The sequence below is a fragment of the Diplotaxodon limnothrissa genome, linkage group LG3 (assembly GCF_057381915.1).
Source record: "Diplotaxodon limnothrissa isolate DT_005_m linkage group LG3, D_limnothrissa_male_GT1.1, whole genome shotgun sequence".
NCBI classification, from domain to species: domain Eukaryota; kingdom Metazoa; phylum Chordata; class Actinopteri; order Cichliformes; family Cichlidae; genus Diplotaxodon; species Diplotaxodon limnothrissa.
Genome location: NC_140598.1, coordinates 55375213 through 55663570, shown reverse-complemented (window position 1 = coordinate 55663570; position 288358 = coordinate 55375213). Strand labels below are relative to the sequence as shown.

The 288358-nt window shown below is 40.9% G+C and overlaps 3 protein-coding genes across 8 annotated transcripts; 1 reads left to right on the top strand and 2 right to left on the bottom strand.

Annotated features, from left to right (window-relative positions):
• Positions 1-40979: 40979 nt before the first annotated feature.
• Positions 40980-56324, top strand: elavl2 (ELAV like RNA binding protein 2). Of its 5 annotated transcripts, none has more exons than XM_085350955.1 (7): positions 40980-41063; positions 42111-42354; positions 47902-48005; positions 50249-50402; positions 52181-52406; positions 52971-53009; positions 55994-56324. In XM_085350955.1, the coding sequence occupies exons 1-7, from the start codon at positions 40992-40994 to the stop codon at positions 56322-56324; spliced, it is 1170 nt and encodes a 389-aa protein (XP_085207081.1). In that variant the 5' UTR covers positions 40980-40991. The 5 variants fall into 5 exon arrangements, with proteins under 5 accessions (XP_085207081.1, XP_085207079.1, XP_085207082.1 ...); XM_085350953.1 differs by having other exon boundaries at positions 40992-41063; positions 55997-56324; XM_085350956.1 differs by lacking the exon at positions 40980-41063 and having other exon boundaries at positions 42120-42354; positions 50249-50406; positions 52164-52406; positions 55997-56324.
• Positions 56325-89373: 33049 nt separating this feature from the next.
• On the bottom strand, positions 89374-265357 carry LOC146636636 (glucosidase 2 subunit beta-like). Its single transcript, XM_085350952.1, has 15 exons — positions 265191-265357; positions 264741-264857; positions 263030-263125; positions 258406-258463; positions 257362-257479; positions 252528-252657; positions 244141-244210; positions 239751-239829; positions 208319-208405; positions 192727-192796; positions 144348-144417; positions 142650-142739; positions 115177-115248; positions 93384-93483; positions 89374-89937 (listed from the first exon to the last, which is right to left on the bottom strand). Exons 1-15 carry the CDS (start codon positions 265270-265272, stop codon positions 89800-89802), a joined length of 1377 nt encoding a protein of 458 aa, XP_085207078.1. The 5' UTR covers positions 265273-265357; the 3' UTR covers positions 89374-89799.
• A 781-nt stretch (positions 265358-266138) lies between these two features.
• Positions 266139-267528, bottom strand: LOC146636635 (doublesex- and mab-3-related transcription factor A1-like). Of its 2 annotated transcripts, none has more exons than XM_085350950.1 (2): positions 267051-267528; positions 266139-266896 (listed from the first exon to the last, which is right to left on the bottom strand). In XM_085350950.1, the coding sequence occupies exons 1-2, from the start codon at positions 267526-267528 to the stop codon at positions 266139-266141; spliced, it is 1236 nt and encodes a 411-aa protein (XP_085207076.1). The 2 variants fall into 2 exon arrangements, with proteins under 2 accessions (XP_085207076.1, XP_085207077.1); XM_085350951.1 differs by having other exon boundaries at positions 266139-266884.
• Positions 267529-288358: the final 20830 nt, after the last annotated feature.

Genomic DNA, 288358 nt, shown 5'->3' with positions numbered 1-288358 from the left:
CTAATGAACTCTCGTGGAAAACCAGGAGGAAATGTGGAAGTCGTTTTTGGGGGTTTGGCTTTGCTTGATTTGCATTTCTGTGAAGCACACCTATGAATGGATTAATATTTGATCAGCGTTATTAAAACATGAATGTAATGTGGAAAAACTATGTGGTCGCTCATCTCAGCTGTGAGTGACCGCGGTCGTCTTAGGATACATTTCAGGATACATAAGTAGAATTTTCATGTATCAGTATTTTAATTGAGTATTTGTTTTTCTGACAACTTTTTGCTTCTACATTTTACTCTATTTTCTACTCCTTACATTTTCAAAACAGACTTAAACCCTTAGGTTAGACACATTTTAGGAAAGTTTCTATTTCCCAGCATCCTGTGCTTCCAAACATCAAACTGATTTGAGCCTAAATGACGGGAACAATGATAGATCAAAGACAATCCTATTGGTGTATCCATCACCAGTGCTTAGACCTCTCTGCATTTATCATGCCTGTTGTTAATCTCTCTTTTATAGCATGTCTTTTATCCTGGCTTCCTTCTCTCACCCCAACCGGTTGCAGCAGATGGCCCCGCCCCTCCCTGAGCCTGGTTCTGCTGCAGGTTTCTTCCTGTTAAAAGGGAGTTTTTCCTTCCCACTGTCGCCAAAGTGCTTGCTCATAGGGGGTCATATGAATGTTGTGTTTTTCTCTGTATGTATTATTGTAGGGTCTACCTTACAATATAAAGCACCTTGAGGCGACTGTTGTTGTGATTTGGCGCTGTATAAATAAAATTGAATTGAATACAAAAAGCAACCACACATGTTTGTAAGCCACTCTGCATTTAATCATTAGTCATTATTAATCTCTGTCTCTCTTCCACAGCGGTCTTCATCTTGTCTCCCTCCCTTTACCGCAAACTGCTTGCTGCAGAAATTATTTCATAATTATGAAATTATGTGAGCTCTGATTCTCTTCAGAAAGTTAGACCTTGCCTAAAACAGTTTGTTAGTCTACCAATGTTTGTATTTTCTAGGGGGGGGGGGGTTATAAGACCAAAGGTAAAACCCGAACATGCCACCAGTTCGATAGTAGTCATACTGTATTTTTTGACTTATGAACTAGTAAAAAAGCTGAATAACTGAGAAAGACATACTAAATATGTCCCTACAAAAACCCTACATAAAATCAGTTGCTTTCTAAGTGTTCACCAAGCTGAGCTAATTATGTAAATACTTGACTGCTGGTGAGCCAACTAGTCAAGCGTCAGTAACACAACAATGTTGTGTCTAGACATGGCATTTTGGTGGTTTTTCTCCCTCTGTTATCTTAGAGGGGGGTTTAGTCGGGCAGACGTTTAATAATTTATAGCTGCTTTCCCATTTCCCCCCGTCTTGCCATTCCTGGCAAAGAATCCGTGCCAAAAGTCCTTTCCGTGTACGTGTTATCTTCAGCTTTTATTGTGCTAGAGAACTGTGTGAAAACACCTTGCTGGTATTAAAAAAAAAAAAAAAAGCATACAGCTATGACTCACTTCCATGTTGTCCACGCCGCTGAAATTAGGTTGTGAATCGATGTGTTCATCTGCCATAATTGCTAATGGTACTAAATGTTCCACGTGTACTCGGATTACTGAGCTCCATCCTGTTTTCAGTTGTTTGAGGCGGGACAGGAAAGCTTGTGGCCAGTCTCTTCCCACTGACCTGCCTTGACAGGAGGCCATTTTGTTTCCTCTCGGTATGTGTCAAATATTTCTTTCTTTTTCTTTTTTTTGCGTCTGTGTGTGCGTGGACACTGTGACATGGTGGTCCTTGCATGTTCACCGGAGCGAAACATTCTGTCGTTAGAGACAGCAGGACTTTGGCACAGTACCTGGTGTTTGACAGCCTCTCACACTGTCTCTGCATTTGATGATAGCACTTTCGTGCCAGCCGCTGGTTTTTGGTCTTTCACCGTGCATACAGATTGTGACTGTGTGCCTCTTAGCAGGGGTTAGTAGGACACCCCCTCCCTTCCTGGGAAAACTGTCAAATGTGGAGTTTTGTGAGGTGCGAGGTGCGATTTGCAAACTCCCACCATCTCCGGGACTGTGTGCATATATATATCTACACACATATATACCCATATATATATATGCGGTGGCTCTATGGCTCTATACATATTGGAGGAGGAGGATTCCCGTGTATTCATTCTCTCCAAACTCACACTGGGTTTTGTTGTTCCGAACTGAGGGGGCGATGCCTACCTGAGCCTGCTCAGCACTTCCAATCCCCTCCAGAAAGAGGCCTGCGAGTGCATCACTTGGGTCAGGGGGGATTCACCCAGCAGCCTGTCATGCCACAGCTTGCAATTACTTGTCTTCACCCAACCAGCCCTGCACTGAAGCTTTGTTTTACCAGGACCTGAAACATAACCGAGCAACACCGAGCCTGTCAGTGGATGGGTTTTCAGGAGCCCACTTTCCTCTTTCTGCTCCTCTCTTGTAACTTTCCTCCCCCTCTGCCTCGTTCCCAGATTCCTCCCCTCTGCCTTCACTGCCTGCGTGTCATCCTTCTGTTCTAATGAGAGGCAGGGATCAGCGACCCCAGAGTTTGACAGAGGTACCTGTTGTGCCCCCATATTTCTTCCTCTATAGCTCCCCCTCTCTGTTTCCTTGTCTCGCTCTCTCCCTCCCTAAACACCAGAGCTGTCGACTCCTGGCAGTTTGATTCTAAACTGTTCCCCCACGTCGGCAGTAGCTGCCATGACAGAGAATAAAACGAGTGAAATGTAGAGTTTGTAGTGAACAACGCGAGCATTGGTTTTCTCTCTACATGGCGTGTAGTATTCTTTTTTTTTCATTCAGTCTAGGAGGGATTCTTTCCATTTTGTTGATTTCAGAAGAAGAAAATGGTGCATTTTTATTTGCTTTCCTTCTAAGTGTAAGCTGAGAAGATTTTTGTCAAACTTAAACTGATCAGGCATAGCATTATGACCACCTAATATTGTGTCTTTCCCCCTTTTGCTACCACATAAGCCCTGACTGATGGAGTTATGGACTCCATAGCCTCCATGGATTGGAGTTGTTGGTCCTCGATTGGATTGACATCTGATGAATTCAGAGGCCAAGTCAACAACTCAAACCGTTCCTGAACCCTGCTTTGTGGCATTATCCTGCTGAAAGAGGCCACACCATCGGGGAGCGCTGTTTCCATGAAAGCGTGTACATGGTCTGCAACTTTAGGTTGGTGTTACATGTCAAAGTAACATCCACATGGATGGCAGAGGTAAATGTTTCCCAGCAGAACATTGCCCAAATCATCACACTGCCTCCACCAGCTTGGCTTCTTCCCATAGCGCATCCTGGAAAATGTGATTCAGCAGGTTATTATTGGTACTTTCAGCAGTAGAGGTGGTGATGGTGGTGGTCACCCTGACCCATGTGTGGTTATGCAGTCTCAGTGGTCATAGTGTTATTTTTGATTGAATATCTGTGTATTATGTACAGCGCTAAAGCTATGCTTAGTAAAAGAAAGAGGGAAATAGCTAAACAACTTTTTATCATTGGGATATTCATTATGATACTTTTAGAATCTAGCTCCTGTTTTTATATAATTATGCATGTTTGAGTTTTGTTTCCTCTGCCCGTTTGTTAGTTTGCTTGTCTTTACAGGAGTCTGCTAGTACTGCCAGGGATTAATATGCAATATTTGTTGTCAATAAGCAGATCAGTCTTCAAAGATTTAAACAATATATAACACCCCCAACTGCGTAATTTTCTTTTTCTTTCCAGCTTTCAAGCTACTTTCATAGTTGAGATTGCTTCCTAGTTTGGTTTGTGGTGTTTTCTTGTTTGTTTGTTTGTTTGTTTTTTTTTGGGGGGGGGGGGGGGGTTGTTGTCTTCCTAGTGTACATGAATCCCTTATGTTCATAGTTATATCTTTATGAATGTCCTTTCTGGCCATTATCGTCTTGTTTTTTGGAACTGTATTTAGATGAAAGTAGCTAAGCAAATAGCTACCACTACTGCTGCCTAGCTAGCTTGGTTAGGATTAGTAATCAAAAGCTGAAAAAGCTAAGCTCACAAGTGAAAGCAGCCCTGTTTTTGGCATTTTAATGATTTTAAACCTTAATGTAATTCAAGCAGGAGAGAATGAATTATTGTCTCTCATTTTATGTATATGAATTGAGAGCGACCTTTTATTTACCACAAGCTAACAGTTTCAGCCTGCAGAATTCATGCTAAGCTAGGCTAAACAAACATTTACCTGAAAGATTTCCGTTTGAACTGCTGCCCTTGAGCAGAAATTTTAGGACATGAACAACAAGAAAATAAAAAATAGCTTTTATCAGGAAGGACGATCAAAGGCATTCTGCACAGCAAATCCAGCATGTCCAAATTAACACTGTCGGATTTGATTTCAACACTATTAAAGTGTCTATATGGGTCCACACCAGAGAGTGTTAATTTAACTCTTTTTGGAGAGTTGGTACGTTAACTCTGATTTAGTGTTAAACACCAAATCTGTCTGGAGTTGATAATTTAACACTTGGTGTTAAGAGTTTATATATTAACTCTCAAAGAGTATTTTAGTTTAACTACGTAAGAGTTATCTTCTAATTCATTCTAAAAAGCGGGAATTTTACTGTTCTGAACTTCTAGAAATTTCTTTTGGAAATAAACATTTACTAAAAAGACGCAATGGTTTTTGAAAAACATTTATTCTGAACTGTGCACCACAATTTCAAAACATTTTCTGAAAGATGTAACAGTATACATGTTCTCACTTTCATTAGAATTTTGTTTATCAAAAGGTCTGACATGGTAAATGCAAATAACAGCATTCTCATCACTTATTTCTTCAATACAATATGCATGTCCTTCATTCATCCCTTTGTGGAACTTCAGCGCACTTCTGCTCTCCCCCATATTCCATCTTCACAAGCATATCCTGTGCAGAGATTGAATAAAAATTAGTTGACACTAATTAATGGCACAAATAATCCAGTAAACAATTGCAGCCCAGTAAAAAAAAGGAATCCTCTTTGAGCCATTACTTGTGTAAAGTATTTTCCCAAAAGACAAGGACACAGACAACAGGTAATACTGAACTAAATGTAAAACCTCAACCTTTTTCATTTTTACCTAAACCGTGTGCACAAAACTCTGGAGGGATCTATGCTAACGTAGAATCCAGTCAGGACGTCTGCTACTGCTGTTTGCTCGCTTTTTTATGGGCGATCGTTTTCAGGCTTCAAGCAGCACCATTATACCAACATTTCACATTCTACACATTGTTTTAGGCGTATTTGACCAAAAGTTTGACTGAAAATTCACATGCAAGCTTTTTTTCAAGGCTGTGGTATTTGCCTGTAAACAATACCTTTCAGCTAGCTAAAACAGAATATTATGCTATCAGCGAGCAACATGGCTAATGCCTTTCACACAGCTTTGTCTCAACTCCAAAGAGCCACAGAAGTAAAAGCTCATAATAATAATTGAAACAATCTTTGAAAGAATGACTTACCAAGCATGGCAAACAACTCAAATATGTAGAGCAAAATGTTCTGAAACGGCTTCACTTCAGCTTCGATTGGAGCCGTGCTGGGGGCGGAGTCTGTGAATTTACTCTGTTGGTGTCATAGCCCCTGTAGGAGTTCAGAGTTAAGAGGTCAAGAGTTAATGTTTCCATTGTAACACCTCCAGATTTGACAGAGAAACACTCATTTTTAACACTCGATTTTAACTACTATCATTTTACACCTCAGAGTTACATTAAAAGAATGTGACTCTGCTTAGAGTAAAATTAACTCTACTTTTGCAAGAAGACTATTAACACCAAAACATTTAACACTTTTGAATTTGCTGTGTGGTTATGTGTTTCTGCTGTCTTGCAGAACAATGGTATATACTGCTATAGCATGGATTGCCATATTCTTGCCTTGGTGTTAAACCTGGCACTTCTTCAGGATGCTTTACTGCATCTATCACCACAAACAAATAAATATAAATACAAGCTGCTTTTAACAAGAGAATGGGTATGGCATGTGAAAATTGTGAGAATGATATTTTTCTTCGTAAAGCCAAAACCAAACAGATACAGTTTTTGAACTTCTCACTGCGTTTATAAAAAACAAAACAAATGATCCCACTGTTCTTTTACCTGCGATACCAAACAGAAATAACAAATTTGTTTTAATTAGAGTGTTGAAAACAGATTAGAGGGAAGAAAAGTTGCAGATTAGCTGCAAAACAAAAGGAAAAGGAAAAAAAAATCGGTGTTATGTAAAATTTATCTGTTGGATCTGGCTCGTGTGAAATTCATAAATGTCACCACTGCAGTGAGAGTTCCCAAAGTAGCATGAAACGCAAACAATCTGTAGGATTTAACACCCACTGCCTCGACACTTTTTCGCTCACACATCCCAGAGATCGAGAAATCGCTCTGCAAACTGTGTCACGCGTGTTCATTTGTTCTTCAAGATATCCAGGTATAGGCCGCCTGAAAAACAAAAAACAAAAAGAGAGGCAAAACTTTAACTTTATTCCTTCACATTTTCAGCTGAACTCGTATTTAATGGGGCTTTTAGCCTTACCAGCAGTTACCATGGCAGCCATATATTGAGTGACAGCAAAGACTGGATGCTTCCCCTATTAATGTTGGTCTATCTCAGGTCAAGTCAGATTATCTTTTTTATTTAAAGTGTGACGCCAAAAACTGTGTTAAACTTTCTAGTCTTTATAATCACATGCATATCATTATCGTTTTAACAGTAAAGAGGTTTTTTTCAGTGGTTAACTTTGCTTTCTTTTCCTCGTAGTCAGTGATATTGTCTAATTTGACTCCTAAATGAACAAAACGAGAGCTGTGATATTTAATTAGGCTCGTGAGATTTGATTTCCAGTTAAATTAAAATGCCACTTTGTCCTTTGTGTTCGCCAGCCTCTTTATTCTGCCTTCTTCCTGTTGCTTCAGTGCACGCTGCGATTCGCGCGATGCAAAAACGGCCAAGGGGAGGAAGCGAGGAAGAGGAGACAGCGGGAGGGGAAAGAGACAGACACTGACTTCTCAAGCTCTCACTGTTCGGCTCACCACTGTCAAGTAGGTCAATGCGACAGGCTTGACTGAGTTCTCCTCTGTAGCGTTGTTGTTCAGGCTGGCGCTGAGTAGGTGCCACGCTGGATTCACCTGTTTAAAAAAGCTCGCACAAATGCAGAGTGAACGGCGTGTCTGATCCTGTGTGGCTGGACCTCTGTGGGCGTCCTGTGGCCAAAGAAATAGATCACTCGTTGACCTAAACAAGCGAAAGAAGCAGCAAATAAGAAAAAACAATCATATTTATACAGATATATAAACTTTTTTTTAAAAAAAGACTGTAATGAAGTTCATCGAAAGTTCGTCAAATGCCACTGGTCATGTGATGCTCTTTAAGCTTGGTTGGGTTTTTTTTTTTTTTAAAGGGAAGATAATCTCCATGGGGACCAGATGAGCTATTCTCATTGAAGTCATCTTCCCTCACAATTGGAAAATGTTGAGCATAATAACTTGCACCCTCCACTTCACAGGCTCCTCTTCCTGCACACTCAGCTGCTTCAAAAAGACCACATCTGACTCATAATAGACCTCATTAGACTTGTATTGAATAAGCTCTGAGCCGGCGTAACTTAGCTTCACTGTTAGTTGCTTTTTCGCCTCAGTGTGTATTCTCCATTAGAGAATTAAAGATTAATTGCCAAATTTTTTCCAGTTTAAAGCATTGATTAATTGCAGTGAGAATCACTGGTGGATCCAGAAGATTAATGTCGTGAGATTGCCCCCCACCACCACCACCACTACCACCACCCACCCCCCCCCCCCCCCCCTCTTCTTTAGATAGCTATTGATTTTGATTTGCTCAAAAATGCCTGTCTTGTCTTCCCAGGAGGGCAGAAGCTGAATGAAGCACAAGCGGTATGCCGGGCTGCTCTAAATTGCATTTTGTGAGACACGGCCTAAAACACGAGCGGCGTGAACTAACATTCACTTAATTGGGCAGCAAGTGATTGCGCTAAAGAGGTTACCGATTGAGAAGGAGAATCAAACGCGGCAATAAATTAAATTGTCACTTCAAGTTAAGAGATTAGCGAGGCGCTGAAAGATAAATGTACCTTTTAGACGTCGAGGAACTCTTCCTGTTTGTTTGCTGTTTCAAAGCAGCCAAACGTGAGTACAGGGACAGGGTGGAGCAACAGTTTGACAACCCTCGGAGTATGTGGCAGGGACTAAACACGATCACAGACTTTAGAGGGAAAACCAGCACACCGCAGACCACGGCCTCCCTGTGTGAGGATCTAAACGTATTCTACGCTAGATTCGACACAGCGAACACCATGAGACCGGACAGTGTGCGCACCGCGGATGACGTCAGTGCGCACACTGTGTCTGAGGAGGATGTGCGGAAGTGCTTCAGGAAGGTGAACGCACGCAAAGCTACTGGTCCGGACGGGATTCCCGGCCGCGTCCTCAGGTCATGCGCGGCTCAGCTGGCTGGAGTGTTCACGCACATCTTCAACCTTTCCCTCTCTCTGTCTGTAGTCCCAGCCTGCTTCAAAATGGCCACCATTGTCCCTGTACCCAAATCCTCCACCATCTCCTCATTGAACGACTGGCGACCTGTAGCCCTGACCCCCATCGTAAGCAAATGCTTCGAGAAGCTGGTCAGGGACTTCATCCGCTCTGCACTACCCGACTCACTGGACCCTCTACAGTTTGCATACCGCCACAACAGGTCCACTGATGATGCCATAGCCCTGACACTACACACTGCCCTGTCACACCTGGAGAAGAGAGACACGTATGTGAGGATGCTGTTTGTAGATTACAGCTCAGCATTCAACACCATCGTTCCCTCGAAGCTGGACAGGAAACTGCAGGATCTAGGACTGAGCAGCTCCCTCTGCAGCTGGATCCTTAGCTTCCTGTCTGACAGACGCCAGGTGGTCAGACTGGGCAGCATCACCTCATCCCCCATCACACTGAACACTGGTGCTCCACAGGGGTGTGTACTGAGCCCTCTCCTGTACTCACTCTACACCTACGACTGCACAGCCACTAACAACTCCAACATCATTGTGAAGTTTGCGGACGACACTACAGTGGTGGGTCTTATCACCAACAGTGATGAGACGGCTTACAGGGAGGAGGTCAGCGCCCTGACCCACTGGTGTCAAGACAACCATCTCACCCTCAACGTCGCAAAGACAAAGGAGTTGATAGTGGACTTCCGGAGGTGCAGAGAAGTACACACCCCCATCACCATCAACGGCGCTGCTGTGGAGAGAGTGAGCAGCTTCCGGTTCCTTGGAGTACATCTGGCTGAGGATCTTACGTGGTCAGTACACACAAACAAAACAGTGAAGAAGGCCCAGCAGCGCCTCTTCTTTCTCAGGAGACTGAAAAGATTCGGCATGAGCCCCCGCATCCTCAGGACCTTCTATCACTGTGCCATTGAGAGCATCCTCACTGGATGCATCACCACCTGGTATGGCAACAGCACCGCCTACAACTGCAAAGCTCTCCAGCGAGTAGTGCGGTGCTCTGAACGGATAATTGGAGGTGAGCTTCCCTCCCTCCAAGACATCTACAGGAAGCGGTGCCTGAGGAAAGCGGGGAGGATCATCAAGGACTCCAGTCACCCCAGCCATAAACTGTTCAGACTACTTCCATCAGGAAGGAGGTTCTGCAGCATCCGGTCCCGTACCAGCAGACTGAGAGACAGCTTCTTCCACCAGGCCATCAGACTGCTGAACACGTCATAGACACCTCAGCTTCACTACTGGAACTTCAACATTATGCACTCCACACTGTATATAAATGCCACTTGTTTTGCACATATTCAACTCTGTATATTTTATATATTTTATTATTATTATTATTATTATTATTATTATTATTATTATTATTATTATTATTATTTATTTATTTTTTTAATTTTTTTTTTAACTATTTAATTTGTAAAAATGTGCATACACACACACACCACACACACACACACACACGTAGGAAAATATTTAGTATACACATCCAGAAATGCATACACTATTATATATTGTACATATATTTATTAGTTTCAGGTTGGCCATTCTTGTATTTTGCTCGTTTGTGTTGTTGTGTTTGCACATCTCTGTTGCTTGTGGGGCTCGCACACAAGAATTTCACTCGCATGTGCTGTGCCAGTGTGCCTGCACATGTGATGTGACAATAAAAGTGATTTGATTTGATTTGTTGTTGTTTTTCTTGTTTTTTTTTAAATCAAGATGCTCTCTAGTCTGTGCAAAATTTCTATTTCAAGACTCCAGTCTGTCCCCTTTCCAACTTCAGCTTATGCTGTCTCCTGTTGCCCACGAGCGATGCACAGTGTACAGTAGCTCAGGCAAAGACGAAAACAATTGTCTTTTTCTGGTTTTCACATTTTTTTTTACAATCTCAGCCTCAGTCACAACAAATCAGAGCGACTCGAGCGTTCGGTTCGTCGCGGACACGGGGCTCTTTATCACTTTGCGCGCCGCTGTGAGGTAGTCTTCTAAACGCAGGATTACGCCCATTGTGATCTGCCTAAGCGCACCATATTAGCGTGGTATTCTCATGAAAACACATGAAAGCCACTTTGAAACGTAGGATGCCTCTGATATGCCCTGCGTCAGGGGGAACGTGCAACCGTATCAGGGAACGCGTGATCTCCGATTCAATTACGGTTCCGTTTTAAATGAGACGCCGACGGTGTAAAACGCCTGATTGTAGCGCTAGGAGAGGGAGTCATTCACGAGACCTCTGTGTATGATCTGCATAGAAAGTGTTGCATCAAATGGATTTTCGATGCCGGTCTCCGCAGAGCATTCATCCTCTTTTCGCTACAAGAGCAGGTGTATTTAACATTGCATGAGAACGGGGGATAGATATGAGAGCATACATGAGACTGTATGAGACCTCAAGTGTAAAATCAGTGGGAAAACCTGTATTTGGAGGCCTCGGATTTGGGTTTTCAGCTGACTGAAGATGGCTACGTGCTTTAAACCTGTAAGAAATATCTCGATTCTCTCAGTTTTATTACTTCAGCGCTTGACTGTAATTCTGCAGTGACAACAAAGCTGTCTTCTCCTTTTCTTCTGCAAGGCCCGCCTTCCCAAACCTGTTGAACTCAATCAGTGGAGCTAAGATGCACCATTGGTTGCAGGTCACGTAAGCTATGTTGGGGAAATGTTTGTCTCTGTGATTGAACTGTCCCCCGCGCCTACGTTAATTGAGCTCCCTGTAATCACACGCAGGCCCATATGATCAGTGTCTGCAGCCCTGCAGAGGGCTGGTTGAGATTATCCACTTGCCTGGCTGTTCCATTTTGAGACTGTAATCGAAATGGATTTTTGTCCTCTTCTTCCACATCCTGCCTCAGCGGACAAGCTTGGATATGACATATTTGCATACACTAGCAGCTAAGCTCCTGGGAAGGCTGCATCCGTCAGGAAGTCTGTCATTTTAGTTTTGACTGAAATATCTTAAGAAATAAATGAAACAAATGGATATATGAAATATTGCGCAGATGCTCAGTGTCCCGCTGGAATTAATCGTAACAGCTCTGGTGATTGCTTGCCTTTTTATTTAGAACCTCCTCCACGCCAAAGCTCTCGATCCCTGTTCCCGACATAGTGAATAAATAGATATGAATGTTTTAGAGGACTCACCTTAGCCCATTCCTCTGATTTTTCCTGTAGCGTCACATTAGTTTTAGTGAAATATTGCAAAGGTTGATGTGTGTCGTGATGCATTCTCAATAATCCAGGTAAGGAAATCCAAGAAAGTTGATTCAGTTCACTTTTTCAGTGTGAGAAATGTTTCATGACTCATCCAAGTGACTTCCTCAGCTGATGCATGCGTTACCATCAGCTCCTGGCTGGATGAAATGATGAGGTAATGAGATGAGGAATACTTTATTTATCCCATGTTTAGGGAGATCTTTTGTTAAAACAGTTAAAATGATGATTAAATACTAATAAAACAAATATCAGGCAGATCTCTCTCCAATCAGATAAATTATTCTATATAGGGTAAAAGCATGTGGTATGGCAGCCTGATAGGGAAGGTGATCTACTGCCTGTTCAGTAACTGGTGCTCAGGGTGGTCAGGTGGTCCACGATGAATAACAGTTTGATGACCATCAGCCAATCACAGATCCAGCCTTCCTGATCACTTTATTCAGTGTGTTGGTGTCATCAGCTCTGATGATGCTCCCCCAGCAGATCACAGCAAAGTCACTGTACTCGCCACAACTGACAAAATATCTCCATCATTCTGCTTTTCTATACAGCCTCAGTGTTTGTCTTCCAGTTCAGCCTGTGGTTGATCTGAGGATAGACACAGGTAATGTAGCATTTAGAAACAGATCATTCCTCCTAGACCACTACACAAAATCATCTACTAGTGCTCTGTATTTATCCTCCTGCCCGTCACCTACACAACCATAAATTCAGCCAGTGCAAAACTGTTTGACTTTTTTCCCCAACCCATTTTAAATCTGTTCCATTTCTGCCAACTTTGTATGAAGTCGAGGCCAAAGGCTGAACTTTCCACAGGACAGCCTTGGTAGTGCCCCAGGGCCCAAAATATAGGAGGGTCCCTGTGGACATGCCTTCAAACACACCTCTCTCTCACTGTACAGATATTTCCCCTATAGCAGCGGTCGCCAACCTTTTTTGCGCCACGGACCGATTTGTGCCCAACAATATTTTCACGGACCGGCCTTAAAGGTGTCGCGGATAAATGCAACAAAATAAAACTAGTACCGGTACCGAAAAAAAGAAGATTTATTCATAACACACCTGAAAAGACTCAGGAAAACCGAGTTAACGATAAAAACGATAACAAAATAACGCTGAAAACCGATAAAAACCCTGAAAACCATACATTTCACACCTGAGCCTCCATTCTCGCGGACCGGTACCAAACGACTCATGGACCAGTACCGGTCCGAGGCCCGGGGGTTGGGGACCGCTGCTCTATAGTATATGTTTAAGTCATGATTGTGAACCAAAGCCTAACTCTCTTTATGCAGTACACATTTTCCTTATAAATCAAATTCTGGCTGCAAGTACTGTATTTCCTATCATTTTGCACATCCATTGATTAAATATCAATAGGCGTGCAAAACATTAACGCAAAATATTAGTTGTACATTCTGACCTTGCTATTAATCATTTCTGATAGATGCTTGCAAACCCGTTGATCCAAACTTAGCACCAATTAGTTCATAATTTATAATATAGCGCAGTGGAATACCACTGTGCTATATTATAAATTATGCTAAGCGAGCCAAAGCACAAAAAAAGGAAATTAAGTAAATGGTGCTCAAAAGAGGACAGAAAGCAGGATGAGTAAACCTCCAGGACTTTGGCAGTGTAAATGACTGTGCTTGTTTCGCACAGTGACCCCATCCAGTCAGTTTGTGAGGGGTAAATGGGCTTCTCTCTTGTTGGTCCACGCTTACAGACATTACAAGATGATGTAGCAAGACTGAACCTGTGCTGGGCTTATGCTAGCCTAGTAGAAGATCATGATGTGAGTTTATAGAACAAGCTTACATAAATGTGCCCGAACCTCAAACTGTAGTTGTTGCCAAAAGTTGGGAGGATGATATGATATTATTGATTAATGTCTATGATTATAGATGTGTGTTTATGTGTGTGTGAGAGAGCGATATCAAGAGAGAGACTATGTCAATGCCATGTTACTGGGATAAAGTTAGTTTTCGTTGTTTTCTATTAAAATAAATACAACTAAACTGGACAAATATGAATTGAGTGAGAAAAGGTTTTTCTTTGAGTTTAATATCTTTCGCAGTCTCCTCTTTCTACCCTACTCTTCTATCGTGATCGTGAATGAATGAATATAAATAAATAGTCCACGCTTCATGAGATCTTTGACCAAAGCAGCACTAGAAAAGAAAGCAAGTCCTCTTTGTCCTCTATGAATGTGTTTCCAATCACATCCCAGTAAATCCCTTTGCAATAATGAATGCAATACACGCTCAATTCATCTTCCCGAAAAAGCCGGGGCTGTCTAATTTGTACAAATATTTCTTTGGGTGGAAGCAATTAACAGCCGTGATGCACTAAGGTGACACTGCTGAGCTGAATCATACCTCAAATGGTGAACCAAAATAAGAACCAACGTGTTTCTCTTTAGTTAAATTCATTAGGGTGGAGAAGCCATTATCTCAGTAAACTGCCCTGGCTGAATAATTAATCATCCCATCACTTGTTTGTTTGGTCTAAATGTATAACATTTATTCCTCGCTCCTTCCAGCCTAATGAAATCCTTACATTGAGATGAGAAAAATGTTGGTTCTTCATGCTCAGCCCAACAAAGTCGTGGTGGAGGCTTGATTTGGTTAATGCATAATAAATTAAAGTTATTATGCACTTTTGATATAGAAGGTCAGAAAAACCTTGAGGCCTTTTGGAAGTAAGAACTAAAAGTAAAATTCTTCATCTAAAACACACATATCAGGAGTAACTGTAAGTTTATTGTTAAGTTGTGCTTTTTAGCGTAGTGTAGTTTTAGTGTAGTGTACTATTGACACGATCCTGCTTCTGTCATGTGACTTATTAGTTAAATAAAAGTAGCAACACTGCAATGTTAATGTTGCATTAAAGGTAATATTAAAAGGAAATTTTACGTGGGTAAAAGGCCAGATATGGAAATTGTTGGCAATGTATTTGAAATGAGTACTCATGCTTAGTGACTGTTACACTATGCAGCATACAATGTAACAAAAAGAATCAGATGAATTCAAAGTGCTTCATTCTGCAGCTGCTCGGTCGGAATGCGTACCGTTAGAAAACACGGATTCGTGAGTTTGGTTCCAGGTACGTAGCATAAGGACAGCAGTGCTTTCAAAAGTGTGGTTATACTGTGGTGTGGACGTGTACAGTGCGTCTGTTGAGGGACACATTGAGCATTAGTGAAAATTGTACGTTTTGTGTGTAAAACATAATATTCAACCATTTTTAAAGTTTCCATATCCGTTACTTTAACAAAAGTATCGCCTCTTGATATTGGATGGTGCTCTTTTCACTATAATTATTCTTACTCATGCAATTTATTGTTGACCTGTTTTGTATTTTTTGATAGAGTGCAAGACATTTATTATTGTCTGATTTTGCTCAGCTAGTAGCAACACAATGGAAAAGTAATTATATACACCAGTTCTTGTAGAGCACCTTTCTACTCAACCTGAGCACTCAAAGCCTTTTATACAGCATGTCTCATTCACCCATTCATAAAAGCACTATTTTTTTCCATGCTTACATGCTCTCTGTCTAGTATTCACCGACAGTCACACTGTGATGGATGCATCAGAGAGCAACTTGGGCTGAGTATGTTGTTCGAGCATATTTGGCGTACGGGCTGGAGCACCCAGGGATCAAACCACCAACCTCCAGATTAGCAGACGAGCTGCTCGCCATCGGCCACCACCAACTAATGTCTCAGTCACAGTAGATTTAAAATACGATGACAACCTCATTGCTATAATCAGTGGTTGCCAAGTGATTACAATGAATCTTTTTCCTCATTCATCAATTGATTCCAAGTAAGGGGAGTGACCAACTAGCTACCTAGAGGTGGAGTATGCAACAACTTATGATCGCAAGGCAATTACAATGGTCACCTGGTGGGAGACAACGTGTCTCCAAACAATCATGGTATCTGGCAACTGCAGTCATTCTCAGTCAGACTGTCCAAGGTTTACAAATAATTGCCACCAAACTTACAACCAGGACAAATTGCCGCCATATTGCAATCAGTCTGAGGCACTCTGCACTGATTGCAATGCAACAGGGGATTTGACTCAACTGGTTACCAAGTAGTGGTATTCCAGAGAAACAAGCAAGGTTGCTCATCACCTGTCATTTTGCAATTAAATTACTGACTATGTCACTATTTGTGGAGGGATTTCTAAATTTCTTTGTGGCGTTTCTGGCTTGACTCTGGATGTAAGTAGTTAATGCGAATGTTTCTTTAATTATATAAATTAACTTGTTTTTATGCAGATGGCAACAGAATTCTGACTTTTGCCAATTTATCACAAACAGCTTGATCCTGTTCAGTAGTAGACCAGCTCCATGTCATTCCCATTTTATTTCCTTCTTGATACACCAAAGTCACTTTGAAGACAGACTGACTGAGTGGCAAGAGATCTGGTCCCTGTCTTTGAAGCAGCTATTTCAAAGGTAACAAGATCGCAAGCTCATTGCTCGAAGATGCAATAATTTTGGTTGTGCCGCAGCCTCCAAACACTGTTTTCCCTCGAGGAACTATAGAAAAGCCTCTGTTACTAGCACAGGATTATCATATTTGTACTTTTAGGCTATTCAGTTTACTGCAATACAATACCAGGACTAGTAGGCTGCCTGCATTTGAAAAACTGGAGCCACGTAACAGCCCACAGTTTTTGCTTGCAAATCAATGAATTGATTACTCACTGACTAATCACTGAATCTCAAATGTCAATTACTATATGATATAAACGCATGATATCTTTTGCATGTATATATTTGAAGCAGCTGTATTTAGCGACGCACGCCATCTGAAACAAAGTGAAAAAGTACACATTTGGTGAACACACTGAAACGTGTAAGGAAACTAGAAACATCCCGTAATTCTGTCTAAGTGCATTATTCGAGAAACTGTATTTATTCTCCACCTCTGGGTTCTTTCAGAAATACTTGGACTCATTTATTGCATTTGCAGTATTAAAAACAGACCTTTTTTGTATTTGTTTGTTTGTGAAAAGCTGACATTTTGAAGCTGCAGTCCAAGGCTTTCACATGGCAACGGCCAAAACACCACGACAATAGCACGCGAAGGTTAAAATAGATTTTGGCAAACAACACCCACGACTAATCATGCGTGTGCCTGCACTACAATGGGGGTTTTCATGCTTCTAAGCCCTAATAAAGTCAAAGTGAAACACCCTCTGTGCTCCGATGTGTCCCTCATTTTCCTAGATTGATTTTTCTTCTTATTGTAATTGATTGGTGGGTAAAATGATACAAGCGCTGGCTGTGCAGTATGTGACAAACAAACACGAGTTTTAAAAACGCAGATTGTAAATTGACCTGGGTTTTTGTTAGCCAGGTTGGCAGCTGCGAGCAAATAGCCTTTTAAGGGACTGTGCTATTCATTAGAGTGTTGACCAAGAATTGTTTAAAGAGCTTAAAGAAATGCACTGATCTGAAATATATTTGCTCATAATTAGCTTTCCACCGACCCCTGTGTCTTCAGTGTGAGTGCGCTATGATGCTCTCGATGAAGCAACACAAGCCAGTGTCATCAATTAAGGCAACAATGTGCTAAAGCTTTACTGTTCCACCGGTATTATAATGAGCACGCACTATAGAAAGCTAAATAATTCCTGGGGACACAGAGAGCTCCTCAAAGGGCTTATTTTCACCGAAGTCAGTGTCTGCCTCGTGCAAAGGCCGAGGCTGAAGGCACACACAATTGACATTCAATCAGACAAGAGCTCAGAAACTCCTTTTTCTTCTCCGACATGTGGATTTAAAGCTCAAATTGCACTTAACGGGAAAAGTGTGAGCAGTCCAGAGTCACTGTTTAATGATGCCCTGTGTTTGTTTTCTGGGAAATTCACTTTTTAATCTCCTGGACTCTGTGAAGGCTTGCCAGGGTAGCGGTGCCACATAAAACCCCCTTGATTTCTTATTTTATCTGTGGACAACCAAATCGATCATTGTCTCCCCTGCACCTGCTCACCTCCCTCCTCCACAGCCCCCCAAAAGAGATAGGCCCACGCTGCCCGTCCCACTCTCCAATCAGGCTGTTTAGACCAGGCTATTTCAGGCAGAGAATGAGGCACCGGGTGGTCAAGCACTCCTCAGTGTCTCAGAGAGACGAGTGCATGTAAAAAAAAAAAAAGAAGAAGAAGAAGAAAAGCATTGAAATTTCCCAGGATCTTGACATGTCTAATTGAGATTTCATGCCCTATTTTCTCAAAGATCCGAATCCTCGCTCTGTTCTACTGCAAGCAGTATTTCCCTGAGGATTGAGATGAAAGAAATTGTTTTCAGGTTTTATTTGGTTTTTGTTCCTTTAAGGGTTTTTTTTTTTTCATCGTGCTAGAGCAGCTTTTCAATAAAAGTCCGCCCCCCTTCTTTCTTTTTCTTTCTTTCTCTCTTTCTTTTTTAGATAAAGTGACTGCGGTTGATTTGGTTTGTCTGACAGGTAGCGAAAAAATGAAATCCAATAAAGTTTCGGTTTCTTCCATCAGAATAATTCATTTGACTACATGCATAGATTTGTCATGATTTTTGCAAAAGAAGAAAAAGAAAGAATGACAAAAAGAAGTAGTCTTATATTTTGCTTCGACAATGAAAAACAGCTGCAGAGATTTATTATTGACACATGTGCAAACATAGAAACACAAAACATAAGACAAAAATGGAGTTTGTACACACAGCCTGAAATCTCGTAGGCAGGATTGCTGTGATTGCTTTAAGTAGTTCACCACTGGCTGAAATGCAGCCCCAAATCACGACAGAGCCTCCACCGTGTTATACAGGGGTGGCTGTAGCTCAGGTGGCAGAGCAGGTCAGCCACTAATCAGAAGGTCGGTGGTTCGATCCCAGGCTGCATCCTGGCTGCATGCCAAATATCCTTGGGCAAGATACTAACCCCGTGTTTGCCTACTGGTGGTGGTCAGAGGGCCCGGTGGCGCCAGTGTCCGGCAGCCTCGCCTCTGTCAGTGCGCCCCAGGGCAGCTGTGACTACAATGTAGCTTGCCATCGCCAGTGTGTGAATGTGTGTGTGAATGGGTGGATGACTGAATGTAGTGTAAAGCGCTTTGGGGTCCTATGGACTAGAAAAGCGCTATACAAATGCAGGCCATTTACCATTTACCATACAGATGGCTGTAGATGCTCACTGTGACCTCTCTCTCGATGGTCCTTAACTCATCAGCAGGACCGGTATCTGCTCCTTCGTGTAAGGACGAGCAGGATGAACACTGTGAGGTCACTGTGTGAATGTCCCTGACTAAACAATCAGAAACAGATTTCATGAGGGTGGCCTGAGGGCCCGATGTCCTCTAGTGGGCCCTGCAATCACTGCCCGGCAGCTGGGAGCCCAAATGGCATTTACCTTAGAATACCAGAACTGATAGGTCCACCGCTGATGCCCTGTGCTTTTCACAGATGAGAGCACCCTGAGCATATCTGACAGATGTGAAGGGGTCTGGAGGGGTGAAGGGATGCACAGACTACTACCAGCTAGGCATTGGCACCCTGACTGCCATCAGGCATTAGAGTGAAATCCTTGGAGCCATGTCAGACGTTAAGCTGATGCAGTGGGTCCTGGGTTCCTCCTGGTGCACAACAATGCTCAGAGTCATGTGGTCAGAGTATGCAGGCAGTTCCTGGAGAATGAAGGAATTGATATCATTGATTGACCCCCATGCTGGCCTGACCTAAATCCAAGAGAACAGCTCTGGGACATTATGTTTTCAACGCTGCCAGGTTGTACCTCAGACTATCCTGGAGCTCAGTGATGCCCTGCTCCAGATCCCCCAGAACACCTTCTGTCATCTCATTAGGAGCATGCAAGCACATCTTCATTTAATATTTTGGCATAAAACCACAGTAACACAATAAGATGCATCAAATAATGCATATTCAATACATCTGTTTTTCCCCCATATCCCATGTCTGTTTATCTTGCTGCTTCATGCACCACTATGTCACTCTACCACTCTGCTCCCTGTGCTCTCACAATGACATCACCCATTCTTACATTACACATCCCTAACAGTCACAGTGGGAGCACCAGCTTCCCAGCAGGCCCCACATTAGATGGTCTACAATCAGTGACATCATGCACAAGCATCAAGCTCAATACCACGGGGAAATACACAAGAAGTGGGAGTGATCTCAGAGCCCCCAGGGCTTTTATTTATTTGTATCTTTTTTCATCTGGTATAAAGCAGGTTACATGACAGAAAGATATTAGCATCACATAAGGGAGTGACATTAAGTGATCTTGAGGATGTAAAAATGCTGTATTTCGTTTTTTTCCATCTGCTGTCACTTCTAACATAAAAATATCAGGTTACATTAAATGAGACATTTCTGTAGCCACGGATGATCAAGGCTATATCAAAGAAGACAATGCCTAAATGTGTCTACTGAAGCTTTTCCATTACATACACCATTCTCAGTGTTGCTTTTGTTAAATATATTTATATTTTGTTTATCAAGATATGCTGTATGTACCTTGATGATCCAAGGCAGCTTGTTGAAGCTTGACCTCTCTTGACACAGATAGTTTTTTTTCTTTTTTGGAAAGGTTGCTCCCACTTGAAGGTATTTAAATAGATTCAAAAGCTTGTTTGAAGATCTTCAAAGCAATGCACCAAACCATCGTAAACAAGCGGCTTACACCAAAGCATAAATCTTGGGTTTTTCTGCTCAGAAAAAAAGTGCACTTTACCCAAGCTGGCTAAACAATGTAACCCCCTTTCATGGTCACCAAAAGTTGTTAACGGTTTCTATCAGTTTTGTTTTATCCACGTGATGGAGGTAACACAGTTGCTGCCAGTTTTAAAGGTTATTAAAAAGCTTGCAGCTGCAGTTGGTTTGACGTCTGGAAAGTCCAAACCATGTTTCAGCTTGAGGTTTCCACCTATTTTGTGATCTTTTCCCATCTAAACTGTATTAAACCTATAGGTGGCACAATGCTCCACAGAGTTATTAGAGTCCTCAGCGCTCGTAGTCCTTTGCATGACAGTCTCTTCCCTCTTGGGGTGGCTGTAGCTCAGGTTATAGATCAACTAATAGCCTTTCGCTAATCAGAAGGTTGGTCATTCGACCCTTAGCTGCTCCAGTATCCAGGATGCAAGTCTAAGTATCCTTGGGCAAAATACTAAACCCCAAGTTGCTCTCCAGTGACTTCATCACAGAGCAACTTGGGGTTGTAAATGTTTGAAGCAGTGTTGTAGAAAAAAGTGCTTGTGTGAATGTGGCATGAGTGAGTGCTGAGGTAGAGTAGAAAAGTGCTAGTATTCCTGATATGATATCAGAGCTCTTGTCTGTTACCTGTGTATATGTTTCATTCTTCTTTTATCTGCAGGTTTGGTTTCACACCACATTTCTTCATTCACAAATTGTATTGCTGTATTATTCTGTGGTTGTGCGTGCATCTGAGCTCTGAAGTCCTCTTGTTAGTGATACTATTTTTGGAGATGCATTACTCCATTTATCTAGAATCTACTTTAAAGCTTTTCATAAAAAAAAACTTGTATTATGTATCTGAAAACCTGTCTTTTTAACTTGACCTTTGTGAATTCTCTCTAAAAGCTGGAAATCACATATAGGGAATCTTTGTTGTTTGTAATACCGAGCATGGTGCAGAATTTAAAGCTTCTTTATGCACTAAAGAACTCCTCTAACATATTCAAAGAAATAATTAAGCTGTGGTTTCGCTCCCAAAGGAATCCTCTGCAATAATATTCCTGACATTCCAGTTCATTTAGCGCTTGGCATCTGCACTTCTTTCTGATCATAGCAATCTCTGAGCTCAAGGAAGAAAAGTCGCATTCAAAGAAATCTTTTATGGCAGTTTTGCTTATTACCCTCCTTTACAGCCTTTCAGGAAGCTCGTCTCGACACCTTTTTGTCCACTCCCAGCAGGGAGCATTAATAATCACCTCCATGCAACACTGGGACCATTGTCACAGAAGCAGCTCCAGCAAAGGGACCGTTAATGTCTCAAAGGAACCACTATTGACATCTTAGTGCTTTTGGAAGGATCTATTGGAGAGACAAAAATGCCTGTCTGTGAAAAAAATGCTCATCCTTGCAGGTTGCCAGTAAGTGTGCTGGGATGTCAAGATCCCTCACCTTTGGAGGTGGACCAGTGGATTAGTCAGTGGATTCAAATGGGAAGGAGGCTGAAGTGGGAATATTTGAGCTGAGTAAGTTTCAAATATAAATAACAATCGTGCACTTTTTATCCCCTTAACCATTGAATGGGGGTTTGGTATTATTAAGTATCTGACAGAGGGTGGTAAATTACATGAGGCTGGGGGAAAATACTACATTTCACAAGCGCTGTACTACAGTTTAATAAGGAGAGATTCTTTGGAAGAATTAAACATGATTCATTGATAGAATTCAAAATTCAGTTATTTGGCAATTAGACTCAGATGACCCATCATAGCAGAGCAGAATCCAGCACTAGGCATTAGGACAGGACACCCAGAAGTCTAGATGCTGGTGGTTGGTGGTGAAGATGAAGATGGAGGCTCGGCTGGAGCTTAAGAAATCACAGTCTGGAAAGGAGAATGACGTAAGAGCACTGAAATTTAACATACGCAGAGTGGAGGCTGATTGGCTCAAAGAAGGTGGGCAAGAGGGTGATTGGACTAGAGGAATGATGTCAGCACTGAGTTTGACAGCGTGGCAAACAGGAAGTGATATAAAGCATAAGGTTCATGTAAAAAAAATCACAAAAGTCCAGAACCGGTAAAATTTTAGCCAATGACAACATTTATAGCCCACATTCATTTATTATACCTATCACAGTATAGGCCCTTGAAATACACATGCACCACAGGTCACACTGTGAGACGTACAATACAGACAATCAATAAGAACTGAAAATTCAAACTGATCTCTCTTCACAAACTCATCTGAAGTTTAAAACAACCCCTGTTTGGGTGCTGCAGGTGTAGCAGATGCAGCACACTGGGCTGAATGCACTCCTTAATGAATGAATTTCAATGACTAGCTACAGCCCACAGTGACGCTTTGCAACAGAAAGGGGCGCCCCCTGCTGTAAGGAGTCAGCGCCTCAATTAGCGACCCAGAGGTTTCCTTCTTTACTGTCCAGTTGATGTGGGACCTTATTGCTCCACATTTCAGAGATGGATTAGGTTAATGGACCCCGCATTGACCCGCCTTCCCTCTGAGGGGTGCAGATATTACACAGCTGCTCCTTTTTTGGGGCCCTTAAATATAGATGGCTCCGTTTGCACTTTCTCTCAATTAAAGCTATATTGTTTTACAATAAAGAGTCCCCCGAGAAACCAAATTTGCTAGTTTTCAGCCAAAGGTCATTAAATACTATAATACCTGGCGTAATCATGGCTGCATGAATATTGGGTTCATAATCTCTTGATATTGATTATCCTTCACTGTAACACTTGTGTCAGGCAGGGGACTTTGCATGCAGTTTATTTTTGCTTGGATATTTTTATATCTTTATATTACTTTAAGTTGTTGAGGTTAAGAATTAACATGATGATAAATGGAGCATTTGGAGGTTTTGATTTTTTTTTTTCCATCAGTGTCCCTTTAAGGCCACGCCCTCTGCACAGTCAGCAAATTGTTTGCCACAGCCACAGGTTTCTCTGTAATATCAGAACAGGAAGTCCAATTTAGACAAGCAATGGTAGACAGCACGAAACTCTTAAAACAGTCTGTAAAAAATATAATGCAAACCAGGGGTAAGAGGTGTGGATGAGTAGTAGTAATCTGAATGTGCCACAGGAAAAGAAGAAGAAGTTGTTAGCCTGTCAAAATACTTTGCTTTCTTGTGTGCTAAGTTCAAATGATTCATTGGTGCTTTTACCCTAAAGCTACAGGTGCAGGTTTTTAGCATCTTTCATGCAGTCCTTAAAAAAGCCAAATGTGTGAAAGAATACATTGTGCTGGGTTTGTCTTCCTGCTCTCTGGGTAAGGTGTAGCTGACCGGAAGCAGGAGGACAGTGCTGGACCAAAGCTACAGGAGTCTGTTAAGATTTGCTAATAATTGTTGCCTCGACTGCCACATGGGAAGCAGGTAATGTTTAAGTTCAGCAAGTATTTATTTGTTCAGCCCCTCAGCCAAAACCAGCAACCGGTGGACTGCAGTAATGGGATATTTAACTTGATGGATTTGAGAGTAAGCTTGGCTGTACCTGAAGTGAAAGAGCTGATTTATTTAGTTTGTTCAAACGACAGGAGAGAGTGTGTGTGTGTGCTTGTGTGTGGGGGTGGGGTCCTAAGCACCCCCTCTTATTAGGTGGTTATTTGCTGCCTTCATGTTCTTACTGTCCAATTCTGTTACTAGCACTAAGATGCTGACAGCCTTATGCCTCCAGCCTGATTTATCCTGATATATTGACCCTTTCTTGTGTCTGATCTTTAAAATATAATCTACCTAGTGGAGAAAGTCTTCCTGACATTCTTTTGGGACACACCTTTACAAATCACCATTAAAAACAGGGCCAACGGGTCCATGTTCTCTTTCATTTTACGAATTCGTATGTGCTATCTAAATGCTAATGAGCTAATTGATATTTGAAGGCATGAATAACGTCCCCCTCCCCAAAAAAGCCAGAAACTACAGTCTGCTGTCATCAAGATGTAAAGCCTGGAAACATTGTTGAGAGGATCGATTTGGAAGGGGTCTTTTTAAAAAAAAAAAAAAAAAAAGAAGCTTAAAATGTTGGAGGGGGGGCATCAAAACAAGTCTTTCAAATGTTGTTTCCAGGATTTACACACTGATGACATTGAAGTTATGCTAATTATAAGTAGCCTCAGCCAGAAAACTGGAGCTACATCAAACTAAGCGATTTCCGGTGCTGCACGCCAACGTTACAGCCCAGGAAATGTTGTTTTCCAAAACAAAAAAAATGTATGTTCAGTAGCCCAGTGCTTGTTTAAGCATCATTAAAGGTGCTTTGTTGTTGTAGGTCCACATAAAGGAAAACTGACATTGTTCTGTGCTTGCAGGAAATGAAGCCTGGCGCGCACCGGCGGACGTCATTCACATCCTGACTGCTTACAGCTGTTTCTAATATGGAGTAATCTGCTCTCTAAAATATTTATTTGTTTCCTTTCTTTCAGTTCAGAGCCGTCACTGAAGCTGTCAGACCACCGGCGGATATCTCCCAATCTATTTTCCAGCTGTGAGGATTTCTTCCTGGAGCTGTACGCCAAAAGGCAAATTCATTTGCTCTTCCCACTGACACTCTGAGATTTTCTATCATCGGCATCACTCGGGTCACTCATCCATTTTTTTTTTTCTTTACAGTCCAGCCATGTTTTGTTTTTTTTGGGCTACACATGTTTCCCAATTTGTGAATTCACCCTGAGAACAGATCATACATTCGACACATAGAAGCAGCAACATGCTGAAATTTGAGCGACCCGACTTCAATTTTTAATTCGTGAAATCCTTTTTATGTGGTTGATTCCCTAGTATGATGCCAAAAATGAAGATGCTGGAAAATGTTCACTAAGCCTCATGACTTTTTTTTTTTTTTTAAAGAAAATGTAAAAGCACTTGTGTGGTTGAAGGCTTGCTTGTTTATTTTTTTTATTTTTATAGATTTGAAGACATTAGAAGTGAATCCAGTTTGTTACAGTGGGTCCTCAGTCACAACTGGGGCTGGAGTGGTTGATGCAAAGTTCTCATGTTATTTCCTGTGTCTAACAACAAATAATACAAATTTGGAGAGATGCTATATTCTGAAGGCTGCCTTTTTTTTTCATAGGAGTTTGTGTATCCCTCTTTATTTGTTTTTGAGGTGAGGACAGTGATGTAGGTACCATCAATTATGATAAAATGTCTGTTGTCACAGCTGATGACACACACATGACTAACACTAACATGTGTTTGAGTTTTTTACATCCTATTAAGAGACTACACTAAGCTCCATTTATTATCTGGCATCTACTGGACATACACATAAAGCAAAATGCCCTGGTATGCATGTACATCTGTGTGTCAGGTCCTCTTGTGTTTTGCTAGGAGTTACATTATATACTGTGCCTGTTTGAAACGGTCTGACCGCCTAAAAGAACCGATCTCCCCTCTGATTGCATTTACGTTAGCCTAACTGTTGCTCCACCCTCTGAAAGTCGACAAAGAAGGTATGAGATAACTCCTGCTGTAGAGTGTGCTTCACTAGTGCACATCCAGTAAGGTAAAAATTACGGTAATATCAGTATGTCTTTAAAATAAAATATGAAAAAGTGCCGGGGGAGCCCCAATTAACGCCCACATCTGTTTCTAACCTGTAGGTCGAGGGTTGAGGGCTGACCGTTGACTGGAGGGCTCCGAGTCAGACGGCATATAGGCTGCCTTTACAGTCACTGTGTTAGAGCAGTGCGCTGTCCGCGGTGCTGAAACCTGCTGATGAACGCGGGGATTCGCTTTCAGCACCAGTGCAAACGGGGAAATGGCGCAGATAGTAGCAGGGTGAGAACGAGTGCGGCTGGCCTGCTAGAGAGTGGAGGGGAAAAGCGTTTCGGAGTAATCTTATTGTGTCTGCGAGGGCTGGAGTGGAATAAAGAAAAGAGAGGAAAAAAAACGAGCCGTTTGCAACACGTGAAAGCAGCACACGTCTCTTACATGACTTCAGTAAGGTCGCTGATTCTTAGATGATGGTGACAGTGTGGTGATCTGCTGTTAAACAAATTTCTCAGGTTTCTTTCTTTGCTTTTTGTTCTTCCTTTTCTTTTTTTTTTTGTTAAGGGGGGGCAAAAGAGCGGACTATGCTACTCTCGAGTCATGGTGTTATTCCCGCCCGCTCCACAGACCCATACCACGGCAAAAAGGCGATGTTTGACTTCAAATGCCATATTTAGGAAAAATGCTCGGTCGCTTTGAGTGACTGGGGCGAGGACGAATGGCGTCTTGTGATCTGGGAAGAGACGCTCGAGCTCAGTGAGGAACGCCTCGGAGCCAATAGCATTGGAGGGCTTGTGCACGCATAAGCGGTGGATGGAGCTTCTCCGGGTATACTTCCGCGTCCAATGCATGTTCATGTGTAGGTTGAATGGATGAAACGGGGAGTGCGGAGAGGTATAGGCATGCTGTGATACGGTCCTATATATTTGCCGGCAGGACTATCTTCCTTTTAAAGAGAACCTCCTCCGTGCATTGGCTTCCACTCAGTGATGTCGCGTATTTGTGTGGCGCACCTGTAAAGAGCGAGACAGGCAGAAGCCGGCTTTTTTAATTATTTGATTCCTTTTCTTTCTTCTGTTATCTTTTTTTCCCTTTTGTTTCATGCATTTGCTGAAAGGAACTCATTTCTGTGTTTTGATTTAATAAATATTTCATTTCCCTCATTTTATCTTGTTTGTGTTGGCTTTTTATGTTCCCAAGTTTGAACTAAAGAGAGCGGAATTCGTCATTTTACACGCTATTGGCCAGGTGTTTTCATTCAGATTGTTTGCCTAAGGACGTCCCTAACTTTCATTTGTAGAAACGGTAAGATATTTTTTACACATTTGCTCATTCACCTGAAACATGTGAAATCGATTTCTTCTTCTTTTTATTATTATTACTAAGCCTGTTTCTGTTCGCTGAGGACAGTGTGTAGAGCAGATCATGCATTCACTGTAGTCTCAGGCTGTCTTATTGCATGCAGACGCGATGGGGAAAGTCGCCGTGATGCATTCATGTTTCCCCACTCAGGGCTGATTTTCAACTCTTGAATCGCGGTGGCTTGGCATATAGGAGAGACTTACAACAGGCTTTCTCCGCACATGTGCTCAATTTTTTTTCTCTCCTCCCCCCCCCACCCCTCGACATGCATGGACGCACTATTGCTCTAGTGTGCAGAAATACAGGCCTTGTAGAGAGCTGAAACGTGGGATCCGCATAGTAGTCGTTACACTGTATCCAAAGGTAGAAATGTGGGGTGTATTAGACTGATGTTACATATAGAAATTAATATTACTGGATACATGATGGAGCCAGTAAACAAACTAACAAAATTTAAGCTGTTTGATCTTAGACTTGAGCTCTTTCATTAATATAAAAACTTGCGATTTTATTTAAGCTCTAAATTATAAAAGAGAAAAAAGCGGGTCCAAATACAAATGAGATTTAAAATTAATGAGTGGTGGCTTTATTTTTTTTCTGTCTTTCTAATTTAATCGTAAGATGGTCTGTGAGGTTTAAGATGCAGCGTAACTGCAAAAAGACCAATGCTATATAGGTTAAGTGCAGCCGGGTGTTGTGCTACTTAGAGTTGCCGGATGAAGTTCTGCTATCACATGCATATTCCTATGCTATTTTTGAATTTCCATGCAGCGCTTATTTGTGAAGAATACAGGAGCTTAGCTACTCGTCCCAATTTTTTAGAAAAAACAAACACAAAAACCCAAAGCGATCCTAACCTTTGTCAGCATTCCTGTCTTTTGCCCTTTTTTGTCTTTAAATATAGGCCACCTATATATAAATTCCATGCCCATATGTTTGCTCTGCATGGATAACAATGGAGATGCTGAAAACTTAAAATATATATAAAATGTTTATGTTCACGTCATCGCTGGAAAAGGCTATCTGTTAAAATTAGCTGATTACCCTACAAAGAACCCTAGTGGCACAATGTTGTTTTTGTTTATTTGGTTTTATTTTATTTTGGAGCTGTCGCTATTTCTTAGTTGTAATTCTCCTCTGTGCTGAGCGCTGTTTAAAGCAGCAGCCTACACCTGCAGCAAATCAATTAATCGTCTATTTCCGGTATAGAGAGGGTGGGTCTGCGCTGATTGGCCAAAAGTCTGATTAGTTTATTTAGGGTGGCTGGGTTCCCGCCGCTCCTTATTCTGCTGCGCAAAGACTGTGACCAAGTTTGATGTCTGCAGGTTGTACCGCAATAAATTCCCGCGACGCCGATTCAACACATCAAGGTAAGACAAGTCAAAGTGTTAGCGTGCTTAAAAACAAAGAAATACTAACTGTAAAAAGGGGTCAGAGCTGTTAGCTAGGCCAGACATGCTAGCTGAGCGCCATTAGAAGTAGTTTTGACTTGAGTAAACTTTGCCTCTTGTAACCTAACCTTAAAGCTTCTTAAGTTAGTGGGGTAACCTAATTAGTTTGGTCTACAAAATAAAATTGTGTGACCAAAAAAAAAAAGACGCTCTAAAGCCCCTCCATCACTGGCAGAGGTTGTGTTAGCTAAACCCGCTCGGCTAAACCACAATTAGCAGAAAATGGAAGTTTCACCCGGATTAAACGCTCCACCTCTAACCGCTTTCTTTCGTAGCGTAATCTGTAAGTAGTCACGGTCTTTAATTGGATGAGCTGGGTTTCAGCACCGCCACAGGTGTCACAAATTAACCTAACATCACTGGGTTGCGTTCACTTGTTCCCGGTGAGATGGCTTCACTTCACTGTAGAAATGCTTTACTAACAGGAATTTAAGTTCAGTTGGTTTTAACAGTGGCCTTTGCCTATAAACACACAAAGCCTAAAAACGTAACCCCCGTCACCCATTGTTTTTGGGATTTTTTTCCGTATCTAAGTGACTTATAATAATATAAGTATATTTTTTTTACACAGGCAAATTGCTAGCTGTAAGGAGTCCTATGTATTTTCAGAGTGATTAAATTATTGCCTGATCTCATTGCTAGTAAACCTTGGATTATTTTTGGGTGATACGCCGGTCAAAGTAAAGAGCCTGGTAATTTTGTCTTTGTAAGCTTGACCTGTTAAGACTTGAAATTGCGGCAAATGCGTTTTCACTCTACTTTGTACTTTGTGTGGCCTTGAATATTGATTGAGTGAATCTGTCGAAGCCACAGGCATCGTGGTGAGTAACCTTCAGCTGTGAGGTCACGAAAAGATTACATATCATGGAGTCAGCAGCTAAGAGCCTGACCGGGTAACTTACCAGAAATGCAGGACATCTGTGGCTAGGGGAATAGTCAAAAGGAAAGTGACATCTTGAAGCTTTCAGTTTTTTTTTTGTTTTTTTTGTTTTCCTTTTTAAAATTTTTTATTTTATTTTTTTTTATAAAAAGGAGGTCCTTAGTGATTATTAAACCTTATATGCGATTAACAGATGAAAAATCAGTTGTCTATGCTGCTTTTTGTCTGGGCATCCGAATAAATGCAGTACTACAAAATAATGAAACGCTGTGGGGGGGAATTCATAATTTCTCTAACAGAAATGCTTCTCCCCAATCATGCTGCGTTTTATTTTGTTCTTAGTTGTACTGGCTGTAAGAACACTGTTCGCTGCACAGTGATTGCACTTAATTTTTCTGATATCAGTGGTGTTGAACACCGCTCAGGGGATATTAATTCAGATGAAGTGTCACGGCAGATCTAATCATAGGTATGTAAAAGATAGCTGCTGCTTTTAGGCATTTTTCCCCTTCCTCTCTGTTCGTGCAACGTCCACAGCTTCAGCAGCCTTCCTGAGGACAAGAGATAAGAGCGGTTGTCTTTATGTATTATTGAGCCCCCACGTCTGCCTTTCTAAATAAAGGCTGCTGACAGAGTGACTAAAATGCAGGACAGTGAGTGAACTTCCAAAGGCCACATATCACTGTGCTCTGCACGGCGATGTGTGCTGCTGTCAGAACTGGGTTAGTATACAGCGTGTAGCTTTGAGGAGAAAAGCAATTTTGCCCTCTTTGTCCTCCTTAAATGTCCGTCCCATCCCCCTTCCATGACTTCGTTGCCTAACGCCCCCCCCATTACAACCCCCCTTGCTGCTGAGACAGGCTAAGGCTCTGTGGCTTTTGCACTTACTGTGTGTTGGCCACAGGGTGGCCCTCCCCAGTATGTGCAGGTCATTACTGGAGATCAGCAATGCATTGTCCTTGAACCCTGTTACTGCTTTGTCAGGCCTGGATACAGTAGGTGGGGTTTTTGTGTGTGTTGAGTGCTTTATGTAATTTAACTGTATTGTCTGCAGGCCTGTTTCTGGTGGTGGAAATATGCCTGGTTTTGTGTTAGACGTGTGATTTGGATATTGGTGAACTGGATTCATGAAGGATTTTTTTGTTTAATTAAAGTGTTTTGTTTTTTTACTCTTAGTGGTTTTAAGTACCGACTTGGATTTCAGCAGTCTCACTAGTATGTGTGTGGTTTTTCTTTAATTTACAAGTATCATGGTGGATTATTCTTGGAGCACAGGAACAGTTTTTCCTTAATAATGACTTGCACACTTTAAAATATAATGGCAGATAGTCCTATTATAGTACTGTATATTTTGTTACAGGAGGTTAGACTAATTCCACTCGTTCAACAATTATAAAATTGTCAAACTAAATTAAAGAGTCAAATGGTAATCTGTACCTTGTATAAATGTTTTATTGTACTGCTTTTATTGTACGGCTGCACGTCAGCTATCTTTTTTTTTTCTAATTTCATACCTAAAGATAGTAATAACAGACTGGCAAATATGAAGAATCATAAGCATCGACATATTGATGTTTGTACTCTAGCTCCCAAGCAGCACAGAGCATGAAATATAAAAATGCCTCTGGTTAGGATTTCTGAATAAGTCAATACTGATGAACATGTGTTGCAGTCTCTTGAGCAATATGAACCCAACTGAATTTTATTTCAGCCAAATTCTGCATTTTTCAAATAACGTTTTCTTCTGAGATTGCAGGATTATTGACTTTTTCCAAAAGTGTTGGTGAGAAATTGTGCGCTTGTAATCTTGGAGGCACACTGCCAATTATAACTCAGTTGCGTCACATTTCAGTATTACTGTGACATGCTCTGGCTGGCATGGGGAAAATGCTGCATAAATGCCCTTTTCTCAACCTTAGGACAATCATTACAGAAGTAATAAAAGTTCACCTATAAAGATGCTTCCCCTCCTTATCCTTAAGTTAAACTGCATTGAAAGCTGGTTTGCCAGTAAGAACACACACAGCAAAGACATAATGCAGCACTGCAGTTTTTTGAGATGTGGACTACGGAGCAGGACAAGAGGCTGGAGTGATCATGTTGGGCTGTGAGGTGACAGTGTTAATTTATCAGCAAAATTGATTGGATTTCAAGGAAATAAGTAGACCAGGGGCAATATGTCCAAGTAGTAAAATGCATGTATGTGCTTAATTTGGTAGGTGATGTTTTTGGCTATATTCTTTTTGTCAAGGACCATACAGCCTCTGAGTAACAAACCACATGAATAATGCTGTGCATGTGCAAACAGCTGCTTCACCTAACCCAAAACACAGAGGTGTGTCTCTGGAGGGAGAGCTGGGACTTAGAAGTCACTGCATGTTTTATTTATTTATTTATTTTTTAAATATAGATGTATGCTGTTGATTATAAGGGAGAAAGTTGCTAGGTTGGCATTGGTGAGGTGAACTGAGACGTGAGGATTACTGCTGCGAGTGAGAGGGATGTCAAACACCCAAGCTGAGATGCAGCGTACAGTATTCCCACATAAGAAAACAAATTACTTGATTTTTATTTTTTTCCAGGTCATCTAATACCTAACCAATAAATAAAAATAGTTGAATAAAACATCTACATTTTCTCATCCAGGTACAAGTAGACTAACCTTTTCCTTTTCTCCAGCATTTTCTTTTATAGCCTTATCCTTTGTACTTCTGGTGTGTGGGTAGACTAGTCTCATCTATGTTTTCAGCTGTGATATTTTGAACCGTTACTTGTGTGCTTTTAGTTTTCAAGGACAGGTTGTGCATGTCAGTGTGTGCACTCTGGAGTTCTTTACTCTGCAGCTTGTCACGCATACTTGGTCAATTTAATCCTCTGTGGAGTTGGTAGCAGAGATTCGTGCCTCCTCATTTTAAGTGTCACATCAGTACATGCCGATCTAAATGTTGGCTTCATGTTCAAGTTGAAGAAATTCTATGGTCAGCCAGATCTGTACTAAACTGCCTCTTGTCAAAATCACGAGGGTTTATTCGGCTTGTTTTTCCCCAATGAATGTTTTCTCATAGCAGTCTTATTGTATTTGATGTAGTATTTAATGACTGAGATTAAAACTTTGCTAATTTTAGGAAGTTTAATTAATTAAGAGGTTTAATTAAAGAAAAAACACTGGTAAATGTTAAGATTCTTGTTTATGCAGTGAACAAAATGTAGTATGTTCAGTAGTGGCCATTTAAAGTGTAGGTCCTCTCAAAAGCCTGGATATCTTCAAGTTTCCGTTATGACTTGTGTGTGTGATTAATTTAAATTTAGAACTGAAAGCTGTGGTGTTCTTCAGTAGTCTGTCAAGAAAAATCCTACCAAAAATATCAAAATGTAGAGCAGGGCGATATGACCAAAAATATTTATCACGATATATATTTGACAATTTGCGATAACGATATAACTGATGATATAATTGACACGAGACAAAACACTGGCGGTGCGGCTTCGTAGCTTAGCAAAGTCGCACTGAAACATTTAACAGATTTTCGAGCGCCGTGTACCACATAAAATTGTTTCGAGGTCAGTAAACACAACCAGAATTCATACATAAGGCACACGGGATTATAAGGGGCACTGTTGATTTTCAGAAAAATCAAAGGATTGATTTTAAGTGTGCCGTATTTTCCAAAAAACACGGTAATAACGACGGCCCGCTAGCATGCGCTACCAAAAATAGTGCTTTGTTGTGTATCTGACGGATGAAAGCTAAACCAGTTCCACACCACTGAAGTTGCAGCATTTTTACAAACCAATTCTGGTTCATCAGTTTCATTCAACGATCCACTTTTGCTCTTCTCATTCTGCGTCGCCGCCATGTGCGTATGTAAACAAAGGCACTGCGCATGCGCGTTTTACCCATATTCTATCGCGATATTTCATTTTCCTATCGTTGCCCAACATTACACCTGTATTATCGTGAACGGTATGATATAGCCCAGCCCTATCAAAATGGTCTTCTTGTAAGGAACAATCTGTTGAATAAAAATTTGGAAAATGGAGGTATAAAAGCTTCACACATATTTCACGAATGTTGCTAACAGCACTTTGCTAATTGTCTGAACTTCACTCCCCAAAAATTTGCTGTGATGTAAAATGGAAACCTGACAGAAAATTGTGATATTGGATCCTAGGAGTGTACAAACGCTTTTCTTTATAAATTTACATCTGTCCATCTTCTTGGGTTTACTCAATTTAAGGTTATGGGAGGGCTGGAGCCCATTCTCAGCTGCTATAGCACAAAAGGCGAGGTACATCCTCGACAGTTTGACGCAGCGCTAGCATGGCGTACCTTGCCTTCTTCCCACAGTCCAAAGACACACAGCTACTTGTGTTAGGTTATTTAACGATTTTAAATTATCAATAGGTGTCAATTGGTTTTAAGATGCAGGTATAACTTCTGTTGTACCCATTGGGGTGAGGTGGGTGGGATGTGAGGATGGGTGTGAGGATGAGCTGCTCCTCCACCCTTTAAAGCTGCAGTAAAGAGGGGAAATGCTGAGATTGATTCAATAGTAGTTGATTTTTCAGCTGTATCTCAGTGGAATTTGATCAGCTGTGAAATCTTGCTGCTGAACACCCACTCAGTCACTTTTCTATGTAATTAATTAGCACAATCAGTGAGCTGCTAAAACAGAGCCAGCACTACCAGCTTCAGAGGTTATAGAATGACAAATGGCTTAGAAACAAAAGTTTACTACCTCAGGTAACTCCCTGCATCTTTGTGACAACATTTTGAAAGCCCCTGTACTTTCTACAAGGGATCGAATGACTGCTAAATTCTGGGTTGATACTGATGCTTACAACAGTTTGGCCCATGGATGACACTGATGTTTGAGTTTATTTTATTCATCATTGTCAGGGAAAATGAAGCAAAATCACTTTTCATGAAATTAACAGCTTTAAACTGTTTTAGCTCTTCTGTTTAGCCACTTTAAACGCGATCAGTCAGTAAATGTGACTTTTGTCCAAAAGTTAATGGTGGTCAACAAAGCAAGTCTTGCCAGTATTATCCTACTTTTTACATTGTGCCATAGTGACGCTAGTAAAAAAGCGCTCACAGTATTTGAATTGGAAATCTGTATTTTTCTCATAGCAGCGCTGTGCGCAGAGCCTTTTTTTCCCCTTGCGAGAAGGCTGTGGGATCTGAAAGTCCCACTAACTAAACACGCTACACTTTAATGAGTCCTAAAAGGCAGCCTGCTCAGTGGGGTAAAATTGTGGAGGTGAATGGGTTTAGCTTAGCAATGATGGGAAAACAAAAAAGAACCTTGTGGTCTTTATCTGGGCCTGGTTTCTGACGAAAATTGTGAGGCAAAGCCTCTAGGGGAACAAGATGCTCTGCTCTAAGAGGAAGCTGCTGGCTGGCTGCACACAGTGAAAGCCTTGACTGAAATTTTTGGGGAGCGGCATCTTGCCAGGCTTCGTGTTCCAAGTGTTTATCTAATGAAATATTTCTGCCTTGTGGCAGTATCTCAAGTGGGACAGTAGCCAGTGTTTGTGCATTGTACTTAGAATAAAAGGTGAAACATAAAATGAGATTGAAGTAAGTCAATTTCTTTAACAACAATATGTTCTCCTGTGGGCCTGTTTTTCTGTTACTGTGCGTGTGGGGAGCCAGTTTGTGGAGCAGCTAACTAAATTACAAATGCAATTTTTGGTAAATTAAATTAAAGGGCACAAGGATGCTTGTGTGCCCTTTGTCACGTTAACAAAACGGCAAAAGTTTTGCAGTTCCCAACTGGTTTCACTTTTGACAATAACAAAAACAGAACCTTTTAGTCATTGGTTTTTAAGCTGCCGTTGTTCTACAGTAGACAAGTGGAAAAATATTATTTTAGGTGAACACTAATGAAGAGCAGGTAAGCAATAGGTAGCGCTGTATACACTGGCCTGCAGTTTGACTACCTGCAGTGTTTGGCCCTGAAACCTGCCAAGTCCCCACAGTACTGCACACAATGCTAATGCTGTCACTATTTTGTGTATCAATGTTTTACATATCTTTAGTAACACAATAACAGGTTAAAAGGGATTTTAATGATGCAAAAATAGTTTAGATCTCCGGCTAATCAGACTTCCTATTTGAGCGAATGTATAATTATTGAAAATCAGGTATGTGAGTAAGAGTAAAACTTGGACAGTAACATCATGATGCAGAATTATTTTTGCTTCATTAAATGAATGATGATTTGAATCCCTCATGTCAATGACCATTGTGTTTTTGTTTTTTTTAATAAATACGCCCATGTTAAAAATGAGCCGCAGTATGAATAGTACTCTAAAATCTCAGTTTAAGTTGATGTTGTGATGCTCCTAACTCCATCGGAGTGCATTATGTCATATCAGCTCATGCTGCAGAATAACGTGCACACCTGGATGTTAACAAGTAGCAGCTGATTTTGTGCAACAGAACAAAATATAATTTGTAGTAAGCTGTTGTTGTTATTATTGTTATTGTGGGCTCCTTCATAACGCTAATGCAAAAACCACTAATAGGCCACTGTAACCATCTGCAGGTTCCTGGGTTTTGCATCTCTGCCACCATTTTTGGGCTCATTTGGTTCAGCAGCTTCTCTTTTAGTAAAATAACTGTTGTACAGCATTCATTAAATTTACCTCCCACATCATCCCCTCTGTTTCAGTCACAATAGTAGTTTCAGTAACTCTGCCAACTAGCATAATTACAGAGTGATGCGCAAAGTGTTAAAATAGGACATGCTGAATTCCATTTATGATTAAGAGTTTATTAGAACAAAACTAGTAGAGCTCATCAGGAAAGTCGGCACAGCAAACGACACAGGCTGAGAATCCTGGCTGAAAAACAGCTAAGCAATGACGCAGTCGATTACTGGTCGTCTTTAACAAAATCTTCAGTGTTTCTCTGTATTATTTAGGGTCCTTAGAACTGTTGTTTAAACTGAATTTAAACTTTGACTGCAAATGTATATCTCAAAGCTTTAAAAAAATAATTTATTGATCAATATTTGATGATTAAACTGTAAATAAACTTTACACTCATCCAGCAAACCCCTCTCCCTTCTGTGAGGGGCGGTGCCTCTGCTCAGTGCAGTCTCACCCTCTGGGAGAGGTTGGATCTGCACAGTCAGCCAGTGAAATTCGCCACCTTAGTCATCCTGGTGACTTCTATATTTGACCCTGTGTGCTCTGTGATCAATTAACAGTTTGTGAACCTCAGAAGTTTAATCATTTACGAATGTGCTGGAAGTGAGTTTATACATTTGCATCATTGCTGAAGCGCAATAATTAAAACATTCAAGGTAAAAAATTAATGGGAAATATTCTGAGATGGATAACTGGAATGTGCTTTTTGCATGTCAGTCTTAGTTTTGAAACTTTGTGGAGATTAAAAAAAAATCATCATGGACTCTAACTTGGTTTTTCACATGCTGTGCCTGAAATATGCAGTGTCCACAAGAGCAAGCGAAGTTAACCTGTGACGTCTCCGGCAGTAGTTATTATTCATGAAATAAAGTGAAGGCTGATGCCTTTAGTCATGGTTTGGGGTTTCCTCCAGTGTATTGTAAGCTTGCCTGAGTAACCTTAAGCATTGGGGAATAATTTCGTTTTAGACTTACTGCACTCCAGTAAGCTAATGATGTTGGGCTTATTGTCACCTTGACTGTTTTTTAACTTATAAAAACACCTTATATGTAGCGATAAAATAAATAAAAATAAATCATTAACCGGTCCCTTTAATTATCAAACTCTAAAACACAAATCTGCAAAGAGATTTGCAATGGGGTGCATCTTTGTTGGAAACCATATGGCCTATTGTGCACTTCAAAATCACACTGTATAAATGAGTCTCCTCGGCCTTCGGTTCATCGTCTGTCACGGTCTGCTGAGGTTTTTCTCCTAAGTGAAATGCATCTGTGGTAATGGGTCATGTTGGTAAAAGCAATTTGCTGTGTTTTCTATTTTTGCTTGGGTTACGCAGCGAGTGGTTTCGACCTTGGTTTTGGGACATGCCAGCAAATCAAATGACTCATTTATTTGCACTTGTGCAATGCAACGTTAAAATCAACATGAATGCACAAATGTCTTGGCCAAGCTAAAAGCGGTGTTGAACTGAGTGTGTAACTTTCAGTTTAAGATATTAAATCTTTATCATCCTCACAAGTCTCTCTAAAAGAGATTTTGCGTTTGTTTAGTGGAGTATAATTGATAATATTTTTTTTTTGATAATAAAAATTGATACCCGTTAAGTTAATCACCCAAAATATTAGACAGTTTTTTTTCTTTTGTCCAGCCTGTGGCATAAAATTGAAATATAAACATTTGATGCAGAAATGACAACATCTAATGACAGAGTTATCACTGGCCTGAAGACAGAAAAAGCCAGTCACTGTGCGTGGTTATGAAACTGCAAGTGAGGCTGCGACTGCATTGTATTCATTTGCTCTGAGTAAACTGTGCATCACACCATTTTACACATGGATTATGATCTGCCAAATATCTGGAAACAATGTGATGAGCATATTGTGCGTGACACAGGATCATTTTAAATTCAGCTGATAATGCCCCGTTCTGAGGAGGTGCTCACAGACTTCACTGCTCGAGCACAGCTGACTGTTGTCTAGATTTTACTGTCTTGTCATTCTGACTTTAGTTAGCTGGTAGCAAAGTAATTGCCCAACAACTGAGGGAAAGCAACTGCCTGAAAGTCAAATTAACATGTAGCCGACATATTCAAAGGTCAGGTTGATTTGTATCCTGAATATTGTCACTATAGAAGATCTCTGCTCTGTACACGAAGAGACACAGCGATATACTTAAAACCCCCATAAATAACACTGTCCATGAACATTGTCATTTTTAGTCAAGCAGTCGCACTAATAACACATTCACAGTACACCTCCAGGTTTTCACACTTGGATAGACTGAGGTCATAATTATTTTCTAATTGAGAGTCCACAGCAGTTCTACAGCTGTTTGATGTGACTGACATTGGGCTGTTGCTGCAATTTGTCCATGTGTATTTGTGTACATAATCAGTGTTGTGTATGTATTTTTTTTGTTCTTCCTTTGTTTTGCCTCTTTAGACCCATGTAAGACCTTCCTCTGGTAATAAATCTAGAGACTTGATGGACACACTAACCTCCTTTAAAGAATCTAATTCTCAAAGATCTCAGTGTAAAGTTACTGCCAGGAGGCTTCATGTACAAGCTGTAAATGCTGAACATCTAATACCTGAGACTGCTTTTAGGGTCCCCTCAAATCAGAACCACTGTTTGAGTTGGATTCAGACGATGGACTGAATAGTCTTTCAATTTAGAAAAAAATAAAATTGAATGTAGGAAAATACTGATCTGTCCACCACTTAAGTTTCATGTAGTTTATTCCATGTTTGTTGCTGAATGGTGCACTAGTTCATGCTTACACCGGTTTAAAAAAATAAAAAGTTTGTTTACTATAATCTAGCTCATTAGCTGGTAGGATAATTAATAATATTCAGACCATTTCTACATCAGAAGATGCTGTAATAACCAGACCTTCAAAGTCATTTAGGGCAGTGAACAATAATACACATCATTTGGACAGGTGTTGCATTGTTGCATGGGTATTCTGTCTCTTGTGCAAATAGAAGTACATTGTGGATGATATAAACCCTTCCTAACTACTACTCTTAAACGAATATTTAATTTCCCCCTCCATCATCTCGGCACCCTGTGCATATACCAAACTCTTGTGACACTGATGGATGGCTATCTACATATCAGAAAACCAGAGCAGAAAGGACTAAAGGAGCTGTAATTATAAGCCATAAGCAGTTTTATAGGGTGAATCATCACCTTATTCTACTTCAACACTGATCATGTGACACAGCTATTCCCTTCAGCTCAGTGTCGTGGCAGTGTTGAGGCAAAAAGAAACATTAAAGATGCCAATAGTTCTTAAAAGCAGCGGTTTACATGAATAATATGCATTTTATTATAAAAGGACACATGAAAAAGTAAGATTTAATATATTAACTTTACTACAAAATTTGGACATTAAATTGTAGACTGAGTTCATGCTTAGAAGTATGGTGAAACACTAATGGCATATTGACGTGTGGCTTCACAAGCTCGCCACTAAGAAATTGGATTAGTTTGTACCTGTCCATGTGACAATCGCAGCACTATTTTCATTGCATGAGTGGAGAAAATCAATTGGCATGAGAATGCTCGCAGGCCGATTTTCATTTGATGCAACAAACAAATTCACGAATGAGGAGCTGTCATCTGTTACGTTTACTTAATGTTTTTCAAAATTAGCCAAAAGAATCTGTTGTCTCCAACTTTAATTTCACAATATTTTACCATATTATACACAACATGGAAAAATGTCCTTATGCAGCTTTGTGGCCTGTAAAGTTATCAGAGGTGGCCCTGCTGTAAATGTGTGATCTTTGATGCTAACAGAGGTATTTTTAATGGTGTGAATTAAACTAAAGTCAGTTTACACTGCTATAAATGTCTTGTTGGATTGTTGTATTATGCACATTATTATTGGAGCTTTTGTTTGTGTCTAAATATTGTGTGTGTGTGTGTGTGTGTGTGTATATATAGGAATGTAGACATGGGTCACATGGCCACATGTGTTGCTGATATTTGGCATACTGCGTCTTGATGGACTTTAAAATGTAACTTCTGTGGCTTGGATTGTTTTTGCCTCATTTGTCTTTAATTTTTAGTTGTAAGTGTCTTTGCCGCACTGTTAGTCAGTCTTTTGAATGCGCTACTACGCATTTGGGCTCTGCATGTCACCTTGATGAACTACTTTTTAAGAACAGGTATGTTAAGACAAAGTAAACATGTAGATTATTTCACCCTGGATGTTTCCACTTTTATTACTTATGTGCGCCTGGAGTTTTTAAAAAAAATGCAGGAATGTGTTGGCTTAGCAGTCTTAGACAAATTAACTTGTGCTTTGCGGTCTTGGTGAGCATCTTTGTATAGCGCACTCATCCATTATACAAATTCCCATTCCTCATGCTTATTGTCCCCGTTGTGGCCAGGTTGCTCTGTAGACTGAACACTCTACACTTCTCGGTTTTGCTTTTCTCTCCTTACTGTAGATGAATTGTGACCAAGTGAAACATTGCCTTTTGCTTCTTCTTGGTTTTCACCAATCTGCATGGACAGCCAGTTCGAAAAAAGGGGAGGGAGAAAAATGGCCTCCTTTTTACCCCCCCAAACGCTGACATGTGATCATCTCTGACTGTTGCTTTTGTTGTTGTTGATCTAACATGAAGTACTTTTTGTGTCCACATTTTCAGACGGCAACTCCAAACTAACATGGCAGTCAGACTGTGCGATGTGGCTTCTCTGCTTAGAAGTGGTTCGTGGGCGCCTGAGCCTTGGACTGGGGTCTGTGGCACTTTTATTTTTATTTTTGGAAATTATTTGTCCAGAAGGGCTCTTTGTCTCAGTGCTCAGGCCATACCAATGATAGTTCTTGTATTATAACATTGAATCTAAATCAATTTACATATTAAATGTAGGCACCTTTTTGCAGTTTGTATGAAAAGCTCCCATGTTTAATGTCTCACTGTATTGGTATGGTCTAAAACTCTCTACTGCCCCTGTCTACTCTGTATTTAACTTATTGCATCACTGCTTTTAAAATTATAGCCTTGTACTCTGTGTGACGATAATTTAAAGTGAGAATAATAGTGGTGTGACTACATCGCTCTGCTTTCTGGTGAATCTGTTAATTAAGGATGACTCTTCATACATTAACGTGCTGCTGGTTGCCTTAACTGATTACGCATCGTTTCGGCCTGTTCCCCGATGCTAGCGTACTGATGGCTGCAGGTTTTGGGCTTCTGTAGGCTTGGCATTTTCTAATTTTGGTGAATGAAATGTTGCTACTGCAGTAGGAAGTTTAAAATCCTGGAAAGATAATTTTTAATATTCTCACCTCAGTTGTTGTGCATATGGCAGATTAATAGATTGCCTTATTGCACAGGGCGTCTCCTGTTTTCTCATAAAAGCAACAATAACAAATATCAGAGTAATTAAACAAATATGGAGGGGTCCAATCTCAACTTCCAGTATTTTTGGTGGTTATATTGCTAAAATCTAACATTTGTCCTCATACCTGAGCTAAAGTTAAATTGACATGATTAAAACCTGTACTCAGTTTCTTCTGTGGTGGCAAACTCTTGACATTGACAGCTTGCAGTGTGGGGTTTCTTTATTTTATTTTTGTTGGGTTAATTACCTGTAATGCTGTGCTGCATTAAATGATTACCACTGTTTTTTTTCTTTAATCTTTAAATTTCACCAGTGGTTGTTATTCCACTGAAACAGTGTTTACTGTGTGAAGAGCGTCCTTTTTTAACTGCTGGTTTTATGATGCTTTTTGTTTCATTTGCATTTAGTTTTGATTTTTTTTTCTTTCTGTCTCTTTAGCAGGTAATTGCTGCCATGGAAACACAGCTATCCAATGGGCCCACTTGCAACAACACAAGCAACGGTCCTTCAACTATCACAAACAACTGCTCTTCACCTGTAGAGTCAGGGAGCGTAGAGGACAGTAAAACTAACTTGATAGTCAACTATCTGCCTCAGAACATGACCCAGGAGGAACTGAAGAGTTTGTTTGGGAGCATCGGAGAAATTGAGTCCTGTAAACTAGTTCGAGACAAAATCACAGGTAACAACTGTTTGCATTGCTTACGCTGGTTAATGATTGCAGAACCACCTATGTGTGCATTATTATTTTGTTGTTTTTTTGCATTGGTGCATTTTTTCTATTTAGACTATTTAGATTTTCTTTTCAGGTTAATATAGATTTTGAACAAATGGTCGGCCTGTTTGTGCCGTAGGCTTTTGTGTTGCATGCACAGTGAGTTTTTCCCCTTCTTTTTAAAATAGACACCAACAAAGAAAGACCTTAATTCTGAAAATCATTGAGCATACATACTGTTTGATTATACAGTCGGCAAAAAGGGAACATTTGAGCAATATTAACATTCATTTTTGAATCCGGTGCTCAAAGGGTTGTTTTTTGCGTTCCACTGACAGTTGTGTCATTTAAAAAAATTGCACAGTGTCATTAAAGATTTTCAACCTCGCTGTCATTCATCGAGGCCTGAAGTACAGTTAAAGTGTTCCTGTAACTGCTTTGATGTGTTGGTTTCTACTAGAGCCAGTAGGGAAATGGCATTTTCAGAAAACTCCCTGTGGGAACATCCTGTTCAGTGTACAGTATTTGGGTAGGTGGGCAATTTGCAAATGATTTCAGGTTTTTAATGGGAGGAATGCAGCTGGCAGAGACACAGTGACACGGTCTATGTGACATGAGCAGCTAGATAATGGTCGAGGCTGCAGGATTCTCACTACTAGCTGTTTGTGGTTAAGGTTATGGAGACCTTTCAGCCTGTCTCTCTGCCTGAGATGAAAATCAATTTGTTTTGTTTGCATTTTCTTCTGAATCAACAGTCAGCGGAGAGAGCAAGCAGAGCTTTTCCTTGAAATGATGCTTGAGGCTGAGAGAGGGGTGGCTGAGGGATGCAGTGACTTTAGATCCTGTGACTCTGACCTACATTAAATTAACATGTCAACTGTACACCCACCCACTTTGAAATATTCATGTTAATATTTCAGTTCCTGTGTATACCTGATCATTATTCACAGGTCTGTCTTTGCAGGGTTGCTACTATTCCCAAAAGTTACTGCTTCATTTTTAAAAATGCTGTTAAATCCTCAGACTATGTCGAGCTAAATTGTCTCTCGCTGCCTCCAACTACACCAGCTGCATTCTCTTATGCTTTCTCTAAAAAGCATTTCTGTTATAGCTGTATTTGTAGAGCTGATTCTTTGGACTGCCACAACAGATGTTTAAATCAGAGAGGTTATATTTCATTGGTGTAAACAAATGATAGCAAAGAGTAGACCACAAACCCAGGATGGTACTTGTGGGCATAGAAGACGGAGGGGGGCGGGGGGTCTTATTATTTATTTATTGAATTTAAACTATTTACATGCAGTGATGATGAAAAATTATTAGTCTTGCCTGGGATAAATGCCCTTGTGTAGCCATGCATAAAATAAATGTATTTAATGTGTGAAATGGGTTGCGTTGACTTGACAAGTGATCCCTGTTTAAAATCAGTGTACAGCACAGCCTACTTGGGTGATTGAACATAAACAACGTTTGATAGGTTGCATATTTAGGCGAGCTAGTGTGAACGCAACACTCAAACTAATTTTCCGAGCGAGGCACTAAATGAAACGTGTTGTTTGAAATCAGCCTGCCCCTGTGTGAAAACGATTTAAGTACTACGAGGTCCTGATTCATGCATGCCGCAGCTGAAATGTAGGCTTTGATTCAGGAAACGATAGAAGCGCTCTGTGGACGAGTTTTGTTTTGGGTGACAAGACATGAACCTGTATGTTGCCTCGTCTTTTCTTTTAGTATGGGTAATTTTCACTTCAAACAAGACGTAAATAGACGTTAGTCTTGATCCAGGTGCTTTGAGCTTGATGATTTGCGCTCTTAAATGTTGGTTTTATATCTTTTCCACTAGATTGTTTTGTGTGTGTGTGTGTGTGTGTGTGTGTGTGTGTGTGTGTGTGTGAGAAATATTTTGTACAAATAGACGTTCTGTGTCCATTAAGTACACTGAATCCTTGCATATAGTTTGAATTTTGACGTTAAAAGATAACAGAACTTGATTTCTCTGAACAGACTAAAGTGCCTCTTCCAAACTTTTGACATGCTTATTAGACTCTGTTCAAAGAAGTCTTGCCATTAGCTAATGCTGTGGTTTTTAAATATGGTCAGTTTACCTTTAAAACACTAATTAGCACAGCCTTTTCAGGTAGCTGTAATTAAACAATTAAAACCCTTGCTTGATCCAGCTAACTATAGACTGATCTCCAGCCTTGCTTCATTTTTAAACACGTAAAACAGCTGAGTGATCATCTGCAGAGCAATGATTTCGAGTCAGAGTGCAAAGCAGCACAGATGGATGATTGTCTGATGGTGTTCTAGTCTTTGTCCTCCTTCGACCTCAGTGTAATATTCAGTACAGTTCACAACATTTACTACAGAGATTTAAAAACATGTTATTAAAGGAAATGTGTTGCACCGGCTTGAGTTGTATTTATGGATTTAGGTTGCTGAGGGAGTTCAACACGGTACTGTGCCGGGACAGGACTTTTTTACATGTTTACCAATATAACCTGAAGTAAACACTACATGCATTTAACCATAGCATGTACAGGTGTATCTTGGAGAGATTTATTTTTCTTCTTCTATGGTGGGACTCGACTGAGATGGAAGCACGGTGACTCACTTGTGGTTCTCAGTTTTCCTCAAGTACATTTGGATTCAGGAGACACGCTCCCTCTCTCTGCTTTTAAGATTGGGCTTCAAACTTTCCTTTTTCATAAAACTTTCGGTTAAGGATGTTTCATTTGACCCTGAACCATTGCATCCATAGTTAAGCTGCTATAGGTTCAGGCTGCTGGGGGATTTCTCACGATGCACTCAGTGTTTCTCCTTCACCCGCCTCTCTTCACTCCCTCTGCGTTTACATGACACTACTTTGTCTTCCTTCTCCAGTGCTTGTTGTGCTCGTCTCTCTGTGCTGTGTGGTTCTCTCCTCTCCTTTCCAATCTCCCTTAAACTGGTTTCTCCAGCTTTTTCACCCTACCATCATCAGGTTTTGGCTCATGGGGAACTTGTTAGGATTCTCACTCTTTAACATTGCAGGGTTTTTACCTTGAAACACAAAGTGTTTTGAGGCGACCGTTGTGATTGTCACTATGAATAAAACTGAGTGACAGTTGCAGCAGGCTCTTTAGTGAATCAGTGCTTAGATGAAGTCTGTTGCTGCAAACTCTAAAAGATCAGTGTGGCTATTTTGTAATTATATTTATTTTTGTTGAAGTAGAAATGCAGCCAGCTGGAGACGGTGAATTCTTGGCTCTCCAGCTGGCAGAAGATGCATGTCAAAGAGCATGCTTAAGGAAGGTAAATTATAGGTAACTGTGTGCATTTGCATAAACAGCCCTGCCTTAAGCAAATTAAAGCTCTGAAAAGGGCATTAATCCCCACTGTTGAGCTCTAGTTTCTATCAATGTACAAGTTAAATTTAATATAGAAGCTGCACTTTTGATTTGAAAATAAGCTTTTAAAGTAGTGCTTTTTACCCCTTTAAGGGAGCTTGAATTGGTGCTTAATAAAATACCCTTAATGTTATTCAGAACCTCGGTTGTTTCTCAGGAATGATTCTCGTTTTCAGCTCTGCATAAAACCGTATCCCCTCCAGACTCTGTTGCTTTTGTCTCTCCCTTGGCCCTTTGGCAATGGATTTAAGCCAGCCTACATCTGTGCGCTGCTGCTACATCAGATGTTGAGTAATCACCAGAGAGAGATGCATGCTTCCTCTTTGCTTTAAATGTTCACGCTTTGGCTGCTGCTGCAGAAAGCAGCTTAGTCTGTGTCATTTTCCTCCCACTATGGATAGCAGTAGGTCTGTACTGGAAGCTGGGTGCAGCTCTCTGAAAGTGCTTCTCAGCATGTCTCTGCTGCTCCTTTAATGACAGCTGAAAGCCAACAAGTTGTTTGTTAAAGGGCCTCTTGTCTTTACAGTGGATGCGATGGATGTTAGACACTCCATAGGAAGGTGTCACAAAAGCTTTGCATGCTCGTATAGAGCGTCTGTAGGGGAACATTGTACAGCAAGCATTTTGCCCTCAGGGCTCAAGTAGATGTTTCATTTCACCAGCTCATTTCAAAGACTTGGCATATTTCTCCTGGCGATAATGTTCCCTGACCTGGAGGTGAAATTAAGTTTATGAACTTGGTGAGTCACTGCTTGTTCTGCTGTGATCAAGCAGTGAGATGGATTAAAAGCGGTATGGGAGTATATAGGGAGTTCAGCTGCGTAGAAAAGCAGTCTCGAGATATTTCATAGTTGGATGTTTAATTATTGTAAACAAAATTTAGTGTGCTCTGAGTTACAGTTCAGCCTGTTTAGGTGCAACACAGAAACCCAAAGATCAGGGACATTTATCAGTTGAAAATGCATTTATTATTAAATTGTTATGCTTGATTATATGACTAAATATCTTAATATCATAACAGTAATAATCCTATAACTAACCAGCAGTGGGATTTCAGTCTTTGAACCGTGCAGAGTAGTAAGGAATGGGTTCATACAGCTATTCACTGTAGCGATGCATCAACAAGGACAACTTACTGGTGCAAGAAAGCATCACCAGATAAATGCTGAGATAAATGTGTCCATTCTCATTACAAAATACTTGCATGAATGGGGACAGTCATTTAATATCTAAAATTTAAATTGACAGATTACTTTAAATTCCGCTTATCACCTGTGCAGTGGTGCACAGATGTGACTGTGTCTGTTACAGTATTGTGTACTAGACATGAATGTCTCAATGAGAGCTTTTTTGGGCGGTAGGAAAAAATGTATATATTTTTGGCAGTTTGAAGCATGGAGTGAGTTAATATATCACTGAAAGAATAGAAAGTCTAGTTTTACGTGCATTTAATTAGGGGCACCCGAGAGATGGAGAAAAGTCTATATTGAAGAGAAAAAATCTGCTACTGCAGGAAGAACTTCTGCCGCAATCATTGCTTTAATATAACTAATCAAAGTGCAGGTTAATGGTGTCATGAGCCTCACTGTCAGAGATTTAAATTATTTTTAATTTCCCAAAACTTTCCGATACTATTCAGCTTGTTTATATATGTGCTGCATTAATATGGTGAAACTGCTCGAGATGGTGAACTTGACCGGCAGTGAAATTGCAGAGAAACCCAGGATGTGGGTGGAGGAAATTGAATTGCCTCTGTGCACATAGTGAGTGGGTGTCAATCTATTGTACATTTTAGAGATAAACTGCAGCGGGAGGGGAAGACATTGAGCCTCGGCTACTTCGCTCTGTCGTAGATGAGTTGGTGTGAAAGCAGAGCAATTGCTTGTCATTTTTAATTTAAAACCTGTTTGTCAAAGAGCGTGTTTAGTTTGTTTACAACCTGTGGTAAATTTCCTGAGATTTGTAGGAAATGGTTTGACCTCTGTGCTGTGCCAGATATGAGATTGTTTGGGGAGGGGGTAAAACCACATTTATGCTAATTCTGCTGATTCTAAAAAGACCTGTTTTTGCACACATTTGTCTTAAATTTCATGTCACATTAATTTTATTTATATTGTGATTGCAGGGCAGAGCCTAGGCTATGGATTTGTGAATTATGTGGACCCAAAGGATGCAGAAAAGGCCATCAATACCTTAAATGGCTTGAGACTTCAGACCAAAACCATCAAGGTAAGACATCATATGTTATCCTTTTTGACAGGTTTGAAAAAATAAATAAAAATGTCTTACCGGTTATGTCTGGCTCTGTAGGTTGGAGTCGAGACATAATGAGGCTGGAGCAGTGTGGGGTGTAAAGGGAGCCTATTGTTAATCTGGGCACAGGCGGCTTTGCTTGGGCCTCTAGTAGAGCAGAACTGTTTCTATGGTTGCATGTGCTGTAGCACTGCTGTATGTCTTTACAGGGAGGTGGCTGCCATTAGCATTCATCAGGCAATGTAGCACTCAATGTGCTGGTGAAGAAACTCATTTGCTTCATATAGTGCTGCAGGATTTGTGGATGGTGGAGTCAGACTATTAGATGTGATACTTTTTTTTTCTTTTTTTGTGCTGGCCTTACGAGGAGCTAGCCTTCTCATATCAGGCAGAAAGCTATTAGAGAATTTCTGTGGGCAAAAACATATTTTGTAATAGAAAATTGATGTTTGAATAGCACCAAATTTGTAAGCTGTACGCTTGATTATTTCTGTTTTTAACACTTCAATATTGTGCAGATGTGGCATGTCATGACAGCGGAAGATGTAGTGTTGTGAGCCATACCGCTTCAATTCCACAAATCGGAGCCCATCTTTCTCATGTCGCTGCCTGTCTCAGTTCATACCCCTGAAAGTAGAACATGGTAACATTGCCTTATGCATCACACATCCGAAACTCTCTAGCTGCCCTGTCAGAAGTGCAAATAAACCCAGTGAAGTGGGGGAATATACTTTGCAAATATTAGCATTAAATAAAGTGTGAAGGTTAGACTATGGAGGAGGCTGGGCAGGGGGCTTTAGCTTTTACTGTTATCACTCTACTCTTCACCGGTGGTACACGGCAGATTTTGAGGTGTGGTCACTTGACCTTTATTTATTCCCATAAAATGATGGCAGAGGAATAAAGATGAGTGTGACGCTAGGGGGAACACACTCACACACTCTGTTCTTTCTTTGTCTGATTCTCTCAATTCTCTTCCACAAAACCATCCTCCAACACTTCTTATCACATCAGCTCTGAAAATTTCGGCTGCTTTGGTTCCTGCAGATTATCAGACAAATCTCGACATAACCGAAAATGAGATGGTGCATGGAGAAAAATGAATTTGACTGCTGAGGGGTGTAATGATGTATTGATCCACATGACCTGGTAGAGGATTGAGTCTACCTCTCTTTGCTATTACTTGTCTGGGTTTCTGGATGGATGTTTGTTTGCGCCCCATATTTATTCTAGCCTGTTGCTGGAGATTTTTCTGATGTAATCTGAATTCAGAGGCAACAAAACCTCTAGAGTAGTTCAGATGAAGGTAAAGAGGCAGCCACGTTGCTGTGTTTAAAATTTTGTTTTATTTTGAAAGATGAGCTTTCTTGATGGGCCTGACGTTTAAATTGTCAGGGAGTTGAGGGACAAAATGTGACAGGTTAAACTCTTTGTGGACAGGCTGGTTTGTCAGTGTCCAATTAATAATAATAAAAATGTTTTAGTGTTTAGGTTTGCACTGAGGAAGACAGCAGCAGAAACCGGCAATGCACCACCCTAATGTTGCTAAAACCCAGCTGCTAACACTTACATCCTTTATATTAACTAATATGTTACAAACACATCGAGTCACTGCAGTTTGTGTACACCACTTCTTTTTTTCCTTTTTTTTTTGCAAAGCCCTGATTTCCTTTCACCTGCATTAATGGGGTCCCTCGGGTTAAGGATGGGAAAAGTTGAGCTCATTTTGGGACATTTTCAAACGTAGCCGACGGTCTGTATTGAATGTCTGGTTTGTGGTCTCACTGTGTTATCACGTGATGGTTAAAGTTGGAATACAGATGGTTTTACAAACACTGGCAGGCTTGATGTCTGCTGGCTATGATGTTAGGAGATGCCCTACACAGTAATGTAGTCTACAGAAGACGGTGTATTTAGTTTATCATGTGATGCAGTTCTGTGTGTGGCCTGCAAGTTCACTCACACGTGAGTTAGTTTATATTCTCTCCGCTATGACTCCGTTACAGCCTCTGTTCGGACACCAGTGTGTGTGTGTGTGTGTGTGACTGGGTGGATGACTGGATATGTAAAGCGCTTTGGGGTCCTTAGGGACTAGTAAAAGCGCTATATAAATACAGGCCATTTACAGGCCATAAGAATCAAAGGTGATGGATGGTCTAACCTGCTTGTGCGTAAACTGGCTGTAATATACTGAGGTCAACAACTGTTTCCACTTGTAGGTTTCCTATGCGCGTCCAAGCTCCGCCTCCATCAGAGATGCAAATTTATACGTCAGTGGCCTGCCAAAAACTATGACTCAGAAGGAACTGGAGCAGCTCTTCTCTCAGTACGGACGCATTATTACCTCACGCATTCTGGTGGACCAGGTGACTGGTGAGTACAGCATGACAGCTTCCCCTCGTCTTTGTTCCATCTTCACTCTGTCACGCCCATCCTCCCATTTCCCTCCTGACTGCCAGCAAAATGACTGAGAAATGCATCAGAGGTGTTGCTACGAGGTTCCCAAAAATGCAATTTTCCACCAGACGTGCTCATAAATATGCATAGATGGAATATAAAATTGAGTATAAAGTAGCAGGACTCGATGCGTCATAATTTCTCCCTCCTGCCTGCACTTACTCCCTTTTCTCTTTCCATCCCCAAGATGTACATGCGATACCTGTTTTATGGCAAGAAATGAAATGCATTTAGAGCAGTTATATTCTCCTTTCCTCAGCTGTCAAGCAGAAGCCTTATGAAACACTGATAAACAGAATCTTTCACTGGGACATTTCCCAGTGGTTCTGTCCCACTGCTGAAGCTTATTCCTTCTGGCGTGTGTTATGGGAATGGCTGTTTTCATAGTTTTCAAACATAAAACCACTTGTTCCTTGAGGATTCAATGGTCTTACCTTAGTATTAATAACCCAGCTCAGTCTTTCTGCAACCTGCAACTTTTTTATGTATAGAAATAACAGAAATGTGTTAATGAGCTAAAAATGTAAAAGTAGCAAAATGTGCAGCAAAAACTTCTTACACAAATGACATGGGAGGCTGGCCTGATTGACCAATACTGGCAAAGACTGCGCTCATTGGCAGGCAGCAGTCACATATGTGACCGAGGGGAATGACATGCACTGGTGTCCCAACAGGGCATTAAGAGGGTAAATAAGTCGAAGCAGCAAGTCAAGAGTGATGCAGCCCACTTAAAAGCCATTAAATCACATGGAGCCCACCTCAACTTAAATCCTCTCAAATCAATGTACAGGAGAAAGTGTTATTAAACCAATTAAATGTGCTGTCGCCTATAAATTGCTAATCAACCATATGTAAGATTAAGGCTGATGTGACTCACCTGCCACTGTGACACAAACTTCAGTATAAGTGCAGTAAGTTTAGGTCAGACTGTCACAAACTAACAGCTTATATTACCAGTTTTTATTCATTTTTATTTAAATTTATTTATGTAAATGCATAACTGTACATGAGTGATTTCAAACTGCATTTTATTACTATGGCCCACCTGCAGCACATTTGCAACCCAACAGGGGGCCCCGACCCACACTTTGGGAATCACTGAGTTAAACGAATAACTAAATATGAATAATTAGCTTGTGTCTCTAGAGTGTGTCAAAGACCAAGTACCTGCGTCATCAGTTTTTCTACATCTGTGCTAACATAATGTAGCTTTTTCCTAATGTTCAGCTGCTAATAACAGGCAGTAAAATGTCACTTTACAGAGAAATTACAGCTGTTAAACTGCTACCAGCCTAGTTATATATAAAGTTTACTTCATAGATGTCCATAAATACATGTCACTGCTGATGTATGTCCTCCTCCTGTGTGTGTATGTTGTGTTATTTAATGAATTTCCAGACGTGGAACGCACTTCACTGTTAATACATACAAATATAAAAAAGCACATGTTTGTGGTCACACATGCTGTAAGGTCATGCTTTTAAAACTGGAGTAAGAAATTACTTTACAGTGTAGTGACAGACCTTGAAAGCAGTTCACTGTACTACTGGGTAAAATGGTAAAGTCATATTGGAGGGGAATAAAAAGGCATATTGGCATTAAACGAGTCTACTTAAAAGGCTGATCATTAGGTCATGTTTTGACAGTCGGGTGAAGCTCAGTATGACTAATCTGGAGTTACTGGGCTCTCTCAGGTGTTTCCAGAGGAGTTGGCTTCATTCGTTTTGACCGGCGAGTTGAGGCTGAGGAGGCCATCAAGGGTCTGAACTGTCAGAAGCCGCCTGGTGCCACCGAACCCATTACAGTCAAGTTTGCAAACAACCCGAGCCAAAAGACCAGCCAGGCGCTGCTGTCCCAGCTCTATCAGTCACCCAATCGAAGGTACCCAGGACCCCTCGCACAGCAGGCACAACGCTTCAGGTAAAAGGGGCACACCAAAAAAGTATAATGCTGCTAGTGAAGCTGATTTTGTTGACCCTCTGAGGTTTTTGGATATTAGCATTTAAATTGTCTCACTGGCAGTATCGTGAAAATATTCTGTGTCGGAGCTCGTCGGTACTCTGGGCAGAATATATCATCCCCATTATTACATTCTTGACTTTGCGGCATGTTGCAGACGTAGGCCTACCACACAATCGGGTTTAAACAGATGTTTGGCAAATGTGGAAATGAGATGAGCAATGAATGAACAAATTGTGCAAGTTAGTCCAAAAAATGTGTTAATTTTCAGTGTGCTGATTGATGTCAGTGGTTGTTAAAGCTGCCACCCTGTCAGCCTAATTGACCCTTTTTCTGTATGAACTGCAAGTCTCCTGTTGGCGGTGTTGTGAAGGATGACTGGGAAAATTTAAGTGGAACAGCAGACTTTAATCGTGGTATCAGACCCATTACTCATCTTTGTCATCCTGTCAAAACTCATCAGCTTCCTGAAAAGTTTCTTTCTTATAAAATTAATTTGTCTGTTGGTGTTTTGCTTTTTTTAAGGTTGGACAATCTGCTGAACATGGCCTACGGAGTCAAAAGGTAAATTGACTTTCTGTTTTAGATTCTGTAGTCTGCCTTAATTGATCCTTGAGGGAAATTCCGAGCTAACGTGAGGGAGCTGATGGGATACATTTTGTTGTTTATTTCCTATGAGCTCTATGGCAGCATTGTGTAGGTAGTTAACACTGCATAAAGTGGCACTGATTCAATATGAGACTGCTGCTCAAAGCAAATGCTTTTCTGTGCATCCACAACAAATATACACACAATTCAGTTGGTGTGGGTGAATCAGGCTGTTTGTCTTCACAGTAAGTCATGATGTAAATATTGAACAGCTGCTGCAGATGCCTAAAGGCAGACCTGTGTATGCTGAGAGCATAGGCTGGAGGGGCAGGGTCTCTCCATTGTGTTAGACCAGCGGAGGATGTCAAAAACTACCTGCTAAATTTATCTGATTTAAGTCGCTCTTACTGCCTGATGTGGCATCGTTTCTGGTTTGGTTTACAATTTCTAAAGCATAAATAACATGACTGCGTTGTCTGTAGGTTGCTAACCGGGTCGATATCCTTTAATCTAATTGAGTATTTAGTGCGTTAATACTAAAGCGCAGCATGTGGTCTGCTCAGCTGCCATGTTGGAGAATCTGAAGTGCAGTTTGTGGCAAAATGTGGTGACTCTTTATGGTTTGAACAAAGCAGAGTCTCTGTATCTTTGGGGACACGGAGGTGACTGCTTTAGTGGCCATGCTCAGTGTTTAACATAAACGGGTTTAGGTATTTGTCCTTTAAACGTGTTCTCTGAAATAAGGAAACTGTATAAAATCAGCTGCTGGTGATGCAGTGGAGCGCTTTAATCTAGAGCTAATGTCACAACATGTGATAGATTAAAGCACTGTCTACGCCGCTTGTCTACATAACAAAGGGCAGACTCTTACAATCTTACTCGCTATTGCACAAAATTGCACGTTTGTATTGAGCTTTGCACTCTTACCTTGATCTATTATGGACAGCCCTGTCCTGTTTTAAACTTTGTTGCGTCAGACGTCTTTCAGGATTCGCCGGGATACCAGTTTGTCTCAGTTCAGTTTTATAAGAATGTCTTCCTCGTGTGTGATTGAAGTCCAGTTCCCTGAAAGCTCAAAGAGCCGTCACCAGCAGCAATAGACGTGCGATTTCTCCTCTGCCGTGCTCGTTGGCTGACGTCTTGGTTGCCAAATTTCTCCGTGGGTCCTTGATGCTGGGAGCACACCTGTCATAGTGGATGTTCCCTGAGAGGCCAAGTGGAGCAGCTAATCTTGTGTGACACCTGCTGCAATAATTCATAGGCTTTTCATGCACTTTGAATTTTGTTTCTTAAGATAAGATAAGATAACCTTTATTAGTCCCACACGTGGGAAATTTGTTTTGTCACAGCAGGAAGTGGACAGTGCAAAAGTTATGAGGCAAAAATTAGAATACAATAAGAATAAATACAGTACACAACTGTACAGAATAGAATAAAATAAAATACTATATACAGTAGAATAAAATAAAATAAATATACAATAAGATAAAAATAGAATACAAATACTATATACAACTGAGTAAAAATACAACGATGACAGAAAGGATTATTGCACTTAGTATTATTGCATATGTATGGATGTGTGTGCTTGATCAGTTAAAGTCTTTATTATGGAGTCTGACAGCAGTGGGGAGGAAAGACCTGCGAAATCTCTCCGTCCCACACCGTGGGTGCCGCAGTCTCCCACTGAAGGAGCTGCTCAGTGCTGTCACAGTCTGCTGCATGGGGTGGGAGATGTTGTCCATCAGGGATGACAGCTTAGCCGCCGTTCTCCTGTCACTCACCACCTCCACTGGGTCCAGAGGGCATCCTAGAACAGAGCTGGCCCTTCGGATCACCCTGTTCAGTCTCTTCCTGTCCCCAGCAGAGATGCTGCCGCCCCAGCAGACCACACCATAAAAGATAGCAGAAGCCACCACAGAGTCATAGAAGGTCTTCAGGAGTGGGCCCTCCACTCCAAACGACCTGAGTCTCCGCAGCAGGTACAGCCTGCTCTGCCCTTTCCTGTAGAGGGCGTCTGAGTTATGAGTCCAGTCCAGTCTATTGTTCAGATGAACACCAAGGTACCTGTAGCTGTCCACAGCCTCAATGTCCATACCTTGGATGTTCAGTGGTTGCAGTGGAGAATGCTTGTGCCTGCGGAAGTCTACCACCAGTTCCTTGGTTTTACTGGCGTTGATCTGGAGGTAGTTCAGCTGGCACCAGTCCACAAATTCTTGGGTCAGACCTCTGTACTCCTTGTCGTCCCCATCAGTGATGAGGCCGACTATTGCAGAGTCATCAGAGAACTTCTGCAGGAAGCACTGGGTGGAATTGTGGGAGAAGTCTGCAGTGTAGATGGTGAAGAGGAACGGAGCCAGAACCGTTCCCTGTGGGGCCCCCGTACTGCAGACGACCCTGTCCGACACACAGCCCTGAGTCCTCACATACTGTGGTCGGTCGGTGAGGTAGTCCAGGATCCAGGTAGTGAGGTGATGGTAAATCTGCAAAAGCACACTTACCGAAGGCCAGAGCCTTTCTGTGCCTCGTTATTATGCTCTTGGCAACTGCCGCATTTATATAGAATTTATTTCCCTTTATGATTTGCCAGTTTTTGATTTGGAGGAAATAATTTCCTTTGCAGTTGTGAAGCTACAAACTAAATGTGTGGGGAGTAGCTCGAGGACTGAATCTGTGCATTTATTCTGAGGGTTGCTGCTCAGGTGACTTGCTGCAGAAGATGAAGGAAGTGTGTTTTGTGAAAAATCTGATTATGTAATTCCTGAAATGAAAGAATGGCACTAGCACCATATGGCCATAGAAGCATCCATGGCTCACGATGTGTGGGTAGAGCTGATCCCTGCAGAGACTTGTCACACTCTGTTAGGCTTGTTGGTACGATCTCCTGTCTTATAAAATGGCCCGTTTTGTGCTCATTTTGGCTCTTGCCTTGAACCATGTTACTTTTTGTGTTTTAACAGCAGGTTCTCCCCGATGGCCATTGACGGGGTGACCAGCTTGGCTGGCATCAACATCCCGGGGCACGCGGGCACTGGCTGGTGCATCTTCGTCTACAACCTGGCTCCGGACGCAGATGAAAGCATCCTTTGGCAGATGTTCGGGCCGTTTGGTGCTGTCACAAACGTCAAGGTTATCCGCGACTTTAACACAAACAAGTGCAAAGGATTTGGTTTTGTCACCATGACTAATTACGACGAGGCAGCTGTGGCCATCGCCAGCTTGAATGGATACCGCCTTGGGGACAGAGTTCTGCAAGTGTCATTCAAAACCAACAAAACACACAAAGCCTGAAACTCAGATTGTTTCTAGAAAACTCACCAGAAAATGGAAACAGAAAATGGAAGCGTATTGACCGTAACTTTCTACATTAGTAACAAGAGCTTTGTAAATCAGTGTTGCGAAGAAAAACGATATTTAGCGTCCAACAATGTGATCTCTTTTTTTTCCTTCTCTTTTTTCCCATTGCTACACTTTGAATCTTCTCTATACTTTAAAACAGAAAAATACCTGCAGGTCTTGATGCCTGTCATGTTGACTTCTCTTGCTGTCTTTACAGATGGACCATCTAAAATGTTACTCTAGGTTTTGTCATTTTGTTGCATATCTGCTTTGAAACAGTAAGTCTTGTAAGGTTATGTGTAGTGATTTTTCTTTGTACTTCTGTGTCCTGATTTGCCACACGTGCGTTTATGCCTTCGGTGGTTAGCAAGTACTTGCGTTGAACTATTTGTGGTTCTGTTAATTTTGTAAGTATTCTGTTTCCTGTAATATCAGTTGGTTATTGGTTGGCTGCATAATGTTGCTTATTGTACAATTAACAGATAAAAAGACAAAAAAAAAAGATTCTTAAAGCAGTACCTTGCCAAAGAGCTAAGAACCTCTTTGATGTGGGTTTAAAAGCATCTATTTTTATAAAAAGAAAAATTTGGAGAAACTTTTTACTGGACCTGGAACAAAATATTTTGACTTGGATACTTTGAGAAATATCTTCATATGACACCTTGTGAGCTTTTGAACTTTACAAGAAAGTTTGCAGTGGTTGAAATTTCTGGAGAGATTTATGATGTAAAAGATACCTTTTGAGATCTTTGTATTACCTTTAGATTATAGAATCAGTGGCAGTGCTGGTTTCATTTGTAAAATCATCTGTGGGTCCCCCCCCCCCCCCTCCCCTCGGTCGTCTGGTCGTTACGGCTAGCGACTCGCTTTCCGGTCTGATTTGGAAACGGACAAAACTTCAAAGGTTGATCTGCAAAAAGTGCATGAAAAATTAAAAACATGGAGATATCATAAAGGTAAATGGGGGATTTAAAAAAAGGGAAAAAAGAAAAATCAGTTCTTCCTCTAAGATTCCCTTCAGATGGAGCTCATGGTGTTTTGTGGTGTATCTACAATATCATTAGACTGATTTTTGTCTTAATATCAACCAATGAGGGTTTTTACATACTTTGTATGAAAGATTGAAGACAAGCCAGTGAAGGCAGCAGCATCAAAAAACAACTAGCGTGACAAATAGAAGGGTTCCTCCTGAGCTTTGAGCTGTGTAAATAAGTCCTTTTTTATGTTGAGTACTTGGCAGACTTTGGTTTTTGTTTGGACTTCATTGAAAAGTGTTATTATATACAACTTTCTTTTCAGGACTGTGTAAGGTCTTTTTTTTGTTTTTGGGGCTTTATTATCAGTTTCTCTTCAGTTGAAATACTTGAGTTGTCGTCCTATGGACTAGCATTAGTGCATCAGATTTGTTGGTTGTTAGGTCTGTAGATAGTCTTGCTTCGTTAAAAAAAAAAAAGGTATTAAGAAACTATAGACATTTGTTTTGGTTTTTTTTTTTTTTATATATAAACATTATAGATATATATTTATGTGGTAAAGAATGGATATAAACCACAGTTTTGAACTATTTGATTACTTTTTTCATACTCATATCTCTATATATAAATATATACGTAATGCATATAACCTGTCTTTAAAATCGTAAAAAGGTGTATATTGCTTTATTCACTTTGGGGAAGGGCGGTGAAGCAGTTCCATTAACAATAGCAAAGTTGGTTGCAGAAGTTTGTCAACATCTAGCTCATCTCAAACACATGAATGGAGGCTGGTTGAGCCTTAGATGCACTGAATACTGCACCTGCATCCTGCTTGGTATTTCAACCGATTATTAGTCATGCTTCCCCTTAAACGAGCAGTGTGCTATGCATTATATAATTATCTTTGCAACTGCTTTTTCTTGTTTATCTATTCCTTCTTTGTGTTACTTGTACAAGTTAAACTTTAAGTCTAGATGAGTTGTGATACTTGCTGCTGTAGGGAAGAGACAACATTTGTCATGCCTGACCTGCCACTGCTGAGAATAAGTTTTGTTTTTCCTTTATGTAACCGCTTGATGTTTTTTTTTTTTTGTTTTTTTCTCTATTTATTTTATTTTTTTCTCTATTTATTTTATTTTTTATTTTTTTTTTGGTTTTGGGAAACTGTGCTGCAGGTCTGGCATGAGGAAATGTTTCCTCCCATCCCTCTTTTCTCAATTCTTAATATGAGAGTGATTATTTATTTGAAGTTGTATAGTCTGACTTGGTTCACAGCATTTTTGGAATAGAATCTTTTTGTTAAGTATTTAAAAGGATGTACATGTTCTTTACTTTGTGTTTGGATACTTTTGGATTTATTTTTTTTTCCATGTTCAGTACATCAATAAATAAGTTGAAGGGCAATGAAGCTTTGTGATTGGATCATTCCTGTTTCCTGTCTGACAGGAAACTGAGTTTTATTAACTACATGCCGAAATGTTTAGTTTTAAACTGTTGTGCTTTAAGCTGGAAACGACCCCCCCATTAACTAGCCAGTCTAATTGCTTTGCTTTTCACTTGACAGTTGCTCAAATGTTTCAGTACTTAGGCTTCCTTAAAAAAAGCAATATGCAGTTTTTAACTTTGTTTAAATGATATGATGCACTTCCCTGCTGATGGGCAGATTTCCGGGCTTTTAATGCTCTCTGCTTCTGTAGTAATTCTCTCCACGTACACGAGAAAGCCAAATAGATTTGCAGAATGTTTAAATGCCCGGTGACTCAAACTTTACTGGCAGTGAAATGGTAGGGTTCATCTTTTCTAAATTAAATTGGACAGGATTTATTTTGGAATGAAGTAGCCTTAAAGTGGACCTGTTATTAACGGCTCAGTCTTCCCTATTTAGTACTCGTCCTTGGTGCAGCGCCTCAGTTCATCCACCGTCTCAAACAAGCTCGACTGGTACAAAGGGCTGTGCCACGAAAATGTCCAGCAGCAGCCTGAACTGCTCATGCAAGCCCGGATGGATCCATGCTTTCATGTTCAAGTCTGACCCCGACTCGCGCATTTACAATCTTCTATCATCCAACTGTATAAGCTTGTGTGAGTTGTAGCCCCAGTTTCCTGTTCTGGGATGACAGTGTCCTGCTACTGTAGTAATCTGCTCCAAGATTCAACATGTTCATTCACAGATGCTCTTCTGCAGAACTTGGTTGTAACGAGCGGTTATTCGATGTAGTTGCCCTCCTATTAGTGCAAAGCAGTCTTGCTGTTTTCTTCTGGTCTCCACTACAATATTTTCCTTTTTGGACATTTCTCTAAACCTTAGATGGCGGTGTTGGGAAACCAGTAGAGCAGTTTCTGAAATATCCAGACCAACCTGTCTGGCATCAAACTTTAGCAGGCTGTGTTAACGTGTGCATTTTAAAGCAATTGAAAGTGAACCTAATAAAGTGGCCACCTTTTACTGAAACCTTACGATCATGAGACGACACTTTTAACCCACCCAACTGCTTCACTTTGGAAATTTTGGGGTGTGAGGAGGGGTTGCCACTGTAGCTGTACCTTCTTAGCTTTTCACTGCACTGTAGTACTGAGGTTGGAGTAGTTTAGATACAATATTTGAAAGTGCTGAACTTCAAATGTGTTTAAAAAAAAAAAAAATGCTAATCTATTTTCAGGTTTCTTCTGCAGGAGGTTGAGGTATAATTGGGGCACAGTTCAGGTGCTGACTTGAATGTTCCAACACAAAGAGCAGCGCAAGGCTTGAAGGAAGAAGCCTGGTCTAGAGTATTGATTTCTTTTTCTTTCTCCCCTTCCTTTTTATTTTTTATCTCATGCTCCACTTGAGGCTGACGGTCGCTGATGAAATGGCCTGCTTTGAAGTGCGCTTCCCTACAGAGCAGCCACCTCACACTGCCCAACTGTCATTTTAGGGGCACTGCAAGGACGTAGATGGGAGCTGCTTTATAAGCCAGTTGCTTTTTTTTTCTTCTCTCTTCCCCCTTTTGTAAAGAAAGCATTTCTGAAGTATCCACTGTTTTTTGGGGGGAGTGGGGTTTCAGCACACTGCTCAGTTTAATGAAAACAATATTTATGGCATGCTCAATCATGTAGTCATTCTAGCTCTGTTTGGCTCCAGCAGATAAGAAGGCTGCTCTTTGAGCTCCTTATAAAGCTTCCCCTCCGATATTTACGGTTCCATTAGCCTGCGTGCGCGAGCAGAAATGTCTTTCCCTGAAAGGAGTCGTGTTTTTTTTTTTTTTTTTTTTTTAAAGCAGTGTCAATATTAAGATTTCATGACACTTCTCTGGTTTGTGGATCTTTGCTGGAAACGGATGATGTGTGAGGGAGCTTTGGCTGAGCGACGGCGTGCTTGGTTTTTATCTGACATGTTAGCGGCTCTTCTCGCAGCTGAAACTGGTCTTATCGTGGCACTACAAATGATTTTGAACTGTGTGCAGTGATTACATGCTGCTAGTGAAAACAGGATTAGGCTTCAGCAGTTAACGGGCGTCACAGACGAGTTGGTGTGAGTTTATAGCACGTTGTGCTTTTAGTTGTTTGACATAAAGAAATGCATTTTCAGTGGGTTTCCTCCAGCTGTGCACTGAATCAGCAGTGTTTTGGCAGGTGCAGAAAATTGCATCGACTTCTCTTTGAATGCTCATTCAAAGATTTCATTCAGATCGCAAGATGAAGCACAAAGGACTAAAAATTAGCTTTTTGACTTTGACGGGGATACCGTGTTATCCTCTGACGGTCCTTGCAATCTTCTAATCATGCTGTGTATAAAACATGAACATGATCAATGTGTTTTTGACTCCTCCTCCTGAAGCCTTCAGGTTAGCAGTTAGCACCTTTAGCTTACACAACTAGATTGCTTGACTGATGCACTGAAGCTTGTGAGTTTCATGGTTTTAATGGACGGTTCACTGCAAAATTAAAAACTACTCAAGACTATAAAGAGATAAACGAACTTGAGCTGCTGATGTTTCCTCTGCTGTTAAACTCTTTCTTGGATAACTTGAGTTTTCCCGAGTTGGAAAGATGATTTTTCACTTTGCGTTCGTGTGTGCAAAAATCAGCTGCTTGTAGCCATGTTTTGTGTACGACATCAACATCGCTGCATCTCTTACCAAAAGTAGTTTAGTCTACTTGAGAAAATTCATGGGAATATTCCAGCGCCACATGAATGCACAATGAAGCTATTATTCATGGACTTTCATTAGATGTACTTCCATAGGCCAGCCTGAATAAAGTGCAGTGAAAGAATTTCACTAAGTCCTACTTTATTACAGAAAAACAAAATGTACAAACTGGACCAGCGTGCAGGGTTTTGTTTACCGAAGCATTTCAAAAAACAAAAGCTGTAGTTTGTTGGAGCACGGCGATGTCTCAGTTGTTTTTATAGATCTGTAGTATTTGAACGCAATTTGGACCTCACGGATATTTTTATGAACCTTGTGATGCGTTCTTCCAATCAGCTTTGGAAGAACATTGCAAATGAAGGTAATGCATTTGAACACAACTGCAAGAATGATTTGATATTTTTAATATCATTTATTAAAAATAATAGTATTGGGTTAAATATTCCATGTAGGAGCCACATTTGAGCTGAAATAACCTTTTGTAGCCGTTTTGTCTCAATTCTTCAATTCTCCATGTAAATTAAATTCAAAAAGATTCCAGAGTTGTGATTTTAAAGTTTTCTGCATCCATATGTAATCAAATCAAATCTGGGCTTTGATTGGCCCACTCCATATAACTATTTCCTCTTTCTGAGCCAATCTTTGGTGCTTGGCATCATTATCCCACTAAAAGCTTCCAATTCAGGTTCAATTGAACTTTGCGGCAGGTGGCTTGATCATCAAGCGTCTGATGACATGCAGATGTTAGTCAGTGGATACTAGTCTCTGTGGCTGTCACACACACTCTTTGTACAGCTTTATCTTTGATTTGTCTGTTCAGGGACAAATATTCCAAGATCCCCGGTCTTTGTACGTTCATAATTTTTGGAATGCAAAGTTGTTCCACTGGTATGAATCCCATTCCAGTTAAATTTCTCTGATTGTAGATGCATGCATCGAGATTACCTGCAGATGCTGTAAGGCTATTTTGTTATTATTTTATTTATTGGGGACAATTTTTATCTTTAAAGTCATTAGCAGTGATTTTCCTTACATTGGAAACATTTATTTCAAATAATTTCAGGTTTTCTCTAAATCGTGGCTCTTTTAGCTCCTGGCAAACTGATACCACACAGTTGAGCTGCAAAGAGAACAGCACAGCCTCCAAGGTTTAAATAACACAATACTCATTTTATAGATTTAAAGGTGTGATAAATGTAGGAGTGTATTTAATTCTCTTATCAGCTTTTCAAAATTTAGGGCTCTGAATATTGCTGCATGATGTCAGTTCTGTCTTCTTCAAGAATATTGTAATAGTATTTCATTAAGGTTCAAATATTTGACACTTGATCAGACAGCTGAGTCTGTAATTATTGGATACAGTTTCTATTTTTCCAAATGAATTAAGCCTTTCCCTCACAAAAAACCCAAACTGCAGCAGTGCCCTGTGGGATGCCCAGGGTTAGCCCATCATCAGGGGTAATTAGCCTAAGGAGAAATGTGCTTGATGCTGTGTGTGCCTGGTCTTTGCTTTCTAGGGTATAAAAAAACCCCTTTATCCTCTTTACCCTTGATGTCCAGCTCTAATGTGGTGCAGCTTTGACCTGCAGTCCCACAAGTCTAGTGCATAAAGAGTAGAGCTCCAGCGATGTGTCCCCTATACTTCAGCCTACATTTCAGACGGTGTTGATGAAGAAAATAGTCACACACATGCTCTCTCTCAGCGTCTCGACACCTGGTTACTGCTCGTACCCTTGCAACTGCTCACCTTGGACTTGTGAAGCCTAGCCTGGTATGTAATGAAACGAGAGAAGTAAAACTCTGCTTTTGGGTTTTGGCCAGAGCTGCTGCTGCTGTCAGCAAGCTGCACATAAACACATTTGCATGTGGTCTGTCTGCCCGTCTGATTTATGGCTCACCAGGTTTTTAGTTGTGCTCATTTATAAGTTGCTTTTTCACACATGCTTTTCTCCCTTGGTTTTATGGTGGGAGTTACTTTTTCATACAGATAAATTTGGAAAATTGGAAGTTAAAACCAGCGTTGGTCAAGTTACTTGAAAAAAGTAATCAGTAACTAATTACTGATTACTTCCCCCAAAAGGTAATCCTGTTACTTTACGGATTACTTATTTTCAAAAGTAATTAATTAATTAGTTACTTTTTAAAAACACGATTTACAACCTGAAGAGGTGATAAAGCGATAGATCTTTCAGCCCAATTCTACTTTTTCTGCATAATCCATCATACAAAATGTAATCAAATGGAAAAGTCTCTTTTTTTAACTTGTTTTATCAGTTTTAATCTTTTAACTTTATGCATCAAGCAAAAATTTAATTATATGCAACATTCTCTGACTGGAATAAATTAGTTTAACATTTAAACCTATTTTCTGCACATTCCAGCACATAAAATATTTTTTTGTGTTTACACTCAGTCTTTCAAATAGATGCAAGTAAAACACAGCAGAAAATAAATAAAGTCAAAGACTAGAGGTCCTGTTGCTCTATTTTCACCTGTAAAGCAGGACTGCGGTAGGCGGAGGTTTATCCTGGTGCAGGTGTGCCGCAGTCAGTTGAAGAATCCGCGAGTTTCTCTGTGAGTTTCCCATTACGTCGTTGCGCACTCGGTGCTTGCTTGGAAGTTTAGGGGGTTTTTTCGCTGTAAAAAGAAGTTTTCTTCCCACGCACAACGGACGCTAATGTTTTTGTCACTTTTTATGGAATCAAACTCAAAGTAAGGTCAGTACTTCCACGCTTTAAACGCTGCACGCTCATACTCTCTCCTGCACTCGATATGTGATCCACTGTTGATCTGCACACAGCTGTTGTCACGAACGTCGCACTCGCTTACCTCACTGTCATGAGACATTCTCGCAAAAAAAAATCACGGTTTTAGTAACGCAGCGTTCCTACGGGAAAGTAACGGTAATCTACCGTTTTTGCGATAGTAATCCCTTACTTTACTCGTTACCTGGAAAAAGTAATCGGTAATCGTTACAAGTAACGCGTTACTGCCCATCTCTGGTTATAAGTGACAAAATATTCTGGATAACTGCAAAATCATTGCAGTAACTAATAAAATTTGAAAGCTTAATAATCTCTGGACATGTAAAACTGAGATGCTGTCCAGTTAAGAGGAGAAGAGAAGCAATCAAAACTATTCTGGTTCTGATTATCGAAAACCAACAGGTTGCCTTCAGTTGCAAATGTTTAGTTCCACTCTCTCTTTGGGGCTCCAATCACGCAGGCCTATGTGATCCCCTGGCAAGCGCAGGTTGCTGGGGGAAAGTGTATTCCCTGACTAGATGGCGAGTGGTTTCTGAAGGTTGCTGGTAGACGCTACTGTAGCTGAAGAGAGGTGCATGATGCTAGCAGATTGCCACAGTCAACTGTAGTTTGCATAGAAGATGCTGACTTGTCCACAAACTCACAGCTACACTGCGCAGAGGTGAAACTGAAAAGTGTCACGCAAACCATAAATGGAGACTCTTTGCTTTCAAAGAATAAGTTATGCCTGTTTAAATATGTTCTCTGCAGCAGTGAGGCAGAATATAAACTTTGAAGACAGTCCCCAGTTCTGGTCTGTGCCACTCTTTGAAATTTTCTCTTGACTGTTGGGTCAGCAAGTGTTTGCAGACAGGTTGGCAATCTTTTAGTGACCACAGCGATCATAAGGTGGTTTTAGTGCACCATCCTCTTTGCAAGCAGCTAGCAGCTGCGGACTTCCTGACGAACTACTCGTCTACCAGTTAGGGACACATTTTTCCCCAGTGGCTGGTGGTTGCCCCGCACCCCCGCCTAAGGATCTCTATGCCTGTGAATGACGCCTTACTTTTAAACCAGTTCGATTTATTGTAGTCTCTCAACATCATGTCACCACAGCAAATCATCTTATACTTTTAACACATGGTCTCTGCTGTATTTAAATGAGGAAAGGGAGCAAAAGGCAATGCATCAATGTATCCTAAATCACCTGTTTTTGTGAGAGGCCACAAATAATTTGCTGCCAATCCTGGTAGTTGGAAGCAAATCATTTGTCGGCATCTGATTCAGGTCCTGGCAACCACTGATCTTGTTGTGCCATCCTTGACATTACACACGCACAAACCTCACTGCTCGACCCTCCCGGCTAAAAATTTTTTATTTTTTATTTATTTTTTTGTCATCGTCTTTCTTCCGTGGATGAAATGCTCTTGAACATGTTAACTGAAAAGGCCTTTAATCTGATTGGGGTGGAGTGGTTGAATAGTGGTGCTTTATGTGGCTTGTATATGATCCTTAATGGCCCCGTGTCACAGATAATTACGAGTACCTTCTCTGCGCGTGAGGTTCCTCCATTAAGCACTTCCTGAAATATTCTTGTTAACAAATGGTTAGGAAGGGTTAGGCATGTTGCAGCTGCCTGTTTAAGAGGATAAGTGGTGATCAGCGGTGCTTGTTTGATTGTGTACAAATTCAAATGAGTCAACTGCAAAGTTGAAAACAGTGAAATGGAGTTGGAGTAGCATTTTTGTCTGGCTTGAAATTAATTAAATGTTGAAGGTCAGAGGAAATAAGACCCTTTTTTCCAGTACACTACACTCAGAAATGCCCCATTCTAGCTGCCACAAACTGTAATGCAGTGTGGTTTTCATTGTATAATATACAGTGTTGGATATTTCTTTTTCATCATATTTCCATTTGTCAGACTTCAAAGGCATTTGACTCAGTATAGGATCTTGTTCTGCTGTCTCCATATTTCTTGCAGTCCACGGTCAAACATGTTCAGTGATTGGATTTAAGTTCTTACATCACAAATGGTTGGAGCTTGGCTTCCCTGCAGCCTCGTCAGATCAGCAGCGACTTCCATCAAGAAGACATCATCTATCTTCCATAACGACTCGTAACAGGGCTCCATGTTATTCTCCCTATGAGTCCTTGGCACCTCTGTTCCATAATGAGGCAGCAAAGAAAGGGGGTGCAGATTAGAATAACAGCCTTAACTAATCCATAAGAGGCCGATGAGGCGCCACGTTTGGGGAAACCGTGTCATTTCTCATTTCGCAGCGCCGTGGTAAAATCTCTTCTCTCTCTCTCTCTCAACCCCCACGCAAAACAAGCCCCAAGAATAGCGGCTGTGGCAAGCCGCCGCCGCAAGAACGGCAATCGACAAGCCATAGCTTCTTCTCCTGTCTGCCTTTTCTTTCTTTCTCAGCTCTCGCCAATAGTCTGAGGAGAACACAGAGGAAATCCATGCCTCTCACTGTTGACTCTGGAAATCAAAGATGAGTTTCAGCTCGAAAGGAACTGTGGACTCCAACCCCTCTGTCAGGGACGGAGGCTGTTCTGTCGCTGCTTGGTATTGACGAGTGGTTTTCTACAGTGATGGAAAAAAGGGGTTTGTTACTCATATGCTACAGTTACGGTGGTGGATATTAAATGTCGCCAAAGCTTCAAATGATGTTGGTGTATGTAAAAGTCACGCCTGTGAGTCAAAAGCTTAATCTGCCATAAATGTTTGGTTTCTAACATTTTATTTTCTACTCGAGTCTCTGTATGAGCCCTGCGACAGACTGGCGACCTGTCCAGGAAGTACCCTGCCTGTCGCCCATACACCTATCTAGGAGACAGAAGCTCCGACTTCCTGTTATTTAAATGTTACATTAGGGCTGGGCGATATGGCCTAAAATCCATATCACGGTATAATTTGAAGCATGTGCGGTAATGATATATATCACAATATATTCTTCTGTGTAAAGTATTTTACACACTATAAGGCACACTTAAAATCCTTTAATTTTCTCAAAAATCGACAGTGCGCCTTATGTATGAATTCTGGTTGTGCTTACTGACCTCAAACCGATTTTATGTAGTACACGGCGCACAGAAATCTGTCAAATAATGATTTTGTATGACTTTGGTAAGCTATGAACGTGCACCGCTGGAGCATTGCAGCTGCTGTACTCAGGAGCCTTGCAGAGTAATATGGGTCCAAAACGCCGTCTGCTTCAGGTCCCAAAGTCAAACAAACACTGCGGCATCACTGAGAGTTGAAAAACTGTCTAAAGACTTTCATCTTTAATAAAATGATCAGAGTTCCTGCTCTACCAGGTGTAACAATTAAGTTTAACATCCAGGCATCCATGAAAACAGAATTTATTAAATTCATCGGAGTTAGAAGTTAGCAGGAAGTTAGCTCGCTAGCTTCCACCTAAACATGATATAGCATGTTCTGACTGAGAGATTTCTGAAAAAATTAAAACGTACAGCTCTGCTATCACTTCCAACATAAATGAAGACAGAAAACTAAACAGCAGTGACGTTTGTAGGGTTACTGAAGTTGGACTAGCGGGTATATAATGATGTACTAGGTGATTGCTAGCAAAACAGCTACATTAGCATAACATCAGCATAGTGAAGCTGAAGGATGAACGCTAACCTTTTTCCACTGGATAAAAGTTAACGTGAGGGTTTCTGGTGGTTAGGGACAAATGCAATTGCATGGAAGGATGCTATAAACGGACCAAACTTCAGTCAGGAGAACAACTGAGATAATCCATCCACAATACGAGGTTAGTCATTCATATACTGCAACAACATGGGAATAGAGCAGCTGTGAGAGAATTCAGCATTAATAAATCAATGGTTCGGAAGTGGGGGAAGCGCCGTTTTTGGCTTTCCCCATATTCCAAAAGTGTTTCGTCTCGTAGCCATTATTGTTGCCCGGCATTATTTGCAGATGATACTGTCGGCAGCCGCTGCAATGCTTTCAACCAAAACAGGCGCCGCTTGATGACAACATCAACATGCGCTATCGCGGTATAGTCAAAAGCTCTACCGTTGGCCAGATTTATATAGTTTCTACCGTATACCGTTTATACCGCCCGCCCCTATGTTACATTAAAGTAAAAATAGCACAACAACCTTGCAACTACGAAAAACAGGCAGTTGGCTGGTGATTGCAATGAATTTTGTTTGCAAGTTAACCTGTCTCCAGTTGCAACCTGACTCCAATTGCTCTCAGACTGATTGGTGAGGGGTTTGCAAATAATTGTGGACTTATTTATAAACACAATTTACCAACGAGTTGCAATCAATAGTATGCCCTGATGAGTGCATCTCGTCTGCAACATGTCTCTTGGTGACTTGATGTGACTTGGTCACTAGTTGATAACTAGTCGGTTCTGGTTATCAAAGAAGAGCTATGTTACTGAGTATCTGTCATTTTGCAGTTAAATCACGGTCCTGGAGCAACTGCGTCACTATTTGTGGAGGAATTTGTTTCAGACTTGTGAGGTTCTGGTTGAATGTAAGCAGTTGGTGTGAATTTTTGACCATAAAGACAAACCCAATCTGTCTATTAGGGAGGATGGAGGGTGCTTATCCAGGATATGCACACTCATTTTGGAATGTGAATCTTGGAAAATTGCTGCTCTAGTCCAAGAACAGAAACCTTTTTAATCATGTTTTGTAACTGCTGCCAACGGAGTTACAACCAGTGATGGCATCATCTCCTTTAATCAGCCACTAAACCCGTCGGTGTGTCGCAGGCTAACGCTCTCCGGCCGCGGCTGGATTCAACATGAGTGTCAGTTTCTCTCATCGCAGCAAAGCAGAGTGAAAAGCTGCTGCAGTTTTTGCTATTTTCTACCACTTGCACAGCAACTGCAGGCAATAAAGCGAATGACAGTTTTGGGCAATGCATAGCCCCTTCTGTTGCATGCGAGTGTCAGGTTTCCTCATTTCATTTTGTCTTTCACTTGTGCAGTGCTCAATTTATTTCCCCATAAACCATGTTAAAAAGGCAATTTTCAAGGTCAAGGATGGGGTTTTGGAAACTCAACAACACTGTGGGTGTGTTGCAATGAGGGCTTGATGAAAGCTCAATGTGTTTGCGTTTATCGCAGAGGTCACTTTGTGCACTGCCCATCTGGATGCTTTTTGCGTGTTTACAATGTGTCCATACATTTATACGATGCCAGGTTTGCATCATTTTGTTTACATGTGGTAGGCAGAGGGCGAATTAGCTGCTGGCTGCTTCACCAGTGTCTGTTCTGCTGTAATAAGGCCTGATTTAGGGTTGACCAGAGCACACCAGGAATAGCGCCTCGTCCCTCATTTCCTCTGCAGCCAGTGGAGATGAGATCTCTTCACAATATTTACCCAGAGAATAATGATGTTTGATTTGACTCGCTTCTGCGTGTGTCTCTCTGAGGGTTATTTTCGCCCACTGCTGCCACTAAGAGAGAAAACAGGCAGAAGCAGCTACGTCCACAGAAAAAGGGAAAACAAAAAAAAGAAGAAAAAAACTCGAATCATTGTTTATGGATGATGCTAGGTTGGTGTATTTCTGTGCTTGGCCTTCACAATGAAGTGCTGCCGTTTCGCTGTGCTGATAGCGTGAGTCACTCTCGGTTTCTTCGCTTATTGCATTTCACTAAGATGCTCCTGACCAACTAATGTCTGCTTCGGCGTGAGGATGCTCGGCACTGAAAAGAAGAGCTAGCCCGGGAAGAGACGTGTAAAAGCCACATCGTATACAACTTTTGTGGTTATTTTGTTTCTTTCTGGCTGTAATATTTTGCATCTCTGTAGTGGTGGTTTTGTATTTGGACTTGTCTTTGTATTCTTTGATATTCCCTTTGCATCACAATCATTTTGTCTTGTGTGTTTCATTTTGTGGTTGTTTTGTGTCTCTTTAAGGTGGTTTTGCATTTCTTTGCAGCTTTCTGTGGCGGCTGTGCAGCTTATGGTTTATACCTGTAGCTCTTTTGCATGCTTGTGTGTTTGGTCACTTTGGTAACATGTTTAATGTGTTACCAATGTGGTGTCATTTCATGTCTCCTCATAGTCCTTTTTATATCTGCCGTGTATTTAGTTACTTTGTGTTTGTTGCATAAGTGCAGCTTAACTTCAGTATATGGAGATAAAGAGACAGCCACAGCAGACACGTCCACTCAGTCTGTATTAAACAGTTACTATTTATAATGTATACTCAGGCAAACATATTTTCTAGGCAAAACATAAGCAAAGAGGTGAATTCTTTATGCTGGTAAGCTGTGCTAGCAACCAGAAAAATAAAACAAATACCTTATTAAACGTAGACTGTATCATGTATTCAAATCTAGAGTAAGGCTGGGAATCTTCTGGGTTTGTAGGTTGTATTTCTCACCTTGAGTTTCCTCAGCAGTTTGGCTCAAACGCTGCTGACATCCCAGCTACAGTAACCCACTGTAGTCGTTACCTCATTACAGCCTGCATCCTCTCTGCGGAGCAGAGTCATTTGCATGGCTGCTTGTCAAAGCATGTTAATATTGACAAAGATTTGCTCCCATTTTAATCATGCCACATAAAAGGTATACAAAGTTGTTTATGACTGCTCTACCGCTGAGCAATAGGCACATCTCCGTACTGCTGTGCACATTAAAAAAGATTGCACTTTGTTCCGAGCAGCGATTGCAAATCACAGACGTCAGAGAGGTGGAGGAAAAATAGATGACTGCGATGGCAGTTTGAGTCTAACGAAAATGCATTTACATATTAAACCACACAGCAGTGCGCGGAGCGGGGCTCTGTTTGAATTGCATGCTTCATGCTGCCCCGCCACCCCCACCCGAACTGTAAGGAGTAACAGGAGCCTCGGCGCTGTGACTGCAGTACCGTAAATTTGAAGTTGTTTACGGATGCTGCCATCTTGGTGCGCTCCGGGAGGGAAACTTGGAGCGGGGCCTATTACCGGCAGCTTGATGAGAGTGCAGTGAGGCGAGTTAATTAATACAACATCTCTGGGCCCACAGGCTAGGCTGCAAAGCTAACCCAGGAGGGAGGAAGCGATGTAGAGTGACAGACAAAAGGACAAATCATGAGAAGGATTTATCGCTTTATAGAGGGAAAATAAAACGGTGAAATGGAGGAAGCTGCAGTACCTGCTGGCAAAACAAAAATCAAGTACAGATACGGCTGATTTAGCTGTCTTGAAGCTGGAGTCTGATTAAATGTAATTGTTTTTAGCTCTGAGGTGCTGCTTTTAGAGAAAAATATCATATTGCTGCAACTTGACCAAAGCGGGGATGCTGGACCGAACTAATCATAACTGAACCAGTTGGGGATCAACCTGACCGCTCCAGCTGACGGCCCAAACACTCAGTGACTCCCAACCTTTCTGAAGCACTCACCATTTAATCATTAGTCATTACTGATCTGCGGCTCGCTTCCACCGTGTCTTTGTCCTGTCTTCATCCCTTCACCCCAACAGATGGGGCCGCCTCTCTCCCTGAGCCTGGTTCTGCTGGAGGTTTCCACCCTGTTAGGAGATTTTCCTTCCCACTGTCGCTGAAGACCTTGTTCATAGGGGGCTGTCTACTTGTTGTGGATGGTGCAAAAGTGCAGGGAAACATTTTTGCTCCTTGCAAGCAAAAATATAAAGAAATGTTTGCTTTCAAGGAGACTTTGTTTTTCAGGCTAGTTTTCCAGGTTTTCTGAAGATTTTTCTTTGAGTGCTTGTTCACTCATTTTCAGGATCCCCACTCCCTCCCTTCCTATTTGTTAAGCCACTGAAGACTGACATATGTATCACTGAAGTATAAAAAGGCACCTCACTCAAGGCATGGGCTGGTATTATATCCATACATAACAGACATTGCCCAAAGAGAGATTAGCCAAAAACCTAGCATGACTTAATTATGGTGTCCCTAAGAAAAATGAGGAGACTGAACAAGAGGAGGAGAAAAGAAGTGGCAGTCCTAAAAAGTATTTGCACAGGACCTGTGAAGATGCATCTGACCCTTCAGTTGATCCATCTACTATTACTGAAGCCTCATCAGAAATGGTCTCAGTGGAAGAGTGGCTGTCAAGAAGCCTTTCTTAAGAAAGGGAAACGGGGAGAAAAGGCAGAGGTACGCCAAATCACACAAGAATTGGACTAAAAATCAATGACTGGGGGTTTTCAGTAAGTACGGAGGCAAGTGATTGTCTGCAGTCATCTGTAAAACACACAGGAGGGTCTGTCCTGGTTCAGGATTGCATTTCAGCCAGTAGGGTTGGAGATCTTATCAAAATAGGTGGAATTATGAACAAAGAAAAGTGCTTTCAGTTTTTTAATCCACAATGAAATACATCTAGAAATCGTCTGACTGGCAGTAGCTTCATTTTTCAGCATGACAATGATCCCAAACACCGCCAAGGCAGTAAAGTCATACCTGGATAGAAAAGCATGTCACGGCCACGTCAGAGCCCGGACCTCGACATTATTGAAGCAGTGTGGGATCATCTCAATAGAAAAAAAGGTAGAAACATCCATAGAAGAGCTTTGAATGTCCTCCAAGAAGCCTGGAGAACTATTCCTGAAGACTATTAAAAGAAATGTCAAGAAAGCTGCCTCAGAGTTCAGGCTGTGTTGAAGATTAATGGCCGTCATACCAAATATTGACTTTCAAGTTTGTCGAAATTGTAAAAACAGTTTTAGTCTTATATGCTGTATTTCTATGTATGTTTGCACTTTCCAATAAAACACTTTCCCCATTTCCCATTTTCCTAACAAAATCTAAAGAAATGAGGGGTGACTCAAAAACATTAAAGTACTTTTTGTCTGGAGGCATATCGCAGATGAAGTCCTGTAAGAGAAATGTGGATGCTAATGGAAAAAAGAAAATGAATTTCTATAATGAAATGATAGCGTCTGAGGTGAATGCCAGAAATGTCTTTCTGAAAATGCTTTCCTTGGAGTGATGATGGTTTAAAATAAAAACAGAAACATTAAAGGATCTTGGGTTTGTCTGCAGGGTTTAAATCCGATTTGTGATTGGAAGCTGTTTTCGAAGAGGCTCATTGTAAGCTCTCCCGGGTGGATTGGATGCTGTCAGGTAGTGAAACGCGTTACATGGCAAAAGCAGCAACATTCATACTCTACGTCTGCAAGTTCAGGCAACTATTGGGCTGATATTATGTAAGTGAGTCGATGTCAGAGTTGGCTCCTATTCTTGGAGAGGCACGCTCACATTTTACATCGATTTGACACATGGCACATACCTCACGGTCTTTTCTCAGTCACACCTCAGAGGTTTCAACACTGACTTGAATTCTGAGGGTGATGCAGGACGACACCGGCGTTTACTCACCAAACCTGCAAGCTAGACTCCGGTACAATGTGTTGTCTTACCATTTGACTTTTTAACCACCCAATACACAACCACCGTCCTCCTCCTCCAGGTTTCTCCTCTTGGAATAACTGGATACAAATGCAGAAGATGGAGTGAGACCGCGGCTGACAGCAAACCCATGTCACTCCATCACGAACCTTAAAAGTACTAGCACACCTCTCAGATGAAGTGGGAAAAAAACTTCAGTTTCCCTCCCCCCTACAATCGAGTTTTGGTAAACTGCGAGCTAAGATGTTGTCACCCAGGGCAACGTAGTTGTTGCTTCCCCTTAACTTTGCCTCCATGAGAACACCCGTGTATGTTGAGCTCCATCAAACCGGAGAAAAACTTGCCTGGGGACAGACGGGTCCGCTGGGAGGTTCTCGCCTCCCCCAACTCTCACTCTTTCTCTCTCCTTCTGTAGCCATTTATTTTAGCTGGCAAAAAAACAACTTTGGGACCAAGGATGTCAAACATTTTTTTTTTTTTTTTTTGTTCCCCAGCAGATGCGGTACATGGGAATAAAAAAAGAAACAGAAAAGCAAATAACAATCTGCAAACTCAGCTTTCCAAGAGTATTCTTTACTGTAACAACATTTAGTCTCCATTGTGTAAGGTGGCCTGTGCTTTTAAGGCTTAAACTATATCATTTTTAAATAATGAATCTCTCTTATTCGTTGAGTAACTTTATAGCATTTGCGAATCAGCCAAGTGACGCCAGCAGAAATACTGTAAATAGCACACAAAAGACATGGGGAGCTAAAAATACCCCGAATAAATCCTCCTAATCAGGAAGTGAGAGAAGCATGTGTTGTGTCGATATAGGAAACTGGTGGCTGAATCCCATTTTAAATGCTTTCGCCAGCTTTTCCTTTTGGTTAGTGTTTAGAACTTCGCCTGATAATTACCATATTAAAATGCATGTAGGAGTCTGTGCAGTTGTGGTGGAAAAAGATAAGCTAGCGAGAGTGGAGAGGAGTGAAAGGGGGGGGAAGTCAACCCGAGGTCTATCAGTCAGCGCTGAATTGCTTTATAATTACAAACATGCACAGACATAATTTCCCTTCTAAAAATAATGCAAAGTTTCATTTCCCTCCGTCTCTTAATACTGTTTGTGAGCGCGTGTTTTGTAAGGTTGGGGTGACTCTTTTTCTCTCCCTCTCTCTCGCGTCTGAATGCATTAACTTAACCTCTTCCTGTATTAGTCAATGTGGTGCCATGCTAAGCACAATGTAGCCTAGTTTCTGCACAGCGTGAATGTTGCCGCCTGCCTGTTTTGGGATTGAAGAGGAATCCTAATTCTGACACATTGGGGTTGTGCTCATGAATACGACACGCCGTCTAGCTGAAGTTGAACTTGTCGGAGTTGTATTTGCATAGATTTCTCATAAGTTTAATTTTTTGTGTGTGTACACAGCGAAGCTACGATGAATAGCGTGCACGGTTTCCCCCCCCCATTTGGAGCTGTTGGCTCAGATGTTTGGCCTTAATGAGTCTGAACCTGGAGACTTTAGTGGGCTTTATAATGGAGGTTTGGTTAATCAACTTTGGGCAAGTTCTTGGATTTTTCAGGTCAAGGGGCTGGGTTTGCCTAGTTTGTAATTACCACTTTGAGCTTACACACAAAGGTCATTTAAAACCTTTTCTCGGCTTAGAAATTATTTTTTTTGCAACATACTGCAGAAACGATGTTTGCAGCCTTTAATAATAGCTCTAAATATAACAACCTTTGGGATGTTTCCAGTGTCACATAATTAAAATGGCAGTTCACCTACTTTGCACAACTATTTCTTCTTAGTAGTGTACATCTGAACATATCTGTAACTGTAAGAGGCTTCTTGGTCATCTGGGAGGATGGAGTAAGGAAGACGTTTAAGCAGGCAGCAAAAATCAAAGACAAGATATTGTAGGATCCACACCAGAGCTTTAGAGTTGGGATATCACAGCCTCTGCTGCTTCAGTACTGTCCACTCTCTCCTTATTATCTATTTTTGCACATCCATGTCCGATGACACTGGTCATCGGACATGGACATCGGACAATCACCTGCGATTGAATCCTATATCACGTTTTCCACTGATAATGTGAAATATCTCAACTTCTATAAAAATACATTCAGTTCCCAGATGATGGATCTTACCATCTTTTTAAAATTGGTCGTCTCGGTATGGTGCGCATTATAAGAGCAACCATGGGTGTAGATTTAAGAGGGAACACGGGGGACACTGTGAACATGCACATTTAACGAAGCTGATATCAAAGAGAACCAGGCACAAAAAAAGACAGAATCATGCCTGTACGTGAGCTCGGAGATAATATTAAATACGAAAGTTGAGAAAATCACATTCCTGACTCTCTAAGAACTTTGTTGCATTTTATTTCTGTACATTTGAGGTTTTCATTTTTCCATTACAAGTCTGGGCAAAAATGGAGGCAACATGAATTCTCCAAAACCTGAGAAATCAAATCCTCAAAATTTCCCGTGTTCAAGCAAAATCTATGCCTGAGATACCAAATGAAATTCACTTATAAAATGTGTCCAGTTTAGGTTAGCTTATTGCTAAAATACTGACTTTTCCCATCAGCTGCATTACACTACATAGCTTTGTTCATTTCTCCATTGATGGCTCGTTAAAGGTACAGTAAGCGCTGCTGTGAGCAGAGGACGGCGAGACTTCCTTTGAAGTGTCCCATTGTTGGACTTTTAGTGGACATTTAGTGAAAACATATAATGTGAGAATGTAATCAAACTGTTTATTGGAGGGAAAGTGTTATTTTTAGGACACCTGAGTCTGAACATTAGCTGGCATAATGTTAGCTTTTAACCAGCTGTTGTTGTTTAGCTGGCTCATTATCAGCTGTCTGGAGACGAGAGGGCCGCACGTCCACTCTGCTGACAAGAAGTGCGAAATTGGAGACAAATAAGCATGTTTATGCATGTTTTCGTGCGTTAGAGCCTTGAGTTCAACTCAGGAGATGAGACGTGATGTGAGGAGGAAGAGGATGAGGTGGTAATGAGGGAGGCATAACAGAGAAATGATGAAGATATTCATGTACAAATAGTCATATAGCTTGAAAGTGATACTGTATTTTCTGCACTATAGGTGCGTTCAAAATCCTTTTTCTCAAAAATCAAGAGTGCGCCTTATAATCTGGTGCGCCTTATGTATGAATTCTGGTTGTGCTTACTGATCTTGAACCGATTTTGTGGTACACGGCGCTCAAAAATCTGTCAAATCTTTTAGTCCGCTTCAGGACCCAAAGTCAAACAAACACTGCAGCACCACTGAGAGTTAAAAACTGTCTAAATTCTTTCATCTTTAATAAAATGAGCAGCCTTGCTGCTTTACCAGGTGTAACAATTAAGTTTAACATCCAGGCATCCATGAAAACAGAATTTATTACATTTATCGGAGTTAGAAGTTAGCTCGCTAGTTCCCACTTAAACATGATATAGCATGTTCTGACTGAGAGATTTCTGAAAAAAATTCAAACATTCAGCTCTGCTATCACTTCCAACATAATTGAAGACAGAAAACTAAACAGCAGTGACGTTTGTAGGGTTACTGAAGTTGGACTAGCTGGTGTATAATGTGCTACGTGATCGCTAGCGACACAGCTATGTTAGCATAATATAAACACAGTGAAGCAGGGACAAATTCAATTGCATGGCAGGGGACTGTAAACGGACCAAACTTCAGTCAGGAGAACAACTGAGATAATCCGTCCCCAATACGAGGTTAGTCATTAATATACTGCAACAACATGGGAATAGAGCAGCTATGAGAGAATTCAACATTAATGAATCAATGGTAGGGAAGTGGAGGAAGCAAGAAGAATGAGTAAAGTTTGACTTATCTGACTGTTTTGTTTTTCTTAATGCGCCTTATGGTCCGCAAAATCCGGTATTTGTGGTCTCTACACATGTGGCCGATCTCTAGCCACATGCATAAAACGCGATTAGGCGATGTCCATCTCGACCAATGTATGGTGGAGCAACATGGCGGCTTCTCATAAATGCGTTTTCATAAACTTAGAATCAATTCATCTTTGTGTATTTATGAATACAATATTCTTTCATTTTCTATGAAATAACCTCAAAATAACTTACTTTACCCTTTTAAAGCACAACATGAAGAATAATTGAAGAACTCGAAATCTCACTGTCAGCACGCGAAACGAAGCATGATGTAGTGTTTATAATGCAGGTAAAGGCAAAATCTGGGAAAATATGACTTCTTAAGGGTCTCCTGTATCCTACAGTAAGAGCAGCAGAGCAGCGATAAGGACAGAGGGGGAAAACACTGGGAAGGTAAGGTTGCACAACGACCGGCGGGTTCTCCTATGATGAAATATTGATGGCGCTGACTTTGATTCTGCAATAGGTACTTTTGATCCAGATCTGTCACGGCAGAGGAGACACCCCCCTTTTCCATTCTTCCTCAGGTGTATCGTTGGTCTTTGCGCTTTCGAAAAATGCCATCCACCCTCCGCTACCTTTGATCAAACGTGTAGACTTTGAAGAAGAACTTATAGAGATCAATGACGTGTGTACACAGGCAGGCGGATACTGTAAGGTCTGTAACTCAATATGTTGCACTGGTTGCTGGATGAGTGCCAACGTAGGGGCTTTGCAGTTAGTCAGTTGTTGACTTTTATTTATCGCGACTGCTGCCGCTGTAATTGATGACTGAATCAACACAGTCTGGAACAGCAGCCGCTGAATTCTTTGCCTTTTCAGCTCAACAGCTATCGTGTCTCCTTTCCCCCTCAGCACTCATTTGAAATTTAAATTCAGCACTTCCAAAGAAAGGAAAGAGTGGGGGGGGAGCTAGCTCTATTATTTAAAGACACCAATTTCATTAACAAAAACTCAGGGTGTTGTTCAGGCTATAAATCCCGAGGCTACACAGTCAGTGTGTTCACGTCTCTTGATTTGTAGACTGCACCCCCAATGCAACGCTGTGCTGCTTTCTGCCTCTTTTATACTCTCTTTAAAAGAGTCAAGTGCCCTTTTCTTCCTACTTCCTACAATCCAGAGCGCGTGAGCAGTGGAAAGCATGGTGTCCGGGGCAGAGCTGCGTCCCTGGGTAATGGAGTGGAGAGCCATCTGTCTTTCTGGCCAGCCATCCGTCCGCTTCCCCAAATCCTATTGGTGTGTCTCACCTGCTAATGAGAAGCTAGCAGGTACTCTGCTGCAGCCCTTAAAATGAATGACTTTCATCCACAGCAAAGACTGCTGTGCACACTCGGCTCCCGACCTGGACTTTTCTTCTATGTCCCCTTTCCTTTGAAGCCCTGCCTGCAGCATGCTAACATCCAGCGCTGACCGTTGCTCCGACGCAAACTCAAAAGCGCCCGCAGAAGTTTCCTTCCTAAAGACTTTGTTTTTAAAACTTAAGCTGGCTCCTCGTGGAGCGCAGAGGAATGCATTTACACTTTCCCCGGTCACCTGTGTTACGCAGCATAAAAAAAATCAATGGTCACACTATATGTATGAAATGCAAAGTAGCGCACGGATGTAGCTTTGTTAATAATTGCCATAATTGTATAAGTATGTGGAAGCTGCAACACAAAATGGAGCAATGACTGTTATCAGGTTGATAACCAATAATTACTTACAAACTCTGTGCTCATTAAGCTGCTCCTGTGGAGAAACTGAGCTCAATATAGCCCTCCAGAATCCCCTCCCCTCGCCCACCAGGATCCCGCTGCTCTCCGTCTCCCTACATCCCAGTTTCTCTCTTCTCGCTCCCTCCATCCCTGATTCTGCTTTTCATTCACGTCGGTCTGCTTCAGCCACTTTCTTACCTCTTCATTTAGGCCTCCTCCCATCTTTGCCTTTTCCCTCTCGTCTCGGCCTTCCGTCCTTTATCTGCTGTAATTTTTCTTCCCTTCACACGTTTTCCTGCTTACATCCTGTTTATTTATGTACAGGGCACACCGGTCTCTACCTCCCTCCTCTCACTGGTGTTTCTCCCCCTGAAAGATTAACCATCCCCTCTGCAGCTCTTCTCATCTGTCATCCTAATGGGGGTACAAGAGGGGAAAAACAACAATTTGCAGAGGGAGAAGCAGCCGCAGAAGGGCAAGGGAAAGTGTCTGGATTGCCACCGTCGATCAAGTTCCAGGCTGTCACCAGTTTAATTTATGCAGCGCTGTTGGCGCAGGACCAGAACTCATTCTAACCGTCATCTGCGACAGGTCCATCTTGCACTGTCTGTGCGCGTGCAGATACCTCACTGACATTTCTTTAATTATTGTACGGTCCAATAAAGAACGGTTGCACTGCAAACAGCACTGATATCACACTGCTGTATATCAGCGTAGTAGCTGAAGTGGAGACACATGATGGCCGTGTGCTGAGAAAGTGATGCAGTATTCACTGGAACACTGGAGACAAAATCAACAAAACCGGACGTGGTAATTTCCAGAAAAGCAACATTAAAATTCCAGGGGGAAAAACCCCCCCTGCTGCTTTTTCAACATAGTCAAAAAGCACATGATCTGTGGTCTACGTTGTGCCAGATTGGGTATAAATAAGTAAAAAGGAACTTTGTAATGTATGGAGTACCTGTGCTTTAAATTGCCTGCATTAGCAAACTTAAATCATAGAGTGCAGCAGTGAGAGTGGCAACCAGAGCGCGATGAGCGGCTGTGTTGTCTGACAAAGTGGAGCAATGACAGGCGAAATAAGTATTAAATAATTCAAAGTGGGCAGGTGCTGCGTGAGACTCGTCTTAAGTTTGAGGCAAATGATTGATGCGATCGAACATGTGGCGTAGTGAGGAATAAATATGAGAGTGTGACTGTCGCACAACCCACAATCTCAACCTGCAACCAGCTACAACATGAAAGAAGGTGGGATAACTGACAACCAGTGTTGGGTAAGTTACTTTAAATTAGTAACTTAGTTACATTACTAGTTCTATCAAAAGTAACTCAGTTACTTCAAATTACTCGTTACTTTCAGAGTAACTAGTTACTAGGGAAAGTAACTTTGGTTTTACTCAGAATTCTCTTGTTAATGTGTTGCTTCCGTAACTGGATACCCAGCAAGATTGCCAGTCTTCTAGCTTGCTTACTTGCCACAGTGCACTGTGCCACCTACCAATAGAAAGGAAAAAATAATGTGCACATTTCCACGAGAGAAATCCCACGCCTGGACCGTCGTTGACCGCCGCATGATTCTAGCCTGCTTTTTACATCCAACACAAAAACTGCAGTCGTGGTGCTTTTGATTGTACTCAGAACTCGGAAATTCTGACTTCCGAATAGGAAGATGTAGGTAACACCAGACTGCAGATGAGCTGCATACAGGGCTGGACTGGGACCAAAAAATCGTCCCGGGCATTTTGACTAGAGACCGGCCCACCATTATAGCAAAAATCATAAAGCCTTTGAATGAAAACAAACACTGTTGTGACAGTGATGTACACTGTTCTGATGGTATATATGCATCAATCTATCAATCGTTTGTTGCAAGACTCAGATAATTATTTTTTTAAAAGTGAGACATTTTAAATGAGAATAAGAAAGAAAAGTATTTCTTTGTGCCCCCCTCTCCCTGTTAATGCACTACCTGGCCCCCTGGCAACACTTTGCTAGACCCGCCCCTGCACAGTTACCAGCTGTCAGCTACCTAAAAAAGGATCCTGGTGTTATTTGTCTCTCAGAAACAGTTCATAACTTCCCTTCAACTCATTCATGTCACCTAAAAGGTAAACCTGTTTCTCCATCACCTGTTCAGCTCTGATGATCCAGTAAGGACGTCTCCTGGTTTCATCTTCATGTTTCCCTCTCACCAGATAACCAAACCATATCATGACCAGCAGCTTTACAGCTGTGGCTCCATCAAACATCAGCTGATACTAGAAATTAATATTAAATAAATTCTAACAACAACTGATCTAACGTGCTGCTGTTGTTTAGCGCGACATCCGCTGGTTTCCTCTTTCTGGTGCAAAGTGGGCGATAAACAAACAAGAGAGAAAAGCTGATCAGCTGATCATTGATCAGTTTCATGATTGAAGTAGAAACAGGAGAGGGAGGGTGAGAGGATGAGAGAAGAAGAGGCAGCTGTGCAGCAAAGACACAGAATAACTCCAGCTTTGTGCCTTTTTCATTGTAGCTGAAGTCCGGGACAAACTGTTCCTTTACAGCTCAATAAGAAACGCGTAATATTTTCTCTGAATACGAGACGATTCCGTTTTTTACGGGACAGTTGGCAACTCTAATAATTAACCTTATGAACAAAATAAAGTTCAACATCATTAACATCATAGCACCACCCAGCTGTATAGAAACTCCGTCATGCTAGCTAGCACGCAGTACGTAAAAAGTCAGAATAACGAAAATAAACTCCACCTAAGCTTGGTTCATATCTGACCCAGAGAGACTGCAGGTCATAACTTCTTACCTGAAGTTCAGTTCACACTTGGACCGGCGGCCGCCTCGGGTCTCTTTTCCTTCTGCGTCCCCTTTCCTTCATCCACCTGCTGCCCTCCACCACTTGCTAATGTTACTGAATCTGTGGAAGCTCCACGATAGCCACCACACGAAGTAACGAGTAACGACCCTATCTAAATCCCAGTAACGACTAACGCGTTCCTGATTTTGGCATAATAACTAGTTACTGTGCTCGTTACCACAATAATAACGTAGTTACTGTAACGCGTTACTTAATAACGCGTTAGTCCCAACACTGCTGACAACACACGACTTTGACAGCAGGTGGGTGTGGCTTCAGTTTCTTCCTGTGAAAAGGGTGTTTTTCCTCCCCACTGTCACCAAGTGCTTGCTCATAGTGCTCCATCTGATTATCTGATTTCCTGTGGCGCACGCTGTATACAGCGATTGCCTCAAACTTAAGATTAGTCAGCACCTGTCCACTTTGAATCATTTAATGCTTATTTCACCCGTCATCGCTCCAGTTTGTCAGATTTCACACCCGTTCGTCGCTCTGTGGTTGACACTCTGTCATTTAGGTTTGCTAATGTAGGCTATAAATACACAGGTACTCCAAAGATTACAAGGTTCCTTTTTGACTTATTTATACCCAATCTGGCACAATGTAAACCACCGATCATGTGCTTTTGTTGTTTTTTTGTTCTGTTACCTCCTGTGATCTCTCCCCACTGCTCGAATAAACTGTGGAAAGAAAAGCAACAACCTGAGAGCGGAGATAAAATGGGTCTGTGATAACAAAACAACAACAAAAAGATTAAAATTCACTCATTCAAAAAAGCCACGTTTAGTTTCTGCTCCCTGATTACTCTTTGAATAAACTAAATCCCTGTTGCAAACACGGCAACAAAGGTGTGACATTATTAAGTTTTATGTAAATTAGGAGTCGCTCCAAACACCGCTAACTCTGCGATATCCCTGTCGGTTAATTTCAATTTGTAATGTGTGTTCATTCCTTTCTGCCTGTCTTTGTTTGATATATGCTGTCACAGCGCTGACGTGTTCCTCTTTGCAAGTTTAGGTTCCTTTCAGTAATGAAGCTGCACTTTGGGAGGACAGGCTCTGTTGAGCTGGGTTGTTGTTCATTGGGTGAAAACACTCACGTTGTGTGGCAGCTTTCGCTAATGCACTTTTATTGAAAATGATGATTCTATGTGAGTTAGGAAAAGGCAACCATGCATTTTTGGCTTCCCAGGCCCTGAACTTCCTCTCCACCAGCCTCCTCTCCTCTAAGTGGGAGCAGCCAACTGCGGGAGGCTCCTGGTAACCACATGCTATCACAGCTCGGCCTTCCAGCCTCCAACCGCGACACGCTTACACTCATCCACTCCACAGGGGAAGTGTTGAGCCTCGCTCGCCGACGTGAGAGCACAAACACAGAAACATTCACCCTCCACCAGCTTCACATCTCTCTCTCTCTCTGCTCCTCCCATTACTATTTGCTACTCGTGTAGTTTGTCTCCTCCTCTGAAAGAGCAGTTTTCCCTGAAGCATCGTCCGGGTCGCTGTCATTTTTATTTTTACTGCTGTTTATTTGACTGCGTATCTTCCTCCTCCCCCTTCTCTGCCCCACCCTCCGTCAATATTAGTCTTTGTTCATCTGCATCTCTAATTCTCTCACTGCATTTCTTACAGTGTCAGTGCAGTTATTGTTTTTCTCAAACACTGTGCAGTAAAAAAAAAAAAAAGTCTGACTAGAAGTCACCCTTAGCTTCTCCCAATTGCCAATTAAGGCACAGAGGAGCAAAAGTAACGTTAGACTGTAACGTTCTGAAAGGGGAAGACATTCTGCGTCTTACAAATGAAAGGTAGATTTCATAAGTAATAAACCTACTGAACCCAGTGAGTTCTGCTGTTCCAGCCTTATTTGATCTGCCGTGACCAGAAGCTTATTTAGAACATTTTAATGAGTCGGCTCATTACCAAAAGGAAAGACTTTTCAATACTTGTGCTCGTGCTAGCATTATCATTACAGGTTCAGGCTGGAGCTGATAGTCAGAAGTTTAACGTTAGCGATGGAATGACTGATGTGAAAGCAGCTAAGACAAACGCAGACAACTTTGCTGAGCTCAGTATCCCTTTTTCAACCTTTTAATGGCCTGCATCTTTATTGTGTCCTCAGCAGAGCACTCTACACAACTGTGCTTATTTTATCTGCCTACCACCCAACAGCAGGGGATATAAACTAGTGACTAGCTTATTAACATAGTCTGGGGACAAATACGCACTGCGAGAATGAGTGCTGTGAAATCAACAGCTGAAGGCTCAGTGACACGTGCCTAGAGACCTGTCAGTGACTCCCTGTTAACTGCCAACTGGTTGGGGAGTGTTTGCTGGAGTTTCCAACCAATTATTCACCAATTATAACCTCTGACTAACCAGTCAAGGAAATACACATTTTTTCAATTAAATTTTATTAATATAGCACCAAATCACAAAAACAGTTGCCCCAAGCTGCTTTATAGTGTAAGCTAAAGGCCCTGACAAACACCCCCCCCCCCCTCAAAGAAAAAAAATAAAAAATTAAAAAATGAGACAACCTCCTATTAGGAGCACATGGCGACAGTGGGAAGGGAAAACTCCCTTTTAACATGAAGAAACATCAGGCAGAACCAGGCTCAGGGAGGAAGACAGGACAAAGTACACACAAGACAACCAGATCCTGACGTATATCTTGATATATCAAGATCTGGATATTTAAATCCAGTTCTTTAACCTCCTCGGACCTGGCGTCCACATATGTGGACGTCACATTTTGGGTTATTTAGACCAAAATACTAAATTTTGCTCTACAAGGGCCTGATATCCACTTACGAGGACATTATACTGCTACTGTTCTATCAAAATTTTAGACGAATACCCTCATTTGGGACTCTTATTTTTCTTGAAAACAAAAATAAGGTAAAAAAAAAATCTGGTAATTCTTTGTTTTTACATTCATCGGGCCCCAATATGTCCAAATATCAAAGAGAAATTAAAAATGCATGCCGTGGAAGAATTCGGGTCTTAGGAGGTTAAACAAGTTTATGCATATAAAGCACACTGTTTAACAGTCCAATGCCAAACTAGTTAGCAACTTAATGTGAAGGCCCTGCACCATCATCCCCTCAGCTGTGATACTATGAAAACAATAGAGGAGCTCTATGGGACAAAGCATCTTTTTAAGAACTGATATTTTTATATTATATAATTTTTTATATTTTCAAAAAATTAGCAGCACATACTGGACAACATACCGATATTCCTGTGACAAATGTGCCAATGAGGATCCAGCTGGTTTGCAACAGAACTTACATATATGCAGTGGGCAGAAAACAAGTATCTGAGGTTTCTTAATGCTTCTCATACCTTTGAACCACAAAAGAAGAGTATTTATTTTCTTGCAGGATTATGTAAAAACTGATTTAAGAAGAATGTACAGTAATGAATGGCAGATTAAATTCATCAAATTAATCGATTAAATGCATCTATTCTAAAGAAGAAATGATCGCACAGACTTGTTTGGAAGTAAAACAGTATCGTGTCAGAGCTTTGAGTTGTATCAGGAAGTGCACACCTGAACACACAAACTGTATTCACTGTACTCTCACAAACACCTTTGTTTGTGCAAAATCTGTAGGCTAGAGGCTGACGGTGAAGCGTCAGTATCGTGACTGAATAGACTGGAGTAAGTGCGGACACGAGGGAGCTGGATGTGACTGTCGCACGCCGACTCAACGCCAAGGCCCTTTTTTTCACTCTCGGCCCCGAGGGTATAACTGGCCTCCCTTCAAAGGAGGAAGCTTAAAAACAATCTCCAAAAGAGTGAAAGCGGTGCTGGGTTGTGGTGGGCGTCAGTCAACCAGTCAGTCAGTCAGGCAAGAGCCCCGCTGTCTCCCACTCCAGAGAACAAGGTACCTTGAACTAGTTTCTACAAAGCTGAGTCGGAGATTTAATGCAATATAAAGCCTCTGGGTCCTTTTAGCAATTTGGAGTCAACACACAAATACGCCCACACTCAACTGGAAAGACTTTCCATCCCTGCCCCTTCATGTGCAAATGTGCTGAATGGAGGTGTGTAAGTATGTGCTAGCAAGTGTCTGTGTGTGCTCAGCTTCCCTACTGAGTCCTTCCCACTACTCCCTCCTTCCCTTTTCTGATCTGCTGCAGCACATCATTGGCTGTTCGGCTATAAAAAAAAAAAAAAAAACAGTACAGAAACACACAGTGCTAGCTTTTTTTCCTTTTTTTAATAACTGTCCATTTAAACCGCAATCTTCCAATGTGTTTCCCACCCACGCTGTGTGGGGTGAAGCACGCAAGTAATTTACCACATGATGATCATTCAGCAAAGTGGGGAGTTGTTAATACCCTGCAGATTGTCAAATCTGTTCCTTTGTGAGAACAGGTTTTATCCGTGGAAAAGTTCTTGATGACACCCAATCACATGATGCCGCAATATAAAGTTTTTCTCCAGATGCCAGAAATGAAATGTTGACTCCTGCAGTAGCAGACAGAGGGCTGCTCTTGACACTGTCTGGGTGATTGGCAGTATTTCCAGCTGCTGCCAGACTTGGGAGCCTGTGAAGGCTGAATGTTGTTATGCTGACATCAGCTTTGGCATCTGTTGCATATTTGAAGTAAGGGAACAGATTAAAATCCTCAAACACTGTGTTGTTTCCTGGAGATTGTAGGGACACACAGTGGATTATCCATCCATCCTATTTTATCCAGTTGAGGGTCACAGTGGGGCTGGAGCCTTTCCAGGTGTGATGGGGCGAGAGGTGGACAAATCATGTTTTTGGTCTTTGGGAAGTACTCAGTGCCCCAGCAGGTGGATTCGAACCCATGATCTTGCTATGAGCTGATGGTGCTAGCTATTGTAACACCATGCCAACCATTAATGTTTTGATATTCTCTTTTTATGGCCAGTTTAGCTGATCATTTAATTTGGCTTTTTGAGGCTAAGGAGAATACAATAATTTTACTGTGAGCTGTCAGATTGAGCTGTATTAACATAATGTGTTTAGTTCCACTCTGAATGCAGAGTGTGCATATGTGTGTTACATATTTTACTGGCTTTGAGAAGTTCTGGCAGAAATGTCCTTTGTCTGACTTGTTTTGCACCTTCAATAAAATTGACAGCTATTCTGAAAACTGAAGCTGAAAGCAAATAGTTTGATTCGCCATCAACCAGTGTGTGCGGATGGGAGCCGACGCCGGATAAATAAAAAGCAACAGTCCCTGGGCTACAGAGCCTGAGGCTATTGCATTGCTAGCAGGCAAACAGCCACCTAGCTGCCCCAGCAGGGTAGGAATATATCAGGCAGCCTTATGGATACCTGACAGCTGATTTAGCTCCCCCTTAATGAGCAGAGGGCTCCGCTGCAGAAACTCCACAATCTGTTACATAACAACATCACAGACAGCACACCCTGTACGATGCAGACCGCTGAGGACGGTGGACTCCTTTGAAAACGAGCCGCGCTACGTTCAGTAAAAAAATAAATCCTACGATAATAAATGAAAATGTAAATATACAGAAAGATGTGTGGCTAATGTAATAAATGCAGTTGGAGAATATACTCCTGTGTGTTTAAGAAATGAGTTTTCAAGTGAGCCAGTTAGGAGGAAAAAAAAACATAGCGATGCCACTATTTTTATTGGCAAGGTTTTTTATTATGTTTTATGATTATGTCAGTCTTCAGTTAAAAAAATACTGGAATGTACACTGCTTGGAGGATATGGCTGACTTCAGTTCATTGTTCATACTGAGTAGAAACTGTAGCCAATAATTATTTAAATCACCTCTTAATACTTTCTTAAATATTGACTTCCACACTCGTTGGAGGCAACGCTAATCTGTAAAAACTGTTTTGTACTCACTGAACTTGGACTGGACCTCTTTTGTTCTCATGTTTTTGTGGTTAGAAACATTCCAGCATTGTAAAAATAGATGGTTGGCAAACGGTTGCTGGAGGTTGCTTGCTGTCGCTAGGCAAAAATGGCAACAAAGAGGTGCACGGTGCTGCAACTAAAACCACCTCACAATTTATTGGGTCGCTGTGGTCGCCAGCAGCATGGAAGATACCGACTTGGTTGCAAACACACAACTATTTGCTAGTTGGTACTGACACTATGAAATGTGCAACACAAAGTGGAAACGGAGACTGTTTGCCTTAATGTCAAAGTTGAAATGTGCTGGTTTCGGCAGAAAGGCACAACTTTTACTTTGAAAGTGAAGAGTTTCCATTTTTAGTTTGTGCATCCAAAGATACGTACACGGGTATTTTTGTAAACTGAGATTTTCTGTTTTTGTTTACATGTAAAAATAAAAAAACGAAGTCAAAAGCTGTCAAGGACATAACAAAGCAACAGGTGGTGGTATAATCCTAACTGTGTAGAAAGGTTGGCCAATCAGAAGTCTAGAAGAGGAAACAAAGATGGAGTCTTTCTAAATGGAGGGGCAGTAACTGTGTGTGTATATGTAAGAGTGTAAAAACTGCAGATAGTAAGATTAACAGCAACAGTGTTTTGTTCATATCCGCCAATGTAGAAATTCATCTCATGTACGCACAGCGTCATCATAAAAGGCGCACACCTTTGACGTAGCGTGACTAAATCTCAGTTTTCCTCGTCCACAAGTAAACGCAAAAAACGAGTTTTCTAAAATCTCAATCCTGGCAGGAATTTATAAAAATCTCGGTCTTCAGTGATCGAAAACGCCGTTTACGTGTGGACGAAAGGCCCAAATGCATAGAAACGGCTGTTTTCAAAAATACTTGCATACATGTGGACGTAGTCCAAGTTTCGCTACCGCTTGGCAAGTAGTTGGTGAGTGTTTGTAAACAAGTTGGTGTCCACCAAAGCAAATGTGGAATACACAATCTTCTATAAGTGATCAGAGGTTGCTCGGAGGTTGCCAACCAGTCTCTAGGCCTGTGTGACTGAAGCCTATAAGAGCTGGGTATTGTTGGTTTCAGGAGTAGTAAGATACATTTATTGGGAACTGTTTTCATCTGTGGAACAACACACATTTGGTACTGAATTGTTACAGTAAAGGGACTATAAATTATAAAGTACATGTTTACTGCAATGAGGAAAAATGTCAACCAGAGCGACAACTCTTTTGTTTTTTTTTGTTTTGTAGTTTTCACAGAATCATTTAGCTTTATGCTAAACTGCACCAGGAAACGGCTGAACATGCAGCTCCTTCTGGGAAGATCATGTGATTTATTTATAAGTTTCATTTGCTCAACATAAGAAACATACAACATATCCTCGATGTTAAGGAAGGCTATTTTTATAAGGCAGTCATTATAATGAAGAGCAAGGACACAGTCCTTTTATTTGTGCATATTACTGAGCAGTTATTTAAAACGGCAATTACATTAGCAGAAATGTGTTTAGACCCTACAATAGATTGGGTTTCACTTTCTCCCATTATTTACACAGTAATATTGCTTATTGCTGAGCATTGAGTGCAAACACTTACAGGGAATACACAGTAATGTTGAACACGTTGCGTTAACTAAATCATTCAGTAAATGCTCTATTTAGATATTAAAGTGTAACAGCAAGAAAGCAGCACTGTAACAATCAATGGAAACTAAAGTGGCTACTGAAAACCAGACTCTGACCTTAGCCAGACTGCCTTGGAAGTATATATGTTCTGACAACACAGATGTCAGAGGGGACCCTCAGGACCCCAGCCTGTCACCGCGGGCCAGCAGAAGAGAGGAAGGGGTCCAAGTTATTCTGGGCTAGGCCAGTAAGGGAATGGGTCACAGTTCACTGTGTATACCCTGCTGCTTTAGCACCGGCTGACAGGCCACAGGAGTCTGAAAGTCCATGATGTACTGGCATTTGCTGGGCTCTTTCACTGATCGCAAGGCTGTCTCCGTTCCGCATGTCAGTGTGACCTAGAAAAGCACAAAGAAAGAGAAGTTGAGGTTGAGAAGAGCCATTGTTAGCCTGAGTCAAGAGCCGTGGCAGTTTGATCACACAAAGGGAGCTGATTAAAGTTGACCTGCCACTTGTTTTACAACTTCTCTTAAAGTTTTGCGAAGAAGTGGGGCTTGCTACAAATGACAAAATTATACAGAAGGAACCGCTGACTTGTTGTGACTTTGCGTGAAGCAAAGTGTTTCTGTGAGTAAGAGCGAGCGTGGATTTATGGGACACCGCCGCTGTCGTCCCCGCGAGCGAACAGGACAGGGGGAGGATGCGATTACTGCTGTCACGACTTTAATAGGTGACTTTGACGCCCCCTGCAAGAGAGCAGAGGGGAAAACAACTTCTTTTACTTGGGAGTGGTTTCCATGGCAACCCCTCTCATCATTCAGCACCCTGAACAGACAATCCCTTTGGCGAACAAAAGCACCTGAAGAGGCAGAGATGGGAACCTGGCAGGTATTGTTGTGCAGAAGTTTCAGGCTAGTAGAAGTGGTGATTTGGCTTTGTCCCGTAGGGAGACTAAAATAGTCTTTTGTTATGTCACTTAGTATCTTGTTGCACTGAGATATTAAGTGGGTGTGCGCTGCTTGATGAGACAAAGTCTTTTCTGTCACGCTTGTCCATGAGTATTAGCGGTCTGGTTTTAATTTGCAGGTGAAGGAGCGATAGCTCAGTCTTGGTGGCGATTTATCCTTTGATACACTACATGTAATAATGTAAGACAGCAGTAGTAGAAAACACATCTTACGAGGAAGTGTGGAAGAATTGGTTGATTAACAGGCAGTTATGCAGCACTGTGGGAAATCCAGATCCATGGATTTTAGACTTTGGCCCATAAAAGGGACCACAGAGCAAGACAGATCGGATTCTGCATTAATTGTCTGGAAGCCCCTAAACCGTACATTTTACAGTGACGCCTCAACACGTGATTAGTCACCGGGGCAGCTATAGCTCAGGACGTAGAGCAGGTTATCGATCAAATGAAGGTTTGGTGGTTCGATCCCTCGCTGCTCCAGTCTGCATACCGATGTATTCTTCATCATATGCTATGACTTGTTTTGGTCAGCTAGTTCTCCTCTGTGGGGATATGACCCTTGAAAGTTTTACAGTTTTCTTCACTGAAAACTTTCCTCGGTGAATGTAAAGCTTACAGCTAGGGCCAGAACAGGTGACCCTATGGTATGCTGCAGGTAGGCTGGTGGGAGCTGCTGATCATGCACTGAGCATTTCTTCTTCACTCCCCATATGTTTTTACATCACTGCTGCTTCTCATTAAATGTTTTCTCTCTACCACAGCTTGTTTTGCCCAGTCTCCCTGTGCTCTGAACCCTCAATTGAATGGGTTGCAGTTTCTAACAGAGATTAAATGTGTTATTCAGCCCTGAAAATGTCAGCGCTGTACTTACGAGTGCTCAAAAATGCTGAGAAAAATAAGTCAAATAAAAGCACTAAAATTTCAAACCATGCTTAAGTACATGCAGGGCCTGTAATCTGCAAAAGCTTCATAGTATGAAAGTTAAATTTTGCAAACTCCCATTAAATATACTAAAAATATTATTCTGGAGGAAAAACACCCTCTGTGCTTTTCCTTTTTGATAAAACTCATAGTTAGAGCTGGATCGGGTGACCCTGAATCCTTACTGTAGTTTTGCTGCAATAAGCCTGGACTGCTAGGAGCTTCCCATGATGCACTGGTTCTTCTTCAGTCACTGTGTTTATACACCACTCTGGATTTAATCATTAGTGTTTATTAATCTCTGGCTTTTTCCTACAGTGTGTCTTTTGTCCTGGCTCCCTCTTCTCCTCCCCAACCAGTTGGGGCAGATAGCCGCCCCTCCCTGACCCTGGTTCTGCCAGAGGTCACGGGGGTCATGTGATTGTCAGGGTTTTTGTCTATATTATTGTAGGGTCTTTGCCTTATAATATAAATAGCCTTGAGGTGACTGCTGTTGTGTTCTTGTTGGCTTAGGTTTTCTCTTCAAACTCTTAAAACAAGTGGTTTGGTCACCTGTTCAGGGGTTTATTACCCACGTATTTAGCAACGCTAACCCACACTCAGAGTTCAGCAGTTCATTCTGTGACTACAATACTGTCAAAATCACAGTCAGTGCCGCAAAAAGCAGATCGCAAATGTAATAATCTGGAATTATCCATGAATGAATCAATGAACGGAGCTGGTTTAGATCCGGCTGTGGTAGCTGTAGCTCATGCTTAATGACCACCGACACAGAATTAATAACTGAAAGAGTTGAGTTCACCTTTCCCCACAGACACACAAGATAAACTGTGCACCGCTTGAATTTGGATTACCCCAATATCCACCAGCAAAACAATACATCACTGGCGCCTCTTCTCCAGCATACATGATGGTACGCTGCAATGAAAGAGTGTGCTACCCAAAGCTGAGGTTCAGCCTTTCAAATATAATGAGCGTCTACTTCTGACAAGACTTTATTTATGCCGTCTGCGCAGAGTTAGGGGGTCGTATCAAAGGACTTCAATTTAGTGTTTTCAAAGGGGGGCCTGGATGGCATGAGTACATGCATTTGCAAATGACATTTATTGGACTGATTTGAAGAGGGGGCCAGGCACAGAAAACCAGATGATTAAATGTCCTTTATTTTTAACTGAGCAAATTTCTCACACACAAATGCAAATGGATGTCATAAAGACTGGCTGAGAGAGGGCATGATGCTGGGAATATGTCGAAGAGGAGAATGCTGCAGAAGAATGCAAACGGAGCAGCAACATTAACCATGAAAACCAGTGCAGACTGACAAAGAGTGTGCGTGTCGGGGGGGTAAGTCACTTTCAATCACTTGGCTCTGGACATAACATATTTTTGCCAGGCTGCTGAGCACGCCATGAGGACTGATTGACTCGATCCTGATTGTTGAAATGCTCATGCCCGGGATGAGGCAGACCGGGACACAGATCTCATTTTATTTCCTGGTTAACAGAAGGAGCTCAGTTTGCCTGTTTCCTTTAGTTTTCTCTTAGTGCAGTGTCCATTTACCCCGCTCTGACTTGGCGTCGAGTGTTCATCTTGTTGCTTTCCCTAGAACTACAATAAGATTTGCAGCCTTGCCTGCATGTGCAGGGTGGTAGCTCTGCTCCTGGTACCCTGCTTATAAAACAAGAGGAAACATTAGTGTAATTACTAAATTATTCTCCAACTGAATTCAAATAAAATAGGCTCTCTATCCCATCTTTTATTTTGGGTGGAGTTATAATGAGTTGTGCACAGCCTTCATCCTTCCATCTGCTTGTCTGACAGTCTGTCAGTGTGTGCGTATACCATTTGTTCATTTGAATATCTGTTATTCATGTCTGCCTCTTGGTGCTCTCATTACTGTAAGAGGGTTTGGGCTGTAAAGGATGATTAAAGATATATACAGTTTGTTGTGCTTACTGTAGTACTGCGTGAACCTCCTTGCCAGCAGGGCTCTCCATTCTCATAGACCATCTGACTGTAGTGGTTCTTTGGCTTTCCTGTCCACATCCCCCACATCCTGAAAAATGTTAAAAATGAAATGACGTAAGACATAATATATGTTATTTTACTTACAGGTACAGTGTGTAAAATTTCACCACTAGATGTCAGTGCATCGCCGATTGCATTCAACAGAGTTCTGTTTGCTTTCTCCTTCAAATTTAAGTGCATTATTGTCGTTACGGTGGCTGCTGCAGGACAAACATGTTTTAGTCAGCCGAGAGAGAGAATTATTTAGATTGTACCCCATGTATCCAACAGGCACAACGTGTAAAAACACATTTTTAGTACAAACTATATTTGAATAATATCAACACTTTACAATAAATCGGGAATTTAAAAAAACATCAATTAAATATTTTGCAGTATTTTATGTTTTCACCCTCCCGAGCAGTGATGGGAATAACGACGTTACTTTTTTCAGTAACGAGTAATCTAACTTATTACTATCGTTACAACGCCGTTACCGTTACTAACTAGAAAATGCGGTGCAGTTGCGTTACTGTTTTTCAACAAACAGACGGCTGAAGCTGTGTTCAGCTTACTGCACCTTATATCAGTTGCACGGAAGTCGCTGTAAGTAATCTGGGCGCTACAGCTTTAAGCAGCTGCGCGCGCTCCCGCGGACGGTAATCACGATCACTGCCCCCTTAGCCTGGAGCTAAGGGGGCAAAACAATCACATGAGTGCTGCTGTTGGACTGAGGAAGAATAAAGTAGTCATGGTAAGCCAATCACATGACCACTTCAAGATGACAAAGCAACAAGGTGATATATACCAGTTTTTAAATTGTGTTGATAGGCCACGTCGGGAGATTTGGCTGTTTAGGAAGAGCGGGAAGTTTTAGGGGTGACGGCAAGAGAGAGAGAGAGCGAGTGGACAGAAATATTCGGAGTGGCACAAATAATTTGTGGCATCTTATTGAATGCAGAACAGCTGATTGTTATCTAAATAGTTTGAAATGGTTATTAAAAAAAGAGGGTAAAAGGTGAATGGCTGCAAATAACTTTGTTTACAAAACTTGTGCATATGATTTTAAAATTGACAATTTCTATTAGTTAGTTATAGTTATAAAATATGATTCAATAAACATATTTGTGGTTGTTACAGTGAAAAATAGAACTTTTTCTACTCAGATTTTAAGTTTTTGTCTGATTTTAGATCAATTGTGTTAATACAGTACATCAAAATGAAAACATAACTGTAAATTCAGACACGTGAGGTTGTGCTGAAAAGAATGATACCAAACAAAGCAAAGTAAATAGTTTTTAAAGGTGAAATGTGGAGGGAAAATCAAAAGTAGTTAAAAATGGCCAATTATACCCTGGACCCCAGAGGGTTAGACTTTTTTTTTTAAGTAACACAATAGTTACTTTTCAAGTAATTAATTACTTTTAGAATCTTGTAACAGTTACTAACTCAGTTACTTTTTTGAAGAAGTAACTAGCAACTATAATTAATTACCTTTTCAAAGTAACTTGCCCAACACTGCTCCCGAGTCTACAGCTTTGGCCACTGCTCATCAGTAGTGACTGTATTCCAATAATAAAGAGTCTGGATCCACCACAGAGTCTACTGCTTCCTAGGTAGGCTGTCAGTCCACTGTTTACCTCAGCTGCCTATGCCGGGTCAAAAACAGCCGTGTCTATAATGATTGATACGACTCAATGAGTCAGTGACGCTTACTTCTGTCTGATGATATTGATACTGAAGATATCGTGGGCTTTTCTGTCAGTAAGCGCTGCTGTTATTGTCGCTGTTAGCTAGCGTTGCTGAAACGGTTTTTGAAATGGATCTAACGCTGGATCTTAGTGAATGATGCTTGGTAAACTTAGCTGGCTGCTGTTTAGTCAGCTTGCTTTTCAGCTGTCCAGAGATGGGAGGGTCACAGGAGTAATCTGATTTATCTAATTTGGTAATAAGCACATTTTTTGTGTTAGAACTCGAACTTCAGTTCAGGAGATGAGGCCTGAGGTGAAGAGGAAGAGGTTGACATTTTGATGCCAGTGACGGTGTCTTTTTCCTTCGTGTTTTTCCTTCTTTGGCGAAGCGGACCTCTTCTCCATAAAAGTAAAACACAAGTAAGATTCCTCATATTTTGAAGGTTCAGTGAATGTTCCTCCACTACAAGTGGACACCTTCGAGTTCCCCTCTGCATTTCGAATATTACATATTTGACCACCTCTAGTCACATAGGTAAAACACAAATGGGTGGAAGGGCAATGTCCACCTCGGCCACTGTGTTCAAGATGACGGGGCAACATGACAGCGTCTTCAAAAGAGCGCCCACTTGTATGTATTTTTAATAGATGTTTTTGAGAACACATCAATTAATTAAACACTAATCAATGTATATTTGAATATAATATTATTTTTTCTATTAAATAACCTAAAAAAACGACTTAATGCACCTTTAAGTTTGTGCATGTGTGTCTTAAAAATGGTCTTTTAAGAGTTAACCAGGACCAACTCCGCCAAAAAAAACACAACTTTTTTCCTTTTTTGTGAACACCACTCAGTTGGCTTATTGAAAATCACTTTCTCTCAGCGAAAATAAAAAGCTGGCAAGATGGGCAGCCTGGCAGTGCCCTTGTTTGGTTCCTGGCACAGGCAATCACATCCCCTCTCCTGTTCAACAATGGAGGGGAAATATTAATTACCGTTTTGTCAGAATTAATACTGTGTGCAGGAGGGAAGGAGAAGAGGAAAACAGAGAAGCCTATCTCGAATGAGGCTGTGCCTGCCCAGTGCTAGCTAATTACATTCTCACCAAACATTTCAAGGGGAGTTATGAAAACCAAAGCAAACCAGGGTGCCAGTGGACTCCATCCAACACAGTAGTGACAGATGCCATTTCATTATGTTTTTACTGGCTAACTTCCTCTGATCTTTTGTTGAGCTCGAGCAGCTTCTTTGAGGTGGTGTCAACTGTAGCGGCGCTGGTGGTAAGCACTGATTTTTTAAAAAAAAAGATTGTAATCCTGTTGAGGGGGTGGAGGGGGAGTCTCGGTGCATGACTGACTGAAGATTTTATTGAAATATGTCTTGCTCTGATCTCTTGCCTTCTTGTTCCAGCTAGGAACTATTTTCCTGTCAAGACAAAGCACGAGTAATAGAATCAATCTTTGCCTCACTTTCCGGAAAACACACAGCAAATGGGGAAAAATAAACCTGCAGCCCCTCCCCCCTCTAATGGCTTGTTGGTCTTCTATTAATCAGCCAAGATAAAGAGCTGCAAAAAGCTATAAATTCAAAGTATTGTTTTAATTTGCACAAGTGCATCTGTCACCAATCCTGTCACAAGGACCCAGCCCTTGATCAATGTGCTTGCACTGACGCAGGGGATTAACATAGCAAGAGCTGCTCTGAGTATTGCGTTTAGTATTATGAAGGCTAATCTGCTTTATTTCATGACCTATTATAATATTTTTATTGGTGGTCCTAATTGATCTCAGTAGGATATTACGCTGACAGCTTGACATTGAGTAAAGTGCATTGCTCTTAAGCTCAACAACAACAAAAATTTGTTAGTTTTTTCGTTTTTGACCCAAGTTACCATAAATCTTAAACGACACACATGAAATAATAATAATTGTTATTATAGTCATAATGAGAGGCTGTAAACAAATAAAAGACTCTCTATTCTGGGTGTTTAAGTTGTTTCCAAGAAACAAACCTTTGACCTTGACAAGAGAAAATATGGAGTGATCTGATTTCAAAAACACTCTCCTGCTCGTACGGACACACGGCCGTCTTCAGGTCCCCGAGTGTGACTTTTCTGCTCTCCTTGATGCGCATGGCTTATTTAAGACGCCCGAACGGGTCAGTCGAAGGTGAATTGCTCACACAAGTGGGAGCCGGCTCGGGACCGAGCGCCTCGCCTGTTTCCTTCGAGCCTGTTTGATTGGGTTTTAGCACTCAGTTAGCATCAGGAGGCCCTCGAATGGATTGCTGTCAGGGCCGGCAGACATGCCAAGTGGAGAAAGCGACAGCGCTCCTGCTCTCGTTGCGAGTTGACCGGCGATCCCTTGCGCATCACTTCTGCGCCGGCTCATCCATCGCGACCTCCTCCAGCCCCCCAACCCCCCTAACACGCACACACAGCTCATTCCCTCGCCTCACCTTCTTTCACTTCCTTCCTTAATCTCCATTCTCACTCTGTCAGCTCTCTCGTGCCCCAGGAGGCGGCATAGGCCCCCGTCAATTAGGCTTGAGTTATTGCTGAGATATAGCCAACACAATCCAGTGTTCCAGTCGGGAGATGGAATCTTATTGACAGATCATTCCCCGTAATAATACCTACTCGCAGTCGGTATTGGCAGGCCGTTTTATAAAGCCATTCCACACTTATCAACAGACTAGTGCACTGCCAGGTGTTCACACCTGTGTAAAGAAGCTTAATTTCAAGACACCAGGGTGCATAAACATTACTATATGTTACTCTGACCCCGTGACAGACAATATAGCTGAACCCAAATGTGCAAATTGACCCCTCTGGCTCAGTGACAACTTCATTTTCTCATCCAATTTGTCACAGTTTGGCTTTAAGCTGCAGCCATGACACAAATCATGCTCGCTCACACTTGTAGCAGCAGGGTCAGTCTCCTTAAATGATCTGCTTTACTATATGTATTTTCTTGTTGGCTGATCTACTGCACCTGTTTGAACAGAGCTACAGAGATTCCAAACATTACTATTCAAACAGCGACGAGAAACAAACAAAAAAACCAGACGTCTTTTTCTGGTTTTAGAAGAATAGCGTGGATGAACATATTTTGAGTATGTAAATAGATTAGCGCTGCCAGCGGAGGGTAGAAATCCATTTCCAACCACAGGAAACGAGGGTCCACAAAGCCAGACTTCCTTTTTAATGATTAATGATGGAAGATATTGAAGCCATGCTCTTTTTCAGGCTTAAAACGTCCACAATCTTATTTCCAGATATCTGCGTTACAATCCTTTCTTTGTCTGGCCTCTCTTAATGCTATAAAAGGCACCTTCCATCAAAGATAAACCTGTAATAGCAGCGTATCCGGCCAGCTAAAACTATTATCCATACATCTAGTTTGCATTGCTGGTGAGATGGTAAGCCTCGGAGAATCCAGACATGCCTCTTACCCGTGCACATTAGGGAGCCAATTTCATTTAATTTGGTCTCCACTAAGGTGTGATATCTATTGATATACTGAAAAGCAGGTGGAGTTGTGATTTCATTTAATCCAGTGCCCACAAACAGGCCTGCTGTGTGTGTTTATATGTATATATTAGAAACGATGGGGGTGGGACTACAATATGTTGTTGATTATCCAAACTGTCACTTCAGGAATTTGAAACAATACTTTATAGCTGTCAGAGCAGTTTTTTTTTTTTTTGTTTTAATATATATAATCTAATCCTCATGAAGAGTAATTAGCATTAAAAGAGCTGATTAGGCCCCTTTTCTTCTTCTGATAATGACTTGAGCTGATATAAGCTCCTCTTATTTCTCAAAAATGATGTGGTCGCCAGCGATTCTGTTTTAAACTTCATCGCAGTGCTAATCCGTATGCCTCGAGTGATAAATCCCGAAGATCCACGGCTAATCTCGCTCAACAATGACAGGAGAGTTACCCCCTCTGATACAGCCACAAATCAGCCTTTCAGAAGCAATTATCATTTTGGACAACTCTACTCTGGTGCTGAAACACCCTGCAGATACCGAGCGGGGGGAGAATCTGGGCCAGAAGTGTATTTTTGCATGCCTTAATGGGCATGTCGGTGTGTGACCAGGCCTTCACTGGAGAAGACCATCAGGAAGAGAAGACCACGGTGGCCTCTTTTAGAATCTTTCCTCAACTATTTTTGCCTACAGAGGTTTCTTTGTATCTATGTAGACATTAGAAAGCTGAAGTCAGTGACACGAAGCATCAACCAGTGCATTAAAACCAAACTACCTGCATAGAGTATATGCATTCATTAAACATGCTTCACATACAGTTAAATGAAAAAGAAAGTAACCCTCCTTCTCTATCGTGACATACGTGAAACTTTAATCATAACATGTTACATCATTATTAAGGCAGTGTAGGATCATCTTGACAGAGAACCGAAAAAAAGGCAGAAACAACAACAAGTTGTGTGAAGGTGCGGTCATACTAAATAGAGACTTTTAGAATTCTGTTTTTGTCTACCCATCCATCCATTCGCTTCCGCTTATCCTTTTCAGCCTATCCCAGCTGTCTTATGGCGAGAATCGGGGTACACTTGGAGAGGTCGCAGGGCTAACATATAGACGGAGACAACCAATCGCACTCACATTCACTCCCCCATTCATACTTATGGGCAATTTAGTGTTTCCAATTAACCTAACCCCACTAAGTGCATGTCTTTGGACTGTGGGAGGAAGTACCCGGGGAGAACCCACACAGTCATACAAAGGACGCATGCTTAAATACCATTGGTTATAACAGTTAAAGGGCACATAGTGCAAGTTTCCAGCAAATGACTAAAACCAAAGTCAACAGTCGGTTAAATCTCTCGTTAGACTCTCCAGTTTAGACTTTACTTTGATAAGTGGAAGTTCAATCACTTTTTTTCTCTTAAGACAAAATAAGTATGAGTTTTCAATAAAAAACTCATACTGGTATTCTTCAAAATGCAATCCTCTCTTCTACAAATGGCTTTCATGTGAGCGCCGTGATTAAACATGATGACTTTCACTACCGACAGAACGAGAAAGTCTTGATTGAATCTGCAGTGTTTCAGAATGAAGAGTATTTAATGACCACGTGCTTGAAGCCACAAATATTCGCGGCTATTTTAGGTTCTCACTGGGCTTAGTCGAGGTTAGTGAAAGATTGTAGTTCATTAAAAACAAAGTGAACACAAAGACACCTAAAAAAGGACGTGTTTACTTTTACATTTACTCAAAGGACAAGCTACAAAAACGCAGCAGAGACATTAAACAATCAGGTAGCAATTACATCTCACTGCAAGCGTGTCTGGCAACAAGAAACAGTCGAATTAAAACACAACCGTCACGCCAATTTACCGACAGATAAACGGCTTCAGAGGCGACTCCCATCAGTTTCTGTTACAGAGAGCATCGACATCAAGCCCGCTCCTTCAGAAGCGCTCTATTCATTTGCAGCCATGAAGCGACAGGAACTGTCACATCAGATATGCCAGCTCAGCGTCAAATTACTCATAAAAACTTCTTCAACAACCGGCTCCTTACACTGAATCCTCACCACCTGCAGTACTAATGAAATACAGTACCTATGTTAAGATGGTGTAATGTCTGCGCTTATTACTGTCACCTTCCCACTGTAGCATCCACTCATTAGCTGCCGCAGCAAATGAATTATGCCTCACAGCTATGCTTTTTGCTGCTTTAACACGGGGTCTGGAGCAGCACGTTAGTCCCCTCACTATGCAGTTAATGCCGTAATCATTTACAGCATGAGAGGGGCCAGGGCACCGGCAGGTAGAGAGAGTAATTTGGACGCTGGTGGTTTAATTTGGATTTTGCGAAACGGCGCCATAAAATGGAAAAGAGGGGAAAAAGAAAAGGTTTCATCTCGTAGCAAAGCAGCAGAAGCAGCAGCAGGCATTGCTATAACCTTTACTTCCTCATGTCAGGTCACCAATCAGAGAGCAGCCTTCTGAGATGAGCCCATGCACTGTCATTACTGTGCCAGTCACTGACACTCCTCTCACCCTCCGACCACCCACGGTGCCCAGCACCTTAATAAATAATTCATAGGCAAAGGAACCTGTGAAGGGCACATGCTCAGTCAGGGCTTTGCTTTCCATTTGTTTCACATGACTGACACACAAAGAAGACACATTGCCTTTTTTCAAGCATATTTGCGATGCAAGTTTTCAGAACCGGACTGAGATGCATCGTTACGCGTAACGGCGTACGAACGAACTCACCTTCAGCACGCGGGCTACGTGAAGACACGCTTCTTTGTTCTGCCGCACACTTCTCCTAAGGTGGAGCGCGCTGACCCACGTCATCGCTGTGGAATTGTAAAACACGACAGGCGCGGCGAGTTGCGTTTTGCATTCGCCGCACAGACTGCACGCCGAGGCCATTTTATGCGCGGTTATGAAGCAGAGTCGGGGTGCATATTTCATCAACACCTGACAGATATGAATCAGGGCTGATGTCAAACCCAAATCAGTATTCTGTTAACAGCTCACTTGTGCCTCATTAACGACTGGGCTAGATGTTGCCATGACTACCCAGCAGAAAGGCCATCGGGGGTTCACAGTGTCAGCTCCCCACTCCCCATCACTTTAACCCTCTCCTCAGACACACAAGAGTCATTACCCCTTGATAGCGCGTGGGCTGTTAAGTGCAGGGACCATATATCATAAAAACATTAGGAACAGATATATATATTTATATATAGGTCTTTCATTTCTTATATCAGTGAGGGTGTTATATAAATGAATTCCTGTATCTGCCTGGCTGTCAGAGTGGGCTGCACTAGTGTACTATTGTATGATCCTGCGGGCTGCCATGTTTCCAGGTAAAGAGGGCCCCTCTCCTCACTAATGGCACTCCAGCGAATGACCTTGACAGCTTGAAAACGAGCACATTAAGTAGAACACTTAAATGTATAATTATGCACTTGTTCCAGTGGAACTGTCGCTGCTCTGTAGGTTAAATCATTATGGCTTAGATAAGATGAAACAAATAAATAATTAAAATAAATACTTTTTTTTTTTTTTTTTACCCGCTCTCTCTCTCTCTCCTCCACAACTGCCTATCAAAACAATTAAGGGATTGGCTTTGATATGAACACATGAAAGGGAGCATCCCTGCACTCATTAAGTGAGCGCATAAAAATATAGAAGAGCGGAGCAACAAACAGTCATTAGTCTTTTTGCCACGCGTGGATATGCAGCGCGCCTACTTTCCACGTGACGGGTCGACTATTATGCATTAACGCTGAACTCGCTTGCAACAAGAAACTTTGCAAATAATTTAAAAAAAAAGGGGAAATATTAGCTCTAGAAAAAGGTGAGAGTTCTTCAAAAGGATCGGCCTGCTGTAAATATAACCCAGGTGCGATGTCGAGCGTACGGAGACATTGTAATGCCGCTAAGTTCTAACAATAAACAAGTTATATTTGCTCGCATATAAGCGAACCACCTGCAGCAGCACGGTGGGTGTTGAAGGACTAAACACTATGCCATAACATTAGTCAGAAAATATCGTTTTATGCATAATGCCAAGTCTATATCGAGCCAAAATTTAAGAGGGAATCCGCGACTTGAACGAAGCAAAGCGGCTGAAAGGCCGTTTTTATAAGAGTTATTTGTGTTTATTAGTCTGTGGCGACAATGTGTGTTTGTGCTGTACGGATATCCTATTGATCTAGCCCACCCACTGCCTCCCAAAATTAAACTGTTGATGTAAGCAACACAATTTGTAACAATGCAAATTATACAAAATTTAATCTTGGGGAAAGCAGCCTTTACAGTTTACACTGGGTTCAGTACTGCCAAAGGGCTGGAGCTGTGAAACTGCTGCATTTATAATAATGTTGATTCATTTTTGTTGTCCTCCATATATACATACAGAGAGAGAGAGTATGTCTAGGTGGAGGCTTAAAAATTCCCATGAGACCTAGCCAGTTAAATGTCACCAGTTCAACAGAACAAGGACATGGGTGAGCTGAGGGGCCGTGGCAGTGGGAAAGAGAGTGAATATTGAGTGCGTTAAACATATAAACAGCATCTTAAACCCATTAACGTCAAGTGTATCATATTTGGTAGATGAGTTTTTGTGAGCGTTGAGACCTCTACATCATCAGTGTGATTTTTTTCCCCACATAAAATGTAAATAAAGAGTACAATAAAGCAGTAAATGTAGTAGAAATGATTATTTTTAAATACACATTTTCAGTTGGTTGAATAAAGACAAGTTTCAAAAAATTAGACTTTTCTGTCTAATATTTCATGGTTCTGGCTTTGCGTGGCCATGAGGATGTGTGTGGTTATTATAGATGTGGAGGATGTAGGTTATGTCTATGTGCATGCTGCTCCTCTGCAGCCTTTTTGTTGGAGGTAACGTTAAAAATTCAACTAGAGTCACTAAAATTCTGAATCCTAACATTTCTCACGAACACGTTACACAGATTTGTGAAATCTTTAAAAAAAAAAAACTTTCCAAAAAATCAGCTAATAGCACCCTGAAAATGACACATTATTAGATCATATTTTCATTCGTAGCCACCAATCCAAGTAAGGTTATTTCGTCGGGAGACGACGATGTGCATCGCTCCTGTCTCGGGTCGATGTTCAGTTGCTTTGTGCTCATTTGTAATCTGCTAGTGCTCAAGTGGTTTTACAGTAATAATCTTAAAACTCCCTCATGATTGCTGTGCAATGAAATGGCCACCTATCGAGATAATTAGCGACGGTGCTTTTCTCCTGTTTATGCGTGTGCAGCGCTGCAGAAAACTACGAGTGAATAGTAATCAATCTAAAAATGAGAACGGAGCGATATGTTTTCCATCAGGACCTCATTCCTTTTTAATGCTTCTAAAAAGACGTGGCGCTTTTCAGCTGTATTCATGAAGAACTGACTCTTATCGATCCACTGAGCATATTTCATATTACCATGGTCGTATGAAAAGAGTGGCCTCTCCTTTCTTAGGTTTGTGCTAATAAATTTGCTCAAACTAGTGCCTGAAGGCATTTGAATAGCTGCATTTTTTTTGTCAGTATCTGGGAAGATTTTCCTCCATAACGTTCTGGTGATCTTTTGTGTGGTCGTGTGGTCAACATGGGGTCACGTAAGTGAGCCTAGCCACAGGTGTGAGAAAACGCTAGCCCGAGAAAACGCCACTCTGGAAGCGGCATACGTACGTCTGCCGCATACCGGCACAAACAGCCACCCTATTTGTATTTTTCACGGTGGCCAGCACATCCCACTCTCTCTGGGGTTGCTCTGCGCTGTCATTTCAACTGCCTGGCTCCTTCGCAGTGGGCATACACAGTCATTCACTGTGGTTTCAATGTTGCTAGGCTACCTCACTTCTCCACTGTTTTCTGTTTGAAAATCTACTGTTCAATAAAGCAGTTCAAGGGAGACCTGTGGGTTTGAATACTGAGCGATATGAACCAGCAGGAGTAACTGACAACACTAATAGCCTTTTTTTTTCTCTTCCCCCCGTTTCACAATACTCTTTCTTTTTCTCCCTTGACTCGATAGCACACTAGCACAATCTGCGCCTACCTCTACAGCCCATGCATCGGCTTCAATCATAATATTCATATAGTGCAACATTTATAACCTTTCCTTATTACATTTCCCTATTTTGAAAGTGTGAGCCTGAGTCATAGGTGTGGTGTAAATCTTCCCTTTGTAGTCTTCCACTGTTCTTTTATGGCTTGTCTGCTTATAGTCGCCCAGCAGCGTGTCTAGGAGTTATTATTATTCTTGTTTTGTCTATCCTGTTTTCAGCTTTGGATGTTGGGCGCATTCCAAGCTTGGACTGTCAAACACAGCGTGTTTCCAAGGGCAAAGGGTGAGCAAGCAAGCTGCTCGCCGGCCCCTGCAATGCTTTTTTGTTCCCTCCCTCCTCGTGTGCTTTCAATGATGATGAGTGTAGAGCGGTCTGACCCCGGCACAATAGAAGGCCCAGCTCCTTGAACTTTGCGGGGCAACATACGCTGGCCCCCATGACCCTGACTGCGTGGCCACCTGATTTCCCCGGAGTCCCAAAACAAAAACTCATTGGATGACCCCTCGACTGATCCCGTCCTCCTTCGCAGATACATTTAAATCATCCCATCCTCCTCTGTCTGCAGGAAAACGCATCTTTATTAATAAGACACCGTCACTCCCTTAATGCATTTTCTTCCTCTTTTGGTTTTGTGTGGCCACACGTTTCAAATCTTTACTAGGATTTGTGGTTTTTTTTACATTGTTTAGAATCTTTTGGCGCAAATTGTTTAATGTTAAGAAATTAGTTTGTGTTTGTTGGTACCACTACAGCTCAATCTGTTTCCGTGTGGTTAGCCTAGTGCGAGTTTAAAGGCACCTTCATAAATATTTCTGATTTATTACAGCCTGACATTGTGATGACGGCATACCTTCCAGAGATGGGTTTTCTGTAACTGTTGTGGATATAAAGAAAAACAGGGGGGTTTAAACATTAGGCTAACTGCTTAAATGTTGAGCAAGCAAGCTGCTCGCCGGCCCCTGCAATGCTTTATTTATAAAGCACTTTTCATACAGAAAAAATGTAGCACAAAGTGCTTTACATAGTTAAAAGCAGCCCACCCCACCCTCCAACTCACTCCCCACACTCTCAATACACATATATCCCCCCACCCCCACCCACACACACATACACACACGCGCACACTTAAAGAGTAAAAATTGGGCTGGGCTCGCATGAGCCAAGTGAGGAAACATTATAACAGGGAGCCGTCTGCACCGGGAGCCGGTCACAGACCGCAGCCTCCGGGCTGGGCACACAGCAGGAGGGAGGCCAAGGAGCCCCCCAGCCAGGCTGAGAGGACCCCAGAGACCCAGCAGCCACGGTCAATAACAGCCCCGGTGCAGAGAGCGCCCTCCGAGGAAACACTGGAGATATGACGCAATACGATATATACAGGGTAAAATGATAAAATAAATAAGAACAGGATACAATATAAATATAACTATAAATAGAGTAAGAAGATTAAAAAATGAATAAGAATAAAATCAAAAAAATATTAGGTAAATCCTAAATTAATAATAGAATAACAGGATAGAATAAATAAGCATAAAAAATAAATAAACGCTAAGTAAAAGCTAAATTAAAAAGGTGGGTCTTGAGCCTGTTCTTAAAAACATGTACGTTCTCTGCGGCCCTGAGCTCCTCCGGCAGGCTGTTCCACAGACGAGGACCATACCACTGAAAAGCTGCCTCTCCGTGAGTATGTGTCCTGACTTTAGGGACAATCAAAAGGCCAGTACCAGAGGACCTCAGGGTCCGCGAGGGTTCGTATGGTAAAAGCAGATCTGAGAGATAAGAAGGCCCAAGACCATTAAGACATTTAAAAACCAATAAAAGAACTTTAAAATCGATCCTGAAACACACGGGGAGCCAGTGCAGCGATTCTAAAACCGGTGTAATGTGGGCCCGCCCTCTGGTCTTCGTCAGCACACGAGCTGCCGAGTTTTGCAAGAGTTGTAAAGTTGAAATATTCTTCTTAGGAAGACCAGAGAGCAGGGCATTACAGTAATCAATGCGACTGGTAATAAAAGCATGCATCAGCATCTCCGTGTTGGCCCGAGAGAGAATAGGGCGGACTCTGGCTATATTTTTTAGATGATAAAATCCAATTTTGGTTACATGTTTAACATGTGGGATAAAACCAAGCTCAGAGTCAAAAATAACACCCAGGTTTTTCACTTGTAGTGAAGGACATAGTGAAAATGCCTGTAATTTAGACAAGAGTTTCTCTCTCTGAGCCTCAGGACCGACAATTAAAACTTCAGTTTTGTCCTGGTTAAGCTGTAAAAAGTTTTCTGCCATCCAAGATCTTATATCCAAGATACAGTTAAAAAGGGCATCCATTGGTCTGGTGTCATCAGGAGACACGGAGATGTACAGCTGCGTGTCATCAGCGTAACTGTGGAAGTTCACTCCATGCCTCCTGATGACACTGCCGAGAGGCAACATATACAAATTAAAAAGTACAGGGCCTAGAACCGACCCTTGAGGCACACCACATGTCATTTTATGGATCTTAGAGGAGCATGTATCCATACTCACCATAAAAGATCTGTCAGAGAGATAGGAAGTGAACCAGTTGTGTACAGCACCAGAGAGGCCCACCATGTGTTTTAGTCTGTTTAAAAGAATAGCGTGGTCTACTGTATCAAAGGCTGCGCTTAGATCCAGTAGCACCAGGACTGAGAGCTTTTGGGAGTCCCAGTTACATCTAAGATAATTTAAAACCTTTAGGAGAGCCGTCTCTGTGCTGTGGTTCACCCTAAATCCAGACTGGAATATCTCCAGGATCTGTCTATCATTGAGAAAATCAGTAATCTGAGTAAAAACAAGTTTTTCTAAGATTTTACTTAAAAATGGTAAGTTGGATACAGGTCTGTAGTTATTAAAATCATTACAATCCAAATTGCTCTTCTTCAGAAGGGGCCTCACCACCGCCGTTTTAAAGGCAGCAGGGAAGACACCCAACTGAAGAGAGCAATTCATCATGTATAAAAGCTCAGCTTCAAAAAATCCATAAAGTGTTTTAAAGAGTGAAGAGGGGATTGGATCTAAAAGACATGTGGTGGGTCTCACTGTGGAGAAAACTTTCTGAAAGTTCTCAGCATTAACCAGGACAAAGCTGTCCAGTGTCTCCTCAGGTACAATCGAGCCCTCAGATGTATTTAAAATCATATCACGATTAGATAAAATATCAGATCTGATGGCGCTGATCTTTCCCCTGAAGTGGTCTGCAAACTGCTCACAGAGTTTGGGAGCTGTTAAAATCAGGGTTAAATAAATGATCTATGGTGGAAAAGAGGACCTTGGGATTATTTTTGTTAATACTGATTATTTTGGCGAAGTATGAATTTCTTGACTTCCTTAATGTATTATTGTACATTTTAAGTTGCTCGGAAAATATTTGATGGTTGATATTATTTTTAGTTTTCCTCCATCTCCTTTCTGCTGCCCTGCAATTTCTTTTGAGTTTTTTGACTTCTTCGTTTCTCCAGGGTGATGCATGTTTTACGTTAATCTTTTTGGTGGTGAGTGGAGCAACGGAGTCAAGGCTTTTCTTCAGTTTGCTGTTGAAATGATTAAAAATAAAATCGCAGGGTGCAGGTAAAATCACAGGGGGGCATTTGACTAAAATGCATGGAATTCGAAAGTGGTAAAATGATCAAATAAAATGTGTTTGGTGGTGAGTGTGTTGTTGGTTAAAGATGCAGTCCCACCACCTCTCTTACCACTTCTAATAGAAAAAGAGAAAGTAAAATTTGGTGGGGAGGCCTCAGTGAGAACAACTGGTGCATCCGAACCCAGCCATGTTTCAGTTAAAAATAAACAGTCACATTTATTATCTAAAATTAAATCATTAATAATAAAAGACTTGTTCGATAGAGAGCGTACATTTAAAAGTGCCATACTGATTGAGACTGGTGGATTATTGACAATAGAGTTGAATGGATGTTGATATTTTTGAAGAGGCCGGAGGTTATTAATGTTTTTGGAGTTACTGGATTTATGATAATTCTGTTGCTCTCTGTTTGTGATTATGACGGGTTTTGTGTTGACTGTGGGAGAGAAAGGTCCTAGTCCAGAGTTTTGTGTATTACTGTTAAAAGTGGAACAAATATAGGAGCTGGGACCAGGGGAACATCAGTCAGTGGCAGACAGTGGCGATGTGCGGGAGTGCTGTACGCCAAATGCCAAATTGGCGGACAGCAAACGGCGTCCCCAGGCGTTGAGGTGGAGCCCGTCTGCCCCAAAAAGATGCCTCCTCTCCCAGAAGGCATCAAAGTTGTTAATAAAACCCACGCCGTGGGAGATACAGGCAGAGGAAAGCCAGGTGTTAAGGCTGAGCAGCCGGCTGAAACGGCCTATCCCTCTGCCACAGGTGGGGGTGGGCCCAGAGATAAAAGCACTCACCTGCAACTGACCAAGGAGGCTGAAGAGTTCGAGGAAGTCCAACTTCAGCAGCTCAGATTGCTGTTTGGGGATGTCATTGGTGCCGATGTGGATGATGAGCCGGTTAACCTGTGGGTGGGATGCCAGAATGTTGGGAATTCTGTCCACTATGTCAACAACAGTGGCTCCCGGGAACGACAGCGTGAGCGCCCCCCTTATCCGCACGTTCCTGACGATGGAATCCCCGAGGACCAGCGTGGAGAGAGGAAGTGCCACCGGGGGCTGTTGGCCATCTGAGACGCCCGCGCCGCGACACCGGGGGTGTTCAGATGGAGATGCGCCAGCCGGACTGCGTGAGTGACTCCCAGGTAGCCGCGCCGTGGGTCCTCTTCTCCGAGGAGCCGGGGTAAAGCACAGCTCTCTGCGGTGAGTTTGCACCACAGCGTCGGGTTGCCCGCCGCGGCTCCGGGGGCGTAGTGGTGGAGATGGCGCAGACCTCAGCGACACAGCGGGATGGCGAGGGCTAGCGGTCAGAGGAGGAAAGTCCACAGGATCCAGGACATTGAATTTATTCTCCAATACTACCGCACCGGAGGGGTGAGGGTGCGAGAGACGGATCCTCCTGCCCCCTCTGCAGCCACCGCGCGTCTCAACCATGGTCCATGGCGCTGGTTGGAGTGGAGTGGAGCTGACCAGAGCCTTGGGTCTGGCCCCTAGCTGAAACCAGGAGTTCTCGTCCTTGGCAGAAGCACCAGCGACGCAAGTTGAGAGCCTGTGTTGACTGTTGGCGGGATCTTGGGACACAGCAGCTGGATGGTGCACTGTGTCGGCTAGCTCAGCGCTAGTAGCGGTGGTTTGAGCTTTGCCAAGGAGGATCGTGTCAAGTTCGCATTCAGCCCCCTGGATTTGGTATAGCGTGGATATCCTTTGTTCCAGCTCGATCACTTTTTGGCTCAGGTTGATGCAGCTTTCACAGCTGGATGTTGAGGTAAGTGGTGCCATTCCGGAATCTCGTACCGGCGACAGCGTCAAAAACAAAAACAGACACTGCCACTTTAGCTTACGTTAGCTAAAAAGTCAGTCACACTGCGCTTTACCGGACATGTATTTATTGTATAACACGTTATATAATTTGTCTACTGGTTGAATAAATAGCTTGCTGGCAAGGTGGCGGTGTTTAATCCTGTATTTTCCCCCGTGACCCGTGCGACTGGGGCCTTGGGTCAGCACTAACTGGATGACACAGCAGGACAATAACCTTAAACATTAAAGCAACTCTAGCACACAATTATTTTCAACAAAGAAAATCTGTGTTTTGGAGCGGTCCAGTCAGAGCCCAGACATCCAGCCATTCACACCAGACACACTAAGAATATGGCTAAACTGAAGCAGTTCTCTAAGGAAGAACGGTCCAAATTTCCTCCCACGTTGTAAGGAGTGATCTCAATACCACATTGGCTTTTTGGAAATTAATATGACATGCTGGTGACAATATGATCAATGTTCTGTTTGTTAACACAGTATTAATTCTCTGCATGTGGTGTTTCTCCATCAAACAAATTGTAACGGCAGTGCTTGCAATACCTCACATAAGCACAGAGGTAGCAAGAGATCTGCCCGCGTGCGTCTCTGTTTGGACTTTTCCAGAAGCATTTAGCAGCTCTGCATTTGCTGTCTTGTCAATGTACCTAGCATGTCTGCCCTTTGAGGAGGAGGGCGGGGGTGGGTACCGCGGGGACATTATGAAGATGGACGACGCTGTCACGTTGGGATAGTGTTTGTAGCAATGCAAGCATTTTCTCCTATTCTATTATCATTATCATGGCTGATGTTAGTGTTACAATAGCCATTTCAGGAAGCGCTTGTGACGCCGAGGCCGAAAGGCAGGAAAGCTAAATGGAAAACAGAGATATTGTAATTCAAGAGGTGAATATGTGTTGTATAATATCTGCGTTTACAGATAATTGGAAGCACAGAGTGACTGCTGTGCCTTATGAAATCTTTGGCAGTGTGTGGCCACAATATAAGAGCGAGCAGCTGCAAAAGAAAGCGTTGCCAGGTTGATTTATTGTTCCTCGCAAACATTTGTGTAGTTAATGGTCTAACGGCAAGCTATGCTGCAAAACCAAGCATGAAGGAAGGTTAAGGCTCAGGGTACAATTTCAACTTTTATGAGCCGTGACACACTTCGCAAACTGTGCAGGCCGTCAGCCGTAATCGAAATTCGGCAGCGGCGCCATCAATTTAATGCCACGGAAACGTAACACGACTAATCCAAATTAGTCAGAAAATCGTACGAGCGAGTATTAGCAATGTCATCGCCAGGGCAGCCACGCTTCCAGTGGGAGGCCGCGCATGGTAATGCTGTTTCTCTGACACCACCGCCACCTCTTCTCTGTCTCACATGGTTGTCCTTTAGGATGCTGGAGCAGGTGTGATAAATGCTGCCGTTTAAATCAAAGCACTCCCCTCTCCCTCCTCACCCCCTCTAGGGAGAAAGAGGAGGCCTCCATGCAGATTGATATCAGGAGGCTCGGCCACATCCTGCAAGGCCTGACTGATGGTCTGTCTGGATAAAAAAATGAACTTTATACCCACCATGCGAGCTATGATTCATGTGCCTCCCCTCCCCCTTGCCTCAGCTGAAAGCAGTCCACCTTCACTACACGCACTCTGGAAACAGTATAGTACATCATATAGAGCCGCACAGCCCGCCTACACCCAGAAAATACCAATGAGGTACATGTGATAACAACTTATATTAAGCTAGCATTATTATTTTTCTCTGACTTCTATGGAAAAATCCAACATTGTGTTTAGTCTTAGTCATCAGTGTGAAAAAACGCTGGAATGTGGGGAAAAAATAAATAAATATACATTTGAAATCTGTCCCTCGAGTCCTGTTTGGCAGAGATTTTGGCGTGTTTGACCATTGATTTCGTTTAGTCCTTCTGCCCTTCCATACCATGATGAGTGACAGGCAGGCAGAAGCGCTGGGGTCACATTACTCACAGTTAGCATTCTGTTCTTCCTCTTTCCTGCGCTAAAAACATGGTGAAGCATTGCACTTTACGCTCCAAAAGTGAGCATAGTGTGGGAGTTGGTGGTGGAAAAAAAGAAAAGAAGAAGAAGAAAACAGCTCTGCTTTAGATTCCAATTAATTTTCCACCTGAAAGGGAAAAAACCCCCACTGTATCTGCACGGAAGAATAATTGCAGTTAAATTATCTCGAGTCTTACTTCAAGTTGGGCCCTAATGGCATCGCATCTCAAAGCAGACAAAATGTTTTGACTCCGTGTCGCAAATTTTCCACGGCCATTTTAGACCTTTTTATTATCCGTCCGCAAAACAAGTTGTTAGTCTGTGTGGTCGCTGAGTGGAAAAAAACACCAGCGCAACTCGGTCTTCCTCTTAGGGAAGGAGCTGACGTGGATCATAAAAGCTTTTTGCATAGGTGTCAGTGTGGATGGAATAGGTTTTCCATAATTGCAGCCTATAAAAGTGTCAGGTGACGGACAGCCAAGGCTAATGAGAGAGTGGAAAAGGACAGTGAGGCGACATCCCATAATAGGGCTGAACGATATATCGCATTTGCGATAATATCGCGACATGATCAAGTGCAATTTTCTAACCGCAAAGGCTGCGATTATACTCTGGACATGTCCAAATTCATGGGCTGCATCCTCCTGAGGCCGCATTTGTAGACCGATTACGTCACAGCGACGTGCCGAAGGCTGTCCAAATTACTACCATATCCCAGAATTCATAGCGCGGCCCAGCCAAACTCCAGTTTCCAGCAATGGCGGCCGCTACTAAGTTTTAAAATTACTCATACTAATCTTTCTGGGTCACAAAATAAACTTTTAACATATTTTCAGGCGAGAAAGTAGTTGTGTAAACATCAAATATCTGCTCGGTTTATCAAGATATCCCATATTTGCAAAAGTGCTTCGACGTTTTCAGAGGCGTCTGCTACCCACCAGCTCGACAGCTAGCCGGGAGCTCGAGGGTTACTGATGCGGCCGAGAACGGCACAACTCCCGGCACATCATTTTCAGATCACCGCGGAGTTTCGCTGCTCGGGTTAAACGTAATATATAAGTCACTTAGACAACCTAAAAATGTTATTGTTGGGCTTTTTTCAGTGTTTTGTTTGTTCGTGAGTAAATCGGTTTGGCTGAGATTAAAGTTATTAGATTAGATAAAATAAAACTTTATTAATCCCCCGGGTGGGTTCCTCCTTGGTTTTCACACAGCTGACTAAACGTCAAACAGAAAACTTATTAAACAGAAGTGTGAGACGGTCGAGAATTTACACCAGTGTCTGGTTATATTTTAGATAGCAAGAAGCAGACGGCCGAGTTTATTAAACTCCACCGAGACAGCGGTGACGCTAATCAGAACTAGCCTTCTGATTCAGAAGGCTAGACCGTCCAATTTCACGCCTTTAAACTTTAAAGGCGTGTTTGTGTGTGTGTTTATACAATTGCTATTATGTTTGCACTTTATGTGTAATGTTACTGACTGCAGAGATCAGTAAGATGTGTGTATTTTTTATTTATTAGTTTTATTTATTTAATATTATTTTTTAATTGAATGACTGTCTAGTAGTTCACAGATGTCGAAAAACTGAGTGTGGTAAAGCCACTGATTTTTTTTAATGTATATTTCTGCAATCTGCACATTGTACTGACTTTCATTTTAATGTTTACACCAGGGTTCCTTGTCAGCACTTTATGCTCAGATGTTTGTAAGCTAAAAATAAACTATTGTGTATGTTCAAATATACTGTTGTGATTGAAGAAGTTAAATAAAAATGTCAGTCATCAATTCATGCATCACCTCATGTCATCATAACAGAGGTCTGTCTTCCAGGAAAGAACAGTTTAAAATTAATGTAATATAGTATTGGCCATACTATATGATGTATTGCTTGTCTTTGTTTAATAATACAGAAGACAAAGACCTTAAAAAATAATCGCATATCGCATCGCAATCGCAATATTGGGGCAAAAAAATCGCAATTAGATTATTTTCCATAATCGTTCAGCCCTATCCCATAATTATCACCTTAAATCAAAAATTCATAAGAGAAGAAAAAGTAAGTAAATAAACAGGAAAAAACCATCCGTTTGATGTATGCTTTCTTTTTTCTTCTTGTTTTTGACAGAGATGTTACGGTGAAGAGAAAGGTGAGGTGATGTGGTCGCCGAAGCAAAACTAATGACTGAATAACAGCCAGCGTTTAAAGTCACATGCAAGATAAAAATACAATCAAGCAGTAGATATTTCACTGGTATATACTGCTTAACAGCAGATAGATCTCCAAAGAATCAAAATAAAAACGTTTATGACAATTAAAGGTGCATTTCAGTGGGGACTGAGTGGCTTCTTTCATAGCACACGGCCTTCTTGATGCACACCTGTGTCCAACAGTTGACAAAGACATTCCCCAAGGGTAAGGTAAAAGACCAGAATGTAAACCTTTTGATGAAATTGAAACCCTTGGAGGCTGAGGAAATATAACCCCACCAGTCTATGAAAGCTGCTCCGTTTTGTCATTGATCAAAAAGTATTAAAAATATAATAAAGATCTGTTAGTGACTGATTAAAGGTCATACGAAGCTAACAGAGATTGAATAACAATAAAAAAGAATCAATAGTGCAAATATTGGTCTTAGGGTAACTTCATATGAGCACTGTAACAATGATTAAAGAGCTTTCTGGGGAGTGCAGGGGTGGGATTTGTTTCAGGTCGAATCGTGAAATGAACAATGCTGTCACTGAATTTATCTAATTGGTATAAATAAGACAAAATGCCCTTCTTGGCTTTTAGTGCATGATGAAAGCCCAGGGGAGGGAAAATGTATGTGAATTGTACTAGAAGTGCTTTGTGGCTTCATATTAAAATATTGACTATGCTCTGCTATAGAATCTCAGGCCACAGTACTCAGAGTACTGCTAAGCGCTTTGGAAAGATGTCGTTCTATAAACTGTCTTTAATTTTTTCCCACCTGATCGCAGACATACCCCGGCTGGTCAGTGATTGGGATTTTAACTGTGTGCACAAAAGAAACAGTGATTGAGGTACTTACCCTAATGAGACCTCTACTCCTGCCGTGCTCTTTTGTGTAACTTGATTGAATGGGCACAGGGTATAAGTATACCTGCAGAGACAAAATGAAAACCAAAACGTACTCACTAAACTGTCGATTTTAGCTGGTCCCAGATAAAAGTTCAAGTTGGTAACCATCACAGTTCTCAGGACCATTCTACATCAGGGCAAATACTCCTTAGGACAAAAGGAACCTTTGAGTGATGTACTATCATGGCATAAGCAAAGATATTGGTGCAACACCGGCAACCACCATATATACAAAAGAAATTAGCAAGGACATTTTGAAAGCACTCTGGACGATGTTACATTTTATGCAAAAAATAGCTCTAAAGATCTAGAGGTTTTCTAGTAAAGTCCAGGCTTTATTAAGGGTTTATTTTGACTTATCAAAGGAAAAAAACAAATGGCAGCATTTTCTGTGAACTACGTGGGATAGATGAAGATGAACAAAGATTATAAAACAGTAAAAGACCACAGCAACCAAAGAATATCTTTTGTTGATGATGGTAATATCAGCACAAATTATCTGTAAGTCAGGTTTTTGGAGGTTATCAGGAGCAGCAGCAGGAGCTGTAGTGTACCCCTAGGAAGCATCTGTCAAAGGTTAGTAAGTCCTTGTATCCTTGTATAAAAGACAGTACAGGTGCTCTTTTTATAATATACTTCACAGTGTCTACTAACAATGGACAAAAACATTTCAACTATAAGCTGCCATCAGTCCAACTTCAGACAAACAACAAAAACCCAGCACACTGTTACCGTATATAACATTGTATATTTAGCAATGTAGAGAAAATAGTGAGATGTTATTTTAAAAGAGCACAAAGTCAGTGCCATTAGCCACACGTCCATTTCCAGTTAAATTGTTTTGCTGAAACCGCACACAAAAAGTACAGAACTCTGAACCCGGTGTTATCTCACTTACATAGCTGTACATAGCTGCTGCTGTACATACTGCCAGCTAGCTAATATGCTGGCATTAGCATACTCACTTGCAGTGTGAAATGAAACAAAGTCCCATAGGGAATGCAATTCTCGGGGGCCCACCTCAGTGGACAGTTACCCTCATGAAGCCCTTGAGGGTGCATATATCTAATTTGGCAAGTTGTTCATGGGCACAGCCAACATACTCAACCCTGCTGCTCAACCCACAAATGCATTTTCCTTATGTGGCACCATTCAAGGGGAAATAAACAGGTCTTCCAACCGTATAACATTTATTGCCAAGAAGTGTTGTTAAAACAAAGAAACCATTGACCAAACTTTTGTGCCAAGTTTAGTTGAACATTTAGCATGTACTCCAGTAGCTGGTGGAGACTAAACCTCTCTGGATGCAACAAAAGAATTACAGTTACATAACGATATTTCAAAGTTATGGTTACTCTGAAAAACTTGACAAAATAATTCCCATAGCTGACACAAGCAGAATTTAAAGCAAGTTATAGTCAATACTCTAGAAGTCAACTAAATCAAAGCTATCTTGTCTAGTCTGTCCTGGCTCAATGGCTCCCACCAGTGACAAAAGATGCCACTATCATCACTAATCTACTAACAAACTGATCAAAGACAATCATGGTGAAACTTACAGGAGAAAAGCCGGCCTGGTTTGCTTCCTTGACATCCGAACTATTACAGTGGCTGTTATGAGAGGATGCCCACAGTCGAAACAAGAGGAGAGACAATGAGTGAGGGAGGGTGGAGGGAACGAAAATGGCTATGGTGTAAAAAAATAAATAGACGTGGGCTGGGAAGTGTAAGGGCGACGAAGAACCGTGTGCGAGAATAGGAAGATGAAAGAAATGAAAACGATGAACATCAGAGACAGCGGGGCAGAAAAGAGGTAAGTGATTGGCTGTCGAGTTCATTTGCTCTTATTTACACTTGCTTGCGGATTGAATTAAATACGGCTCATTTTTGAGACTTTTATTTAGTCATTCATCCTTTCATGTCTGCCCTGTATTTCACAAACATAAGGAGAAAAAATAACGAGCATCTGCAGCATTACTATGATGTCGGCAAGAAATGCAGCCCCACATGTCTCAACAACTCTTGGATTGACTGCAATGGAATTTGGTACATTTATGGTGCATTCATGCAGTAGTGATAATACTTTGTGTTGCAAAATATTGCCTCATTTTTTATTTCTTGGCTGACACAGGGACCTCTGCATAAAGGGAAGCACACAACACTCAAGCTTTACATTAAATGAGATTTATTTATAAGGGTCTATATGCACAGCAGGATCAAGAGTGAGTCAACAAGAGGTCAGACTTAGTGAAGGAAACAATGTTTTGTGATTGAGTTTGAAATTAATTTAATCCTTAAGAGTTACAACACAAACTTTGATGAAAATGTTAACCTCGATTTAGCCTTATGTACCTTCCTAGCTTACCTTTGTAAGCTAGGATGCAAAATAATGACATTCAACAATAACGCCTAGAGTGCATTTCATTCATTGGCACCTTTCTTACGCAGAATAATAAAAACTGTCTGCTTTCCAGGTATTTAGCTGCTAGTCTATTCACGCTGCAGGACTCACGGCCAATTGTAGCCCAATCATCTTTCTGCTCGCCTCCTTTAAACCAATCAGCCTTCACTCTGCATCCTTTAAATCCCACTGTTTGTCTTTCATTCTTCCTTGCAGACTCTTTTGTCCAACCCACCTCCACCAAAGCCTCCATGTGATCCCTTAATACCATCAGGGTCTAGACAGTCCTGCTCTAATTCCTATCACTTCTGGGATTTCATTCTGCTGTGATGGGCCATCAGCATCTAACCACCAAATAGCATAATTGAGTTCTGCAGATCAATAATTAATGTTCAATTCCTTCTAATGGCTTCTTTGCTTGGGATCATTGCTCTGCTGCATGATCCAGTCTGGGCCAAGCTTGAACTATTGGACACACGACCTCACATCTGACGCTACAATACTTATTATTGCATTGCAGACTGTAAGAAGCTCAAGTCCTGCAGCTGCAAAACCACCCAAATCATCACACCTCCACCATCATGCTTTACAGTCAATATGAGGTGTTTGTGCCGTGGTTTGGTTTTTGGCTGGACATCTCCACTTTGGTTTTATCTCTCCGAACGACATTGTTCCACGTCTCGTGGTTTGTTCAGATGTAGCTTTGTTGTTTTAAGGGAGAACAAGCAAACTGCTAAATCATCTGCTCTTATGGTCACACTAATAATCAAGCAAGTGGAATGATTATCAGCACCCGGCTGCTCTAACAAAGGTCTATATTTTTTTTTCCCCATGGCTATGTATGACCAACACAAAGTATTTCTTTGTGCTGTTCAAAACCCACATCTTGACTTTCACTATTAACCAATCAGTATTTGACATTCTAACTTTAACCACTGATTGTTTATTCGGACGTCTTCTTGATCCACTCTTTCCTGCTGTGTATACAGAACCCTGTAATGGGTCAATAGCATTGTTATTATCACAATATATTTAAAAATCACAAATGCAACATTAAATATGTTGCCACTTTACATTTTAAAATTAAAGAAATATGTTTAAAAGAGTTGTGGACTAATTTATTAAATTTTTATTTACATAGTTGTCATAAGTGCTGTAGCTGAATGCTTTGTTTGCACGCTCATATTATTTGTGATTATCCCAAAGTTGTATCTAATATGGGTGTAGGCTCTGCTTCCCAGAATCTACACCCAGAATATTCAGCTCCGAAGTCACATGAAAAGTCAGCAGGAGACCTACAACTGAATTAAGTTCAATGAGGACCTCATGTAACTGGTTTCTATCATGATCCGATAAAAGCAAAACTGATTGCCAAATAGGACAATGTGATATGTGCCAAGTAGCTTCCCATGCTAAATAAAATAATAATTAATAAATTTGAATTCCCTCTCGACATTGGCTTCATTGTTCCTTATACAAGCCAGGAGATTCATTAAGTTTGTAAAGCAGGTGTTTCAGCAACAACAAACATCCTCATCTGAACTCTGAAACAGATGGCACCTGATAGACAGAAGCACAGTGAGCACAAAGAAGGGGGTGGCGGTGGAAAAGTACGAAATGAAAACGCTATCAAATGAGTCCCAGAAGGGAGTACCCCTCTATGTCCGTACCTCTTTTCTCCCTCTCTTACCCTCAAGGCAAAGCCATCTATCCCTGTACACTTTTGCTGACACGCCATCACTGTGCCAAAAGAAATAAAAATACGGCCAGGCTATTTGTGTGTGAGGACACTGTGATTTGACCTTGGATGCTCTTCTCCGTGTGGCAGCCTGCAAGAAAACAAAGCAGGCATAGCAACACAGAAAATGTGTCGCTGGGTAAAAAAAAATTGATTAGAGATTAGAAATGCCGAGCAGACTGTGCTGCAGGTTGATTAGCTGCCTGTCTGCAAGACAGACACTTCACATTTTCCCATGTTATATAAATGGGACATAGCAGAAAGGTCGAAGAGGCACATTTACACAAACTGTCTCTGGCTATCCTAAGCAAATGAGCACAGTGTGACATGAAGGAGGAAGTATTCGTGAGATGGATGGGCAGTGACAAAGGCTTTGAGGAGAAGAGACTGACAGTGCTGGAAATATAAGACTAAGAAGGAGCCAGGAGAACAAAGACAGAGGGAAGGGCAAGACAGAAGGATAAAAAGAATAAAAGTGCGCAAAAGAGAGTAGGAGGGAATCAAAGTGTGCTGGTGGTGACGCTCTGCATATGAATCACCAACTGCACAGGCCTCGAATATGACAGATGATGACGTGCAACACGGGAGACTCTGAGTGGAGGATGCAAAAGAAAGAGAGAAGCAAAGGGAGAACACGATAGGTGACTAAATAAATCTTTGAAAATGATTAGAAGCAGAAAATCAGAAACGACAAGACTGATCCTCCCATTAAGGGCCTGAACTCCAACGCCCACCGCTCGATCTACGACCTTGTTCCAATGCAGCTCTGGCACTAGCCACAATAAGTTGGTAACACTGTGTCAAACTTTGGCAGGTGTTCTAGGGCCTGAAGGTACACATTTACAGAATAAATATCTTAGATGCAACCACTTAGCCCCTCAGGCTTTATTTCATGCTTCACCGGATCAGCAGGCTCAGTTCACTCATAAATCTGTTGATTTCATAAAGAAAAACTAGTTCTGTATTGAAATTCTCCCCAGTTTAACTCAATTTACATATAACACACAATCACAAAGATTAGTCTTAATGGTGGACGAATTAAGATATTCCAACCATCACACTAATAAATTAGTGAACCTTTGTATGTGATTGTCTGTTCATCTGGACAACTGGTTATTCAAACTACTTTAAACTTGCCGGTTCTATTGTTAGGGACATGACTAAGTGCATTATTGAGTGTCAGGTTGTTTGCACGATGGGTACACCAAAAACCTGCCTATGGCTACTATGGTTACCAGCAGATTGCCGCAGCTAGCTGTAGTTTGCAAGGAAGGAGCCGATTTGCAACCATTAATCAACTACTGTCCAAGTGGGAGGTATTTGGTGCAGCACCAAATACCTCTTTCACGGAGCAACCTCTGGCAACCACTCACCAAGTGCTTGGGAGTACACATTTCTAGCTAGCAACCAGTGGTTTCCGGAAGGTCGCCGACCGGTCTCTATATTTCACAGAAAGAGTTTTAAAGAAATTCAATAATAATATATATGCTTGGAATTATTTAGAAAACACTGAAATGTTTACAAACTACCTGTGTAACCTAAATGGAGAACTTTAAGTGCCACTGTAAATTGTGTTCTGTTAAATATGCGCCTTATTTTCATGTCATTTTTGCTAAATGATTGAAGGGGAACAATTAAGCTAATAGGGCTTCACTAGCTTTGTTTTTTCTTCCAGATGCCTCAAAAATATGTGTTTTATCTAATTGAACTTTTTTTAACAGTAGGAAAAAAATACTTGGACTAAAACGAGGTCTGACACCCGTGCACCAACAGGAAATGCTGGATTACACCAGACTTTTTCGTATATTTCGACATTGTTGTGTCAGTTAAGTCGGTGAGCATATTCATAACAAACATCAAAAGTATGAAAAAAGCAACATTGTTAGAAACTGGAAACAACCTTTAACAATCAAATGTTAATTAGCGTTCCGAGACAATCCCTCAACTAGTTCTCACTGGGGATACGCAGGAGAAAAGGTGAGCATATTTATTCCTCAGTCCACTGAGATCCAGAGAAGAGCGAAAGTGAAGGGAGAGAAAGACAGCAATTAAGCACTTCTCCCACTAGACTGCTATGTGATGGTGTGGGTGGAGTTCACTAGAGGTGACACTGCAACACAGCAACATCAACACTAGCTACAGGTAACACTGTGTACACTCTGCTGGCATGCCAGGAGTTAAAGGTGATTCGGCAATATAAAGTGGTGTGGCTAATTGTTTATTAGCAACCTTTAAGGGAAACCAACACTATTCATTTTGATAGCATACAGCAACCTTAGGTCACAGTAAATAGAATGTGTTTCTGCAGTTGTGTAACAGGTTATGCTCTAGATAGCTTTATTTACTTGAGTCATCCTAATGTTGTTGATAATATTTTAAAATTCACAATATTTTGTCATCACACAGGACAGTGCAAAGTCTTGAGCATTCCCTCATTTCTTCATATTTTGTTAGAAAAACGAGACATAGATGCTGTGGTTTACTGAGACGTGCGTGCACAGAAAAATGCAAATAGGAGTTTGTAAAATTGTAACGAGATTGAAAGTCAATACTTGGTGTGACCAATTTTATTATTCAACACTGCCTGAACTCAAGCTTTCTCGTAGCTTTCTCTCAAATCTTTTCTCTGGATGTCAGCCGCCTTTTGTTCCATTCTTTGTCAAGATGATCCCACACTGCTAATGTTGAGGTCCGGGCTCTTGGGATGCCAGCCCATGACTGATAGTGCTCCATTGTGTGTTTTTCTATCCAGTTATGCTTTTACTGCACTGGCAGTGTGTTTGAGGTTATTGTCATGTCAAAGAAAGAAGCTCTTGCCAGTCAGATTCTTTCCCGATGTTATCTTAGGTTTCTCAATATGTGACGGTACTTTTCTGCACTAATAATTCTATTAATTTCGATGAGATCTCCAGCAATCCTGGCTGAAATGCAGCCCTAAACCACGACAGAGCCTCCACCATGTTTGACAGATGGCATTTATAAAGTAATGTCAAGTGTTTGGTGGATTTATATTTCCTGTTTCTCAGGGCTATGACTGTCAGATATCGTTTATTTGCTGTAGATTGTTTCTTTTTTAGTCCAGCTGCTTCTTCTTTTGCTTCCACTTATTCAAGTTCCTCAAACATTTTAAGGACAAACTGCACACCATGCATGCCATGATGTGTCAAGCATTTAACTAACAGCTCTTTGGGAATCATCCTGTTACTGTATGTCTGTAAAACTGTGTTACCTTTAGAATTTTTCATAGATGCAACTAAAGAAATGCAAAATATTTTTGAAAAATTCGTTTGTTGTTGTTTCCACAGGTGCACAGTATGACTGTGCAATAACAAGTTATCTTATCTTGTTAACTTGTCTTTTAATCCCATAAGTCAGCAGCCTTTCATATGCTTTAATGATTAATAGGTAATTATTATCTATTAAATGTCTAAACAAACAATAAAAAATGGACTGGACTGAAAATGAGGGAAAAAAACAGCCAATGTCCAAAGAAAAACTTGAAAAACTAGGATTGCCCAAAGAACTAGTTCTCAAGAGCACTTTAAGACATTAAAACAAAACTCTGGCTCCCTGCAAGCAAAATATGAAGACAAACAATGTTGTTCAGAATATGTAATATGTGCCATTTCTTATTTTAGCCAAAATAACAGTCGTATCATTGTCTAAGTGAGTAATCAAGAGAGACAGAAAGGAACAGGGAATCATTACTTTGACTTTTTCCAGAGACTGCAAAATTACAATTGCTGACAGTCACAAATGAAATAATTAATCAAATAATACATAATAGAAAGAGAAAGAAACTAATATAAGCAAGACTTTCAAATAATATCTGCCTCATCCGAACAGAAAAAATAAAGAAAATTGACATGCTGACTACTTTGGGAGATAATTATTTTAGTTTTTTTTCTGTTTTACTGGCCCCAAGGTTTTCACAGAGGTGAGTCAATATTGCGTCGTGATAACCTTGAATAAAAATGAATCCAATTTCAATCTCTACTTAAATTCAGGACAGACTGATGTAACAGATGTAGCGCACTTTTTTCATAACTGATTATCAATTTAGAAAAACTGCTTTGAGTTATAGGTAAAATGGCTTTAAACCACTTAGACATAAATTAGGTAAGAAGATATGAATGGACAGCAGGCAGTCAGCTACAGCTTAGTTAAGAACAAAGACTTGACACATGGGCACTCTGCTAGCCCAGCTTGAAAGCTTCAATGATGGAAATACGTCTGAAAGCTACAGCATACACCTGAGTATTAGCCCTGCATAAATCTCAGATTACAGTGCAACCTAACTTCTTAAACGTTAAGCTATTTTGCTCTTGACTGATACATTTTATAAACTAAGCCAGCAAGACTGTATTGATTGATTGATCTCTCAGTCCCAAAGCAGATAGAGTATAGTGTAGTACGCAGAGTATTTCCCAGGACCAAAAACATGTACATGTTGGCTCACGAGCTGTACAGTAGAAACTTTTCACTCTTAGAAACTTAAGGTCAGTCAAAATCTTTTTTTCAATCACATTCACACACATGAATGTTCATGCAGAATTACATATTTTGTTTTTATTCACAGTCCACAATTCAATCTGACCCTATTGTAAAGTCATAGAGGCAGTCTATCCTGCCTGTCAATTAACCAGCGGCTCCAGCTTTAAGCCGCTTTGTCAACAAGTCTTCACATTGTTGAAGTGTCTTTGGTGCAGGTTGTAGTTACAAATGCACCTCTCTCACCCAGCTGATCTCAACATCAATTCTAAAGGGTGACATAGAATATATTTACCTGCTATATAATATAATGCTACAGTACCGCACAAACACCACATATAGTTGTGTATAGTGTATATAGTGTATAGTTTCAAATAGAGTAGATGGGCACCTGGAAAATTCCCTATTTTCTGCACCAAATTTGCATTAGTAAATTCCTCTCTGTTTAAGTCTAACTAAGTCTAAGTCTAACTAACTACAACCTTACAGCTTCCATAGAACTTTAGAGGGTAAGTAGCAGCCGGGTACTGCTAATCAAATAATCCTGATTAACCGATCATGGCTGATCTGTAAAGCCAAAAGTTCTGACTGTAGCATTCTGATGTCTTAACACAATTCCCAGCTGTGGAAGTCTCAGCGAATTCACCCAAAAGTAAGGCTGCACAGAAACTACAAAAAACCCAAGAGCTATATCTCAAACTCTACAATCCTCAGTTATCATGTTAAATGTTAAACTTCATGACAGTACAGTTAAAAAAAGACTGAACAAGTGTGGCTTGTTAGGAAGGTGAAGAACGCACAAGACTTCTGGAACAACATCCTTTGGATAGATGAGAGCAAAGTGGAGATGTTTGGCCATAATGAACAGCACCGTATACAACACCTCATACCAACTATCAAACACGGTGGTGGAGGTGTGATGATTTGGGCTTGTTTTGCAGCCACAGGACCTCGAGACCTTGCAGTCATTGAGTTGACCATGCACTCCTCTGTATACCAAAGTATTCTACAGTCAAATGTGAGGCCATCTCTCCAACAGCTAAACCTCACTGAAGTGAAGCAAAATTGTAAAATGTGTCAAAACTTAACCACAATGATGGGAGAGACTGGTAAAGAAGTTATTGTTGCTAAAGGTGGCTCTACAAGCTACTGAATCATGGGTAGTTTTTCACAGCATTGCACAAATCTTCTAATTCTGCTGCCTTTTAACTGGAGAGTTATTGCCTTTTATTCGACAGCAAATCATTATGACTAAAAATGAGTAAAATTCCAGCATTTAACATATGTGCATTATTGATGAATGTCATGATTGATTTTTAATACGTTTCATGATATCACTTTGACAGCTCCTTTAGCCAGAGTCCAATATTCAAATAATAGTTTCACAAAAGTGCAGATAAAAATGTGCAAACAGTATACGACAAACACATAGCATATACACTTTAAATAAGCAAGTATGCACATGATGTTTGTGTAACACTTTAATGTTAAGATTCCAACTGTGACTTATGTTTAATTGATTTGACTAATTAAACTGCTTTGGAACTATTTTACCTCACCATTATATTGTATTATATTTTCATTATATTATAAGTAGAGGCCTATTCTTACCTTATGAGCTATTTCATTTTCTTGCTATAGTGTTTTTTCTCTCTCCCCAGGACAGCATCTAATATGAGAGCACCTGCTACCAGAGATGAAGGTGGGAGAGAGGCCATTTGATTTATGTCTCGGTTGTTAAAAAAAAGGGTTCTGCAGTGTTTGGGTCTCTTTCCTACAGTAAAAGTTTCAAATTGCTACCATGGAGAGAGTTTTATTTTTATCCTAAATTTCATCTCATCAGCTCTCAAGCACAATTATGGAGTCAGATTCCAGTATTGTAGCTAATATTAGGACTATTTAAAATTCAATTTCCGGGCTCATATATTTTCAAAAAGAGCATTGCGATCACATCGTTTCTCCACACTGTAATCCTGGCAGCCCAAAGAGTCATACTAAAGCCACTTTTGAAGTAGAGACTTTTTCTTCTGGGAAGGTGAATGCATAGTGTAAACCTCTGCCACATAAGTTACCCTGAAGAAACATAAAACAGAGAATGTAAGAGCCTCTTTTGCTTAGATGCCTTACCTCGATTTAAAGAGAAAAAAAAAGAAGGAAGTATTAGCTCAAAATTGAAGCCAATTTAGTTTTTAGAGCTATCACTAAGGCTAATGAGGCAAATAGCCCCTGGCAGATCATTTAGAGCTACATTCTCCTTCCATGTCTGAAGATGTCACTTTATTATCATTGCTGCCATTTTCCTCTCAAAATAGTTGAAGGCTGACTTATACAAAAAGGGAACAGCATAAAAAAGTCTCTTCTCAAAATTTCTGAAACATTAAGGCAGGGGTGTCGAACTCCAGGCCTCGAGGGCCGGTGTCCTGCAGGTTTTAGATATCACCCTGGGTCAACACACCTGAATCAAGTGATCAGTTCATTACCAGGCCTCTGGAGAACTTCAAGACATGTTGAGGAGGACATTTAGCCATTTAAATCAGCTGTGTTGGATCAAGGACACATCTAAAAGCTGCAGGACACCGGCCCTTGAGGCCTGGAGTTCGACACCCGTGCATTAAGGTGTTCTGAGGGTAAAACAATCACATGTAGATATAACTACATTTAACTACGTTTGTATTACATTGGATGCAACTATAAAGTCTCAATGAGGCACTCACATTGACAGAAACAAGCACTTCCTGATGGCTGCAGCCAAAAAAACACCACTACATCACAAAAAGTGCTCAGAAACTGCTTGAGGAACACAACACAAAGCCCAAGGTGCTGACCTGGCCTCAACTCCCCAGATCCCAATCCAATTTAAAATGGGAAAGATGTGGCTCAAAAAGCCAGATTCGGCCATACAGAGGACCCAAAGCATCCGCTACCACAAACCACAGGACACCTCCAGGCATTCTCTGTCCATGCCCTGATGGATAAGAGCTGCTCTGGTGGTATATGGTGGACCTCCACAATAATAGGCAATAATTGTAGCTTAGCAGTATTTATGGTCTTCCTCAAACTTAAGACCTCTACCAGAGATCTGGGATGTATGTCCAATTCTAGGAGTGGAGTCAGACTGAGCCGTAACCTGAATATGCTAGAACCAGGTTTGGAGGTCACAGGCCTTAATGTTCCTATTAAGACTGGGACCACTTTCATCTTCACCTTCCATATCTGTTTAACTTGTCCCTTTAGGCAGTGACACCTTTCATATTTTCTCATGCTCCTTCATCCTGACATTACAGTCAGCTGGTATTGCCATATCAATCACAACTGCTGTCTTTTTCCTTGTCAACCATCACCATATCTGGTTGGCTCGCCACCAGCTCTGAAACCTTGGTTGTTCTTTTGTAGGTATGTCACAGTGCGACTCCATTTTCCGAGTACGCTGTCCTGACTCACATCCTTTACATTGCTGCACTGTGTAAATGGTCTCATGACCCCATTTGCACAGCCTGCAAAGTGAGACCCTTCTGCTTAGGGCTTTTTCTCTCGCTGTCCTGATCAGAAACTCCATGATGTCCTTCAGGCTGGACTTTTGAAGTTCCTGGTAGGATTTCTTGAGGTCAACCAGTTCCTCTATTACGCCAATGATAGATCCAATGAATGGGCTTGGTCTTTTACAATACATCATCTTCATCCTCATCATTCTCTGGTTTTTGCTGCCTGAGGCACTCTCTTGGCAGTTCGTCCCTGGTGCCCATCTTCTTGATGTATTTATGGATTCTCTGTATTTCATCTTGGGCAGTATCCCCCTATCTCTTTCATTGTTTGCCTACTCTTAGGGGGCTGGACTTTGCGTGAAGTGTTGATATTATTTCTAACATTTAACTGGCTTCACAGCACCTGTTTTATCCTTTGGAGGTATTTTGGTGCAACTGAGCTGACTTTTCTTTAGTCCTGGATACAGGCCTGTGAAACAGTCAGGCATGTATCCATGTCTGCTATGCTGCCTTCTGTTAATTCTTGGTTTCTATTAAATTACCATTAAACTGACAATATAGGATAGAATGTATAGATTTATGTTTATATAGACACACACACACACACACACACAAACAAATATACTCTGCTACCAGAAAACAAAAGAGCCTACGTAGGTGTAGAACTAGTCTTATTTAATAATTATTTCACTTTTCCTCCTCAACTGTGTAAAAAACTGTTCTCAACACCAAAATGTGTTAGTAAATCTACTTTAACATGACTTAAGGTGATAATTAGAGTTCCCACATTAAAAGTGAAAATAAAAACCAAGCCTACAATCAGAGGCTTAGAGAGCGACTGTGAAACATCTGTTCTCACAACACTCAGGCTCACTTCATCTAAAGCCTCCCTTATGCACAATAAGGTTCATGTTTAAAGGGTGCACTAAAAACAAATGAGCGTAGTTTGCACTCGTATGGTTTATTTGTATCACACATAGCATGTAAACACAATTGCTGGATGTTCAGCATGCTGAACATGTCCAGTTCCAATAGTCAAAGTCAACAACTTAAAGTTACAAAGTTAAAGATACAACAGGAAAAAGGTCAAAATCTCCATCTAGAAAACGGCTAGTCAATAAGCTCAGTCTTAAAATATAACCCACTTCTTCCCAACATACTTTCTCTTTCTGTCTTAAAATGCACATTACCAGCAATGTGCAGTGGGTAAAATGCCATTCATAACCCGCTACACAGTAATAGTAAAAATAATGATTGTATCCATGTTTGCACATGTTAGTTATTGCGTATTTTATTCATTTATGTATTTTTAACTATATTAGGAATTCATATTGTGTCTATTGTCTGTATTGAAGCTGTGACAATTTCATTTCCTGCAAATGATTAATAAAGGATCTAACACGTATAATAAGCTATAAGTGTTTGCATCACAAAGGTTTGGTCACAGTATATTTTTACCATATTACCTTTGGTTTAACTGTGAAATGAAATAACACCATAATGATAACTCTTCTTCTTTAAAATAACTCTGCTTTCTATAATTTTATTTCATCATCTGACATTTAAAATAAAGCAGTTTTCAAATGGACGATTTACAATTTCCATTAACAGTTTGTGTCTGTGTATTTGAACAGCATAACGTGTTTTTTCAGGGTGAAAAGTTAAGATGTGTTTCCTCTGGCTGTTAAATATCCCTCTCACTTACAAGTATCTCAACTCTAGATCCGGTTCAATAATTCAGCCCGATTCATACCAGACCTTTCCCGTTCTCAACGCACATTAAATGGGTCATGTGGACGAAAGTCTCAACCCCATTTCTGAACAAAAACTGCTCAAGGCCAGAAGGTCAGAACTATCAAAGCAAATACAAAGTCTTCAGTAATTTCAGCCCTAAATGTCAAAGAGTGTGAAGAAGAAGCTTCTTTTCACAGTTGGTGCACTTGTTTCTCTTTTTTCCAGTTGAAGTCTGTCTCAAAACAATTTTCCAATGCCCATTTGAACATTGCAACATGCTTTGCATTGTAATGCAGGTGAAGAGCAGGTCATTTTTCATGTATTAAAGTATGTGACAGGAGACAAACCCCAGAGGCTTGTTTCTGTGTACTCTCTACAGTCACATGTAAAACTAGTGTTACGACTGTTGTCGTACTGTTGTTTCATATCTGAGTGTGCAGGTGACTCTCTGTGATTGGTGGATCCAAGGGACGGATTGATTGGCTAACGACCTGGAGATGGCTTATATGATGACACCGTCATGGACGGCCAGTCATTCATCCTCGGCTTACCTCAACCGGCAGACTTTATGTTACCTGTCCAGCGCTGTTTCATGTAGGAGTGGACTACCTTTTTTATTTGATTATCATTTTCTCATGTTTTTGTTAGTTAGGGAGATAAGTCATTGTCATTTGCTTTGATTCTTTTTGTAGGTAAGTTTGGTACATCCTTTAGAGGGGCTCCTTTTGTTTGTTGCTTTGGCATTAGGTCCACCCCAAAGCTATGGTCCACTCCTGTCCTTTGTTAAAATTCACTCACTGTAAATAAGTCACCAACAAATTGTACTTGTTGTGTGATGTGCTGCTTGGGATCAGACGGGGATGGATCACCCTAATGTTATGGCCCTAATGTTATGGTCTGGCCACCCCTAGACAGGCCATAACACTAGCCACACCCCATGGTTCAAAAGCTTGTAGAAGCACCCTTAGCAGCAATAGATTTTGCATGACTTTACCAGTCTGTCACATCATTGTGGCTTTTTGGCTAACTCTTCTTCACAATGTTGCTTCAGTTCATTTACACGAGTTTGTTCATGTTCAGCTCTCTTCGAGATCCCACCGCAGCATTTCCACCAGGTTGAGGTCTTGACTTTGACGGTTCCATTGTGGCACCTTGATTCTTTTCTTTTTTAGCTATTGTGTTGTAGATGTGCTGCTGGGCTTGGGCCAAGTTTTAGCTATCAGACAGTTGAATCTAGAATACTTTATTACTCAGTGGAGTGCATGGTCGCCTCAGGGACTGTAAGGTGCACAGATCCTGTGGTTGCAAAACAAGCCCAAATCATCACACCTCCAACCCCATGCTTGATGGCTAGCATGAGGTGTTGGTTGGTGCTGGTATGATGTTTTCGATTTTCACCAAACATAATGTTGTGTATGATAGACAAACACATCGACTTTGGTCTCATCTGTCCAAGGGACATTGCTCCATAAGTCTTGTTTGCTTAGATGTAACTTTACAAATCTAAGTACATGTTCTTTTTAAAGAGACGAGGCTTTCTTTCAACAAACCGTCAGAACGTCTGCTTTTATAGAGCTGTGCACACTTACTGCTAATCAGTTAATCAAGTGCACTGGATTAACAGCAATTAGGATTAGCAGTAATTCCTACAGAGGGAGTTAGGGTGTACTTAGTTTTTCAACTTTATGGCTCCTTTTACTATCTGTCCTTAGCAGCTCGGGAAAAAGAGGCTATCCTGGGGAAATTCTACTAAAAGCAAACCATTAAAGTCTTAGATTTGTCCAAGGACTGGATTTAATCTTCCATTTAAGATAAAAAATGCATTATAAATTGAACTTTAAATATCACTTTGAATAGGAAATAAAAAGATGGACTTAAAAATGTGTTAATTTGTGTATAACCACTAATACGACTATAGACTATCAGAAACAACAGAGTTTTCCACAAACCCCAAAACAGAAACCTTGGCCTCGAAACTCGAAACAGTCCAAGTGTGAGCTGTACTTTAGGAGTCACGTGTAACACTGGAAATATCATATTTTTGTGGAGCTAGTGAGAGACAGCCATTTCTCAAGCAAGCTGCAACCCCAACCGTTAGAGTCGAAACAACTCATTGTAATGCATCATCCGAAGGAAAAATATTTGTGTAGGATGGAAATTACATTTTCACAGGAGTTCTTACAGTCACTGAATTGGATCATATTAGATTTGATTAGATAAGATAAACTCAGTTGATCTTGCTAGGAGGTTCAGGTTGCCACAGCAGGAACTGCAAATGAGACACAGCTTTAGAATGACTGGAAGATAAACACTGCTTTACAGAGAGATTGTAATTTTTATACACCAAGACACTTTGTTGTCTCTCTTTTGGGTTTTATTGATTCTTATGTAATGCTTAATCCTATCCTGGGTCTCCCTGTTAAATGTATTAAAGTTTTCATTGTCAGTTTTAGTTTAAATCATAGTTTCCAGTCCTGCAGAGAATAATTGCACTTTTCTCGTAAGGGTGCCAATACATACGCCAGGAAGGATTTCACTGTTCTGCCTACTTATCAGCTACTTTAAATTTACAATAAAAAAGAACCAGTAGGGGGCTAAACCATTCCTTGGGAAGCTCTCTCTCACACTTGAATATTTATAGTACAAACTAAACAGCTGGGGAAAAACTCATTTTCCAACAAGTTATTCCGTGTGACATATTTATGTGCTGTTCAGTGCTCAGGCTGTGGTTCTCCAAATTAAAAGAATGTGAGGTTGTCTAACTAACAATGGAGTATCCACAGGAATGTGACACACACTAACAAAAAGTAGGTAAATAAAAGCTGACTTTAAATAATTTAATTAATGGAAAATTTCCATGTAATTTTGTTAGACAGGCACAATGTAAAATGCTACATGTAATAGAATATGGTCAAGTTAAATTGACTTGATGGGTATCGACTCAATTTATAAAAAGCAACATTACCAACCTTAACAATTAAGTATTTGAATTAATAAACCTTTGATTTTATATATTTCTCTTCTGTTTTACTCAAAATTATTGCTTCATGTTTACGAGGTTTGGATAACAACTTAATATTTTGTTAGCGTTTGCCTGAAATACCCTGAAATCTGAAAACACTGCACCGCCCTGTGTATTTATAGGTCTGCTCGCTTTGCTATGTGTTGGTAGCAACTCTTCATGTTTTTGAGTATTATGCACTCTGATGTAAGTTCAATGCCAGTGCAACAGCAAGCACAGCTTGCAAAGCAATCACAAGGCAAAACCTATCATACATGTTATATGTTATTGTATCATATAATGATAATGATCTCATAAAGGAGATTAACTTCACTTCAGTCTGCTCTCAGTAAAAACAGGAAGTCCTCTTTTTTTTAAGTGGGCTTAACCAAAAGTCTCCAAGAAGTTGATCCTGACTTTTTAAAGACGACCAGCCCACACACACTCATCGTCCAGTTCACTGGCCATAGATTGGCAACCTGAAGGCTGACAAGGTGTGACAATTTTATGACCACACCAGACACACTCGGTCCTGCTGCCAGCTCACAGGTTTATGGACCTACAGAAAACTCTTGCTTCTTCAGATGGCCACCCCTGCTGTGGACTGGGCAGAATCTCCAAGTGTGTTCAGATGCTTACAGGAAGAGACCAGCATCCTGGCAGCCAAAGTCTTTGTTGATCACAATTGAGCAAGCGAGGCGGTGATTCAACAGCAAAATAAGTTGGCTTTTTTTTTCTCAGCATGGCTTCTAGGATTCAGAAGACTACATCTTCTCCAAACTTACAGAAATATCATCAAACAGATATATTTATTTGAATGTGTGCTTTTGGCCATCTGACGAAACCAAACTCAACATCCCGAACAAAGCAAAGGAAGACAAGCTTTTAGGTTTGTTTTGGTCTGCTCTTCTGGGATAAAACAGCCTTATTTAATATCTGCTAAAAGCTCGGGGTATAGTCATCAGATACTTGCTGAGTTTGTTTTCGTGCTCGGTGATAATGGATGAACGGTGTACAGTTTTTAGAGCTTTTTAGTGAAAATAGCTGTATGGTTATATCAGCTGAGAGACTGTAAAAACTGTAAAGATGCACAGTGAAAACCCAAAACAAGCTAAAGGAATATAACACTTCCTATAACTGAAGGGAGTAACACCCCAAACATCTTCAAATACTGTTCTGATGCACACAGCTAGTATCAGGTAGAACACCTTTTTCCCTTCAGAGCTGCTCTAATGCTTCACGGCACAGATTCAACAAGGTGCTAGAGATTGTGGTCCATATTGACTTGATAGTATCACACAGTTGCTGCACAGTTGCATCCATGATGAGAATCTCCTGTTCCTCCACATCACAAAGCTGCTCTACTGATTTCAGATCTGGTGACTGTGGAGGTCATTTGAGTCCTCGTTTGTTTAGCCAGCAAACTATAGCCTCAGTGTCCTGAGTGTCATCTGCTGCTGCTGTGGCCCATCTGCCTCAAGCTACAAGGTACTGTGCATTCAGAGATGCTATTCTGCACCTTAGTGTAACCAGTGGTTATTTGAGCGACTGTTGCCTTCCTGCTAACTCAAAACATTCTCCTTTGGCCTCTGACGTCAACAAGGCATTTTCTCCAGGACGTTTTCCCTTCAGACCAATTCCTGTAAACTCTAGAGATGGTTTTGTGGGGAAAATCCCAGTAGATCTGCAGCTTCTGAGATACTCAAACCAGCTCATCTGGTACCAACAATTATGCCACGTTCAACCTGGCTGATGATTGTATATTAAGAAGAGTTCTTCAGCTGTCTGCTTAAAGATATAAGCTTTAAAATGCTATCATCTCTGACACTGCATAATGCAAATCTTTAAGCAGACGAGAGCAATCCTTCTGCCTCCGTAGTTATTGACAGTTGGACAAACGTGACCTTTTGAAGTTAATTAACCGCATGAGCAGCTCCCTAAGAGTGATGTTAAATTTCATGCTTTAATGTAACAACAGCATCTGTGGCACATCTATCATCATTTAAAAGCTAAGGGTCTGACGAAGTGCTCGTGCTCCAAGGCATGGACCTGCTTATGCAGCTGTGGCAGCACAAGCACATTTTAACAAGATCCCAATTAGGTTAGCTGCAACTTTTGCCTTTCTGCCCCCTTTATAAGCCGGGACAAACAAGGTTTTCATGTAGTTTTTGTTTCTTCAGTGTATCTGCTAGAAGAGCAACAGGCTGCCATGCTTCATGTTAAAGACCGGTACAGTGAATGACTGGCAAATGATTTGCAGCAAAAACGCTTTCTGAAATTAGCTTTTCTGTTTCTAGCATCTCACTGATGTCCACTGGCAGACGGCAAATAGTTTACTGTCTAAAAAAGCCCACTGGTCCTGTCAAACCCAATTTGCAAATAGACAATATTTGTGCTAAGACGCTATGAAATCTACTTCATAAATCTATATGGCTCTTCATTTCCATGTTACGCTCAGCAGACACATCTAGGACTCCACACCACCCGCATTGCCATGGTTTAGATCCAATTTAAAACAGCTCCCTCTAGGCTATCCTGGTGAATTCCCTTTCTTCACTGGAAGAACCCGGCGAACTGTTAAGGCCATGTGATGTTCTGCAGACAGTTGGAAGTGTCACTTGTGCTGCGTTATCCTTCTCTCTTTCTCTGTCAAAGCTGAACAACAGTGGCAGGCATGACTCACTGAAGAGCTGTACTTTCTAATGACACAAGAGCGGAGGATGAGTCAATCTGACCTGACAGTCTTGCATAAATCACGGGCCTTCGATTTAAGTTGCTTTGAGGAGTGTCAACAAATCCACAGGAGGAATATTAGGCTCTGCTGTAGGTAGGGACTCCGCCTCTGAGAACTCATTATGGGGTGTCTCCCTTCATGCTGTGCCAGGCTGTGTTGACTGAATTGCCAGGCTTATTTTGGATTCGCTGGCAGAAGCTCGCGTTTTAAATTCCCGGCTTGTGATAAGGCCTCCGACAGCACCCTAAAGACCATTTCAGGGGAAAATACGTGGATTTTTTAATGGCTAAATTTCTGGAGGTAAACTTCAGTACAGTACTTTGAATGTGATGTAATATAAAAAGAGGAGCCTCAGGTATGGAGAGAGGGGCTTGGGAGTGCAGCAATAAAGGCCATTAAATGATAATGCAGCAAGAATAAGTTCTCTTTGTAAGCTTTTATTCGTTTTGTTTAGAGTCTTTAGAGAAACTGATGAGAAGGCAATGTGGAGAGTGCTACTACACAGCATTTAGCTTCCAATCTCACAGTTAATCAGCTCATTCAGAACTCTGCTGCTCGAGTCCTCACTAAGACCAAAAAAGTGGACCACATCAGTCCAGCTCTGAGGTCCTTACACTGGCTGCCTGTCCGTCAGAGGATAGACTTTAAAGTTCTGATGCTGGCCTATAAAGCTCTGAATGGTTTAGGACCAAAATACATCAATGACCTCCTGACCCAGTATGAACCATCCAGATCCCTCAGGTCATCTGGATCCGGTCTTTTATCAGTTCCCAGAGTCAGAACCAGACACGGAGAAGCTGCATTCAGCTTTTATGCTCCTTATATCTGGAACAAACTCCCAGAAAGCCTCAGATCAGCTGAAACACTCAGTTTATTTAAATCCAGGTTGAAGACTCACCTATTCTCAGCTGCATTTGAATAAAGCACCAAATCCACACTTTAAGCTTAAATTTCAAAACTTACATTTAACTACTGATTTTATCTACTGTTCTGATTTTATCTGTTTTGATTTTATATACTGTTGTTTGTTTGTTTGTTAATTAGTTAGTTAGTTTATTTGCTTGTTTTAATCTATTTTAAATCATGCTTTTTATTTGTTCTTGTTTCTAATGTCTCTGTAAAGCACTTTGAATCACCTTGTTGTTGAATTGTGCTATACAAATAAACTTGCCTTGCCTTGCCTTGCCTTGCCTTAATCATTCCACTTGAAAGTGTTTCACAACAAAAGACTGTTTTCTTTTCTCTCCTACTTTGAAATCAAAGTAATTATATATTTTTTTCTCCCATAGGGACAAACAAGAAAGGCCTTCAAGCCCTAGTTTGCACAAGCGATTCACACCATCATGAGGCAAGGCGGCGACGATGCAGAGGTCTCAGGAAAAAAGAAAGAAAAGAGGGCCCACGTTTACAAAGACGAAAGCAGAAATCTCAGCTGGCACCTTCCAATACAGATGAGACTCACTTTTAATAACAAGCTCTGAATGCAACATACGAGCGTGACCAAATCCAGTTTATACAGTTTAGTCTCAATGGGGTCGTCTCATCAACTGCTATCATCTCCCTACACAAACCCCGCCCAAGCACCAACTGGATCCCATCCATTTAAATAATGCACAGCTATTAGTCATATTAAAGACAGGCAACATTTCAGCACAGCAAACTTTTATGGCTTCGGGCACTTATCTTCGATATTGGCTGCCACTCAAGAAAGGATGGAGCAATTTAATCAAATGTGAGAGATCTGAACACCAGGGAGGGCGCTTGTAAGACAGTTTCAACTGACGATCAAGAAGCGGGAAAGAGAAGTGTGTTATTCTGCTCCATCATTGGAGAGGAATTGTAGATTTGCTACTTGAGGGCATGGGAGGGAGAGTTATAGAAAGCTGTTGGTTTATGTGTCTGTCAATGTCATGTCTTTTCAGGATCACAGTTCAAGGCAAACAGCAAGGATAAAGAGGGGCAGGGAGGGGAACTGGTACATTGGAGAGAGGGTGCTGGTAGGTCAACTGAGTTGACGCAAGTAGATATTGTGCTCTTCGGTGGTTTCAAGGATGAAAAATAACAGAATGTAAGATGCCAATAGGCCAGGGAGAGCATACTGTGGGTTTCTGTGCAAAAGGCTGAAGGTGTGAGACTGAGAGAAATAGGCTAACTTGATAAATGTGCAAAGAATTGGAGTCAAAATATGAGCAAAAATAATCTGTCCCATCTTTCTTTTGGCTGTGGGAGCAGAAATTATTTTACCGGTACTGATAATTTTGCCACTGATAATGGCACTGAGGCGTTTCAATGTTAGCAGATGATATATATTTAATGAGAATAGCTCAAAGATATAACATGAATTTGATGGCTACATATGATACACTACAGGTCGCAGGCTGATGTTTGTCAAAGACGCATAAAATAATGATCTTTAGTTGGAGATGAGAGCTAGTTACACCCAATACAGTACAACATGGAACATGGAACATTTATTTTACTTCAGCAAAGTCGACGTTAGGCATAACAAACATGACAGGTTTCAAAATGTACGTTTAATAAGAAAAATAACTAATGCTGTGACTTGAGGATACAGCAAGTAAAATTTAGGTAATTTAGGTAATTAGCTAATGCTACTAGCATAGTAGCATTAGCGGCTTCCATGAAGTGGATGATCTTATTTGTTAATTAATTTACATTTTTTTATGTTATTTTAGCTGCAGCAAACAGTATAATCAGTTAAGCTGAGTGATCGTAGAATTACTAAAAGGCAACTAGAGATTAATTTGAAGAAATACACACATTTTTCATTTGTTCCTTCAACCTTTGCTGTTTTATGCAACTAAAAAATGATACCATCCATACAGCCTTTGGGTGTTATGTGACTGATAATCGCCTATTCCATAAACTCCCATGGCTTGTTTCACGTATGTCTTCAGGGCTCGCAAAATCGCCCTGGGGCTAGCGATTTTTCCAGTCGGGCTACCAAAATCTCTCTCTGCCCTTCCCGTCGGGCTATCGCAGGAAGGAAAAATATATGTCAATGCTTTTGCATTCTTTCGGAAATGTAGCTGGGTAATTATGTCATTGGCATCGGTGAGCCACTGTCAATATGTGACATATTGAAGTCGCGTTTGAATTTGCGCTTGTTTTTTGCTTTCACTTTGCAATCGCGCGAACTGTGTATAGAGAGCGACAGTACTGATTGGTGAGTGACGATAATTTGCGCACCAATTCCTCTGACATCGTCTTATCAATTGTTACCTTACTATGCAAACATGACAAGTGAAATCTCCCGCAGCTTAAACATGTGAGAGGTTGATCGCGCAGAGAATCGCTGAGCTTATGTGAGTGCGTGTGTAAAAGCAGCAGGATATATATTTCAGTTCTGCTGAGCCAAATAAGACAGGTCAGGGTGAAGAAGTGACAGCCAAAGAAAAGCTTACCACAAAACGGAGAGGTTATGACAAATCAGACTATAAGGCAAAAAGAAAGTGCAGCTTTATGGTTTCATGGACAAAAGAATTTCTGTGGCTGCAATATGACGAGCTAAATAACCAGGGCTGCACATAAGTGGTCTGCAGGTGCGCATTCGCTGTCAAAATAAAAAACGCGCACCAGATAAGAAGTTGCAACGCGCGTTTGCGTACATAAGATTTTCTGGAGGAGGACAGACATTTGTTTAGAACTCTTAAAGATGTCGAAGAAGCTCCTTTAAGCAATTACTTTGGTGTTCCTCCACCTCCAAAGAAATGTCAGAAGGAGTCCGAACCACAAAAGAAGCACGTATTCTCAGACAAGTGGTTGCAGGAGGTGAGCTGGCTTCAAACAAATGATGAACGCACAGAGATGTGGTGCAGAATATGCCGTGAAAATCCCACTCTAGGACAAAAACAGCCTTTACAGTGGGGCAAAAAAGTATTTAGTCAGCCACCGATTGTGCAAGTTCCCCCACTTAAAATGATGACAGAGGTCAATAATTTGCACCAGAGGTACACTTCAACTGTGAGAGACAGAATGTGAAAAAAAAATCCATGAATCCACATGGTAGGATTTGTAAAGAATTTATTCGTAAATCAGGGTGGAAAATAAGTATTTGGTCAATAACAAAAATACAACTCAATACTTTGTAACATAACCTTTGTTGGCAATAACAGAGGTCAAACGTTTACTATAGGTCTTTACCAGGTTTGCACACACAGTAGCTGGTATTTTGGCCCATTCCTCCATGCAGATCTTCTCGAGAGCAGTGATGTTTTGGGGCTGTCGCCGAGCAACACGGACTTTCAACTCCCGCCACAGATTTTCTATGGGGTTGAGGTCTGGAGACTGGCTAGGCCACTCCAGGACTTTCAAATGCTTCTTACGGAGCCACTCCTTTGGCGGTGTGTTTTGGATCATTGTCATGTTGGAAGACCCAGCCTCGTTTCATCTTCAAAGTTCTCACTGATGGAAGGAGGTTTTGGCTCAAAATCTCACGATACATGGCCCCATTCATTCTGTCCTTAACACGGATCAGTCGTCCTGTTCCCTTGGCAGAAAAACAGCCCCATAGCATGATGTTTCCACGCCCATGCTTCACAGTAGGTATGGTGTTCTTGGGATGCAACTCAGTATTCTTCTTCCTCCAAACACGACGAGTTGAGTTTATAGCAAAAAGTTCTACTTTGGTTTCATCTGACCACATGACATTCTCCCAATCCTCTGCTGTATCATCCATGTGCTCTCTGGCAAACTTCAGACGGGCCTGGACATGCACTGGCTTCAGCAGCGGAACACGTCTGGCACTGCGGGATTTGATTCCCTGCTGTTGTAGTGTGTTACTGATGGTGACCTTTGTTACTTTGGTCCCAGCTCTCTGCAGGTCATTCACCAGGTCCCCCCGTGTGGTTCTGGGATCTTTGCTCACCGTTCTCATGATCATTTTGACCCCACGGGATGAGATCTTGCGTGGAGCCCCAGATGGAGGGAGATTATCAGTGGTCTTGTATGTCTTCCATTTTCTGATGATTGCTCCCACAGTTGATTTTTTTCACACCAAGCTGCTTGCCTATTGTAGATTCACTCTTCCCAGTCTGGTGCAGGTCTACAATACTTTTCCTGGTGTCCTTCGAAAGCTCTTTGGTCTTGGCCATGGCGGAGTTTGGAGTCTGACTGTTTGAGGCTGTGGACAGGTGTCTTTTATACAGATGATGAGTTCAAACAGGTGCCATTCATACAGGTAACGAGTGGGGGACAGAAAAGCTTCTTACAGAAGACGTTACAGGTCTGTGAGAGCCAGAGATTTTCCACCCTAATTTACGAATAAATTCTTTACAAATCCTACCATGTGAATTCATGGATTTTTTTTTCACATTCTGTCTCTCACAGTTGAAGTGCACCTCTGGTGCAAATTACTGACCTCTGTCATCATTTTAAGTGGGGGAACTTGCACAATCGGTGGCTGACTAAATACTTTTTTGCCCCACTGTATATGGACGCAAACGCGCGCTGCACTTCTTATCTGGTGCGCGTCTTTTATTTTGACAGCGAATGCGCACATGCGGACCACTTATGTGCACCCGTGTAAATAACATAATGTTCTGCCGGGTGTGTTGTTGGTTTTCCCTCGATTCCTGAGTCGACAAGCACCTTTGTTACTGGGACCAGTCATTTTAAGAAAGGCCCCCATTAGAAACGTATTATTGCTCAGTCTGCAATATCTTTCCCAGAACAAACACCAACTGCAAATAACAGACTAAAAATAAACCTGAAAGATCTGTTTAGAACAGCTACTATGTTGCAAAGAGTGAACTACCACTGGCACAATGTAGCCGTCTTTGCAAACTTCAAACAGCAAACTGCCTCGATCTTGGTTCCACTTACCCGTGACTTCAGTGGAAATTTCAGATTCAGGATCTGACACAGACTGATTCATGTCCTACACAGTTCTTACAAGTTCATAGAAATTTCTGTTTAATTAGAACCAAGTGTTTGAGTTGATGATTGTCATTTTTATACAATGTTGTAATTTGTTTTAACTATTTTTTGATTAATGTTTTGTTTCCGTTACAATATTATACATTAAAGTATAATATTGTAACGGAAACAAAACATCAATCAAAAAATTGGTCTTTTTTTATTCGGGCTGGTCTTTTGGTCATTTAGGCTCTTTTGGATCTCCGGTGGTAAAGCTCAATAAATAATATAGGAGCCACCTTCCCATCCCTTTAGCGTGAAATTAAACCATTTTTCAAGCAGTGTGAAATATTGTTATGTAAAACTATCATGTAATGTAAAAACCCTGAGACGAATCTTCTTCTGGCATACATGCAAGAAGTTCATCTTTGCTTTTCAGATTTTGCCTCCTAAATGGCAAACTAAGCAAACAAATCACACTGGTGAATAAGGGCATGGGAAAACCACTGATTCCAAGGATGTCTGAAAATGTATTCGCAGTGCAGATCTCTTAGTGCAGATCTCAGATAATTTTCTTTCAAAATTGCAACCACCCACAGACTTCTAAAGCTCCAGCTGGCAAGCAATCCTGAGGAGAACAGATTCTACCCCAGCAGGGGCCATAGGGATGCAGCAGGAGAGAGTAAAAGAAGCTCATTCTGTTGATTAAATTTAGTTGATTTAGCTGCTTGGCTTCTCCAGGGTGACTTGGAGCTCACAAATTATCAATCTTAAATGGTGGATCTTTACGAGATGGTTCACATTCCTTATAGACACAATTTGTTTTAATACAGTTGTGCAAGACAAGAAGTTGATTTTTGCGAGTTCTCTTGAAAACAGACTGACTTCCACATCCAGGGAGTTTACGCTCAACTTGAGGCACAGAGGTAAAACACAAGTAATAAAAACAAAGTGTTAAAGGCTTTAATGTTTCAAGTAACAGCCTTTAATCGTGACAAGTGCGCTGCAACAACGAAACGTGATTTTTAATATGTAGCGTTTGCTTTGAGCTTTTTAACTGCAGAGGCCAAACAGATACAACCGGCACAGGTGCAATGACACCTTGTTTCAATCGTGTTACAAAATGTTACAAGCACTGACAGGACAACCATAGGATGGGATGCCACGTTTGGTGTCGACACTGATAAAATAAAGCTTGAGGCTCAAGCCTTAGGATGAAACGACAGCTAGTTTGTTTTTCTGTTACCAGATAAAACGATTCTTCGTTTCGTTGGCAGGAAACGTTATTACAATTAAAAATGGTTGCATGGTGCACATTTTGTGCTTTGTAAAAGGTTGCACGGATCTATGCACCAAGTCTGGTTTTCATACATTAGAGCATGGTCATATAAAAGACCAATACGTGAGTCATATACTCTATGTCACTGATGCTTTCAGTTCACCCTGATCCAAGGCCTCCAACAATAAAAAAGAAGGCACACGGTTTAAAAAGTTACTAGACAAAATCTAAAATCCACCTTCAACCCATTGGCAGCTGGGGCCCCAAAGACTCCAATATAAAAACAATACACACGAGACCAAAGTGGAGATGTTTGGCCATAATGTGCAGCACCACGTTAGGAACTAAACACAGCATAACAGCACAAACACCTCATACCGACTGTAAAGCACGGCGGTGGAGGTGTGATGAGTTGGGTTTGTTTTGCAGCCACAGGACCGGGACATCTTGCACTCACAGAGTCGACCGTGAAGTCCTCTGAATACCAAAGTGTTTTAAGGTCAAATGCTAACTAACGCCCGCAAAACTCAAAGAACAACTGAAGCAACTCTGTAAGGAAGAGTGGGGCAAAATCGCTCCACGACAATGTGAGAGACTGATAAAGCAAGATGACATTAGGCTGCACTTGGTTTTTCACATGACTGTTCAAGAAAAGGCAGAAGCACTCCAGGTCTGTCAGTACTTACTCATATACTTTCAGCTTGTAACACTGGCCGTTCAAAAACAGAAATTCCCAGTCTGTTCCGTAGTCTATGGCCAACTTCTTCTGTAAGTCACTGAGGAAACCAAAATAAACAGAAACACAGATCAGAAGCACATCTGAAGCTAGTTTTGGAAGTTACAATACAGATTACATAAAGTTCCTCAGTTCCATCAGGAAAGACAACAAAACTCATGGTATTTTTAAGCAAATCATTTAAGAAGAAATCCATGAAAAAAATTTTTTCAACTAAACCTGAACAGAATCCTTTTTATGTTTTAAGACAACACTCTTCAATTCAATTTGTTGTCACTCCCTGACAGGCTGCTTTAATAACTTCTGCATGACTCACAACTGTGCTGACAAAGTAGCTTTATTTTCCTTGCTCCTTCTAGCGACTAACGTCTCAGATATTGTGCTGATGAGGTGGCCCGTTAAAGCCCATTTCTATGCAGTGTCTCTAATTATCCGAGCCAGTAAGGGCTGCTCTTCTTCGCTAATCGCAAATAAGGCAAGTGAGCCCTATCTCTAACAGCACACAGGCCCTCATTTCCATATTCATAACCCAGAATTGCTAATGGGGTTAACAAATGTTTAGGGAGGGTGATTGTTCCGCTTGAGGTTGATAAGGCAGGGGGTAGGGGGACGATTCGGGGTCAGGAAAGCGTTGTGGGTTGCGTAACCGTGTGCGCGTGTGATTCTCGGCGGGGCAGGGGTCGTAACATTCACGCGCAGAGTCAATTTTTGTGGAAATTGCTCTCTTCAGCGCAAAATGTATGGACTAATTAGAAGTAGACCTCGATATCATGTGACTTCTAAAAGGTATGAACGAGAAAAATGCGCAAGGCCGGGACACGGGGGAGAAAATCACATCCGAGTCCTCAAACACAAATGACAGTGAGTAATTTGGCTAGAGGCAATTAAAGCAAGGTGGACAATGAATAATTAGAACAAATGAAGTCATGCCAGCTCCTGTCCCCCTGCATCCACCCTCCTCCTCCTCTCTCAAGCAAGTGTTTGGTTGAGGGGAAAAAAGGCTGACCTTTTGGTAAGTGCCACCTCTGTAGTTGGCACTCCTCTCTCCCTACTGTAATGAACAGTTTGGGGGCCTAAGGGCCACAGAAGCTACTTATCAGCAATTGCTGGCTGGCTCTGAGCTCTGTGAAAACATCTGAGAGGGAGCAAAAGAAACTGTGCGTGGATTTTACTCCTCAGCTGTTGTAAGCATGACAGAAGAGCGAGGAGCAGAATGAATCCTATAAAATCGTTTTTTTCTTTACTAAAAAGTAGTTGCAATTTCTCTCTTTAAAAAGCCAGAGAGGGTTGTGGGTAATTCCCAGCCAGACGGAGACTCTTCTGCTCACACTAAGTCAGAAGAAGACCACCCAGCAGAGTACAGAAGACAGCCAATAGTGTTTGTTTTTCTTCATTAGCATTAGCCTTAGGTATCACACAGTGCATATTCACCACAGTGCTTCTTTCCATACTATGTTAGCACAGAAGGATGGAGTCTATTTTAAGGCTTGGTGAAATTACAGTCACGCTCCTGCTTGCGATCAAAAAACAAAAACTGTGAGAGGCAAATGCCTCATCTGCAAAAAGTGCAAAATGTTGAGGATTTAGCCACACGTATGCCGCAGTAGGCGCTAACCTCTGCCTCTGTTGCTTTCTTTTTTAGCCTCACCTTATTTCCATGTTGACTGTCTCGTAAGCTTCTTCCACTTTCTTCAGATTGGTCGCCTCCCACTCTGCAGCTAGATAAAACAAAAGGTCAGACAAATTAACAATGCAGAGTTGTTGCATCTCAGCAGCTGTGTGTTGCCAAACAGTGGGCTCTTGGTGGATCTAAGACTGTGAGAAGAGCAGTGCTGCGCGTAAACAGGGAAATGCTATTTTCAGGTGCGCTAAGTGCCAACAGGCAGGCTTATTAGGCTCTTCACATTGTGCTAACTGAGACAGGGAGGAAAGAGAAGTCAGAGGGAGTGTTAGAGCAGCAAAGGTAGCTCACTTTATCATACCAAAATGTTCCAAGTATGACAAGAATTTCTGGAAAAATGAGTGTTAACAGAATCAGGATGAAGTATAATTCAACTCATGAAAAACAACATGTTTGTATCTGCCTAAAGTGGCTGATCTCTCTATAAAAATATAATTAATTAATGTATTTGTTACCACTTACTCACAGTGGTGTATGTCTAATTCCACATTCACATTCCGGAGTTCTCCTTTCAATCATGTTACTGTTACTTTGCAGCAAAATGCTTCAGCATCCTCACTAGTGAATAGCTTAGATTTTCTTTCTGTCAGTTTTTCAGGTGTTTTTCACCGAAAGCAGCCATGTGTTAAAGAAAGGTATGAGACATGTTGAAATAGAACTGGATAGACAATACCTTCCTCTGGGTTTCACTGCATATCATAATTTTGCCCAAAACATCAGCGCAATCTGGATTTAGGTTACTGTTTTGTATTCTGCAATTTGAGGGTTTTTTTCACATTATCTTTTAGGATAATTGTAAAGTTTAAATAAGAAACCTTTTGTTCTTTGAATGTTACATTTCCAATATGTGACCTGGTAAAACATAGTGCACAAAAGAGAACTGTCAAAACAATAGCGGGAGATAAACATTTAATGACACTGATATAACTTTTTATTGTTAACTCCGGTTTGTAATTTGCACCTTGCAGGTATTAGTGACTTTACTTTGTAACACACACAAAAAATCAACCTGAAAGACACTCAGGTTCTGCCGTGACCATGATCAAAACATCCTGTTGTGTGGAGCACTGGTTAAATAATTGACATTTACACACCTCTGAAGGCATCATCGTAAAAGTGGGGGGGGGGGGGGGAATCAACACAGTATAGCATCACGATATTTTGCCTAGCAATATTGTATAGACACAGGGACGCAAAATATTAGTATTTTCTTAAATACATTAAAATACTCTGGGAATAATACAAACATGCACCACTACAGTAACTGCCAACTTGACCCCATATCAGAGTGCAGCTTTTAGTGATAATTCTGTATGGTTGAAAATCTCATTTTGCTGTACAAAAATAACTGAACTTTATTGGATAAAAGAGATATTGGCAAAGTTTAAAATTAAGGACATAATTTGATGGCTACCCTTCCACTGACACCATTTCTGATGAGGCTTCAGTGAACAGTAGATGGATTAACTGTTGGACCAGATCACAGGCAGTAAAAAGACACTGACATAGCTTTCTAGGTGGAAAAATGAATCCAATGGGCTTCATTTTTCCCGTGATGGCGACAATTATGGTTGGAAATACTTCAATCTGATAGAAATCTATGGGAATATGGCTTTCTGATTTGACCCCTGCAAAAGGTTCCTGTTCAGTTGATAGTCTTAGTCGTTCATTCTGCGTCATACTGAAAAGAAAACTTAAATATATTTTATATATCTTGATCGTGGCATGTCAAACACATCTCCTTAGTCAATGAGCAAATGGTTTCTAATTCAGATCCACTCTTCCATGTCACATCAGTTTTTTTCTCACAACTAAGTATGTGATAGCAAAACTATATCAAAATGGGAATTCAGAAAACAAGGGATAATACAATACCCATCTCTTATCTGCTGTCTCTGCTATCTTTCTTTTTCTCTAAGGACATGACTTTCAGATACTGTTCAACTACTGTAGAGAGGTTTTTAAGCCTACTACTTCTCCTTCTGTCTGCCTCAAACTTTTTTATGGACATAATGGACAACAAGCCATTCTGGTTGAACACCTGGGAATCACCTTGTTGGTGCAAAAATACTATTTCACATTTGTCAGGCTGGATTACATTTTTGTTTCCCTGGAAACAAAATAGAAAAGGGAAAATACCACAGGTAACACATACAACTTCACACACAAGCACAATGGACTCAGTAAAGAAAAAGCTAATTCTGTTCAGCAGGCAGACATAGAAATTGAATTACTACTCAAAAATAAGGAGCTAAAATACACATACCACATATAGAAACGTATCAAGATGAAACAGACTATGGACATAACCTTGTCTGAGGTCACTATTTGTCAACTGCCCCTAAGAGTTTGTAGCCTCCCATGGAAATGATAGCTTAGTCACATGTTTAAAGATGTCTGTCTTTGTATAAAGACACGCTGATTGCTCTAAGCCTTTTTGGGAAGGTTTCCAGAACTCTCTCAAGAGCCACGAGGAAATGCAACATCAGCCTCAAATATAATATCTCCAAGAACCCAACTTCATCTTCTTAGGCTCCAGTTAGGATGTTGTTGAAACAAAGCCCATCTTTTCCCTGAAAAGATCTTCTCTCCCCTTTTCAAGGACCGTTTTGCTTGAATAGCTCAGGGAATAACACTGGTTTATCCTTCATAGGAAGAATGCGATTGGAAGTGAGAGTTTTGAGGTTGGAGGAAATTCATCCATCAATTACTGATGCAAAACTGAGACAAGTTTTATTTATGTTGTGCAAACAATGACAACAGTTGCCTCAAGGTGCTTTATATTCTAAGGAAAAGACCCCACAATAATCGTGAGAAATCCCAACAATCAGACCACCTCCTGCAAGTACTTGGTGACAGTGGGAAGGAAAATCTCCCTTTTTACAGGATGAAGCCTCTGGCACAGTTTATCTTCATCCTTTGTCGATCTGGACAGGACAAAGACACACTGTAGAAGAGAGCCAGTGTTTAATAATCTATACAAAGTGAACTGGAACCAAAAGTTCAACACTGAAAAGACCAGAGACACTATCAAAAGTACCAAAAAGAGATTTCAACGTGCCACCAACCTCCTTTTCTTGTGGAAAAGAAATGGGCTGTTTGGAAAATTTGTGAAAATGTATCAAATAACTTCTACTTTCATGCTACGATAATAAAATAACTAAAATAACTGCAGACAACAACAAACTTCTTTTGGTTGCACTGCAACACTTAGAGTGAAAGAAAGTGCAACTCGCACACAGACACACACAAACACACCACACGTCCGCAACTCCTCGACACCACCTGCCCTCCTCCAAAAACACTCAGAGACTTTGAAAGTAGGCAGGTATGTTAATGTGAAGTGACACCTGCTCACTGGCTTCGAGCTACAAGTGAATTTATCAGGACGTGGTTTCAGTTCCAGTCGGATCCTTTCATAAAACGGTCGGTAAAACCCAAAATAACGTGACGATGGGCTGATGGGCACCATGACAACATCTCAAAAGTTTAAAATTTTTATTAAAAATACCCAAAACATATTGTTCCCAAATTGTAGAAATACAGAAATAATATTTCATAGCTTCCAAAAGCCTTGAACAAACGTGTGATGTGCATATAAAATACTTGATTTAAGCCACCAACTACGTTTTGGGGAGGGGGGGGGTCTGTTTAAGGAGGCGCTGACACCCCAGTGAAAGTGTAAGGGAATCATTTAATTAGTAAACCATAGTGTCTCTGACTGAGCATGAACAAAAGGGGCTGAAGAGCTGAAAAGGAGATAAGATGGCAGACAATAGAAGTGACAAGACTCCCGTTTGACTAGTGCTGATGGACACGGGGATTTACTGGGGTTTCTGTGAGTGGACGGGTTCGTCTCTGACGTCGAAGGAACTCTCTGGGGCCCGGCGCCGTGGCAACAGAAAGGAATGTGTATGCAGTGAGGACCGCGTGTGAGAAGCTGTGACAGCCCTGGCCTGAATACCAATTAGGATGTTCCTTGCATGTGGTCTCAGCTGGTTGCCCATGAAGACCCCCCCCCTCCACACACCTCACCTCACCCCACCCCACACACACACATCCACCCACCCCTACACACATAATTCCCTCAGCACCTATTTCTTGCCAAACCTAGTACAGATGTGATGTGTCTAAGAGGCAAGCTGTGATTTACCATGCTGTAATGGCTATTTTTATAGCACCACGATGGGGAGATCTCACTTTGACTCACCCCCAAACCCCTCGGACTCTTTCAGAAAATCGCAGCCTCACACACAAAGCGCGGTCTCTCAGCCTGCTCCTACTCTCACAATCTCTTGCCCTGTTTCTCTCTCTCTCATACAAACACGCGCAGCAATCATCAAGCTCAGCAATGACAAAAGGAGACGCAGAATCCCGAGAGGGTGACATTTGACCCCCTTGCCGCAGCCCAGTTGTATATGGAGAGAGGAGGGGAAAAGCAGCCAGGCGTACAGAAGCACCCAGAGCAGAAAACACAGGGAGCACAAAGCCTACTGAACGGTTTCTGCACCCGTCAGGCCCGACATCACCTGAAGCCAGCGTACAGTACGCAGAAAAGACCTCAGGTTTAATTATTGCAATGATTAGATCAGCAGTCACATGATCACATGGGTGTAATTGCATCATAAGTGCAAGTCTGAATTTAGGAATTGCAACGCATGGGTACAAATGTGTAAGAAAAAGGGGGAAAAAAGCTTTCTCTGCAATAGAAAAACATACAAATCGAAGCTAAACTGACCGGTGACTGACATTTTTCCACTTCAGCAAGTGTGCTGTACTTCACTAGGAGCTGTCAAGAGGGGCTGTTAAATCACAGAGGCTGTGTACACAAATAGAAGAGGAGGAACGCACTGCATAGTATAGTCTTCCGACCAAACTCTCCCGTGTATTCGTACCTTGAGCCCAGAAGAACGGAGATTTTTTGTTTACATGTGAGCGGATCAATAGGCAAGGCGTTTCTCCTGCAGCTCTAAGAAAAGAAGCCGGTGCAGCATGCGAGCTGCAGCCGGGCTCAACAAAACAAAGGCGCTGCAGCGAGGCCACCCTTGAACCCCGCGCTCGCGCGAGCAGCCGGCACCTTCAGCGAGATTATCTCGGCTAACAGGCAGGAATGTAGGAGTTTGTTGTCTGTAAAAGTCTGCTCTTTAAAATAAAGACTGGCAGCATGCTTAAGCTCTGGCATTGATTCCTTTTTACTTTCCTTTATAACCTCTTTTGCTCCCCGCCATCTATCATCCAACCCCCCCCCCCCCCCCCCAACCTTTTTTTTTGTATTTTCATTTTGACTTTAACATTCTCCTCGCCTTCAATATTTTCAGCTTGAGCTCCTGAGAGTCTTCCTGTCACCCTCGCTACCTCCCCCTCTCTCCGAGCTCCATTTTTCTCGGTTTTCTCTGCTCGGGTAAAGAACTCGTTCTGACTGCAGAGAGGGGAGGATGAAAATATAGGTTGAGGATCCCTGTAATGAAATGTTTATGGCAGGTTGTAACAATGAACAAGAGACCTTTCAGATACCGTCAGCTGGGCTGTGATAGCACTAATAGCCACCTGCTGGAATTGAACGCGAGCGTCTAGAGGAGCAAATTACTCTGTTTTCCTTGAAGTGAAAATGTTATCAAAGTTAATTCAACAAAGGTAATAAGAGAGGCATGGCTTAATAAAAAAAAAAAAAACCTGAACAAATGTTTGCATTTTAATCGCGCACAGAGCGTGCAGAGCTAACATTTGTAAGCCTTTAACTATAAGTTTAAGTGAAACGCACTTTTAAACGTTATATTTCTCTCTCTTTATCCGTCCAAATCCCACAAATGATTGTGAAACTGCAGCACAGACTGCTGAGAGTTGAGAAGAGGTCAGTCTCGCCCCCTGCATAATCGTTGTGTTGGAGTGTCTGATTGTATTAGGGTTGAGTGAATAACAGTAGCTGGCAGAAATAGCATCATGTTTTGAACTATCAGTGCAATTCATAGCCTTGTGACTGACTCAGTTTGTATTCATTCTCCCACACTCTCCTGCACCTCTCTTTTTTTTCCTCCGCAGTGGTTGAAGGACAGGCGCAGCGTCACGGCGAGCACGTACTAAAATTAAGAATGGATCCATTCAGCTGTCATCATACCAAACGACTGAAGCCAACACTGCAGATTGATGACTGAGAGGCAGTCAGATGTTTTAACTGTAATGCTTAGAGAAAAAAAGCTGCATTATCTGCTGTACCTAAACAATATGTAATATGTAATATAAATGGATCAGATCGACTTACAGCTTTAATGTAACCGTAAACACTGTGCACGAGTTAGTGCTAAGACGATTGCAGCAGTTTATTATTAACACCTAGTGTATCATAGTTAATATATGAGTTGTTGTGAGTTAAGTAAGCACAATCAGTCCATATACAGAAAAGGCAATGACCTTGTTTGACAGATGAGACCAATAACACTTAGATTAAATCACAGTAACCTAAAAGTCTCTAAGTTATAAGTAGAAGAATCAAACAAAGGTACAAAACCAGGTAAGCCAAGAGGCATTTAAATGTCAAGTCTGCTCAAATACGGCAAAAATCATAATTACTGTACAATTATTTGGGTCATAATGAGATTGTTAGCTATTAAACCTTTTCAAAATAACAAAATTGTCCTTATAATTTAGCGCATTTCCTTAAACTTTTATTACACTTCAACTGCATAAATAAAGTAAATGAATGTGAAGTAAACCTAGCACAGCCTGGCAGGGAGTCAATTTTGATTTTTATGGATATGAGAAAGGAAGTGTGTAAAAAGTACTCCATAACAGACTGTGGGACAATAATTGCTCTGTCTTGATTATATTGCCTTAATTGGTGGAAGGCAGAAATTTTAATTGAAATCAAAAGCCCATTAATTGCACAGCCTTATTAGACAGCATTGCTCTCACAATCAGTATTACGCACGAGTGAAATGGTTAAAATGTACAACTGTACAATTAATGCATTCAAATAGGCCTGCTGCGTTTCCTGTCATATATTTGTATACGTATTCTGCTACAATGGTGGTTGCTGATGGTTAACATGGGCAAAGTAGCCCTTTGAGCCAAAAGCTTCACGCTGCTCTAAACACTCAGTTTACAGCAGTTTTTCCACTCCTGGCTCTTTCTGAGCAATGAATCAGTACGAGCCAGGAGGATACTCAAAAGTAAAAATAAAGAGCTGGGAATGAGCAGAAGGGGTCTCCTTTAAAATCATGTAGGTTTTTGGATTAACAGTCCTGGACAGCTTGAAGTGGAAGCAGGTTTTGCATTGCCTAGTTTAATGGCTCGCATCAGCTAAGCAGTCAATCTTTCCTGGTAGTTTTAGAGCATTCACTGTCAAACCAAACAAGTTTATCACCAAAAAGAGGACTTTTTTTTTCTGTCACTGTAAAACTGCAGAACCAGAAATGAGGAAAGCGTCCGGTTAACAGCTTCATATTCAGCTAAAACCACGACAGTGGGGTCAATCTTCTCACCCAACTATGAGCGAGAAAAATGTTAAATGCACAGCACGTTTTACAATACGAGATATTGATAGTATAGCGTTCGTATAATAGCGCTTAAGTGCATTTAAATGCAGCAATCAGGGTCTGGCGCTCCCATAATCACGGCGATGCGTAATCACTGTTTAACATTTAAACGGAGAAGGGGGCCCAATGAACAGAATAAACAGCCTGTGTGGAGTGAGTTCGCTCTGTAACAACTGGGTGCTGTTTATGAATATGTATGATGTAATAAACGCCTAGGAGCTGACCTACTTCTGTGTCTCCTCTGCTCATGACTTGGTCCCCTTCCGGGGTAACTCTGTCATCTTTCAACATACTGTAATAGCAGGAAGCATGCGACTCCCATGTACAAATCAACATGCACCCGTTTGATGGTTTTGCAAGTGATAATCACCGTCTGTTGAGGGAAAACGCTTCAATAGGTGGCTGTGCAGTCGTAGGAATATTCAGGACCTGGCGATGTTGGGTCTTTTTATCCACTCCGCACACACATTAACCTGGGCTTTCACAAGTTTCTGCTCACCGAAATGTGAGCAGAAACATCAACAAGCATCCAAATCGCGTCAAAAATGCAAACGGCTGACGTTTGGATGTTTACTTAAACAGTCGTGTCACGTGAATAGGCGGGAAATGCAGGGAATGGAGTAAATGTGTGACGGACAAGTAAGTACGAGCAGACAAAAGAGAGCTCTCGACATAACTGGGGCTGCACACTGGAGAGCACTTGTCTGCACCATCTCATAAAATATCTTTACCCAGGATCATCTTGGTATGGTGCCAAACGCGGTTAGCTTCAGGAGCTGGGAAAGCACACAAAAAAAAATCTATTTCAGACAACGCGAGAGACAGAAAGCTGGCAGCTGCTCAAATCAGACTTCCAACATTTGATAAGTGAAAACGGGCTAATTTTGTGCATCCCTCGAACGGTTGCAGTCCAATACATTGCTCCCGTGGCTATGAAAACGCACGGGCGAGGCCGAGCGAGGGGTGAGAGGCAAATCGTTTCAACCTCTCGACAGCTTAATGGAAGAAGAGGAAAAAAACGCAGTAGTAACTCATTCTATGGCAGAAAGGAAGCCCGGTGCACTTTTTCCACCCCGCTCCTCTCTCGTGTCGATCGAGCACTCGAGGTGAGACAATTACGCCTCAAGGACGCGTCAACCTCGGTTGGGGTCAGAGGTCGCCGCGAAGGCAACCCATCCTCCCCTCTGATTCTGTTTAACATTTCACATCTAATATAGGAAGTGCTGAACAGACCCTTAAATTAAGATCAGCCCTCTGCTCTCTCACAAACTGAACCTCAGCTGCCTCACAAGCCAATTCATTTGCTGAGAGTGCTGAGACGCATTGGCTTTAAAAAAATGAAAATAAAATAACTGGTCACCCCAGCGTGGACCGAGGGACACTGTGAAGCGTTCGCACGTGGGAGACTGAAGTGTAGGAGTGCAATTTATATAAAGAGCTGTTATGCCCGTGGCTCTAACACGCGATTAATGTTAAATAACGAACCTAAAGAAGAGCGCTTGGCGGGTATTGTTAGTGTTTAATAAGAACACAGTCTTCTAGATTTCAGTAGGTATGTGGTCCAAACACGCTCATATTCCTCTCTCTTTTATCGCGCCCGTGAAAGTTTGCTATTTTTAGCGACGCCCTCATATCTGTAGATGCAACCTTTCTAAATTAGATCAAAGTGAACCCTGCCTCACAGTACTCTTATATGTTAAGCTAATTTGTTTACTACAGCTACTAAGGGCGAACATCTAAACAAGTTGACAAAAATAGCACCCTGGATCGAAGAGCTGTGACTTCACGCGCCCTGAGGATGTCAGAAAAGCCTCTCCACGCATTTGAGGTCACGTAACGGGTGATTGTTGAGTTTTCACAGGTCGTGTGGAAAGCTCTCTCTGAGATTGTGGTTGTTCCAAGTTTTTGGTTGGGTCACTTGGTGGATACAAAGTTTGAGCCCGAGCATGATTCTGCCAGAGGTTTCTTTCTGTTAAAAAGGACGTTTTTCCTTCCTTCTCTCGACAAGTGTTTGCTCATAGGTGGTCATTAGTTTGTTGGTGTTTTCTCTCTGTTATTGTGGGGTCTTTACCTTATCATATAAAGCACCTTGGGGCAACTGCTGCTGTGATTTGCTGCTATATAAATGAAACTGAATTGAATTGAACTGTAATTGAATTGAAAGGAGGAGGTGAAGGAGGATGGCTCACCGAGAGTATTGCCACAGTGCAAGGTAGACCACCTTGTCTTAGCAGCATCTCCACTACCATCAATCTGGGATATAGAGCAACAACATGACACACATTTAATAAAGTTAGTGTCTTGATGTAAGCTAAGATCAACCACATCAAGATCTGGGTTGTTTACAAGCTCGGTTAAACATTTGTGATGACATGAAGTGTTTGAGGTCATATAGATGAGATCAAATAAAGCAGGGTCAGTGGTGGAGCAGTGGCTCTGGGTTTGAATCCACTGAGCAGCTGAGGTCGCTCTGTGTGGATGCTTTTTAGCTTAACTGGTGATTCTTAATCCGGTCGTTAAGTGATGACGTGACGAATCCTACTTCCGGGTCTAAAGTAGTCTGCGTTTAATATGGCTTTTATGTTGTTAACATGTTTAATGCTATGTATTTTCTTCTATTTAATCTCAAAAAGCTCCTAAAACAATCAGTGATCACTGTTGACCTCCCTCGGCTTTTATTACCGCTAATCATTTATTTAAGCTCAGTTTTTAAAACCTTAGGATGTAACTACAGCCCAGCCCATGCAGCAGTATATGAATGACTAACCTCGTATTGTGGATGGATTATCTCAGTTGTTCTCCTGGCTGAAGTTTGGTCCTTTTACAGCATCCTGCCATGCGATTACATTTGTTTCTGACCACCGAGAACACTCACGTTAACTTTTATCGAGTGGAGAAAAAAGTTAGCTTGTTTATATTATGCTAACATAGCTGTGTCGCTAGCGGTCACGTAGCACATCATTATATACCAGCTAGCCAAACTTCAGTAACCCTACAAACGTCACTGCTGTTTAGTTTTCTGTCTTCATTTATGTTGGAAGTGATAACAGAGCTGTACGTTTTAATTTGTTTCCAAAACCCCGCAGTCAGGACATGCTATATTGTATTTAGATAGAAGCTAGCGAGCTAACTCCCTGCTAACTTCTAACTCCGTTAAATGTCATAAATTCCGTTTTCATGGATGCCTGGATGTTAAACTCAATTTTTACACCTGGTAGAGCAGAACGCTGATCATTTTATTAAAGATGAAAGACTTTAGACAGTTTTTCAACTCTCAGTAATGCCATAGTGATCGTTTGATATATGGACCTGCAGCGGAGTTTAGGCCCAGACACGGCTAGTGACGTCAGACTTAACGACCGGATTGACCTATTAGAGCACTTCGCTCTCGCTCTGCGGGCCTACTTGTTGTTCCTAGAGTATTTAAAAGTAGAATGGGAGGGAGAGCCTTCAGTTTTCAGGGCCCTCTTCTGTGGAACTAGCTTCCAGTTTGGATTCGGGAGACAGACACTATCTCTACTTTCAAGATTAGGCTTAAAACTTTCCTTTTTGCTAAAGCATATAGTTAGGGATGGACCAGGTGACCCTGAATCCTCCCTTAGTTATGCTGCAATAGACGTAGGCTGCCGGGGATTCCCATGATGCATTGAGTTTTTCCTTTCCAGTCACCTTTCTCACTCACTATGTATTAACAGACCTCTCTGCATTGAATCATATCTGTTATTAACCTCTGTCTCTCTTCTACAGCATGTCTTTTATCCTGTCTTCCTTCTCTCACTCCAACCGGTCGCAGCAGATGGCCGCGCCCCTCCCTGAGCCTGGTTCTGCCGGAGGTTTCTTCCTGTTAAAAGGGAGTTTTTCCTTCCCACTGTCGCCAAAGTGCTTGCTCATAGGGGGTCATATGAATGTTGGGTTTTTCTCTGTATCTATGAAGCGCCTTGAGGCGACTTTTGTTGTGATTTGGCGCTATATAAATAAAATTGAATTGAATTGAATTGACTGTTGGTGTGGATGTAAGCACGAATGGTCGGCTGTCTGATAGATGGTGATTGTATATGCTTTGATAGTTTCATATCTATTTCAGAGTGCAATGTCATAGCCATGGAGCGAACACTGCTGGAGACTAAAGTTACATCTGGGTGTCTGGGGCCTGGGGTAACAAATTAGCATGTTTTGAACAAAAATGTTTGTTTCCACTGCAGGCAAACGCCGACATTTTTAGCACATTGTTATTTATATCCACAATTACAGCTGCAGCGCAAAATGATGCATTTACATTAAGGTTACCTTTTTCAGGCAGGGCCTGGCTGAGGTGAAGGTGTGACAGTAATAGCTGCCCCATTATTGATGGCTGGGAACAAACAGAGTTTCGTGTTTATTTATTTATATATTTTATATTTATTTCAATAAATATGAAACTAGGTTAGGGTTCAGTTTTAGGCAGAGAAAGCACAGCAAAGTTATTATCCACCCAGAGCAGGAGAGCAACAGCTGCTGTTTTAGTATGCCAAAACCACTTGGAAAAACTACCCAGTGACCCACAGCACGCTATAATAGTGGAACCAGTGAAAATAATGGAAATGTACTCACTTGTGTTCATAAAAATCATTTGCCTGTCACAGCAAAGGCTTTTTTTTAAACATATTGAAATATGTATTACATTAGGATTATGAGTCAATGTGCCCTCGAAAGAGAGATATTGCACTTAGTGGTTTTTCCAGATTTAATAAAGATAACACGAGTGCTTGCTTAAAAGGGAATCTTCCTTTTTTTCCCCTCCTCCATCAGATTATGTAATGTAAAGTGCCCTAAGATGACTAATGCTGTAAATTAATGCCAGTCAAAAACACAAGTATTAATCTGAACTAAGGAGAAAAGAAGTTTTATGTAGTTTTGGAGAAAACTCAACCACATAAAGAAAAAATAGAGGACTCCAGTGATCTGTGTGCTCCACACTTGCTCGGAGCACACAGGAGGAGATGGTGCAGAAATGTGGTCAACCGAAACCGCAGCGCCCTGCTAGACTGTCAGCGGCACTCCCCCTGCCGCGGCCCGCAGTGAGCCGAAGTACCGAACAAAGAAAATCCCACTGACACCTCAGGAAAACACCACTGTTCCTGCATGAAGATTGAGTGTGGGAGCTAGAGCAGTGGCAAATCTGCTAACTGATACCCATTTAACTGGCAGGATATGAGCTGGGTGCAAAAAAAAAAAAAAAAAAAGGCATCCAGAGTGGCAGTTAGCAGTTTATAATCTGTGGCAGACATAGACTCTGCTTGCTGTAAGTGGCTACTGGGCAGCTCAATCGGCAGAGTGGCCCCGAACAAGCAGCATTAGCACTGCGGATCGCACTGCGGCTCTGTGAGAAACAGATGAAGTAGCACAAAGGTCGGCGCCCACAAGAGCGAACGCAGTCAGCTTACAGCTCAGCAAAGACCGACTGAAACAGGCCGGGTAGTGATAGCACCACGGACAGCGCCAGTTTGCAACCGTCTACGTCAGCACCATGGAGAGTTCTCGCTGAGCACACGCCAAGGAAAACAGACCGCGCAACTCGCTGAACTACACTCACAATATAATGTCACTGCAGATAAAGAGTCTAGACACTTCTGGAGTCACACCACATGTGACCTGAACATTTAGGCTGCGTCTGACATAAACAAAAACAACAGCAAAAAATGCCATCCTGTCCTTAAAGGGAGTCATTTCTGGAGACACAACTGCACTCCAAGCGGTGCTGTGATAACGTCCCTCCAAAGGGGACTTTTTCAGGACATGTCAGACAAATCTGTGAACGAAAAGGCGAGCGGGGAGGGGAGGCAAACCATGCGCGCGCACACAACTGAGACAACTGAGGCAACAACAAAGAGAAGCTGCAAGTGTGACAGAGGTAGCCTGTAGAATAACAGCGAGTATGGGGGAAGGGGGGTGTTAGTGTGCGTTTTTCTGGTAGGGGATGGGGGATTGGCATTAAGAAGCCCGGGAGATGTTTTTCTGGAAAGTGGCTGGTTTGGAGAGGCAGCAGCTGCTGTTGGACTAAACTGAGCATCAATGACTGTCTAATCCAAGCGAGGCCACTATCAGCACAGCGAGGGCGCTGCCGAGCAGCAGCTCCACCAGCTCCAACGTGCCCGAGGAGGGGGAGGGAGTAGACGCAGACAAGCCCGGTGACCTATGGTCTTCCTGCAGGCGACAGCTTCTTGCAAATAAGCTATATGCATTTATATGTGTGCTACTGCATGTGTGTGTGCGGCCCTGACACGCAGCTAGCTGCACGCTGCATCGGTCGGTCTAATCAGGGGGAAAGAGGAAGAGGGAAGAACGACAAGTGTGAGTCAAGTCGTCACGCAACGGCTGGCGATACACTCCGGGATAGCTCTCACCAGCCCCGAAGCGCAGCTCTTTATAGCAGCGAGCTCGCTTTTGACACACTCTCACAAAAGCACACAATGAGAGGATGATGACACTGCACCTGCATTTTCATCAGCAGGAGCAGAAATGGATATTTTTGCAGGATGGACATACACCGGCCAGCTTTCAGATCAGTGTTGGAGAACTTTCAGGCTACACTTTATTGATTTATGAGCCAAACAGTAAAAGTAGAAAGTCCTAGGCTTGTACGCTAATGCGGGATTATGTAATTGCTAAACTTTTGCATCATGTTAAGTCTCTGTAACCGCGCCAGTCATCAGTTTCAAAATACACAAGTGCTTTAGCTTAACTATTCTATCTTTATTCCTCAAAGGGGCTTTTTCCCTTTTTTCCAACACAGACCCATCTGCCTCATTTACTTTTACAACCGTCCTCAAACCCCAGTGGGATGAGCGTGTTACCTCCTTCTCTCCTGGCAGTGTCACAATTATGATCAAAAGCTGCCTGTATGTGCGCGTATGCATGCTTTGTGTGTGTGTGTGTGTGTGTGTGTGTGTGTGTGTGTGTGTGTGTGTGTGTGTGTGTGTGTGTGTGTGAGGGACAAGTGTGGACAAAACAAATGGTGAAGCCAACACCAAACCCTCTTGTGTCACTTAATTATTTTCAGTGCTCCAGATGCTGTCTCTGACTGAGTACACAGCTTAAGACTTTGCTCAAGGCAGTGCTTTGCGAAGGCGTCCCGGCCCTTTAAATAATACTGCAACTGAAGGCGAGGGATGGGGCAACAATGATACAGCAGCCACAGCCCTGATGGCAATTATTTAGACGTCCACTTGCTAATTATAATAGAGGATGACAGGTGCCCAAAACAATTTGGGCGCAAACTGCCTGTGAGCTTCTGCGTGTGGTTGTCTCTGCTTATGGTTACAGATAAAGATAGCCAAGCCAGTGTCTCATCAAGCAATCATCTCTTACTTTGAGCCGGGCTGTGCTGCGGTTGATGCTTTCTGATGAGCATCTTGTTACTGAGATGCTGCATGCTGGCATATTCACCGTTTTCCTGAAGGTAATTCAAGAAAACTGTCTTCTGAAATACTGTTTTTCTCGCACCTAAGAGGTGCAAGAAAAGGGGATTTAAGAACCTTTTCTTTAAATTCAATTTAAAATGACACCAGTTTTGTTTGTCTATCATTTTCATGAATAAATATTTAATCACTTGGACTACAAGCTATTAGTATTTAGTATTTATTTAGTATTTATTTATTTATTGTCATTGTCAAGAACAATGAAATTGCGTTTGGGGCTTCCATACAACCCAAAAAAAAAGAAGAAAATAATAAATACCCCTTAAAACCCAAGTGTACATATTTAACCCAGTGTGACTCCAATGCAATAAGACAATCCTTAGCAATAATGTTCGTAGAAATTCAGACAAAGACCTGAGAAACATGACAAAATACAACAATGCAACCCATTCAATATTATTGTACTGTGAGATATGATATCAGATATGATAGCTATCTATTTAAGAAAGAGGGGGGGGGGGGCAGGAGGGGGAAGAGAATAAAGATATGATGCACCAATGCAGACCAGTTCATTGCTATTAAGAAGTTGGATATGGTTATCGTCCGTGAGAGGGGGGCAGAGAGTTCAGGAGCCTCACAGCCTGTGGATACAGGCTGTTGGCCAGTCTGGATGTTCTGGCCTGTATAGACCTGTACCTTCTCCCTGAGGGCAGCAGATGGAAAAGGTGGCGCGCAGGGTGATGTTGGTCCCGCAGGATACTGTGCACCCTCCTCAGACAGCGAGTGGGGAAGATATTACTGATCTCTGGCAGACTTGTTCCAATAATTCTGCCAGCTTCTTTCACCACCCGCTGGAGTGCTTGCTGATCGGCCTTGGTGCAGCTGGGGAACCACACTAGAAATCCATACGTCAGAACGCTGCTGATGGCACAGTTGTAGAAGTTCAACATCAGAGATCTGGGAATGTGTGCGCTCCGCAGTCTCCTCAGGTAGTAGAGGCGCTGTTGGGCCTTCCGTACAACTGAGGTGATATGGTTGCCCCAGGACAGGTCCTCGGTCACAGTTACCCCCAAGAATTTAAAACTGCTCACCCTCTCCACCGCCTCACTGCCAATGAAGAGAGGCAGATGGTTGTTATGACCCCTCTTCCGGAAATCTACAATGATCTCCTTGGTCTTTTTGGTGTTTAAGACCAAGTTATTGTCGTGGCACCATGACTCTAGTTGTTGCACCTCTGTCCTATAGTTTGTCTCATCATTGTTGGATATAAGTCCGAGCACTGTAGTGTCATCTGCAAACTTAACAATGAGATTGGACGCGCAGGAGGAAATACAGTCATGGGTGAAGAGAGTGTATAGCAGAGGGCTCAGAACACACCCCTGAGGGGCACCGGTGTTGACCACAAGGGTGGAAGAGGTGTTCTTACCCACTCTGACACTCTGTCTACGGTTAGTGAGGAAGTCCACAATCCAGTTGCACAGAGAGGAGTTAAGTCCCAGTTGGTGGAGTTTGGGACGGAGTTTGTATGGCCGGATGGTATTAAAAGCCGAGCTGTAGTCTACAAAGAGGAGCCGTGCATAGGTGTTCCTGTGTTCCAAGTGCTTCAGTAATGTGTGCAGCACTGTGGCGATCGCATCCTCGGTTGACCGGTTCTCCCTGTATGCAAACTGGTGCGAGTCCAGGGATGGTGGAAAAGCAGCTCTGATGTGTTTAATGACCAGTCTCTCCAGGCATTTGGCGGGAATGGGGGTGAGTGCCACAGGTCTGAAATCGTTCAGACATGTGACATTTGACTGTTTTGGGATGGGAACGATGGTTGCTGCTTTGAAACAGGATGGTACCAGTGAACAGGACAACGAGGTGTTATATATAGAGGTGAAGACGTCCGCCAGGTCCGCAGCACAGTCTTTTAGCACCCGGCCCAGCACTCCATCCGGCCCGGCCGCCTTCCTGGTGTTAATGCTCCGGAACACACGCCTCAGCTCATGAGTGCTCAGGACCGGAGCAGGGTCGGTTGAGGGGAGAGGGGACAGGACAGGGTCGGTGTTCTCCCTGTCAAAACGGGCATAAAAGAGATTTAGATCCTCAGCCAGAGTAGAACTGTCGGCTGAGGGTGATGGTGTTCTTCTTTTGTAGTCCGTGATAGCCCTGATGCCCTCCCAGACCTGCCTTGGGTTTGTGTTGTTCTCAAACCTGGCCTCGATACGCCTCCTGTGCTGCTGCTTGGCAGTCTTGATGCCTCTTCTCAGGTTGGCCCTGGCAGCACTGTATGCCTCCTGGTCCCCGGATTTGAAAGCGTTGTTCCTTGTTCGAATAAGTTGTTGAACTCCGTGTGTCATCCAGGGTGGATTATTAGGGAACACACGGAATCGTTTCCAAGTTGTTACATTGTCCACACAGAAACAGATGTAGTCCAAGACAGTGGAGGTGTAACTGTCCAATGCGACACGATTGTCAGTGTCCTGCACCTTGAATACATCCCAGTCTGTGCAGTGGAAACAGTCCTGAAGCATCGGAATAGCGTCCTGCGGCCATGTTCTCACGGTTTTGGTTGTAATCCCAGTGCTCTTGATCTTTTGTGTGTATATTGGGTGTAGCAGAAGGGAGAGATGGTTTGACAGACCCAGGTGGGGATAAGCCTGGGCTCTGTACGCATTCGCCATGTTGGTGTACACCTGGTCCAACGTTCTATCTCCTCTGGTAGCACACTTCACATTACGGTGGAAATTGTGAAGTACAGATTTCAGGTCCGCGTGGTTAAAATCCCCAGCCGCAATAAAGACACTGTCCGGGTGTGCTACCAGGCTGTTATTGATGCTGCTGCTCAATTGTGCTAACGCTAGCTTAGCATTAGCATCTGGTGGAATGTAAACAGCGCAGATGTAAACGGCAGAAAATTCCCGAGGGAGTAAATCAAAACCAATGCATGCATTCACATGATTTACGCAAAATGCCGCATTGGATAACAATGGTATCCAATACAGCTGTTTTATTACATGTAATGCAGTGTGAGTCATTTATCTAGATGCAGCACAATATGAGCATAACTAAATAAGAAAGGTAAGTGTCTGTGAAGCTTCTCAGTCATCCAGGTCATCGTAGTCAAAGGAGCATCTGGACTTCTTTAAGTTGCTTGAAGATAGGGCTGCTCAATTAATCGAATTTTAATCACGATTACGATCTGGGCTTTCAACGATCATTAAAAATGACTGAGCCGATTATTAGCCCCTCCCTCGTGCTTTACTCTCGCGCTGCTCCGTGTGGCAAATCGAGCGCACCTCTCTGCATTTCGAACATGCATCACAACAATTAAGAGGACCCGAGGGAAGCTCGGAAAGCTAAGCAGAAGTTATTTGGAGAGGAGAGTGACTGCCGTTGGTTGAAAAGAGAGGTAAAAAAAAAAACTTCAGTGGTGTGGAAACATTATGGGTTGGCGGAGTTAGACGTGGATCAAGTAGACAGTGTGTAAACTTTGCTATGGTGTCATAGCTGCACCACAGAGCAACACTGCAAAGTTCACTAAACATAGATGTTTACATTTTTCATTTATTTTTTATATTGCAAACATTTGCACTGTTATCAATATTTGCACACTATTTTATATTATTTTTTAAAGTCATTATTCAATACATTGTTATTGTTAACCCTTTAAATCCCTGTAGAACCGGAACCGCGTAAGTTAGCGCAATAATTTGTTTTGCATATGAAACCAGAGGAGTTGTACTTACATCTTATGCCATCAGCTTGTCCTGGGTCACGGTTTCCTTCCACATAAAGCTTTGGAAAAATTGCATAAACAGCGCTTGCAGCAACAAAAACATAATATTCCAGAAACACACTTTGCCGATCCGATCAGCTGTTTGTAACACTTCCCACATTGAAAAAGACGTCAACTGGAACTATCGCATGTCCGCCATTTCCTGTCCGGAACCGGAAGTGACGTCATTTTCGCAGAAAATGTAGTTTTTTACTTGTAGGCCTTAAAAGCCTATTCGAGTTCTAAGCATTCCAGAAACTATTCAGAAAAGTATAGAGTCAAACATGACATGTTTTTATAAGTCATGTTTGACTCTATACTTTTCTGAATAGTTTCTGGGGTGCTTAGAACTCAAATTGCACTGCTGGAAATATTTTATTTTGATGCACATGCTGTTTTCTTTGCAAATTTGCATCATAGGATTGTTTTTTGTTTTTCTTGCAGTATATAAAAATTGCTGTATCTCCAAAATAAAACTATGAAGACACTCAAAATAAATTTCCTGTGGTGGGAAACTATTTTTTTTTTTGTATTTAAAGTTTTGAGGGATAAGCCTCTTAAATTTCCCCAAGTAGAAATATATATAAAAAAAACAAAAACGATTTTCAATTTTTTTGTAGTTTATTGCACTTTTTTGCAATTAATGTAATTACTATGGACTTAATGCATACATATTATTAAAATATGGGCTATAACAGTTGTATTGATGTATAGCAACTTGAAATGCTCCCAAAAATGGCCCTACAGCATGTAAAAAAATAATATAAGCTCTGGCGGACTTGGTTCTATGGTAGGTCTTAAAGGGTTAAATAAATATCGTCAAAAAATCGAGATCTCAATTTCAGTGAAAATAATCGTGATTATCATTTTTGCCATAATCGAGCAGCCCTACTTGAAGACATTTCACCTCTCATCCGAGAAGCTTCTTCAATTCAAGACAGGAAAGTAGCCAAAAAGCAGGAAGTGTATTTTACTGCATTTCTGTGTCCGCAGTGGTAAGTCTGGTCAGTCAAATTGGTGGTGGAATTAGTTTCATTGTGTTGACACTCAGTGTCAGGTATGTTGTGGTAATATTATTTTGTCCTATGTCTAACAATTATCTATTTTCCTCTTGCCTGCCTGCTTCTTGTCTCATTTAGGCAATAAACTCACCATAGTGTGGAGGAGCGAGCAGACTTAAAAGGTTTTTTTAAAAACTCTTTGTAGGAGGTTAAACTTAAAAATGGGATAATCATACATAGTACAACATTGACTGTGTGTTCACCCTCTTTCCTTCAAGTACTTCAGAAAATAAGGCATCGATTTTCTCAAACGAGATTACTTCTGCATAGAGCTGGGCGATATGAGATTTTTTCATATCACGATATGTTTTTTTTTCATTTCAGGCGATAACGATATCTATCACGATATAAGCCAAATAACTATATTTGTAAGATTTAAATGTGCCGTTGCTCACAAGTAAAATGTGAAATAATCAGCAGCTTGTTTTTATTTAAATATTTATTTCCCATAATAAGTTCAACAGGGTAGATGTACTTAAGGAACATGAGACTTTTTCAGATAAATAAAGGCAAATATTGCAAACTACACAAAAGGCAGCCGCTAAAGCGTTTAAGTTTCAAAATAGAACAAACGAAACAGACTAAATTGTCAATTCCACTTAGAAACAAAGTATTAATTCTAAAAATAAATCTTAGTTTGTTTTACAGAAGAACAGACAAAACTGACTAACTTTTGTCAATATCAAATAAACTGAGAACTAAAAGGAAATTCTCAATCTCTCCTTGTTGTATAGCTGAGCTTTTCAAACAGTTTTAACAGTTACTTTAGTCTGACAAAAGCCGAATGACGAATTAGCGCTTCCAGTCAGAGACTGAGGCTACGTCCACACGTACACGGGTATTTTTGAAAACGGAGATTTTCCGTTTTCGTTTTAAAAAATAATCCCGTCCACACATAAAGGCAGAAATGAAGGAAAACGCTGCTATGAACATGCCAAAGCAGCAGGTGGCGCTAGATTCCTAACCGTGCAGAAATGTTGGCCAATCAGAAGTCTAGAAGCCTCGGTGGGAAAAAGTAAACAAAGCTGGGGCATAGAAGCAGAACCGAGTCGTATGTGTGGAGGGACAGTAACTGTGTGTATATGTAAGCATTTAAACACTGCAGAGAGTAGAATTAACAGTAACAGTATTGTAGAAATTCATTTCACCGAAACAATAGCGTGGCGCACAGTGTGACGCATGCACCAGTTTATTGTATTTCCAGACTTGCTTTCGGCACAATTTACAGTGCACGCTACTCTGTTTTTTGTCAGACTTGAAATAGCCGAAATACCTTCACACTACGGAACTTCTATGGCTCTTCCGTTCGACAATCTCTCCGGCATTGGAACCATCATCGGTTTTCTCTTCGGTCACGCTCGGTTGATTTTTCTAGTCGGCACACTCATTTCCTCCATTACGCGCTGGCTCCATTCCCAAACAAACACACGTGCGCCTTGGCACTTGTGCTGTACGTAACAAGTCACGCGACGTGACGCTGCGGCTGTGATTGGTTCGGCTCTGCGCTACTTAATTTGGATTGGCTGACCTTTTTTTTTTTTTTTTTTTAAGAGGACAAGAGCGGCGAGGTCTATCGCGATAGCTTAATTTCTCTATCGAGTAAAAGTTATATCGCGATACATATCGTTATCGTTCTATCGCCCAGCTCTACTTCTGCATGAGGGAAAACCTGGTCGCTGGACATTTTCATGAAATGTCTTCAAAGCATGAAAAGAAGGCAGCTGGACCACTAGCGTTTTATTTTGTTTGTTTGCTTTTACCTGAGACTGTCCACAAGTTGTTCTGGAAGTGAAGAAGTCTCTTGGCTGAGAGGCGCTAGAGAAGCCCATCTGCCTTTTTTTCAAGCTATCACGACTACCATGATGTGAATGACAGAGAACCTAGACTGTCATCTAAGAAGCTGGTATCACCATTAGAGGTGGGCGGATAAAGTAACAGTATGAAATTCAGTATTGATACCGGCCCTGAAGTTACTCGGTATTGGACCGATACCAGAATCTGCAGTGTCACACACCACTTCTCTCTGCAGATAAGTCCTGAACAAAACCATCCAATCATTTGTGTTGTCATCATGTATCCCAATAGCCCTCTTGCTGAGACACACCAAGCACCATTAAACACACAGGCATGCAGTCATACACACTAAATTAGCCACACAAGAACCCTTCCCATGGGACAGAAGAAATAGGGGGTGGGAGGTGGCAGAGGGTATATCCAATCACTGAAATCAAGGCAGCTGACTGGTGAATAATGAATATAAATTGAATGCTCTTCACTTGCATTGCCGTGCACGGCTTCAGTGAGTGGGAGACGGAGCTGATACACAGCTATTGACATGATGGGGTGATTGTGGGGTGTGTTTATACATGCTTAAGATAGGACTGTATTATTGTCTGTCATTTTGTCTGCTTCTTTCCTTTATGGCTTTCCAGTGTATCTGTGTGTGTGTGTGTGTGTGTGTGTGTGTGTGTGTGTGTGTGTGTGTGTGTGTGTGTGTGTGTGTGTGTGTGTGTGTGCGCGCCAGTCTGAGTGTGCGTATGTGCTTCTCCGTGTCTGTGAATGAGCCCTATTGACATCCTCTACTGTGACCCTCTGACTCCTGACAACTCCAATCAGTAGGATGAGTGGGAGGTGCAGGGAGGCAGTGTGAGTCCACAGCAAACTGCTATGTTGAGGGTGTGTGTGTGTGTAAGAGAGGAGTCAGCGTGTGTGTGCGTGCGTGCGTGCGTGTGCGAGCAAAGATATAAGAGGTTTGCACATAAATTGGTCCTATCCAGGTACAAATTCAGAAAAGGCGAGAAAGTTTGATACTCATGTGATGCACTGTTTTGTACATACTGCAGTTTAAGTTGTTACCAGGGCCGGCCCGTGGCATAGGCCGTATAGGCAAATGCTAAGGGCGCCGTCCATCAGGGGGCGCCACGCCAGTGCCATAAATGTTGAAAAAAAAAAAAAAGTTGGTACTATTATTTCTAAATACAAAAAATAATCCCACGTTAATTAAAATGCAAAGTAAAGCTTATTTAATAGAAATATTATTTGTTACAACATTACGCCCCCCCTCCCCGCACGGTGCGCCCCCTCCCTTCCCGTATCATGGTTCCTTTTGGACGTCACCACATCAAAAAATCAACACAAGATGTCAAAAAGGCCAAAACTGTCAGGTGCCCAGGGAAGAAAAAAGAGAGAAGAAGAGGAGGAGAAACGAGAAAAAGACAGAGGTAGGTAACGTTAGCCTACATGAAATTATTTGTCTGAATGTGATAGTAATCTAAATTTTTAGGATTAAGCTAATGTTACATGATTCGCTAATTGCTAATCAATAAATAGCTAGTTAACTGTTTTAACGTCAGTTAATATTGTGGAGGGGGCTAAATTGTTATGGAAAATAATAATGTAACGTTAGGTAATTACAGTACTCCCACCTTTCCCACCATTCCTCATTTGTATTCATCTTTTAAGCAGGTGTTTTTTGTTTACATTGTTATTGCCTTCTGGTTAGCTAACGTTTACCCTGCAGGTAATAGTCACTTTTCCACCCCTGTATATATTATAGTTGTAAGCCTAGTTGTTAAAGTGCACATCATTAATGTTAATTAAGCAATATCACATGAGAGGGAATGCTGTTTTTTAATATGAGCACTGCTGTGATTCGGTCAAAGATAATCATAACATAACATTCTCATATGATATTATACTTTTACTTTGCATTCTGCTATTCAGCATTTCACTGTAATGATGACAATAAATTGAATCTAATCTAATTTGCATAAGAGTTAACATCATACATATATCTCTTTGGTTTTTCATTTATATTATATCATTTCATTTTATTCCTGGAATCATATGTTTTTATTATTAGACTTTAATACTCAGTGGTGTCACATACTCCTCTCTTCAGATGCACTGTTGAAGTTTCTAAATCCCACCCCTGGGCCATCTACCACATCTACCGCTGCTGCCTCCACTTCAGCAGCACAACCCACCAGTGATGCAGCATCAGCAGCACAACCCAGCCATGATGCAGCAGCATCAAGCGGTCTTCCTGTTGCCTTATTTATATTGTATTTTTAATTTATTTTATCCAACTTGTTGACACGTTTTATTGTGTTTATGTATGTAAAATTTATTGTATTTCATATATTCATTTTTTATTTTTTGTATTCATTTATTTATTCATATCTTTTTTTATCTTGTTAATTATTCTGATTGTGAATTTGCTTTCTTTAAGTAAAAAAAAAAAAAGGTCAAAGACAAAGCTATTCGGTTTCTTGTGAGTACATACACTACACTGCCGATGTAGGGGGGCGCCACCTAAAATCTTGCCTAGGGCGCCAGATTGGTTAGGGCCGGGCCTGGTTGTTACACTGGAGGTAATGGTGAGTCTAGATTCACTCTAAGCTTTATAAAAATTACAACACATCATTTTTCAGTTTTATCTGACAACCTAAAATCTAAAACGTGGAGATTTTGAAGTAAAGCGGAGCTACCCGCAGGCAAAGTCGTCGGCTCCGAGTCTGACATCATGCAATATGTCACCTCCTATTATGCTGGCAATTATCTATTAGCACCATTGCTTGCACTGGGGTTTGTGAGAGTCACATGCCAAACAGTGTGACCTGCCATTTTCTATCAACAAGGTCCAGATTTAGATTCCACATTAGTCCCTGCATGATGCCAGGCGCCTGTGTGAATGAGGGAGAGGAAAACCGTTGCACTTTGCTTAACACAAACACAATCCCAGATGGTTTTCTTCTCTGCTCAAGAGGAGAGCGAACCTGACGCTGTTCGCACACACGTATGTGTGATATTTAACAAACACCCCAAAAGGGAAAAGAAACACACACTATCATTCTCCTCCAGCCGGATAAACCGTCATTCAGTCTCCTGTTATCCTGGGGAAGATGTGACTATACAGATGTGTCACTATTTCCTTTCTTTTAGTCTGTAGAATGGCATTGGGCTCATTTCAAGGCACAACTCTGACAATGCTGGCAGGATAGTCTCTTACAGTGTGTGATATATCTTTTTGTTGTCGGGCATTACAGCCTCGCTATCAGCACGCTACTATGCTAACTAGCAGGTAGCACTGCATTTGGCACTTTCTAGGATAATTGTTCTAATTCATGCATAACACATGCTTTTACTCAATCAGTAACTATAAACAGGTAGCTTTGCAGTGCATGTCATTGCCAGCAGAAACACTAAAGGACAGTTTGTCTTAAAACCACACAATAAATGAATGAGTCTGCAATCATGTTTTCTGTTCTGTCCCGTTCTTTTTTGTATATGTGTGTTTTTTTGCTGCTGATACAACCAAATTTCCCCTTCTGGGACAATTAAAGGATTATTCTATCTAAAATGAACGTATTTGGTGAAGTTTGATGTCATTATTTAATTGTGTTAACCAAATGTAATTAGTATTCCAAACCAACAAGTTCTTAAACCTCCCAGCTGAATAGTCTAACAAGCATGTTGGCTAACCAGGCCTTTTTCTTTATCCTCCTCATCATCTTGTACTGCCAGCCTCATGCCCGAGCTGCCTAAATCAATATTAAGACTTTTTGAGGTCCTGTGACCACCCTGGGTCTATCTTACTTGTTATCAGTACAAAATTCAAAAGCCAGCATCTATCATATGTACATGGGGGGAATTATTTTTTGAAACCCATCTGAATTTGTATGTTTGCTCACTTACAAAGGACTGACAAGTCGTTATTATGATATTGTCATAGAGAAAGACTAACCAAAACACACTACATACAAGTTATAAATTGTTTTGCATGTCAATGAGTGAAATATGCACTTGATCCCCAAACAAAACATGACTTAGTACTTGGTGGAGAAACTCTTGTTTCCCAAGCAAAGCAGTGAGATGTTTCTTGTAGTTGGTCTTGAGGATTTTGGTCTACAGAAACTCTTTATGCGTCAGGTTTCTTGGCTCAACTCCCTCCACAGATTTCCTATAGGATTGAGGTTTGGAGACGGGCTAGGACACTCCATGACCTTCTTTAGTCACACCTTTGTTGCCTTGATGGTATGTTTTGGCTCACTGTCATGCTGGAAGACCCATCCATGACCCATCTTCAGTGTTCTGGCTGAGGGAAGGAGGTTCTCGTCCAATATTTTAAAGTACATCCAACAGAAAAACAGCCCCAAAGCACAACGTTTCCACCTTCGTGCTTGAATTTGGGGATGCTGTTCTCTGGGTTATAGTCAGCATTTCTCTTTCTCCTAACACGTCGGGTTGGGTTGACGCCAAATAGCTTGATTTTGGTTTCATCTGACCACATCACTTTCTCCCAAGCCTTCTCTGAATCACTTAAATGTTTAATGAAAAACTTAATACAGGCCTTTATATTTTCTACTCTCCAATTTTATCAGTCTGTGTGAATTGTAGTGAACTGGCAAGAGTGGCACATGGTGTGGTCTTCTGCTGCTCTAGCCCATCCACTTCAACGTTCAACATGTTGTGTGTTCAAAGATGCTCATCTGCATACGTTGGTTTTATCAAGTGGTGATTTGAGTTACTGTTGCCTTCCTATCATCAACCTCTTACATTAACAAGGCGTTTTTATCCAGGGAACTGCTGCTCGCTGAATATTTTCACTTTTACCGACCATTCTCTTTGTGTGGGAAAATCCATCCCAGAAGGTCAGCATATTGTGAACTACTCAGACCAACAACCGTATCACATTCAGAGTCACTTAATCACCTTTCTTCCCCAAAGTGATGCTTTTTTTTACCTAACGCATATACAAACGAGTCATAAAGATGATGTCTTTTATGAAAGAAGGCCAGATAAAAGCCACATTCTGCACATGGTACACTTAGTGTGATACATAATTAAATAAATAAAAAATCTGGGTGCTAAACCTACAGCGCTAACATGTTAGACTCCGAAAATAAGTCCACACAAACTGTTAAAATCCTTCATCAAGCTAAATCATAAACATTTTGCTTTCAAAACTACAATAGCTGGGCTCTTTAGTCCCCAAGAGCTTACAGTGTTGATTAAAGAGGAGGTGATGCAACATGGTGGTAAACAGCTAGCATTAAATTTTAGCCAATTTTAAAAAACACAAACAGACAAAAAAACAAAACAATATAAGTTTTTGGTTGAAATATTACTTTTTTATATATTTCCAAATAAATGCTAGATTTGACTTATTTCCAAATCACTGCATTGTGTTTTTTTAATTTACATGTTTAAGAAACAGGGCTGCGTAAATCAGCCCTACAGCTACATGTTTTTTTTTTTTTATCAGCCATTTCCTGTTGAAAGACAATTATGTTTATCAGAGCTTTGTGCATGTATTAAACCAACTGAATCAAATATGTAGCATGCTGAATGTTATTCAGACAAATAGGTTTTAGTTTGCACGCACAAAAACAAAAACTTGCCTCTGCTCCAAGTTCTCATTTTTCTCTCATAACACAAAGGAAAAGAATGAGTTAGCGCGCTTGCTGAGCACACAAAAGTCAGGTGGCCAATCTGAGCGCAGATTGAAAGGGCAACAGAAGAAGGTGTGTGATTTATGCTTAATCCAAGCACTGTGTCTCATAAGGCTGTAACTGCACTTTCATTTCAGGGAGTAGTTTGTTAGCCACGGGGAGCCCTGTAAAAACCCCTGCTTGGTGCGATGATATAGTAGAGGTATGCCTTACTCGTGCTACACCTCAGCTTTGCAGGTAGACCCGCTTCACATTTCTACAAGGGCAGAATTAAAATGTGTTCCGCTGCAGAGGTCCTTCATGAGAGGTTTAATATATGTTTCACCTGCATGACATATCAGGCAATAACAGGCTTTCCGTTGTTTACAACCAAACATGATTTTTTTTTTCCTGCCAGCAGTCTCGGGCTTTCAGGCACTCTTTCATAGGCACGTAAAAAGCATCACATTATAAATTCCCTGGTCTATTATTACCTTTGCTGTAATGGCACATCCCACACAGCCGGTGCCAAAGAGCTCCGCTTGGGAACAGGCCCAAGGCACTGTGTTACACCAGTTACACCTAAGTAACTGCATTGTAGTGATTGAAATTTGAAAACCTCGAGACCTCATTTTTCTTTTACTCTGTATGTCACACTCCTGTTCTATCTGTAGTTGCTCATTCGCTGACTAGCGCTTACTCTATCTTGCTTTTTCTCTCTTTTTTTTACGCTGAGGACATGTAGAGTCACTCTGGGTTTGTCGCGGGGTTCAAAAGCGCACTAAAATTTATGAATTACAAACTAAAGACCGGAATTCTCAAGCGCACAATTGTCACAACAATAACACAAACCAACAAGAAAAAAAGAAGTCATAGTTTGGCCTTGAACAACATGCTACAAGGGGGCATAACTAGGAAACAAGTTCTTGTATGTGTTTAGAAAAGAAGGCAAAGGTAGCACTAGGATAGCCAATTAGCGACACAGGCTTTGTTGTTCATAAATAAAATGGAGCCACCGGTTCTGCAGAAGCATTTTAAATGCTGCCACAGCACACTGAATTTTTATTTCCCCAACCTCTGCCGCAGTGTCTAGTATCTCATTTCTCATTCACATGTAAGTACAATCGTGTTTTGAAACATAATATCGGAGTGCTTCACTGTCCCATTGGCATAAGTGCAAACAGCCATGGTAAAATCTGAAGTAATGAAGCGATGCTTTGCAGGGGGAGCGGCGCTGCCCCCTCGATACACAGCGCTCTGAGACACTACAGTGTAAACTACACAGATATGATTGAATTGTCTAATCCAATTACACGAAGAAAGCGCTGTTCATTTAAAGTGTACATTAAGCTCCAATTTGGAGACTATTTTCTGATTAGCAGACTAATTGTTGCGTCTTGTCGATTTGCGCTACCTAACGTGATCCCGGCGCTGTCAATCAAGGCCGCGACTTCTGGACTGTCAATCACCGCGAGCCCGACATGCAAATCGTACGGAAACACACCCTTCACGTAGACTCAGAGTGTCCAAGTCGGTGCATTGAGCTCGCTTACATTTGTTTATCCATAGTTGTATTTAACAGCCTTGACATTTACCAAAATTGATTTCTTTCACAGCCTTGCATTTGTTTGAACATACAACGGCGATGACTCTGTAATCCCATTTTAATTAGAAAGATGTAGCAAGCATGCTAAGCTCACACGCTCTATTCCCTGCAGCGATGCCACACTGGCGAGGAATCAATCACCAAGGCACCGGTTGCCGGGGCAACAAACAGGGGGCTTCTTCACTACTGTCTAAGTGGTAAATGATTGCCAGTGTAACTCATTGGTGGATGTGAGGAGTTTTTATCTGTCTGTCTGCACCCCCCACCCCCACCCCCACCCCGCATATACAGCGAGTTAATTAAAAGCAGCCGACATGAAATACATTTAAATATGAGCAGGAATGAAACATACAGTACAAATTGAATGCCCACGTCAAGGGGGTTTGAGGTTGGGCGTGGAGTGGGGGTGGGGTGGTAGCGGAAAGGCAATAGTGAAAAATGAATATGCAGTGTGAGGGAGGTGTGAAATGAAGAAAAACACACACACACGCTCGAGGAGCCTGGTGAATGGAGCAAGAGAGGGAGGGGTGCGAGGAGCCAGGTGACTCCAGAGCGTTTTCTGATTTTATGTCAGACTGTCGGTTTCAAAACTCTCGAACCAGGCACTGCTCACACTGTTTTTAGTTCATTTTCACCCTAACAGCCGTCAAGCTTTCCTTATAACTGTGCAGCTCATTCTTTGCTGTAGCACAGATTTTACATATTTACTCGCAATGCTCTTAATAGGGTATTAAAATATCTGCATATGGATACTGTACTTTATACAGCTATTTTATAGTATCGTATTGTGTGTTACAGGGTAGGGCTGACGTTTTCTGCCTTTCATTATAAAGATGAAAATCCAGTATATTGGTGTAAATGCCTTTCACACTGGTATACAGTGTTACAGTTAGCCATTTTGACTTTTAACAAGCACTAGCCAATATATCCAATATATAACATACCACTACAATATTGCAAGTATTCGCTTACAATACTTACTGAAAAACACACAAAAAATGAAAATAATGTCACAGATTTTAGTCTTCCTTGTAAAAATTACAAGTATTTTTGGGCATTGGTACAGGAGTCTAAACACAACTCTGAGTCAGTTGTTTGTTTACAGTAACGCCTGTTCTGAAATTGCTAAATCATGTCCCTGACCACTCAGATAATAATACAGAAAGATGAAATCTAAATTAAATCTACACATTTTTCTGCAATAAAAGAAATAGCTCTAAACAAACCCATGAGTAACCAGTGAAAAATACAAACCTATAACAACTCTGGTGGCAGCTAGTAGTTTTGGATGTGGAAGCCACCTACTTTAGTGTATTACAAATACTCATGAAAATTAACATATTTTGAAATAGCGGGGAACAAGAGTGCTGGAAAAGTTGATATAGTACAACTCTGCACAACACGGCCACCCAGCACAGGATTTGTTATTTCAACATTTCGACTTTTGTCGGAGCTTCATGCACAGCAGGGTTTGCATGGAGGCTGAATAAATGTGAAGGCACCCACTGCTGCACAACTGCTTGTTTATACTCAGGTTCACAATGAGAAGTTTGCAAAACTAAAACTGATCATACTGACAAACCAACAGCACACCTTCCAAACTGTCTCTCATACATAAATTAGAGAGCAACCACATTTCTGCCACTATCTGCCATCTTTATAATTTAGCCGCATCATCTTATAATGAAAAACACACTGTACTGTATTATGCTTACATGACTCTGGCACATATATTCCATATAGCAACCCAATCAATTATCAATTAATTCTACATCATTAAAAGGAAACCAATTGTAATCATTTCTAACAAAACGGTACTTCTGGATCCTACTAGAGTAGCTTTGCATGACTCACAGTTTAATATAACCCTACATGGGGAAAATACAGGGACATCTACACATTACAGCCACAGGAGTTGTTTGAACCCCACGCCATGAAGCTGCCGGCACATTGTTTTTGAGTCACTATGCACCTCAGGACTCTGATGCTTTCTATGGTCTGCCACTTCGTTGCCGTGGTTCCTACATACTGCAATATTATCACTTACACCTGATCGTGGAGGTGATATCTAGGAGGAAAGACATTTAATGAACTGATTTGTGTCCAATGTGGCATCCTATCACAGCACCACACTCGAATTCAGTGAGTTCTTCTTTACTGCATGGATAAGTGCTTGATTTTATACACCTGTGCAATGGGACTGAAAAGCAAGGCTTCATGACAGCGGGTAGCTCCGCATGTTTGATTTGGCAGATTTTTTACACCGGATGCCCTTCCTGACACAGCTGGGGCTCTTTCGCTTGTTAGCCGACTGTATAAACCACTACATTACGGAGCCCCAGCAATGGGACTGTAAACATCTGAATTCAAAGATAAAGAGGTACACTATATACACTATATTAACTCATGTTCATATAGTGTATCCTATAGTGTGCAGCTGCTCAGCCTCTGTCTGTAATTAGCCATGTTGCTATCCTTAAGCCAGCTTTCTTCTGACTGGTCGCCACTTTAAAACTTGAGGTTTGAAAACCAGGTGGGTGGAGCTGCTGTGCTCACAGTCAGAGGAGTTGGCCTGAGATGACCATTAATAAAGATTTCTGTTCTCAGTGTTAGAAAACACTGTCTGAAACAGCACATTTATTATAGTACACTCTGAAGTCTGAGCTCATAAGGATTATTGGTAGACACTCTGAAGTCATTATTTAACATTGTGACAGTATATAATGCAGAGATGTAGAAGATGGGAAATAAGGATGGCCCTGATTTAAATCGAAATTGAAATTTTTTACCTAACTTAATGGGTTTGTACGAAGGATGCAGTAAACGGTTAGTTCCACCTAATGTTTTTTCTTTTGGAAACAGAAAACAAGCGTTGCCTGTGCCTAATCCTGCCAGTGAAAATAACATCATTTTGCAGCACTTGGGATGCCCTGGACTAAGCAATGGCTCTCCATCAAGCGCTTTAGAAACAGAGCACAGATCACATTGGCCTGACAATAAAATGGTGTACACACCAGCAAACTCAGGTTGTCCATCTGGCAGCAGGCGCTGCCTGTCTATCCACTGGGATCATTCCTTCCTACTCTTCTGCCTCCCACCACTGTCTCTCCAATTAAAAGTTACACATCAGCCTCAAGTCTGAGCCAGACTTCCAGATGGTTGGAATGATAGAGCAAGCTTTTTCTTCTGTTGCATTGTCAGCGGAGAAATCAGTTACCTGTGTGTCTATTTTCCAAAAGTGCTGTGCAGTTGGGTGGTTGGCGGCTGCTTTGGGAATTGAGCCGAGTTCTCGTGCTTAGTTAAATCTCCAAACTGTGCTCTGTACTTTCAGACACAGAAGCTCGGAGCTGAGTGAGGAACTGCAGATTTCAAATGCTAATGCTGAGCCACATTTTGTTCCCTTTTAGGTTAGATGAGACTGTTTGTTTTTCAGTTTTGCTTTCACCGTTTCTCCTGACATTAAAAGGGACACCGAGACTTTTGTTGAAATGTGAAGAAATGCCAATTACAACTCTGCATTCTGACATAATAGGTTGCAATTTAAGTTGCACTCCCAGCATACGGTGAAGCAAACGTTTCTCTATGATCGGCTGGAGTGAGAAAGCTGAATATCACAAGCACTCATCCGACTGTCTCCATTTATTTCCTAGCTAGCTTTCAGACGATGATGTGCATTAAGCTGTCAGCGACCAAATACCGCAGATATATTATATATATATTTTTTAACCATTACTGCATCCACCGTTTGTTATCTCGCACGTGTTTTAAACGCAGTTGACAAGTAAATCCCACAGCTCAGTATTTGTGCTGCCTCCTTGTGAAAATCTTCCTGTGTATGAACAACGAGCACATCTCTTAAGACCGCAAGACTGCAGCCCTCACAACACAGAACCTTACTTAAACAGCTGAGAACTTAATCATAGCAAGCACAGGTAGAGCAAAGACAGCACAAAGGAGAATACGCCATGCTGGTATGGTCAGCATCTTCTCAGTGTATTCATACCAAAGCCAGCAGAGCATCATCAGTTCCAACTGCATCCTGCAGCTCACACAATCCCGTGTGGGAGACAACTTATGGTTTCTGTGTATCATTAACAGGCTGGCAGCCACCTGTCTTCGTGATGTGCTATGCTTGGATTTTTTAATTCCTCAATAACTGTGAGTTTTGATCCAATATCATCTGACAGGCACGTCTAATGAATAACAGATCCCGCCAACAGCCCAGTTTTTAAAGCAACATGGGACTTTAGATGAAATCCATCCAACGGTTTCTTGAACTGTTTTACAGTCGGCTGGTGCCAGGATACATTGTAACAGAACTTGAAAGCCTCACGCAGTCAAGTTGAATATCACTGTAGTAGATCAGAAGAAAACAGAAGAAGATGGTTGTGTATATATCCAATAGGTAATTTCAGTTTTAATTTCTCCTTTTTCGAAAGAAACCAATTCAATTGGTTTAAGCTTCTGACCAGGATCCCTCCTGGTGAGGTGAGGTGTTCCGGGCATGTGCCACTGGGTGGAGGCCTCTCAGCTGGGAACGCCTCTGTGTTTCCTTGGATAAGCTGGAAGAGATGGATGGGGAGAGAGGTCTAGGGTTCTCTGCTTAGACTGTTGCCTCAGTGACTTGGCCCCAGATAAGCAGAAGAAGATGGATGGATGGATGGAATTTCAGTTTTAAAATAGAGAACATAAACTTTTATTAAGGTCCGAACATAAGCCTGTTTTAAGTCAATTTCATCAATTTTCATGCAAAATGTAAAATTAGTTTAATTCCTTCAAACAACACTCACACCTAAGACTGTTAGTCTGCTGGGGAAAAGCTGATTACAAACAGGAAGCTAAATGAAAAACCTCCTTGTGATTGCTTTGGTTGATAGCAGATTGCTGTGGTTGCCCGTCGTTTGCATTGAGAACGTAGGGCTGTTCGATATAACGATATATTTCGGATCACGATATAAAAACGTCTACCGTTTCATTTTACGCTATCGTTTGTTTCGTGGTGTCGCAAAATAAACCGTTTACAGCAATATTTTTCATCATTTCGATAGTCACTCTAGAATTTCTTAAAGTTCTCTCTGTCTCTTATATTTAATATAACCACACTACGGACAGACAACCGACTGTTTTTATGCGTTGTCGTTAGCAACAACGACGGAAAAACACGTTGCGTGGCTCCACCGTCCACTTGTTTATTTCCCACATAAACCTTTCGCAATAAAGCTTCAGATGCTATTGAGATTTTTCAAAATAAACGGAATCGAGTGAAATAGTATGCAGAGTGTTTACGGACGAGAAGCTAAAAAGAGCTGTCAGGTGCTAAAAAATAAACCTTAGAACAGCCTTTTCCCCGCATCACGCCATGTAATAAATACTCACAAAGAAAATTGCAGCCGTTTCAACCTATCTAACACTTGGCTCCAGGTACACGACGCCCAGCTGAAAACACTTCACGCAAGTTGAGTTGCCCAAGATTCACAGACTTTACAGAAAAAGTAAACTTTTGGTGATATACATCGTTGTCGGGACGATAATTGTCTTATATCGGGATATGAGATTTTGGTCATATTGCACAGCCCTAGGAGGATGCTAACCTCTCTACAATTGCTTGTTAGCTAGACTGAGCAGCAGTGAAACCTGAAAAGGTGTGATGCAAACTGGAAGCAACTTTCAAAGTAAAAGATTTGCCGTATCACTGAAATCGACATGGTTACTTTGAACAGGAGCAGTAGCCTTTTGCGGTTTATGTCACACTCTTTACAGTTTCTCTACCGCTTAGCAGGCAGTTGGCGAGTGTTTACGCCGTCTTCCAATGCAAACTATGGGCTCGTGACCAAACGCAAACTAAAGATTTTCAGTGCAGCCTATTTACATCGTTGCACCCAGTTTCACCTAGCAACAGCAAGCAATCTCTAGCAACCACTCGCTAGCCAACTGGGAAATACACATTTTTCACTAGCCGCCTAGAGACCAGGTGCCTTACACTTTTATCCAACTAATTATGGCTGTCAACCTTAATTTGTTAATCAACAAATGAGGAAACACAAAAAAACAGAAGCTAAAAATTGTTCCTGTTTTTCAAATATGCAGTCTTGCTGCTTTCTTTTCTATGTACGATAGCCAATGTTAGCACTCATTAGCTTAACTATTGTTTGTCGCTAAAGTGCAGCAGTCGCCAAGCAGTAATATTTCAGGGAGGTTATTTTCAGTGTCAGTTTAAATGACCAAACATTATGAGCTGCTGTGGCGTTTGGCTGCCTGTATGGCAGGAATAGAAGTAAGGGTGTTTGCATGCAGTGCCATGCAGTATACTAGCTGCTGTGACAAAAGGGTATGCACTCGCTTTTACATTATAAATAACAGAACGGAAACTGGCAGAAGAGCAAAAGAAAGCCTGTTGTTGTTGTTTCATGTTCAAGCTGGGCAATTCATATAATGATGTGACATCATGAATGAAAAGGTGCCTTCCAATGCAATGCTTTTGCTGACTGAGCTAACCAGATCATCAAAACCCAACAAAGAAACAGACGCCAGTTATGCAGCAACAAAATCTTCCAGAAATAATAGGAAGTAAGGTCACATGATAATTAAAAATGTGTATCGTTTCATCTTTGCCATATTTTCAGAGTACAAATCAATACAAGCCACCACGCTGGCATTCAGCAGGGTCACCACTCAATGATCTATTTGTGTCTTCTTCTGTCTCCTCCGTCAAGCTCATTACCAGCAAAATGTGGGCTGAGGGTGAACTGTGTGGCTGAGCCTCAAGTATGCCCCTAATAAGTGCTAAAGCAGTGTGGTGGGCAGTGAGGGAGAATGCAAGGTGATAATTGAGAGCACAACAGTCATTTACAATATGTGCACCCTTTGTTTTAAATGTAGCATGCATTTCAGGCATCCATAGTAACAGTAAGTACTACATGCATATATACATACATACTAGGGGTGCAACGATATTCGTATCGATATTGAACCGTTCGATACAGTGCTTTCGGTTCGGTACGCATATGTATCGAACAATACAACATTTGTAATTTATTTTATCAACTTTCCTTCTGACGATGCTGTCTGTGTTGAGCGCTCAGTGAATCTGCGTTCGACTACTCCGCCTAGGCTGCACTGTCGAGCGCAGATCCACTGAGCGCTCAACACAGACAGCATAGTCAGAAGGAAGAGCGCAGGGCAAGCTAGTGAGACAGAAGTTAAGCTCTCCTTGCAAGATGAACCTCCCCCACTCTCATTCAGATCTGGCGTTTGGAATTATTTTGGTTTTCATGTGACGTATGACCCTGAAGGTAAGCGAGTCATGGACTAAAGTAAAACAGTATGTTGGATGTGCCACGCAATGCTTAATTACATGGGTGGGAACTAGTGTGTTAGCGCAGTTAGCTCGTTAACGTGTTGGCCGTCTAGCCCCATGCACGGGGCGATCGGCGGTAGCTCGTTAACGGAGATTTGCCGTGTTGTGGCGTTAAGGTCATTTCAACGAGATTAACCTGAAAGCACTAGTGGGAACACAACGAATATGACTGCACATTTACGCCGACATCATCCTAGTGCAAAGACAAAAACAACAAGCATGCTACTAACTTTAGCCGAGTCATTTAGACAGCTGTTAGCACATGATTCTCCTTATGCTGCTGAGAATATAGCCCAGAAGAAGCGGATAGTATAGCTTTTATTTTGGAAAGAGACATTTCTCTGTAATAAACTCTCTTTTCCAAAGATGAGTGATTCCTCAATCAGATACAGGGCTCGCAAAATCGCTAGCCCGACGTCCTGGGGCTAGCGATTTTTTCAGTCGGGCTACCAAAATCTATCTCTGCCCTGCCCGTCGGGCTATTGTAGGAAGGAAAAATATATGTCAATGCTTTTGCATTCTTTCAGAAATGTAGCTGGGTAATTATGTCATTGGCATCGGTGAGCCACTGTCAATATGTGACATATTGAAATCGCGTTTGAATTTGCGCTTGTTTTTTGCTTTCACTTTGCAATCGCGCGAACTGTGTATAGAGAGCGACAGCACTGATCTGTGAGTGATGATAATTTGTGCACCAATTCCTCTGACATCGTCTTATTAATCGTTAGCTTACTATGCAAACATGACAAGTGAAATCTCCCGCAGCTTAAACATGTGAGAGGTTGATCGCGCAGAGAATCGCTGAGCTTATGTGAGTCCGTGTGTAAAAGCAGCAGGATATATATTTTAGTTCTGCTGAGCCAAATAAGACAGGTCAGGGTGAAGAAGTGACAGCCAAAGAAAAGCTTACCACAAAACGGAGAAGTTATGACAAATCAGACTATAAGGCAAAAAGAAAGTGCAGCTTTATGGTTTCATGGACAAAAGAATTTCTGTTGCTGCAATATGACGAGCTAAATAACCAGGGCTGCACATAAGTGGTCCGCAGGTGCGCATTCGCTGTCAAAATAAAAAACACGCACAAGGGTTAGGGTTAAATTTAAAAACTGTACTTTTGAGTTAAAATATATATTTATAATTTTAATAAATGACAAATTAAAAAGGCATGAACATTTTTTTTGTATCGAAAAAATATCGAACCGTGACACCAAAGTATCGAACCGAACCGAACCGTGAATTTTGTGTATCGTTGCACCCCTAATACATACATAATTAAATTACCAGTACTGCTAATTTAAGGTAGCTGTGGCATAAACCTTACATTTGGTGGTGGACTAATACATCTTATATATATACATAAACTTAAACTAAACCTTACCAGATTACCAGACCTCGACAGATTTCTAAACATATTTCAACACAATGTTGAGCAGAAATGCTGACAGCCAGAAACGAGGAAAAACCAAAAATTATGTTACAATTTCATATAAACCACACGTACAAAGATACTGGGAACCCATCTCAATTGAACAAATCAATATAACAATGTAACAACCTCAATTATATCTTGCTGTTAGAGATTTTCTTCATTATACATTATAACCAAATCTCTATAATACAATATAATCAAGTAAGCCTTATATTTTAACCAAGTATGCCTTATATTTTGTGTGTTCATATATTTTCACATAACCAAGCCTATTGTTGAAGAATCACCTAACCAAGTCTATTGTTAAAGGAAAACTGATGCATTCCTTACCTCAGTGTCTGAGATGTTTGACAGCATGATATAATGATGCATTCTTTTCCTTCAGTGTCTGTGATGTCAGATAAAGCATGATATACTTCTGTATTCTTATCCCAGTGTGTGAAAGATCAGATAAGTTGATTTAATGTTTAACCTCTTCCCTGACAGTTAAAAGAGGAAGTACTATGTAACCCATTTTTGCCTTATAAATAAAGCAAGCGAGCCTGTGCTCGGTGTGTTTTGTCTTCTCAGAGACATTCACCCGTGCGCACGTTTTCTAATTACACTCTGAGTCGGTCTGCAGTTGTCTCATTTCTCTTACTTGTGTTTGAACAAATGTCTACCCCTGACACTTGCACACGGGGAGACGAGACCGTTTTGGAGGGAGATAATCTTGACTGAATAGATCAAAGTGAAGGGAGTAGATTGAGTCCACAAAGGTTTGACATGAGTTTGCGTGCATCTGAAATCTCAATTACGCTACTTTATTAAATTGATCTATCAGTAAACCCCTCCCTTATAGAAGTGCCTAATAATAGCTAAGCAACGATGGCAAGTATGTCTCAGTTTGGTTACTTATTTTAGTGCATTTTCATTTAGTCCACTGTGACCTTACTTGGGTAGTGCATATGTTTGGAAAGGTAGCACTGTCTCAAACTGAACACAGCGATTAGGGCACTTAATAAAAGAGACATTTATAATGAATGAGTGTGCTTGTATTGCTGGCTACTGCAATTTGCGAACATTTGCAACATGTTGTGCTTTGGAACAAACATATTAACTTAAATGCATAACCACTGAATCACTTTACATCATAGTCAATATGAGGTTTCAACTGCAAATCTGCTACTGCTAGCTAGCTAGTGCTGATGACGTATTGTCCTGAAATTAGATAAATGAAATAGTCTGATGGTGCCGCTTTTTCTGCTGCATGTACAACACGGTGAACAGAACAGAGAAGTGTTTAGCTCTCAAATTTTTTGCCTGCATCCAGGTACTCTCATAGCACTCAATGTAGCCGTACCTGAGAGTGAAACGAGTGCACTAAAAATAGCAAATGTAAGTATGGATGCATGCAATCTGATAATCTACAGTAATGACAATATTTAAACTGAAATGCATGTATATTGCTTAAAAGTATCTTCTTAACGAGCCTTTCCGGAAAAAAAGCACAACATTATAAGAAAATGATCAAGCAATGTATTTATCTGCTCTATTATAACATGCTGTCATTAGCATATTCAGTTATCTACCCTCCTTAGGCACTTGCAGTCCCCAAACAGAACTGCGATGCTGTTAATAGTAATAAGCTTTTTTCCTTTGTTCTTCTGTTGCTCCGTGATCGTTCAAAATTGTACCGAAAACTGAAGAAAATGATTTCAGACAAACAAAAATATATATAAATTTATCTAAGCTTAGCAGAAAGACACACAATACCAAATCCAGGTAATCACTGCTACCAAATCAAATCATTTCATACTCCAAATAATGAACTGCCACTTTTAAATTACAGGTATTTACAGTACTTTTCTCCCAGAATAGCAAAGAGTCTTTGTTGTGCCAGCGAACAAGGGAGGTCAAAACAAAGCCATTTATCTCTGTTGAGTTGGAAATTAACTTCTGCCTCCGAGCAATTCGACCTAGTAAGAACCCTGTTATGCTGCTGACCTCTCGGGCAACGTGCGAGTGTGTGCGTGTGGCAAAAATAGCACGGTGGTGGATGTATAACTTCAGCCGATTAATATCACATTGTTGACATGACACAACCGAGAAACAACGAAACGATCTTTTAGTCATTCAAACTGCAGGATGAAGAAGGGACATGAATAGCATGTAAAATATGAAGGTATAGCTGCTTGCTTACAACTCAGACAATAAAAATGTGTCGCAAGACTTCCTCTATCAAAAAATGAAGCAAATGGGCAACAGTAGCAGTGTGGCACTCACTAACTGTGTACACACGTATGTGAAATGCATATTTGCACAGCGATATCTCTTTACACATTACATAACCATGATATACTGTGCATATAAGAGGAAAGTGCTGCTTCTAAAGATATCCCTGAGAAGCCTAGACAGCACTTCTTGCTGGAAAAAAAAAATCAATAAAGCATGTCTGTGGTTTTGTGTTGAAGCTTTAAAAATTGCAAGAAACTAAAAACTCTTTTATAAATCAGAAAATTATAAAGAATACACATGGGGACTGCCCACTCACAATTTTCTGAATTACTTGTAGAAGATACGCACAAGGATTTCTGCTCATCTAAGTTTAAGAGAAGGCAGATAAGCCTCTGGATTCTCTGTTCAACACCTGATTATATTTCTCGGTCTTTTCTCTCTCTCTTTTTTTAGCAAGTTCTTCATAGTTCACAGGCACACGTGTAAAAATCCCTGAAGGTGTAGCCAATCTGATCTAATACCCTAAGACTCAGAAGTGCAAATGTCTTAAAAAGACTAAAGTTCTTCTTCTGGGATTGATTAAACCCCTAAATTCTCATCTGTGTCTCTAAATTCTATACTAGTGCTATTCCCATAAAAATAATGCCTATGCACAGATCTATGATCGTGCCGGCAGCCCTCATTCTCTTACTGACAGGTTTAGCAGCCACGGGGAAGGAGAGATATGATTGTCCACACTGTTACGTTGTGTGCATTTACTGCTTAATTTGTAAACCAAGAGGTCAAGTACCAGAGAAGGTGCTCTGGATTAGTTGGGAAACTTTCAGCTAGAGTATCTTAATGAGTTCCCGTCAACACGTTGGAGCAGAGGAAGAGCAAAAGACACAGACGAGGTGAAACAGAGAGCAGAGAACAGCAGCAAAACTTCATGAGGAGTCGCACACTGAGCTGAAACAAAACAGGTGGGCCATCAACCAATTAGAGAGGTTTAGTCAACAAATCAAAGCGTCCCAAAACTGATCCCAGTGGATCCATCGGCATGTGAGTGTGTGCATACAATAAATGATGTGCTACATAAGCATCAGTCCATTAGATTACATAAACCAGCGGTCTCCAACCCCCGGGTCTCCAACCCCTGGGTCTCCAACCCCCAAGGCCACCAGTCCATGAGTCGTTTGGTACCGGGCTCAGGTGTGAAATTAATGGTTTTCAGGGTTTTTATTGTTATTTTTTAATGGTTTTTATCATTAAATCTTCTTCTTTTTTTTTGGTACCGGTACTGGTTTTATTTTGCTGTATTTATCCGCGACACCTTAAAGGCCGGTCCGTGAAAATATTGTCAGACATAAACCGGTCCGTGGCGCAAAAAAGGTTGGGGACCGCTGACATAAACAACATGAAACATCCTGTGGTTTATGTAAAATGTTAAAGGATTTTGCACAATCATTGTCTCTGATACAGGTCTCATTTCTCAGCGTCAAAGTCAGAACAACCTGGAAATATAACTACAAAGTTCGACAAGAAAAACTTGCATACTGTAGCTTTAAGATATCACCAGTTGTGGTGGCTTTTGTCTGCTCATCCACTTTACAGCTCCGCAAGCCTGAAGAGATAAATTTTCTGAGCTCTGCTCCCTTTTCTGTGGCCTCAGAGATTCTGTTATAGGGGATAATTGTTGTCTCCCATACATTCATACTAGCTGTAGGGACCTACGTGGAAAAGTACATGAAATGCAGTGCAGAAAAATCAATACAACCATGCTAATTGGACTCTCAGCAGGGAGGGAGGAAATGGCTGCGACTCGCACCCATTTCTACAATCCAGCGATGATGAAGAGCCAAATTGCATGTGACACATTAGACAGTGTACTGCTTAGTTACCAATAAAAAAATTAATTGTTTTAAGATCTAACTGCTTCCCATCTTAGCGTCAGATCAAAAAAAAGCGCTCACGCAGTATTCCCATTATAAATGAACAGATTCAAAAAACAACCTATTCTACTTTTCTATTCTACGCCGGTGTTTAGACAGACCGTCTACTTCCTTACTTTGTTATATTAATATAGCAACACAGCATATAACCTACTTATCGAATGCTCTCAGTTTGAAACCCCCTGGAATACGTCCGCACCTTGTTACTATGCTAAACATGTGATGTCCTACCAATGAATTACATAAAACAAACAAATCCCCTAAGAACAGAAAATTAAATGGATAAATACGTCTCAGTGATAGGAGACATGGCTGTAACCGAGAACATAATGAAAACAATGGCGGCGCATTGCAAAAGCAAATGTAAGATGCTAATTAAATCCCCTGAGTAGGTTGTGAAAGCGTCTAAATGACGCATAGTTTACCATCCAACGGGCATTAGTTTAACTATCGGTATTATTGTAATACATCTGTGCTCTAATAGTAGAGCCAGGACACATATTTGAGGTTTGGCCACAAATGACAAAACAATAACATTTTCTTGAATATATCTGTGAAGGTTCTCAGTCATCCAGGTCATCGTAGTCAAAGGAGCTTGCAAAGAAAAGCGCCTGGACTTCTTTAAGTTACTTGAAGACGTTTCACCTCTCATCCGAGAAGCTTCTTCAGTTCTAAGGTCAAATGGTGGACAGTCCCAGATAGGTCCCACTAGGTTTATATCTGGGACTCTCCACCATTTGACCTTAGAACTGAAGAAGCTTCTCGGATGAGAGGTGAAACGTCTTCAAGTAACTTAAAGAAGTCCAGGCGCTTTTCTTTGCAAGCTCCTTTGACTTTCTTGAATATACTTTATTAAAAAGTTTCTTCTTGATAAAAATAGCCAAATATCTCACCTGTTTAAGCTCAGTCCCCCTAAAGCCCCCGGTTGTGGTATTTATTGTAAAAAAACAAATCTGGTGCCATTTTCTGGAAGGTTGTCAAGCATAGCACACTCACAGAAGAGGCCACCTACTATTACTACGGCTCAAAACAGATGCTGGATTTGTTTTTCTCCTGTTCTGTTGCAATGAATTTGGTAGATTTGGAGGAATTTGTAAAACAGGTTTAAAAACATGACTGACTCATAGATTTATAGCCTTTAGTTATTCTCATATTCAGCTTTAATTAGGCAAAAGTACATTTTGTAACATCGTTCACAGAGATCAGTGGTTTGTGGAGCGTTTTTGTCCCGGGTAGAAATGGTGAATAATGGCCTGGTTTGGAGAAAAGCACTTAATGAATGTATTAATACACCTGTGATAAAAGTCAAAAAGGTTTAAAATTTAAAATGACTGAATTCAAGAATTTATGACCAAATCATCGGTCGCTCACTAAAATTAAGAAATTAATCAAGTATAATGTTCAACCACCAAAACAAATTTAGAAATTCAAGCAAATAACTGTGATTTGACATCATAATAATAATAATAAAATAAGTTAAGTTAACAACAGTAACAATATTTTAGCAATAAAACTATCATTTTGATTAAAGAGCGTGGACATACTGGTGGGTTAACCGTTACAGAAACAGATATTAGTCATTTCTAATTTAGGTCAACGGTGGCTCAAAGCTTACATTGGGTGGTGATCTAATGGATTTGTTAAGCACTGTAAATATCTAAAACAGTAGAACTGTAAAAAATTGTAAAAATCTTGACGTACCTCAAATCAAAAAGTAATCAAGGTTATATGTGACCATATGCCAGCTTATAGTTCCCAGTATTCTCGCCTATAGATACAGAACAACACTAAAACTGTATGTATTTCCTAATAAAACTTGGGAAATGATGGTAACCTGGGTATTTTGAGTTCATGCTGTATATGTCACAGAGCAGAATGCACATATTCAGTTCCTCTGTAAACAAGCCAGCCTCACCAGAACACATTTAATGGTTTTAGCAGCTATGAAAGAACCAAGAAATCGCCCGACATCCCTAATTTTCTAAATCTAAAGAAAACCGGTAAAATGACTGGCTGTTGGCTGCCTTTGTGCATCCACTGTATGTTGGTGTCTGTGGTTCGGATTGTTTCTCTCGCTCTCTTTCAGACTCTGAATCAGCAGGTCCCTTCGGTAAACAAGGCAGAGTGATTGTTGGATTTGCATATTCCTGAATAAATTATATTTCATTTCTGAGATAAGCGGTGCACTACTGTTTGGTAGCTTTTCCTCCTCCTTCTCTTCTGCCTCCTCTCTACGCCATTCACGCATGCTGCCACGAATTAACCCTGATCATGAGGGACCGTGGCGAGTAAGAAAGTGCTGCTCAAAATTCATGTTTTCGGCGGAAGGAAAATCATGCCATTGGCCCCCGGTGGGGCCCAGACTGCCAACTACGTGTATGGTTAATCAGGGCTGATAATGATTCATGCCCATGTCTGCCACCAAGGAGAAGGATGGGAGCCACGCTTAGTGGTGTGAGATGGGGCTAGAAAGCCAGGGAGGAGAGGAGGTGGAGATTAAAGAGGCTGAAGCTACAGTTGGAGAAGAGAAATGGGAAGATAAGGACAGTAGTGGAGAGGAGGCGACTCCCAAAGACGAGTCCATGAAGGAAGGCAACGAAGGAATGCAAAAGAAGTCTAATCCGCTGGATTAGGCTGTTTAATGTGGGAGCAAATCACTATTTCGTGTGTGTGTGTGTGTGTGTGTGTGTGTGTGTGTGTGTGTGTGTGTGTGTGTGTGTGTGTGTGTGCGCAGCCAGACCAGCATATGGACATGTGTGCATATTCACAAAACTGTGTCTAATGGGCCTGGGTGAATGAGGTTCTTCATATGAACACATCTACAGACTGTAACCCCTTTTTAATTACAGCCCTGGCATGCTGAAGAAGCGACCACGAGGGAAGAAAAAAAAGAAACCTTCCATTAAACCACATGTAGGTCCAACACCCACCTCAATCGGTTCAGCTGATGGCTGCTTTTTTATTTCTCCCCCTAATTCCTCTCACTTCCTTGGGAGAATTGGGCTGGTGGTATTTTGGCTGTGAAAAGGAAACCATCGGACGGCAGGGGCATGAATATTCCAAATGACTAATGTTGCACATGCTTATTTTTGACATATCTGGCTTCCGCAGGGAAATAAAACACTTCTAATGCAGGGGGACCATCTGTTATCTGTTGCTGGTGTTTCAGAGCAGGCGGATTCGGTGCTCGCTCTTGTACGTGCGCGCACACACACACACATTAAGGATACACACAGGCATACAGATACACGCGCAGGAACGCGGGCAGACAGATCGACATGTTCTCACGCAGCGGGAGATGTGTCGTGCGTAGCCGGTACGACACATGCGCACACACACGTACTAACAGCAGAATCCGTCGGGAGCATGCACAACAGACACGCTCTAAACTCCTATACAAATTGAACACTCCTTTTCTTCCCCCTTTTTTCTTTTATTCAGTGTGTTTGTCAAATGCACTGTAAATCACGGGGTGTAGGTGACTGGGAATGCACACAATTTTTATACTGGCCATAAATATTCTGGCCTGTCTCTTCTCTGCAGCTGGAGCAGGATAATATGCTGGCAGTGTAAAGGGGGGGAGGATAGACTAGATGCACTAGATTCTCTCTTAGATTGGTTTGAAACTGTGGTCAAAGTAATAGTTGCAAGAGGTATAGTAAACAAAGCTCTTGCATGCATGGATTACCTGTTTGTTATTTTCAGAAAATAGCTTCTGGGTGTGCCATAATACCCCTGTTCAGGCAATAAGGCGTTCTGGATAGCTAGATTTGCCTCAACAATATGTGATGTGTTTGAAAAGAGTCCACAGCACAGCTAACAGTGCAAAGATTTTAGATAAAGTGCAAAATAACCACTGAAATAATTAAATTGTAACACAGATATTGTTAAAGGTAACCTGGATTTTTTATTTAAATAAAATAAATATGTTACATACAGTAACATAATATATAAATGCATATTCTATACTGTATATAAATGATGGCAGGACCCACATTGCTGTCACTTATTTATCTGTCCTGTTGGGGGCGCTGTGTAAGACACTCAGACCTATGCTATGATTGTTTTTTTAAACCATATTGGAGTCCATGCTGTTATCACATAACGCCTCTTAGCTTTATTAACAAGATGCACCACACAGACACAGATACCTGCTAATTAGTGTGAAGATATTAATTACATTTAAACTGAAATTTCTCTCCTGTGGAGGGTGTTAGTAGAATTAACCACAAGTTTATTTTAAATTGGTAGAGCAAAAAGATGTTTGCAGGATGGGTTAGCAAAGCGCAATTATGTTTGTCTTGTGAGGTGCATTTGTATTGTCTGCGATCGCTGCTGTTGTGTGCTCCTCGCTGTTTGCAGTGTTTGACATAAAACTGATAAATATTGGGGGCTTAGTTCTGACGCTATTTGGACTCCCACACCTGGTTCAGCTTTAGAAGGATTTTAATTGGCTGTGCATCACTGCTGTAATGTTACACTCTCACCCCTGGTGGAAGTTTGCGATTGGTGATCCCGCGTTTTTGTGTTTTGTCTGATTAAAATCCTGTTGAAGGTTTGTGTGCTCCTATCGAGCTGTTATGAAGTTGACAATTAGATACAGACAGCACAACCCTTTTTTTCTACCAGGGCACAAACATCCTGACTTCTGCTCTGAAGTCGGCAATTTTAACAAGAGCGTCAAGAGTGGGAGTTGACTCATTTTTGGAGCCGACTTTAAGTGCCTGTTTTTTTATTTTTGGCACTTCCACATCGGCCTCATTTTTTCAGCCACAGATTCTATTAACATTTATAAAACGTACCAATCGTGACGTTTTCGGCTACAGACATGGACCGATTTCGGTTAAAGCTGCTGAAACGCGTGCAGCACACATTTGACTTCCAAGAAAATCAAGACCAAACAGAAAAAATTAATATTTTTGTCTTTGAAGAATGTGGTTATTATGAATTTTCCAGAGCACACCATGATCTTTTTTAAATGCTTAGTTTTTAAATGTACTTTAACAAGTGTGTAACGCTGTAAAAACAAGTGCAAAGTGCAGGCTTTTATTATATGCACTGTTGAAACACATTTTAATATACTTGACATAAATTTGAGCGTAATTAGTTTATTTATGTGGCTACAGTACATGTGTATTATTCATCTCATTGTTTAGGCAATTTATTTTAATGTTTAGTCAAAAATATATAGTGAAAAAAATAATATTTTTTTAACCCTAGGACACTATCGGGTGATTTTCACCCGAGCAAATATATTTGATTTTCAATATGTTTTGTTTGTCTGTGTCATGGATCCTTGTGTAGCTTCAGCATTGTCTTTGACATCTTTGAAGGCGTGGGTGTTTCCCTAACCCAAAGCCCACTTTCTCCTACAGGCATGTGTTCGGGCGATTTTTACCCGGCAATAGTGATAGAGGATGAAGTAGGTTTTGGGTGGATTTCACCCAGTGATAGTGTTAGTGTATAAAATCAGGTGATCTTGCCGCATCTCAAGTCCCGATCTGTAGCGTGCTTGACATCCCTACCGCGGCACACTTGCAGGTGAGGCCAGACCAGTGGCAGCAGTAAGCAGTAGCCCCTTAGGGAGGTGCGCTGACTGCCCTGCAGGAGTGGACAGGAAGTGTGTCCACGCCATTACTACCCTGCGTCTATTTACTGCATGTAAGGAATAGGTAAGTAAGAGTGGGCCTGGAATTTGCATGTCATACTTATTTAGTGCAGTGATTATGACAAAATATCACAAAGTGGTGATTTCCAGGGGAATTCATATGATGAAAAAAATATTTTAGTCAACCGGTCATTTCCTCATGACTGGTCATTCTCCTGCAGCTGTTCGTGTGTCGAGACTGTGCTCAAATGTCCCAGGAATGGGTGGACCAAAGACCAACTTTCCAGTGTCATTATTTTTTTGTTTAGGATTTTTTTTTATTGTCAAATTCCTAATTTTTCAGAAATTTTTGAGCATTTTTTAGGCCCCCCCCCCATGACACTTCTTCTTCATTTTGTTAGACATGGCACAGTTGAAAATAAAAGAAGACCACTCCAATTTGTCATGTGTTGTCAGATTTTGATATATTTTGATGCCAAGTACTTTTTGGGTATATTATATTGGGTAAAAACCACCCGGCGTTAGTAATGGTGTTACTATTTATAGCGATAGTGTTCTAGGGTTAAATGAATGCTTATTCAGGTCAATTTTAATTTGACTTATTTGTAAGTGATCCAGTCGTCTGAAAAGTGTCTCCTCTCTGTTAGTCGAGCCCTTTTTACCATGAACAAGTATCTATGATTGCACCTTAATTTCAGGGAAGCTGTGCAAATCCTCTAAACACAATGCAATTACACACACCCTGTAGTTGATCCATTGTGGATACACAGTTAAAATAGTATCGCATTAATTAAAATAGGCCAACAAACCTGTCAGCTCTTGTGTGGAGGGTAAAAATCTAACAGAAAAAGAGATTAATGTATTCTGAGAAATCAACTCATAAGCATGTGCAGCACTGAGAGGCTTGCTACGAACATTATCTTGTGGCTACTTTGTGGTGAATCTTTAAAAGAGGGGTTTTAAATTGTGAGGGGAAGGGGCGAGGTCACTAGAGCAGTGGTAAGGTTTAATAACTCACCTCTGTCAGCTGCCTTTAAGTGAGGATCTTCACTGGAAAGACTGCCTGGAGCACCCTGCGTGTCTTTGATCTACAAGCACATAATGGAAGCAGAGAGGGGAGAGAGAACAAGGTCAAAGATCTGCACACTTGTGAGACCTTGGGTATCACCTGCGTTAATGTATAAAGCGACAACAAAAGCTATTTTTTTTTCTTTTTTAAGATCATTTCAACTCAGGTCCATGACTCTAATATACACCTCCCACCAGAGAGAGGAGACACTTGTTTTAAAATACATGGTTCCTCTCTGTGCTCAAAGAGGCTCCCGGGAGCCTCTGCAAGACAGTTTAATGATGAAAGACAACATGTCTGGATGCAAGTGTTCGCTTTCAGATCGCAGGGGAAAAACAGGAAAAAGCCAAAACTATTTTGGGTCTTTAATTTTCTTTTAAAAGATGCCACGTTCATTTCTAAAGATTCAAACCGCGTCGAGGAGCCTCACCTCACGCAAGGTAGGTTTAGATACAGTAATCGCCTAATCCCTCCCAGAATAAATATTTTTGGAGTATTAAGCTGTGGCAGCAAAACATATGAAAAATATGAAATCTCAAAATATTTATGTTTATCTGTAGCTGGGAATCTACCTGAGGTTAGGAAACGTGGATTATTTCAGTCGAGCTGTATTCTGTTGTTGATGCTTGTAGGCATTCTGTATTAAAAAGAACATTTTGCAAAACACGCACTCTTTCTGGAGCTATCATGATGTTGAGGAGGACTAAATATGACAAGATTCCCACATATGGGACGGAGGAAATATAGGTCTGATTTGATGACTTGTCGCATGCTGCATGCTGTCACATTTTTTTCCTTCACTGGAAACCAGACTGTAAACTCAACTGTGCGAGTGAGAGGCGTTGCCAAATGCAGTGTGACTCACCACCTCTGAGGAGAACAAAAACCTGCTTAAGATCACGGTGACATCGCATGCAGTGTTTGCAGTTCCGAATATTTTTGACAGATTGGACTGAATACAAATGTGAAAATTGTCAGGCAAGAAAGGGAAAAAAGAAAAAAACCTTAAGAGAACATGTCACCGAGTAACTCTGTTTGACAAGCATTTTAAAGAAACAACACACAACGTTACTCCCATGAAGCTTTGTGAGCTCAGGTTCTGAAATCTTCAAATCTGCCAGGGAATTTGTACTGAACCTATTCGATTGAAATTATGCTATTTTATGTGTTAGAAATCAGCAGGGATAGCATAAAGCAGGATCGACAGACGCAGGAACCTGTATTTTGAAGCCTTGATAACAGCTTTCATCCCACTGCCATCTTTTTTTTTGTTAGAGCCAAAAGTGACCATATTCAGAGAATATGCTGGAGTGCTAAATTATTTGCTAATGCTTGTGACCTTGGTTAACAAGGTAAGGCTTAAGACATAGATCCCTGCTTATTGCATTTCAGCTACTCCTTTGTTACCGCAGCAGATAGCTCCACATGTTTGATTTAGCAGACTTTTACACAGACACCCTTCCCAAAAGAAGGTTTGGAATTGAACCAGCAGCCTTTCACTTGCATTTAAAGAATGTTCCAAACAGGACATTTATTAAAAAAGGAAAAAAAAATACAATAGACACTATAGACACAAACATCAATGAGCAACACCTGCACTGGTTAGCAATGTGTTAGCACAGTTAGCACTGTGTTAGCACAATTAGCACTGTAGCTTCACTGTCGCTAGCAGGTTCTGGGTTTGAACCTTCTGACTGGCAGGGCCTTTCTGCATGGAGTTTGCATGTTCTCCCCTGCACAGGTTTAGTCTGGCATAGCTAAAGCCCCGCCCCCACAGTCCAGTCCAAGCACATGCATATTAGGCTAACTGCTGATTGTGCTATGATGTCAACTATGATGACAACTCGTTAGCTAATGAGTGTGCCGTTTCACACCACAGATAATCCTTCATTCAATCAATCCTTCAATCCTTCAAACAACTTTTCGATTAAATGACCTGACATGATCGACCGATTTCATAAACTCAGCAGGTTTGTGTCAACTCAGAAAGCAGTTTCACCATCGACTTCTATAGGACCGGAAGTATTTTTGTAACCACAGCTATCACCATCTGGTGGCCTTTAGACAGAATTCAGGAAGGGACTTCTGCATTAGCATCTATGGGCAATATGGACCCATTCCCTGACGCTAAACTTAATAAGCAGTCAACAAACCTGAAAACAGATGGATTAAAACCATTTATTCTACCATGCTATATTTTGGGTATTTTATCGTGCATTTTCAGAGTCAGCCTCTAGTACCTTTTTGATAAACTGCAGTTCTGGTCAAACATTTCCTACTTTTTTTAAGCCTCTGAGCTGTCAAACTGTGAACATACAAATGCCAGTACAAAAGGAAAAATACAAAAAACAAAGCTGAAATGATAAAAAAAAAACAAAAAAACACAAGGTCAGCCAAGTAGTAGCTCACCCAACTCACCATGAAATGACAAACGCAACACTGATGTTGAGAGACACTTTGAACATCCATTAGGTAACCATTGTGCACATGTTTGATTAAAGTCTGACCAATAACTGTGAACTTTGGACGGACAGGTCGATGGATGGACCAGTCATTTGACTGGATGTGCTAAAAATCCCCAATCTACAAATCCCAATGAAGTGCATCGGTGTTTCAAGGACACAGGAGCTGATGCATTTATTATCAACACATTTACAGCTCACTAAACAGATTACTCATTAAAGTTTTCTCATTATGCTAACAGGAAACATAATTCAAGCACTATTATGTTGTTTTTAGTTGCATACAAATGCAATTTCTAAAGAGTAACAGTTGAAAACACAAAATAGCTGCTTTAAATTATTAATTCTTCTTCGTTCACCTTTTTTCACTCCCTGTGTGTTTATGCATCACTCTGCATTTAATTATGAATTATTATTAATCTCTTGGTCTCTCCCACAGCGTGTCTTTTGTCCTGTCTCCCTCCCCTCACCACTAACCTGTCTCAGCAGATGTCTGCCCCTCCCAGAGCCTGGTTCTGCCGGAGGTTTCTTCCTGTTGAAAGGAAGTTTTTCCTTCCTACTGTCACCAAATCCTTGCTCATATGGGTCGTCTGACTGTTTCAGTTTTCTCTGTATTATTGTAGGGTCTTAATGCCTTAATGTGTTATCTAAATAAATTGGAATTTAATTTCTTAAAATGGTTCAGTATACAAAAAGTGAGGAGAGCTTAAATTTTAGAATCGCAATACCAAACATGTTGGCTAGTTACTACAATTAAATATTATGTGGGGACAAAAATAATTTATGCTAGCTTGCTAATATGCAGTATGCAATGTAAATAACATAACATACTGTGCTAGTCAGTAACTTGGTCTAGATGACCAGTGAATATATCCATGTATGCTTTATTTTTATTGAATATATAAAATATATTTCAATCCTTTATCCTTTTCCATTCATTTAAAAATCCAGCTAGTATTGCGGAGTTATAAATAGATACAGTATCTTCGTGACAATGGTCAAGGTTCGCCTAACCACAAAGACCTCAACAAGACAAGTTTCCTGCACGTAATGTGGTATTACCACAGGCAGAAATGATGGAAGCTTCACTTCAAGTGCAGTCTTCTCATTCTACCTATCTCTTCACATCCACATCATTCTCCAGTTGTTTGTGTCTGAGAGTGAGACACTGGCAGAGTAAAGCCTTCAAGCAGCCAAATACGCTGCTCTCAGAAATCAGCCGGCACAAGAAAACAGAGGCTTGCTCTTGAAAACTGTCTGCCTTTGAAGGATCTTTATTCTCCGCTCCCCAGCTGCTGGAGATGCGTGTAACTGCTTAGACATACAATGGGTGCATGTCCATGGAGAGCTGGGCCCAGTAAATGAAAAGAGGGGCACACATACCCAGGAAGCAGCTAATTAATTGACAAGCAGATATTTCGGAATTTATAATCATCAAACAGACTTCATTTTGTTCCCCCACCACCATCCTCGCCAACCCGTTATCCCAGGCGACTTACTTAAGAGACTTATCTTATAAATACAGCCCTAATCAAAATAAATGACTAAAAGCTCTGAGGGAGTTGAAGGCTATACACATTTACATCAGAGGAACTGATGCAATTTAAACAGCCGCCTCAGCACCGCTGAGTTAGGTTCAAATCACAGAGAATCCTAACTTATGTAATACTTCCACTGTTTTTTCTTTTCTTTTCTTTTTTTTTTTGGTTGTTGTTGTTGCTCAGTTTGGCAGACCTATATTCATGACAGCCAACTAGGAGAGACAGAGCCTCCCTCTATGTGTGTGTTACACTGAATTCCCACAGCAGCATTCGTGCGCTGTGAGTGTATCATATTATAAAGATTTTTTTTCTCACATGCTTTTGTGTCTATTTGACTTCACCGTGTGTGTGTTTGTGCTCGGTGCACATCTGTGGGGTTGCCCATCTCTCAGCATTGGTTCAATGCTTAATATTCTTCCTTCTGTTTCCTACCGGGTATACATTTCTTGTAAAATGTAGCAGTGAGAGCGTTTTAACAGCCAGTGGCTTACAGGATCATTTACAGCTGGTCATTGACTGTCTGGCTGAGAAGCAGAGTGGCTGATGGATAGATTGTCAAAGTTTCACCTCGGTCCAAGTTTTGATGGATATGTTATAGCCACAAAGCCCAATATAACAGACTGCACAGACTGTGAAGCCGCAACTCACCGAGTATAAAAGCCCAACAGCTTTCTGTTGATTTAAAGGGAAGCTGTTAGAGAAATTTAATACACCAGCTTCATCTGTACCGAAGTCATGTTTAGGATTAATGTGGAGACAGCAGTGTTTATGACACGACGTGTATCTTTGCACAGGAACCGAGGGGCAACGGCTCAGTGTTTGCACAGCTCCTCTGCCTCTTGACACTGTTGATAACACAAAGTGAACATGACTGCGGCATTTGTAGAATCAGCAGTGTGGAGTAAAGGAGGATCGACGTTGTCACGACTTAGAGTCAGCAAACCCATTTTACCATCCGACCAACCGAACTCAAGTCATTGCACTCTACTGGTAAAATCGGTTGTTTTTCATGTGTTGTCTTACAAAGAAGGACCATAAGAAGAAAATAAGAACGTCGGCTCACAGCACATCACAGTTTACAGATTACCGTCCTGTGTGAAGCATAAAAAGAAACAATCTTAATCTTGAGCACAGTTTGGGTGAAGATCCATTAGCTGACTAAACTGTGCTAAGAGTAGTGACTTGTGAATTGTGGGTGGTATGAGCCATGGTACGAGCTCAGTGGTCCATCAGTGAGATGAGCTAAGAAGATGGATTGCTAAATAGAGCATTTTCTGATTTGTCAAATCAAAAGCGCAATCAAATCTTAGAGAAAGTAGCTTCAGTCTTAAAACAAATCCAAATTTCTGCTGGTTGGGCTATGACAACCAATGCAACCTCTTCTCTAAGGATGAGGATATACAGCAAAGATCCTTTGCAAAGGCGACTCTAGAAGCCTGGAGATTTGTTGAGATGACAATTCGCAGATCATGCCCGCTGAATTTAGTTTGGTTTCTGTAATTACTATGGAAAACATTTGTGTATCACATTTAAAGCTGAAGATCAAATCAGCACGTTTCATTTACTTTGACCCAACAAGTTATGCACAGTGAACTCAATGCAAAAGCTGCAATCGTGACATTTGCTGAAATCACGTGATTCACACTATTGTTCAGTCTGCTGCCTTATGACTTCGGTGCCCACTAGGTGTCATACCATAACCCTCAGTAACCAGATGTCCTGTTGCTGTAAATTATACATGGAACAAAAATGCTAATTTTATACACAGTTTATAACCTAAATGATGCTGATTCCCTGTTGACATTATGTGGCGCTGAGTTTGATCAAATATTTGACGATTAGATTAAACGCAGCACCAGGGATGCTACTGAAATTTTGTGGGTGGCACCAATTTGCCAAATCCACTAGCACGACCCATAAGATATGAAAGTCTTCATCACGTCGGATGTGTGTGTCAAGTTTCATAACTTCTCAAGCTTTCTTGGCCCCTCAGCAATAACTTCCTCTTTCATGGTGATTCATCATTCCACCAGGTGGAAATGAAAATTCACAACTTTCACAGAGAAGCATCGTCAAGGTCTGAAGTTCATTTAAATCACTTTTGAGGTGGATGTGGTAAACCTCTCTACTTTCAAGGTTAGGCTTAAGACTCTTCTTTATGATAAAGCATCTAGTTAGGGTTGGATCACGTGATCCCGTATCTGCCTTTAGTTATGCTGCAATGGGTCTAGGCTGCTGGGGGCTTCCCATGATGCACTGATTGTTTCTTCATCACCACCTTTTGGCAAGCTTTTTGTTTATACCAGTCAAAGCAGATGGCTGCCTATACCTATGGCTGGTTCTGCCGGAGGTTGCTTCCTGTTAAAGGGGAGTTTGTCCTTCCCACTGTCACCAAGCGCTTGCTCATGGGGGTTGTCTGATTGTTGGTGTTTTAACTGTACTGTAGTGTCTTTACAATATGAAGCACCCTAAGATGCTGTGATTTGGCGCTACATAAATATAATAGAATTGAATTGAATGGAACCTATAAAGAGAGGTTCATCAAAGTATAAAAGGCCTCCTGTCAGCTTTGTGGTAGTCTAACTATTGCTGGCTACTGGTGTATAGGTGTGTTCAGGTAAGGCAAAGGTGAAATTTGTTGAAAGTTACAGCAATTTTGTGCTTTATGGTAAAATATCGAAATCATGCTATTTGATGCAAACTCACTGTTTTCAAGAATAAATAATCCAACCTCCTTATAGCTTTCCTGACCAAGTTTTAGATGGCCCAGGTCAACCTGCTTAGATCAGTGCATTAAAGTTCAAAACATGTCATTTCCTGTCAGTAGGAATTGCCACTGACCGTTATCAAACATGAAAAGTCTGGTCTAGATTCTACAGTTTAATGATGACTGAACTTCTTTACCCGCACCAAAAATATTAAAGTGCTCTGTCTTTCCGTTCATTCTGTTTAACTTGGCCACATTTTAGGATCTGATGCTGGCAGAATTTAAGAGTAGATCAAGGCAGCACAGGCAGTGTGTGCTGGTGGAAGAGTCCATATGTGTGTCTGAGAGACAGCGTGTGTCCTCTGCGAGAGGTAAAATAATGACAGGCGAGAACGGATGGCTGGTGACGCGGTGACGAGGAAAGTGCCACATATTTTGGGCCTCAGGCTGGGCAGATGTGAAAAAACTTCTTCTCTTTTCCCTTCTTCCCCCCGGTTGCCTTCTCCACTCTTCCTCGCACCACCCCTCCCTGCGACGCTGCTCAAACAAAGGACACAGACGCCCTAAGTGGTTTTCTTTTTCCGATCCCATACGTGTCTGCTGGCGCTTTCGCTCTTCTGTATCTCGAGCTCGCAGCGAGAATAGTGACAGAATGAGTCACGGTGGTTTTTTAACAAGCCAATCTTTTGATTAATTTTAATGGCACTTGCTAACAAAATCTTCTTTCACTGGGAGAGAACGTTCTTATTATCACACGTTAAGTTGTGTTTTTGCATGAGATGAAATTATCTTTGACAGAGAGAAATATTACGATTCCAGATGTGCATTTTGCACCTTTTACTGTGTGAGTCATGCCTTCTGGGAAGTGGCACATAGTGTCGGCATACAGTGTACAAGCTACTGCGATGAACTATTAAAAAGAAAAACGCGGTGCAGAATCCAGAGACTCCAGGTGAGATAACACAGACTATTAAGGTTAGTTAAACCCGCATTTCTCTGCACGTATATATCAGAAGGTGATGGCTATCAGCGCTGAGAAAAACAGCAGCTTGTGCGACGCACTCGCACTTTCAGGTCATGCCAGTTGGCTCCTCAAAAGCGTGACAGCGATGAGATCCAGACAGAACAGGAACAAGAAAGTAAAAGAGCAGAAGGGGAGAACATGGCAGCCAAGAACTACCACTTCAACATCAAACGAATGTTGTCACAACAGAGCAACAGAGCCACCCCTTTTAACTGTGACACCATTCAGCTGCTCATCACGCTGAGCGGGGCAAGGCGGAAAGCTACTGTAAGTCAAGCACAAGCACGGTGTTTATTAAATCAGAGAGCTGGGAGCGGAGAAAAGTGTGCATACTGTCTAAGCGGCGTTAGAAAGGCGGCCTTTTTCCTCATCCCTCCATGAAAATGAAAGTTGGGAAGGGAAATGAAGTGTGTCTTCCAATGACGGTAACGGCGATCAGCGAAGCTTGAGAAATATGGTTTTGAGAGCTTGGTGCTGGAGTTTGTAAGAGCCAAAAGAAACAATATATGTGATAATCTAGAGGCATCATTTAATGGTTTCAGATTTCACAGAACGGTGCGGCTTTTTCGAAATCAGAAGGGAGAAACGGGGCTGTGAAGGTTGATGACGTAGCCATTTATGTAAATGTGTAAGTTGCTGAAAGAAGCAGTTAAGTTTCTCTATAATCTTTAAGGCGGGTAATCGTATCATTTAGTGCTATAAATGATTCAGCCTGTGGGAAGGGAAAAAAAAACAGATTTTTATCCATATGTTGGCATTTTAGCTAACAGTGTCAGATGGATCAGCAGAAGTTCTGTAGTCATGCTAAATTTTAAAGAAACAGCTAAATGATCAGGAGCCAGACTCTCAGCTGAAAGAACTGTTGTATCTCTGACAGAAGGAAAACGTGAGGCAGGAAAAAAAGAAGAAGTAGGAGTGTCGGGGAGGCAGACCGAAAAGAAAGGCTGTCTCCTAGCGGACGCCGGCGTGCGGGGCTTGTCAGTCGTCATCGCGTGCCACTCTCCTTGTGAAACTGAGGCAATATACCCCATGAAATATTCACCAAAGTTGTTTTTGCTTAAAAAGGAGTGGCGAGGGGAGGGGGTGGCGGGGAGATGAGGAAAATGTGCTACTATAGATAAATGGAGAGTCCCCCAAATGCTTTTGATGTCAAGCTTGCTCAGGCTTTTTTACATGGGGTGCGACGGGGACACCAGCAGGGGGTCCATTAAATGTTCACACAAATGTACCCTTAACAGCACATCAGTCTCCACAGCCTGAGCTCCCAGTCCCCGACATAGTCTTCTAATTCTGCTGTAATCTTTATATATCCAAAGCTTTTGCTACTGATTCTTCTTTTTCTTTATTTGCATTGTGATGTTTGATAGATGTGGCACACTGGGAAAACAAGCACTGTTAGTCTATTATGGGTAAATTACATACTGAGGATTTATTGCTTTTAAATATTTCAACTCAAAAACTGTACATTTACTGCCAGTCAAATCAGTGATATCGAACTGCAGTTACCACCAGCTTTAAACACAAGTGTTCTTTCAAATCCAAAACCCAGAAATACAACGAAAACAAAACAAATAAGTAAGAAAGTTGATGTGCGAGCTTTTAGTGGGCTGCACAAATTCCTCCTGAAATGTTATTTACTGTAACTAAGGCCAGCAGTGATGTTGCAATTCTATGAAAAGACAAATGAGGGAAGGTTAACGTCATTTAAAAATGTACAAAAAAACAAAAAAAGACTGAATAATTAGGTCCTAATTAGGCTTAGGAGAGTTGGTGATTCATTAGCCGTGTTTGCTTTCGACGCAGCAAGTGCTGTCACGGCTTTTGTATCTGTGACTACCTCCGTTGCCGGGATGAGCATTGTGCAGGGGACGTAAGCATGGCGTGGAATAACAACATGCCATTAGCTGCTGCAGCTGCTGCGAACGCTTTCAATACAACACAACTGCACACGGTCCCTTTGTGTGTGTGTGTAATAAGGTCAAGACTGTCAGTTTTGACGTAGCACATTGTATAACACACCCCTCTCCTGATCAGGAGTTTCAATGTGGGCGTCTCAGGAAAATGAAAGAAGGGTAACATATGTAGTTGGGTTTTAGACGTATCTGGACAGCGACAAAAAATTATCTGTATTCTGCTGATGCTTAGCCAAGCTGCTGTTTTCAGTTTGAGGGACCTCATGCCGTGATCACACGTCTCTCCGTGTTCCTTTTTAACTTGAAGCCGGAGTTTCGGAGTTTCAGATATCACACCCCAGTTGTCCGTGTTCCAGTACTAGCAGAAAAAGCTGCAGCAGGTTCATGGAGTTAAGCTGCCCAGGGCTCTGTGTACAAGCCCAGCTCCAAAAAAGTTGTCACGCTGTGTAAAGCGGAATTTATGGTCCAGCAGAGGTAGCACAGGGACGGCCTCTCTGCCAGGTGCAGGCGGGGTACAAAGTATGCCGATGTGTGTGGGCCACTCTTGCTTGTGCTGTTGTTGGTCCGTCAGCCAACCGTGGAGGAAATCGAAGCTATAACATAGAAACAGCTGAAGTGGAACCGAGTGTTAAAAACTATGAAGTGTCCACTGCAGCCACCGTCTCTGCTTTTCCTGCTGTATTTTTTCATCTTTTAAGTTTTTTTGGCGGTTCTCCTGTTCCCAGTGAACTCTGCTGTTGGCCCCTCCCCTCCCCAGGCCCTTTTGTTAACCACTCATCATCCGTAGACCCTTCATCTGCTTCCACCGACGTGCAGTCAGGATCTTGGAGGTCTGAGGATTGTGGTTAAAATGTAAATAAAAGCTAAATTTAATAATGTGCAAATCTCATAAACTCACATTTTCTCAATACCAGAACATAGAAAACATATCAAATGTCCCACTTTCATAAAAAACACCGGCTCATTTCAACTTTAACGGCAACAACACATATTATAAAAAGTTGTGACAGGGCCATGTTTACCACTCTGTAGCATCCTCGCTTCTACTGGCAAACAGTCTGCAAACATCTGGGAACTGAGCGGACCAGCTGCTGGATTTACAGGAGAGGACTGTGTCCCATTCTCGTCTGATCCTACTGTAGGTCTTGATCTCCTTTTTTTAAATTTTTAATTTCATGTTGCTACAACTGGTTTTAGTCAGCAACTCGACACCCGGGGTCTTCTACTATGGAGCCATGCTGTTGTAATAGGATGGTGGTGCTTTTGGATCATGTTTTTTGCATGTCAGAGCCTTTAGCCTGGATTTGTGGATGTCGTGGTTAGCTCTGTTCATGCACAGTGATTCCTGGGCCCATGCAGTTGCTTCCATGAGAGACTCATGCCTGTTTATAAGTGCTGCCCTTACAGCTTACCAGTATGTTTTTTTGGCCACACCTAAAGAGCTGTTTCTAAAGGCTTGGTTTCACTTCTGCAGACTGAGAACGGCCCGAGAGCCTCTCGGACCCCATGCTGTGGCTTCACAGTAGCAGCTTCCAGATGCAAATGCCAGCCCTTTTAGTTGCTTAATTGATGAAGACACATCAAAGGAATAGCCCACACATGTCCATAAAAAAGCTTTTGAGTCAATTATTCAATTACCTTTTGGTTCCTTGGGGGGAAAAGGTAGCTTCATATTAAATTAGCTGTATTTCCTTAACACTTTCTCCAATTTTGAAGCGAATAGCCTCAAATTAAAGCTGAGAATCTGCACTCCAAGCCCACATTCATTATGTAACTGTAACACGAATGCTTCGGTAAGCAGCTGAAACTGAGCATATGGCTAGAAGGTAATGGCTGTGACGGAGAGGCTTGATTGCATATTGAAGAGCCGATATGGAAACTCAGATGATTACAGGTAGATCGCAACCTCTTGACAATCTAAGTATCATACTGATGTTTAAGTGGCATACAGAAGCTGTGAGCTTCCAACGGCAAAGCATCTTCATGAAAATGCATTACGAGATCACAATCAGTCCACGCGCACATTTGTAGCGGTTTTTCAGATATCCGCAACGTCACAGCAAGTAAAATACTTTGAGAAAAAACAGTGGAGAGGTCAATAAAGAGTTCCTCTCGCATCTCAAAAAGAGCAAAGAAATCACTTAAACTGTAAATCAGTAGCACAGGAGGACAGTACAGTAAAAAAAAAAAAGTCATTCCTACCTAATAGCACATTAGCACCTAAGCACAATGAACAGAAAGCAGCTTGTGCTCATTTAGTAACACACACACACAAAAAGCTTTTGTGCGCCACATACGGTTGTATTTATAGGTACAACGACAGTTTGTAGGATGGCCTCGACCTTTTGGCTATCACGTGCTCTGTGGCCGTGGCCATGAATAAATATTATAATACCCACTAGAGTACTAAAATCTCAATGTTTATGTAGCTCTTTGTATTCAGTGAAAGGTAACAAACACTCGTCATCTTCAGCATCTTAGGGTTCACAGAAAAATGAACATCTGCATAGCTCGAGGGCCATATCTGTACACTTCTACCAAGCAAGACTCTCAATGTCTGCTTGCCTGCATTGTGGCTGTATAATAGTGAAAGGAAGGGATTGGACTTAATAGAAAGAGAAGCAGGTATAAGAGGTAGGAAACCTTTTCACTCTTAGCCTAGCTGGTCTTTACGTTCGGCTCGTTTTTGCCTTTTCTGGTTATATTGATGCGCCGTGGTTTGTTTTGTTTGAAGCTAATGGCGATCCAACGAAAGAATGAACAGTAAACAAATAGACAGACTCAAAACTGATTGAATGGGAGCTCACATATATTACAGCCATTCCACGTCCACAGTATAGAACCGCAAAGTTGGGAAGTTGGGAATTCAGTGCTTCCTGAGCACCAAGTGAATCTCGTCTACATGACCATCAGTCTCAGTAAGCATAACGTGTACAAAGACGAATGCGTTGTCAGAGCGACAGGGTTGTTTATTCGCTGTTCGGTAAAGTGCTTCATCATATAAAGCGTTACCGCACCTAGCTGGCATAAAAAATGTATTCATTTGTTATCAGCCATGGAATTCCTTCTTTTATCAGTAATGATAATAGAGTCGATTTTAACATTCAGATAATTGTTACAGGGGTAAAATAAAAGGCTGTTCTGGTAACTTTTATGGCACATCAACTTTTCTGCTAGCAATAATCCTGCAAATAAAATGAATCCATTTTCAGTCTGTATGTGTTTCAATGGTGTTTTAATGAAAAGCGGCGAGGCAGGGGTTTGCCTTATAATTCATATTCTGTGATGGAGCAACACCGAGATAAGCCAGGCGGATGGTGACATGTAATCTGAACCCCACTGTTTTTTTTGGGGGGGGGGGTTGTCTATGGAAATGACTAGCTTCTTATCGGTGGAGTGGGTTATTTGAGCAGATTCTCGTTGTGGCTTAGTGAAGGGACTCAATCACCACTGCCCAGCGATATGCCTCACTTTCGTCCCCCATCATCCCCCCTTCATCTTTTTATCTGAGGAAAGGAAATGAAAGGATGGTATCTGGTACTCTCCGCGTCCTCGGTTTAGGAGATGGAGAGGAGCGGACATTTTCTTTTAGGCTTTAACTCGCTGATGAAAACATGCGGTCTATAAACCTGCGCTCTGAAAAGAAATACACTGGCAATTTATTGACTCTGGATGTGCACCGACTCAAAAAGGAAGTAGTTATGAGGTAATTTGTGGTGTGACAGCTGCATTTATAACTCTGGAGTAATCAAGCTTTTACACATTTTGGTTAAAGGAACACCATTTTTCCTCATTTTCTGATTATCTTCTGGGCTTTTTCTCTTGTCTCCACATTTTTCTTGGAGGTTATTGCACACAGCCACTGGAGATGATGCTTTTGTTTTTCTGTGTACGTGTACAGTATGCGGTTAATGTAGGAAAATGTTTTTTAATTTGCAGGTAGAAATGGGTTTTGGGTGTGGAGAAGAGCAAAAATGGGACAGACAGAAAGGCTTGAGAAGTTTGCAGTCCACAGTAGGTATATAAAGGGAGGGCCCAGTGACAGATGTCAGGGCTCGGTCATGCATCATTTATTAGTCGGTAAATTTCAGGGGAATCACAGCGTTCACTGGTTTCTCTACAAGAGGCAGAGTAAATGTACCCTGTCCGACTACTTTGGTGAACCTTAAAAGGCGACTCACACTATTTTGCCTCCTTGACAGTTTTGTCCTAAACTAGGAGAAACTATTGCAATGCCTTTATGTCAGGCTGGAATTGGACTTCTGTAAAAACACACAACAATTTTGAAGGTTGCAGAGCCTCCAAATCTCACCTGTGTCTTACATCAGAAGAGGTTGTGACAAGAAGCCAGACTGATACAGGAATAAAGCAAGGTTAAGGCTTTACAGCTTAAGTTGGGAGCTCTGTTAGGGCATCATTCAGCACCGTAATGATTCATCTGAATGATAACATCAGCACAAGTATAAAATCCCACTCTACTGTATGATTTAAAAGCACCAACATTAGTTAACAAGGATTAAACCTGTCTGTGTGACCAAATCTGGTGTATTTACATGACAAATTTAAGTGCTTATGTTAATTAATGTGCGCTGTCCCCTTTAAAGAAACATAACCAAGGAGCTGAGCTGTGTGCCATTAGTTTTACAGGGTTTTAGGGGTACTGCAGGAGAATTTCTAGAGTCCTCCTTGTTCCTGTGAGCTGATAGGAAGGCAACAGTCAGTCAAGTGACAAATAACCACGTAGCCAAGTTATGCAGAAGAGAATCTCTGAACAGATCATACCTTGACGCAGATGGGCTACAGCAGCACGAGACCACACTTGGCTAAGAACAGGAAACTGAGGCTACAGTTTGTACATGCTCACCAAAATTAGAAAATATAACAAAAAATGTAATCTGGTAAGAAGAGTCTCAATTTCTGCTGCAAAATCCAGCTGGTAGTGTCAGAATTTCATGTAAACAACATAAAAGCATGGATCCATCCTCCCTTGTAACAGTTCGGGCTGGTGTTGGTAGTTTCACGGTGTAGGGGATGTTTTCTATGTGAAGTTCAACACATAGACAACACATCCAAAAAGATATAGTCTGCTGAGTTTTAGTGTAACTGAGACGTAATATACACAATAAAAAGGTAGAATATATATATATTAGTGCTGTCAAAATTATCGCGTTAATTGTTAAGATCAACGCGAAATGTTTAATGCATTAAAAAAATTTAACGCTGATTTTGTTTTTTTATTAATTTCCTGTAATCTAAGACCTCTGGAGGAGGGGGCAACAGTGTGCTATGCTGGCGTTTGGCCTGACAGAAATGATTAGAAGAAGAAGAAGAAGTGACACCATGCTACTATCTAGCTAACACTAGCTAACACACGCAAGCATGGACGAGGGCGGACTTTTGGGTGGAAAGTTTCTCTTTAAGAAGTTGCCTGAGAGAAATGTGAGAGAAAAGGTAACCAATTCCTTGGTTGTTTGGATAGCTAAAAACTGCCGACCAGTTAGCATAGTAGAAGATGATGGACTGAGAAGTCATTCGTGCTGCATCAGGAGATGAGTGTTACAATCTGCCCTCGAGAGGAACCATTGTGTCGAGACTGCACACTTTGTATGGGGACCAGAGGGCTCAGCAGTCCAGCAAGCTTGTGCAAGTAAGGAATGTCGCTCTCACCGGAGACCACTGGACTTCGGTGAACAACGATAATTACTTAAAATATAAAGAATAAAAAAATGTAATTGGAGCCAGGCTATTAATAAAGTAATTGAGATTAATCGCAATTAATAACAGAAAATTGAGAGATTAGTTAGTTAATTTTTTATCTATTGACAGCACTAATATATATATATTAAGAAAGATAGAAAAAAGATGGCTGATAGAATTAAAAAAAGAGCTCTTACTTTGACAGTGTCGCCTCTCGTCAGGACGTCCCAGAGTGTGCTCTGAAACTTGGAGAGATCCATCCTGTGACCTCTGTCCAACAAAGCCTGGGAGTGAGAGGAAAATCAAAAAGGTGAATCAAAGCGTGACAAACATGAGTCTGAGCACCCGAAAACAGCTTTCCAAAGACATTCAATGTGCAACCGTATCATATAAATTAGTTGAAAACAGCCCACATTACCAGCACTCAGTATATGAAGTTCCTAATAAATAAATAAAAAATTCAATATGACGGGCACCGCAAATATGCACATCTCCCCCTAAAGCACATATGCATTCTGACAGACCTCAGGTTGCACACAAGCTGGTAATCTTGCATCTGTTGTCCAGTGTGCCTGGTGGCCCCACAGGTATAGGCTTATAAAAAGTGCCTTACATAACTGATAATAAACTGCACATCATCCATCTCCCATTCAGCTCACCTCCCAATAATCCCCGCTGCCATATCTGCTTATCTATTCAAGTCACCCTCTCATTAAATCAGCTTTTACAGCCAAATGGAAGAAGTTTACTACTCATAGAAGTCAAATACCATTCATCATGAGGAAGGCTGTAGTTATACAGATATAGACTGCATGTTTTAATTCACTGGAGGACAAACGCATCCTTCCTCCTATCTCAATAAACATAGACTCCTGCAGAAATAAATAAATAAATAAATAAAATAAGGTGGGGGGAAAAATTGACAGGCGAATTAATCTGCTGCCTTTTGCCTGCCGAAATGGAAGTCAGTGAGGCGGCGCATACCAGTGGGTGCCCATCAGTCACAAGACCTTGTGCGGGGCCCGAAAACAGCTGAATGTGATGCCACTGCACATTGGGAGGTAAAGGATGGTGACAGAGAAGTTGGTACAGCTTTCAGTGTTTATTCATCTGAAACAGTGTCCCCTGGAAGCCATTTTGGCAGCAATGTATCACAGCAGGCGCTGACCTTTAGATGCTATGCACAATTAAGCTAAGCTAATAAACACAACTGCGGATCTGGACTCGTGGAACGGAAGGCAGGTGGCTGTGAATCACGCTGGACACGTGAATGGCATAAAGCTCACTTGGGTGGTGTTTTCAGAGCGAAAACTGAAATGTGTTTGTTATGGAGGAAATGAGCTGAATTTCGAGCTTTGTCTGGTGCTGTAGAGGCTTTCTGATGTTCCGGGTGGCCTCTACGCAGAGTACAGAATTGTCCACGCGCTCAACTGAAGCAGTCCTTCGCTAACACAACATACAGTAACCTTGCCTTGACAGCTTAGTTAATGGTTCTTGTAAGAACTGCATTGGGCTGTCTAGACATTAGTATTGTGTAAGAAAAGGAAACCTGGCAAGTCTTTTTTTTCTCTCAACTTTTTGGCTTCAATAATATTCATATTGTCAGTTACCTCATCATATTAACCACGACAAACAGATGTACTGACGAAGTGTACACGTGCAGGAACACAAGTGCCTGACTTTTGCCATTTTCAGAAGTTGCCCTTTCTTGGCACACACCAGGTAATGATCTTCTACAGAAGCATTTTCACCACAGGAAACACTATATTTGATCTACGTGAAAGCGTTTCCTGCAAAGCATGTAGGAGGGGGTGCACCTGCTACCAGATCCCTGGTACAAAATCTGCTTAATATCCAGGTGTGCACATGTAAGAATAGCGCAGTTAGCAGTCAGATTAATTCACAGCACACAATTAGACAAGTGTGGGGACATCATTTTTCCTGCCTCTTACAGGAAAAATGATGTCCACACACTAGGTGGTACTCCTGTCTGAACTAAACACAGTTGAACAGAAAAATTTGCTATCATGTGCAACATGTCTTCTTCTACTTCTTCTTTCAGTTAATCTCTTTAAAGGTAACCACAGCAGATCATCTTGCTCCATCTCACCTTTTCCTCAGCATCCTCCTCTGTCACACCAACTCTCTGCGTGTCCTCCGTCACTATATCCTCAAACCTCCTCTGAGGTCTTCCTCTTTTCCTCCTGCCTGGCAGTTCAATATATCCACTATCCCTCTTCTGCACATGTCCATCTCCGCGTTGCTTCTCTAACCTTTTCCCCAAACTGCTTGGCCTAAACTGTCCCTCTAATGTACTCATTTCTAATCTTGTCCATTCTGCTTGCTCCCAAAAATCTGAACATCTTCAGTTCGGCCTCCTGTCTTTCTGTCGGTGCCTCCGTCTCCAAACAACACACGACATCAGGTCTCACTACCAACTTGTAAATCTTCCCTTTTATCCTGCTATCCTTCTGTCATAAATCATCCTTGACACTCATCTCCACCCTGGGTGCCTCTCTTCATCACCTCTCTTGTGTGCAGTACATTGCTTTGGGTGGTTGACCCTAGGTAATTAAACTCAACCACTGGTACACCTGTCTCCCTCTCATGAACACACACGTTCTGTCTCATTTCTACTGACTTTCATTCCTCTTATCTCCACAGCATACCTCCACCTCTCCAGGCTCTCTTTCACCTGCTTCCTACTATCACTACAGATCACAATGCAATCTGCAAACATAATAGTCCACAGAGACTCCTGTCTGTCACTCTTACCACACACTCCTGTCCTCATACGTGTCCTGCAATACCCTCACATACCTCTCTGCCACTCGTGACCTCCTCACGCAGTACCACAGTTCCTGGCACTCGATCATATGTTTTCTCCACATCCACAGAAACAGAGCTCAGCTCCTTCTGACCATTTCTATACTTCTCCATCAACTCTCTCAAAGCAAACATCACCTTTAGTGCTCTTTCTCACTCATCGTGACCTTTTTCGCAACCTAGCTTCAACAATCTTTCCCGTATCTTCATGGTAAGGTTCATCAGCTTTATCTCTTTGTAGTTCCTACAGCTCTGCACATCACCCTATTCTTTAAACTCAGTACTAGTACACTTCTTCTCCAATCCTCAGACGTCCTCTCACTCTCCAGGACTGTGTCAAACAATATGCTCTCTGACCTCTCTCCTACACAGGCATGAGCTACAAGTGAGGTAGAATATTCTGACCTGAGAGTCTCGACATTTTCAGAAGTTCACGTGTAGAAACATCTGGATCCAGGGTTCTCAAAGAGTGAGAGGCCATCGGTAGCTCCCAGTAACAACTTATGAGCCCCATGATTGCATCAAAGTAGGAATGCACATAACATTTATCCGCGCTCTATATGCCATCACGTCGTAGCGCGTAATCAAATTCAGGGAAAGTATCTTTCCACTTCAACACCTTTCCATTAGTCATCACGACAGAGTAACCTTGAAACGTAATAGCGAGACGCCCATTACATTTCCCTCCACCAAATACAGCTGCACAAAGAAATGTAAGATTCATGGTTCTGAGAAATAAGCTCCACACTTCATATAGTCAAACGAACGCACGGGCTGATGAATCAGTATGCAAAGATATTGCCTTACAAGAGAAAAGAGCTCAAATAACATGGTTACATACTTTGCTATGTTATTTGATAGATCCAGCCGGTCCCAGAAGCACAGTTCTACAAATACCATTTATATCTACCTGGCAAGAGAATATTGGGTTTCTAGTCAAAGTTATGAAATGTATCACCTTGCAAATATGTGAAAAGAGCACAAACAAAAAGATGAGACATCCATTACCATGAACCCACAACTGAAAATATTACCACTCCCACGCCGTATTAGTACATAAGGCATAGAGGATTGTACACATGCATGAGTAGAAAGTCACACAGGTAATAAAGCTGCAGCTACTTTTGTTTATTTGCCTCATGTACGAGTCCCTCTCCCTTCATTTAGGCTTTTATCCTTTGCTCAGTCGGGTACCCGGCAACAAATACACAGACACAGTACGTTGTTCAGACAAAGCAGTACTTACAAGTTAGGCGCCACACCAGCTTCCACAGTTAGCATGGTGAAATTTTCAGCAGTAAGCAATACCACTTAATGTTTTAATTATCATTAAAAAAACTGTGTTTGATCATCAAACTTTTATCAGTCACGGAAAACAGTGTCCTCATTTACCCAAAGGCAAGTGCGCAGGTGCAGCATGCAACGTGGGTTTGCTTTGAATCTAAAAAAACACAGCTCAAGGCAGTGAGGGAGCTCTAGAGATTTCTCAGCCTTCTAAGAGGACCAACCCCTCTTTCTCTTTTCTCAGACTGTACATCCTCGATTCCTTTTCGCGTGTTTTTAGCCCTTGCCACTAGAGACGCAGGCGGGGGAGGCGGGGGAGGCGGGGAGAGAGAGGAGTCGGGCAACAGGTATGTAACAAAATGAGACATCCTTGCTTCGGAGCCATCGTTTTAAAAGCAGTGTCAATTAAATGTGACATGTAGCACACAGCTGCATTGTGCTGTTTGCTTTTTCTTTTTTGTGATCGCAGATGTCAGATAGGCACGACAGTGTTTGTGACAGCATATATATATTTAGGCCCACTTTTAATGAAATTCCCAATGCAGCACAAAGTGACAAGAGTGTACAGACACACTTTTTTTTTTTTTTTGGAATCACACACATATACAGTGAAGGGCAGAAAGTCTGACAAGAAAAGACACATCTGAAGTTTGGCTGCAAGCTGGAGTTTAAAAGAGCACTGAGGGCGACTTGAGCTAAGATGGTCACCCTGTCTGCAGAATGAAAACAGCTTCGTGGTCACAACCGCAGGCTTTAAAGGAAATGCAGGCTGAGTTCATGTTTAGCCGAGTGCACGATGTGGGGACTTTGGAGCAGGGGAAGAATGTCAGGGTTTGTCTCTTTAACTCGCTAACAGCTTGTCAAGTATGTAAGCGGAAGCTCTCGGTGTCTGCGGACTAGTTATGTACATCAAACTGCTTCTAAAATATCCTCAATGAGAGAGACACACTGTAGACCCATGGGTGACAAACTCTTTTTATGACGTGGGCCACAAACAGCCCACTTTGAACTTAAACGGGCCGGACTGGTGAAACTCCTGTATAGAAGTTTAACTACACATTTAAAATCCCTGATATATATTAATATAAGATAAAGAAGTGCAGTTCCAGCAAATGAAGGAAATCTGTCAACACAAACAAATAAATGTGTGAAATATGACTTTTTTTATATATATTGAGAGAATCTGAAAATTCTACAGCAGAAAGTGAAAAAACAGGAACTTTTCTGTAATTTAATCTATTACTTCATTACTTTGATGCAGTATGAATGGCAATGGGAGAGCTCCCTAAACCTGTGAAAACACAGTTAAAAGTCCAAAATCTATGCCAGGGACGTCAAACTAATTTTACATCGTGGGCCACATAACAGATCACTTTGATCTCAAGTGGGTTGGACGAGTGAAATTCCCCCTTTCGATCATAAGAAAGATTAACCACACATTTAATCTCAGAGTTAATATAAGATTTAAGAAGTGCAATTTCAACGGGACGTCACAGTTTTTATACAAGATGAAGAGATCGTGCCGGAGTAAATGAACAAAATCTGTCAGCATGACTCTTTTGGCTTTAATTGTAAAAAATCAATAAATACGTAAAATTACAGAAAAACAATCCTGATCGCTCATTGCACAGACTGTGATGTCACTACAAAACAGCTTGCTAATTCATAGAAAATGTTGTTTTTGTACAAAACAATAACAAAAACAGACATTTCTACAATAGATTCTAAAGAACTGGAACTTTTCAGTCATTTAAATGTTTATTTATCACTTCAAATTTTCCAAAGCCACACAGCAGGCCAGATTGGATTCTTTGCTGGGCCAATTCTAGCCCCCGAGCCTTATATTTGACATCCCTGCTGTTGGCTCTTATATACATGTCGGTTGTTTGGGCTCCTTGTCCTTTTGGGTACTTTCTTCTTGACACTCGAAATGCAACTTTCTGTTTTGGTTACTACAGGCGTTATGAATAATTGCTGGTGATCCCATTCGACAGAGATGAGCAGGAACGTGGAATAAAGTAGTGAGCAGCAAATTGCCCGAGGCATCGAGAACACCGGTCATCTCAGCCGTTACTGCAGTGTAGGGGTGCACCCCCCCCTCCCGTCTCGCCGTTCAATCTGAAGCCCAGATGGGTTTCACTGAAACCTTCCCCGGAAATAATCAGCTCTGACCATACTGGAACAAGTAAGTCTGGATTCAAAGTTAATTTGGTGATCAGAGATTATTCAGGCAAACCTTGAGTGATTGCATCGCACTGCTCTGTGAAATTACGCTATTATTCTACCCCAGCAGAGGGGGGGGAAGGAAATTCTACACTGTGAAAAAGTTATTGCCTCGCCTTTTGAGAAATAACACAGTTGTGTGGAAGATAAGGTGAAAATGAGTCACAAATATGAATAATTTCGCAATATCAGGCTGAATTTCTTTTTTAAATTTTCAACATTCACTGCATGATCCTCTCTGTTAATCCAAGAAAATGGAAAGGGAATCAAGGGAGAGTGATAGCAGTCAACTGTGGGAAGAGATGGCAGCCTATTTGTCGACAGCTTATTAAAATGTAACTAGTTCAGGGGAGCTTTTTAAAAACTAAATGCTTGTTTACAGTAATTGTTACTTAAGCATCAATTGATACAGCTGAAGCTGATAAGCCATATAATAATCCTGCAATGTGCCAGGCTGATTAGACCACCTGAGGCACAGTAATTAGGTAAAGGATAATCAAACTTAATACTCTAAAGCTTTTTGACTAACTTCTGTGAGGCAGGATATTTTAGAGACATACTGATGTAGTACAGTTTTGTGTTCATTCCAGTCATGTCTTTGCTTATTCAAACTGTTGATCTTGAATTTAATGTTATCAGACTTCTGTAGGTTCAGCTTGGAACATGTAAATTGAGGGATAAAACAGTGCAAAGCAAAGTTTCTTCTTTACACTGACAAACTATTTTAGATTTATTTCATTTCCAGTTAAAAGTCCTGATTGTTTGGGTTAAAAAATGGTGCTAAGTTAATCATTGATTTGTAATTTAGTCAATTAACCCGAGAGTGTCATTGACTGCAATTTGGTTTAAAAAAAATCTCTCCTATATATATCTCTCTTTTTAGATATTACAGACGATTCAAATACTCAACTTTAAAACTAGGGATGGGTATCGTTTAGGTTTTATCCGATACCAGTACCAAATCGGTACTTTTGAAACGGTGCCGGTGCTTAAACGGTGCTCAAACCGGTGCTTAAAGAATGGAGAACACAAACTTTGTCCAAAAACCTCTCATGTTCAGCTGTTTTTTTGTAAAAAGATAACAATGTTAGCCTTTTCTGCAGCTATAGGGCATATATGGTATCCCTCTTGGCTGGAAGCAGTGCTTAAACAATGGAAAAAACACAAACTTTGTCCAAAAACCTCTCATGTTTAGCTGTTTCCCTCTTTTTCTTTGGTCATTTTAGCCTTTTTGGCCAGGGTGAAGGGAATATCTGCCATCAAACAAGAAGACAGCTGCATGTAACTACGACGGTGTTTGCTAGTTCACCTTACATGCATTAATGTAATAACGTGGTTAGCCTACTCAAGGTAAATTACACACGAACCACATTAAGCTACTCACGCAGAGAAGAACGGCTGCTGCTGCCATCATCATCCGTCATCATTTCTGCTACACTGGCAGGGCTAGGGGCCAGGACTCTCCTCTTCGGGTTTTTGGGGGATGTTGCTAACTCCGGGTCCGATAACAGGCACGACACCCGCAGAAGATGTGCTCGGTGTGAGGTCTCGCAGCAAGCTATCAAATACGGTGCATTTCTCGGCTTTTAACAAAATGCTATATGTTGCCAGGTGTTTCATCAGATTCGAGGAGTTACCTCCTTTGCACATTATCAGCTTAAAGCACTTGTTGCAGGCTGCTGAGTTTGCAGAACGTACATACCTGGGCCCGCCTATTACGCTTGCAAAGGTAAAATGATTGGCTAGAATCCAAAGTGTATGACATCTCAGGGAAAAAAAGCACCAAAATGTGCGCTGCTTTTCGGTCTGGTTACTACCGTTTATGTCAGAACCATACCGGTACCCATCCCTATTTAAAACTGAAGTATTGATCAATAATGTAATATCACAGTATATATATACACAGAAGAGCGCCTCTGAATCCACAACAAACAATGAAGCAGATGGGCTATGGCAGCAGAAGACCACACCACAAGCCTGTCAGCTAAGAACAGGATATATGCTGTTTTCAACCAAAACTGGACAACAGACGATTGGAAAAACATTGCCTGGACTGATGAGCTTTGATTTTTACTGCAACTACGACATTCAGGTGACACTTCAGTCAGATTTTGGAGTAAAGAACAAAAAAGCTTCAGGTTGGTGATGGTGGTGTAATTGAATGGGTCACAAACTGTGTGATGCTATCATGTTAACATGGACCAAAATTGCTAACAAATGTTTCCAGCACCTTGTTGAATCTATTTATACTTTATTAGCTGTACCTAATAAAGTGTCCACAGATTATCTCGCATATTATCTACAATTTAGAAACTGTGCTCACTAGAGATGAAATAAAATCCTTCCGCTCAATAGCAATGCTAACTAAATGTATTTGCTAGTGGCTCATTTTAGCACCCTTAGCTGTTAAAAAGCTAAATTTAGCTAGCTTTGCAAACTACTGTAAAGCACATTGTTAGCATTAGCAATATTATAGCCTAAAACTAATACAGATGCTAGCACAATTGGCTAAGAGGCAACCCTGCACGATTAATTGTTTCTCCCTCCTCTACGGGCAGAGAGCATTAAAAAGGACAAGGTATTTGTTGCATGGTCTCCATGACCCTTTTCTACTTGCTAACACTTCACACTGACCAAAAAATAATAACCATATTCATTATGAAAATAATTTTTAATTGAAGACCTAAAGTCTATACTGCACAATGAAAAAAATAACCTTCAAACTTTAAGGCTATAGAAAAGTATTTTCTTTACATCAGGAATATTGCATTTCTCTTCTGCACTAACTTGTCATCATCAGCCCACCTATGCACGCAATTACACCAGGCATATTTCCAGCAAAGCCTGATTTCAAGCTTTAATCATAGGGAGAGAAAAAAGGTGTTGTAAGATTCTTTAATCATGTTAATGAACAGTTCCTCTTTTCTTAAGATAAAAAAAGACGGGCAGATGGATCGATATATAGCATCACATCAGTCCATATTCTCCTCAGTATCTGGGCCCGGGGAACATTTCATAAAGGCCATAGGGTCGGCTTATCACGGAGCTAAATGCCAATGTAATTATTAGTGTCTGGAGATAGTGGAAAGGGAAGCACATCCTGCGGCAGTACACCATATTTAATTAATAAATGTCACTCTGTAGAGGGAGTGAAGGGAGTGCGTGAGAAACGAGAAAAGAAGCGGGGAGGGAGAGAGTCAGAGTGACAGCAATACTGATCCTGACTTAAGTGCACAAGCAAACAGCCACATCTGGTACATGTAGAAATGCACTGGGTAACAAAACACAGGTTGCTGAGATTATACAAGCGCGACAACAAGAGTCACATCGGGTCCAGTGTTAAGTCGCTGTTATAAAACATGCGACAACAAGCTGGAAGAAATACTCGGCATACCCTTTCTTTCACAACCGCTTACATATTGCAGCTAATTGGCGACACTGATTTGCAAATAAGGTGTGATGTTCTTACAGCAAACAGAACATTAAAGGTACGGGAGATGGCTCCCGAGGTGGGATCACAGAATACTTCACTTTCTACATTTTTGCACTTGAACTCTGGACAGCGTTGCGAGAATGAGGTCAGGAAATGGTTCAAACCTGCCCTTTGACACATCTATGAAAGAAACACAATTACCTGTAGCATACTCGGGGGTATTCGCAGGGTACAGACTAAGGAGCTACCTAACAATTATTTAGCTACTGTCATTAAGGAGCTTGGAAAGAAAAGTGTCTGGACTTCTTTAAGTTGTTTGAAGACATTACACCTCTCATCTGAGAAGCTTCTTCAGTTCTAAGGTCAAATGGTGGAGAGTCCCAGATTTAAGGCCTATAGGAGTGTCCCCCAAAAGGGACAAAGGACCTCCTAATGATCCTCTACCTAATCACACGAGCCAAGGTGTGAAAACGGGTGTAGGTCACAATCAGCCAAGGTTTCGGGTGAACTCATTGTGAAGCCTAGCCCCACCCTGTCATGTGATTTCCTGAAGTCAGAAGGCCCAGGACATGAGTGGGAATTAAGGCGTCTGGGAAGGGATCTCAAAACTGGGTTATAGATGTAACCAACGCCTATGTTCAAAGATGGTGGTTCACAGTGGACACAGATGGCTTCTTTCACTCCTCTTTCAAATCATAGGTGAAACCAACTAACTCCTCACATACACAGTCTTGAAAAATCTGGCCCCATCATAGCTTTAAATCTCATAGGACCATACTGTCACAATAAAGCACTTTGCTCTCAGACTGCAGGCTTACTTCTGGTTTCTCGAGTTTCTAGAAGTAGAATGGGAGGCAGAGCCTTCAGCTTTTTCCTGTGGAACCTTCTCCCAGTTTGGGTTCAGAAGGCAGACACTCTACTTTTAAGATTAGCCTTAAACTTTCCTTCTTGATAAAGTTTATAGTTAGGTCTAACTCAAATGTGTTTGAACTACCCTTTAGTTATGCTTCTATAGGCTCAGGCTGTTGAAGGCTTCCCATGGTGCACTGAGCATTTCTTCTCCACTCCCCTCTTTTCACTCCTCATGTGCTTACACACCACTGAAAACATTTCATTTAATACAAACCACACGTTGATAACGTTTGATATTACAGGAAAATAAGCTCAAAACTGTTGACAACTTCTAATTATGAACATCAGCAAAATCCAGAAGGCATTTTTTTAATGTGTTAATCAAAAACACAACAGTTTACTCAGTTAAATAAAATTAGCCTTACAACAAATTTGTGGCAGCAAATAAGATAAGATAAGATAACCTTTATTAGTCCCACACGTGGGAAATTTGTTTTGTCACAGCAGGAAGTGGACAGTGCAAAAGTTATGAGGCAAAAATTAGAATACAATAAGAATAAATACAGTACACAACTGTACAGAATAGAATAAAATAAAATACTATATACAGTAGAATAAAATAAAATAAATATACAATAAGATAAAAATAGAATACAAATACAAATACTATATACAACTGAGTAAAAATACAACGATGACAGAAAGGATTATTGCACTTAGTATTAAGTCGGTATTAAATATGGTCGGAATGAAATGTGACGGGAGCTTTTTCAAAATATAATGAAGAAATATTGCTGTTAATGAATGTAGGTGCAAACTGAGACACAAAATATCCATACAGAACCACTTTAAAGCAGCACTTGGCTCGCATTCAGGAAAGATTGTCATTTAATACAGAGCAAGCCCAGAGGAAGACACAACTTGTTTAGTGATTACAATTCTGTCAAAGTCACCACCTTTCTCTTAAACAATTTGCCTTTTGTGTCTAAACTACACAAAAAGATTCAAACCTCAGTCTTTGGTGTCAAATTCTGCCCCCTGGCAGCCGCCATCCACCAATCAACGCACATAGCGGAAACACTTCCTACTGTGGAGGAAAATGTTGCCAGGAAACATAATTCAAGCTGCAGTTTTCCCTCAGCAATGTCATTGGGAAAACAAATTGGTATTATTAGTATTTCTAGGAGAAAAGGGTTGAAATTGTCATCATTGACACTTAATTCTCAGGAGGAAAGAAAAGGGAAAAAATCCAGTTATGAAATTCTGGTCTTCGCTTGCTCTCGCATGCCTTGCGTGATTGACAGCTTCATTAATTAGCTAGTTAGACTTGAAAGAATGGCAGAGTACTAGCAATGAGATGAGCGTGGAATATTACAGGAGTAGACGGCAATTTAGCTTCATTTTTCATCATAAAAAGAAACAGAGAGCATTTGTATGCAGTAAACATTTCAGCCAGGCATCTAGATATACTGAGCTTGGTAAACAACAAGTAATACACAGACTGGAAATAGACCTGTGTTTGACATGTATGTAATAACATATTATGAGAGGTTAGGTTAGATTTGACACACTTTCTAACAATATTCTAACACAGTGGTTCTTAACCTTGTTGGAGGTACCGAACCCCACCAGCTTCATATGCGCATTCACTGAACCCCTCTTTAGTGAAAAATAAAATGTGATTTTTTTACTGGTGCACAAAATGAGCCATGCATGTCATGGCGAAGGCTCTGCCAAACCCCTGAGACCGACTCACCGAACCCCTAGGGTTCGATCGAACCCAGGTTAAGAACCACTGTTCTAACACTTATATCCACTATAATATATCACTATCTGTGTAGCAAATCAAACATTAACATTAATTTGGATCAAATAATGAATTCAGTGCTAATAGCAATCCTTTCCAATGTCTACCATTCATATTACTTAGCTCTCAGACACACAGGCCTAGAGATTGGCCAGCTAGATTACTAGAGAAAAATGTTTGTTCCCAACCAGTCAGCGAATGGTTTGTAAAGTTTGCTGACTGTCACTAGGTGAAAGTAGTATATGGTACTGCACCAAAGATTCCTTTGGTTACTATTTGTTATGATTGGTAGTTAAACTTGAAAAATGTTAGACGTGTTGAATGTGTTGTTTGTAGCACTACTTTTAACCTTCTAGGACCTGGCGTCCACATATGTGGACATCACATTTTGGGTTGTATAGACCAAAATACAAAATTTTTCTCTACAAGGACCTGATGTCCACTTACGAGGACGTTATACTGCCACTGTCCTATCGAAATTTAAAGCGAATGTCCTCATATGTGGATCTCATTTTTCTCAGAAACAAAAATCAGGTAAAAAATAAAAAATAAAGAAATCGCGTATTTTTTTGTTTTTACATTCATCAGGTCCCAATCAGCCCAAATAGCAAAGAGAAATTAAAAATGCATGCCATGAAAGAGTTCGGGTCTTCGGGGGTTAATGGGAAGGTGAACATTCTTACATTTTCAGCTTCCATCAGACGATTTCAAGTTTTACTATCATTCGTCAAGTAATTAGTGTGATTTTGCACACAAGCTGGTGTCTTTCATTCGAACCGCAGCTATCCGCTAGTAACCGAACCAGCAACTGCCAGGCATTCAGCAACAGACAGCAACCTTCAAGAACCACTCGCCAACTGGTTGGGGAATATGTGTTTCTGTCTAAATTTTCTGGCACTTTTGCCAAATCTTTAAGTCTTTCGGGGTAGAGTACTCAAAACATGTCGTTTGGGCCTCTCAGCGAATAATTTAAACCTGCGGACGGCAGCCGTGAGGATGACAGATGACTGCCAACAATTTAGCCAACACTGAAGAGGACAGCTTAACAATTATCCTAAAATTAGAAAAGTCTAGCAAGTTTTTAGGATGTTAGGATGCTTTTATAACACTTTTCCTATCTTATGTTTTCATAGTACTTCATTTTATACAAGTTATGAAGTTTTTGTAACATTCCCCCAGGTCAGGAAAATCTATTGAACATTTTAAAACTTTTCTCAGAGCATTTTAAGTTCTGTGCCCTGATCTAGTTTTATTTTACATAATTTTCGCTTTCCTTTGATTGAATTATGCATTAATATGCTTTTTGCCTTTGAACGTTTTCATTTGCTGCTTGCTGAGGCACTTTGTAACCCCGGTTCTGAAAAGTGCTGTAAAAATAAGCATTTATTTTGCTTACCGCTGAAATAAATGCAGATGCTAGAGACGCGCGCACTGGTGCCACTGCTGTTGGGAAACAAAAATCCGAGTCCCCCCCGTCCTACTTTGGTGAAGGTCGTAGGGGGTCAGGCGTCCTGTCTCTTTGCTTTTCCTGCTGTCTGGGACTCAGGCAAGACGTGGAAGCTGGTGTCAAGCAAGACGCCAGCTTCCATGTTGCACCCCTCCCAACCCCCCTCCGCTGCTTCCTTTGCCCCCTTCAATCAGCCTGGAGTGCTACCTGAGTCATGACTACACCTGGGACCCTCTTGCCTCGCTGTCATTGAATCAGCTGCTGACACCAAGCCCATATCCTGCAGATTTTGTTTTCTGCCCACATATTAACGCTGAGCAGTCTGCAGAATAGAAAAAGTAGATGAGAGAAAATAGATCAAGGTCCTGGAAAGCCGCAAAAAAAAGAAAAAAAAAAGATGTCTCTAAATGTTTCTTATGCAACAATTTCTATCCCTCTCACACATTTCTTCTGAAGGCGACACTCCTCGGCACACAGAAGTGGGTATTCTTGTTTGGAAACAATAGCAGGCGTGCTTCTGAGGCAACTGTTAAGCTATTGCAAAGCAGATGCTTTTTTCTCTCGCCAATCAATTTAACACCTACACCTCCCCTCTCCTCCCTCACGCTGGCTTTGGCTCATCAGTTTTAAATGGCACAAGGCATTCTTGCATTGTTCTTTTGACTTACTCAGAGGACGAGAAATGCCTGCGCTGAAGTTACAGTCCTATCAAGACTTAATCACCAATAGGTCAGGTCAGCGCAGGCAGGAAACATAAAGCACTGCGAGGCAACATCAAAATCATTGCGGTGTGTGAAGACTTATATTTCTGAGTGTCTGTAAAAACAGGAGAAAGGTTTGAAACACCCCCCCAACCCCCACCCCTTCTGAATCTTATGTGAGACAGAATTGCAAAGGAAAAAGCCATCTGTGTCTGACTCTTATCCCTGGCTTCTCCAGAGCCTGGATGAGCCTGAGCCAGCAAATGTCAGTCGGATAAAGACCGAGCCTGACAGACAGACACAAGAGTTTTGTCATTCCGTGTGTCATCCCTTTGCTAGCGAGCCCAATCTTTGCCGGTCTCAAAAACCCCCAAGATGATGGGGGAAAGAAACATTCTCAGGGTGGACGTCAGGTTGTGTAACTCCTCCAAGTGCCACAGTAGCTGAAACATCGAGGACGTGAGCTATTCTGGTGCCCCTGGGGCCTTTAAGAGCTTTCATTATTGTCTTATGCGCTGTGCGGCGGGGTCACCATGGAAACACAAAACACATCAACAATTTCACCACAAAGGATATGAGGTTCTTCAACAAGACGTTCTTCCAGGAGCCAGTGGTCTGTCTCGAGCACAGGATATTTGATGTGACTTGATATGTAGAAATACAAAAGCAGAACTGTGCAGTTTATTTTATGATTATATGACCTGCAGAATGTGTTTAAAAAACATTAAAAGTGAGCTTATTATTCAATACTATCCTTTATTTAAGTGCAAATACAGTGCACTGAAATTATATACTCATTAAATTGCCTGGGAGTCTGTTTTTTTTTACTTAATAAAGATAAGTAAATTGTCATGAACAACTTAAAGTAAAGGAGTACCGCACGCTGGATTTAACCTCATTATTTTATATGGATTTTGCATTAATATACAATATTGCAATGCATATTAAAATTGAAACTTTTCTTATTAAAAGGAGGTTCTGTAATTTTAGAGCCTTGGGCACTAGTTATTGAAGGGTTTTTTCCTACATTGGTACTCAAAGAAAATGTGAAATATACAGTTATTGAGGTTTGTACAATATAGATTGCTTTGAATGAGTCACATTTCCAAATCCCTGTGTCTACAATCTCTAAAATAGATTGGTAAAAAACCCCAAAAAAAACAACTTATCACAGATTTTTTTCTACGCAGCCATTAAATCAATTGTGTCTTCAAATTAGGTCTTTAAAGCTAAGATTGTAGTAAGTATTCAAATCAAATCAAATCAAATCACTTTTATTGTCACATCACATGTGCAGATACATTGGTACAGCACATGTGAGTGAAATTCTTGTGTGCGAGCTTCACAAGCAACAGAGTTGTGCAAAGTACAATAATGTAAACAAGCAAAATACAAGAATGGCTACATCTGAAACTAATAAATAAATGTACAATATATAATAGTATATGCATTTCTGGATGTGTATACTAAATATTTTTCTACGTGCGTGTGTGTGTGTGTGTGTGTGTGTGTGTGTGTGTGTGTGTGTGTGTGTGTGTGTGTGTGTGTGTGTGTGTGTACACATATTTTACAAATTAAATAGAGTAAACAATAATCTATTAGTACCGCTCCTACAGAAAATTGAAATTGTCAGCACAAGCAGCATTACTTTTTCTAACTTTACATTAGTTTTGATTTTTACTTGTCACTCACCTAAGGCCATACTAACAGAGCTGTTATAAGTTACTCCTGATGCAAACCCAATATTATGTACTGCTTCCTACCGGGTGGCTTTGAGTGTGAAGCACAATGCAACACACTAATTGAGATGCATTGTCATGTACAGTACTTAGTGCTTTGCTGACAGCGAGTGTTGGTAACCAGCCTAAACCTGTACTTAACAGAAAGTGATTTGGAGGCAGGATGTACAGCCACGTAACTAACTGCCGCAACCAGCACAGAGCTCTTCTAAGAGTGGAAAACTATTCAGCTTGTGGCATTTCTGTGGTTGCACTACACACAAACACACCAGTGTTTGATAATGTAAGTAGTATCTCAACTAACTACTAGCCTCGAACACAGTCAGCCGACATGACCCAGAGCAGCTATAGTTGGGAGTGGGAAAGTCCAAAGGCACTTTTCTGTCATTAGCTAACCCTTTACAATGTTACTTATTATTTAGCATATCCTCCTACTGGTAAAACATTCTTTTATGGTCTGGGATCAAATCATGTGCAGGTATAAGCAAATCAAATGTAAGACTTGAGATCAAATTGTTACCGTCATAAAATAAATTCAGGACCTAACTATAGCCCATAGAAAAGATAAATGTAGCCACGATGATGTTCCCCACTACACTGTGAGTTGAAACTGTCATTAGCAAGTCTTGGATAACCTGCCTTTGTGACTCCAATAATGACCAAAAGTTGCAAAATGATCTTTACATTTTATTTAACATGACTTGAAACCAGTGTTGGTCAAGTTACTCGAAAAAAAGTAATCAGTAATTAATTCCTGATTACTTCCCCCAAAAAGTAATCCTGTTACTTTACTGATTACTTATTTTCAAAAGTAATTAATTACTTAGTTACTTTTTAAAAACACGATTTACAACCTGAGTAGGTGATAAAGCGATAGATCTTTCAGCCCAATTCTACTTTTTCTACATAATCCATCATACAAAATGTAATCAAATGGAAAAATCTCTTTTTAAAACTTGTTTTATCAGTTTTAATCTTTTAACTTTATGCATCAAGCAAAAATTCAATTATATGCAACATTCTCTGACTAGAAGAAATTTGTTTAACATTTAAACCTATTTTCTGCACATTCCAGCACATAAAATAAAATAATTATATTTTTGTGTTTACACTCAGTCTTTCAAATAGATGCAAGTAAAACACAGCAGAAAATAAATAAAGTCAAAGACTCAGCGGTCCTGTTGCTCTATTTTCACCTGTAAAGCAGGACTGACGTAGGCGGAGGTTTACCCTGGTGCAGGTGTGCTGCGGTCAGTGGAAGAATCCGTGAGTTTCTCTGTGAATTTCCCATTACGTGGTAGCGCACTTGGTGCTTGTTTGGAAGTTTAGGGTTTTTTTTCGCTGTAAAAAGAAGTTTTCTTCCCACGCACGACGGACGCTAATGTTTTTGTCACTTTTTATGGAATCAAACTCAAAGTAAGGTCAGTACTTCCACGCTTTAAACGCTGCACGCTCATACTCTCTCCCACAATCGATATGTGATCCATTGTTGATCTGCACACAGCTGTTGTCACGAACGTCGCACTTGCTTACGTCACTGTCATGAGACATTCTCGCAAAAAAAACACGGTTTTAGTAACGCAGTAACGCAGGCGTGCTTATGGGAAAGTAACCGTAATCTAATTACCTTTTTTGCAATAGTAATCCCTTACTTTACTCGTTACTTGAAAAAAGTAATCGGATTACAGTACCACGTTACTTTGCTGCCCATCTCTGCTTGAAACTAACGACCATAAAGTCATTAGCAAAGTGTTTTCTGAGTTTAAAGAGTAGGGCAGTCGAGGGCTGTTTTCCCATAGACTTCATACAACCAGAAGCCGTTTTGCAACCAGAGGGGTTGCTTCTCAATAGTCACTAAAATTATTGCACATTTGAGATGCTTTGGCATCAGCTTGGCTCTCAAGACCTGCCTGCTACAGCCATGCCATCCACTTGCAAGTATTGAGCTTATTTTAAAAAATGATCCCAAATGTCTTAATGTGAAATGACAACAAAAACGTCATTGCTTTTCAAAACCTTATCCACCTTATAAAATGTGCATTTTGCAACAAGTTGGGGAGTGGTTGCTGGTAATCGCTAATGTGAAACTCGTCACCAAGGGGCCTAATCTTTGTCTTGAAAGATGCTATATAAATACAGTTGTGTTAACTTACTTTTGGATATGGTGCTGCACCAGAAACTTCCATGCACTTGCATTGTTTGCCAGTAGTTTGCATGCAAGACACTGACTTGTCTGCAAACACTTGCAAACTACTCAACAGGCAATAGTAAAACTTTCAATACTTTTCAAAGTTGCATCTTTTGAAATACGTTGGTAGCAGTGATACGGCACAATTTATCTATTTTTCTATCATTTGTGTTGCAAACTTTTATTTTTCAAGTTTTGCAACAGCTTGGATAGTAACTAGCGAATGATTGCAGACAAGTTGGTGTCTTCGACAGTGGCAATTTGATAGTGACCAAAGAAATCACAAGGTTGTTTTTGGTGCAGCATCCTATTGACTGGCGATAACCAGTGACCTCCAGCAATTATTCACCAACTGGTCAGCAGATACCATAGAGGGTAAAAAACAAACAAATCCTGAAGTCAATGCAGAGAGTGCCATTAAACTGCATTATTTAGGGCCACCAGATGGGGACAGCTGCAGTTGCTATAGGAAGTCTATGGGGAAACAGCTTTCTGACTTGACCTCTGTAAACACTTTTCTGATGAATTTATGAGCTCAGTTACTTTTTTTGGATCACGCTGAATAAAAATGTCTACATTGAAAATCTTGGTCATACCATACTGTATACCCAAATGGATCTGTGTTATGAAACTGCTCACTCATTGGCTAACAAACTGTTAACTTGCTGGCCAAGTTTCAAAGCCAGTTCCACTCGTCCATCCATTTTTTTCTTTATAGTGGAAAGGCTTCAAAAACCTTCACAAACCAACGTTCAGCTACGTTCAATTTGGATAATATGGGGAACATCCTTTTTTTTTTTTGAGCAACTGGCAGTTACCAAGGGGTTACCAACTGGTCTCCGAGCCTATGTCACTAAAGGCTTAATGTAACTTATCAGCCTACTGTTTCAGACATCGTTTTTACACACAACAGCAGGGAAGGTTTAGGTGAACCAAAAATCAAGGCGTTAACAATCCAGATGCACTGCATAGTTTAAATACTCAGAGCAGAAATAACAGCATTGTGTGCCGCAAATTCTTGCAGCGATGCAACTGAAATTGAGGACAATGTGGTAATTTCTAAGACCTTTTATTAGTATTGCAAATTAGTATATGTAAATAAGATATTTTAAAGAGTTTTTAAAAACCTTGAACACAGTAAAAGACAGTAAATACAGTAATCAATGTGTTCACATAGGAGACACAAGCACAGATCATCCAGTTGGAAACAGAAGTCTATTGTCTTTGTACTCTGCTGACTGGCAACTGCAACATTAATAGTATTTGTCAAGTGGATAAGGCTGATAAAAATTCGAATGATTGCCTTGAGCTTGCTTTAAGGCTGGTTTGTCAGTACAGCTTGTAAGACAGCAGTACCAGTGTTGGAGTCAAAGTGATACAAACACAGCTGTGTGATTCAAATATTTTAAATCTGACTCTCTTTTTTTGTATATATAAACATAAACCACATATTTTTTTTCTTTTGCTTTTGTTAGTTTTTATATTTTGAGAGAGAAAAAACTGATTTGATTGTTTAAAAAAAAGCAAACTGGCAAACAGATGCAGGCGGTAAACACATGGACTCAGGCACACAGATAGCTCTTGATATAAGACACCTCTGTCAAGACTTGTTGGATCTGCACAAAAATGATGCCTCTTCACTTTGCTCCTTCCCTCTCTTGCCTTTGACCTCCCACTGGTTCCATTACCTGTATCACCCGCGCGACCTTGAGCACATCCAATCTTGGCAGTTACATAACAAAAGACGAATGCGGAGGAGATTAAAGGTGCAGAGGGAGAGGGCAAGGCAAGAGATTGAGAAGTGCCAGGTGTGCAGCCTGAAACAAATAAAATAAAAATAAAAAGTCTTTCACAGTTACCAACTAAAATCATTCAACATCCCACCCTCCTTTGAAGACCCTTGCTGTCCTCCTATTTCAAAAGAACATGACACATAACAGCACTTTTTTCCTTTTCCTAGGAGGTAAGTTTTCTCTACCTCAGCTCTACAAACCACATATCAGTCCACCTGTGGTTACAGCTTGTCATTTTACATTATATAACTTGAAAGCACTCCAGCTGGGGAGCAAAAAAACGTGATGTGTTCGATGGTAGATGATGAACGGTACGGAGAGGGGAAAGGTGTACACCAGCCTGCTACGGTATGACTTCATACATCTAGCTGGCTTTTTAACACGGGACTGTAAGTACTGTTTTGGATGCACAAGCGGAAATGGAAAACCTGTCTTCAACTGCTTGTTTACTACGAACACATTGCTTGCTTCACCATAACGCAGCGTAAGCCGCGTACGGTTTACCTTAACAACTTTATAATCCCCAAGCAAACACTGCATGGGATGGTAAGCCTGTGCATACAATGACTGTAGGGATGTAGACCCACAGTGTTACTGTACACTTAACTAAGAGCGGAATCCTAAGCACAGCTTAGGTCTGCAGATATTAGACTTCTAGGTTGTGCTCAGTGACGCAAGAGCACACATTGCTCCCCCCAAAAAAAGGCATTTTGACAAAGTTAAATACAAACTGTAAAAACACAAAAGCTCCCTTACAGTCGCATCCAGATTCGAGAATCTCCTCTGAACACACACATTTAATCCTGGAATCACTGCAAGCTTATGAAACCACCATCCAAAAGGATGAAAAAGGAAGTTCTTGGAGGCAGATGAGATTTTTCTGAGCAGGAGGGATCTCTCTCCTTTTCGAAAGAGGAGGGAGCAAGGCAAGAAAACAGCACCAGAGGCCCAGCCCATGACAAAACAAAGAGATTAAATGACCTGTGAATGTGACTTCCCATTTTGCCATCAGCTCTTGCTCAACTTAGAGGCCTGCTGCCCCCTTCTGGTGGCCAGGAAGACATCCCAGAGCAAATAAAACTCTGCTTTCCTGTTCACAAGTATTCATATGCTCTTCCTGTTCGGGACTCTTCACTTGACCAAATGTGCAAAAATTACCATCACGATGATATGCAGACCCCTGATGTAATAAGCCATTTGCACCTAGCACTGTATGAAAAGACAAAAGCAATTACACCCTAAATAGCCTAAACATGTATTCAGTACATGTCACAGTCTCTCACTTCACCAACATCTAACATACATTTAATAAGATGTTATCTTGTGGATTTGAGACGAAATCTAAGTGAAATCTGCCCTCTTGACACACAATACAAAAACAGAATGCAAACATGCCGAGCCCCCTCTGAAGTGAGATTTAAGCGTTGGCCGGGGCCAAATGTCAACCAGCTCAAACAGATGGTGTTAAGAGCCGAGCTGAGAGGCTGACCTTGGTTCGGGACTGACTAGGGGTGGAATGACAACGCAACACCGGCATCCGGTGTTTGTTTTCAGTGGATGTTGTGAACATCAAGAGAGCCGAGTGTTGTTGCCAAGATGGGGAGGTAAAGTCACGTCAGGGCTGCTTGCTTTGCTTTGCAGGTGCTTTTAGGCTCTGTGGGATGTTGTCAAGCTGCCACCATGACAGAAAAATGTTGGGATTGGATGAACAGCATAGGAATGTTTTTGATATTTCTATGGATAAACAGGATATATATATCATTTTAACGAGATTAACGTGTTATATATATATATATATATATATATATATATATATATATATATATATATATATATACATACACATACGTCAATGTGTTAGCGCGGTTAGCTCCTTAACGCGTTAGCGCCATTAATGCGGTAATTACATTAACATCATTTAATGACATTAACGCTGACAGTACTAACATATCGATAGATCGATAGATCGATAGATAGATAGATAGATAGATAGATAGATAGATAGATAGATAGATAGATAAAACTTAATTAAGGTAAGTTTAGACTTCAATGAAAATGTTGAAATGTTAAAAATTAAATCTAGACATTTAATGATTATTTTTAAAATGATGAAACAACCACAGAGATAAAAATCTTACTTGAAAAACTTAGTGAAGGTAACCCAAAGAGCTCTGACATCTTAAATGTTGCCCCCCCCCCCGGTTGTCTACGCACTGCTACCTCCCAACTACACCACAGCGTCATAATTTCTGCCTCGTTACCACCAAGGCAATGTCAGCTCGTCTACTAGGGAACCCTAGGGCATGGTCAATATTATAAAACTGTGAAACAAGCAGGATTTCCATACACACTAGGCAGGCCGTTATGGGGAAACCCCCGACCTTTCCCAGCTACACACAAAAATGTGAAATTTCCTCAACTTTTCTCTCTTATCACCACCAAACAGCAACTGACTTTTCTCCCCCCCGTTAAATCCGGGGGGTTTTGTCCTCATGTTCAAAAGAAAAGGAAAAACATGTTATTTTCTCCATCTCTTTCCATTTCTGGTAGACTGAGTACGGGGCTTTAAGAGAAGCGAGTGGGTAGTAGATGGATAAGTGAAATTCACCTCGGCACAAATGTCTATAGCTTGAGAGAAGGCAATTTCCTCTAGCTCTAGTTCACAAGCACATTGCTGGAGTCCAAGCTTGGTTACACACTGGTGCTCCTGAAAATGTATTGTCCTACAGGTAATACCCAAAGAAATAACAGTTCCGTCTGATTTAGTGCAAATGTTTCGGTTTGAGTATTGAAATCATTTCTGTTCAGACGACGGCTGCATCTGACGTTCAGAGAATAGCAACAGCACAACATAAATCTCAGCTGCTTTTTTTTTTTATTTAACAACGAAAAACATTCTCCTTCATCAGCATGATTACCTTTCAAACACGAGTGGACCTACATTATCAGCTCTTTTTTTTTTTTTTTTTACAGGAGTGGACGGCTATAACATAATGACAGAATAGCGACAGAGAGCCACTTCAAAATATCCCTTCTCCCTCCCGAGCTCAGCGCCTCCTTTGATCATCAAATTGTTCTCCTGAAAATCCTCTCTGTTCTTGAATTATCTGGGCCGCTGAAGTGGAAGTTGAATTTTCTGTGGAGACCAAAGCTTCTTAAGAGAAAGGGGAGAAGCGGGGAAATAAAAAGATGTGAAAATGACACAAATTGAATAAGCGTGCCAAAAACCTATACCGCCCCGACAGGAGAAAACTTATCAAGGTCTTCAGACGTTACAGCCGAGAACCGACAAGGAGGAAAGTTTTCTTTTGTCTTTGTTCATATGGAGGGAGGAAAACAGGTACTTTGGTGTTATTACTTTCTTTCTTTGTCGTGAGGAAACACATTTAGAGTACGCACAAGCTGTATAGTGAAGTAACGGCAACGTTAAAGTCGCCAGAAAATGTGTTTCTAAGACAGAAACACCAAAGAATCAATAAGAGGGTTTAAAAACAACACCTTTTACTTAAACCCGCACCAATACACACAATTAACTTTTAAAGGCACACCTGTTGCTGCCCCTGGACCTTGATTAAGGTGCTAACGTGGGGCCGCTTGTCAGTTCTAGTGTAAATTGCCCGGTAACCACTGTCAATGGCACCCTACTTAATTTGCCCAGCTTGATCACGGTTTGTTGTGGTTGCAGTTAAGTACACATTTTCATATTCATGCATATTCAAACTGATTCATCCTCTTCAGATGCAGCTGAATTCATTAGGAATGTCTCCCCGTTAGCAAGCAGGGGAGAAAAACATGAGAAAAAAAACCCAACAACAACAAATGAGCACAGATTTTTTTTTTGAGTCCTTCATGTTGGTTAAAGCGCTGGAGCTGCACGGGTTTGTTTTCCGTTGCGTGCCGACACAACAAACGTATAACGGTAGAATTTTACAGAGGCTAAAATTAGCAAGCCAAAGCAAAAAATACACATCGTCACCCCTTATGGAGTGGAGGACAGTCCAACTCCAACTAAATACAGACAAACTAATTTGTGAAAATATCTGTAAACACATTTTCGGCCTAGTGAGAACCTACCCAAAGGCTCAACTCCTCATGCCCTGCAGTGGGAGAACCCAGCAGACGTGCTTTGATTTTATTTTTATTGTAATTTGCATGTTTGTTTATTATTGTGCATATGATTTACAGGAGGGAAAAGGCAGAGGAAAATTTAAGCGTTGGCCATTTTTGTTTACAGCCAGAGATTTTTAGTATGTACTGCCTGGTAAGAGGGAGGCTCAACAAGTTTAGAGTGAAGCAGACAGCCGCGTTCTCGCACACAGCAGCTTGAGGGAAAATCACTGTGCGCTTCCTGTTCGGAATTCAAATGACTGTGGAAGGAACCCTGTTGTATAAGTGGGGGAAAAACATCGAACCAGTCAGGGAAGCGCACAGCTGATCGAAACCAGATAGCAAACTTGCAGACAGTGCAACAGCAGATTAAATCAATATTTGATTTTGAGATAGCGCTATATAGTATACTAAGATAAAACTACTAAACTACTATTTAGACATAAAAGGGATATGTTCGATGGTGTTCTTATGCAGTAGGCAGGTTGACAGGTCTGACATTCCTACCTACGGTCCAGATGCTATAAATACTCACCAGTGCACCAGCTGTGCACTGATCCACAGATGAAAGTACTCCCAAGTAAATGCAGTACTTACTCCAGGTGTTTTGGAAAACTACTTATACCTTTTTCAAAATGTTATTAATTGATATAATTCGAATATATTGTTGTAGTTTATTCACATTTACAAAATAGCACAACTACTTTCTTGCAACCAAAAGAGAAAAAATGATATTGCCTTGTGACTCCATTGAATTCTTTCACAAATGGCAACTGATTGCAGGTAGCTGCAGTCTGACTCAGACTGATTTTAACAGCTGGCTGCGTCGACAGAATGGTGAAGGTTTGTAAATAACTGCAGTGCAGTTTGCAACATTTGCAACATTTGCAATGGAGGACTTGATGCAACTAGTTGCCAACTGGTTGTATTCTGGTTGTATTCTGATTTCATGCTGATTGTATTATATAAGTGCCTTTGCTATCCTGCAGAAACTATGTCACTCTTCCTGGTGGAATTTCAGAATTTCTGTTATTAATTTGTGAAGTTCTGGCTGGACTGTCAATGTAACTATGAAGTATGATGATTATGGACTTTTGTGTATTTAGACAGCAACAGATTTGCAATTTATTACAGTTAATTGCTATATAACAGTTTCCATATAATTACCAACTTGAAACCAGTCAATCACAAACTGATAGCAGACTGATTTGATCTTATTGCCATTTTACTGGCATCCCGACACCCTGACAGTTGCTTTGAAGACAGCAACCAAAGGCTGCGAGTGATCATGGACAAGGTTCCCATCTTTAAACCAACTAACGGAGAGAGTGCGATTGCAAATTCCCCAATCATAATCATTTTGTTTATGTGGCAGTCTGCAGCATGACGTCAGTAATAATAACTCATTTTTAAAACTGAGTCATACATATAACAAGAAACTTTACAGATTCACAGATTTTCTTTCTGTCAAATCCCAAATAACACGGAGTGTGTATCTACATGTGTTTTGCTGGAACTTTAGCAACACTGTGCAATGAGAAAAAGCAGGCTGCTTCAAGAGTCTGGATGATAAAGAGATCGGTGAGAGCAGGTTAAGCAAGGTTGTGTATTTGTCAGTGAGAACTGGAGGTGAGATTTGAACTGCAGAAAGAGAGTAGAGGTCTGTGGCATAACTTCAGACTCTTTCAAGGAGCATGGAGGGGGGAAGAAAGCCTAGATTATACTCTGTGGCAGACATGGAAATGGACAGCTGGAGACATGTTGGCTGAGAAGTAATTCCTGCTTTCCTATACTAGTCCACTAGCCTGGAGCGTCCGCAAAGTTGTAAGTGCACAAAAAACAAGCAGGCACGCGGACATCCCCATGGACGCTTGCACTCATCATCTTAGGATAAAATTTCTGTCATTCAGACTTGAGTGGACCCTGGCGGATGCGGAAATTCAATTCAATTTTGTTCAATTCAGTTTTATTTATGTAGCACTGTGACAAAGTGGGTGACAACACCGTTTGTCCATATTCTTAGTTAACATTCTTGTTTTGATTTAACCATATTTCATATGCAATCTGCAACAGGCAAACATCTACTATCCCGGGTTTGTTTACGTTTTGCACTTTTACAGATTATATAATATAACATCTTGGTTTAAATCAATTCCTACAAGTTTAAGTTAACATGTTATTTATTTCAACTGTTAATTTGTATTATTTAGAACCTTACCTACCTGTCTTCTAGAAACAAAAGGAGGAAATGTAGTTTTACTTCCTGCTTTATAGCTTCTGGGTTCATCTGAGGTCACAGGATGAGACCAAGTGCAGAAGGGGAAGAATTCTTGTAATTTCATAAAGTTTATTTTAGAGTGTTTAGGGATAAATAGATTTAATGATGTAATATGTATTGATTACACCATAGAGTTTATGTTGCCAGTAAAGAGTAGCAGTAGAGGTTTGAATATAATCATGTTCATCTTACCTACTGAATGGAATAGTCCAGAGGAGAGATTGTTTGGTTAAGTGGACTATTTAAGCAGAACTCAGGTGTTTGAGAAGAAAGGTTCAGGTCAGTGTAGCTGTGCGCAGTTTGACCTTAATTTCCGTTGATTTAACTTCAGTTTTATTTAGCTGAACTGAGTTAATTTAGAGTTGAGTTTTTTATTGGTTTCTTTGTAAATATTGTTTGGGTCACAAAATGGTGAATAAATCACTTGCTACACTGGACAGCATCAGTCTCATGCTCTTCTTTGACCGCTTAAGTCAAGTCCTGCCACAAGCACCAAATCACAACAACAGTTGCCTCAAGGCGCTCCAGCAATACTGTTTAGAGATATGGAATAATATTTTCTCATATATGTATTTATTCATATGTAATGGATTTAATGACGTAGAGAAATACACAACCCCAAAATTATATACATTCACATATCCATTGATGAATCATCAAAGACAACTGGCTCAGATTGGTAGTAATTAGTAGTGATGGCCAAATGAAGCTTTCCGAAGCACTGAAGCTTGTATTGAAAAACGGTTCATTACTCGAAGCTTTTCAACACAGTCCTCTCCGGTGACATCTGGTGGTGAAAATTTTGAAGAGCAGCTTGAATCTGCAAAATAAAACGGACTGCTCAATTATCACTGCTCACTCAAGAGTGGAGTTCTCTCTGATATTGGGCCACCGTTCCGTTGCTTTGAACATGTAATTGGTTTTGTTTTCTCGATTGGGGGGCTGAAAAAAATGTAATGCGTATTTGCGTAATACATTTTGATCAATAAACTTTCCCTATTTAAACATGCACTATGGTGTGGCCTTTCTTTGCTCATAACTCCTTGATGTTGGTAAATACAATAAGTGAGCAATATATATAATATACATATGAGAATGCACAGCACATTATGGAGTATGCCCCTGCTGTGAAGTCCTGCCTCCATCTACTTGTCGTTTAATCACTGGAAAGCTTGACAGGTTCATACAAAATATTAGATGAGGCCAATTGTCCTATACATATTTTTGACCTAGGGGTGGGATTGATTGTGAACTGGAAAGGGAAAATGCTTAGGAAGCTGAGTACGGCTGCATCGTCACTGATTTGTAGAATCATTTTGATTCGATACAGGATCCGATTCAATTTGATTGGAATCTGGAAAGTTTTGCCTCAGTCAGAAATATTACAAGTCTGATCATTTAACAGTATATATCCATAATTTCGTATCTATTAAAAGAAAGCTGACACATGTGAGACTTAATTAGAGATGTAAACAGAGAGTTATGAAACCTGCAGCTGCAGAAGCCAGCGAAAAAAAAAGAGGCAAACACAGCGCGGACCCGACGACACATCAAAATCTGACTCTGACGCGTCGGGTCCGCGCTCTGTGTTTACGTTTGTATGCAGAATCCGTAAACCTGCTCCCAGTTACTGTTTTAGCTGCATGGTGTTTGACGACATGTTGTGAGGTTTAACCTGAGATGCTGGCGTTTCAGGCATAATAACGTTAATTTACAAATCGACACGGGATTTTAATGAATCAATATCACTTTATTCAATTTAGCATGGATTGTAATCAGAAAAGCGATAATCAAAACCCATCCCTAATCAAGAACTTGCAAAGTAAAAACATGATCAATGTAAGGTAGCCCTTTTGTTATTTACATTTAAAAAGAGGATTAGTGTTACTGTGCGCTGGCTGAGTCTGTTTCTTTTCTTAGAAATAGTTTCTCCTGCCCTGGAGAAAATCCACTTGCATGGAACAGAAGAGGCTGTGGAGTGCAGGAACTACACTGCAAGTTGGTAGATATGCAGGTATTCCTGGGTCCTGCAGACTATCACCTAAAAACAATAAACAAAATGATTTTCTAAACTGTGTAGCAATGTCATGTACGTATAGTGTCAAATACATTTTTGTAGTCTTCATCAGCTTTAATTCACATGGAAGTGTTCCTAAAGTCATATGCTGTAATGATATTTACATTATGAAAACATGATTTTGGACATTTCAAGTTTTTCACTTCGGCAGATAAAATGAATTGAGCAAAATCAACTCAAAATATTCCCACACGCCAGAACGTCCTCTCTTCCTCGCTGGCTCCATATCTGTCAGTGGAATGATCACCTCGTCGCTATCTGTCACCATCAACACACTCCACGAATCCCGTGGATGATTCACTTCCTTATATCTGTTTGAATCAGGTACCGAAGCAGTTACGTGCGTAATGAAGCTTCGGACGTCACTGGTCACGTGACTTTTGCCAAACGAAGCAAGCCTCGACACAGTGCTTCTGAACCAGTGTGTTGTTTTTTTTCGACACACGCTCCGGAGCGTCAGCTTCAAGCGGGCCATCACTAGTAATTAGCAATAGTATCCAAACACAACATTAGCATCAAAGACTAAAACGCTTATGTTGCTTCACATTACAGTCAGCTGCTCTAGAAATAACTTGAAAGTCTTTGAGAGTCTCTACTAAGTTGTTCAGCTTGCTCCATCTCTGTCTTCCCAAAGCACATGAAGACTACCTTGTTGTTTCACTTTGCCACTGTTATTTTCACTGTCTGCTGTGTACATGCTGAAGCAATTATATGTGTAACAATCAAGATTGTAACGATTAAACATCAAACATCAAGACAGCCCCGATGAGTCCAGAAGCACTTTTGTAGGCTTTAAGAATGCTTCTATAAACCCTACAAAGTACCAGATAATGGGTCGAACATCAGCACTGACGGGGTCCGGACTCACATTTGAATGTCGGGATAAGGAAAGGAATCAAAGGCAAATCTGCTATAAAGTCCTGTAGTCTGACGCGCACTAAAAGGGTAATCTCTTCTGGCAGCAAAATTGACGAGCGGTAATTCAGCAGAATATCTGGATGCAAATATGCAGAATGTCCTGTTGTTGATGGTGTAGACACGGTGTGGAAGCTATGGGTTTGTCTGTGTTTTCATGATGGTTTTCAGTAATGTTGAGGAGTAAAGTGTTTTTGTGCCACTTAAGTTTACTAATTAAAATGCAATAACTTCCACTTTTTTTAAAATAACTTCTTGAAAAATGAATGAAAGTAGCATAAAGCATGTTAAAACCAATCATAATAACAGAAATCAATTAGATTAGATCAGTTAGCATTTCCTCAAACATTACTTTTAACACACTGTTACTTTTTCCCCCAAATTAAAATCAATCAATCAATAAATCAATAATAAATATATCAAAGAATAAAAAACAACTCCAGTAGGTGCATAAGTTTCAACCCACCTGCAATGCGGTGAAGTACTCATTAGTTTTATCATAAAATGAGAGGGTGGGGCTTACGTAGATGTCCTGTGACTGTCTACCTGCACTCTCAGATACTAATTGTTACAAAAAAGTATCCATTTGCAACATATTGTTGCAAATGGATACTCATTTGCAACAATATTGAACAGTGCCATGTTTGCCTCTAGCTGACACACAACCTCAGCACCCTGCATACAGACAGCTCACAGCCCCTCCCCTCACTAGCAGCTGAACACTGCTTGAAACAAACTGACACCCTCATCTTTATGAGGAATTTCCTGTTTCAACAACACTAAAGTATTAAAACATTATCATAAACATTAACCTGGCCACCGCACACCTTGGCACATTAAGTCATCTGTTGTTATTAAGGTAGTAGGTACTACTACTGCTACTGCTACTGGGAGCTAAGCAGCAAATGTAATCAATTCCTCCCATCTGCAGAATCAATAAAGTGAATTTCACAGCATTACAAAGTTATTTGTGTTTGAAAATTATTACACTTCTCTTAAAGTCCCTGACTGAAGCTGAGAAAAGGCTGTTTGATCAGCAGAAGAAGTACGGTGAGAAGTCACCAGACACATAAACAGGACTGTAGCTGAATACAAAAAAAGATGCTTTTTAATGTCTTAACTTCTATGAAAAATTATACTCCTGGGTGCCACTATTGAGTGTGAAATTCCAGTGTTGTGACAACCCCGGTGCACACAGAAAAGCCAACAAAGACTGCATTAGGAGGTTGGATGGATGGATGGCAGTGGCACAAGTCATAAAAGCTGCTCTGATGAGACTTGGGTTAATTTCCTGTATATTATTATCATTATTATTATTATTATCATCATTTTCACTCACTGTTTAATCAGATTAGACAACAAAATGTTTTAGTTAGTATTTAGGTTAAAGGATACTTCTTTTAAAACGTCATACATGTTAGAAAAGCTTTATTTTCCAACAAAGAAAGAACGGGTACAAAGCAAAAAAAAACCCAGCTAGTTTATTTTTGAAAATACAAAATTTTATTGCCAACAATAAATGTGGCATACTTTGGTGTGAGACTAGGCAAAAGATTCCAAGGTAACAGTTTCACATAAAAAGCCTCAGACCCTCATTAACTTATTTGGCCTTAATTAAGGGAATCATCAGCTGGTGACAATTCAGAGCTGATAAATCCTCCACACTCTTCAACTCTTGTGTTAGCACTCAACAACCACGGGCTTCTCTAAGAAACTGCAAAGCTAATTGAGGCTTCCAGGATTGGGCTAGGCTATAAAAAGATATCAAAAAGCTTCCAGCTGTCATTAGGAAATGGCAGTTGAAGGGAACTTTGGAGAGCCGCACACGATGTGGACGACCAAGAAACTTTTAGTTACACAGGTGTAGCACTGGGCTGTTTCCCCATCCAGCATCAAATAATCATTAAAAAATATTACCTGCAGAGTTGTAGCATAAACTATGAATAAAGATGAACTTACCAGTGCTTCACCCTCAGAGAGAACACGCTGCTCATCGTGGACAAGCACCACTTTAGCCTTGATTTCATCCACTGTCAAACTGCAGAGGGTACAAAATCAGGAAGCATTTTAGTATTTATCCCAATATTGGTTTTTTTGCCCAATATAATAAGTTGATTTCATCATGATCCACATAACATGTCATCAGCACAGCATTCACAAGCACCTGAGGCCCACTGAGTCACATTTCAGTCTCATTTCCTGTGGCAGGGATTCAAAGTTTGCACAAAAGAAACAAATACTAAACTTTTTGATCAGATGCACAACCAGTCAGTAACACAAACCGACTGCATTGAACCAACAATACATTTTGCGATCAAGGATGTTCTGCTCTGAGCTGAGCACTTCTCTTTCCTTTTACCCTATCGCAGTTTAAACTGCACAAAACATAAAGCAGCACACAGTGCAGTCAAAATCTCTCATGCCACCTATTATCCTACAGCATTTAGATCTTTTTTCTATGGCCATTCTTCACCGCTGGTGTCTTCCTTCCTCAGGTTTTACGTAAACCAGCACTAAACTGAATGGAGATAATGACTGCATGGCCAGGATCAATCCTAGGAGTCCATCAAAAGCGGACGTGCAGGCAAACATACAAAGCAAATAGCTTGTTCCACTACAGAGGATCAATGCTAGGGGTAAGTGCTGGAGAAAAGCAATGATCTCTCTGCATTGTCGAGCTGCACACAATGACGCCTCTAAAAAATAAAGAAATAAATAGAATTTGGTGTGAGGAAAACCGGCTTTGCCCCCAATCACTGAGGGCAGATGCAGACCTGATCTTGAGAGCAGGTGCTTTGCTAGGTTTCCCTGAGAAAGACAGTAAAAATATTGGCAACTCACACACATGCACTGATGAATCCTGACAGAGGGGAGGGGATAAAAAGCACAACCTGTTCATGAGCCTTTGGGAGGCTCCATCATGGTTCATTTCCTGAAGCAGTTGGTAGACTCTATTTATAGGCCAGCATACTGGTACCAGTTAATCCTGCACTGGGCTGCCAACTGCTTGCCAGCTGGCACAGTGGGTTGCACTTGTGTGTGGTGCTCAGGAAGGTTTGGGTTGAAATAATCGTGAGGAAGGCAAGAATCTACCTTAATGAACAAAGTGTGGGGGAATAATTTACCCCCCTATAATGCAATATGAATCTGTGAGACTGCAGATATATAAACTTGAGGTGTGACCGAAATATTGGAAATGCTGCATGCAAAGATATTCCACGACGTTAGCCTGCTGCGTAACTCGCAGTAGCAATATTTATACAGAATTAATATTAGTATTAAGTACAAACTGTGGTGATAATCAGCGACATCTCTACCACTGACAGGTTCCTTCATGCACATCAGAGCAGATTCTAAACTTTAAAGGAAAAAAAGGAAGAAAAAAAAAAAACAGGTTGCATGAAGCAATTACTGGTGACACAAAAATGAGATTAGCTCACAGTATAAATGAGAGAACAATTATCTGTGAATCTGCATTAAAGATAATTAGCAATTCCAATCAAGTGGATTAAGAATGGGATAACATTTCGCTAAGTGTCATTTGGGACAAAGCCAAGAGCTTTTTTTTCCCCTGCTTTGTGCACGATAAAGAGCCTGTAGTGTGCATGCTAATCTCGATCAAAGTCCCCGGCAACGTGCAAGCGTCAGGTATACCAGCAAATTTGCATTTATTATAAAACGGCGACTAAATCAAGCTTGACACTCGGGCATGTGAGCCGCAGAGCCACACGGGGAGGGGAGGACTGGTGATGTAGCACACAAGCGCAAAGCCTTCACCTGCTTTATTCAAATGGGCATCAGGACACGTCCTGCATCAAGATAGCCAGCTCACCGAATCCACATGCTGACAGGCTGAGACAATGGCTGGATAGAAATGAGCGACACTTGCAGATATTTCAGCTTAGTAATGTGTTTGTTTAAGTGCGAGGCGGTGCTTTGGATGGAGTGGATGGATGGAGGCAGAGCCGGGGAAGGAAGGGACTGTGGCTGGGAGGGGGTGGGCAGGAGGGCTTGAATAATGGTTTGCATCCAATCGCAGGAATGCATAAGTGGGCATATAGCGCTCTGCCAGAAAATCGCTGCACAAGCAGTTCGTCCTCGATGCGGCCATATGTTTTATAGCACTTTCAGTTTACTATGCTTGGGCCAGCTTGCTTTCCGGAAGAATATGCCCAGTTAGCTTAAGAAGTATCGATTTTGTTTTAACTTCAAGCATGTTGTGGGAAAGTGAGGATGTGAGGGTGTGGATGGCTGTGGAGAAAAAGCATGAAGGGGGACAGGCTCATTGGATATCATGGACTCAGTTTTTCTGCAAGCCACTAGAAAAATTTACATATCTTCCCTGGCAGCAAAACGGATGCCATTCCCTTTAAAGCTGGCCGCCGTCAGACGCCGATCCTGACAGCAACTTAGTTCGTCTGTGTAGATGCAAGGAAGGCCGGGAGATTGGAAAGCGGAGCAACAAGTGAGCCTGCTGAGACTTGAAGATTGAACAATGCAAATAAGGAGAAGAAATACTTTTTGAGGCTTGCTGGAGAATAAATAGGTGTAGGAGTTCCAGGGAATGAGATGCGCGCATTCGACTCAGACTGATGAGACTTCACTGCTCCACAAGTTAAGGTGGAACTAATGAGTGTAATCCATATTCATATTGATGTGAACACCCATTTATTTTATAGCACGAGTAATGCAAGACAGAATAAATGCGAGTGACAACCTATAGTTTTAATCCAGTGTTATGGATCTTCTTTATCATATTTCATGTTGTTTTGGTTTCACTCTGCTGCATTAGCAGAATTTCTCTTGAGGGTATCTGACATGATAATATTTCCTAAAACTCTCCGATTCAGTCTGCCGGAATTTAAAGGAACTTCTTCAACAGTATTTTTTTTTTGTGGTTGTTATTTCGTGTTTTGTGTTACAGTTTCATTTGACTGCTAGTGGCCGGTAAATTAATGACTGGCTTTTGTCACCAATCAATTTGGAGAGAACAATGTTCAAAGACAGGCGATCATTTGTCAGGAAAAAAAGATAAAATGTAACAAACGATTTAAATTCAGCACTTAACTTTTGCTCTCTTATGCAGCTTTCTTGTCCTTTCTGTAATTACAAGAAATTACTATTTCCCCAGACTTCTTGAAGGACATTCAAAGCTCTTCTTTGGATCTTGGCTGCTAGATGATCCCACACCGCTCCAAGAATGCAGTGGTCCGGGTTCTGGGGGAGGCCAATCCATGACTGATAGTGTTTCTATCCAGGTATGGTATTACTGCTTTGGCAGTGTGTTGGCAGCCATAGCGAATCAGATGCTTTCCAGATTGTCTTACAAGGTGTATCGAACTCTAACCATGCTTTTCCATGGTCATAATTTCATACATTTTGACAAGATCCCCAACACCTATTGACAAGAGTCATCACTCCGTTAGACCTGTTGCAATGGATCTTCAGTCCCGTTCTTGTGTAAACTGGCATACCCTGTTTCCCATCCTTAAGAATGGCCTTTTGGATCAGTTGAAGGGCCAGATACATCACTCACATCCTGTATCAGGTCTTTGCTGAATTTGTCCTATTTCTGAAGTCTTTATGAATAAGCCTTGAAATATTTTTCAGAACTGAGTGGTTTCTGTTATATTTCAGGCCTGTTTATAGAACAAGATAACTGGGTTTGCATTAGAAGTTAGTCACTGTAGTCGCTGCCTACGCAGCTTCTTTTGGAAAAACCCAGAAAGTATTGCAATGGTAGTCAAACCACGACTTTACTGATAAATCGTGAGGTGTGAAAACCCATCATTAAGTGTACAGGGGAGGTCGCAGGGAGACACCACACACCATTCCAATATATCAAGTTTCTGTTTAATAGCTCTTCAGAAAGCCTGAAGAAATATTGCACAAGGTCACTTTAAACAAATTACATTGAAGTCTGGCTCCTTGGAAGCAATATATAAAGAAATAAGGGGTGGCTGAAGACTTCTGCAGAGTGCTGGATGACGACATAATATTTTTTTTTGTAGTATTAGATTTCTTAGCAATGAAATAATGCGACAAAAAGCCCATTCACCCTGGCAAGAGCAGAACCCAACAAGGAAAAACTATTTCAGTATAAAAACATCACTGGTAGCCTTCAAAACCTGAATCAGTGGATCTTTATTATGCAAAACTTTGCCTGCGTAATCAACAAAGTATTAATAGAATATGGTTCTAGCTTGGGGGTGGGGTGGGGTTAGCATTATAAGGCTGACACTTCATACGCATATGAGTGCAGGTTTCTGGACTCACTAGAATGGGCAGCACTGGCCAGAACATGAAAACAAAAACAGGACTCAAAAGAGTCTGAATACAAGTTATTTACCTGCCATCTTTATTGGTGTCCAATAAATGGAAAATGCTGGTAACGGAGCTGTTCTGATGTCTGATGAGACCTAAAATAAAAATAAAATAAAAAAATCACGTGTTACTGTAGAATTATGAGATTGTTTAAATAGCAACCACTTCTATCTGAATGCAAACTGAGAGGCAGGAATGAAGAAAAGGATGGAGCTGGATTTAAAAAATATGGGGTGTGGGGGGGGTGTGGAGGGCAATCAGGCAATGAGTCAGTCACGCTGTGCAAGAACATTTGGTTTCCCTGTAGGAAAAGAAAAAAAAAGAAAAAAGCATGGCAGAGTCCAGAATGCAATCAGGAGGCTTTGTGCTGTAACGGCTGGTATGACAGTGATTTCCCTCTTCTCCATTCATGTACACAGGCAGATGAAAAGGAGACGCAAAAACTTCCTCAACCCCCTTTTTCCAGCGAGCATGTGACCCCAACCGATTCATTCTGTGAATCCGCATTCACTGCGAGTGGAAAGGAGAGGAAGTTCTCTTATGTTCAGCACTGAGCATCTCCCGTGTCATCGGCAGAGCAGAGAATGTACGAGGGGTAAACTGATTGGCCCCTAAGTCTGGGGAAAAACACTTTACATAATGCTAATTGCACATCCGCCGCAATTATCTTTCTGTACTAATTACAGAAAAGCTCATTTTGAAATTACCATTTCTTCCCAGTGTACAGTAAAGCAACTGTGTTAAGTGTGTGATGCAGGGGGGTTTAAAAAAATGATCCCTTTTCTCAAACCCATCTTTGCCAAAATAAATCCATATTTATTAAGGCATGCTGTTTGTGGGATTAAAAGTTTTAAAAGATGCTAGATCCTACGCCACTCCTTGACACCCGAAACATGACCGGGAGCTGCAAACGTCTACGGAGAAGCCAGATTCCCGTCACCCCACCCTCTGTTTGTTGACTGTATTCAACCCCGGGAGTTAAACAAGATTTGCTAATATTCTCCTGCAATACACACAGCATCTGTCATATTAGTGGCTTATTCCTTTGTTTGAACAGCACTCTATTCCCAACCTAATGCTTGACATTCTCAACCCATCCTCTGGCCGCTCTGTCTCGCAAAAAAAAAAAAAAAAAGTGAGCGCACTAAAGGAGCAAGAGAAATGGTCTCATCCCTCGCTCTACTGCAGAGCCATAGCTATGAAAAACAACCATAAGGAGGATGGATGGAGACGAAGGCAGGGGAAGAAAAAAAAGATAGAGTGGATGCAGGGGATTGGAGGGCGGTGGGTGGGGTGGGGGTTGGTTGGTAAAAGGTAAGAGGAAGAGTCGAGAGGAATGGGGAAAATAAAAGAGGAGAGAGGAGGAGGGAGAACAAACAAAAAAAAAGAAAAATTGGGGAAAGAGGTTCAAGACATTGGCTCTTTAGGCCGACGGCACATATAGGGGACTATGTTTACTAATGGACACCATCAGTCATCCACCCATGTTGCTCGGGCAATATCACGGCACACTCGTAAAATAAAAGAGAGGCACAAAGAGAACAGAGGGGAATGGAACATATCAGCGGGAGACTGCAGATCTACGCCTAGCCTACAGACCATGTTATCCACACAGAGCTTTGTTATTGTAGGCTCGCGCTGCACTCCAAGGCTAAGAAAACACACATTGTCCTGTCTTTTATATACCATAGGCAAGATTTCCAAGAAGGGAAATTACAGTTTTCTGTATGAAAAAAAAAAATACTTTGAAATGGAAATAGATCAAACGCTGCAGGTAGAATCTTTTTTTGTTTTTGCTTTATCGATGGGATGACAAGACTGGAAATACTGATAGAAACCTGAAAATAAATATTTGAAGCTAAACGGTGCGTTTAACGGTGAGCATCAGAATGAAAAAATGAAAAAACACTGCAGCACAATGAGAGCGTTGCAGTGTACAAAATCAATATCTTACTCATTAGAGTTTGCTCATAAATTCATCAAGGTTGTGATTACAGTTGCTGAGCTAATTGCCTTATTCCCAGAACTCTTTTCAAGGTTCCCACATGGCTGAGTGATTTTTCCAGGAAATTTTTTAACAACCTGAAACTGATATGACACGCAGGTTTTACAAATGACATAAATGATTGTGCTGCAAGGAAGCTCGGGTATTCGTAACTCGAAAAATCAACTTTTAAATTACAAGGTACAATTAATAAAGATGAAAGAATAAAACTAGTCTACATTCTCTGTGGAGAGCTTAGCAGAGCTACCATCACTCAGTCCTGCTTTAGGACTAAATTACCACAAGAATACTTTAAAAATATATCAAATTTAATGGAATTTCAGAGTGAAGCTCTGTTTTCAGTTTGGGCTTTTGCTGCTTGACTGAAAATGTCAAGCCTTATGGGACCTTCTGAACTCTTTTATGTTTGACACTGTTTGTTTTGCTCTACAAGGACAATCAAGCGTTTCCTTATCTGGAGAGAAGACGTATAAGCGGGGATATGAAGCGCTCTGTTAGAGTTCAGAACAAGAAGACAATGCCTGCTGCAACACGTGTTACTGCATTATTTCAAGAAGACATAAGTTTTATAAAGTCTAAAGTCAGGTAGACAAGAATTTTTGTTATTTTCCTTTGTGCAAATCATGTTTTATTAGAAATAAAGATCAAGAACTTGTAGTCTTTTGAATTCATAATGGACCCTGGTTTCCAGAGAATATGATGTAATAGTACAGCCAATGTTTATGACTGGATCTGGTCCATATAGGTTAGCTCAGGGGAACTACTCGAATCCTCAGAGGCAAGATAGCAGACACTCTAAGTGCTTAGTACATCCTTCATATACAAAGATACAGACATTCTCTATATTAATATATTCCAAAAATACATATTTTGTTGGATTCAGTTAATCTCTTCCTATTCTAACCTACTATTAGTATTTGCATTTACATGTGAATGCACATTAAAGACAGGGAAGCGTAATCATATATGGCAAAAGGGCTTATAGTCTATTTCTCCTTCAAACAATTTTTATACAGAGATTTCCTTACATATACAGTACTGTGCAAAACTCTTGAGCGACACTCAATTTCTTTATATTTTGCTTGGAAAATGGGAAAAGAGTATATCAGTTTATTCAAATATGTACAAACACACATGGAAATACAGTATCTAAACCAAAATTTGTAAAATTCTAACAAGCAAATACTAGTCCTACATTTCCTCATACTTCATACAATAAGCCAAGTTTATGGCTAGCAGTTCTTTATGAATGATGCTGTTAAAAAAATTAGTTTTTTTTTTTTTACTGTTTTTAATACTACTTACTGCATTTTTCAGAAATTCAACTAAAGAAATGTGAACAAATAATGAGGTTTTTGACGAGATGTTGGTAACAAAGTGTTTACATTTGGATACAAAGATACAATTTACATTTGGTTCTTTGATGAGCTGTCTGCTATGTGTCGACACGACACTGGTTTATCCCTTGAGTTAGGTGCCTTTTTTAATCCTTCAGTGATTCATAAATCTGTAAAGCTTTAAAAGACCTTCGTAAAGTCAAAACAACTGTTTCTCAAGGAAACTTCAATAAAAATAACAGGAAATTAAAATACAAAGAAATGAGGGGTGGCTCAAGACTTTTACACAGCAAGTCAAAGTCCACTTAAAAGAAATTAAATAAAGGATACTGAATCCCATCTTTATTTGATGCCTTCAGGAATAAAGACAATAAGCTTGTATCACACACATACTATGCTCTATATTAGCCAGAGGTCCCTTTATTATGGTTCGGAGCCACGGACATGTTTTAGATACGTGCGGAATAGTTTTCTATATGAGATCGCTGCAAAAAGTGCTGCCTTACCTAATGTCCACCCTACTGTTACTCATTTTATGTTAGGATTTAAAAATCTAGTTGGTATTGGTATGGCGAGTATCCATTTAGTAATAGCAATAAATCACACAGCAATAGTACATTCATGTAGTTGTAAAAAGCATGATAATATATTAAGTAATCCAAAGTATTCAGAATATGTTACTCTTATTGAGTAACGTAACGGAATACGTTACAAAATACATTTTGGGGCATGTAATCTGTAGTAAGTAACCTTCCCAACACTGCATACTATGTTCATGTTAAGCAGATATGGTAGAGGCGATAATATTTTGGATAAAGCAGCAAACTTTTTTTTTTAAATTCAACATTTACACCATCCTAACTTCTCTGAAAACAATCCTAACACTCTATTTTAGTTATAAGATGCAAAACTGTAAGTAGCTTTGGATGTTTGCCTCTTACAAAGATCACTTTCGTTGCTCCAGATTGACGAAACGTGGAAGAGCAATTTTGAAAAAACAAAACGACATTGAATTGGTTGAATTTAAAAAAAAAAAAAAAAAAAAAAAGTTAAATAAACAGAAGAAATAACTGTTAGATAAAGTGATTATTAAAATTATCCGTGTTACAAAAGTTTGGGTCGTCCTTATGTTCATGGCAGCTGTACAAATCGCTGTAAAAAATAGCTACGCTTGTTGAACACATTATGTGTATTTTTTTTTAAGATGTATTTAGCAACTAATGTATTCAGGTACGCCCACACATCAAACATCTGAGTCGACTCTGTTTCAATATAATTATAAAGTGGGTTGAACTGCGTGGTCCAGAATATTTTCCCCATTTGGAGTTTTACTGTTTACACCCAAAATGTATGAGTGTACTTTTTAAATATAACCAGCCTTTGATGAACTCTTTGAATTACATGTGGAAAATGTGTGTGGTGTGCTATAACGACAGCAAACTAAGCCTATTTGGCCGCCTTGGCATTCTGCAATCTCTGTATTCATGCTACAGGCCATCCACAACTGCACACGAGCAGAATGGAAGTGGTTTGCAAAGCGGTCTGCTAGAGAAATCAGGTCAACCAGTGGATTACCAATGAACTTGAGGAAATCCCCTCAAACTATGGATGAACTTCAAGTCTGCGTAGCTTTGCATTACTGGATGTACAGTAAAAGAGAAAAACTAGCACGAGTCGTACACTGTGCCTCTATATGATGGAGTTAATATCAAGCAAACATCATTAAACAGGGAGGAGACCTCGACGTGAACCCAAGGCTTATCATGGATGCCATTAAGACGGAAAGAAAACAACCGCACACGATCAGCGTCCTTTCTCATTAGCTGGGAATAACAAAGTCTTTGCTATTTAGTGAGGATTTACTCCTGATTTCCCAACATGCTCGGCAAAATGGGGAAAAAAAGGAAAATCAAGCCCACTGCTTTGCTAAAAGAAGAGCACTGAGTAACCCAGCTGTGTCTATGAACAAGCATATTCCTAATAAAAATGGGACATATGTGAAGGTTGGACTCATTGACTGAGTTTTAGTTCCTTAACAAACTAACTTGATAATTTAAAAGAAGGAAAATAGCAAATGCACGGTGCTTGTTTAGAATCTAATAAACGCATGAACTATATACCACACATATCGAAATCAATACGACTTAGAATGTTGTCCTGTCACGTCTGAGACCCGCAAAAAGTCCTGCAATATTTCTTTCACTGTATCGCACACAATGTGCCACAAGAAACTAATTTTCTTTGAGGGTACAAATAACCTGGCCCTTTAAAACTTCTCAATAACTGCGCGTGAAGCCCTGGAGACACGTTTGAGCGACAGGCGCTGTAAAGGGAGAGACTGTTAAGTTCTACTTTGCAGGCTCAGCTGGTTGTTCTTCTGGCTTTTCATTCTTATTTTGACTCATGCGACTGACAGGTCAGAAATGGAAAGACGAGATATTCGTGGAAAAAAAGTGTCTGTCTCGTTGTGATGTTTCTATATTTGTTTGTAACTCAATGCGTGTCCTCACGAGTACAACGTTAAAAGGTCGTTTAAGGCAATTGTTTTATCGACTGTTTCTTGCGACTCAAATGCATAATTAAGGTAACTAACTGAAGAGGCTTTCTTAATTATTATTTCACAACTGTGACACTATTGACAAACATGCTGCAGAGTTACAGTGACATAAAAGAAAATGTGGTAATTTAGTTCATTATGTTTTGCAATTTTCCTGTGGACCTGAGATTAACCCTATGTAATGAAAATGTGTTTGTAAAAGTAACAATTGTAAAAACAAAACAATGAGTAATAATGATTTAATTTGAAACTGGAGTAAAACTGGTGACCCTTAAATTACATCCTAGAGTTTGTTTGTTTGTTTTTTTGTTGTTTTTAAAGGCAGGTGGTTCCTGAAATTATGTTTTAGCCAAATCATAGCCATCAAGTTATAGATCAGTAGTGCAAATTACAAAGTGAAGGCCATCACACACGGAGCCTGTTGGAAAAACATGACAGGAAATTCTGGATTTTTCAGATCCAAACTTGTTGTGTAACATATATACATGCCAAAATGTTGTATTTTTTGCAAAAATTTGTCTTCAAGAAACCCTCTGTGAAAGAAATGAAGTCTGCACCAAGCGATGATGAGCTAGTCCTAATGTTTCTAAACAAGAAAAGGAGGAAACGGAGATTCTGGGTATGTCCAATTCTTAAAAGAAGGCAGCAACGGGGGGAAATTTCATTGTTTGGTCCAGGAGTTGACACTGTATCATGGCCACTTTTGTACTCTGAACTCTTGTTCAAGAGTCCAAGAGTGTCTAAGGTAAAACTGAACCATTTTATTATTTCTATATTCAGTAGTGGTGTTCATTTTGAGCTACAGGCGCACTTGTTACCAAATGCAGCGGTTTGACTGGTCAGATCTGTTTATCCAGATCTGATCATTTGTAAAAAGCGAGCTTGGTTCGAAAGAATAAATGTCGCAAATTTGTCATGTGAATTACATAGTTGGTGTGACCGTCTGCATTAAGAATTTACAGAATTTACATATCCGGTGTTTAAAGGCCTTAACTCATTATACAAATACTATCATGATATTCCATAATAATAACAATTATACTGCGATACAGTAATCCTGCAGTACGTCGCTACAACATCTGAAAAATGCCACTAAAAAAGGAGAAAATAGAGCTGGTTGCATGCATTGTCCTAACTGTCCTCCATGAGTTCCTTCTTCTTTAGCCCGAGTTGTTTAACTTCTGGTCACTTACACTCATTCATTTAATAAGCACCACCTCAATGAGTCATAATGCAGTGATTCAAGGAGTTTAACTGCTGTGGGAATCCATCTAGAGCACCTGCAATCTTTAAATAAAGATATCAGGATTTGGCAGCAGTGAATCCACACCACAGCGAAAGAGAAAAAAGTCAATAAGATACACCGTCACATCAATACATTTTTCAGCTCCTATTGTTAGCAGATAAATGAACGTTCACCAACAAGTAATGTCATAAGCAGGACAAAGACTGGAACTTTGAAGAAGCCATACACACACATGAACTCACACATTTATTAAAACTGCAAAATAAGACCCCAGATGGATGACAAAACATAGACAACACCTGCCAACACGACCACAGAAATGAAAACTGATGGTTGCAAAAACTTGAAGATGAGCAGTAACGGAAGTGAATGATGATGGCGCAGGGAACACGTGGGGGGGGGTGACGACTAGCAAAGGTCAGCTTGCACACCTTGGGAGCCATGATGGATGTGCGCTCTGAGAAGCTCCAAAGTCAAATGACCTTTATTGCAATCAGAACTTTTATTTTGAACACACAAGGCAGAATCAATTACCAGCACTATACAATATCTAGGTGTGTGCTGTTTGATATATGGATGAGCAAAGAATAAGACAGAAGTTTAAAACATTAATAAATCCTATTTCTGTGTGTTATGAGGCATAACATGAAGGACTGTTTTAATATCTGTGCTGCAACAAGCTAGAAATCTAAAACTAAATCTAAAATTAAGCGAACTTAACCCAAACGGTCTCCATGCCCTGCCTTCCCAACACAGACTTAATGATTCTAAATCCACGTGGACTACAGAGCTAAAAACGACTGAGCCCGTTTCCCATCCAGCCTCACTACTTTCAATACGTTCACATACACAAGTCTGAACGTCATTTAAATGCCGAGCCAGCTTGTGCTTGCAGTGATAAGGGAATTTTCCAGTGAGTCATAAGCAACTTCTCTCCGAAGGCTTGTGGAACCTAAAAAGAGAGCTGGGGGAAATGCAATATGCTGTTGCTCAGCAATCCTCTCCCAGTCCGCTTATTTCAACGACACAGGCATCTGTATTTAACCCTTCCAGCTCCTCCCTATCTTTTACCATTTGTCATCCTGACCGTGTGACCTGAGGTTCTCAGGCCAATTTACTTTTGCTCAATGCAAGATCGAGCTGAAATGAAATGAAAGTTGCCCTGCAGCTGCTAAAATTGCCTAACTAATGTCCACAAACTGAAGCAATTTGGTGAAAGGAGCAAATAGATTTAAATGACTCCGATTAAAAATGGCACGACCCTTACCACCGTTCCCTGCTTCCAGTGCCTTTAATGTTTGCTCTTTGAGTCGGTCGGCTTCGTGTTTTTTCCTCCTGTGTTCCTCCAACTTGACCTGCAGGTCTTCTGCCACCTGCTGGAGCTCTCTGAGCTGGGCCTAATGAGATGAAATGAAAACAAAAAATAGAAAAAACATGGCCAACTTTGTCAAATTTATAGCTATTTATAACTATACCTTACAGTCAGCATGCAAGATAGCAGCAACAGTTTGGTCTTAAATCTGATTGATTACAATCTTGAATCTAACTGTGGGGTTTTTTTAATCAACGTCCTTTGGAAATATAACTTTCATGCAAGCTGCACTAGCCCAAAGAACATTAGCGTTCATATGTGATGTTCATAAATTTGGCTATTGTTCAGTTTAATAAGTCTTAAGTATTGGATAGTGGCTGCAGAAAGACAACGCACAGAAACAAGCCCAGAAAAGTAAAGCGACATTACAACATTTCGTATTAGGCTTGTACTGTTGTTACAGATTGGGACAACCTACACAGTACTGCCACACTTTTTAAAAAACAGAGACCGTTTCTTAAGTAATGTTAATTTCTCTGTCGTTTGGTTGGCTCATTACTTTATTATACAATGTTTCCAGATATCGACTCTAAACATTTTGGAAACAGGCTGTTTCTGTTTAACTCAACCACTCTCCCACTGAAAACGCTACGTCCAGATGAACAGACTCAACTTTTTGGTACATGGAGCCAACAGTTGCAGTTTAAGGTGAAATGTTTCAGCAACTAACAGATGCGTTGGAATCAAATTTGACACGGACTTGAACGTCAACCACAGAGTGAGCATGAATAAGTTGTAATAATGTTGATGATCCACCGATGCATATCTAGCAGCATCATCGAATCAAAGTTTTATTTTGCTCAGCATTTCAAATACCTACAGAACTAATGAGAATGCCAACACCATCCAGTTTTCGTGCTTAGTCCTTTAATGGTAGCATGGAAAATACAATTATAAACCTCCAGAGCAGTAAAACGAAGCCAACGCAGAAATGCCAAAAACCGCAGTTCATTGAATGGCCACTTGAGGGCATTTGAGTCAACCATCTTAAAAGCTTTAATAATGAAATTAACATATTTATAGATTAGTACATATAGCCCTTTTGCTCTCTATAGCTAATTATAGTGTGATGTGTTAGAACTCAAATTCTATCGAGGCATCGAAATAGAATTTCACAAACCAGTGGTTAATGTCAGAGCAGCTGCTGTATGTCCATAAGAAAACCTCCCACCTGCTTGATAGCAGCATGTTAGCACTGTTGAAGCAAGCATGTGTGGATGTTGATGTTTAGCACTCAAAACCATTTCATTCCTGTGTACACTGTGATTATAGACACTAGCAGACTCGTGGCACTTTGTAAAGTTCTTCATCCCGTATTTAGCTGATACATGTTTTGGAAGTATATGTTGACAGTCGCACATGAAACAAACGCACTAACCTAACATTGTATTTGCAGGCAGGTGATGAATGCATAAATCAAAAGAACTGGGATTTGTAATAAATCTTTTTGAAAACATATAAATGTTAATAATCACTATTCATGTGACTATGATCATGCAAAGTTTCACTGATATTGGCCCACCAGTTAAGGAGGCCATAGGCTACACGCAGACATATGCTAACATCATTATAATAACATTCTTAATGATAAACAAAGCACAGAGACTATTATTGAGAGATAAACTGACAGACAAACAGAAGCACGAGAATTTCCCTGTTCTCTCTTTCCGTTTCCTCGTCTAGCTCCGGAAGAGAACCAACCAACACCGTGTATTTACAAAAACTTGTACCGCAGCAGCCGGGCCTGCACAATGGACTATTTAAATCACTTGCATCAGGAGGTGTTGCTGTCGCACCAAATACGACAGCTTTTGACAACCAAGCGTAACCTATCATCACTCTCTGTAATGGACCAATTAATATGAAAGAGCAGCAGCTCCTTGTTCGCGTGCATGTGTGTGTGCACATGTGTGTGTGTCAACTCTGCCTTCCAATCTGTCCTCAGAGACTCTCATAATGCAGTGATGGATTCTGCGAGGTTCAGCCAGGGATGACTACCTTTCTAGGCCATGCTGCTTGCTTAGACACCTTCAGCTTGCAGCGGTGATTTATGGGCGCCATTATGAGGAGTACAAGAACATATTTACTTGTGGAAAAAACACCCATAACATGCCAAAAGTTCTTCCATTGTGTAAGAAAAGAAGTAGAAAACACCAGAAACTAATATAAAGCTTCTCGCTGTTGCAAATTCTTCAAAGAATTAAAAACAAAAAAAGTAGAGAAAAGTGATTCTGAGGATAAGGAACGGCTGACGCTGCACTTCATTTCCTGCTTTAACATGTACTTTTAAGAGTGGGCCAATAAAGAGCAAACATCGTGAAATGGGTTTTATTGAATACCAATTTGTATTCAATTAACAGCGGCATTCCCATTTCTGCTTGTTCTGTGGCACGTGAGGCTACAACGCCACGCTCAGCTTCTAATTTGATTTTTTTTTTTGGTTAAAGTTTGATCGCAAGTGTTTTCTTTAACAGTTTCCTCTTGAACCACAGGAAGGGTTCATTTTTGAGTCATTGTGTAAGGTTTCCAACACGAGGCCCCGGAGGTAACCCTGCCATATCAACAGAGACACGCTGAGAAAAGAGGATCGCAAAGTGCGGCAGGGCTAGGAGGACCGGGTGACACTTCAGCCTCAATCTGCCAATCAGCTGCCACCGAAAAGAACACGGAGAGGGGGGGGGGAAGGAAAAGAAAGGAAAATAGAGCAGAGTGCAGGGTAAAAACCCAGGGATCACCAGCTGGCAAATCAGACATGTGTGAGCTCGCACATGTGAGTGTGATAAAAAAGTGGCCTTCAGACAAATCTGTGCTGTAAACAAGTGGTTTCTTTCTCTTTTCTTTCCCTGACATCTTTTATAAGCGCTGCAAGATTTAAACAGCTGTATCCTTCAAGATACCTTAGAAATGAATAATCAGGGCAGGAAATAACAAGGATTCATAGCAGCCCTGAAAAAAGTCAGAACAGTGTAAATGTGCTGCATCAACAAAGAGTCCAAAATCCAAATAATGATGATGAACAACACTCAGTTGCTGCCATTTCAATCGCTAATACACTTAAAGCTGTAGGTGCTGCAGTGTTGGAAAGTAACTTGTAGTTTCTAAAGGCCGCTAATGCATTAAGTAATGAGACCACTGAAGCGTCCTCGGAGATCCGCAGCTGCCAAATTTACCATATAATTTGCACCAAATTCCAGGAGTCCGTCTCTAAATTGGCTCAGTGCTCGCTGAAGTAAATGTGCAAATGGAGAGGAAAAACGGTAAAGCAGTCGCTGCTCGACCCCAAGTTCTGCAAAGGAGTCAAAAAGAGAGAAAAAAAAAGGCCTGATTGCTCACGTACTTGTTTACTGGTGCTGATTTACACCCAGCCATTTACTCCTTACTGCTTTAAAGCGACGGCAAATGAAGTATAGTCACAGCTGAATTCCTTAAGAGACACAATAAAATGCAAAGTAAGGTGGCAGGAGCAGAGCATGATGTTGTTTATGGGTTACAGATAACAGTACGAACTAGAATTCGAATCTGAGACGTGACGCATTATATAGCACAGTGATGTCTCTTGTGCTAAAACTGGAGGCCACTCAGCAGGAAATGACATGAATTGATCAACTAAAACGACACAATCCAAGTAACATAATGGAGGGAGGAAAATAGCAGGGCTTTTTTTTTTGACAGCTAGGAAGCAGCGAGCTTCTTACTGTGATAAGGCAAAAAGTACCTGCACAGCAGGCTAAGGCTGGTGCTGGAAACTGGTGCTGGGAGCACAACAGACGCCTGTAGCAGCAGGTGCTGCGAACATGTATGATCAAAACGGCATCACAAGCTGCTCACTGCTCAATAGCAATGCTCTGAGCGCAGCATATATGAAAGCAAATTAACCTTTCCGTCAACTGTTAGCTAAAAAACGCTGTAGAAGCCACTGTATGGCAGCACACGCAGAACAACACTTAACCAAGTATCTTTATATCCTAACTACAAGCACTGTACATTTACCTTTAGTCCCCTAACCAGAACTGCTTTCCTGTACGATATAATCCACTAGCTTTTCTTATTAGAGCCACCACATTCATCTTAGCCAGCTGTTGGTTCAAAGCGCTTTACAAATGTGTCTCTAGACTCGTCTGAAGGTTCTCAGTCATCCAGGTCATCATAATCTATGGAGCTTGAAAAGAAAAGTGTCTACTCTTGTTTAAGTTTCCTTGAAGATGTTTCACCTCTCATCCAAGAAGCTTCTTCAGTTCTAAGAACAACTGGTGGAGAGTCGCAGATTTTAAGCCCTATGAGGGTCATGCACCCCCTATTGGACCCTATAGACTCACGGTGGTGCTGAAGCCACCAGCTGGGGGCCTTCTTGTGTGCATGTGCAATTTCCCTCCAATCACTCCAGCAGTCCAAAGACATGCATGTTAGGTTAACAGGTGATTCTCCAATTCCACTTTGATGCTGAACTAGACAGGTGAGAGAAACCAACTCAGTGTAATGTTACCCTGCTGTATCACTAATTTAACTCTTTGCTTTGAGGAAGACTGCTTCAAACCTGTTAATCAGTTCTGTAATAGTTTTGTAACCTCTAAACTCGAAATCACAAAAGTTCTCCAAGTTTTCTCCTGACGTAGAGGCCGTGCTTAGACGACGACTTAGTTCCAGTGTGAACACGAACTGATCTACTTTTCGGGTGGTTTTCAAACACATGCCGTATAATAGCTGGAACTTCTACAAGAATTTTTTTTACCTGTTTCTCCCTCCAGAGCAGCACTCCTTCCTCAATCAGCTGCTGCTTGAGTCGCAAACCTTCATCCAAGGTCCTCATCTGGCCCTCCACGTACGCCCTCTCTCTCTGTCCTAGATTCCTGGAGGAAAGGCGAGCGAGAGAAAGAGAGGAAGCACAGTCCCATCATTACTGAGAAAACGCCAGCCGCTCCTGTTATGGTCACCGAGATGGCGCAATCCAATTTTTAAGGGCCTGCGATGCAGCAGGAATCCAAATGGGAAAATAGAAGAGTAAATAAGATGGGGGCCGATGCTCCGCGGCTCAGCTAAATTGTTTCTGAAGCCTGGCAAGCACAATATGAGTGCGGACCTTGTGAAAACATAATGAGATACACTCTGCTTGTACGCGGCTTCGAGACGAATGGCGCGGTGAATGAAATAATAGAGGACTGTCAACAAAAGAAGTGGGTTAGCGACATATACACAGCAGGCTGCGTTTCTGCGCCGCAGCATCGTCCATCTTTGCAGCTCAGCTCAGAAAAACATGATAAATACATCGCGGCAGGAAAATGAATTCTTATAAACATCTGTATTCAGGGACCTTCCACCTTTGCGCCGTGTAATTTATAACTTATCTAAATTATCTCCCAGGAACAAAAAGTCTCTGGGTGGTGGGAGCAGTTCAAAGCAAAAAGGAGGAGGAGGAAAAATTTGCAAGAAGGTCGTGAGTCACATTTGCATTTAACAGATGAACTCTTCAATACAATTTTGTGATGCACACACAGCCCTGAGTTTTTAAATCACAGTGACACCATGCCCCCTGGTGGCACAGTAACCGATTCACTGCAGAGTCCATCATACTGCTGCTACGATAAGCAGCTTTCTATTCAGATGATGGTGAATTCCCCTCAAAGATCTGTTTTATATCAGACCGCATGAATATCTTTTCACATTTGGATATTTGTTTTTAAATAACTGGACCCTCTGGCGTCTGGCGACATATTTCGAGTCAAACTGCACACGTGTTAATACATAAATACCGAATCTCAATTTTGAATCGACTGACCAGCAAGTGTTCTGGCAGCGAGTGTGGCTGTTGTATTCATCGGAAGCATCGCAGCAATCTGGCAAAGACACACAGGAGAAACCAATCCAATGCACACAGACCAAAACAGGAAAAGCATACCACATTGTCAGAACGGAGATGTTTACAATGTCTTACTCAATTACTACACAACAGATCAAAGTTTGTTTGTTTTTTAAACTCATACACAACAAAAAAAATACAAGATGCTTTCTGCAAAAGCAATATTTTGCTTTCCCACATATAATACACAGTTTTTTTCATTAAAACGATAACAAACAATAAACACAAATATGCTACAGGAAAACTGAGCTGAAACTTTAAGCCAATGAATTCTTGTAGTGAGTCAAGAGAAACTTCGACGGCATCTTTAACACACCCTGAACCGTCTTAGGCAGCTTTCTTGGAATTTCTTTAAGTAGTCTTCAGGAATAGTTCTCTAGACCTCTTAAAGGACATTCAAAGCTCGTTGGATGTTGGCTGCTGTTTATTCTGTTTTCTGATCCCACTCTTCTTCAATAATGTTGAGCTCCAGACTCTGGGGAGGCCAATCCATGACTCGTTTTACTGCATTGGCAGCACGTTTGGGATCGTTGTCATGCTCAAATATGAAGCTGACTTGTTCCAGATGGTATTGCACAGTGAATCAACATCTGATGATACTTTTCTGTGTTCATAATACCATCGATTTTGATCCCCAACAAAACTGGCTGAAATACAGCCCATAACAGAGCCTGCACTAAGTTTTACAGACAAACACTCACTATTATACCAATTATTCAATTGACCTCTTCTGTACATACTGGAGGACAGAAGACTTCTGCACAGTACTGTAGCTTAGCACAGCACTAAGGCTAGAAACCATGGTGATGTATCCACTGTGACATCTGACAGCGCTTTGTGAAGCTCAGGTTTAAAGCTGTTGGGGGGTTTTTGGAACCAGAAGTGACCATGGCTGAAAACGCTGGTTAGAAAAGTGCATCAGCTCAGTGTATGGGTGCAGCGCAGACACTGCTAAGCAACATAAAAATAAAATAGAATTTCACTTGCTGAAGCACAGACATCTTGGATAGGCTGTCAGTTCAATTAACGACACAGCAATGCATGTTATTGGATAATATAGCTCAGACAACTCCAGTAATAGAGCTCCAAAAAGCACCAGCACCATAAATGTGGTTGAAAGGTCAAGTTCAGCGACTTCAATTGGGTGTAGATTATGTTTATGGAGCAAAACTTTTTTTCTACCAGCATGTAAATATGATTTTTCTTTCTTGCTTAAGTTCAGTTGCCTATTTTAACATGAGACTGTTTCAAGAGTGACTTCATTTTGGATGCAGCCCCATGTGGTGCCTTGAGGATTGCAGGTTTTTGCCACCACTAACTCAAAGAAGTGTATCTCCCAGAGTGTCAGACAACGCAATATCACGAGTCAATATTAGCTCTTTGCCTTTATATAAGCATCAGCATTTGACACAAAATTCAAATTTAAAAAGTAAAGAAGAAATGCCCTTCAACAATGTTACAAGGGTTGCAGTTGCATAGCTTATCCACAAGAGGGCACCTCCGGAACTTTTCTATAGGCAAGACCAAAAACAATCAGACGATCCCAGCAAAGACGAGCAGTGCAACGGAATATCGCTACATATAACAATGTGCTATTGTTATGTGTAATTATATTGTTACATTTAATGTGTGTGAAAGAAAAAAAAAATTAACCAGTGCATCAAAATATCGGATTTTTAAATCACCAAATATCGGTGCGCTTTTTAAAAATCCCATATCAGTCGTGCTCTATCAGATTATCCTTTAAAACTTCAACACACTGCATAAAACAAAACATTTCTGTGTAATGACAGTAATAATAATAATAATAAAGTATCGACGTCTGAGCTGAAGCCGGATGATTCACATTAGCAGCTGTTGCAATGTTTTTCTCGGTTTTCATCATTCTGCAGCTTGTGTTGTGTTTTGAGGCAGTTGAATATGACAGTTGTGTTGCTTTGCAGTAATGGCCTTTTATCTACAGTATATCACTGCGGTCAAGTGCATTTGGGAAAGCTCGTGCTGTGCGGTGCAGGGAACAGCTGTGATTGGCATAAGCAGGCAGGTCATCAAGCGATGATTTAGGGCGCGCTTTCCTGGCTTTTGCTTTGTGTTCTTCTGGTCGAGCACACATTTACAGCATCGTGTTCATTTAATCACAAGAAGCCACACGATTAAAATTTAATTAATTATGCTGACAAATGTATACTCTCTTTCATGTTGAGCTACCCAGGAAATCTTCGTCCTTAAAGTTGAAGATTAAATCTTTAGGTCTGCGTGACATCTCTCTGCGCTTCGAAGGTCTCTTGATTTCAGCCACTTATAACATCAGCTGCATGGTGTTTTGTAAGTGCTCAGATCTGGCTCTTTCTCTGATGTTTCACCCAAGAGAGTGGGCACAGTGTGAAATCTCTCAATTATCCAGAACCCCATTGGTGACCCATCGAAAGAGAGCATTACAGTCCAAAAAGGGAAGCCAATGAATGTCTCTGAACAACCAGTCAAAGAGGAAAAGCGATGATGAATTAGCTATTAAGTGGCTCCATTCAAAGCAGAGAAGGTATGAGAAGAAGACAAGTGGGAGCAGAATAAAAGGAAAGAGGAAAGGGTGAGGGCGGCTTTGGGAAATATTCTCCTGCCGCTCTATCATGCTTCATTCCTTCAGCTTTATTTCCTGCGATGGTTACATGCCGTCTATTGCTACTGCTGCAGAACGAGCTGGTGACAGAGCAGAGATGTCAGCAGCAGAATGTATTGAATTTATCCAAAGTGGCGAGCTACTGGAGAACAAAAGTGGAAAAGAAAGGGAGGCTGAAAAACTACCCGATTAGGCAGCGCATGTGGCAAGAAAGAATGGAAGAAAGCCTTGAGAATAATAGAAGCAGGATGTTTTTCAAGGAAAGCTGAGCGAGGGAAGTGACTGTATGGACGCATCTGCATTTGTGTGAAGGCAGCCATGTTCTGTTTGTTGAAGCTACATCGTTTGTTTGCGCTACAAAAAAGACTGAGAGTGGGTACATCCACATGTCAGCATCTGCACATCGAGCAAAACATAAATTCCTGCCCGTGTCTGCAAAATGCACAAGAGGGAAAGTAAACAACAAGTTTTTACTCGGTAAAATCAGGACTTTAAGTTATTTTGATGAAGACCCGACAGCGTGTTTATGATTACGTGGTTGTGATGCTATTGCATTAACAAAATACACAAAGAGACGTAGAAAAAAAACTTGAGAGATAACTCATATGGGGCGATCGTGGCTCAAGAGTTGGGAGTTCACCTTGTAATCGGAAGGTTGCCGGTTCGAGACCCGGCTTGGTCAGTCTCAGTCGTTGTGTCCTTGGGCAAGACACTTCACCCGTTGCCTACTGGTGGTGGTCAGAGGGCCCGGTGGCGCCAGTGTCCGGCAGCCACGCCTCTGTCAGTGCGCCCCAGGGTGGCTGTGGCTACAACGTAGCTTGCTATCACGAGTGTGTGAATGGGTGGATGACTGGATGTGTAAAGCGCTTTGGGGTCCTTAAGGACTAGTAAAGCGCTATACACATACAGGCCATTTACCATTACTTTGGTACCAATAACAATGCTAAGTTTTAGGGAGTTAAAAAAAAGTCTATCTATGATTTTTCAAATTGGACAGACTTCAGCCCCACCCACCAGGGACCAACAGTCAGGTAAGTGGAAGACCACAGCTGGATGGTAAACAGACTAATAGAGAGATGTCCTTTCTAACAACACATCGGAGAGCAACTTGCCCAAGGACACTTTGACATGCAGACTGGAGCAGCCAGGGATCAAACCACTAACCTTCTTAATAGTAGATGACCTTCTGTAACACTGATATATCACCCAAACTCACTAACATCAGCCATGTATCAGTAAATAAGAGGAATTTAATGATGGAGGTTGCCAACATTTATCTGTTGTATTCACAGCTCGACCGTGTTTTTGAGACCGATATTTTGTGACATGAAAATCCGATATTCCAATTTTTTTTCTTTCAGACATATAAAACATAACGAGATTTCGCTGTTTGTTTTGTTCAGTTATGTACTTACCTGTTTCCCCTCAGCATAGTGTTTGTGTCTGAGGCATGCTAAAGTTGCACAGTGCCCTCTGGTGGATAAACTATGTAACATCAACATTCATAACATGCCTGAAGGGCGTTTCTCCCATCTGTTCTTTACTGTTTTAATTTTCATTTATCATCTATTTTAAATGCCTAAAGTGATCAACGACAAATAGAGAATATCAGCCTGACAATAAATCAGTCAGGCTTTATTCTCCTCAGCTATAATATGTCCAACATGTGAAAATAAAAGTATTAACATATCTTCATAACCAAACAACAGATACATTAAAACTGATATACAGTATCTGTGATAGGACAATGTTCCCTGTGCTCTATGACGGCTGTAGGCTTTAATCTATGAATACCTGCCAAGTTACTCAACCCGCCTCTGCAGTAGTTTCCACTCAGAGGGGATTTCCAGGACCGCAAGTTGACATCCAATCAGAAAAGGCGGCTACCAGCCGACAGTAAGACACAATATTAAACCACAGCCTTACCACAGATGCCATCATTGACTCTGGATGATGGGATGTAGTGCGGGCGAAAACCCAGATTGGTGCAGTAGAATCGGCCATGAGGACAGGCTGAAGTGCCTACATGGAGCAAGGAAAACTGGTCAGCACTGCATTATAAACTAATGTGCAGAAACAAATGAATTTACCTTAAACTGTTCACAACGCTTGCAAAGACATTAGCCACTGCACCTGATTACTGTTTCTAAAAATTCAAACTTTTAAACATTTATTTGTATTCTTGATGGGGGGTTTTTTTTGTTTTTAATCATTATTTTGTGTGTGTGTCTTTTTAAAATTTCAAAATCTGGTTAGTGTTGGCAGAGGTTAGCCGCAGCCCTGTGCCCCACATACAAACTGTAAATGATGTGTGACTTTGATTTAAAGCATAACGATAAAAGCCACAACTGCATAATGAAATCGGGGATGTGTCTCCTCTGTCTTTTCCCGTTTATGCTACACAAGAGAAAATGCCATCTATCTTTTAATATTTAAACCCTGCAAAATATCCAGTAACTATGTTTGCTAAGGAGGGTATGGTAGAGTTTGCATATCACGATAGCTTGAAAAGTTTTGAGATAATTCTGAAAAAACTTTGTAGCTATGTAGGGCAGGGTCATGTTAACAATCTATTAAAACTTGGTTTACGTCCACCAAAGTCTTCAAGATCAATTTAATGATTTATTGGTCGAAAACTGAAAGAAAAAAAAAAAGTATAACCTACAAACTATGATTCTTCAAGAATGCTGGGTGTTGTCAGCATATAAAGTAGGATTTAACAATTTAAAATATCATGTCACATTTGATCTCTGACCTCTCCTTCAAAGGTTAGTAGATTAATCTGCAGGTAAAGTGATAATAATGCTATATAAAGCTATTTAAAATAACAATACGTTTTCAGACTGACAAAAACATGTTGTCAAGAGATGCTATTTGACTTTAGCTGAATAAATTTATTCTTACTTTTCCATTTACATCACAATAATAGATTGTAATTATGTAGATTGTAATCATTAAATACATAACAATTTGACTACATTACAATGTATAATTTTTATTTTTTTAGGGGGGAGGGGGGGGGGGGGCTTTTGACACTTGATATTTATTATTCAACAAATTTCACTAAACAATGGCATAAAGGCTGCACACGTCCTGTGGGCATATAAATGTTTAAAAAGTATTGCAATCAAAATTACGCCAAGCATATTAAAATGGGTTTCAGCAGGGCAAACAACAAAAGCCTGCACTTTGCACTTGCTTTTACTTAACTACAGACTTCTAGAAGTATGTTTAAAAATAACATAGAAAACAATATGAATATGTACAAAATACAAAGTAAATACTTCCCAGAGAGTGAGCTGCCTTGGTGGGGGTTCTTGTTCTCATGGCTTCTTGTTTACATGGTTTATTGTTTTGTCCACGCAGTGCACGTCTTCGGTATTGACAGTCTATGTTTTTGTTGTGTACAGTTTTTCCCCTCACACTTCCCAGGATGTAAAAGCATGCACTTTTAAAATCGGCGTCTGCTTTTTGCAGATCAGCTGCATGTGTTTTGCCCCCCAAAACACATGCAGCTGATCTGAGCGCAGAAAACTTCAAAAGTCTTTAAAGTAAAACACTGATTTTCCAACAGAGTCACAGTGACCAGACAGACTGACAGACAGAGGCCCGCTGGCCCCACTGATTAACCTTTTACCTGGTTCATCTGAGCCATCTTCACAGTCACAGTAATCGTCGTTCACCTGCTCAAATGGGATCATTCTCGACCCATCTATGCACAGAAACGACTTCCTCTCCCTGTAGAACCTTTTATCTGTTACAAAATAAAAGCAAACGCCCACTTTTGTAATCGCTGCTGGCTCTGAGGTGCAACCAGAATTGTAGCCAAACATTGTGCATCAGTGTGAGCGCTTATAGTGTCTTAGCACGGATCCTCTGGGGAGGGTAAAACAGCAGGTTTGTGTTGTGTTGCTACTACACACTCATGTTGTGTACCATTATTATGCTGTGTACTCTGTTATCACAGCTTGTAACGTGCTGCCTGCGTCTGAAACCAGGAGCTGCCAAAGCTTCAGCACCATGTAGCTGTTTCTGTATATATTTGGCAGCTACCTAGCTGGAAGCTAAAAGGGAAGAATGGACTTACAGGACGAGGATATTCCTCTTACTTTCCGCGAGTCCACATAACCACACCAAAACACAGCAGCGACAATAATGTAGACACGCATGTCAGCGCCTCCTGCCTCATAAAATCCCGCTCAAGGCTGTTTCAAACACTGCACCGCCAGCATCTCAAACTGCCGTGTCCCGACTTCCTGAAACACGCGGTCTCGTGGCGCTTCTGAGGCTTTCTATTGGTTTCTAGTTTAAGGTTCGTGTGATCATCCACCGACCAATCGCAGGGGAGAACGGCAGCTGAGGCGAAAAAGAGGACGAATTTGATTAAGATTTACTGCACTTACGGCTTTATTTACATTTTAGAAATGGGAGTATAAAGTTGAAGCACTTTAAGTGTAGCCTTTTTTAGAGAGCCAGCAGACATCTTTTGTAGTCAGCTGGAGCTCCTTCACAAGCGCAGACATCACCAAGGTCACTTCCACATATAACATATTTACGACTACTGCACTTAAATAAGCCTGAACTAAAATGTGTGAAACGAAACAGGAAAAAAAAAAGATAGTAGATTTCCTTCCTCCCCTCCTAGTGTTTAAAAAAAAAAAAAAAAAAAAGCAAGAAAGAAACAGAAGACTTATCGTGGGACAAAGTCCGGTTTTTGTTAGTTTTGAGTGCTACACATGCAGTTGTTTTTCCATTTTCTTTTTTTTTTATCTGCTAAAAAAAACAAACAAACAAAAAACACATCGACAAAAGACTCACTTCATCATTTTATATATCTGCACGAAATGAATACAAAATGTGTAAAACGAGAAAAGATAACTCTTCATAATAAACAATCTGCAAAATTTACATTAAGAAAAAAAGCATTTAGTCGTCAGATTTTAGTACACCATTGTGGTTCGAGGCACTTGAAAAGCGGTTATTTAAAAGCTACAGTTAACTTTTTATTATTTATTTATTTCCATGTGTCCCTTTTTTATTTGGTCTCGCTGTTTAGCCGTGTGTACAGGCCTGCATTGCATAGAGACTCCTTGCTTTGGATGTAAGACAGGTCTCGGATCATGCCGGGGAGGGAATAAGAGTCCAAGGGTGGACGCAGTGGGAACACTGGCATCAGTCCTGATGTCATGTATGGAGACATGAAGCCTGCCATGCCGCCGTTAGCGGAGGGATAGGCCAGCCGCAGGGGGCTGACGCCCAGGCGAGGGCTGAGGCCGTACAGGCTGTCTCCCCCTGGGGACGCGGGTATGTGCAGCGGGGAGAAAGCAGACTTGGCCCCCAGAGCACCGAGCCCTCCGGGCAGTCCCGCAGAAGGCCTGCGCGCGCTGTCAGCGTCAATTTTGTTCTCTTTGGAGTTCAACGCCAGCTCAATGGATTTGACAATGTCACCTTTGCACGTTCTCACCATAGACTCCAGAGTGTCCCGTTTCTGATGGGGGAAGATCTTAGCCATGATGTCGGTGGGGTCACGGTCCGGGCTCAGATACTCATTGGGCTTCTCCGACTCGCTCCCCGACTCTGGATCCGAGGAGGGAAGTGACCTCTGCGGGCTCTCTGTGTGGTCTGAGCGGTGATCCATCGCAGGGGATTGACTTCCGCCGCTGTCCTTGCTGGAAGACAGCTCTTTCTTGTCACTTGGAGAGGGCAGCCGTGGAGAATGGGGTGCAAACAGGGGTCGGCCCATGAATCCGTTGTAAAAGTTGTATTTGCGTAATTTGTCCTCTGAAACTGTAACTAAGGATGAAAGAAAAGGGACAACAGCTTTTAAATTAAATGCGCACGGGGTAATCAAAGTTCACCAAAGCTGCAGAGGAACCAAAAAGAAGAACATTGTTGTGTATTAAAATAGTTATGAAGACAAAGTATACAGTCTCACATTCCAACTCACCGTCTTTCTGATTCTCACTCCCAAAAACATCGAAACAGGGAGCTGCAGGAGTACTGCTGGCAGATACGGGTACCCCGGCGCTAATGGACGATCTCTGAGGGATCCCCGCTTCCCCTCCGATCCCAGTGCAGGGGTACAAGAGCCGAAGATCCCGGGCCTCGCTCTCTTCCTGAGCCTGCTGCCTCCTCAACGCCACCTGCGCGGCCATCACCCGCTGCCTCTCTGCAATCAGTGTGCACTTTGCGCACACGCAGTCTCTCCAGCGACAAAACCGCTTGTGGCCTTTGAGCGCAGAGACCACGCCGTGGTTCCTGCACCTGGCACACTTCGGGGTTCGGGGGTATCCCCTCTCCAGCGTGGGGTTGCAAGTCTGGAGGAAGAGAGGCGGAGGACGCAGAAGGGAAGGGGGTACCGGCAGGCTACCGAGCGGGCCGGAGGTATGATCGGTCAGACCAAGGGGTCGGATCCTATTTTCCATCGCTCAGAAGAGAGGGTTAAAAAAAAAAAGTCTACGAGTCCTGCAAAACTGTTTACGGTGAAATCATTAAGGTGTTTTGGACTTCTCTGAGCGACTGGTGTCTCTGTAATGCGCCAGCACGCTGAACCTGCGCGCCTTAAGTGTCTCCTCGCCAGGTGGTTTGAGTTGAAACACAACACCTTCGTCACACCCCTTTCCGCTCAAGCCTCTTAATGCCCTATCATGTTTATTTGCATCCCGGATGAATGGGCGGGGGTCTAATCTGCAACTGCATGCGGCCATAGAGTGAAAGGACAAATAAAATTTCAATAAAAACTTGAAGCTTATCAAGACCAGATAAAAAAAAACTCTCTTTTTGGAAATAAAATCAAAACTGCGCTCTGTTTGAAATGACATGCAAATTCGCACAGACGTTATAATAACATAAAGTAGTAGGCACAGAAGGTGGATCGAACAAGGCCAGCGTGTTACAAAACAAGCATTATTAGAAAATAAGAAAGAAAAACATGTTGCCTCAGGCCAGCTTCCATTCGGTTGCCCTAATGTGTGATGAATATTCACTATTAGGATGTTTCCCCCCCCCCCCCCTCAACACAACAATGGGCCTAATAGCCACAAAAGAAACAGGTAATTATCTGCTTGGTTGTTCTGTTGAACAAATTACTCTGACAAAAGACCCATCTGTCAACAAACACCCAGCGAGATTGGCGAATACCTAATCACACCTTGTCACATGTTTCATTCATTTCCCTGCATTCAAACAGGATCCGGTTACACGCACCAGATTGCTTTGCCGTTATGACAAGAGAAGCAACTTGAGCATAATGTGACAAGCGCAGTGTCAGTCACCAAGGGCAACGCCACGAGGAAAAAAAATATCGTTAGGCAGAAATTAGCAAATATGTGTGTGTGTGTGTGTGGGGGGGGGGTATCATGATGCGAACCCTATTGTTCAGTTCAGTACTCTATGAAATGAATCCAGTCATGTTATGTGTGTCCAAAACAAACATAAGGCTCGGGGGGCCAGACTACTTTGTCCATACTTATCTGCGCAAACAGAGTGAAATGATAAATCAAATGCCACACATGATACCATCCCCTGATCGTCTACAGACTTGCTCTGCCTGTAGTTTTGACTCCATCTGAATAATGCATGTGAATCAAAGAAGAAAAACCAACAATAACCTTGTGGATGGAAGCACTTGGTCCCCTGGCTTTTCATTTAAGATAAAGATTCCCTGACGTGCATCTTTGAGGCAGATCTACCACGACACTGGCATGGGAAATCGCAGACATAACTAACGGTGATTAATGTTAGTTATCACAAATGGAGACTCGTAGGTGTTTCAACTTGCTGATAAAAGAAGATAACTGTTTTTGAAACTAAATTATCTGAGTTACTGGGACTTTCTTTTTTTTTCCCATGTCTTCTTCACACAGTTGCCTCCTTTGTCGTTTCCCAAGTGATGGATCTTATCTGAACGCTATTTTGCTGTGCGGGGAGAAAAGCTACACGCACACCTGCACAGCGGCCATGCTTGCGTAAAAGCTAAGTGCAGACATATTGTGCAAAGGCTCTGACTTGTATACAGGCTTTGTCTTGTAAACTGAATAAATAAAGCATCCAGATAATGATTTGTGCAGATGAGGCTTTGAGAAGTGAGTCTGCTATTTGCAGAAAGATGTTCCATTACTTATGGGCCTCGATAGATAAGGGCTGGTGCACGCTCACTCCAGCCGTGCAGGACAGGAAGGTAATCTGAAATGCATCCATCAACACAGAGTGAGTGTGCTTAAAGCATAAATAAATGCCGGTGATGCAGATGCTGTGTGGACGCACATGCAGTTTTTTTCTTTGCTTGTTTTGGGTTTTATTTCTTTATCATTTCATCCACTGTGAAGTGGAATTTGATGTTTGGATTTGTGGCTGGCAAGTTTATCCAGACACATTAAGCTGCTCCCACCTGGCTGCTTCTTTTCTCTTCTTCTTCTTCTTCTTCTTCTTCTTCTTCTTCTTCTTCTTCTTCTTTTTCATTCTTTCACTGCACAGACCACTTAGGTGGTTTATACAGACCACTTACAGCTTTTTCATGGATGGAGGCTGGAAGCGGCGCTGCATCATGCCTGTGTAAATGCACGTCACTATATCTTGAGCTTTTTGTAGGGCTCTGTTCCAGTCCTATTTTGTAATTACCCAGAGGAGGAAATGGGGAGGGTTAGGGTTAGGGGTAAAAGCCTCCATAAACTGGATTATGGATAAAAGCTGTAGTGTTATATTTACTGCCTCTTCTGTTTGTCTGCGGATCACAGGATTACGAGGCTAAGCCAGGCTGGTTATTTAAAGTGCCTTTAAACCACATCATCTAAAAGAAAGAGTTTCTTTTTTTCCCCCTCCTCCAAGTAGTTTAAATCATAATCTTACACACAAGAAACTTGAATACACCGCTGTTATCTCTGCCTTGTTTTAAAAAAACTTTTTTAGTCTAGTTTCACATTTGTATGGATCATCTGGCTGTATTTGGAAATTTTCAACCTCATCACCAACACAGAACGGAGAGATCGGCAGGGATAAGTCCCGTTAGAGTAGATATGGGTAGACAGTGTCTTAACTGTGTTCTTAACAGATCTGCTCCTGTCAGATATGGTGTTTCATCACAGACATGTGCCTTCCAGGACAGGCTTTATCAGTGCAGCTTCTTATCTGAAGCAAGGTGGCTGCTAATCTACTCCCAAATCTAGCAAAACCTGATTATGTCTCCCACTGTCAGAGAGATGTAGGGTGGGGGGAGTGTGGGTGGAGAGGTAAGAGGGTAAAGCTCTGAGAAAGGGAAGTTCTGACTTGACAATTTCCATATAATAACATATATCCTCAAAGATCCTACTTTGTATACTTGGATCGTGTCCACAGGTTGTGAGTCTTAATGCACAAAGGGAAGAAAATCAGGTCGTGTTACAGCTGCCAGCTATGAATCAACATCACCAGAGAGATCATGACGCGGCCCGAGTTTCCGTGAATTCGGCTTTAAGACAGCGGCATTGTTTCTGAACGCACGGCACTCGAGTTACAACAAATTCCCCTCTCCTTCAGGAGAAGAAAGGTCTCGACCTTCACGTGTTTGTTTTCTCATGTGTCACTTCACGCCCTTGTTGCCGAAGTGGCGCACAGCAACCTCCGCTTCACTCCACTTTGGGTCGAACGGTTGCCGGTGATGTTCAGACTGCTTGAACTTGTTGTGTGTCGCATTCTCAAAATGAAAGTGTGTTCCCTTATTTTGTGTGAACATAGCTTTCTCTTCACTTTAGCCTTATATGCCACTGACACTTTTTTGTATTAAAGCCCCGTGGAAGTAAAAAAATAATAAATAAAAAGAAGAAAAAACGAAGGGGAAAAAAACACTTATTCGTGTGACGTGTGTGGCCTCGGCGGAGTTCAACTGGCAACTTTGCTTTTAGTGGAGCTTTCAAGACTGTTGCCTCTGTTTTTATTTTTGTGCCAGGGGATGTTGACTGTTGCTGTGCTGTTGGACTTGGTGTCTGTGTTTACAACGCCTGGGGCATAAGTTACGCCTTTGCCAGCGCCGCATCCTACGGAAACATTCTGACACAAGTCTCTCTGGAGATCAGACTAATAGCTCACTTCAAGGTGCAAAAAGAAAAATCACACTGAAATATGTTTGGAGAGCTGCTGCAAAATAAATCTTATATCACTCTGCAAAATCACTCATGGTTCCATATTAAAAGTACAATATTACATATGATTGCAGGTATTTAGCCCATTTAAAAAAATAAAATAAATGAAGCCTCCAGCCTGAAACGTGAACCTGCCTTATATTTAAAAGCCAGCAGGGGGTGACTCAACTGGTTGTAAAAACAGAGTTCGACTGTACAGAAGTCTATGAGAAAATGATCCTACCTCTCACTTTATTTTTTACTTCAGTAAACATTATCCTAATAAGTTTATGGTCTCAATCACTTGTTCCAAATCTTCTTTAATATTGCTTGTTGCTTGTTTTGTAAGTTTTGGTCATATTTCGTGTAAAACAGATGATAACCCAGGGCATGTTTTAGGGTGCGGCTTTTCTGTGACTGTAAAGTGGCTACCTTATGAGCATGTGATGTCATAAGTAGGGTCGAGTACCTTTTGCTTTTAGAGTACTGATACAGGTACCGATACCTGGAAATTGATAGCGGTACCCAACAATATCTATTTTTTTGGGTACTTTATTTGACCTGTAACAATAGCTGCAAAGTAATTCTCAAAAAACTGTTAAATGAATGAAACCTGATATTGTCATTACTGATGTCATCAGTCAGACAAAGCCTCTGTATCAGTGCTGGTATGGAAAGAGGAAACAGGAAGTAAATGAGTATTTTTTCTTGGGTTTTTTTTTTCCTGTTGTTGTTGTTTTGAAAGTCTCACCTTTTCTAACTGTTATCACATCTCCCTCTCTCCCTCTCTCCCTCGGGAATATCTGAGTTGATATCAGTTGATATCGTGTAAAAAACAACACGATCGCATATTTGTGTAACTCCAGCTGCACAGTGCATGCCCGGCTGAAGTGGCACAAAAGTGCAGAATGTGCCAGCAGTTGTTCCAGCTACACAATCGTTCACAAGGGCACCAACAGCGGGTGAAAATAACTTAACCAAAATTATTAATCTATTGCAAATGAGTAACTAGTACCTACCATTACCCTACCATTTCCATTAGTACCTACTTGGATCACCACTGCGCGGCTTGGATTGAGTGGTTTTCCATTACAAACGAGTACCACTTAATGTGCGTGGTTGTAGCAATGAAGGCGAGCGTCCCATGACGTAATTAGTATGCAACATGAAAGCTACAACAAAGGTAGACGTCAAGGCAACGATATACCTGCTGCTCGGTCTGTGGCTTTTGTCAGACTCGGGGACCACGGCGTTGGTTTTTGTAGCAATCTCTCTGTTTGCTGGGTTTCAAAAATGGTGGTTTTGATTTTTGTGAACGAGACGCTCTCGTGACTCATCGAGTGACCAACTGACCAGCCAATTGGTGGCATGCAGTCTGACGAAGTCGCATTTTACTAAAAAGTACCTGGTACCAGGCACTCTGACCTAATGGAAAACCTTGAAAACTGTGGTAAACCGAGTAGGTACTACTGGAAAATGGGTGTGAGACTAGGGTTGACCTCACCTGACGGTTGAGGACTGAGCTCTAGTCTTAGTCCTAGGGTTGTTATTATTGGTTAGTTTCTCAGACCCTGCCCATAGGTTTTAAGCGACTAAGGAGCTTTTGAAAGACTTTACAACTCAAATCTTCCAGCTCGAAGTTTTCAGAAACTCAGTTTCTGTGTCTACATGTGGACAAGGAAAATGCAGATTTCGTCTCGCAACATCAAAGGTGTGTGCCTTTAACTCCTTTTTGACATCACACCGTGCACCCTGTTACAGTTTGTAGGCTTCCAGTTGGACAACATTTTCTTTGAGCTTAGGGTCATCTCACCGTCAGTTTTGACATGCTCTTGGCAGTGACTGACATACTTTTGTCCTTTTATGACAGATGGATAGATAGAGATCATTTTCAAAACAAAAGCAGGTTTGGTAATAACCTTGGTCAGAACTACTATTTAATTGTTCAGAATTAGGTTGTAGTAAAGCAATATAAAGAGTTAGATGTTCAGTTCTCCTAGGAAATACCTTTTATTCTGGATTTTTTTTCCCCTCTCTACCAAAAACTATTCAATTTAATTGAATTTTCTTTATATATTACAATCTATAAGGCCTACAATAATACAGAGAAAAACCCCAACAATCAGACAACACCCTGTGAGCAAGCACTTGGCGACAGTGGGAAGAAAAAACTCCCTTTTAACAGGAAGAAACCTCCATTAGAACCAGGCTCGGGAAGGGACAGCCATCTGCCATGTTAAGCAAAAAGGCAATGTTGAAGTAGAGAGGGTTTCTGTCTCCTGACTCTAAAGTGGGAGCTGGTTTCACAAAAGAGAGGCCTGAAAGCTGAAGATCCTGTCTCCTATTTTACTTTTAAATTACCCCGGGAACCACAAAGAATTTGTTGTGATTTGGTGCTATATAAATAAAACTGAGTTAAATTTAGAAAGTAAGCCTCCAGTCTGAGAGCAAAGTACTGAGGTCAAAAACTAGGATTCCAGCTAAATGTACAGCGAATAATAACTGCACCCTGGTAACAATAATACCTTTTATATTAATTTCCCTTTTTATTTAAATTTTCACACTGCTTACAGTTGCTAAGCTAACCTAACCAGTACCAAGCAAACCTCACTGTTTTACATTTAGAAACAATTATTTCAGCCTTTATTGCAGTGAGCTGAAATATTCCACTGCTGCTTTTTTCACAGAGGAAAAAAAAAAATCTATGAAATGTCATACGATACCTGTGTTGCACCTCAAAAATCATACAACCCAGATCAGGGTTTCTGTTCTGTAAAGATAACCGGAATCTGATTTCACATATACGCAGCGAGGAGAAGCATCCATATTATACTTGTATACACACCTGTGCATTTGAATACATGGAACAATAGATTTTCTTTTCACTTCTTTTCACCATGCCTATCCCATCAGAGTTTACATGCTCTTATCTCCTACCATCTTCTAGTCCCCTATTCAATATTCCTCCATTTGCTCCTTGTCTCCTCCTCTCTCACACCTTTATTGGTGGTCTGAGCCTGGTAGGTATCTATCAGGGCCCCTCACTTAGCCCAGCAATGCTTCAGTGCCAATGAACAATAGTGGGCCAAAGACAGTCAAGTTTGCTCATGGGTGTGAGTGTGTGTTAGTGTGTGTTTGAAACGGGGTGGGTGGGTTGTGTGTGAACCCCCTGGCTATGTTTTAAATCATGCATATTACATCTGCATCAACATGATGTTTGCATAAGGAAATGCAGGTTCACTTTTCCATGCTGGTTCACTCCAAATGCTTGTATATACATTTTATAGTGTTATTGTTCTGCGTGTGTGTGTGTGTGTGTGTGTGTGTGTGTGTGTGTGTGTGTGTGTGTGTGTGTGTGTGTGTGTGTGTGTGTGTGTGTGTGTGCGTGCAGTAGTAGTAGTAGTGGGGTGTTGGGGAACATTAGTACCTTGAAAGGTTCGGGTCATCTGCCAGTGAATGCAGCTTAAGCAGGTTAGGATTGAACCCAGACAGCTCCTTGTTCTAGTGTGCTTACTCTGGCTACACTCTCTGTTTGTTTCCTGTCAATGGCACTTCTTTACTCAGTGATACACTTGCAAGGAGTGCTCAGCAGCTCAACAATGCATAACTCAGTGGCAGATGAGGAAAAACCCTTTCAGAGGGATTTGAAGAATCGGGTTTCTGCAAATGCTTTTTAATTTAAAAAAAAAGTGAAATTTGATAGAATGTTAAAGAAAAACGTATCAACAAGAACATGAGTGCACAAGTAACTCGCTATTAGTGCTTCATGATTATGAAGACTTTATAAGTTCTGTGCACGAAGTTGACTCTAGAGTTCTGTATGTATATACAGTAGCTCTCATTCAAGCTGGGCAGAAGAGTTGCAATAGTTTGTCTTGTCTCTGAACTGAAAAGGAATTCAGCCTGCACGCCTCCAAATCAGACCTCCAAAGCGTTGTTTGCTGCGCCTCGAGTGAAAGGATCTCTCGTCGTCCTAATGGGAAAGGATTCTGGGTAATTTCTGTTTGTCGAAGGGATTTGCTTCCAGCTGTGAGGGCCTTCACATGCCTTTGCTATCAGATTAGGGAGCTGTAAACATCCTCTGTGTAAACAAAAGCTATTATTCGTACTTAGAAATTAAAAATTGATGACTGACAAGAAATTTAATGATATGCAAAGGTGTGAATAATTAGTGCAAGGAAACTGGTGTTAGACAAACAAATGTTTGAATCTTTTTGATTGAGTTCATATAAATAAACATGCTACAAGGAAATTTTGACTTTTCAATCATAAAAAAAAACCATTTACCCGACCACTCTTCCAAGCAAAAATCCTTCCTTTGCAAAATGTACTCTTCCCATTTGGTCCAACACTTCAGTGGGATTCAGATATGACCTTTGGGTCAGTCATTCCTCTTGTTGGTTTTACTAGTTTGATAAGGATTCACTTCTCCAATTAAGCACAATTCATAATAGTTCCACCACCATGCCTAGCTTCTAATGATGAATGCTGTAATGAATGAATCTTGTTACTGCAATCTCACGGATCCTGAAAAGCAACAGTAACTAAGCGTCTCAGTGTTGCAATACCAGGGAATACTGAAACAATGTTAAACATGTCCACTTTGCAATAAGCATATTAAAAGTGCAGGGGAGCGTTGAGAACACAACGACAAACAAGGAAAAAGGAGGTGAAGCAGAAAGAAGGTGATTGTGCTATCAGATGAACGTCGAGCACGGGGAGAGACATCAGTGCTGTACATCTCTGCCAGGGTGCTATGGGAAAATATTCTGGGCTTTCAGAAACAGACAATAACAGATTAGAAATTGTTAACATTGTCTCTGATAGCAACCGGCATCCGTAAAAAGATCAGATGGGAGCTGCTACTCAGAATAGAGGAAAAATGAAACCACAAGAGAAGAAGCTTCTAGATGTTAGTTCATGGGGATGATGTCCAGCTATGTCCAGCGTGCTTTGTTACATATTTCCTGTACATGCATTAAAAAACAATTCGATATCCAATCATCTGAAAAGCCATAGTGAACAGGACAGTTGGTAAAATAAATTAAGCATTACATGTGGTTTAAACCTCAATGAAAAGATTTTGAAGCCTGCATTGCCTTCTTTACACCCAGCATGCTCAAGCTGTTCAAGTTTCACATGAACTCTATCCATTTCTCACAAAGGAAACCACTGAGACATGATAAATCTGTTACAGATGAACAAAAAGATCACAATGCCTTATTTTATCTCATCGTGTTAGTTGGCATAAAATCAAACGGTGGTGCAGAGAAGCACGTATGCAAACATACACTGTCTTAAACTTTTCACATGTGACTAATCTAAACAAGTTGGTGGAAGTCTCCATGGAGACACTAGAAGAGATCTTTGCTGATCGTAGAAGAAACGTTAAATTAAGTCGCCCCAACTTTAAATGGCTGCTGTCTGGATGGATCTCTGATTTGATTTTATAGTGATATTTATGTGAAAGCTGGAGCCTCTAAACTGATGTCACCTACAGGTGCACCACGGTTCACCACGGACAAGAAGACAAGAAGCTAACTAAGTAATTATGTGGGGATATTCCTTAATCATAAAAAATGAATTCAATTCTTATAATTATAATTTCTTTATATGCAGCATTGTATAAAGATAAAAGAAGTCTCATGTTTCTCATGCTTCTTTGTCCAAATGACCATATTTAGACTTTAGCTGCTACTGATAATAATGCTACGTCCACACTAGCCCGGATAGATTTGAAAATGGCGTTTTCATCTGAAAACGCTCCGCGTCCACGCTAGCATTTTCAGTTGTTTTCACAGAGTTGTGCGTCCACATTGAAACAGCCGAAAAAGCTTACGTTCTAGTACTGCGCATTCGTGAAACACAAGAAGATTCGACCTGCCTCGTTTCTGTCTGTCTGCCGCTTATTTACTTTCTTTGAAACGTCACGGCAAAATGTTGAGGAAAAGCACCGAGTTTTTTAAATGGACTAACAATGAGGTGGAGTTGTTGCTGTGAGAGAACACAAAAGTACAAACTTGCAAAAGCGAGTGAGAGTTAAAGAATTTGAAGAAAATCTATCTGAAGCATGTACGGAGTGATATTAATCTTTAAAAGGGCTGTCAAAATTGAGAGCAAACAAAACAGCTGCTGTATAATGCCCTCCGCTATCTTAGTTTAATTGGTCACATGACTGCATCATATGACTAATATGCGTCATCGCTTTAGAAAGTCTGCCTTTTCGCTGTCCACACTGCCACAGCATTTTCAAATGAATGCGTTTTCGAGAGCGTTTTGAAAACGCTGCGTTTTCCATGAGCGAAAACGCCGTCTCAGTGTGGATGGGAGGCCAAAGCGGAGAGAAAACAAAAACACATTAGTGTAGACGTAGCCTAAGAAAGTAAAGAGTGATTTTGTTGTTTTTTCTGGGAAATTAACGATTTTAACTGCCATATTAATCATACACCTTGGCTGTTGGTAGTGATTTTTACTACAGTTGGCTCGTTCCGCTATTTTGGGACTTACAGAGTTAGGCTTACTGTAAGTAGGGCAGGCAAAAGACTTTAATGTGTCACACTTTACACGCTTCCATGATTGCCAAATGAGTGCCTGCTATTTATTTCAGTTGTTGTTGCACTCTGATAAATGATCACTTTTATTCGTTTACAGTAGGAAATCTTCAGCACTGGGCCAAGCTTGTCCAATATCACTATCCGGTCGTTAAGTCTGACGTCACTAGCCGTGTCTGGGCCTAAACTCCGCTGCAGGTCCATATATCAAACGATCACTATGGCATTACTGAGAGTTGAAAAACTGTCTAAAGTCTTTCATCTTTAATAAAATGATCAGCGTTCTGCTCTACCAGGTGTAACAATTGAGTTTAACATCCAGGCATCCATGAAAACAGAATTTATGACATTTAACGGAGTTAGAAGTTAGCAGGGAGTTAGCTCGCTAGCTTCTATCTAAATACAATATAGCATGTCCTGACTGCGGGGTTTTGGAGACAAATTAAGACGTACAGCTCTGTTATCACTTCCAACATAAATGAAGACAGAAAACTAAACAGCAGTGACGTTTGTAGGGTTACTGAAGTTGGGCTAGCTGGTATATAATGATGTGCTACGTGACCGCTAGCGACACAGCTATGTTAGCATATATAAACAAGCTAACTTTTTTTCCACTCGATAAAAGTTAACGTGAGTGTTCTTGGTGGTCAGGAACAAATGTAATCGCATGGCAGGATGCTGTAAAAGGACCAAACTTCAGCCAGGAGAACAACTGAGATAATCCCCATACGGTAAAAAAATACATTTTTCCTGGCCAAAATATATTTCAAATATATGGTAAATATATTTTGTATTTGTGATGCTCCAAAAAAATATATTTTTGAAATTGAAAATATATTTCTTTCAAACCAAAATACATTTCAAAACATATTTTAGGGTGAAGAAAATACATTTCCAACCTTACAGTAGAATGTATATCAAAGTATCCTTTATTTAAAATATATTTAGTGCAATAATGATGATAATGATAACAATACTAAAAGTAACATGTTTTATGCACATCTGCAAAAAACAGTTGGATTCAAACAAAACAGAGTCAAAGGTCTATCACGAATTAGGTTGTTTATTCATTTGCTTACAGTATTTCACATTACACAATATCTCACTATAATGTAGCGTTCATTGACTTTGAAATTATCTGTCAGTGATACAGTAAACAAGATACAACAACTGCTATGTACACTTTAGTTTTTGACAATATATACAATTTAGTACTTAAAGGAACACACTCCACTGTTTTGGAAATAGGCTCATTCTCCACCTCCCTCAGAGTTAAAAATGCAGCGTCTTCTTTCTAGATCCGTACCTTAATAGGGCTCTGGAGCGTGATCTTACGGGATGGGGCGTAGCCAGGATTTTTGGTCAAGGCGCCATATTAGCAGGCCAAACAAATGCTTGCTGTGTGGTCGGTTGTAATGTTAGATTGCACTACCGACAAAGGAATAAGCTTGAAAACAGGCTCTCTTTTCATTGTTTCCTCACCTGGAAACATCATGAGGGAGCTTATGTGTTGGATGTTACCAAAAGAAGGCGTCTAGCCTGGATAGCAGCTGCGAGACGAGCTGATATTCAGTTCTCTACCAGCCACAGATATCTGTTGGTGTGCTCCAGTATTTTCATTCAGGTAAGTTCTAAATAAGTTCATATTATTATTTATAGCCTGTTAATTTTATTTTCAATAGCACAAACTTAGAACAAACATGCAGAACTACCTTCTATTTATAGAGTTGCTAATTATTTGGCATTATTGCAACAAACCAGCCTATGAAATGAATGAAACAAATCCTGACTGGGTTCCAACACTACACATGGGGCACTACGAAATTCCTGCTTCAAACTACATGCTACATACCACCATGCCAATCAGATTACTTCTTCCATGTGAGGGTAAAAAGGTGACCTTCCTGGATAAGATGGCAAAGGTTTGCTGCGTTTTGGTGAACATGTGCCCCAGTGTGGTAGTAAAACCAGGGAAAAATGCTCTTGTTAAATACTTTTAAGTCTTGTGCTGTTTATGTAGTGATAAGTTTTCAAAAGAGACAGTAAATTACAGAATGCTAGTAGTGGGTGATATTATACAAATGCTGTCATGATTTTATGTGAACATTTTGTCATTTGTAAACTATACATAACATTTTTTCTACATTGTAACTGATGTGATGTTCGACAAAGTGCTTTTAATTAAAAATAGGCAAACATTTCTTTGTTTCTTTATTCAACTTTTGAACAGTGGTATTTAGTAAGTACATATTCAGTAAATGCAAAGTATTTACATGGCCCCCTAAATTAAAACATTATGGGTTATTCAGAACAGAACTATGCTTGGAAAAATATTGTCCCATCAGTTGATCCAACTCCTCCACAGTAGCAGGTGGAACCTTTCTTTTTTGAGGATGGCTTCTTTTACCTGTCACAACGAATGGTCTGTTTATGTTTTGATCAAGAACCTTTTTTTTGGGCAGCTGAAGAGGAGAAGTCTATCTTATGGCCAACCTCTGGCTGTATCTTGGTCATATTACCCAGCAAAACCCAGTATGCAGGTTCATCTGTAACAGTCCTTGTGCCACAGATCCTCACTGTTGCTTCTACATTAAACAGAAGAGCAGTGACATGGCTGCAAGTCTCCACGACTCTAGCCATACAGCTGCAGTGGGCGGCTTCAACCTTCCCTGTGATGCTCACAATGACCTGTGGCTGCAATGCTGCAATTCAGTCTTTAAGAGTGCAGGACCTAAAACACACACAGACAAAGTTCATTTAAAGACAAGAACTTTAATAAGCCAAGTCCGACACAAATGTGTTTTATTTACTTTCAAATCCATTTATCATAAATGTAACAAATAAAGTGTTTTTATGTATCCATCTATAGAACGCTGCATGTTATATTCTAAATCTGCATGTTTCTTTTTAGAAACCTATCAGCAAAAAATGAATCTAAAGTATGTAATGCAAGGATGTAATCACTTTCAAGAGGGAGAAAACATAAAGTTCGACTTTAAGTGACAACTATGGACACCTAATATGACAAGCAGATTCTGCAGGTCATTAATCAATGTATAAAACTAAAACAGAATGTATTTTTAGTGACACAGGACACAAACAAGGAAGCAAGATGTGTAATTAGGATTATTTATAATAAATATGAATTAATTAGGGCAATTTCTTTAACCATAAAGAATAACTAAATCCTTCAGGACAATGTCACATCAATGCACTGAACTCACTATGTTATCCCTCTAACAGAGCCTCTACATGTTCTCACTGTAATTTCCCCCTCACGAATGAATTTTTGCTAGCACTAATTTGAATGCTGGGGGGAATCAAACGCATTTTACTCGCAGTACTCAAGCTGACTTACCTTTGCTTGAATGACGGCGTACTCACAACGTGGAGGCTTAAAAATAGCCAAATCTTGTACCCAGTCCTTGGTGAATTGGATGTGCGCCTCCAGAGATTTATAATTGCGAAATTGGTGCGCCGTGTATGCTCTGACTCCACAGACAAGGTATGAGAGTAGATCATGCTAAGTCAATAGCGGTTTGGTCTTCAGGGTTTCTACTCCACGGCTATATTTCATACGGGTCCACATTTCAACAATCAAGTACCGTCTCTTTGCATCTGGACAGAATCTGTCTCTATACCGTCATTTTCTTTTGAGCTACGTTTCAGAATGGTTCGTAGCAATCTTGTTTTGATTCGTGACCTGCCAAGATGGTGCTGCGCTCCCACAATGCATTGCGACATTACGTCAACTCCAAAGCCCTTTGCGTGCAGGAGTGTATGCGCATGCGCATTGCCACGGTGGTTTAAAAAATAAAGATATAATGAAAAGTAATTAATAAAAATTAAATATTTAAACATTCCCACAAATGTGCAATGAACGTGCAAAAACTCTCTTTAGTAGTTGTTGCTGTTTCTTTCTTTCTTTCTTCTTTTTTTTTTTTGAAAAATAACGACGTCTCTGAGGCGCGAAATCTGACAGCGAGAGGAACGGCCGGATACAGGAGACGGGAAGAAACAAGCCGATTATGTTCGCGTTAATTAAGTGGTTGGAAGATGTAAAATTCTCAATTCTGCCAACTGAACATATACGAGATTTTAATGAGGATGAATAATTAGCCGGCATGGAGGAAACGGACCTTTATTTCGTGGAGTGGCGACAAGAAGCCAAGGCGGGTGGCCAGTCTAAGAAGCCTCCATCATCAAGCTAGCAGGTGCCTTTTCCCATATAATATTACTTTATTCTCGTGTATTTGGAACGGAAGCGTAGAGCTGCCACCCAGGCAAAAGAGAAATATAAGTATATCACGTTATAACGTGAAAAGTTTATCGTTCTAACAATATACTATCATGTTTGAACAACATGTTTGAACAACATTGTACGAAAAATGTACATAATTATCACGTCCGTACAATATTGTGCGAACGTGACAATTATGTATATTATAATAACGTGATATTATATTATACAAACATGAAAAGCATAATGTTAGAACAATAAACATTTCACGTCATAACGTGATACAGCTCTATTTTTCTTTTGCCTGGGTGGCAGCTCCACGCTTCCATAATTTGGTAATCAAAATATGTAACTTAATTAATTATATTGTGACGTACTTTTGCCTTTTCTTATTATTCTGCCTTCTCAATAACTATCAAAGCCTATTCACATTTAATTTGGCTTTCACAGAAATCCTACCTCTCCTTCTGGCTACAGAGTACTTACCAAGGTTAGAAACAAAGAACAGTTATGCTTTATTAATGTTCGCTAATTACAATGTTCCACATTTCCTTGCTTTTTAAGTCATTTTTAGGCTTTTTAGAGTTTTTGTTTTTTATTTTTTTAGCAGTAATGTTTCTGCCTATTTATTTCAGCCCATGAAATCGAATGCAGATCTTCCTAATGTGAGATTTACATAAATGTAAGTAATTTTGTTTGTCATTGTCATTAATGTTGTTGCTGTTGTTGTTTTTGTGCAGTTTGCAATCATATAAACCTAGCAAGCATCAGTCAGCACAGTGACTAACCTAAACAGATTCTTGCTTTATTCACATATATTATATGTAATTATATATACCTGCACATTGTACCTAGGGTTGCAGCCACTTGGCCCCACCCCATTGTTGTGACAGCCCTGATTGTACTTATACACTGCATCTGAACAGGGAACAGTCTGCCACATTAATGTATTTTTAAGTGACTTGTTTGTAATACATGAATTTGTTTTTTACAGATGTCAAAGTCTCAACCTCATGCTGCCCTCCCCCATCCTCCTAAAGTAAGTATTTGTTGTTGTAGTTTTTTATGCGGTGTCTGTGTCACATGCTAATCATAATTATTGAAATAACTGTTTTCTAACAGATTTTCCAAAACACTAGTTATGTTTGTTGTCATTCAGACCAATACTACTGCTTAGACATTGTTTAGTGGTCATGCATGTTTGACAAGCTCGTTATGATACCAAAACAGTAGGCCTATCACAATAATCGATATATCGACTTAACACACAATACATGTACATGACCTCAATAATTGTTGATGATGTAATTTATCCGCCATTATATTTACAAAAATAAAATATAATGATAACATAACAATAACATTAAATAACATTGTTTTCTATTTGTTAGAAAATTTACTATTTATTCAAGTTTTTAAGGTATCTAATATTTTGATTCCTAATTTCAATGATCTAAATACTTTAAGAATTAGATGTTGGTTTGTCAATTGAAAGTGTGTAGATCTTGCATTATTATGGTGTTATATTATGATTATACATTCAAAGACATAAAATGGTCTTAAAATGACAATGACATAACTTGTCGCAATTGTTTATGGGGCAATATACCGACCAACAAAAAGTCGCTATCGTAACAGGCCTTCAAAACAGACGGTTTTATGATTGATAAATTCAAAAAATAAATACATTTAATTTCTCTGAGATTCTCTAATATTCAGTTACAGTTCACAACACAGTTACCCGTACATGCAGTATTATACTGTAAATATAAATCTCTGCATTTAGCATCCCACTAGAAGCGTCACAGTTACTGCCTCTTTTTTTTTTTTTTTTTTTTTACAAATACCTGTACTATCACTAACACATTTACTGTTTTACTTTTAGCCTGTGGATACAAATGCAGATTTCCTTAATGTAAGTTGTGCATTTTAATTACATCATGTTATTTTTATTATTATTTATTTATTTATTTTATTTTACATTCAAATATTTCAAGCTTCTTGGTTAAAGAAGCTTGATTGCTAGTAGGTAAAGAATAGTTCACCTATAATTCATATTCCCAATTAATTTCTCACCTCTGATTGAATGCCTTTGTTTGTTTTCCTTTTGACTATAACAAAACATTTTTGCTGGATATATATGGTGAATTTATATGCATAGATACAGTCGTAGTGCTTGACACATGCAAACAGCAGTAGATGTACTAAAAAGGAAATAATTACAATCATGATGTTGATTGCTGATGTCAGTATATATATTTTAGAGGAATGTTTTGTTTTTCACCCAAAATGAACTATATTGCTTCAGAAGAGATTTATTACCCTATATAAACAGTATCTATATATTGTTCTGTTTTTTGTTTGTTTTTGTTATTTTCAGGTTCAATGGTGCGTGTTCTTCTAATGGCCGCCTTCCCACTGGAGGTTTTGATCCACAGCAATTTAAAAGGTAATCAGCTTTGAAAGTCAGTTCAAATGGTTAGCTAATAGTACTTTAAAAAGCCTACTTCTCTGTCACCAGTTTCTTTACCAAAAAGCATAATATTGTAGTTCAAATGTTTAGATGAACAAAGATCAGATTTTTGGAAATTTAACTAGCCAGACACTCAAATGTTAATGCTTTTTATAGGAGGACACAGCAAAACAGACATCGGCGCAGAGCGAAGAACTGCCCTTGATAAAGAAACCATGACAGCCATATATAGTAAGTGAAGACTGTGTATCTAAAATTGCATACTGCACAAGTAACTCACTTTGCAACAATAAAAATTGCACAGATAGGTGATGAAGCATTGAAGTGGTTGGACTCAGACAAAGAAGGTCAACAGATTGAATGATGGAGAGTAAGGATAGATGACCAAAAGGGGTGTTAGTATTACTGTAATGTGAACTGGATAGACTTTCCATCGAGGGGGAAAAAAAAGGTAAAATTATGTGGAAAATATATCTGTATCTCTATAAACGGAAATATCTGTTTGCTAAATGAAGCTAGCTAATTTAAATCATGTTTTTATTTTAACTCTGATAAAAGTACTAGAACTGTGACTTTTGTTTGTTACAGTGGCGGTAAGGAAGAGGTTCCCCAATGTATCCAGAGGGGCTTTGGGGATTGCAGTCAATTCAAAGCTGGGGGAACTCAGACTGTTGGAAAAGAAAAAAAAAGTTACATTTTAAATATGTTTTATGTTCGTACACACCCACATATATATATCTATATATATATATATATGTGTGTGTGTATTCCTCTGCTTGTTATTGATCAGTAAACATCTTTGAGTGATCACATTTTTATTGTGTTAATAGCAGTTCACATCAAATTCACAGTATCGTTACTTATAAGTGTTTGTTGCAGTTGCATTTTGTATAGTAAAATGTATGTATATATATATGTGTGTGTGTGTGTGTGTGTGTGTGTGTGTGTGTGTGTGTGTGTGTGTGTGTGTATATATATATATATATATATATATATATATAATTTTTATTTTTTAAAAATTTTACAATTTTTAAGAATGTTATGAAAATAAAGTTGTATAATGTATGTTCCTAGCTTGATTTATATGCTGTGTTTGTTTTAGATATCAAATAAAGATTTTCAGTTGTTACATGTGAATGTGTTTTCTTCGACTGAAATATATGAAGGGTAAAATATATTTTTGAAAGATTTTTAATTAATTTTCAATTATATTTTGAAATACATTTCAAAATATACAAAAATTGGCCAAAAAATATATGCGCTAAAATACATTTCAAAATATATAAATATATTTTGAAATGTATTTTAGCGCATATATTTTTTGGCCAATTTTTGTATATTTTGAAATATATTTCAAAATATATTTCAAAATATATTTTTTTACCGTATGGGTCCATCCACAATACGAGGTTAGTCATTCATATACTGCTGCATGGGCTGGGCTGTAGCTACATCCTAAGGTTTTAAAAACTGAGCTTAAATAAATGATTAGCGGTAATAAAAGACGAGGGAGGTCAACAGTGATCACTGACTGTTTTAGGAGCTTTTTGAGATTAAATAAAAGAAAATACATAACATTAAACATGTTAACAACACAAAAGCCATATTAAATGCAGACTACTTTAGGCCCGGAAGTAGGATTCGTCACGTCATCACTGAACGACCGGATAGAGGAATTATTTACTGGTGTTTTACATAAATGATAGGCAAAGTGAAGACCCTTCTTTGAGGTAAGACTGTTTCCATCACATTTAGTGTATTTGGCATTAAATCATAGCGATGTGCATGTACACGGACTAGCACCTGTTTATGGTTCAAAGCCACTGGGAACCACAGCGAGTCAGGTACAGAGGCAGAGGCAGAGATAACAATGTGCACTGGAGTCTATTCAGAACTATAGACTGCAAAATGCTGGCTGCATGCAGATGAAACTCTGATAAAGGTAAAATACAAAATACAGCACTGACCACAGGTGTGAACAAAGCACTATTTTCAAAAACACTTCCAAATGGGGGACTGCACTGATGTTAGGGGGGAACGTTTTGAAGATCCTACCCCTTCTCATCTACAAACCTGAAGATAAATGGAATCTTTTATCAGTTTAGATGTTGTATAATTGTACAACTGGAGTTCCAACATCAATGCGGGCTTCAGAGTCTAAGAAAAGCAACCATAAGTTCACAGGCTTAAGGGAATTTATCTGATCATGACACACAGCTTATCGTTGTGATCGTTCGCATTTTAGTAAAGATCTTCCTCGCTGAGCTTTAGGAGGTGTGAGAAAGTCCTCTAACTTATTTGAAGTTGTGAAACTGTTTGCAAACTACGTAAAGCTTTTGGTAGATTGCAAAGTGTGTGAAATGAATGGTGTGCTTAATTAAAACTCGGCTGTGTTAGTTAGAAATGTAGAATCAATGAGGAGCGCAGACACTAATGTGTTTTCATTGTTGGTCTGCAGTCGGTGAGAAACTTTAGTGTCAGACAGGAAGGATTAGGCAACAAGGTATTTAGCAGTCAGTGTTTCCTTTCAGACGAGCCTCTGGTATGTATCAGTGCTTTGTGTTCCAATAAGGGAACCAGTTGGTTTTATCTTGTGGGAAACACAAATGAACTTTGTTGTTGATGTGAAAGTTAAGGATGACTTGACAGATTGGGATGTTTTGATTGAATTAAAACAGAATGTGCAGTGTTTAAAGTGAAACAACGACACACTATTAGTCATGCATTAAAAAACATAACCTGTAAATACTGAAACAACACCGTGACCCAGAGAACACAGGCTGATTGTTAACAGGCGCCTCTTAGTTTACCCAGAATACTTAGTTTTTTTTACAGATGACAGAGAAAGCTGAAAAACAAAACAGCTCCAGTGTTCACATCTAGATAGTTTTCTTCATTAGTATTCATTTAGAAATTAAATAACCTTTTTTTAATCGTTCTATATTTTTTATATAGAACGATTTTTTTATAGTAAATTTTATAAAAAGTTGTAAATAAAAAAATGTATATAAAAAAAACATAGTGACTCTTTAAATATCCCTTTAATATGGAAACTGCAAGCAGCAGTGTGATCCATGTTGTGAGTGTTGATCTGCTTTAGTATAGTGGGTACCGATCTATTAAAATATGCTTGAATCGTCTATTTTCCTGCATTAACAAGAAACAATAGATTATTTTTATTATCAGCTTTTCTTAAAATGCAAGCCAGTTGGCTACTCTTCCTCTGCAGCCTTCTGCCAAAATGTTACAAACACAGATTAATAAATATAAACAAAAATAAATGACAGAAAACAGCCAAACACAAATAGTAATGCAGCCACAGATAAGCTGAAACCAAACAGGACTGCAACAAAATCTGATTTTCGGCTCATGTACAAAATGACATTAGAAAACAAAAAAAAAAAAACAACTTCATCGACTGATTTCAATCTTTGTTTTTGTTGCTGTTTCATTGGTTCAGTTCAAGTATCTGCAACTATAAGTATACGAAAATACATTATTTACATTATTATTAACGCGCAGTATTAACACAATATTTATCAAAAGCAGGATTACTGCATTGTTAATGCTGTTATGCAAGCAATGCTAGCACTTACTTACATGTTACTTAACTGCGATTAAGTATGAAAGTTACTGTGACAAGTTACTGTATTTTAGCCTTTATTTTAACTAGTATCTGGTTTCTGTAGACCAGAAAAAAAGTGTAGCAAAAATGTGGACACAATCCAGGACACAATCAAGCGTCCTCCAAAGTGCATGTGGCAGAGCTCTCCAGCTGACTATAAACACTCTCCTGGGGAAACAGGTTGGTATACCTGTCACCGAGACATCTCGTTGTCTCTTCCTTAACGCGAGGTCACGGCAAGGTCACGCGTGCTGGCTTTCGGAGGAACTTTT

What these genes read in the sequence shown, in the direction of transcription:
- LOC146636636 (XM_085350952.1), bottom strand. Translation starts at nt 265,272, where the DNA reads ATGCGTGTCTACATTATTGTCGCTGCTGTGTTTTGGTGTGGTTATGTG. An exon ending in CGAGAGGCGACACTGTCAAA is followed by an intron (nt 192,797 to 208,318) that starts GTAAGAGCTCTT and finishes ATGTGCTTGTAG; the next exon opens with ATCAAAGACACGCAGGGTGC. An exon ending in ACAGTCAACATGGAAATAAG is followed by an intron (nt 142,740 to 144,347) that starts GTGAGGCTAAAA and finishes TGGTTTCCTCAG; the next exon opens with TGACTTACAGAAGAAGTTGG.
- elavl2 (XM_085350955.1), top strand. Translation starts at nt 40,992, where the DNA reads ATGGCAGTCAGACTGTGCGATGTGGCTTCTCTGCTTAGAAGTGGTTCG. An exon ending in CAGCAGGCACAACGCTTCAG is followed by an intron (nt 52,407 to 52,970) that starts GTAAAAGGGGCA and finishes GCTTTTTTTAAG; the next exon opens with GTTGGACAATCTGCTGAACA. An exon ending in ATGGCCTACGGAGTCAAAAG is followed by an intron (nt 53,010 to 55,993) that starts GTAAATTGACTT and finishes GTGTTTTAACAG; the next exon opens with CAGGTTCTCCCCGATGGCCA.
- LOC146636635 (XM_085350950.1), bottom strand. Translation starts at nt 267,528, where the DNA reads ATGGAAAATAGGATCCGACCCCTTGGTCTGACCGATCATACCTCCGGC. An exon ending in GAGTGAGAATCAGAAAGACG is followed by an intron (nt 266,897 to 267,050) that starts GTGAGTTGGAAT and finishes TTTCATCCTTAG; the next exon opens with TTACAGTTTCAGAGGACAAA.